The following is a 277,277-nucleotide window of genomic DNA, read 5'->3' on the forward strand; positions in this document are numbered from 1 at the left end:
CATTTCTCCCTCCCTTCCTTCCTTTCCTTCTTCCTCCCTCCCTCTCTCCCTCCTTTCCTTCCTCCTTCCTCCCTTCCTTCCTAAAACAACAATCCTATGTGCCAGGCACTTTCCTGGGTATTGGTTATATTGTAGTAAGTCAGACAGACTTGGTTCTTGCCCTCAAGGAAGCTCCTACAGTGTAGTCCAGCGCTATCTAAGTGCACTTTCCGGGATGATGGAAACTTAGTAGCCGCTGTTCACATGTGGCTACTGAGCACTTGACACGTCTGGGCGGGTCATGATGGGTAGTCACTCCCCAGACCTATAACTTCTTCTTTTTAAAAAATTTTTACTTATTGCTTTTTAGAGAGAAAGAGAAAGGGAGAAAGAGAGAGGGAGAGAGAGAGACAGAGAGAGACATCGATTTGTTGTTCCACTTATTTATGTATTCATTGGTTGATTCTTGTATGTGCCCTGACCAGGGATCCAGCCCATGCTCTAACCAACTGAGCTACCCAGCCAGGGCTGTCACTTCTTCAGTGGAAGGTTTTTAAGCCAGCCCTGTCCATTGTTCTTATGCATCTAGGTTAACACACCTTTGAAATGCCTGGAGTAATACCCCAGGAAGGCCTGCCCACCTTCGCGAGAGCACATACTCTTAACATACCCTATAATTTGATCTCTGCCTTGTTCCTTCCATCTTCACATAATCTTCCTTAAGTTCCCTCCATAATTTCAAGTGCATAGGAGAAACTGCAAAACTGTCTTTCTCCGGAGCATTTGAGACCTTACTTCCCAGGAATTGTCATCAGTTTGCTTCAGATAAAGGCTTTTAAAAATTTTTAGTTATTGATTTGAGGGGGCAGGGAGAGAAACATTGATTTGTTCCACTCATTTATGCATTCATTCATTGGTTCTCGTATGTGTCCTGCCCAGGGATCGAGCCCACAACCTTGGTGTATTGCGAGGATGCACAATTCAACTGAGCTACCCGGCCAGGGCTGGCTCGGGTAAACTCATAAAAATTCTCAACCGGTTTGGATGTTTCTTACATCAGCACATAGCTCATGTGACTGAGGATCTGGATTTTTAATTTTCTTCAATTTTAACAAATTTAAATTAAAAAAAACCCCACATGGGGCTGTGGCTACTGTATTGAATAGTGTAGGTCTAGGCATCTAGGGATTAGGAAGACATCAAAAATAAATAAATTTATGATTCCTCAAAAAGTTAAATGTAGAATTACCACATAACTGAGCAGCTCACTCTAGGTATATGCTCCAAAGAATTGAAAATAGGTATTCAAACAAATGCTAGTACGTAAATGTTTATGGCAGTAAAAGGTGGACACGGTCCAAATGTCCATGAAGGGATAAGAGAATGCAGGATGTCCATACAATAGGATATTATTTGGCAATGAAGGCCTGGTCGCTGGGGTTCCCTCCCCTGAAGATTCTTCAGCCTAGGGAGTCCTCTGAAAATCAGCACCTCTCTGCTCAGCTCACTTCTGGCTGGCCCCATGGGGGAGAAAGTAAGTCATGCTCTTGGAATTGACTCGAGTGGATGTCCAGGCTGCTGGTTCGTGTGGCTACCTCGAGGGAGAGGCTATTCCCAGGCAAAGAAGCCGAGAAGCAGCAGAGCTGGGGGGAGCACGAGCTCGGTGTGACACATGAGCTCTGAGGATCCTGTGCGCCTTCCCGATGATTGCAGTGTTGCCCCGGGCTCCGTCAGATGGGCAGCAGGAGCTAAGGCCCAGGAGGGTGGTGGAGGTGCCCGGCAGCGGTGACTGGCAACACACCAGAGGAGGCAAATGGTGACCCTGCCATTTGCATAGTGAGTCACACTTTGTAACACACTTTCACCGACTTCCCATTTGATTTTCACCACCACCTGTGGTTGGCCAAGCCAGCTGGCTTCCTCCTCATTTTACAAGATGAGCCCTAGAGATTAATTGCTTCAAGGTCATCCAGTGAGAGTTAGGGTCCAGGTCTCCAGACCCCTAGGCTCTGAGATCTTTGTCCTGAGGCCTGGTGGCCTGTCCCCTCATTCCCCCTGGAGACTCCCTGTCCCCCCTCCCCCCGCCCCGCCAAAGGGTTCTCTCTCAAAGAGGGTTTTCTGCTAATGCTAGGGTGGTGATGGAGGTGCAGGGGGAATGATCATCTTTAATCAGGGAGTTTCCTAGATGAACAAGGCTGTCCTTGGCCTTGGAATGTCAAGATGTCAAAGTCATCTGGGCACAGATGCTTCCGGAACTGCCCTTTCGGGGCCAACAGCCAGGACGTAGTCAGGCCTGCCTCTAGCCCCCAGATGACATGCATCCACCACCAAGGTGCCCACCAAGGCTCCTGACAAAGCCAGTAGTGCTTGACTCTGCCAAGAGGCCACAGGGCTGCTGCAGAGATCTGGACCGTTTCCTGTGGTTCCCACTGCAAAACTGCAGACAGAGCGAGCAGATGGGTCTCTGAGGCAGGTGGGGTCCACGAGGGCAATGTAGAGGGCAGCAAAATGACCCCAGTCAAACAGATCCAACCTTTGACCTGAGCTATCCCAGGCTTAGCCTGAGTCTTTAAGACCGGACCCAACAATAGCTGGGCCTTTGTCCCTGCCCTTACCTGGCACAGAAAATGCCAACCCAGAAAGAGCATCACCCGCTGTCCCCCATCTCCACTGTTTGCCTCTCTGAATGGTCCCTAAATTTACCTTTGCTAAAGGGATCAGAGATGAGAGGCTGTGGGTTCACTTGGTGAGAGGCTACAGATCCTCAGATTTGGGCCCATCTTTCCCCTCTGGGGCTCGTGACCCCCACGAAAGAATGTTCACCCTCTCCCCAACTGGGACTCATGCTGACCCTCAGCCAGACAGGAATTCAGTGAGGGGGAGGTTTCCCACTGTCACAGGCTCTGACACTAATTTACTGAGTGGCCTTAAGTAGGAGCCCTTCCCTCTGCAAACCTCCAGGTCCTTATCAGAGGAACGAGGCACCTAAGACCCTCTCTGCCTCTGGAATCTTCCAGCCCAGCGGCTCAGAACAGTCAGCCCCAGGGCATCCACCATGCAGGAACATTGTGCCCACACCCAGGCCTTCATACCTCTGCCTTTTTCTGGGCAGGGAATACCATGGTAGGGGAGCAGACATATTACCGATGGCTTGGGGCACCCAAACCAATCGGACTTTGTCACTGTCATCTGAGAGGGTGAAGGCATCTGGACTAAAGGCCTGGGCCACCACCACCCCACCGCACCTGCTCCCTACAAATCACAAAACACACAGATCTCCTCCTGAAGCTTAATGATTATCACAGGCAGGTGGTTGAGAGCCCCTGGGTCCACGTGGCAGGGGTAGCGGGCCAACAACCACCTCTACCTACATCATCTCCTTTAGTCGCCCATCAGAGCTCCGTGGAGGGGCTATTATTTCTATTTTGACCACATGAAGAAGGAGAGACGAAGACAAGTGTGAACTAGGCAGCACACACTCACACATCCAATACTTGGTAGGCCGGGGTCGACATCTCAGCTCTTTTTCCCATCCGGGCTCCTGTCTGCACCCAACGCTGGCAGCACCTGTCCCTGGGCCCGGGCCAGGCTGGCTACACTGGGGTCCAAGGGCCTTCCTCCTGAGAGGCTGAGTCAAGAGCACAGGAGTCTATGGCTTCCTCTACTCCTCTCATACAATGACTTGGACCCAAGATTCTAATGTCCTCCTCAGCCCCAATGTTGGCCATTATCAGTGGGAACCTTGTATCTAGGCTGAAGTCCATCCCACGTGGTAGCGGCTTGCATTGGTCCCTGCTGCCTCCTGGCCTGCACACCCCTGGTCTCTTGAATTGCCCAAGTCAGGGTCCTCCTCCCTGGACACACTATCAGTTATCACTCCTGGCCTTTGCCTGTATAGTCCATATTCTTCCCACACTGAGCTCAGCAGGACCTCAGGCAGATTGATAAACCCTATTAATCAGGTTGGGTTTTTAAAAAAATCTTACTATCCATCTCTATTTTATTTATGGCTCTACAGAAAGGAAGTTTGAGATCTCATAACAAACACCACAGACTGAAAGCTGCCCGGGGATCGGCTGCCTAGGCAGGTTAGGAAACTGCTGCAGTCTGCTGTTTTCCACCAGCCTCCCTCTCCCGGCACCTGCCTCTTCCGACCCACTTCCCCCAGTGTGTCTGTCTCCCCGCTCCAGGCCTCTCTGCTTCCCCCACTCCTGAAGCCTGGGACTCCTCCAGGGCAGGCAGCATCATGCTGTCTGTTTTCCTAGATGTCTGTTTGCACAGCATCGTCGTTCAGGCTGCAGTCCTGGGCTCCCCTGGCCCCAGAAGGGAGGAGGCTGCGCTGGGTCTTGAGTGAGGGCCTCAGTCCCCGTGTTATCCCAGGTGCGCTCCACAGAGCTCCACTGGCAGCCCGGCTTACTCTCAGCTCTTGGACATGGCTGGCTGCCCCTTCCAAGCACCATGTGCCAGCAGGAGCACCTGGATGCAGCAACCACATCCATGGGGTGTGGCTGAGAAGGGGCTGCTGGAGGGCGATGGCCTTACCAGGAGAACAAGCAGAGGGGCCATAGAGAGGTGGAGTTAATGCCACCCACTGCTACAGACATGGGGCCTGGGCTCTGCAAAGCCACATCCCGAGACTCTGCATGACCAGAAAGGAAGCAGACGTCTGAATGGCCCATGGACACGAGTCTGCCTTGTGCTCAGCCCCACCAACTCCACTTCCTCCTGCCCACAGCTGGCAAGTGCACTGGAGTGTCAGCAACAAGGAGAAGGAGTTGACCGTGCCCCTTAGGAGTCCACAGCCTAGTGAAGAAGATAACATGCTGTTGGTTCCGGTACCGCGTGATCCAGCCAGAGTGTGGGGGCGCAGGGGCGGCGATGAGGAGGAGGGTGTCAACTAGAGAGGTGGGAGGAAGCGGGTATTCTGGACAGAGGCCATGACGTGAACGAGGCACAGGAACTTCCGTGGGGCCCCACAGCTGCCCATCCAAGAATCATCTTGTGAGGACTCACTACCCGGAAAGCTCAAGAGTGGTGATCAAAGAATAAATTACAGTAACCCCCCACCCACGGCTCCCTGTGGGGGCTCCAGTTACCCGCAGTCAACCGTGGCCTGAGAGTACTACCTGGAGAATTCCAAACACAAACCACTCCTAAGTTTTGAATTGCGTGTTGTTCTGATTAGTGCAGTTAACCTTGTGCTGCCCCTGTCCATCCCGTGCAAGCCGTGAATCATCTTCTCCAGTGTATCCATGCTGTACGTGCTCCCGGACCGCTAGCCATTCGTGGCGGTTTGGGCTCTCAAATCAACTGTCCCAGTATCGCTATGCCTGTGTTCAGGTAACCCTTATTTTATTTTATTTTTTTAGATTTTATAAATTTATTTTTAGAGAGAGGGGAAGGGAAGGAGAAAGAGAAGGAGAGAAATATCAATGTGTGGTTGCCTCTCACACATCCTCTCTGGGGTCCTGGCCCACAACCCAGGTACGTGCCCTGACTGGGAATCGAACTGGCAACTCTTTGGTTCGCAGCCTGTGCTCAATCCACTGAGCTACACCAGCCAGGGCCTTTTTTTATTTATTTATTTATTTTTAAAGCATTGCTTTTCTTTTCTTTTTTTTAAAGATTTAATCTTTATTGTATATTTTTTCCATTACCAATTAGTCCCCTTATATCCACTTCCCCCCCAGCAAACACCACACTGTTGTCCATGTCAAGTCCTTATTCCTTTTTGCTCAGCCCCTCCACCCCCTGACGTCCCTCCCCCACTGGCTGTCATCTGCACTCCATCTATGTGCCTGTTTTGCTTGTTAGTTCAGTTTGTTCATTAGATCCCACATATGAGTGAAATGATATGGTATTTGTCTGTCTCTGACTGGCTTATTTCACTTAGCATAATGTTCTCCAGGTCCATCCATGCTGTTGCAGAGGGTAAAATTTTCTTCTTTTTTTACGGCCAAGTAGAATTCCACTGTGTAATGTCCCATAGTTGTTTTACCCACTCATCTACTGATGGGCACAGGCTGCTTCCATATCTCGGTGATTGTAAATAATGCTGCAATGAACACAGGGGCGCTTGTGTTCTTTTGAATTAGTGTTTTGGGTTCCTTTGGATATATTCCCAGAAGTCTGATCACTGCATAACCCTTTTTTTACTTTATGATATCCCCAAAGCCATTTACATAACTTGTTTACAGTATATTATTATAATTATTCTATTTTAGTATTATTACTGGGCCTACTTTATGAATTAAAGTTTGTCAGAGATATTTATGTATAGGAAAAAACATAGTGTATACAGGGTTTGGTACTACCCGTGGCTTCAGGCATCCACTGGGGGCCTTGGAACGTAGCAGTCTGGCAGGGAAACAAGGGGAATACAGTAACTGAGGATGATGGAGCTTCAGTTACAGACGGAAAGTTTCAGATGCCCTGGCCCAATTTCCTTTCTCTAAACATGGAGAAATAAGAGGTGGAACGCTCTCCCGAGATAAAAAGCCAGCTGGTGGGAGAGGCTGGGTCAGACTCTGACCTTCAGGTTTCTGTCCATGCTCTTCCCCACTCCAGGCCTGATAGCGCAGCAGAACTCGTGGACGGGACGTGGGAACTGGGAGGGGGGTGGGAAGCCTTCTGGCTGGGGGCAGGGTATGTGGGCGAGGTGCCTGGCTCTGGGCCCTGAAGGCAAAGAAGTGCAAAGTGTAAGTGTGCTCAGGAAATGGGGTGTTGGTGGCCCTGACTGGGGAGAGGGGTGACAATGAGGCCCTCAGTCACCACCCCTTTGCTGATCATTCTCTCCAACCATGAACAATGGCTGAAGGTTTCCGGAGGCATATTTACTCCTTCTGGTCACAGTGAGTGAGGGATTCCAGAATATCTCTGAGTGGCACAAAGGAACAAGTACTATTAGGCCCTTGTACCCGTGAGCAGACTGTGGTTCCAGAGGGAAAGTGACTTGCAGTCACCAAGAAGTCGCTGGTAAGTCTGGGGCTAGGGCTCCATGTCCTCTTCCTTCCGTATGACCACAGGAGGCTGTGCTGGAGGTCCGGAGCTGCGCTGGGGGCCATCAGGCTGACGACAGTAGGTAGAAAGGTCCCTTAAACTGCTTCCAGTGGATTCAAACGATGCTATGTCTGGTTGTCAGAAGTGCTCACCAGGGTGCAGGTTTTCTGTAGAGGTGTCCAGCATGCCAGACAGCCTAGACGCTGCAAGGTTTCCAGGGGACGACTACCCTCTGCTTTCACACTCTGATTTGCTGACCCTGGTGGTGCCACAAGGGGAGTACCTTGGGAGCCCCAGCCCTGCTGGGGACGGGGCTGCTCATTTGTTCCTGGGCTTCCTGCTCATCCAAGTCCTCTTTCAGGAAGGCGTGGATGCTGGCCTGAGTGGAGCAAGCCTGTCTGCAGCTCTGAGGACGTGAACTTACTCCCCGTATCACTCACTGATCTGCAAGGCCAAGTCACAAAGTTCAGATAAACAGCCAGGGAGGTCATGAAATGCAGGCCTTGGCTCCAGGCTGTGGGGATTGGGCAAGATAACCCCTCCACAGCCCCAGCATTAAAGTCAGGCTCTGGCTGCTGCCCCTTCCTCAGTGGGATGACCTTGTCAGGCACAGGTCCTTCCATTGCACAGATATCCTTACAGCTCCTTCTGTGGCCTTGGCATTCAAGACCAGGGCAAATCGCTGCCAATCCTTCTGGAGGTTTCCTTCAGAAACAAATCATGAGCCCATAATTCCATTCATAGGTAGATTACAAGAGAAGTGAGTATGTGTGCCCATCAAAACAAAACAAAACAGGTACAAGAAGGATCAGGGCAGCTTTATTCTTAATAGCCCCTGCCCTGGCTGGTGTGGCTCAGTAGACTGAGTTCTAGCCTGTGAACCAAAAGGTCGCTAGTTCAATTCCCAGTCAGGGCGCGAGCCTGGGTTGTGGGCCAGGTCCCCAGTTGGTGGCATGCCAAAGGAAGCTGGTTGATGTTTCTCTGGCACATGGGTGTTTCTCTCCCTATCTTCTTACCTCCCTTCCTCTGTCTCTAAAAGTAAATAAAATCTTTTTCTTAAAAAAAAGCCCCTAACTGTAAGCATGCCTAGTGTCCAGCCACAGTAGGAAAATAAACAAACTGTGATAGTTTTACAACCAAATACCTCTCAGCAATACCTAAGAGTGGGCTACTGCCGCATGCCACAACTTGGAGGAATCTCACAGACGTAATGATGAGCAAAAGACGGCAGACATGAGTCCTTGCATGCTGTGTGATTCCATTCTGATGAAGGTCAAGAACAGGCGGAACTAACAGACAGTGGTGGAGGGACTGCTTGGAAAGGGCAGAGGGAAATTCTGGGGTGTTGGAAAAGCTCCTTGTCTGGGTGTGTGTGTGTAAGATTGTTCAAGGTTTGTGTGCTTTACTATAGGTATGTTATGCCTTGATCTTAAAAAATTAAATACAAATATTAAACGACTAAGTACATTCCAAACATGTCCTTTATGGCAGCAGTCCCCAACCTTTTTGGCACCAGGGACCGGTTTCGCGGAAGATAATTCTTCCACAGACCCGGGTGGGGGTATGGTTTTAGGATGATTCAAGTGCATCACATTCTAGCTCACCTCCTGCTGTGTGGCCCTGTCCCTAATGGGCCTAGACTGGTACCGGTCCATGGCCTGGAGGCTGGGGACCCCTGCTTTAGGGTAGATGTGCTGACTCCCTTCTCCCACCAGTGGGAGCATCCCAGTCACCCCTGCTCACTTTGTCCCCTGGACACCGGCTTGGACACAAGGGGTTTCCTGCTCTGACATGTGTGATGCTCTGTGCTGCTTCCCCCATGACTTGCCACTGGAAGCAGCCCCTCCTCTTTGTCATCAGTCTCCTTCGCCCGTCTTCCCATATAAGGTACCAGGGAAAAAAGTAGAAGGGAAGGGTGAGACCTGGGGCAGGGGAAGGCTTCACAAAGGGATAAGGAGAGGAGCAGGACCATGGCAGAAAAAGCTCTGAGAAGATCTCTGTTATGCTGGTGACTGTTAACTCTGCAAAGAGAATGGCGTTCATGTTTTACCCCAGGTATTTCTGCAATGAAATTTTTAAATGAACGTGAATTACCTGTACATTCACAAATGATGACAGTAGCACATACTCACAAAACTCATATAGTCCAACCTTTTCGGTCAAGTGGGAATAATCATGGGGGCAGCGGACGAAGTGCTTTGGCCAAGATCACATGACTGCCCTGAGGCAGGGCGCTTATCAGGTCATTTGGCTACCTGAGTCTTCCTCTTTGGAATTTGTCTTGTACTGTGTAGGTCCCCAACTCCCGGGCTGGGGACCAGAACCAGGCCACAAGGGAAGCTCGCCTGAACTCTGCCTCCTGATCCCCCCTATCTGAGCTCTGCCTTCTGTACCCCCTACCACTGTCCATGGAAAAAATGGTCCCTGGTGCCAAAAAGGTTGGAGACTGCTGTCGTACTAGACCTGTCCTGGAGTTACAATTGAATACTCTTGGTTGCTGATAGTTTTGTTTATCTGAGGCAGATTTTCTTGGAGGAAGGCCAGCGCATCTCTCAGGACACATAACGTATTAGTTAGCGCAGGCTGCAAGGACAAAATGCCATGACTGGGTGACTTAACCGGCAGAAATTCGTTTTCTCCCAGTTCTGGAGACTGGGAGTCCAAGATCATAGTGCCAACCCGATGGAATTCTGGTGAGGGCTCTCTTCCTGGCTTGCAGATGGGGCTGCCTTCTCACTGTGTGTTCACAGGGTGTTTCCTTGGGGCCTGCACACAGAGAGGGAAATCAAGCTCTCCAGTGTCTCTTAGAAGGGCACTAATCCCAACAGATCAGGGCCCCATCCTCATGACTTAATTACCACCCCAAGGCCCTATCCGTAATACCATAACATAACTTTGGGGGTTAGTGTTTCAACATATGAACTGGGGGGTTGGGGGGACACAAACATGCAGTCTATAACTGAATCCCTTTCCCATCATGGGCTTTTTTCCCCCAGATCTGGCTTTAATTCAGTGAACAAATATTTATTAGCACTTCTTATGTTCTAAGCTCTTGGGATACATCAGTGAGCAAAAATGACCGAGATGCCTGCCCTTGTGGGTTTTCTTTTAATGCTGGAGGAGCTCCGGGGCTCAGCCCATGGTTCTTTCTCTCTTGTTTTAATCTGCTTTCGCCCTCTCGATGATCTCATCCAGTCTCATGGCTTTGGATAACATTTTTATAATAGACTTCCACTTTCTGCTTCCAACTCTAGGCATCTCTGCCGACTGCAGACTCACTGAACCACCTGCCTACTCAACACCTCCGCATGGCTGACTAATATGTGCAGTGGGCGTGGAGGAACGCAGCCTAGATTTTTCCCCTGCGTGTGTGCGGCACTCGTTTCCCCAGCTGTCAAGAGTTGTTGGCTGCTCACAGCTGAGACCTTGCCCAGGAACTGTCCTTGGCTGAAGGGGGCTGCCTCTCCCAAGGTCAGGACAAAATGCACCTTTCAGCACTAAGAAGGAAGCATAATGCCTGGTAGGACCCTTCAGGTCCTGGAAGCTGCATATTCTACACTTGGGAATGTGACTCTACCAAATCCTGTGTGACATAGAGGGATGGCTAGTTTTGAGTGGGGTTGAGTAGAGGGAACGTTTTCTACAGTAGGCCCAGGCTGAAGGGCAAGTGCAAGAAGTCCCTGTTGCTTGGGTCAGTCCCAGGATCTGGCAGAGCCCTCCACTACCACGATATTAGAGGCATCTGGGCTTGGGAAAGGTGTGTGGAGGTTACATCACATCCACATCATAAACCCTCAGAGCCCTGGAACAAGGCTACGCCATCTGCAGCAAAGAATCCGGAAGTCACGTCCTGGTATGCTTTAGTTCCTGGCAGGGCGGAGTGACTGACCTGCGGGACATCAAATAACCGTGTGGCTAGAACTGCCCATCATGAGCCAGCTCCTGTCAGAGCCACTGGGTCATAAAGTCACGTTGGACCAGCAGCAATGGCTTATAGGACAGGACCAGAGGGCACCAGTCAGCTGAATGAGCCAATTAGCCGGGTTCCCTTGTAATCTGGGACTGTGATGCTGGTATCTCCCCTCAGCACACTGCAGCTCCATGCTGGGTCCCTTATGACCAGTGGATGGCCTCTTGGATGCTTTTAACACTGTTGCTCACCTTCTCCTTTTACAAGCTCACTCTTGCCCTGGCTGCCATGACTCTGTGTCCCCTGGTTTTCCTCCTTCCACCTGACTGCCTCTTTTCAGTCCCCTTCACAGGCTTCCCTTCCTCTGCCCAGCACCTCACTGCGGCCCTACCTCAGCACTCTGTCCCAGGATTTGCTTCTCACTCCCCAGTGCCCCAAAGGAGGCCCAGCTGTTCCTAAGCATTGTTTACCACCTAAGGGCCAAGGACCCCCAGACCCAGGTCTCTAACCAGAGCTCTCTCTCCAGCTGCTGACTGGACAGCCTGGCCTGGGTGTCACACATTTCTCAGATTCAGAATGTCCAAACCTAAACGCATCATATCCCCTGAGGTCCTGCACCCCCTCTTCCTTCTCTCAGCTAGTGGCACCACTGGTTGCCCAAGACGAAAAGTCACTGTTGGTTTCTCTCTGCCTTGCTGGGTTCCATCAACACGAAGGCCTGTGCATCCATTTCATTCTATTCCTCTGCCATTACCGCACCCCTGCGCCACACTGCAGCCAGAGGGCTCGCTCCTTCAGGGCGAGTCTGATCGTGCCCCTCTGCTATTTAAAACTGTTCCAGATTTCTCATTTCCATTAGAAAAAAGCCCGATCTCTGACCAGGAGTTACTGACCTGGGCCCCTTGTACAGTTAGCTTCTTTGTTATCACTCCCCTTCTCGCCTGCAGCCCTCTCTACTGGCTGTCCTGTCCCAGACTGGGCAGGCTTCCCTTCTCCCACCCACACGGTGCCCTGCTTTCCAGAAGATGGGTCTCATGACACGCACCTGCAGGGGAAGCTCCCAGAACAAATGCCAAGGCCAACCCCCCCATGGATGAACAAAAAAGCCCATGTTTCTCTAGAACTTCATTGACAGTGAGAGAGAGAGAGAGAGAGAGAGAGAGAGAGAACGTCCTCCTCATTGTAGAAGGTTTAGGGCTATTTCCCCACACGGGTGGCAAACCAAGGCCCACTGGTCACCAGGACTCGTGGCTCCCCTTCCCTTCTGATCTCCAGAGATTGGCCCAGGGCTTGGGAAGGGATTCCTCAGTCGCTGATGGCCTCTCCCTGCTCCGTCCCTGCCGCCTGAATTCATTCTGTAATGCAAAGAGCCTCTTTGCCTTTCAGGAAGACAAGTGAGTCATCTGTGGGCCAAGGCTTACCCGTCAGAAAAGGATAAGGAGGTTATTGAATTTTGACAAGATTTGGGTGGAACCCTAACACAAGGATAATGCCAAAACTCATGCTGAAAACGCCCTGACCCCGGATCTAGCCAAGTCTGCCACACTCCCTCCTCTCCCCGCCCTCAGAAACCCAGGCCTATTCTCCCAGAACTTCTCAAGTACAGCAAACCACGTCTTCTGAAAAGGTCACAGCAGTGCTGACCCTTGAGGCTTCCCCTTGCCCCAGAACTACATTCTTGGGACTTCTCCAATGTCACATAAACAGGCTTCCGCTCTTCCCAACTCTTGGAACCTCTCCTCCTGTAAGAACTTGCTTCAGCAGGTTGGGCCGTGTCTGACCACTGGGGCTGGAAACAATTGTCCTGACTGGCTGCAGGAGGCCAGCCGCGACTACCCCCAGGGGTCCAGGAGACCCAGCCCCTTCGCTTGAGTTGGCTGTGCCCAGAAAGGCCTGAAAAATAGGCCAGCTCTGCGTTCACCCCAGGAGTCTATAGCTTGCGAGACTAAGTTGCTAGGCCTCCTCCAAAGTTGATTACTTGCCAAAGAACCCCAAACTCCTGTCAGTTTGCTCCTCCAGCCCCGGACCCTAGATCAGACAGTCGCCGACCTTCAGCATCCACTGACGGGATGCACAGCCGACCACCCAGGAAAGCATGGAACCCACAGTGAGGCGGGAACTTCACCAACATCACAGAAACAGGCCCCCGCTCTTCCTGACTCCTGGAACCTCTCCTCTCGTTAGGACCTGCTTAGGCAGGTTGGGCTGTGTCTGACCACCGGGGCTGGAAACAATTATAACAATTACTGTGACTGACAAATGCCCACCTGAGCGCCCTGAGAACATGGGAGGGAGCTTTCCTGTGTATCAGGAAAGGGTGGAGAACCCAGTGAGTGTCCCCTGCGCCTCTTACACTGGGGAACCCAGGACCTTTGATGGCACACCAGGCCACAGGATAAACCTGGCCCATGCCCAGAGTTCCCACTCTCTCTCCTCTGCCATCAGGACACTCCAGTGGAGGAGGATAAGAGGCAGAGAATTCCAAAGGGGTGATGTTGCTTGCTAACCCTAAGAAGGGTATTTTTACTTGCCCTTTTTAGGGGGCTGTGGATCCCACAGAACTACAGTTATGACCCGACTCAAGTAATATCCAGACTCGACTCCCAACACATCTCCAGAATGGCCCGAGTAAGGAAAGGACTGCCCCATGTATCCATTCACTGCTGAGTATCTATGAGCCAAACATGGTTTTAAGTATTGAGGCTGATGTCCTGAAATATTCTTTTTTTAAAAAAGATTTTATTTATTTATCTTTAGAGAGGGGAAGGGAGGGAGGAAGAGGAGGAGAGAAACATCAATGTGTGGTTGCCTCTCGTGTGCCCCCTACTGGGGAACCGGCCAGCAACCCAGGCCAGTGCCGTGACTGGGAATTGAACTGGCGATCCTCTGGTTCACAGGATGACACTCAATCCACTGGGCCACACCAGCCAGGGCAAAATATTCTCGAATACAAGTTCCCAAGGCTTCCCTGCTGCTAAAGGCTAATAGGAGGACATCAGGACCAGGTTTAAGCTTCCTGGAGCCCTCCATGGAGGCCCTGGAGAATGGAGAGCTGCCCTTTGACATTGACCCCGAGGACTAGAAGCCACGACACCTGAGCCTCAACACTACTTATGAACTACTTCCCTCCAGATATTTCAACACTAGATGTGATGTACATTCTATGCCAAATTTGAGGCTTAAAGAGATTATGCAACTAGTTTAGGGCCAAAGAGATAAGTAACAAAGCTGGTACAGAACTTGTCCCTGTCTGACCCTAAAACCCATGCATGTTCCTTCCTCCGTGTGTCAAAGCCCTTGAGAGAAAAAAAATGCTGAGTGCCAACCCTGGCACTCAGAAACCTTGAGCATGAAAGGGCTTCTGGCAGGGGCTTGGGATGGGCAGGGACTGCTTACTGGGCAGAGGGTTTCCTTTCGGGCTGAAGAAAATGTTTTGGAACTAGGTAGAGGTGATGGTTGCACAACATTGTGAATTAACTAAATGCTACTGAATTTATACTTTAAAGTGGTTAATTTTACGTCACGTCAATCTTACCCCAATTGAAAAAAAAGATATGAGGACAATAAAGGGGCTTCTCCTTTAAGAGACTGGGCACTGTGGCTCCCGCCCCAATCCAGCCCCAGGCTTCATTCAGTCACCGACATCCTTGCTAAAACAGCAAGGGATTTAGCTTTCCTTAATCGGCTGTCTCTAGAAGTTTCTGGCACATCAATCTGAAACTTTGGGCTCTAAGTCTTGGTGCTCCGGAGTATCGGGGGTGGCCCCGTCTGACCTCACTGGCCCCACCATTGCTACAGGAAAAAAAAGAAAAGAAAAAGAAAACACATGAATCCTCTGGAAGGGTTTGTTTTAAAATATGTTCGTGTGTGCCCCTGTGACTGGCGTCCAGGGAGTTTAGCAGGGACAGGGCAGAAGGTCAGAAGCCCTTGTGTTATTACGGCTGCAAAGACCACACACATCGGCAGTCAGCTAATGGGTTTTAGTTCAGGAAACAATTCCAGGGCAGAACTCAGACACCCTTCTGACTCTCACTTCTTCTTGGATCTTAGCTAAATATCGTTTCCTCAGAGAAGCCCTCCCTGACCCCCATCAGGCACGGTCTTCACACCCTTAAGCACCCACACTTCTTCTTGGCAGCGTTTGGCACATTTGCAATCCATCAGCTATGGCTTTAATGTCTTCTTCCTTAGAGTCTTGCTCATCACCACATTCCCAGCGCTCAGCCTAGTTAGTGCCCGAGCCCACAGCTGGACAGTGGCAGCGACGAGACTTCAGTGCTTGCAATCGTCTGGCTTTCAAACCATGTCTGTTGTGACAAACGATTCCCTGGCTTGATTTCTGCCTCCTCAGCATTGACTGGCTCTCTCAACTCTGTCCACGACTGCTTGTCCACTATCTATGGGCAAACACCCTTCTTTCCCTTGAGCGCCCTTGGAGAGGACTAGAGATACCCATCTGTATTAGGCAGGGCTCTCCAGAGAAGCAGAATAGGAAGTATGTGCGCGTGTGTGTGTACTTAGAGAGAGAGATTATTTTAAGGACTTGTCTCACATGACAATGAAGGCTGGCAACTCCACAGTTTGCAGGGTGGGCAGGCTGGAGATCCACAGCTCACGTCTGAAGGCCGTCTTCTGGAGAAATTCCCTCTCACTCCAGGAAGTCAGTCTGTTCTATTAAGGCTTTCAACTGAATGGCTGAGGCCCACTCACACTAGGGAGGGCAGTCTGCTTTACTCAAAGTCCGCTGATTTAAAGGTTAATCTCCTCCAGCAACACCCTCACAGAACCATCCAGAATACTGCTTGACCAAGTATCTGGGCACCATGGCACAGCCACGCTGACACTTGAACTTAACCATCAAGTCATCGAAGAACCCCTGAGACACACCCTCTCTGTGAAGTCCTCCCCTGAATATGAGTGAGGGGTTGATCCTACGCATTTCTGTGCCGAGAAATGTTCATGCTTAATAAATGTTTCCTCTCTTTACTTCCTCTTTCCTTGTCGAAGGTCTTCCTTCTTCAGAAGTTTGGCCCAGGTTTGAGTGAATGACCAACTTCGGCTCTCTGTGCAACAGTGGTTTGTTCTCTTCCATGCTGTTGGTCTTCATCCTTGCTTGACATTTGACATTTATAAATGAGGGCAAGGTTGATTATTCTAGCAGCCAGTGGGCATTTCCTCTTTCTCCACAATGCCTCTCTCATGACTGGTTTGCATGTGTTGCTTTAGAGTAAACGAACAAGGAGCTGGCCTTTGGGCTGTGGGAAACCTTGAACGGCAGAACGGAGAGGGTGCTCCTCTGGGGTGCCAGCACACACTTTAGCTGCAGTTCATTCAGTTTCTTTGGAAGATAATCCGTCAGGATTGTTGCCTAGGGTTCCATGGCGGGCTCCTTACTGGCACAGGCGTGGGGTGAAGGGGAGGGTACGGGAGTGTGAGCAGCTGATAGGTGCAGTTGTTCAACAGATGGACCGTCACTAATCTCTGACACAGCCTTCCCGTCCACCCCACCCTCTGTCAGAGGCACCCTGCTGTCTGGGTTTCTGCCCAGCAGGATGACTGGAGTGCTTGTTCTTGCCTGTGGCCTCCTCCATTCCATTCCTTCCGTCGTGACATGTGTATCTACTTTACATCTGGAAACTCATTGAAACCTCTCATCCATTTTTTTTTTTAATCCTCACTGGCGGATATGTTTTTATGGATTTTAGGGAGGGGGGAGAGAGAGAGAGAAAACAAAACATCAATGTCAGAGAGACATTGATTGGTTGCCTCCCACACACACACCACGACTGGGGATTGAACCCACAACCTTTTGGTGTATGGGACGACCAACTGAGCCACCCAGCCGGGGCAAAATCCCTCCTCTTCTGATGGCCCATCTTCTTGTCTTCAGTGCTACGAGTTTAGTTTTCTTTTTCTTTTTCTAATTTTCATCGAGGTCAGGAGGCAAGGAAGACAAATGTATGTGTTCCATTTGCTATACTGCACGGGAAGTCTAGAGCAACCTTAGAAAAAGCCAACTTTCTTCTTTTTACAAGGTTTTGATCCACACCAAAGTTCAAGTGTCCCAAGAGAGGTGCTCCTTGGTTTATGAGCATTTGTGCCCTGGTATATGTGACAGCTGTGAGCACATCTGATTGACAGGACAATGGAAGTCTGTCTGTCTAGATGTCTTACATTACATGAGCTGTCGGTCGCGCTTACGTAACTCACTGACTCAGCGTGGGAATCTAATGAAGGAGGTATTAAAAACTTCCATCTTAAAGATGTGGTAATCAGGGCTTGGAAAGGTAATGTGTGGAAATCGTCACTATTTTCACTTACTCAGTAAATATTTAGGAAAGGCCTTCCCTCAGAACTACACATAGGTGGGTGATGATACATATACATATACATATGTATAACAGATACATATATACTATGATCTGTTACACCGTATAACAGATACATACATACTATGCCAGGCAGCCACTGCGCCTACAGAAAAGAATAGAGCTGCAAAGGGGAGGGGAAGGCCCGGAGTTGAAGTGGGGGGCTCTTTAAAACTAGGTGGGGAGGCCTTCCAGAAAAGGTGACATTTGAGACCCAAAGGAGGACACTACAAGCCTCCTCTTGGATAAGAGATGACTAAAAACGAGTCTTCTTTCAAGAAGGGAACCAGCTCTAATTAAACGGAGACTGTGAAGGAAACCCTTGGTCCAAAAAGTACTTTGGTGATCTGGATATTGTGTGGGCGCTTCTGTGAGCTGCCATTCCGACCCGAGAGAACATACCAAGACCCGGATTAGCTGATGGTTCACCTTGGGCAAACGTACCAAGTGAAACTAAAGTCAGTTCTGTTCTCTTCTGTCACTTACAGATCCCTCCACTTGATCTCCCTACTCTTTGACATAAAGGGATAACGACTCTTGTCAAACCGTTTGACTGAAATCTGTCTTTACCATCTAAAAACATAAACTTTTATGTCCTGATGGACATCGAGGTTTGTAAAACAGGTTTCAAATATTTACAAAAAGCCATAAAAATTATACTACCATTTATGTAAAAATAGGAAAAAGCGCACACACACACACAGATCTGTACACACACATTCACAAACACACACTGTGGTGGACTGCAGAAAACTCCGCAACTCCGCTTCGTCCTTGCATGCATGCCCTTTTGCAATGTGACTTTACAGCTCTTCCCGTCAAGACGTGAAGTCTATTTCTCCAGACCCCTTGAATCTGGACTTGGCCATTTGCTCTGATTTAATTTGCTTTGGCCAAAGGTTTGTTAGCAAATGTGATGAAGGCAGAAACTTGAAAAGTGTCTGCTTACTGGAGCGTCCCCTCTCTCCCTTTTGGGCAGTCTTGTCATCCCGTGAGTGAGGCTGGGCTAGCCTGCGCACAATGGAAGGTGTGTGGCTGTCACACCAGCTGACAGAGCCAAATTCCAGATACGTGACGACTCCTGAGTCCAGAGGGCCTATCAATTTCCAGACTTGTGACTAAGGCCATTCTAGACCATCCAGCCCACTGAACAAGCTTGGACAAAAACTGCCCGTGTAGCCCCTGGAATCTGGAGCAAATACAAATGCTTGTTGTTATAAGCCACTGAGTCTTGGAGTGACCTGTCAAGCAGCAAAAGCCAGTAAAGGCATGCAGACAGTGTTGCTGGAAAGACTTCTCTGCTGGCTGCCTGGGCGGGGGGGGGGGGGGGGGGGGGGGACCGAGTCCATGGCAGCATGAGAGGAAGAACTCCTTTGGACCTTTTACGTTTTGAACCACATGACAGCCTGTAACATGCTCTTAAAAAGTCAACGCAATTGTAAAATGTTAAAATTAGAAACCATGACTGGTGGAGAAGAGAGTCTCCGTTCATAGACTGCACTTTTTGTTATTACTTCAAAAGTGACTGAACTGAAAATAAACCTATAGGTTTGTTGTTTGTTTTCCTTTCTCAAGTAGACCGAAGGGCCGTGTCCTCTGGCACAATAGCAGCCCAACTGTCCTGTCTGGTGTCTGGGACAACAGCTCAGTCTCTTGTCCCCTCTGCAGTGGCTTAATAGAAGTGCTTCGGACAGTTTCTAAAGCTCTGACCCCGTGAAGAGCTCTTTTGTCCACATCTGGCCAAGAGTCTCCCTCTGAAGTCCACATGCTCTCCACTGGGATACAGTGCCGGCTCCTTCCTGGCGAAAAGGGTGGCGGTGCTGGGATCTAAGCTATTCTGTCTGAATGTGACAAAAACTTGCGCTGGCCCAGGAGAAAGGAGGGATTTGCTGCCTCACTAAATTCCAGGAAAAGTGTAATAATCTAACCACGGGAAAGTGGGTATGAGGGGCCTTGGGGAGAAGTGGATCTAGGGACTCAAAGGCTGCCAGGTTTTTCCCTCCCTGTTTCTCCCTCCTTGCAGACCAGCCTCAGCGGACAGACCCGCACCCAGAGTCACACTGAAGCAGGCAGGAAGGCAACACCAGGACGCAGGCCCTGGCCGGTCTGGCCTCCAAAGCCCCTGCAGTTTCTGTCCTCAGAGTCTGGTTTTCCGCTCAGCACTCTCTTCCCCTGGCTCCTTCCCCCACTCCACCAGGCGGATTGCCTGAAATCCACCTTCAGGCCATAGCTGATTCATTTGGGCCTAGAAACTTGATCCAAGGAGCCTGTCAGGGTTCTTCCTCGCACACCTTTGAGTTTACAGCTCAGGAGAGGGCATCCCGTCCCGCGTCAATACAGCAAGCTGTAGGCTCTAAGCTCGGTTGTTTTCAGCAGTTTTGTCACCTCTAACACCCATCCCATAGGGCTGATTTTAGTGTTAGTGACAGTACACCTAGCATATACGGCACAGGCTTCAGCGCTGACACTTCTTCTTCACTGTTCCGCTTAGGACCAGCACTAAGATATCTGCTGTGGAGCTCTCTGCACCACAAAAACTACTTGTGCGGAAAGTCTCAGAATATTAGGGTTGGAAAATGTTATTTAGGCAGCACAAGTGCTGGTCCACAAACTGGTACCAGGTGTGATAGCGTTTTGAGCAGTTAATGGAAAAAGTAGAAAAATAAAGGAAAAAGTAGAGTTTTTCATAAAACTAAGGGTATTCAATTGAAAAAAATAAAAGCCTTCTATTGTAAAATTATGGCCTAATTTTAGCCCTGGCCTGGTAGCTCAGTTGGTTACCGCACGGTCCCAATATGCCAAGATTGCAGGTTCGATTCCCAGTCAGGGCACATACAAGAATCGGCCAATGAATGCATAAATAAGTGAAACAATACATCAATGTCTCTCTCTCAAATTTTTTAAAATAATAAAATAAATATTGATGCTATGGCCTAATTTTTTTGTACTAAAGGTTATTCTTTTTAAGATTTTATTTATTTATTTATTTATTTTTAGAGAGAGGGAAGGGAGAAAGAGGGGCAGTGAAACATCAGTGTGTGGTTGTCTCTAGGGCACCCCCCACTGGGAACCTGGCCTGCAACCCAGGTATGTGCCCTGATTGGGAATCGAACCAGCGATGCTTTAGTTTGCAGGCCTTCACTCAGTCCACTGAGCTACATAACAGCCAAGGCTAATTTTTTTTTTTAATATAATGAAACAGTAACAATAGATGGTGGAGTTTTAAAAATATTCTTATTTGGCAAAATGAAAAGTTGACAACCCTACACAGATTTTCATTTTTAATTTACTTCTTCCTGAAAAACTCAAAAGGACAAGAACCACTGATCTAACATAACTCTTCGTTTTTCTCTTAGAAAACCTGTCAAGACCTAGAGTGGTCCCAGGGCTTGCTCAAATTCCTAGAGTTGGAAAGTGGGTATTACGGAGATCGTGTAGCATCTCCAGGTGGGATTCCATCTCACAGAACAGATGACTTCTGATTTTTAAGGTCTCTTTCATCGAGCAAAATGTAGCGGCACGTCCCTGCACACACACAGCCTCCCCCAGCATCAATATCCGGCCACCAGTGGTCCATTTGTTGTAACTGACGAGCCTACACTGACGCATCAGCACTACCCGAAGTCTACAGTGTGCACGAGGGTTCGCTCTACGGGTTTCCACAAACCCGCACATGACACGCGTGGACCACTTCAGTTCCATACAGAAGAGCTTCACTGCCCTGAAAGTGCCCCGAGCTCCATTATCATCCCTCCCTCCCTCCCTGCTAAACCCCGACAACCACTGATTTTTCACTGTCTTCTTACGATCCTGCCTTTTCCAGAATGGCGTATAATTGGAATCATACAGTATACTAGGCACTGAACATCTGCATCTCCTTCCCCCCCCCAGATTCGTGTTGAGACCTAATGCCCAAGGCAATGGTATTTAGAAACGGGCTCTGGGGGTGATGAAGTCAGGAGGGTGGAGCCCTCATCAACGGGATTAGTTTAGTGTCCTTGTGAAAGAGAGCGGACAGAGGCTCTCGACCCTTCCCACACGTGAGGTTAAGGGGAAAAGAGCTACGCAGGAAGTGGACTGTGTCATCAGACACCCACCCGGCCAGGGACTTCCCAGCCCCCAGAACTGTGAGAAATACGTTCTGGTTGTTTTATAAGCTACCCAGTCTACGGCGCTCTGCTACAGCAGCCCGAATGGCTTCTTCCACTTTGCAACACGCTTTTAAGCTTCCCCGCGTTCTTGCGGTTTGAGAGCTCGTTTCTTTTCAGCACTGAAAAAAACTGTCTGTTGTCTGGATGTACCCAGTCGTCCATCTATGAAGAACACCTTGCTTGCTTCGGGCTTGTGGTGCTTGTGAAGAAAGCCAAGCCAAACACTGGTTTTGACAGTGTAAACATTAGTGGCAGATTTTTGTGCGGACCTGTAATCAATTCAGTTGGGTAAATACGGAGGTCAGTTGCTGGCTTGTTTGGTGAGACTATGTTCTGCTTTGTAAGAAACTGCCAACATGTCTTGTCAAGTGGCTGTATCATTTTGCATTCCCTCCGGCCATGAGTAGGAATTCCTGTTGCTCTGCATCCTTGCCAGCATGTAGCATAATTGGTGTTTTGGATTTCTACCATCCTAATAGGTATGTAGTGACAGCGCATTGTTGTTTTCATTGGCAATTCTCTAACACGATGGTGAGCACCTTTTCATACGCTTATTGCCATCTGTATATCTTCTTTGGGGGAGTGTCTCTTGAAGTCTTTTGCCCATTTTTTAATCGAGTTGTTCGTTTTCTTATTTTTTCCAGCTTTGTGGACATATTTGACATATAACACTGTATATGTTTAAGGTGTACAATGTGATGACTTGACATGTGTTTTGAGGGGGGTGTGTGTGTATGTATATATAATCAAAATGATTATCACAATAAGGTTAGTTAACACATCTATCACCTCACAGAGTTACTGACGAGAACATTTAAGATCTGCTCCCTCAGTTGGATCCTTCTCCCACTATGAAATGCATTAGAATAGAAATTGACTGCAGTCTGAAAATGAAATTATTTGAATAGAACTCAGGGGCATTGGGAGACTCCCGGGAGAGACCTAGGGGGTTACACTGTGTGTCCAGAGCTCACAGCGTCGGCGGGGAAGCAGCTGACCAGGAGCGGCACAGAGACAGTCCTTTCCGTGCTGGTGACAGCAGCCGCAGTGGAACTGAAGTGCTCAATAAATAAACTTGGCTGACAAGCAATCCAGCAACAAATAACAAGAGCCTAAAATGTTCTCATCGTTTGATCTGCTAGCTATATATGTAGAACTTATCCTTAGAAAACGTTCAGCTACAAACTAATATCTATGTTCTTTTAAGAGTTCGCCACTGCAGAGCAGGTGCTGCTTGCCAGGTGTGTTGCCTCAGAGATCTTGAGGGGCTGGGCTTGCAAACGGATCAACATGCCTTTGGCTAGAGATTTACTATGTCCTTCCTTGGAAGAAGAAAAGAAAAAACATAAAAAGAAATGCTAGTTCAAAGAGGCGGTTCTTCATATAGGTTGTTCAAGCATGGTGCCAGCCGACGGGAGGGAAGGCTAGTCCCCCCCCCCAAAGGGTGTGCATTTAGCAGAAAGCAGCACTACTGATCCACACAACTTCCGGAATTTGTGTCATATCACAGAAAGCCTTATCACTTCAGCAATTCTTGTTAATCTGCCAAGGTAATGTAATTACATTTGATTTTGTAAGTATATAACAGTCATCTCCTATTTTGGTATCCGTTTTTCAATAAAATTTTGATTCTGGGCAAAAAAAAAAGTTTATCACTACAATATTATACAAACTAAAACTTCTAAACAAGTGTCCAATAACAGGGAAAGATATTAGGGTACATTTATATGATGACTTGCCAGGTGAAGTAAACAATCTCCTCCTTCTTACAAGTATTTGAAGCTGAGCCTTGTTGTCTTGTTTTCAACAGAGACCCTTTGTACTGTGAAGCTGCATGAAAAGACAAGCAAAGAGCTCCTGTGGGTGCTGGGGAACCCTGAAGATCGGGGGCCCACCTCCCCTTATTGTATAGAGGCAGGCACAGCGGCCTGGGAGGAAGAAGATGCTCCAGAGAAGCTACAACAGAAAAATGACACGGCCACCTCTTCTTGGAGCTGGGGTGGCCTTAAATCAAACCCATTTATTGAACCCACCATGTAGCAACTCCTGCAGAGAGGAACTAAAGGTCCGAACTGAGTCCTGGCGTAAACGCCAGCCCCAGACCTCCTGTTTGCTGCGTGGGGTGGCTCCAGGTGTTTGCATCCCAGTCACCTGACAGGATTCCACACACCTGCCCACCCTCTGCACAACAACACGGCCGCATTAAGGAAATCACCTGGGTTCATCCTCCACGAGCTCCTCGCCCCCCACCTGCTGTGTTATTAGAATATGGTAAACTGGGAAAAAAAAAGTTTCTAGTTCTCCCTTGCCTCTAATACAAGTGTGATCTTGGGATCCTTTCTTTACATTTCATTATAAATTATTTTGTAAAAATAAATTACTTGACATTAACCTAGAGAATGATTATAGATGATTTTTCTTAAAACAAAGACTGAGTCGGTTAACTTTATTAGCGCCTACTGTGGGCCAAGCAGTGGTTCCCAAACTTTTTGGCACCAAGGACCGGTTTTTCCACTGACTGAGGTTGGGGTGGGGGCAGTCATTCATTTGCTGCTCACTTCCTAACAGGCCATGGACCATTACCCATCTGGGGCCTCGGGGTTGGGGACCCCTGCCATGAAGTACCTAGTTTCACAGAAACACAGGCACTAGGAAAAGGGCTTCGACCTCTAGTGGCCTGTCCATGGGGCGAAGGCTGCAGCAGGGGCTGAGCACAACTTCTACTCCTCCTCCCACACCTGTCGGCTTTGTAAAGGGTCCCGTCCTTTGTTCTGTCCATTGCCGAACCAGATCCAAATGTGGACTCACATCCCAGGTAATTCCAGTGGCCTTTAGCAATTATGTTACTTAGATATGGTTTGACTGGAACTGGCATTAAGGTCTCAAGCTGATTTCTCATTCGGCCCCTCCCCGCAGGCCAGGAAAGGGTTTGTTTCCAATCTGCATAACCATTGTGTAGGAGGACAGGGACATTTGCTTAGTGACCGATGTGCTTGCTAACCTGTATTCTTTTCAGGTTGAAACCATCAGTTCAACAGATTTATTGATTTTATACAGAACCTCAGACCAGGTTACTCTGACTATGTATCGAGAAGAACTGAACAGAATCCATAGTCTCTGCCTCAGGTTGCAGTGGAGTTAGGGCGGCAGCCAATATACAAGACGCTGGCGCAGCAGCACCCAAACATTCACGTCCCAACAAATCGCTTAAACGTTGCGTAAACAATGGAAAGAGACGTAATTTGCCTCGACCCTACTGACCCGTAGCCAGTGACCGGTCTTGCTCAGTGGCCGGTCTTGCTCAGTGGCCTTAAGCTAAGCATGACCCATACGGTATTGGACTTTACATCTGAAGCTCCTCTCGAAATGCCTGACAAAGAGCAGATATTTGACAAATGCTGAACGAAACACGTCATGGTCTCAGGTAGGTGAGTTTAATCAAAGAATCCTCCCAGTGCCATGTTTTTCTAAAAATAAACTTTTTTCTGATTGTAAAAGTAACACACGCTCATCATATCAAATTCAGAAAGTGCTATAGAAAGTAGGAATTACTTTGCTCCACCCATCCAGAAATAATCACTATGACTATTTCTATTTAGTCTTTTTCTATAGACTGATTGTCTCCTTAGCCATTAACATTTCATCGCGCTACTTTTAATGTCTGCATGACAGTCCATCGACGGGCAGATTCTTGCCTTTTTTTTTTTTTTGGCTGTTATAAGTATTGCTTCAGTGAATACTTTGTTTATATTTTTCCAAAAGGATCTCAGACTATATCTCTAAACATGAAAATATGAGGAAGATTGTTAAGATTCTAAATAAAGTTGCCAAACTACTTTTCCAGAGAGGTTCGTCCATGTACATTCCCACCAGAAGTAGAAGTGAGGTTCTCTCCCACAACACTACAGGAATAATGGTTCAAGCAAGGACTTTCTCTTTCTTTAATGAGATTAGCAACTTCACAGAAAAATGTTAAACTACGAAACGTGCTCCTCACGGCAGAGTCTTCGGTTAGCACCCGGTCACTGAGTCCGTGCGACTTTGGGTTCTGGATTTTTCACTGCAAAGGATTTCCTGCCTGCCCACCGAGTTCACACCCTGGTCGTCTTCAATCTCTCTGTGAGTCCTCAGTGTGCTGATATCCCCCAGGGAGCTTCATGATTTCCTATTGTCAGGACTTACAGTCATTTCGTTTTTGCTGTTAAGTTTGCTATAAACATCTTTGCAGTCTCCCACCCTCCACTTTCCCAGTAGTAATGTAACGGGGTGCAGCCAAGAGGGGGGGGCCCAAATAGGGATTTGTAATGGGGCCCAGAGCTCAGGGTGTCCAGGAAATATTAGAAAATATATATATATAGGATGTCCTTACCCCCGCCAGTCTGAGCTGGGGGAAGGGCCATTGAGAGCTGTTTTGTACAGCAACAGCTTTGCAGCTAACCTCTAGAATGGTTGTTTAACACATCTATAACCTTTAACTGGTTTCACAGATAGGTTAAATAGCTGTGGCAATGCTTTGAGCCAGGGGGATGGGAGTGACTTCAACTCAGGATTTAACTGGGAGGCAACACTCCCTGGTTACAGGGCCTGCGTGAGAGCTTGGAGATGATTGGCTCCATACCATGGGGCCACACCAGCGCAGACTTGCTATGGCAGCCCAGTAAAGCTGGAAGAATACGGGAATGCTGGCAGGTGTAACTGATTGTAGGAGGAGTCAGAAATGGGGCTGCAGAGGAAGACTGGCGCGGGGATTTAAACCCAGGTGCAGTAGCCATACCAGAGAGGACCACGCGGCTTTGGGGTGCTCGTGGCTTTGGCAGCAGGAGAGACTTTGCCTGGAAGAAAAGGGGAGAAAGGACTTGCTGGTGAGCCATGAGCAGGGGGCCACATGGCTCTGGATTAACTGGAGATCGTGGAGGTGACACAGCGGATGGTGCCGGAAATGAGGGGCTGCCTGAACCACGGACTTCTACTTCTTTTCCTGAGATAGGGTACCCGGACTGGGCAAAGGGGAGAAGGAAGGACTGTGCGTTTGTGGGTATTCTAAAGGACTTTAGTATTTTTAATGAAGACATTAAATCATTACTCTAAGTCTGTATAACTTTTAAATAAATAATTCCTTTCCATTTTGCCAATCTCTGGCATTGAGAGATATCGTTCCTCTGGTGGTGGGCAAGGTGAACCTAGTAGGTGGGGGGAAACCCCCGGAGAAAAAAGGGGGGGTCCTCTTGGTAATAGTATATTGTTCACTCTCCCACCAGATCTGTTCTGTAGCAGTAAAATTTCTTGACTAAAGAGTACAAATAATTTTACAGTTTGTTACACACTGTTGAAGTACTAGGCAGGGTCTTTATTTATTTGTTATTTAAAGGAAAGTTGGCTGTACAGAGAATCCGCTGTGCATGAACCATCTTTCCTGAGCAAGGTACAGCAGACGGCATCTTAACTGGAAGCCAGGCCACCTCTGCTTCCTCATGTGGGGAAGTCCTTCCCCATTCTGAACCTCAATTTTCTTATCTATAAAATGAGGGATTTGGATCGACTGCAGTAAGGTTATTTTCCACCAGAAGGCCGGCCAAATTTCTCCCGGTCTGTTCTGCAGCACCCAGACATAGTTCAGCGCATGGGACAAAACTCTGCCTCCTTTCCCTTGTCTGCGCATCCCACCTGAGTCCCCCCATACTAGTGTAATCAGAGGGGACACAGCAGAGCCTAGGAGTGCAGAGCTCAGGATGGTGCTACTCAGCCTGCCACCTACTAGCCGTATGACAAAATACCCTTCTAGTGGCTCGGGGCACCCTCTCTAAGTGAGGTTAACAATTGCAGGGTTGCTATGAGCATTAAATGAGTTAATATTCGCAAAACACTAAGAACAGTTGCCTGGCACTAGTTAAGTGCTGTATAAAATATCTGTTGAATAAATAACAGAAAATGTAGCACATAAACTCGGGGTCTCTTCATATGGCAACAGCTCCTTGACTGGTGCCCCCAGCCTCTTTCTTACTGTTTGCTAAAGACCAGAACTCTGAGCCCCAAATCTCTCCATTTAAAGGCCTCACGCAGCTAGGTGCCCCCAGGATGGAGTAGATGCCTCAGCTTGAAGACCCAGGCTCTTCACACAGGGCTTTCTGGAAGTCACCACTTCATTTAAGGATCTCAGTTAATTTAAAAACAGAACAAAAATAAAACCAACAAAAAAGGCAAACAGGGTTACAAAAATTGAGGGGCATTTTGAATGTTATATTGAGCAAAGTAAAGCATTCACACTCCGCAACCACCACCCAGTAAACTATAACCATGCTGTTCACAAGATAAACGCCAGGGGTTCTCAGTGTTACTTCGGGCCGCACAAGCGGAACCGTGTGCCGAGGACGTGGGAGTGTATCGGGGGCACCTCTGCACACTGCAGACGGTCAGCGCCTGGACACTGGAGAGTGCAATCATATAAAGATGATGTCCTGAAAGAGTCTCCGCCACTGGGACAGACTAGCGCTGGAACAACCCCGGCCACAGAGACAGCTCCTCTCCATTCCCCTAACCCTGCCAGACAGCCTACCTCGCCACCCCGCCCTCCGCTGAGCCAACTCCTGCTCTAGAGCCCCAGGGCCGCCCTTGCACTACGGGCTGCCGTCCCAACAAGCTGGCCCAGCACCTACGCGAGACTACCGGAACCGTTATTCCGCCCGCAGCGCCTGGGAGTGAAAAGCCGCGAGTCGGGAACTGGGATCCAGCGTCGACCCCAGTACGGAACCCACGAGGGGGCGCGCGCCTGCGCCAGTCAATGGCCTGCTACCGCCCGCCCTCACAGCAAGGCGGGGGCTCCCCGCGCAAAGTGTCTCGACCAATAAGAGCGCGCGCAGAGGGGCACGGAGATCCCGGCCGCGCGCTAGCAGGCTGCTTCTCCGAGCACGCGAGGCCGGCGCGCGCTATCCGCGGGCCCCGAGCGCGCGCCTGGTCGCTCCTACCCAGCCGGCGGATCACACCGCCAGGCCCCGATGGCCCCCGAGCCCCCGGCCCAGGGGCAGACCCTGCGCTACTTCACCTGGGACGAGGTAGCGCAACGCTCCGGGCGCGAAAAGGAGCGGTGGCTGGTGATCGAACGGAAGGTGTATAACATAAGCGAGTTCACCCGCCGGCATCCCGGAGGCTCCCGGGTTATCAGCCATTATGCTGGGCAGGATGCTACGGTGAGCCCTGCTAGACTGGGACGCGGGAGGAGGCGGGCCCGTGGCTCAGTGCGCGAGACAGGAAGTTTGGCGACCGTAGCCAAATACCAACTAATGGGGAAAAGTTGGAGGCGCCTGAGCATACCTGTTGCCCAGCGATTGGGTGTGCTGTGGCCACGGGATACACGGGCCGGAGCGTCTGTGAAAACGAGTCTGGGGAGTGGGGAATGGAGGTCGGCGATGCACACAGACGAACAAAGGGCCGCGCGGCCCTGCGTGCGTTCCTTCTGCGGCCGCGAGTCTGCAGTGGGCCGGCCCTGAGCAGGGCTAGAAGAGCAAGGATGCAGGGCGCGGCCAAGGGAGGCAGGGGTTGTCGAGGGTACTTGGGAGGGGAGCGCAGCCGCTTCTGGACTGAGCGTTCTAGGCTACACTCGCGAGCGGGAGCAGGAGAGGGAACCACTCTTGGGGTAAGTGGGAAGCCACCTGGTGTCCACTGTCTTGGGAATCCCTGCATAGGGTGAAGGCGGGAGGGTGGCAAAGGGGCTGCACCGGCCGGAGAGGACTAGCGGCTGTTCTTATACTGGGGGTAATGGGAGTGGCGTGCTGAAGGTTGTGGGGGGAGCTGCATTAACATACACTTGGCGAGGACCCCGGAAGGGTCCTCGAATCCTGCGGGGTGGTCACTCAGCCGCAGGCCAGCGGGGTCTTCAGCTATTCGCTGCAGCAGACAGCGTTTTTGCATTCCCGGGTGGTAGTCCCGGTGCGGGGTCCTAGTCCTCCTCTCTCGGGCTGCCCCAAGGAGTCAGCGCGCGCCCCAGCCCTGGTCCTTCTGCTTCCCTTTCTAGACCATCTGGCTCTCTGAGCTAAGGCACCTGGCACCTACCTGCTGGGTTGGAGAGCTGGGGATCCCCCTGGGACCCAAAGGTTGGAGCGTTCACTTGCCCCTTCCCTACATCCTTCTCCCACCCCGCGCCTAGTGGTTTGACTTCTTCTGCTGGTCCCACCCTCCGCCCTTGCCATCGCGGAGCACGCCTGGGCCCATCAAGGTTCCTGTTATGTCACAGCGGAGCACAGGTGCTTCAAAATGAGGGCCCTTCCCTCTTACGAGGCTGGCCCGGGGGGGACGAGGCCAGAGCCTGCGCTTGTCACTCGGGGTGACCACTGGGGGAGCCCAGGCCGTGGCCAAAGGCCAAGGCGTGGGCCCGCGCATGCGCCAGAGGAACAGGCATTAAAGCCAGGGCTTTCCGCAGTGTGATTTGGGGCGAGGGCCATCCTGGGGCTGGGACCGCGATTGGTCCGGCTGTGTGGCGCCACCAGCCGCCGGCTCCGCCCCGGTTCCCGCCTCTCTGGATTCCCCACAGGACCTGGGGCCTCCTGACCAAAGGATGTGGATCTTATCACCTAGGACCCCAGCTCCAGGGTGTGGTCTAAGTGCCAGGGGAAATATGGAAAGCCCACCCAGAACAGTGCACGGAGGGAAGGAGAAAGTTCCTCGGTTCTGATATGGAGAGTCTCATCACATTATTGAGAATGCTGGCACAAAGAGGTGCTTAAATCCCACAGAAAAAGACAAGTCTCATAGCCCCACCCATCACTTCTGTTACTCACAGAATTACCTGAATTCCTGTGTAAAAGCTGTCCCTAGAGCCCCCCAGGGGAAAAGCTAGGGAAGGTCTTTCTGTGGACCCCTGCCTATGCTCCCTATTGGCTGGTGTGGTTCCCTTCTTACTAGACTACAGGTAGTGGGTGATCCTCAACTGTGGACCCCTAGAAAAGGTATGAGCACCCTTAAAGGGCCGCTGGCTGGAGGGAGGTGGTGTCCCTTTGAACTTTGGTGCAGCCTCCTTGCTGGATCAGGAAGATCTTTGGTGGGAGCCCTCCAGGAATCCAGAGGGTCTGGGCTGGCTTCCTCACCATTTTGCCCTCTCCTCATGCTTGCAGGACCCCTTCGTGGCATTCCACATCAACAAGGGCCTTGTGAGGAAGCACATGAACTCCCTCCTGATTGGAGAGCTGTCTCCGGAGCAGCCCAGCTTTGAGCCCACCAAGAATGTGAGACCCTGTTTGGTGTTGGGAGACCCTATGGTTGTTGAAGGGCAGGGGGTAGAGGGAAGGCCTAGACAGGATCATAGGTAACAACAGTCAGTAGTTCGTGGGAGTCTTGAGGTCCCCAATCCTTCTGTGTAGTCACTGGGTCACGGGCCCAAGGGAGCAGGGCTTTGGAACCCATGGTTCTCACGAGGCCACCACGATCACCACCGTCGTCAAGCCTGAGACCTATCTTGAGCACTTAACTCTGTGCCAAGCATGACCTCATTAACCCTCAAACGAGAACAGGTGAGAATACCGAGGCTCAGAGAAGTTAAGCCACGTGGCCAAGGAGCATAACTGTGGGTAAGTGGCAGAGCATGGACTTGGATCGAGTGCAACTTCCAGTCCACGTGCTCTTAGGCATGGTCCCCTAGCACCTCCTCCTGTCACCCTCAGTCTTGTATTTTTACAGTGGATGTCCTTACGCCCTCGTCACCAGCAGTGTTGGGCTGCAGCTGGGAAGAAACAGCAGCCTCTCCCTCTCCTCTCTTTCTTAGAAAGAGCTGACCGATGAGTTCCGGGAGCTGCGGGCCACGGTGGAAAGGATGGGGCTTATGAAGGCCAACCACGGGTTCTTCCTGCTGTACCTGCTGCACATCCTGCTGCTGGACGTGGCCGCCTGGCTCACTCTTTGGGTCCTTGGAACATCCTGTGTGCCCTTCCTCCTTTGTGCAGTGCTGCTCAGCACAGTTCAGGTGAGAGCCCTTGGCTGGTCAAGAGCACAGCTGTGCTCAGCATCCCTAGGGAAAGCTCTCTGTACCCCTCAGGAGGCCAAGGCGCCCTCTCTGACAGGTAGAGCCGAGGACCTGCGGGAGAGTCGGTGCAAAAAGAGAACACACGTTCCGTTGTCTGTGGCTTTCGTCTGCTCATTAGCTGCTGGCGCAGCTTGGTTTCTCTCACTGTCTCTCCAGCTGCTTCTCCTAGGGTTCCCTTCATCCTGCTCAGGTTCAGCCAGAGCCCAAGTGTGCCAAGAGCCAGGATTCTGGTTTATCAGCAAAGCTTGGCTTCCTCCCCACCACAAGACTGCCCAATGTGCTAATGATGCTTGGGCTCTAATACTTGGCTGTCTGAATCCATTCGCCAAGCCTCTGAGTTTGTCACTCTGTCCTTTTCTGTAGTCTGGATGTTCAGTCACAGATCTCCAGAGCCCGGGAAACTGATGGATGGGGAAGGGAAAGTGCTTTGACCCGACTCTCATATGAGTTGGTGCCTGAGCCAGAGTTAGGGCCCAGACTCCCAACTCCTTTCCTGACATGCTCAGTTAGGGCACTGCGGCCATCAGGGGCCAAGGTGGGTGAGGTCAGTGAGCGGACGCTGAGCTGGTGGGTTGCTCTCAGCCCTAACTTTTCTCACCCAGGCCCAGGCCGGCTGGCTGCAGCACGACTTCGGGCACCTGTCTGTCTTTAGCACCTCTACATGGAACCACCTGCTACATCATTTTGTGATTGGTCACCTGAAGGTCAGTGGGATGGGGGAGGCTAAGGAAGGACGACTTGGGGAGAAGGGGGGCACTAGAGTTTCATGCTCATGTCTTGACTTTTCTGCAGGGGGCCCCTGCCAGCTGGTGGAACCACATGCACTTCCAGCACCATGCCAAGCCCAACTGCTTCCGCAAAGACCCAGACATCAACATGCACCCCTTCTTCTTTGCCTTGGGGAAGATCCTCTCTGTGGAGGTGAGCAGAGGTGTCAGTGCAAAGGTCTTGCAGGACGCAAACATGGCAGCACAGAGGGCTGTGGAGGAAATGCTCATGGTGCCCAGTGTGGGGTCGCACTGGGGGACGGCTGCCCAGCTGTTTGGAAGTTGTGGGAGGCGACAGGCCGTAAACAGGCTGCAGACAGAATCCCGCGTCCTCCCCGGTGAGTTCGAATCAGGAAAAGTTATTGTACAAAGGTATCGTGTGCTGCTGCGGATCCAAAGCATAGTTGGGAGGTCAATGTGCAAACGCCTGCTCATCCCTGAAGGGGACAGATGGCCCTCCTTGGCTGCTTTTGTGACGCTCCTACCCCAGGCAGTTATCCCCCTGCCCCACACTCTGTCTTCCACTCTCTTACACTTTGATATCCTGCTGTGTCACAGTCTTCCCATCAAGGGCTTGACTCTCTTACCCTTTTTGACACCAGTGCTTGGAACACTCATTCACCAAATAATTCTTCCCACCCAGCTTGGCCCAGTCTCCTTTCCAGGGGGGTCAGTGTCGGGTTTGAGCTGTTACCTGGGGTTGTGATGCAGCTGCTGCAGGAAGAATGCCTAAGGGTGGAGATCTGGGGAGCTTTCAGTGAGCTCGGTACAACAGAGGCTTTGAGTGGCCGGCAGAGTTCTCCGAAAAGTTAATGTAAAGCCCTTTGTCCCGAGGCTCTAGGCTGCAGTCAGAGTTCTGCCAGGTCCCCAGGTCCCCTTTCTCCACTTTAAGACATTGAGCCTGCCAAGAATTAAACTGCCATTAGACACGTTTCAGTTCCAGGCATGAGTTCAAGGTGGCCTGGCTTTCCTCTCCCCTCTGGCCATGAGAAGAACGCTGGGAAAGGCTTTGGCAGCACTGGCTGTCCTGGAACCGGGAGCCCCTAGACTGAAGCTGTGTCCCACCTGTCTGTAATGTCGTAATTTCCCTCCTACACAGGGACTTATGTCCTCTAGTCAACAATGGGGTCGACAGTGGGGATAGTGAACCAGCATCTGCCCCCCTGACTCAGGTGGCTGCTTTGAGGGTAGTGTGGGTTATTATTCTTTAAAGATTTTATTTATTTATTTTTAGAGAGAGGGGAAAGGAGGGAGAAAGAGAGGGAGAGAAACAGCACTGTGTAAGAGATATATCAGTTGCCTCTCGCACGCCCCCTACTGGGGACCTGGCCTGCAACCCAGGCATGTGCCCTGACCGGGAATCAAACCAGTGACCCTTCTGCTCACAGGCCGGCATTCAATCCACTGAGCCACACCAGCCGGGGCCATGTTTACAGATTTATTACCAGCTTCCTGGCAGGTTACAAATTCCATGAGGGTAGAGACTTTGTACTGTTCACCTCTGAATCCTCAGCACCTAGAATAGTGCCTGGCACATAGTAAGTGCTCAATAAATACTTGTTGATTAACTCAATTAATAGAGAAAGAATGCTTCATTTAGCAGAAGTGCCTTGCACAGAATAAACTCTTAATAGGGAAAAACCTCGCCATCTTCAAATTGCCAAACTTTGCTTAACTTTCAAGGGGTTTTTTATACAGCTCATGTTGAAGTCAAGAGACCAAAAATATTTTGATGGGGAATATAAGGGGCGGATGTAGAGGGAATACTGATGGGTTCAGGAGTAAAAATGGCTTTCCGTGGAGACTTTGGTGTCAGAAAAGCACCAAATGGGAGAAAGGAAGGGGAGAAGGTGGAGGGGCCAGGGAACCGTATGACGAAGGTGTCTTTTGATAAACGTGAGGAGACCTGAGGACTTGACACCGTCGTGTTTGACTGAACTGCATGCCGTGGGGTGGCTGGCAGCAGATCAAAGCCCAGGGCTTCATGTGCCAGGGGCTGGAGGTAAGACTGGGCCTGCTGGAGCCTTCCAATACCATCAAAAGCTGGCAGCCCCTGGAGTAGGCCTAAACTCCTGAGCAGAGAACAGCCAAGGTCCAAGGGGGAGGGCAGTGGGTGACTGGTGTGTGGGCGCTGATTTGCGTCTGCTTTTCTTCACAGCTGGGGAAGCAGAAGAAAAAGTACATGCCTTACAACCACCAGCACAAGTACTTCTTCTTGAGTGAGTGTCCCCGTCCAGGCCAGGGAGACTCCCTTGGGAGGGGTCCTGAGGGGATGCGAGGAGGAAATGACTCTCCAAGGGATGACGGGTATTTTAGGTAAAGGCTGGAGGAAGTCCTCCACCCCACGAGGTTACTCCGTGCTTGGGGGCCATCTACCATCTCAGCTGAGCAAAGTCAACAGTTAGGTTAATGTTTAGTCAAAGGCCGTTGTGCTGGGGGCAGACTCGTTCCTCCAGTCCCACCCTGGCTTCCACAGGAGGACTGAGTGGTCAGGTGGAGCCGTCCTGATTAGCCTTAAACCTCACCTTGAACCGTGTTAAACAAAGACCTGGATCAAGGTGACCCAGTGGGGTGCAGTCCACCGCACAAGGACGTGTAGATGTAGCGATGGAGGTTTGGACCCGAAGAGGGATTGGAGGAGGGGTTGGAGAAAGGAGAAAACATTTCCGTAGTCGTCTTAAGCTCTTTCTGAAGACTGCTATCTGTTCCCTCCTTTAAAGAGCTGCTCTATAATGTTTCAACTTTGAGTTTTAAAACTTTAAAAGTTCAAATTTTTAAAGGAAGGGAGAGGGTGATTCCACTGATCCCATTTTAGTTCAAAGGAATTTATCTAACTGCCTTTTACCAACCATCCCTGCTGAAGAAAAGGGGATGAGGCAGAGGGTGGGGCAGAAGTGTCCAGAAGAAAGAATGTTAGAATGCAGGACACCCAAGGATAGGGGAGCCGTGGGTAGACTTTACAATGTGGGAGTTATGCAGAGAAGAAATACAGAGAAGGAGATGGGATAGCACGTTGGTGGGATCCACCACTTCTTCAATTCCCAGTGTTGACAGAAGCCCTTCTGCCCCTTCCCACAGCCAAACTCTGGGGCTTCGGATTGGGCGGCACAAACTCGTTTCCCACCTGTGAAGGATCAACAGGGCATCCTGTCCCCTAATACACACACACACACACACACACACACACACACACACACACACACACGAACACACTTTCCTGCTCCTGTCCCCTCACCGGCATGGTGAAGCAGGCAGGAGCACAGGGCAGATGATTGCAAGGAAAGGTGTAGGGTCATTAGGCAGACCCCTGGCAGGGGCAGGGCTGTGGCCAGGACGACCTGGGGAGCATTAGCCATGCCCTTTTAAAGGCACGGGAGCAGAACAAGTCCCACCATGGGGCTTGGATGCCCCTAGCTGTCGTCCGCCACTCGAAAAGATCACCCCCCCCCCCCCCCCCCCCGTCTTAGCATCCTCTTGGGAGACTGCCTTCTTCAGACTTGCATTTATGCCCACCTTCAGTGCCCGCTGGTTCCAATGGGGTTCCAACGAAAGGCAGCTGGAGGGGCAACAGGAGGAGATGGCAGAAATGCAGGAGGCTGTCCGTCCAGCATCAACCAGCCCTTTAGTGACCCTCGCTGCTCACACTTCCTGTCTCCATTTCCTCCCCAGTTGGGCCCCCAGCCTTGCTGCCTCTCTACTTCCAGTGGTATATTTTCTATTTTGTTGTCCAGCGGAAGAAGTGGGTGGTGAGTATCCATGGCCCAACAGTCGCATTTCCTTTGTCTCCAGTGTCCTGAGGGAGGGGAAAGGGGGTCTCCGGGGGAAATCCACCGAGATTTACTCCAGGCCTACTTTAGAGCAATTAGAACCAGACATAGGTCTTCCTCCTAGGTGGGATGATTTGGGCTCAGCAGGCAACCTGATTCCCAATGTCCCATTTCATTCAGCAGTGTCTCCTGAGGTTCTTGTGCTGGGCATAAAGCCAGGGGCGGGCTGGGGAGTGGGGAAAATGAGTAAGAGATGGCACCTACTCTCAGGAAACTTCTGATGAAGCAAAATGTGGTTGACACCAGAGAACAGGTACAGGCAGAAGGTCCTGAGATTCCAAACGGGGCATGACTACATCAGCTGGATTAGAGGCATCAGAAAAGGCTTTGTTAAGTCACTTTTCTAACTGGCTGTGGAGGACAGACAGAGGTAGGGTGGAGGGACGATGGACTCTTAGCAGAGAAGCTGGGAAGTGAGGGGTGAGTTTTCCACTGGACATTCTGTGGAGGACTCAAGTGTCAGGGAGGGATCTGGTGCAGAAAAGTGACTGGAGGTTTGACCAGGGTGCGGCATGGACTGCGCCATGGTCCCGGAAGGTTCAATTGGCATCATGATGAAGAGATGAAGGACTTGGCTGGGTTGGGAGGAGCTGGAGGCAGGGAGCTCTGTAGGCTGTGGCACCGTGCAGGAAATGGGCATGGAGGGCTGGGATGCCTCCAGGAATGGAAGGAAGGAGCAGTAGCACTAGACACTATAGGACCAGGCAGCTGAGAGGGGTGCTGACAATGATTCAGTGCCCCAGTCTGGGACCTGGGAGAACGGCCACCCCACACAGAGACAGGTGAAGTGAGAGGTGAATTCGCGCCAGTCGTAACGCTCTCTGCCTCTCACTGCAGGACTTGGCCTGGATGATCACCTTCTACATCCGCATCTTCCTCACTTACGTGCCATTGTTAGGAGTGAAAGGCTTCCTGGGCCTTTTCTTCATGGTCAGGTGGTATCAGATGGGGAGCAGGGTTTGGCAAAGAAATGAGGTCTGCGTTGCGGCTTTGGGTGGCGGGAGTGTCTCGGGTCTTGGCTCAGGAAGGTGGCCAGGCTGGAGCAGTTATCTAAGGGAGAGCGAACTCTCTGGGCCCCGCTTGTCCTGTTTTCATTCGTGTGTTACACCCACCAGGTTCCTGGAAAGCAACTGGTTTGTGTGGGTGACACAGATGAACCATATTCCCATGCACATCGATCGTGACCAGAACAGGGACTGGGTCTCCACCCAGGTAAGGGATGGTGTCTTGGAAGACCCAGGCACGACACAGATGAAAAAGAGGGTCGGTGGGCAGAGAGGCCGGGCAAGGGGGTGGAGGGGGCAGTGGCAACGAAAGTCCCCAGCAGCAGTGCCTCAGTAACTGGAAGCTTCTCCTACCACCGCGTGGAGAAGGGAGTGACCAGGGACAGTCCCCCAGCCCCTCCTCTCAGACAGCTTTACCCACAGGGGGCTGGACTGGCCTTTGCACCTGGTGTTCAGAGCCATGCCCTCCCCCTCCCCTTTTCCTCCAGCTCCAGGCAACGTGCAACGTCCACAAGTCTGCCTTCAATGACTGGTTCAGTGGACACCTCAACTTCCAGATTGAGCACCAGTAAGAAGGGAGATCTGGGAAGCAGGGTCTTGGACGGGGTCCACGGGATGGGTAGGTGGGAGCAGAAGAGTAGGAACCACTGACTGTTCCCTGTTCTCCCTGAAGTCTTTTCCCCACGATGCCTCGACACAATTACCACAAAGTGGCTCCCCTGGTGCGGTCCCTGTGTGCCAAGTATGGCATAGAGTACCAGTCCAAGCCCCTGCTCTCAGCCTTCGCCGACATTGTTCAGTGAGTATCTGAACCTGGGAAGAGGGTCAGCAGGGCAGGAAGAGGACAGGGAGGTGGGGTTGGAGCCATGGGAAGGTCTCCCTAGTGGAACGGAGGTCGCTGATGCAAAAGCAGTGCACTCTGGGTCTCGTGGCCTGGTCAGTCTTTTGCTGTCAGTGCCACAGCCCAAGCTCCTTCTCAAAGGGGAGGAAAGTATTCACGTGGAAGGGGGCCTTCCGTCATGGAGATGGGCTCCCAAACCTCTGTAGAGCTTCCCCACTGCATTTCTGGTGGGTGGTTTGGCTTTGGGGCTCCGAGCTTCCCTTCCTCACTGCCTGTTCCCATCTTATCTCTGCAGCTCACTGAAGGAGTCCGGGCAACTCTGGCTAGACGCCTATCTCCACCAATAACCACAGCCCCCACCTGGAAGGAGCCCCTGGAGCCAAGCAGAGGGGAACTTGAGGGACAATGCCACTCAATTCTAACATTCAGAGGGGGCCGGTTTGAGATAAAGGCTCTGGTTCAAGCTCCTCCCCTTTCTCTTCAGCAAGTCAATGACGCAAAGAGGGAGGGGACGCGCACGCCCCTGGAAGGAGGGATGGAGCTGTGAGGGGAGGGGGCTGAGTTTTGTTTCTCCTGTTTTTGTGTGTCAGATGCAGGTGGTTGGTGAGCAAAGAGGGCTGTTGGAAGAATAGGGAGACCAGCTGAGCCCAGAAAGCGAGAGATTTAGCAGTAAAATTCCACCCAGTGCCTGGGAGCTCAGCTCACTTTAGGGCTGTGACCTGTTTGCCTCAGGCTACTGGAGAAGCACTTCTCCACTTTTAGAGCAGGCAGGGCAAAGGCCAGGGCTGTGGTGTTGAAGACATCTGCACCCTCCCCCCCACCACACCCAAAGATACTGCCCCTACTGGTTTGGGCTCCATGCTCAAAGTATCCAAAGTACCAAGGGAGCATTAGGTCCTGGGTCTTGCCGAAACAGCCAGCAGAGTTACCGGCCATCAAAACTCCCTCCAGCTTTTGATTCACCTCTCCTAACCGGCAAAAAACTAGGACAGGGAGTCCACTTCTTGCTCCATAAACAAATGAGCAGGTAGGCAACTTCAGTTTCTCCTCTTAGAAACAAAGGAGGGCTCCTAATGGTTCTCTTAGCTTCCCCACCTCTAACTCCAAGTCTAACACAACAGCCGTCAGCGAGCACAAGACCGAGCCGGGAGACACTGAATTACCAGTCCTGAGGGATGTAAGGGCTGTGATAAGTTTTCTTAACGTAAGTTATTTACAGCATTTCTTTAGAACAGGAGCAATGGAGTTGAATGTAATCACTGCATAGTTCTAAACCAGAAACAGGAAGACACAGAAGTTTGCAATCATCTGTTGCCATCTTAGGCACTTACTCTGTCAGCTCTGTTCAAGTATCTCTCTGCTGGAGACCAGGTAGGAATTCAGGATAATCTCTCGTCAAGTCTAACACTGAAATGCAATTTGTAAAAGATAAAAGCAGTCTGACCCATCCCCAGAGAGCTAACATAAGCAAGTACCCCAGGAGTCCCACCTTGACCCCAGGGCTTGCCATCAGCACTCTCCCTGCCCCCGCAACCACGGCCATTCAGTCCAGCTGAGAGGGTTATTTTCCTGCTCAGTGACATCTGCCACAGGCACATTGAGCGTGTGGGACACCAGGAGGAGGGACCTCAAACTGGAAGGACACACAGAACCCTGAAGAGCTGCGTTTAGTGTTGGGAGGAAAGGCAACCCGGGAGATCAAGGGTCCTAAGGCCTATTGGGATGGGACTAGCACCACCTGTGGAATGGTGATTACGCAGGTTTGTCAAATTAGGAAAACAGATGGGGGAGAACAGGTTGCAGAGGAGTTCGCATCTTTTTCATTTCAGCAGAACCTCGTTTAAATTAGAACAATTGAAGAGTTCTGCTCTCATTGGCTTCCTCACTCCAGAAAAGGTGCTGATCCTTCCCCACCCCTCGTTCCCTGCTACCCAAGGTTTGGGTGTGGTATCGCGAGCCTGTCGAGCTCTCCGGCTTCGGGCCAGGCTGAGCAAACCCAGTGAGGCTAACTCAGTAACTGAGCCGACTGCAGGTCCTCAGAGCACCTCTACCACGTGGCCTTTCCTCGGCCTAGACCAGTGTGGTCTCACGTGGCCAAAAAGCGACACGCCAGTGACGAGGCTCTGACTGCACGAGTGATATCAAATCTAATGACGGGAAAACAGGTTTAGGACAAGCTACAGATCAAGGTGGAACTAATATTTGAATTCACTTTTGAAAAACTCCAACTTCTGTGTTTATCCTTGTTACTTTTTTCCTACCACTTGGCCAGAGGCATTTTCTCAAGCCCAATATCACTGTCTTTTTGGTACGTGCCAATTTTGTTAACACATTTCAATGAAGTAAAGCTGAAAAATAAAGTTAATGTTGACCCAGTGCAGGCCATTCGCTCGTATTCCACAATATTCCTCTGCACACGTCCACAGGACTCCCTGTTCCTGTGCTTAAAGTTACCACCTACCTCTGTGGCTCCGACTTCTCTCTGAACTCGAGTCCCCACACGGCCTCTCTTTGCATGAGCCCCTTCCTTGGGCAGAGGAAGGTGCATCAGGGCCTCCAGAAAACACCAGGACACGGGTGGACTATGCCAAGGACAAGACAAGCCAACCCCTTCCCATGACACCCACATTCAAATGCTAGATCCACTCGCCAGGTTTGACGGGCATTCCTTCCTCCTATCACGAGGCAATGGCCTCACCCTTGAACTAATTTCTAGTCTCGGTATGGGTAGTCCCTGTAAGTAGTCCTTTTCGCCTAAATCTTTCTCTGCAGGCACAATGCCCACTACACTACCTCCGTCCTACCAGAATAGCAATCTTTGAGCAAGAATATTAGAACATGCTTAAAAATTTGCAACAGAATAGATTTTCCCTGTAGTGTGCAGTGGTTAACAAACACCCAGAAAAAACTAGGCAACTCAACTTCAAAAAGCGAGAGGGAAGCAAACACCACTCGACATGTCTGTCCACCGCAGGGTGCAAGCCCGCAACTACAGCGACTACTGGAGGCAGCCAGTCCTTCCTGTGGGGCGGGGCAGAAACTTGCCTCTGCCCTCAAGGTTGTCCTGGCCGGTCTAATCAGACAGATGCGAGATTAGCAAGAGAAAATGACCAAATTTAACAAGAGTGCACGAGAACTCCGCACGCACGAGACATGCACGTGCACTAGAGGTTCAGAGATAAAAGGGGAACGTGGGTACACAAGGCATTCTGAGCCAGGAACTAGGTAAGGTGCCTTGGGCTTCCAAGGGTCATTGCAGAAGAGCAGAAGGAAGTAAAAAGAAGTCTGTCCGGTCCTGCAGAGAGGTTAGGAGCGGTTATCTCTGATACCCTCTTACCACCTCTGGGACCATCACCACTACCACAGGCTTAGATCGAATTAGGTGACTCAGAAAATGGAGCTCAAATTAAGGGTGTGGGTTGGCTTAATCTGGGAAAAATTGGCTTATTCATCAACTGGAAATGGCAATGAACAAAACAAACTCCTGCCTCAGGACAGAACTTTCTGTCCACACCAGTGGTTTTCAGAGGCCCCTGGTTAAGCTATCCTGTTCGTACTTCAACCAGAGGCCTTATACCCTGGGATTCCACATAAGATTCCATTTGAAAAATAGGTTGCTCCATTAAAAACTGGAAACCACTAATCTTTGGTCTTCCACCTGCTTAATCTGTCGGAACATCAACTTTTCTGACCACTGAATGCCCTTGTTAACTTCAGATGGCAGTGGTAGGAGTGCTAAGAAAGTAGAAACTCAAACAGGACAGCTCCCCAAGTTTTATCAGGATTCTGCAAAGACAAATACATCCCATCACTGGAAGAAATAGCCACCTAAACGTGACGCCAAACAAAGAACAAGTGGCTTTTGAATGACAGCTTTCACAATTTACCAACTGGCACATGCGTGAACGCTATACAGTAGTTGGTCTAAACTTGAGGTTTCCTCAAAGGGGTCCCTTGATTTCACACAGTTGGTGGAAGACTGGGAATTCCACTCCCAGCAAGGTAAACTTTCCGCGCCTCCTCCAAAGGGCTGCTGCACCACCCAAGCTGCTTAGGCCATTCAGTGGGGCCTGGCGCCATCTCGTGGCCACACTCAAACCACCAGCTCACTGGGGACAAATCCAGCACGTTAAGACTGAAAACACATTCTGCCCACTTTTATAATTTTATTGACTCTTCTCACATGTTTAAGACAAAAACAGCACATGAAAATAGCATCAAATCCCAACTCAGCGGATTGCCTCAGAGAGGCCATGAGAACTAAGCCACCTTATACCTCTGAATAACTAAGGATTCAAGTTACATAGCAAGTTCAAGTTTCTGCCCACCCCAGGACGCATGGCTGGTTGTCAGACCCATGTTTCCCACCCCGGGGACTCCAGCAGCTCTTCCCACGGATGTAAGACTGACTCTCCCTGCTGGCTACCCTGCAGGGCGGGTCGAGGCTGAACCAGGGAGAGAAGTGCAGTCAGGTCCCAGCATCAGTGGCCAACAGTCAACCAGCCATAAGATCATTCCCATAGTCTTCTGTCTTTGCCATTCATCTTCCTCTCCCTTCCCCAAAACTTGTTGCTATCACTCTTATGTAACAGCGGACTCAGAGTCTATTAAATTGACTGAAATGTGGTTCGACCTGAAATACTTTCCTGAGCTAAAAAAGGAGACAAAGTACCTCTGCGGCCTTCCTGCAGTACATCAAGTAAAAGGGAAAAGCCCACCGAGACAGGCGCTGCCGGAGAAGCAACCCCTCCCGGCCCCCACAGGGGTTTCTCTAGTGCTAGGTCTTGAGGGTGCAAGGTAGACATACTGGGGTCAAGGAGGTATAATGAAGGGAGACATTTATTTCCCCCTTTTGAACTTCCCTGCTGCCCCAGTCTTTGCCTTCTTCTTAGCAGATCCCTTGGGTTCTGGCTCCTTGCGCTTAGCCGAAGAGAGCGAGCCGGTCACCTTGAAGAAATCTTCCAGGCGGCCCTGGGTGCTGCCTTGGCGGCTCTTGCTCAGCCGCTTGACGCCACTGCGAATCCGCTCCTCAGAGAACTGCTTTTCACCACACATGAATTTGACGAGCTCCTCTTCCTTTGGCTCGCTCCACTTCAGCTCCACAGATTCCGCGTCCAGCACCTCAGGCTCTAGGAAGAGCTGCTGGGCCTCCTTGTGGAGCCAATTTTCTGGCACGGGGTACTTGGTGGGATCAAGTCGGCGCACAATCTCCTCGATGCTCTTGTGCTTCTGGATGAGGTCCACGGCCCGCTTGGGCCCGATGCCCCGAATGCTCTCACAGTAGTCACTGCCCAGCAGGATGCACAGGTCCACAAACTGCTCCTGGTTCAGGCCCAGCTCCTGCAGAATCCGGCTCAGGTGAAATTCCTGGATGGGCAGCTTCTTGGCCTCACTGGCGGTCAGGTGCCGCATTAGCACAGGGCTGCCGAAGGTCAGGCAATCCATGTCCTCTGTGGCTGCCGCGTAGACTTTGCCAGCCTTCACCAGGGCTGCACAGCTGGCCTCTGCCTCACTGGGTGCATCAAGGTACGGGATGCCCATGAGGCTCAGTAGACGCTTGCACTCATCGTTATGTTGCTTGGTGACCTTCACCAGCCGCTTTGTATACTTCTCTACGTCCTCCTCGGCCCCAACATCCTGAGCCTGCTGCAGCTGCTTCTCGGCCTCGGCCCGCCGCTCACTGCGTTTGGCCAGCTCACCCGACTTCAGCTGTGGAGGCTTGCCGTCAAAGACGTACACGGGCTTGATGCCATTCTCTATCATGCGGATGGTGCGGTAGAACATGCCCATCAGGTGGCTGGTGGTCTCACCCTCCTCATTCTGCAGCACATCCCCGCCGTGGCGAACGGCAATCAGGAACTGATAGATGCTCATGGAGGCGTCGACAGCCACCTTACGGCCGAAGTAGCTCTTGATGTCACGCTCCCGGATGGCACTGGGGGCCACATCAGCAATCAGTTTGGCCAGGCCTTGAATACCCATAGCAATACAGAGGAGGGACAGCTAAAAAAGGCAAGTAAGACAAGGAGGAATGTTAAGGATACAAAAAAAAAAGTTATCATTGGTGCTATCTCACCAACTTCATGCCTTCTGCTAAATGAACTTGGCACAACAAAAAGCACATCAAGTCAGCAATGCAGAAGGTGAAAAGATGAACACGACAAGGCTTCCGTTGCCAAGAAACTTCCAGTCTAGCAAGGAACTCCACTCAATTAATACTAAGGCTTCCTGAGTGTAACTGAACTGGGTACTGAAGGAGTGAGACACTGTTGACGTCCCTGAGGCGGCAACAGGACTAGCAGGCAGTAAGGGCTACGTCTTCGTCAAGGATCATGCAAATCCAGAGTGTGCCTGCTTCAGCTTGAGGAGCCCAGGGATCACAAAGGCAGAACGGAGCCCCGAAGGGCAGGCAAGTACTAGTTGGACAAAGGTGAGACGTGACAGATACCAAAGCAACCACAGTACACGACTGGATGCGTAAAGTAGTACAATAAACATGGACACTCATCTTCCTGCCAACACCTGAAAACCACATCCATTCCTCCCCAACGCATTCTTCCGCCTCACTCCCCTGAGCAGCTGTGGTTCCTCTTCTGTGCCAACTTGGCTAGGCTGTGGCATCCAGTTATTTACCTAAACACTAATCCAGCTGTGGCTGTGACATATCTTGTAGATGTGAATAACATCCACAGTCAGTTGACCTTAAGTGAAGGAGACTGCTTTCCACGATGGGGGCGGGCCTCAGGCAAATGATCTGAACAACCTTGACGGCAAAAACAGGTTCCCCGAAGAACAGTCTGCCTTAAGACTGCCGCATAAAAAAACCAAAAACGAAACAAAACAAAAACCCTGCAGCACCAACTCCTGAGTTCCCAGCCTGCCAACCTGCCCTATAATTTTCAAATTTGCCGGCTCCTATGGTCACCTGAACCAATTCCTTAAAGTAGGTCTCTTGGATCAATACCTACAGATCTGCGTGTTCTGTTTTTCTGAAGAACCCTGACGGGCACAGCAGTCGTGTGGAATGGGAGTGACGCGGCTTTCTCACACCCTGTGTTTAACCTCCCTCCCGCACCCCCTCCGCATTCCCGAGTTCCTGCTTCTACCATGTTGTCGCCGGTTCAGGGTCCTCCCCCTGCCCACTCTCTCCCCCACGAAGCCTACAGTGTGAAACCCCAGGCTCCTACCCCACGCCGGGGCCCGATCTCGTCACTCGGGCCAGCGCTGCGTTTCTGCGGTTCAGGCCCCTCGACAAGCCTTTCCCAGGGCAGTCTTCCCCAAACTAAGCTTGCCTGGCCGGTGTGGCTCAGCTGGCTGGAGCGCTGTCCTGTATCCGGAGGACTGCGGGGTCGATCCCTGGCCCCGGGGGGCACTGTCCCCGGTCTGGGTGCCTACGGCCGGCAATGCCTCTCTCGCACTGATGCCTCTCTGTCCCTACCTCTCCCAACATCGTCTCTCTCTAAAAAGCAATGGGAAAATGTCCTTGGGTGAGGGTAAAAAAAGTAAAAACTAAGAGAACTTGAAGAAGAGGACTCACCTTAAGTGACGTCTGTTGTACCAGTTTTATTTTAGTATGTGTTACACATATAACTATTAAACAGGGTCTTTTGTGTCCCTCAAAGTCACCGTGTACCCACTGCGTGGTGCGTGCCCAACACCAGGAAACACTGTACTAGGCCTTCTCATTGTTCCCCTTCTTCCTTCACGGGGCTCTTTGTAAACAAAGCAAAGTGATCCAGTGAGGGTCCTCCTCCTACTTAAGTTCAATCAAGGCCTTCAGTGCGCTGGTTCCCCACCGACCTTCAGTCTGGGTGGGACTCAGTGCAAAAAGGCTGGCATGAGGCCCGCCTTTCCTCGATTTTGCTCAGCTGCGCTCTCCACCCGCCACCCTCTACTAGGCCCTTCTTCAAGGTCCACCTCCCATTCCTTCCCCAGTGAGTGGCAATGGCCTCGAATCTGGGCGCCAGCACTTACCGTCTGTGTGGCATCACCAAGTCACTTCGTGTGTGACATTATTAAGCCACGTACGTTTGCATCTCATCTATGAGATAAGATGAACACCATGCCCATCTTGCAGAAGTACTGCCTGGGCCAGCTGAGATAACAGCCGAAAGGCTCCCGGCACGCACCAGGCGTGCTGCTTTGCTGGAACGCGTGCGGAGGCCGCTGCCTCGCTACCCGGTCTTCCTGCCACAGCCTCCCACAGCGGGCTCTAACAAGTGAAGCCTGAAACGGTGTTTCATCAGGATCTTGGTCAAACTACACCACGAATCCCGTGAGGTGGAACTATTATCCTCTTTCTACAAACGAACACAGAAGCTCGGAGGTGACGCGACTAGCCCCAGTCCCGCAGCGGCGAAGTGGCGGCAGAGCGTTCGCGCCTCCGCCCCGCGCGGCAGCCGGCCTCCGAGAGCCCCCAGCGCAAAGCAGGACCCGCCGCTCTCGGAGACACTTCCCACGGGGTCTCACCTAGCCTTAGGAGCGCGGGGTCTCGGCAGCTAACGCTCGGTCCACTGTCGCCCGGGGCAGTCCTCAGCCCAGCTCTCGCCTGAGATCGCCAGAGGGTCTTCTCTCGCTCCACCGCCTTCCAAAGCCCGCGCTCCCGTCACGTGACGCGCTGCTGCGCACAGCCCCCTGGGAAGTGTAGTGCAGGCCCGCCCCCTCGGCCGGCTCTTCTCGAGGCACGCAGTCCCGGCCAGGCGAATGCACTCTCTCGGTGACCCTACAAGTCCCACAATGCCACGTGCGCGGGTGCCACATCCTCTTCCGGCCGAACGGCGCGCCGGCTCCTGCCGACGTGTTTTTCCGGTGGCGAAGCAGCGGTTCACCCTGTCCCCGGCAAAATGGTGAGATGGTGGAGGGGAGCTCGCAATAGGGTTGGGAGGACCTTCAGGGCCCGTCCCATACTCCCTCTCGCAGAGGCCTCGGGCGCTGGTGTTCCAGACCGCGGGAGGCTCCGGTCTCCTCCGACTTGGACTGAGGGGCGGAGAAGGGAGGGAAGGCCCTTGCCCTGGACCCCTTAGGCTGTTTTGATCTCGCCAGTTTTAAGGGTAGTGGGCTTGAGGTGCATTTTTAATGTCTTGGAGCTTTTATCTCTCCTACTTGTGACCAAGCTGTCCGCTCTGTCTCGAATTTTCTTCCCCCTGCGAAACTGGTATTTATTCTACAAGGCTTTGGGCACATGTCATCTTCCTGGTGAAACTTTTCTAACTCTTCCCGGCACTTGGCCTCTCCCGGGAGTCCCACAGCCTCTGTACAGACCGCTGTCTTGCCACGTGTCCTGGACTTCATTGTACCTGCCACGCCTCCCAGTGACCACCATCTGACGTGCCTCTAGCCCTGAAATGATGTCTATTCATCTTTGTATTCCCAGCGCCAAACACAGGGCCTGAAATAGGAGGCTCAGTAAATGGCAGTGATTGTCTGTCGTTTGGGGGATGGGGGATAAATGTTTACCGAATTGAATTCCAGTGTCTCTTAGAACAATGGGGTCGATTTACTTTTCTAGAGTTGTTGTGTTCAGGATTTTCGAGGCCTTGGCTGGTGGGTGACAATGGAAGTTAACATTTGTCCAGAACTGTATGTTTACAGCCCTCTTCCCCGGGCATTACCTCATAATCTTCCCCAAACTTTGGGCAGGAAACAAACACCTATTGAGTAACTACTGCCAGGCAGTAGCCAGGTGCTTCGACATTCGTCATCTTTCTGAAATCATACAACAACCCGGTGAGATGTTATAACTCAGCCGAGACTCGTGGTATTCACTAGAGCCAGAACTTGAACTGGTGCCGTTTGCCTGTAAGTTCTGAGATTCCGTAATAGCGTAGTGAGAATAATACAGAATTAGAAGTTGAGATCTAGGTACTGGCCCATAAAGCTCCTAAAATTATAGGCAGACTTCTTCTTGGGCAGAAAGCCCATACCTTTCACTACATTTTTTTCACAGTGGCCAGTAGCCTCAGAAAATATTAAGGGCCATTGATCTATAGCTAGTTAGTGGCCTTTTGTGTTCTAGCCTCTGACTCTCAGCAGCCCTTCTTGCCTCCTACTGAAAAGACAGAGTTAGTTTCAGGTGTTACTTGTGGTCATTCCCAAACTGCATCACTTGATGTGGGTTCTGCAGGATTTCCGTATTTCCTAAGCTGAAACAGGCCTTAAGCAGTCACAGCGGCATGAGGTTCCTTAGTGACCCCTTAATCCGGCAGGTTGACGTGTTGGGATTCTCATGGCTCTGATCGCATGCCTTCCCCTAGGAGCTCGAGGCCATGAGCAGATACACCAGCCCAGTGAACCCAGCTGTCTTCCCCCATCTGACCGTGGTACTGTTGGCCATTGGCATGTTCTTCACCGCCTGGTTCTTCGTGTATCCTTCCGCTGAGTGGCGAGTGGGCCAGAATTACTGATGTGGGAAACTGAGGCAGAAACCATGCTGGGCACACGCACCCTGCCCGTTTGTCCTGGTGTGGGATTGGAAGAAGGTAAAGAGGTAGAGGGAAGGCTGTTGATGTTCCAGGTCAGGTTGTGACCTCGTTTTTCAAGTTCAGGTGAGCTCAGTTTGCTCTTCAGATTTCTAGAACAGTGAGCTGAGAGCCTGACTGGACTGGAGGCTGGGGGTAGATCTGAAGTTGAGAAAGTGGTATAAGGTGGGAGGCCCTCCGGTGTCAGGACATCTGAGGACTAGTCTAGCTCCACCATTCATTAGCTGTGACCTGGGGCAAGTGGCCTGACCCCTCTGGGCCTCATTTTCTTTGTGGGTAGTAGAGGGGTAATACAGAGTGACAGAGTCTAGGTCATCTCTTGGGCCTCTCTGCCTGGCTGCACCAAGCCAGACAGACCTCCCAGGAAGCCTGTAGCCCGTATCTTTCTCCCGGAGTCACAGTGACTGTGCTTCCTGCTCTGTGCAGTCCATCCCTTTACTTTTCCTTAACCATCTTGCCAGTTATGAGGTCACCTCCACCAAGTACACTCGGGACATCTACAAAGAGCTCCTCATCTCCTTGGTGGCCTCGCTCTTCATGGGCTTTGGGGTCCTCTTCCTTCTGCTCTGGGTCGGCATCTACGTGTGAGCTCCCCAGGGTAAGAGCTGTGACAGGGTGGGACGCTGCAAAACCTCCCACACCTGTATCAGTGTGGTCCTCAGGCCCGCGTGACCCCTTGGTTAATGGAGACAGAGTCAGCAAAGTGGGTAGGACACCAGACACATGTACCTCCTTCCCTGTTCCTAATGGGGGTCTGAGCCAAGTGTGACCTGCTTTGTCAGTTCTAAATGCTGTACACCGCCCAGGGCCTTAGTCTGGCTTTGGGATGTACTACGTAGCGCTGTGGACACAGGCTTCTCATGGTTACACATTTGCGTTCTTACATGTCACACACCAGTAACTTGGAGAGGCTGCTGGGAAGTGGGCCAGAAGGGGGTCAGGGACTGGTAATTACAATTTGCTGCAAGTCGTCCTGTTTTGGTTAGTCGGAATGTTTTCGGCCATTGAAATAAATGTTGACTAAGTGATAAAAGAAAAACAAAAAACTGCAGCAGATAATCCATCAAACAGGTCACGAGAATTGGCTCAGGTGGCTAGCTTCAAAGGACTGCGCCCATCAGCCTGTGCCCCGGGACATAGGGGCTCAGTAAGCAAAGGTGGTGGAAAGAAGGACCTTTGGTCTCATTTTGATTCCCCTCTCCTCTTTCAGGTTGCAGCCAGGCAGCTTCACTGAATCCCTGCTTTTGTAAATTAATTTTTTTTACTGTTGTCGGAAATGTCCCGCCTGCTGCTCACAATAAAGGCAGATGTGTGGCCACCTTGTCTGGTGCCCAGTCTCAGCTCTTCCTGCTTTTCTTCAGCCTTTCAGGTGGTTCCTGCTGCTGGGATGCCTGCTCTGTACCTTTGAGGGCAACGGGGTTGTGGGAGGGGTGTCATGTCCTTGTAATTGAAGGCCTACCTGTGGATAGGGAGGGCAGGCCTACCCTCTTCTGTTGTTTCTAGAGCAGACTTCTCCAGGATCCCTCATCAATCAAGTCTTCCCTGGGCCAGTCCTCTGCTCTAAATGTAGCCACCCTTCTCTGCAGTGGGAACACTGGCAAGGTGCGGCTTGTCCTCTACAAAGGCTCTTCCCTGGGATGGCCACTTTTAACCCAGGTAGGGCAGCAGTCGGTCCCTGGGGTGTGGCTGGGGGAAGGGCTGCTGAGTCCTGTTCCCAAGCCTAATATGAAACTAAGAAGGATAATGGGGTATAAAGCATCCATCTGGCTTAGGCACCCCCAATTCCAGGAGGCCCTTGCCCCACAGGTGACTCCATCTCCCACCAAAACAACCTCAAGAAGAGACGGGGAGGCAAGCTCAGATACAAAGCCGTATTTATACATTTATTTATATACGTGTATTTACTTCAGAAGAAAAGAACAGTTCAGGGGGCAGGGAGCAAACAGGCCCAGGGCTGCTTCCCCCTGCCCACTCCTGAGTCCGAGTGGGTGCACGATAAATATGAGTCGGAGCTCAGGGATGGGAGCTGGGCGGGAACGGGGAGGGAGGGGCGCTGTATGCACACGCGGGCTTTTACAGGAGACACAGTGGGGGCAGGGGTCTTGTGCATTGCGAGGCCCTATGTACAGCTTGAAGCTTGGGGGAGATTAGCCCAGAGGCTTTAGGAGTAAATGCCAAAGGGAGAGAGAGAAAGGAAGAGATGGCTCCTGGACCCTGGGTACTGCATGGAGCCAAGACATCCACTTTCCAGCCCCAGCCAGGCAGCTGTAGCCTCCAGCAGGTGGCCCATTCACCTTCCCTGAGGCCCTTTTACCTTATTGGGCTTAGCGCAACTTTGGTCCAAGGTTGACCCCCCTTGAGCAGCTTGAAGCCCCTGCTTGGCCCCAGCCCCTGCACTGAGACCCCCACCCCAGGCATGGAAACAGCCAGCTGCTAACCAGATTGGGGCTCTGCTGTGTCCAGATGGGCCCCAGACGGCAGTGGAGGGTCACTTTCCAGTTAAGGACAGAGGGGCTCTAGTCCAAGGACAAATACCCTACTGAGGAAGTCCCAGAATCCTATTATAAAGAGGGGGGCTCAGCAGTTTTAAGGCATTTAGGGAGGTTCCCCCACCCTGCCACGCTGCGGGAGGAGACAGCAGAGTAGTCCTAAGTAAGGCTGGGCCCCTGCATGGTACGAGGGCCATGTGACCCCTGTGTCAGAACGAGGGAGTGGGGCCACACTGGGGAGGGGGCTGAGTGGCCAGGTGTTCCCGCAAGCCCCCATGCCCCTGGTGTCTCGCCATCCTGAGGATAAGTGCTTTGAGATCCACAGCAGAAGGGGCCCCGCAGTTCCTAGGCTTTTTCAAGATTTAGGCCCCGATGAAAAGGCCTCCCACTCAGAGCTGAGAATGAGGCATAAGAGGGGCGAGGCCTAGGTCCCAAAGAGGTGGCAGACCATCACAGAGCAAGGACACAGGGGAAGTCCTGTCCCCACATCTGAACCCACGGCAGACATGGCTCAGTGATTGCCATGCTCCTTCCATGAGCCCGACGTGGCCTCAGAATGCTGCCGGCACCCACTAAGGACAAGCCAACGTTGGCACTTGAGATAAGACTTCCGCCCTAACCTAAGCCCCCTCCACTCCGGGGAGGAGTGAGCAGAGATGGGGCCTCCAGCAGATGGGAATGGAGGGAGGCCAGAGTCTTCGTGGTCGGGAGTGGGATGGGTGTCTCAAGGCCCCCTGGGACAGATCAGAACCAGGGCCCTGGCCCACTCTGGGATTCCTACCGCCACCCTACCACTCTTGTCCTGGTTTAAGTGCATTTTAGTTACTCATTAATAACAGCAAAAGCTATCTGCATCCACCCATCAGCCAAGATGGCCTTCTGCCTTGCAAGGATTCCTGCTCCTCTGCTCAGAGAATGATGGGTCACTGGCACCTCTGTGGGCTGTAGCAGCTCCCTGGAGCCCAGGTCTTGGAGCTGCACCACCGGGAAGCTCATAGGGAGCTTCCCTTCCAGGATACTCCAGGTTCAAGGGTCCCAGGCTTACCTGGCCCACTGGCCCCACTGGTTCGGCTGGGCACTAAGTGTACATAAGGCACGTTGTCAGTCCCTCCAACCCATCCGGGCTGGCTTCAGTTGCCCTGGGAGCTTTTGGAGCCAAGCTCTCCCAGGGAGAGGAGACCTCCTGGGCCACAGTTAAAGCTTTGAAGTGCAAGTCCAGTGTAACAGTCAAATCCTAAAAGTCCACCACCGCGCCACCCCTCAGGGTGCAGCTTCGAGGCTGAGGGCTGTCTGCCCCCCACTGATGCATGGTTCCAGCCAAGTCTCAGGGCTCCCTCCAAGCCCCCGCTGATCTCAAAGGCAGGCAGGTCCTCTCTGAGGGCCAAAAGGCAGCTCTCAGTCTCAAAAGGGGAGGCAGGGAGGGTGGGCTCTGGAGAGAGTCCCAGGCTTCCCCTTGCCTCCAGGGCATCTGAAGCCAGCCCTCCGGCCACCACAGCTTGACAGATGTGAACTGGCCCTGTCCCAGCCCCAGGAGGTCTCTGGTTCCCTTCAGGGTATGGGAGGAGTGACCAGCAGGGACAGCAGCTCCAGTGTGAGGACCTCCGGTTTCACCCAGCGGGGAGGGCCAGGCCCAGCTCAGCCCCTGGGGGAGTGCCAGTGAACGGTGGAGAGCTGGTGGCCACGGGCTCCAGTGTAACACCACTGCATCCAGTGTAGAAAGGGTGCGGCCCGGGCCCTGGTGCAGTGCTGCTGCTGCCGCGGGGAGGGCAGCTCAGTCACACAGGCGGTAGAAGCGGAAGTAGTAGTCTGTGGCCAGCCGGACCAGGGCCTCCGAGCTGCAGTTGGCCTGACCCTGAGTGGAAGCGCAGTGGGACTGGGTGAGGTGGCTCAGGGGTTGCAGGACAGGGGGTACTCCCCCTGATGACATTTCCTGACACTGCCCCAACTCCTGCCCGGAGCTCTGCAGACGCCCTCCTCCCCACCCCTCCCAGAAAACCCACACAGATACAGGTGCTGTGCTCACCAGTAATGCCACCTGGAAGTGGTAGGTGAATTCGCGGAAGGACAGGATGGTTACTGGCCACTGGTGGGAAGTGCCCTGGAGAAAGAGTGGAGAGGGGTCAGGACAGCCCCCTGCCCCGGTCCTAGTCAGAACTCCTCTCACAGGCCACTGCAGCCCTGGCTCTGCCGTGAGTTCGAGGGAGAGGGATGGGAGGGAGCGGGGTCTGCTGTGGGGAGCAACGACAGCCCCCCTCAATGCAGGCTGTGCCAAGCCCACACCGGCCCTCACCTGGCGCCTGCCTCTCTTCCCCATCTTGTCTACCTTCCCTCTCATCCGCTACGCTCTGTGCACCTGGAAGTGTTTCGTTACCACCACCTTCACTACAACCCAGTGAGGTGGCACTGCTGGCAGATGAGGAAGCTGAGTTACTCGCCCGAAACCACACGGTGACACGTGGCAGACTGGACTCCAAACCCAGGTCTGTCATGCTCTCTCCCTGACAGGGCAGCGTGAGGCCCGGCGCAGGCAGCCTGCCCACCTCCTCCCTGCGGCTCCGGCTTTGCCTCTGCAGTACGTGGGCTCGGGCCTGAGCTCCACACCTAATGAGCACCTTGCCAGGCTCCCCCAGCCCCCCGTCTCTGGGGCCACGGGGCCTGAGCCTCTTGGGCCCTCCCGGGGCTCTCCCTCATACCATCCTCTACTCAGGTTGTCCCTGGCGGGGGCATGTGGGAAGGCAAGGCCTGTGCACACCGCTCTTCCGCCTGCCCACAGCTGCGTCCAGCACGGGGCCTGCGACAGAGGAGGCCCCAGTGGAGATTTCTTAAAATTATTTATTGATTTTAGAGACAGGAAGGGAGCCAGAGAAACATTGCTTTGTTTTTCCACCTATTTACGCACTCGTGGCTCATCTCTTGCACGGGCCTGACCAGAGATCAAACCCACAACCTTGGCGCATCCAGACAAGGCTCCGACCCAGCAGCCGGTGGGGTCCTGAGCACTTGTCAACTAAACACATGAGGAGTGAACAGAAATTTCCTTAACTTGTGCTGAGTCACAACTTCAGGTCACGGCCAGTGAGGAGCTAGACAGTGACAGAATCCCAGCCACTGGGTTCCCAGAGCAGGAGGTAGCCCTCTACACGCAGCTGGAGGCGTCCTCCAAAAATGCCCACGGAACCGTGCCACCTCCCCAGCCTGCGCCTGAGGTCCGGGCTCCCTGCCCGCTGGCCCCCCCGACTCAGCCCCCACCACGCTTCCAGCTCTGCCACGCTCTCCCTGGCCTCCAGATCTCTGCACGTGCTGTTCTCTACTCCTGGGACAGTCCCCAAATTGTCCTTCAGGTCGCAACTACACACGACTTTTGTCAGTGGCCGTCCTGACCCTGAGACCAGACAACGTTAGCTGTCCCTGCCATGGGCTCCCAGGACTCCCTGTCCCCACCACTGCATTCAAGCTAGCCCTTGCGGGACTGTTTTTCCCGAGGGACAGGGACAGGAGATGCTCAGCAGTGAACGGTGCACATACGGCCCCCCCACCCAGGGGCACAGAGGCCCTGGCCCCAAAGCCCCAGCTCCCTCTCCTTATCCACTGAGGACCCAGCTGTGCTCTGGGGCCTGGTTGGTTCACAGCTTCCCCATTGTCCTTTACCTGGGTGTCCTGGTGGGTGTGGAGGCTCCGTGGAAGGCCCCCTTCCTCACACGGCTCCTCTGATATCACGCTGCACAGCACCACGGACACGGGGAACGAGGAGCTGGAGAAGGCCCAGTTAGCAGGGAGATGGGTTCCAAGTTCCTCCACCCCAGCCTCCTCCCAGCCAGTGCTCCACGCCACTTCCCCTGCCCCACGCCGCTGAACCTGCACACAGCCTGAGGACGATGCCTAACAGTCCAGGCCCTTGACAGCTCTACGCCCGTTCCCATCCACCACCCCACATGGTCGAGGCCCCTGGGGGCAGCAACCCATTCTACAGACGAGGCACTGAAGCCCAGAGACTGCCGGGGTCACACCGCCAGTGAGCACAGAGCAGGCAGTTAGCAACCCTCCTCAGCCCCGGGGCCACCACGTCTCTCCCCTGCCCCACGCTGAACTCACTTCATCTGCAGGGTCAGGCTGAGGTGCAGTGGGGTGTTGCTGCTGACGGGGATGTGGTAGGTGAAGTTCCCAGGCCTGAAAGGGCAAAGCTGGCTCCTCAGCCCAAGGCCACCCCCCAGACCCCCACCTCAACCGACTCCTCAGCCTTTGGTCTATACTGGAACCCTTAAGGGGTCTAGAAAGGGGCTGCCCCATCTTGCGGGGGAAGTCCGTCTCTGAGGGGGCCAAGGTCTGGACATCTGTACTGCCTGGGCTCGGGTCACCTGAGGGAACCTGTCCCTGGCGTGAAGGGAGGGAGCCAAGCCCACCTGCAGGCACCCCCTGGAACGCAGTACTGGGAAGTGATGGGCATCGAGTTCTCCAGCACCTGGATGGAGGTCAGGGAGGGGGCTGCATCTGCAAGGAAAGAGGCTGTTGGGGTGAGGAGGAGGAGCGTGACAAGGCAGGACAAAAATGAGGAGCAGCCAAACCTTTCCTTGCCAGATGTGGCTCAGTCACTCACACCTTAGTAAGAGGAAGCTTCCTGTTACTCTTTCCAGACCCCGACAATGGCCGGAGGCACAGCACCCTCTTCCCCAACAACCCCAGGACTAGCCAGTTCCCATGAGCCCAAGGACTGTCTCCTTGACCGAACAAGAACACCCAGGAGCGGGGACGGTCTTCCATACCCCTTGCAGGGGCAGGGAGGGGGGCAGTGGTGGAAGGGGAAATAGGAACCTGCTCTTCAGGCCTCTGCTCCTGACTGTACACATCCCTAACCCACCCTGGGTTCAGTCAAGCGGGTGGCTTGAAATCAGCCACAGTGGGAGTACTCACACACACAGATCGGGGCTCCCCTCTACCCCGAAAGCCACTTGTGAGCTGTGCCCCAGCCCACCACTGCCTGCAGGCCTATCTGAACAGGCCCACCACAGACTGGCTGGCTGGCTGGGGTGGGGGAAACAAGGCTTTCTCGTTCATCTCAATTCATCCCCAGGCTTGCTGCTGCCTGACCATCCACCCAGGCAGGGGAAGCTGGGGCCACTAGCCACTGAACACTTGCTGGGCCTGCGGCATCTTCAGCTCTATGAGGCAGCCAAGGAGCCCAACAGGACCCAGAATGCCCTGTGGGGTCATGGATAGGCATCAGGTAAGGACACTATGGATAGTACCCTTGAACTTCTTTACTGGGCAAACTCCTACTGTCCCTCAGAGACCCAATTCCAATGTTCCCTGCCTGATCCTTCCCTGATCACCTCCCCACCGTGGCCTGGACTCAGTGCCCTCCTCAGCCACCAAGGCACTTCTCACAGCCTCGTCACACTGCTGTGTTTACATGTGTGTGAGCTCCGTGGGGGCAGAGCAGGTCTCTCCCCAGTGCCCTGGACAGAGCCAGCCACAGAGCAGGGCCCAGGAAACGGCTGTCTGGTGAGCATGTCCCCCATGGGGCTTCCCCATCACTGTGAACCTCAATCTCAGCAAGCCACAGCTTCTCAGCTTTGTTTTTTCTTTAAGCCGCAACACCCATCAAATGAAAGTTGACAAGGAGGAGGCCAATACCTAGAGCAGAGCTACCTGATTGAAGCCAGGAAGGTTCTTGGCCTCCCCTTCAACCTCCAGGGCAGCCCCCAGGGCACCATGGAGGAAAATGGCTTGAAAACCTCTGTGAGAAAGGATTTCTGTGTGACACTAAGGGTTTGAGGTTTGGAAAAAACAAGAAAGAGCCAGGCCCTGGAGTCAGGGACACTTGGTATCAAATTCCAGCCCTGCCACTGATGGGTTATAGGACCCTTGACCCTACGTCTCTGTTTCCTCATCGGAAAAATGGGGACTGTTCCTTTCGGCAGGAACGCTGTGAAGATTAAATGAGGCATTCTCTGTAAGGCTCCTGGCCTGATTTCCGGTTACCGCTGATGGACAGTTCTGCACCCAGGTACTTGGGTGACTGGGCTGAAGCGGGCCCTGACCAGTGAGCTTTGCTGGGCTGGGCTGAGAGGTGTAGGGAGGCAGGGCAAGTACCTGGTGGGCCCCAGGTCTGAGTGGGGCCCAGGCCAGGCTGGGGGGCCCCTCGGCGGGCCCGGCCATGGATTCGGAGGCTGGGGCTGTTCTTGGTTTTGCCCTGCACCCCAGGAAAGGGGACTGCAGGACTGGCCACAGGCTCCAAGCTCTTTGGATGCTTGAAGTGGCCAATGCCATTGGCTGACAGGCCCCAGGACTTGGCTCTGATGTTGGTGACTGGCAGCGGGGCCATCTGGCTAGGGTCTGTGGATAGAACCAGGGACAGGCTGAGTAGAGGGAACTGGCTGCCTCCTACCCAGCTGTCTCTTGGGCTCCACTGGACTCTGGGTGACCCTCATTTCTCCTGCCCCCTCCAAGGGGGTCCCCAATCCCTTCCAGAGCCTCATTCTGGGCTCTAGGAGACCCTCCCACCAGTGAGTCTTTGCGGGGGCTGGGGGCGGGGCTCTTCCTCTGGACTCAGGTGAAAACAATTTTTCATAAACCCAACCCCAGCCCCGGCCACCAAATAGCCACACCTGAGCGGTTCGTGGACGGGCTGGGATTGAAGTTGGAGCCAAGACTAGGGTCAGTAGAAGGACTTGGAGTGGGTGAGGGGCAGCAGACCACAGGGCAGGGGCGGCTGGAACACAGGTCTAAGGCGCGGAGGGCCGGTCCGGGGGCTAAGCTGGTCAGGCTGGCGGTAACTGCGGAGGCCAGAGGCTGCGTGAGCCAGAGGCGGGCAGCAGAGCCCCCACCCAGCCGCCTCTCCCTGATCCCATCACTCCAGACCCACCCCGGGCACGCACCCAGCAGCAAAGAGGACCGTGTGCCCGGCAGCCCAGTGGTCAAAGGGGACTGTCGGAGCTCAGTGGTCCCAAAGTTCTGGTTGGACCTGCTGGGGAAGGGTGGACTAAGCTCAGAGGGGCTGGAACAGCCTGAGCAGGGGGGCCTGGGAGTTCTAGAGAAGCAAGAGGGGCAGGAGGACAGGGACAGGGAAGGTGGAAAGGAGGGAGGAACAGGGCGGCAGGAGCCAGAGGCGGGAGGGAGGAGCTTAACCCAGACACGTACCAGGGGTGCATGGCCTCACCGCCCCCAGGGTGCTGGGGCCGGAGCAGGGCCAGGAGACAGGAAGTGGACACGGCAAAAGAGCTAAGGGGCAGCAGGAGGAAAAGGGGAGACAGGTGAAGGGGGGGAGAGAGAGACACACAGTCAGAGGTGGCTCCAGAGGCTGAGGGTGGCAGTGGGCAGACAGAGCCCAAGATCCTACCCTGGCCCTCTTCTTCCCTCCACCCTAGTCCAGCCTGGGCCCCTCAGGTGCCTCTGACTCTCAGAGGCCCAGATACCTGGAGGAGCACCAAGTAGCCAGAGAAAAACATCGGCTCCTGCAGGGACTAGAAAACAGCCATTCCCTCCAGGGAGACCCTCCCTCCCACCCTCATAAGCCCCCAGCAGGCTGAAAGCCTAAGGTGAAAGCCCATTAGAGGGGACAGCCTCCACGGCTCCTCTGACCCTGGGCTGCCCACCAAAGCCCCACCTGACCTGGGGGCTCAGCAGGCAGCCAGGCCTCCAGAGACATACCCATCGGTCTCCACCAGGTCCTCCTCGGTGCGCAGGCTCAGCACGTACAGCGTGGACATGGACACCACACTGGGAACCGCAGGAAAGGACCGAGGTTAGAGCTAGAGCCACGGTCTAGTGCCCTCTCTCCAGGGTAGGGCCGGGGCTCCCAGATGATGCCTGTGATGGGTCTCCTAGCCCCCAGGGGACGAGACAGAACAAGGCAGCCCACCTCCTTCCCCAGGACCTCTGGGGCTCTCCTAGGCTATGGCTTTCTCCTCCCTGAGGCCTAGCCCTGTGGGCAGCTCAGCTCCCCCAGCCAGCCACCCCAGAGCCTGCGGAACAAGTCACCTGAAGGCCATGACCACCACCAGTGCAATGATGGTTCCCTGCAGGAAGCGCTGGCTGATGCAGGCCTGGTCTGGGACCACGGACGATGGCTGAGGACCGGGAGGAAAAGGGAAGAAGCAGGAAAGGCCCAGACTTAGGGAGCCCATGGTCTTACCCCTGTGGGCTTTGCTGGAGGTTGGGGTGCCAAGGCTGGCTCATTCCCACAGAGGGCAGAGGGAGAGGAAGGACAAACAGGGCTGGGGGGGCTAGAGGGTCAGGACTGGAAGGGAAGCACTTGGGGTCAGTGAGCTTGGGGAGGGGCAAGCTGGAAAAGAGAGCCACGGGGGATGGGAGGCCCTGGTCTACCTACCTCCCACCCCTGCCCACCCTTACCTTGCTGGCCACCTTCGGGGGCCTCTTCTTGTGGGGGACGCTGCCCACCCGGCTGAACTGGCTCCCTGTGTGGCTGCAGCAAGAGGGCCAGGGTCAGAGGTGCCTCTGGGAAGCGGTCTTGTCCTCCCCTGCCCCGCGTCCCCACCTGAAGGCGCCTGAGCTGCCAGTGGACTTGAAGCTGTCCAGCCGCCGCAGCTTGGCCAGCTTGTGGCTCCAGCGCTCCAGCTCATCGATGCGGGTCTCCAGGTTGTCGGTCAGCTTGCACAGCTCCTTCACAGCACCCACGTTCTCCATGAAGATGCGCTCCTGACAGTCCACAGGCCAATGTTGAGGACACAGTCTACTCCAGGGAGCCCCAGGCTACAAGCTCGTTGGGGAGCAGGAAGGGAGCCCCTCGAAGCTTCCCTGCCCAAGCCAGCCTTTCCTCCAGTCCAGACTCAGCTCCCACGGCTCCCTGTGCCTGCCTCCAAACAGCACCCCCACGCCTGCATCCCGCCAACCTGAAGAGCCCTTCCTGCGCTGTCAGAATGCCGCCTCCCAGGGGCTCATGCTCTCTGGGCTCCCCTCTCGTGAACGCGGTGTCTCACACCGAGGCACTCAACTGTTCGGCCGCAGCCAAAACGCGTACAGCCCAGCCTCACGGCAGCTAAGTTGCAAACACCATCCTCACAATAAACCGCGTGTTTAAGCTTTGCAATAGCCACGTGAGGATGTCTTGGCAGTTACTCTCATCACCCGCCTTTGGCAGGGGAGGGAAGCGACCCTCCGCAAGGTTCCTCTCACCCTTATCACACAGCCATAGAGTGGCCACGTCCCCGTCTCCCCCTGAAGCTCACCCCCTTCCCTGTGGGGTGGGGAGGGCACTCTGGAGGCAGCACCCCCCACCCCATCTCTTTGAAGGCGTGAATGCCCTCCACCAGGCCCACCCCTCTGGCCCTCGGGCTCCCTCCAGTTCCCCCTCGGCACAAACCTTGTTCACCACCAGAAAGTTCTCTATGGTATTGCCATTGGCGAAGACCACGTCACCAGTGTCCTTCACAGCCTCGGGCAGGATCTCCTTCACCTCCTGGGCGATGACACCTGGGGACAGGCCAAGTGTGTGTGGAGGAAGGGGGTGGCCACCCTCAGCTCCTAATGTACGGAGGGGGCAGGGGCTGGAGAGGGCCAGAGATTTGGGTTCCAAGGAGCCTTGAAGTGGGGGGCTCCATGTGCAAGTGTCCACAGGGTCACAGTCCCAGGGGTCGAGGTGTGGGGTTCCCCTGGCTGGGGGAAGGGATGGATTCCTGGGAGTAAAAATCCCAGAAGCAGAGGGCGTGGATCCAGGACAAACGTGGGATCCATGTGAGAGAAGAGGGGCAAGGATCCCTGGGTTCAATTCAAGGGCATCTGGTGTCAGGGAGTGATTTCCCAGGGGCTGACAGGGGGGACTGGTAGAGGGCAGGGTTCCTGGGGGTGGAGTTCCAGGAGTCAAGGGGAGGGGTTCTGGGAAGCAGGGTTCCCAGAGGATGGGTGCAGGGTTACTGGGTTCCCAGACTTCGGCCCCAACCCTTGCCTGTCTCTGGTGCCGAGGCCTCGATGCCAGCGGTGGCAGCAAACTCCGGCTTGTATCTGTAGCGCACCAGCCGCATGCGAGAGATCCTCTTCAGCTGCTCCGTGGTGTCCACCTGCATGGGGGCCACTCCTAAGACCGTACCCCTCCCCTCCCAGCTGGTCCAGAGCAGGACCAGAGCCCAAGAAGGGGGCAGGCCAAGGGCTGCAGCAGGGAGGGGAGACCCTGCTATGGGGATCCCAGGATCCAGAGATCCAGGCCCAGCCTACCCCCTCTTCCTTCCCCTGCCATCAGCCTCTCTTACTGGCAGCTCAGTTGTCCCCACCTCTTGCACGTGCTCCTTGGCCCGAAGGTCCGACGGGTGCATGAGTGAGCCCATGACCTTGACGTTGCCGTGCACGACCAGCGCCTCATCAGGCCGGTCCGTGTTGATGCCCACGCGGCCGTGGTGGAAGACTGTGTCGGGCACCTGCGCCCGCTGCCACAGCACGTCGCTGTCGCTCTCAAACTGGCCTGGGTTGGAGGCCTAGCGCAAGTTGGGGTTGGATGGATCAGTCCTGGGGGGTGGGAGACCTGCAGCACCCTGGGAAAGGGGGAGGCCCCACCTGCAGCCGCCCCTCCAGCTCCAGCCAGGGCTCCTCACCCCACCATGAGTAGTTTAAACTATCCCTCCCATTGGGGCCATTTTCAGTCACTTGTGGGATTTCAGAAAGCTACCAGGCCCTGTCTACCTCAACGCTATACTGTGAAGAAGACACTGAGGCCCAGAGAGGGTGGAGTCTAGCCCCAGGCCACACAGCTATGCCCAGCAGGATTAGCACTCCAGCCTCTGACTCCCCAGCACCCTGGCATTTCTTCTGGGTGCTTTCCTCCCAGCTCTGGGGAGCACTCTCCAGCCCCTGGGCGGCGGTGGCTCTCACCCGCACGATGATGCGCTCTGAGATCTGGGCGGCCAGTGTGTAGTTCTGATTTTGTGCGTGGGCCTGGAGGGCCACCACCAACATGAAGTACCTGAGGCACATAGGGGTCTTAGAGGCATCCAGGGCCCCACCCCACCTGCCTCTGCCTACCCCCATCCCCCACAGATGCCCCCCCTTCCCAGGTCAGATGCATAGTGCACAGAACTGCCCGCTCAGTCTTCTCCGGCAGGTTCCCAGGACCCCAAGAAGTGGGCATGGACATCCACCCTACAGAGGAGGAACCTGAGCCTCCACTAGGGGGCGGAAATTCCCTGGGCCACAGAGGAGTTTCTTAGTCCAGAAGCCAGGCTTCTGCTCTCCCATCCCTAAGTGGACTAAGGGTCTGAGTTTCAGGCTCCTCATCTGTAAAATGGGTCAGTTCTGTGCCTGGCATGCTACGCGGGGTGGCCTCTTCCTGGCCCCCCTCCCCAGAAATGGTGGGATTCTGGGGCAGGGGTCCAGCCTGCTCACCTCTGGTCGGGGTTGGGCTTGCCCTTCTTGCGCATGTTGTTGGCGGTGGTCTCGCTGAAGTGCAGCCGCCCCACAGTCACCTTCGTGACCTGCTCAGGGGGCAGACTGACCCTGAGGGAGGGGGGGCAGGACACTCAGGGGGCAGGCACTGGGGGCTGTGGTGAGTTGGGCCACAGGGGGCACCCAGGTGTGGGAGGTAGACATTGTGGGCACCTGCCTAGCCCCCCTCAGCTCCCATGCCAGCCGCAGCGGCAGCCCTCCCAGGTGCCACCCCCAGGGGCCGGGTGCTCACGTGACGGGGTTGAAGGGCCGCTTGCTGCGGTCTGACTGAGACTGCTCGATGTTGATGCACTGGTTCAGGGCCTCCAGCTGGGGAGAAGCAGAGCCCACCGGCACTCAGGGCCTGGTGGCCCCCCTGGCCCCGGCCCCCTGCAGCCTCTCAGCCCAGGCCTGGCCCAGCTGGAGCTCATGAGGGACGAAGGCACCACCCTCCCCTCAGCAGCACTCCCCCATACACTTGGGTGCTTCTCCTAACAACCGTACACCCAGCCCCACACCTGCCCCCACTCCCCCACCTCTGCGAGCACGTGCGAGCATACACACACTCCATGGTCACCCTCGTGGCCCCCAATCCACACCCACATCCCCCAGCCTGAGTACACGCCCCAAACCGGCCTCCATAAACACCCACCCACACTCACATCTACTCACTCCCAGTCCCCCCTCCTGTGTCCCCTCCACCTCCACATGACACTGAAGGACACATACCCTGCCACACCCCCCGGCTCAAAATCAAGGTCCACTAATGTTGTGCTGGGGGGGGAGGGGTCATAGGGGCGGGGCCTCTAAGTCAGGATGGGCCTCAGGGCAGGTGCCCCCAAGGACTACAGCAGCGTGGACAGCGAAGGTCAAGGAGCAGTCAGGCAGGAGAGGAGGGATGGAATGGGCGTTTGGAGGACGTCCCAGGAAAAGGAAGCCACTGAGGAAAGGCAGGGGCTGTGAATGGGCACAGCAGTCTGGGGCACGGCCAATGGCAGGACCGGACCCCAAAGGCCTTGGTGAGCTAAGCTCGGAAGTCGAGGCTTTGCCAGGGGGGCCTGGGGGCCGTGAAAGAACAAGGAGTGTCATGCCCACCTGGGTCTCAGGTGGGGCTTGAGGTGGGAGCCAGAGTGGAAGCTTCTGTGGATGTTCAGACAAGGAGCGGGGTGGCCTTGTCTGGGGAGAGGAGTCAGCAGGGCCTGGTGCATGATGAAGTAAGGGCAAGTGGGCCCCGGATTTACAGCCTGAGTGACCAGGGTCCTGGAGCCCTACTCCCGGGGGACGGGCAGTTTGCAGGAAGTTCAGTTTGGGATATGAAGCTGAGAGAGCAGTCAGGAAAGGGGGGTCTTGGCTGGGGATACAGACTCGGGGTCAGGATGGAGATGCACACAAGGGGCCCAACGGTTAAGGGGCATCAGAGGGAGAAAAGACGGGAGGTTGGGTGGCAGGGGGCACTCAGCTGTGAGGAGTTCCCGCCTGGAGCCCTCTGAGCCCCCGGCCACCCCTCCTCGCCAAGCCCCCCAACCTACCTTCACTCCATGCAGCTTCAGGTAGAAGCAGTCGAGGGGCTTGAGGCCTTCGGGTGTCTTGACGTACTTGGGCTCGCCCAGCATGCCGATGTACACTGTCACCTGGAAGTGGTTCTTCTTCTGACACACGAAGGCGTCGTCACCCACCGAAAAGTTGAAGCCCTTGTCGGCGTCCACACGGTAGGTGAGCATGGGCCTGGGGGCAGGGAGGGCACACACTGGAGCCCCCCAGCCGGGCCTGCGTGCCAGTTTCCTACCCTGACCCCTGATCACAGGGCTGCCCCCACTTCTCAGAAGCGGAAACTGAGTCCCTGGAGGACTTGGGCTCAGGTCAGCCATCTCCTCAGTCACTATTCTTTCCTCTACATGCCTGGGACTGACCACGTGCCCTGGGGTTGGGGGAAACGGGCCAAGAGACCTGAGGCCCACCAGGTGGGATGGAAGTCCTTAGGAGGGAGTGTGATGGCCCCTCACCATACTTGGCTCCTTCCCAGAACACTGCCTGAAGCCCCCCCACCCTCATGGGAGATGGGGTTAGAGGGGATGGTCTGCAGAGCCTCACTGTGCCTGACAGCTGGTTGCCATGGAAACGGTGGAACCAGGCGCCGGCTCTGAGCTGGCCCAGCCCCAGCCCATAGGCTCCCCCAAGCCCCTGGACATCCTCATTCTGACTCCTCTGTATGCCCAGGTGGGGACGGGGTGCTCTGGGCAGCTGGACTCAGCCTCAGTTTGCCCATCTGTTGCGGGGAGACTGGTCCAAGTCTGTGCCCCTGTATGGCTTGGCCTGCCCCCACCCAGGTCCCCCCGCACAAGCAGTGATGCTGATGCCCCATGCCCGGTGCCTGCCTGGAGGAAGCTGGGCAGGGACAATGCTTCCAAACTTGTGAGGAGAGGACTCTGGTCTTGGCCAATGCCTACAGGAAGGCCCAGGGCCTTCCACTTCTCCCTCTCAGGACTCCACTCACCTGCCTGGGCCAGAGAAACACCCAGGAAGTGCCTGGGCCACACCGGGGGCCTTAGCTGCCAGCTGCCTGGCCTTGGGGCCTGGGGTGGCAGGGCTGGCCCAATAAGTAGGAGTGGTGGTAGGGGGGGCTCACTAGGCCATAGAGGCTGGACCCTCAAAGACCTCTCCTCAACCCTGGTGGGGGCCTCAAGGGACCCTTCAACCACTGAGGCAGCTGGAATCCCTCCCACTGCCCTGAGGGCTTCTTGTTAAGAATCCCACAGAGCCTGGGATGCCCAACTCCAGGAGGCTGGTTTCAGCTGTGAGAGGGCCCAAGTGCAGCCACCCTACCCGGGCCTGGCAATGTCCAAGGTGAGCTGAGAGGAGCCACACTCTCCCCCCTCACTGGCCTCCTCCAGGAGTGAGGGCAGTGGTCCCACAGCGCTCCTGGCCAGGCCAGGAAGCTGAAACCAGGTGGGTGTTGAGGAAGGGCTAGGAATGCCAGGCAGCCTCTGGCCCAGTCCTCCCCCACCCTCTGGGCCCCCTCCTCCAGGGAGGGGGCTGCTGGAAAGGCCTTGCTAACACTCAGCTTCCTGCTACCTTCCTGGAATGCAGAAGGAGGAGGGGAGGAGGCAACAGGGAAGGAGAAGCCAGAAAACACCTACCCACACACTTCTCCCTGACCTGGCCCCCACTGGCCCCTCCCTGGCAGACACCACCTTCTTAAGGAGCCTTTGGGCGGGCCCAGGAGTCAGAAGCCCTGAGCCCCAGTCCGAGCTCTGCCCTGAGCCAGTCTGCTCCTCTGTAAAACAGGCCATCTGGCACCCAATGTCTCCCAGGCCCCGCTCTAGGACCATGATGCCAGGGCTGGGGGGCCCCAGGTTGGTGGCCAGGAGGGTGGGAAGCAGCGCCGGTCACTCACAGCTCCTTGTAGTTCGCGTCGTACAGTGTTGCCCACTTGTTCTGCTGATGTGGCTGCCACTTGATGGACTGGTAGTTGGGGTCCAGGTAGGAGCCACTGAGGCTGTCATTGTCCTGCAGGAGACCTGGAGGGAGGGAACGCCTATGTGGGCCCTGGGCCCCACTCCCCAACTTGAAGAAGGGTCGGCCCCCCGCAGGGTCCAGCAGGCCAGCCATGTACCTGGTGAGGGTGCACCTGGTGGGTGCCAAGGCGGCGTCTGCACCCGGGCGATGCTGAGGGGCAAGGAGCCGGGGCCTGGTGAGAGTGGGCCCTGGGGAGGCCAGGGTGGGGATGGGGCTCGAGGCGGGTGCGGCGGCAGGGCTGTCACGGTCCCAGGCTCCTGTTTGATCATTCCATTCAGCATCTGGGCATTGAGGGTGTTGGGGGGGGATTCGGAGTGCTTCCTCTTCTTAGAGGGGTGTGTGGGGAGCCTGGATGGACAGAGGTGTGCACCATGGAGGGCTGGCTCCCCCTGAGCAGTACCCCCCTCCCTGTTTCTGCAGGATGTGCCCAGCCTGGAGGACACCCCTGCAGGAAGCCCCTGGGCTTTGTCTCCTGAGAGCTCCCCCATCACCATTCCTGTCACTCAGTTACCCCCCAAACCATGGAGTCCAGGAGGGCAAGAGCCACACCTGACCTGTCTGTGTGTCCCCATCACAGACGGCAATGGGCCTGGCACGCAGGGTGCTCATAGTCGTCGGCGCAGGGGGCAAGGCTGCCCCTTCCCTGGCCTGTCACTCTCGGCGTCCTCCCTCACAGTGGAGGCTCTCAGGAGAGCCACCTCCATGGCCAGAAACCAGCCACAGAGGGCCTGGACCACAAAGGTGGGAGGAGAGTTTCTTGGGAAAGGGGCTGAAGATTAGGGGGGCTGCAGAGCACCCCATCTCCCTCTGGTTGACAAGAAGTTTAGGCAGTGGAATCATTTTTCCTTGAACCAAATCTTTCATGAAATCTCCATGTGTAAGACATAAAAAGACAATTCTGCGGGTTGGAGTCAGACCTGGGAATTTAGGTCTATACCCAGGGCCTCCTCAGAAACCCGAGGACTCCATGAGATGGCTGGAAGGTCACTAGTGTTTGGTGACAGCACAGCCCAGGTTCAACTCTTGACTCGGTCCTTCCTAGTTCCACGACCTGGGCAAGAATTTCCTCTCTTGGAGCCCCAGGTGACCCACGTGGGCAATGGAAACGGCCATGCCACCGAGCAAGGCAGGCGCGAGCCCTTGGCCATGGCCGGAAATCCTCACCACCCTTCTGAGCATGTGCAGACACATATGCTGACCCTGTGTTCTGGGGTCAGAGCCTTCCGCCCTTCCTGGGTTCATGCCTGTCCCCCCACCTGCACTCTGTCCTGCCTGCTGCGCCCTGACCACCCACCTCGCCTTCCCACCCCGGATGGCTGCCCAGTCTTACTCGGCTCCGTGTTGCTGCAGCAGCTGGTGCAGCATCTGCGATTGCTGGGTGTGGTGCAGCTCGGCGGGCACCAACCCCTGCCCCATGGCCACGTAGGGGGGCATCGGGGGCTCCGCCTTCATGTACAGGTCCCGCTGTAGGACGGGGTAGTGAGGCGGGGGCGGTGGGGGCGGCGGGGGGCCTGTCAGGTGGGCTGGAGGTGGGGGCAGGTGCTCTAGGCGGGAGGGCCCTCCCGCATGGCACAGGGTCTCAGGGGTTATGGTGCGCAGGAGGTGGGGGTCTGTGGGAGAGAAGGGGGTGGGCATCAGAGACCTGCCCTGGGCACCAGCTCTCCCCTGGCCTGCCTCTGCAGGGTCTCCTGGCTCCCACCCCTCCAGGGCCAAGCCTGGGGGCTGCCCCCCCATCAACTCCATGTGGGAGGAGAGTGGGACAGGCTTTCACCCCATTTTTGCCAGCTCCTGCCCCTGGGCTGGGCTGGGAAGGTGCTCCCTGGGGGAGGTCTCACAGCCCCAGCTTCTCCAAAGTGCCTCTCAGGCCTGATCCTTCCCCGGGCCTCAGGAAGGAGCCTACTGAGACCCCCCAGTGCAGTCCTGTGGCAGCATCCTCCCTCCAGCAGCCCCTCACCGAGGCTCCCGGGGGCCAGCCCCCCAACCTGAGGGGGGAGGCCCAGCTCCCTTTGTTCCCCAGGAGGCATTCCAGAGATGTTTTTGGTAAGATAAACAGAACTCTTGACCCCTCTCTGTGCTGTGGGGAGGCTACTGCCCATGATCCTTCTGCTCTTGGCCACCTGGCGGCCGCAGCACCCCTGAGCACCCCCGAGGTGAGGGGGGCCTGGCAGCTGCTGAGGCCTGTGCCCAGGCTGCGGCCACGGCCTCCCCAACCATCCACTTACCGCCGAAGGGCGCATCCATGATGGCGCAGGCGGGCAGGCGGGTGGCATCGCCGGCAGGGACACTTGCTCAGAGGCAGGGCCAGGCTCCCCACCCGCCCATGGGGAAACAATAGCCAGCGCCAGGGAGTATTTGACCAGCGATAATCTGGGCCTGTTGGGCAGCCACTGGCCCCCTCCCTCCCTCGCTCCCTCCCTCCCTGATAAGGCTGCCCCAACCACTTGCCCAAACCCCAGAGGGGGAGGGCGGTGCCCACTGGACTCACCATTCACCTGCTGCGGGGAATAGGCCTCCGAGCCTGAGTCTGGGGGAGAGTCGGGCAGTGTGCTGCAGGAGAGGAGGGAGGGGCTGTTGGGAGGGCAGCTGAGACCCTGCCTTCAGCGGGGCAGCTGCTTGGCGGGGCAGGGCCCAGAGCCCCCAGAGGCTAGGGGCATCGAAGCCTACTCACTCCCACCCTTGGGGCCTGTCTCTGTACCCAGTCACCTTGGGGTGCCTGGCAGTTGTTGGGGGGAGACTTGGACTCCTGCCCCACATCCCCTCAGACCTACTGAGCACCTGGGGGCCAGTGACCAGTGCCCCTGACGATGGAGCAGACATTCATGGGCTCTCTCCCCAGTCCGAGGGCCTAGGCCTGCTCCTCCCTTCCTGCGCCCACTGAAGCCCCCACTTCCTGGAAACGCGGGGTCGAGGGGGCTGGGCGGGTCCACGGGGGCCTGCCCCACCGGAGGCAGGTGTGGACCGGGCAGGGAGCCAGCTCGGCTGGGCCTGGGTTCATTTTTTTCTTGCAGGTTTTATCAGTGGTTCAAGCAAAAGAACAATTTGAACTCTGAGAGGTCAACACGTCCTGCAGGAATCCAGCACTTGTCCAGTAAGGGGGACGACGTGGCTGCACGGGGACCCCCACATCTGGAGAGACTGACCACTGCTGTGCGGACCACCGTGGACACAGCCGGGGGCTGATCCCCGAGAGCCCGTGCTCCCTAGACAAGCCTGCACCCAGCCCCGTAGACGGTGGGGGGGGGTGACAGAGAAAGTGTCAAGTGAAGGGGACTGAAACCGTCGCCCACCAGGCCTCTCCAGCTCCATGTCCGTCCTCTCCCGTCTGCTCCCTGCGCCTGGCCTGGCCTTGGGCTTCCCTAGTGTGTCTTTCACACCCTCGGATCATCCCTGCCATCAAATGCCCCAAGTCGAGGGTCTCTGTTCCTTCCTAACCCCTTGGGGCGCTCGTCAGGCCTGAGCTGAGCTACTGACTGCAAACTCCTCCCCAGCCAGACCGCAGGTCCCACTGCGGGAGCCACGCTGCGTCTGTCTCCTCCACCACACAGAACAGGGCCTGGCCGGGGTAGGGCCGTGAGAGGCCCAGGCCGCCGAGTCCCTGTGTGGTGTGGACGAGCCCTTCCCCTCTCTGTGCAGTGACCCGTGTGCCATCAGAACACTCCTGGGAGGACCAGCAGAGCTGCCCTCTGGGCACGGCTGACGAGCTCACACAGAGGTGTGGGGAGCAGCAGCAGGCACTTGCTACAGTTAGTTCTCTTCCCTCCTGCCTTCCCTTTGGGGTCTGTAGCTTCGGGACGGCCTCTCGGCCTCACGCCCTCCAGCAGATGTCTGCCTTGCTCACCCATGACAGCCCCGCTCGCCTCCACTGCCCAAGCCCTGTAAGCCAGGAAACAGCTACGCACCCCCACCCTAAGCACCCCAGCACTCCCACCCTTTATTTCCACAACCCCTGCAGGAGAAGCATTCGGGGCTCCCTGTACAGAGAAGACGCTGAGGCCCTGACCAGGCGGTGGTCACAGTGCCGGAGGCCTGGCCGCAGGAGGGCCGTGGATGAAGCCAGGCTGTGTGCACAGTGTCATGCTCCCAGCCCTTGACTGCCCTTCCACCCAGAGACGGGGCCCCTGTCCCCGCTGGGGAACCCGGACATTCCTGTGAGCCCCTGTGCGGAGCCCAGTGTCCCTGGCTCTCCCTGTGAGCGCCTGTCTGTGGGCTGCCCTGGGTCTGCCTGGCAGGGCCAGCAGCCACCCGGAACCCCTGGTCATGGCCAGATGCAGGCTGAGCCCTTGAGGCAGGCCATGGGTGTGGGCTCCTCGAATGTAGGGGGAGGGCCTGGGAGGCTGGCTTGGGTGTGGGGCAAAGCATCAGGTGCCATGTCTGCGCCGTTAGCCAGCTCCCTGTGACCACAGCAAAGAGTGGCTAAATGTGCGACTGCGTGGATGGAGCTGGCGCGACGAAGGACGCGTGTGCCCGTGGTCCCGTGCATGGTAACAATTGTGGCTTCCAGGGTCACCCCATCCGGTCCACTCCCCACACACCTCTCAGAGATTCCCAGCACTGCTGTCAGCCCTCACCGCTGCCCCTGCCTCAGAACACAGCCACATGGCCCTCCGCAGCCTGGCCCCAGCCCTCCCCACCTCACCCGCTCCTCGGGCAGCCTGGTCACCACCGCCTGGCCTTGGCCAGCTCCTCCCAGGCCCAGGGTCACTGGCCCCACACCGTGCCTGCTGCTGGGCCCTGCACCTAACCTGCCCACCATGGGCCCTGCCCTCACTCACCCTGGGGCATAGGGAGCCTTGGGCTCTGCCTTGATGGGGGGCCCAGAGCCCCCCAGGAAGGGCTTGGGAGCGGCACCCATGCCATTGTTGTTGTTGCAGTTGAGTGGGGCGCTGTAGCTTGGGGGCGGGTGGGGGCCATGGCGCCCTGGGGAGGGTCCACCCCCAGGGGGGCTCAGGTGGTGGACCCCGCTGGAGCCGGGGATCGCTGGCTGCCCGTGGGCGTAGGCGGCGGTGCTGGCTGGAGCAGAGATGTCAGGGAAGCAGCTGTGGAGAAGGGGGAAGCTCAGCGCCAGCCAGGACCCCAGCTCCTCCCTGGGCCCTCATCCAAAGGGCAGACGGCAAGGCACAGGGGTCAGTTGCTGGGAAAGGACCAGTAGCTGCTTTCAGAGGTGGGGCCCTCACACCTCCCAGGTAACAGGTGGAGGCTGGGCCTGGGGGTGGGGCCGAGGCTGTCCCGGGGCCACTCACAGGTCGGAGGCATCCTCCTTGCTGATGTACTCCTCCAGGATGCTGGTGTCAATGTTGGAGGGCTCCAGGGCACCATTGATGTCGTGGCCTGTAGGAGAGGGACAGGTGTGAGCCCAGGCAGGGAGGGTTGCAGCTCCTGGAGACACCAAGGCCTCTGGGCCACCCCTCCAACTGTCCCCAGGCCGGGCCACCCCAAACAGTGCCCTGGGCTCCCCGCCAGCTGCATCTCCATCCATCGTCCACCACTTGACACTCCCCAAGGCAGCAGTGACCTCCCCCTGCCCATAAGGCCACCTGGAGTCTCCAAGCAGGGGAGGGGACCAGAGCACAGACCTGGGACAGACAAGCCACTTCTTGCCCTTCACACCCCATTCTAGCTTCCTCATTCCTCACATGAGCAGGTCCCTTCCTCTCATCTGTAAAATGGGTAAGCGTCCCTGTCTTGTGGGGTGCTGTGAGGAGCAAATGGGGTGCTTTACTGGGTCGGATGCCCAGTGGATGCCCGCCACCCTCGATGACTCTGTCCTGCCCTGTTTAGTAGTCAGTTCCAGATGGCCCAGCTGGTGGGCACCCAGGGGCACAAGGCCTGGGTGGGCTGGACAATACATCCTGGGCGGGGGCATGGGCTGGGGGAGCCTCCTCCACCCCAGGCCCCGGATGGAGAGGGCATGGGGACTGGGACCAGGCGCACCCAGCCCATTCACTCTCACTGCACGCGGTCGTAACAGGGCTGGACGCCCAGCCCTGCTTCTGCAGAGGTGGGAGGCTCCGAGAAGTAAGGGCTTGCCCTGGCTTCAGAGCAGAGAAATGATGGCGGACTGGGCTCTGCTCCTCCACCCGCCCTCTCCTGGGCCCTCTTCATTGGCACCAGTTCCACGGAAGGGAGGGACTCACAGAAAAGGCAGCCCGGTGCTCTTGGGCATCAGCGGGGAGGAGAGGGGGAGGTGCTGGCCTTTCCCCTCCCAGGGTCACCTTGCAGGGGGAGCTGGAGGGCGGGGTGATAAGGGGGCTGACGTGGGAGATGCGTCAACCCTGATAATGGAGGACGGCCCCACCCACACTGCTGACCTGGACCAGACAGCCCACTGAGGCAGAAGGCATCCTCCCCACACTGCTGACCTGGACCAGCCAGCCCCACTGAGGCAGAAGGCACCCTCCCCCAGGTCCCTGGGGCCTGAGTCTGGGGTCCGCCCCTCCCCTGGCAAGCCCTGGGAACAGCTCAGACAGGTCCGGGAACAAATCCTGGCTCCCCTACTCCCCGCTGTGTGACACTGGGCAGGCCGCTACCCTCTCTGAGTCTCAGTCTCCTCATGAGTAGAATGGGGATATAAACAACTGATACTTTGCAGGCTCATTTTGAGTACGAAACAAGTTAAGGTGTGTAAGGTGCCTGGCACAGAATGGGCACTCAGCAAATGGAGTGGCTGACCTCACTTCCCAGTCCTCAGAGCCCTGGGGTCCCCAGGAGCCCCTCGCCCAGGCCCCTCCCTGGCCTTGGCTGGCATCTCAAGAATGCTGAGCCCCGCTTAGGTGATTAATGAGGGCTAAGCCCTCCTAGGAGTCACGCGCTGCCTGGGACAGGCCCTCCTGCGGCCCCCACCCCTGGCTCACCCAGCCAGGAACAAGAGACACCCACCAAGCACGGCCAACAGCCGCCCAGGGCCCCATGTGGCCAGGGCAAGGGGAGCTTCTCAAGCCAGGAGCGGCCAGTCTGCATGCTGAGGCTCTAAAACTCCTGTCTACACCCTGGCCCCCACCCCTGTTGACCATAGGTCCCATTTACTGAGCGCCTACTATGTGCCAGGCACTTTTGGAGCCAAGTACATGAGTAATCACAGGACCTTATTAGATGCAAGGCATCCCTCGGGCTCCTCCCCTGCGGTGTGACGATAATGGCCACTTCGATGGTGACAGTGATGTCTGACTGCCTGCCTGCCAGGCCCACACTATTTAAGTGCTTTATGGGTTTACCTCCCAATCACCCCTGCAGACTTGGTGTTATGAGCATCATTCCCTTTGTTCAGAGAGGTCCAGTCTCTTGCCCAAGGCAACACAGCAAGGAAAAGTCAAACTCAGGAACAGGGGCCTGATTACAAAGGTGGGGATGTGGTTACAGAGACCTCCAGGCCATCCGGGCTGGCCCAGGGAATGCGGACTCCTGAGGAAGGATCGGACACAGGAGGTGGAGAGGGAGGGGCACCGGAGGAGCAGCCCAACCCCGGCTGCTGAAGCTGCAGGTTTTAGAGACTGAACTTGGAATCTACAGTGAATGATGGGGTGACGGGAGCCATGGTGTTGCTATTTATAACAGGCCAGGGCCCTCTTTCCCTCCTCCTCCTCCCCTGTCCAGGAGTGTGCCTAATCACCCCTAATCCTCCTGCCCACCTCCCCCAGGATAGGGGGGCCTCAGGCAGAGGCATCCTGGGAGACCCTAACAAGAACCAGATGTGGCTGGGGGGAGGACAGACCCTCCCGTGCCAGGGGCCGGGTGACTGAGGAGGGAGGAGGGAGCCACTGGGGCAGGATGGGGGTGGGCCAAGGGGTGGGTGAGGAGTTGGAGGTTTGGGGGGGCTGGTGGGCCTCCTGAAGGACACTGACCCCACAACTTCTCCTTCTCTGGGAGCCGTTGAGGCTGGCCTAAAGGGTCCAGCCACCAGGCAGGTGCCCCCAGCCCTCCCCGTGAACCACACTGCAGATTTCGAACCAAACACTACAGGAGGACCGGGTGGGGGGCGGGGCTCGTGGGAGCCCAGGGATTCCTGAGGCTGGGGCAGAGCCCCCAGGAACCCAGGAGGAAGGCAGGGCCCCTGGGCATACCCTTGGGGGCCCCCTTCCCCCACGGCTCCTGACAGAGCCCTGGAACATCCTTGCGCCAACAACAGATACCTGTCAGCAGGAAATGCGTCTCCTGCTGATCTCCGAGACCTCCCTGGGAGGTGGGGAGGCTGCCTGGGGTCCCATACCAGAACGTGGTACCACCAGGTCACGGACCAGCATCCCTGCCCTCCCCCTCCTCAAACCCTTCAACAACTTCCCACAGCTCGGGATGATAGGAACCCTCCGTGGTCCCAGGCCTGGCGAGGTCAGCCCCCCGCCTGCCCCCCCACCCTTCTCCTTCCTGTAACTCTCCATGGTCTAGTCCCTGCCTCACTCCGTCCTGGGACAAACGTCCCCGCTCCTCCCCACCCTGCCGGGAACATCAGGGCCTTTTCAGGGCACTGCTGGACAAAGCCCATTCCTAGGCGTTCTTTAGGTTTGGCTTAAATCTAAGTTGTTCCAAGAGGCCATCTCTGACTTTCCCGTTATCCTGAGTGGTGGCCTCCTCCCTGCTTCCTCATCAGGCTCTCTGCTCTCCTGCCCGGAGCTCACGCTCGGGTGGAGGGCCTGTCCACTGCCCGCTGCTCCCGGCACACACTTTATAGAACTCATACTGAACTCTCATAACAACCCTGTGGGGTAAGCGGTTTTCTTGTTCTCCATCTGACAGATGAGGAAGCAGGCTCAGAAGGGATCAACGCCTTGCCCTGGCCAGCAGATGTGGGAGCTGGGCGGAGCCCCACCCTGCCCTGTCTCTCTGGGATCTTAGCACCTGAGCCTACGGAAGGCACTCAGTAAATGCTCCTGGGATGAATGAGCAAAGTGGCAAGTGGGGCACCAGAGCCAGGCCGTCCTGTGGTCTGGGGACCTCCGCCAGGCCGTGCTGTGGTCCTGGGCCACCACTAGACGGGGCCCCTCCAGGTACTGTCCCTGCCCAGCTGAGCTGTGCACCCCAGCTGCTTCTCATTAATTAGGTCCTTTATTACCTGCTTTTAACAGGATCCAGACGCTGCCCCTTCCCAGGCAGGCTAGGATCGGGGCTGTGGGAAGGAAGTCCCCTCCCTTCCTCTCCTCCTTCCTTTAAGGCCACTCAGCTGGGCAGAAGGGAACCAAGGGGACAAGAGCCAGGTGCAGGAGGAGGGCGGGTGGGGGCCCAGGTGGTCATCCACCCTGGACCCTCCCTTTCCCCCTCCTCGTGCTCATGCCCACTCCCTCCCCACCAGCTGTGGCCACTGGCTGAGTCTCGGCCATTGTCCTGGGGGACGGGGGAGGGTGGGGACCCGGCACAGTGGGTGGCTTGTGCCCTGCCCACACCCTCCCCCCTGCCCGTCAATGGGGCACTTGTCAATTCATGCACCAAACATGGCGGAAATCCCGTCAACCACGTGGCTGTGGGCAGGGCAGGGCAGGCCAGGGCCTGAGAATGCTGACCAGGCCTCGCTGATCCAAGCCTGGGGCTGACAGGGCACGAGGCTCACGCCTGTCCCCCCACTGCGCTGAGTGTCCACCCCAGGTGTTGGAATCTGACGGGCGCCCTGGCTCCAAGCAATGGCAGGGGGCCAGGGTGGTAGTGGTCAGGGGACAGCCCACCTTGGCACCCCCATGATGCCCTGAGGGACCCCTGGAGTCAGAGAGGCCTGGCTGCTAGTGTAGTGGCACCCCCTCCTTCCCTCCTTCATTGCCGTGTGAACCTCAGCACGTGAGCTGCCCTCCCAGGGCCTGGCTCCCTCTCCTATCAGTGGAGCAGGGACCCCAGCCCTTCAGTGAGACGGCGGGAGAGCGCCTCACCCCCAGGAGGCTGCTCCTCAATCAGCGGGGACTGCTCTGTTCCCATCTCTCCTGGGACCCCATCTCCTGTCCTGCCCAGCTGTCCCACTGCCCCCACTCCTCTCCCCCTCACTGTGTGTCGGCTCCAGAGAGCCCCCGAAAGGGACTCGCACCTTCTCCTGAGCTCCTCTGAGGCATGACCAGTGCCATGCGGTTATTCCAGCCTCCAGGCCTTGGCCCGAGTCACCCTCCCGGTGGTCAGCCTTCTGTGACTGCCTGCCTACCCTCCTCAATCACCCGGTCACAGAGGGCCCCAGTGCTGTGGCTCCCAGCATCAACTGAGCTCATCAACATGCCCCAAACTAGTTCCCACTGGGACAGGGTGCAGTGGTCTCTCACCACCTCCGGCTTGGACTTTCTCTCTTTAGTAACAGGATCTGTGATTCAATAGTAACTGCTAGCTGTCCCTGCTTCAGGCTTCCACTTGCGACCAGTCTTCTCACTTAAAATGCCTTCACGTCAGATCCTTGATTTTGCAAGCCGCCCCTTGCATCTCTGCCACAAACCCCGTTAGCCTAGAGCTGAATGGCAAGGATGTGGCTCTTGAGTCTTGGCCATCAGGTGCTTAAATCTGAGCCACAGGCGTCTTTGTTCCATTTCAGCTTTTTGCTAAAAATGCAGAAGACTCCCGTGTTCTGCCTGCACAGACCCGTCTCCTCTCGGGGGCCTGGAACCTTTGGCTGCCTTTGGGTCATAGCTTTGTCCTCCTCCAGTCCCCATGTGGCTGCCGCCCTGTCCTCTGGTCTGCACAAGGCTGAGTGCACAGGTGCTCCCATGCCAGGACCAACAGAACTGAGCCCAGCAGCTGCGACCTGTTCTCAGGGACCCATAGTAGCCCCCAGGGGCATCTGCTCTGGCTGGGGGATCCCCAGCCCTGACTCCACAGGGACCAGGGTAGGCAGGCCGGGGGAAGGCCCCCCTCACACGGGCAGAATAGAGACTCTGCAGCACGGGGCAGGGGCAGGTCTCCTCCAGGGTCACCCATGCCCATCTGTGTCCACACACCAGCATGGCCCACGCGCATGTGTACCCGCAGGGCATACTCCAGGCATATGTCCACTGGCACGCACATGACTGTCAACACACACACACACACACACACAGGCACACCCCTCCCACACTGGCTCACACACACCAGCGTGCCCCCTATGTGCTCATTCATTCCACTATTTACTGAGCATCTACCATGTGTCAGGGGCAGTGCTAGGCTCTGGTGATACAGCAGTAAACGAAACAAGACCTCCTGCCCATGTGGAGCTGACATTCCGGAGGCAGAGTCAGATGACAAGACAGGTCCAGAGCATTTTAGAAGGTGACAAATGCTATGGAGAAAACAAAGCAGGGAGAGGGGTGGGGGTGCCAGGAGAGTGGGGAGAAATCGCAGCTAGGATGTAGGATCGCAGGACGGTCAGGGCAGGTCTTGATCAGCAAAGGTCTATAAAGGAGGTGAGCCACGTGGCTATCTGGGAAAAGCATTCCAGGGGGTGGGGAGCCAGTGCAAAGGCCCTGAGGCACAAGCGTGCTTGCACGTGTTCACACCTCAGCACACGTCACAGACGCATACACTCGCGTGCACAAATGTTCACTGACCCAAAGGCGGGCCCAGGACCATGCAACTCCCCACCAGCTCTAGCTGGAGCCAGCTCTCACTGAGCAAGCTCTGAGTTAGGTCCCCCAAGTGCCCTGACAAAGGTGGCCCCCTCCAAGCTAGGAGGGCAGGGGGCGGGGACCCCCTCCCCTCACCCTAGGCCCCAGGAGGGAGAACCTTGGAGGGAGAAGGGAGCACAGGGGACTGAGAGACGAAGAGGAGAGTAAAGGGGGCCCCTGGGGGGGACTAAGATGGAAGCTGTGGTTCTGCATGATGGCAGCTGGAGGGACCCAGGTCAGATGGAGGGAAGACTTCCCCACTGGTGGCAGCCTATAGGCAGGGGGAGGGCAGGACGCCCCGGAGCCCCTGGTCCACAGTCCAGGCCCATGGGGGCTCTAGACCTAACCGCCCCGAACCCGGGGCTTTGCCCTTCCTTCCCTTCCCACCCCAGGCCTTGGCACTCTCGGGGTCTCACTGCTTCCATCACACAACCTTGACTGCTTGAGTGAAGGTTCTGAGGCCCAGGGGTTAAGGGCTGGATGGAAGTCACCGAGCACAGCCATCAGCGGTGACAGGACCCTCAACACCCAGGGCACAGAGGCCTCCTCCCTGATTCACTGCAGGCTGGTACCCAGCTGGCAGTGGCTGAAGGTCAGGAGGTCCAGGACCCTGGCCCAGCTCTGCTGTGGCCACCTTGAGTGAGCCTGACATGTCGCCTTCCTCTCCTGCCTCAGCATCCCACCTCGGAAACCGGGGGACACCAGAGACAAAGGACAGTCGAGCCCCCTCCCCCAGCCTGCTTGCCCATCACCATGTTCCAAATCTCCCAGGCGCAGGGGCAGGCGGGCTTAGCTGGAGGCGCCAGGAGCCGGCATCTGGACTGAGCAGGGCCAGACCAGTCAGGGGCTAACGAGGCTGAGAGTTTCAGCTCATCATTAGAGTAAGTAGCTCAGAGAGGGTGAGGGGCTCTCCCAGGGCACACAGTGCCAGCCAAAGGCCCCAACCCAAGCCTGGGGGCACCAGTCTACCCTGTGGACCAGTCCTCAAGTGAGGTCCTCAAAGCGAGGACAAAACAGCCGCCATGAGCCTGCCCTGTGGGCTCGTACTCACGGTCCCGCCTGGCTGTGTGCAGGGTTACTGTGCCAGGCACTGCCCTGGGTCCCCCAGGCCCCCGTTTACCTATCCCCCCAGACACCCTGAGAGGCAGGCACTGCGACCGCACCTGTATTCCCATTTCACAGAGGAGACAATGGAGGCCCAGAGGTACGGTGATGGGCCCTGGGGAGGGACTGTGGGTGAGCAGCCCAGCTGGGAGTGGACCCCACAACATACCAGTGAGGGCATCGAGCCCCTGCCTCCCACCGAGGGGCTCCCTGCTCCCAGTGGCAGCAGAGGCTGGAGACTTTGAGGTGGGAGAGGAGGCCTCCCATACACACACCCAGGCTGGGAGGGAAACTGAGGCCCAGAGGAGGGGGTAGTGAGGAGGAAGAAGGTAGAAAGGAAGGGCAGGCGGCTCAGGTGGGGCGGGGCCGCCCCGTTAATGATTCAGTTAATGATTTCTGCTCCCCGTCCTTATCAGGAGGGCAAAGTCCAAGGGCAGCAGCCAATCAGGGGCCCCGTTGGGCTGTTACCCAGCAGCCTCTGCTGCCAGGGCCCCCCAAGTCCTGTAAGCCCTTGGGATTCAGGGAGTGGGGGCCAGTCCCCAGGACAAGGCCATTTGGCCCAGAGTGGCCTGTCTTCCTCCCAAAGACCCTGCTTGGCCCTGCCTAAGACCCAAAGGGGCCCTCTGCCCAGGCCCCCAGACTCAGGAGAGGCCCAGAAACCAGCAGGTGGGGAACAGCCTGCTCCTCTCCCCACTGGACTGACCCCAGCCCCCCTGGGGAGCCAGTTTCCTGGGGTGCCCCCGACCCCTCTCTGATCCCATAGCCACTATTGCCTCCATTGATCCAGAGAACATTTCCTGCCCCCCCTCACTCCCGTAGTGCTGCATGTTAGGACAAAAGGATGAGTCAGCCACGGCCCCCGCCCCGTGCCACCATTCCTCTTCAGGCTGGACTCAGGTCCTGGAAAGGTGGGGCTGGGACAGGAGCCCTCCCAGGGACTCTGGGTAGACCCTTGGTCAGACAGACAGGTTAGCATGGGGCGCAGGCCCAGCCATCATACACCCAAGCTCAGCTTCAGCCTCCCGTCCACATGGGGTCCCCTCTCCAGTCATCAGGGGGCCTCCCCTTGAGGCCTCCTCCTGCCCTCAGGAGGCAGAGATGCTGGTCCCATAGGAAGGCCACCCTCCCTCCCCCAAGGCTCGAGTGGCAGGGGAGAGAGCAGGAGGCTAGGTGTCATCTCTGGCTAACACCAGCTACTCCCTTCTCAGCACAGGGAGCCCCGGTCTTGGCCCTTGGGAAAAGGGGGGCAAGGTACCCCCCATCCCAGAGGTGGGTGAAGGGTGGCTTTCCGACCCGGAGCCTGGTGCTCTGGGGAACTGTGGGGTCCCAGGCCCTTGGGTCCACTGTATATATCTCAAGAGGCCAAAGACAATAGAGTTTGTCTTTGTTTGGTGGCTGAAAAGAATCCCATGGGAAGTCCCATCTCTGGTCCAACCCACCTGCCTACCTCAGGAAGGGACATGAAGCCAGACAAGAGAAGTTACCAACCCAAGCCAGCCATCAGGTCTGGAAGAAGTGAAAACCCAGCCTCCCACCTCCAGCCCTGGTGGGGCTCTGGAGGCTTTGTGGGGGAACCCCAACCTCTCAGCGCCCTTTCCAGTACCTGCTGGAAGCCCCGTTCCCCTCAGTCTCTAAGGTTCCTTCATACCTGCCTGCTTTCCGGGGGCGCTGGCTGCTCGCTCAAGGCCTATGTGCCCCAGGAGTCAGGGCCCAGCACCCTGCCCCTTCCATGGTCCTTCCCGGGGCTGAGACAGGGCTCATCAGAGCTGGGTGTATCATCGGGACCTTCCGTGCCACTCCCTGCTCAGAGAAGGGCCCGGAGAGGACAAGGGCGCTGCACAGGGTCCCACGGCTCTCTGTGGCAGAGCCTTCACCAGAATGCCTAAGGTCCTATTGGGGTCCTCTGCACTGCCTCGTCCCTATCCCCAACCAGGCTCTGAGAGTTCGAGGCCCCACCCAGTCAAAGCGATGAGTACACCTGCCACCACAGCCCTGTTACCTGCTGGGAGCCAGTGCCTCCTGCCAGAGGGTCCCCTCACTGCAGGCCCTGTGCCCACTGAGCTGGGCGACGGTAGCCTCCCTCCAGGGGATTAGCAGGGACGTCACGGGGGCCTGGCTGTACCAGCCTCGAGGGGATGGCCCTGTCCCAGCCTCCCACCTGAGACCCAAAGCGCCTTAGCCGTCAGCCCGCCACCCTGGGGTGGGCACAGCTGGGCCCACCTACAGAGGGCAGGACTAGGACATATACCTGGTGACCTACAGAGTGGGCCATGTCAGACGAGGGACCTCGATGCTCCCCAGAGCAGAAAGCACAGCCCCTGCCTCCTGTGCCCACTGTGCAGAGGGAGAGACCAAGGCTGAGCAGGGACCAGATGAGAAGCTGGGTGTCTTCGGCCTCAAGTGCGAGAACACGCACCGCCCTCACACACTCAGCAACGCATCCACCTGCATAAAAAGCACAGCCTCCCACCCCCGACACTTCCGTAGTATACTGGTGAGCACACTCAGACCCTGCCGCTCCCAGCAGCTCCCTAACGCCCACACTGGGTCATACACCACTGCCCACCCAATTCCCTGCCAGGCCATCCCCTCCCACGTGGCCCCAGACACCCCTGCCCCCCACGCCCACCCCACTTTCCCCCGATCTCAGGCTCTGGGAACACTTCTCCAGCCCCCGGCTCCCTCTGGGCCCTCCTCAGTGGGCAGCCCCACACCACCCCTGCTCCCCACAGACATTCTTGAGCCTCCTCTTATCTCCCTGGAGGAGCAGCACAGCCTCCCCGCCAGGCCAGCCGCATGGCTGAGCTGTGGCGTCAGCCCCCACCCCCCACCCTCAGCCGAGAGGGAAAGTTTGGCTCAGGAGATGGGGAGCCCAGGCCAGCCAGGCCCATCCCTCTGCCAGGCCCAGGGTTCTGGGGGAGGAGGCATGGGGATATGTGCAGGAAGCAAGGGGGCCTGGCCCACAGGTCATCCGGCACCCCCAAAAGCCATGACTAGTCTCCTCCTCCCACCTCCCCAGGGGTCCCCAACCCCCAGAAGGCCCCTTCAAGGCTCCTAAAGGGTGAACAGTGTCAGGGGGACGAGAACCCCTGGGACTGTTAGGGGCTGCCTAGGACTCTCAAATAGCCCAACATGCCCACTGAATCTGGTTCAGAACTGATTTCTCAGGGTCCAGGCCTGTTGGAATGCCCAGAATTCTAGCATGGGGGGAGGCCTGAGGCTTGGAGATGCCCTTCCCTGGGCTGCTCAGCAAGCAGGAGTGGACAGAGGCGCCCACCCCCAAATCACAGGGAGAAACCAAGGCACAGAAGAGCTGCCTTCTCTCCATCCTGGGACTGATGATATGGGAACTGGGCTGAAACTGGGCCCTGAATGCAGGCCCTACGGTCTGATAGTCCCAGCCCAGTGCCCCAAGGGCCGCCCCCAGCCTCCCAGGAGTAGGTTCACCCCAAAGAAGTTTCTGGATCACTGAATTCTGGGTTCTGAATGCACTAAGGAGCAGGATGTGGGCTTAGGGACTGGGGAGAGGGTAGGGCAGAGGCTGGGCTCCCCAAGTTGGCAGAGAGGGGTGCAAACAGAGCCAGAGGGTCTGGCTAGGTGTGCCGCCACCGTGGGTCTGAGCAGCAGCGCAGGCTGGGTCATGTCAGCTTGCACCTCTGCCTCCCCCTCCCATACTTTCCCATCCCTCTTGAATCCAGCACCCAGGAGGGGGGGCAGCCCTGGAGGAGGGGCAGTGGCTACTCTGGAAAGGAAAGGGGAGTTGGTCAGATGTAGGAGACTTCCAAAACCGTTGTGTGCGTAAGGAAGGGGGAGGGAGTAGAAGAAAATATTGTAAGGTGTGTGTAGATCCCAGACCTGGGGAGGGTCCTTACAGGGCCAAGGTGAGGGGCTGAGGTCACTCCTGGGGTGGGGGTGGGGGTGGGGGTGTGAGAGCATAGCCAGAGGAGGCAAAGCTCCAGGGACAGGTGTGAGCAACAGAGCCCTAAGGAGCCTCAGGGGGGCCGGCAGGATGCCCTTCACGGCTTTGAGAGGGTCTCCGTTTGGAGGCGGCTGTGATGCCAACTTCAAGGAGGTTACTGCCCAGGGAGGGCTTTCATGGGTAGGGAGTGTGGGTGGAGAGGAGGGATAGCTGCTTCAAGGGGAATTGCAGCCTTGGGGGAGGGGGCACCCTTGCAGAAGGTGGGTGAGTCTTGAACAGGGTTCCAGTCTCAAGGAAGCCCAGTGGGAAGTTCCTGGCTCCTGTGTCAGGGGGGCAGGTGGCGGGTGCAAACCAGAAAGGCACTCCAGGGGCCTGGGTCTCTAGGCTGTGGTCCCTGCCTCTGGGGGGACCGCTGGGGGTGGGGTGCCAGCCTAAGAGACAGGGAAGATTCCAGCAAGAGTGCTGGGGGTTGGGACCTGAGTAGGATTACGAAGAATCACAGTAGAGGGTCTCCAGACTCAGGAAGTGGGAAATGTGCTGGGTGTGGGAGGTGTCAGAATTTAGGGGAGTGAGTTTGTGTGTGGGGGTGGGGGTGGGGGTGGGGGTGGGGGTGCTGCAGGTCCTGGAAGGCGTGAAGGAGGACCGAACATGGAAGGGGATGCAGCTTCAAGGAAGTTATGTGTTGGGGAACCGGGAGCCGGGAGCCCAACTTTAAAGGAGGTGGGTAGTGACCTGCGGGAGACTCCCAGCCCTGGGAACCACCACGGCGGGCTGGCTGCTGCCAGCCTGAAGGAGAGCCCCAGCCTAGAGGAGGCGTCCCGGGGTTTCCCAGAGTGGTGAAAGCACAGTCGGGCGTCCCAGGCCCCGCGGTGGGCAGAAGTGGGTCCCCAGCGCGAGAGGTTGGCCGCCCCCGCCGGCCCGCGGTTACTCACCTTCGAAGAAGCGCTGCAGCGCCTCCGTCTCGTCCACCACCTCCATGTCCCGCTTGCCCGGCGCGCACTCTGTCCCGGCCCCGCTATAGCCCGGCCCGGGGGCGCGGCATCGCCGGCGCGGCCCGCGCGACAGTCCCGGCTCCGCTACCGCAGCCGTCCGCCCGGCTGCCCGGCTGCCCGGCTGCTGCCTCGCTCGCCCCCAGCGCGGCCCTGGCCCGGCCCCCATCCGCCCCACGCGCCCCGCCCGCCCGCCCTCCCGCCGCGCTCTGCGCCCCCTGCCGGCCGGCCAGCGCCGCAGCCCCACGGCGGGCCGCGCTGGCTAGGGGTCCTTCCCGGGTTGGGGGTCGCGGGACGACCTGGCCCCGTGCGGGGAGGGAAGGGAGTGCAGGTTAGGCCGGGGTCGCCGGGGCTGGGGTCAGCGGAGCCCTGTCGCGCAGTCCTCGCCCTCCCCTTGGGCAGGGGGAAGATCTCAGGATTCTGAATCTGGCATTATTTTCAGAGCCAAACTTCAGAGACATCCTCCATTTCCTCTCCTTACCCACTCCATCTCAGCAGTAACATTTAGTGAATATCTGTTACATGCTGGCCCACCGAGCACTTTGCAGGGGTTACCTCATTTAGTCCTCAGGGTACCCTACCACGGGCAGCCTACCAAGGAGACACTATTCCGTGCGTTTCAGAGATGAGGAAACTGAGGCTCAGTGACAGCGTGTCCTGTGTGAGGAAGTGCTGTCGGGTATAATTTCCTGTGGTGATGGAAACGTTCCCTGTGCTGTCCACATGTGGCTGCTGAGCCCTTGAAATGGGGCTATTGGAATGATCCGGAACCGATGTTCCTGTATATTTGAATTGGTTCGGATTTAAGTAGGCGTGTGTGACTATGGTATCCGACAGCCCAGGTCTAAGCGTTTCGAGAGAATCAGGGTCAAAGCCAGCATTCGCAGCCGGATCCTGGCTGACCTGGGAAGCTGCCCTCTCGGGCACTGCTTCCCTGGGTGTAGGGTCAGCCCTGAGCGTTCTACCTCCAGCTGAGTCACCCCCTCATCCCTCTGCCTCCCCCCTTGGAGCACCTCCTCTTCCCTGTCCTGCCTGACTGCACAGCCTCCCGCCTCATGGATCCCTACAATCCTTCCAAATCACTTTTTAAAAAACGTGAATCGCATCATGTCGTTGCTTTGCTAAACCCTGTGGTTTTGCATTGCACTCAATGGAAAACACAGGTGTTAGCAAAGGAATGAAATGCAAACCCTTGTCCTGGTTCCCAGGCCTTGCATGATCTGCTTTGTCTGGCCCACTGACCTCAGCTGCTGCTTTTCTCTCCATTGCTCACTAAGTCAGAGCCACCAAGCACACTAGGTGCCAACACTTCAACATGCTGGGCACAGGCTGGTCCATCTGTCTCTCGTGCTTGTCCCCACGTAGCTGGTTCCTTCTCAGCAGTCAGCTCTCAGCTCACATGTCACCTCTGACACCCTCCCTAAAGTGGTTGTCCCTACCTAGGTCTTTTCCCCCCTAAAAGAGTTTCGTTTAGTGCTTGTCATTGTCCCTCTCGCTCTAGAAAGGAAGCTCTATGAGGGTAAGAGGTTTTTCTGGCTTGGTCATTGCTGTAGCTTCAGCACCAAGCACACTACCTGGCATATAGTAGGTGCTCAATAAATATGTGTTGAATAGACAATGGCATTTTCTTTAAAAAAATGATTTTATTTATTTTTAGAGAGAGGGGAAGGAAGGATGAAAGAGAGGGAGAGAAATTATCAATCGGTTGCCTCTTGTAGGCACCCGGGAATCGAACTGGTGACCTTTCACTTTGTGGGATGACACCCAACCAACTGAGCCTCCCCATCAGGGCAAGGACAATGGCATTTTCAAACTGTGAAATCCTCAACCTCTGAAATCTTGGAAGCAGGGAATTCTGGAATCCCAGAGCCAGTGAATCATCTCACTATGGAAAGGCTCAACTCACAGCCTCTCTGGACCCAGCAAGTCAGAGCTGGAAAAACCCACCCCACCTCACCGCTGTTTGACATGTAATAAGCAGAGGGGTGGGAGGACCCGCGAGCAGATCCAGATGCCAGCCTAGAGCTCCCAGCTCTGCCAGCCAGTGGCCCCCAGGGGAGGAGAGTGGGCTGGGGTGAGAACCTGCAAAGCTGCTCCCATCCAGGCCACCCTCCCCCTCCTCAGTGGCCAGCCATGGGGGAGGGGCAGCCGGTGCCCGAGCCCCAGATGTGACCCAGTCAGCAGGCCTGTGGGGGCCCTCCGAAGAGGGTCAATGCCATGACAGTTCTGGGGCTGGGGGAGGGGGTGCCTGGGCTGGCGGGTGCCTCACAATGAGGTTTTGTGCCCCGGGGGCCTCGCGCTGCTGCTCTTAGATATATAGAGCGGGATGCTGCTGGAGGCCCCAGCTGTGTGCGCGCTCCCCCCTCAGGGCCAGGGCTGAGAGGGGGGAGAGGGCCACACTGAGGCGCCTATTCTTTTCCAGCTGATACACCCCAGAGGTTTTTCCCCCTCTGCAGCCTCCCTTAAGACAATTGTTATTCTCTGCTCTGCCTCTCCCCCACCCGGGTCAGGCTTGCCTGCGGACCAAGTAGACACCCACCTATACCATGTGATTTTTAAAAATGAATTTATTTTAGGAGTTGCCTGGGACCAACCGGAAAACCAGCTTCTGTATAACCCTCCCCAACCCACAGGTCTTTCAGTCCTATCCCACATGGTGCCAAACTGTCCATCACTCGAGGGCCATCCCCATGAGCTAAGCCTTGCCCTTTCCTTGGTCATCAAAGTGTCGGGGGGAGATACGTGTACATGTATTTTATCCCCACCACCCCAGCTCCTCAGGCTGCACTATTAAGTCTCTGGGTAGCCTTGAAGTTAGATGGGGGCAGAAGGGAGCCTCCCAGTAATCTCCCAGGACCTGGCCTGGTTAGGGGTTCAGGCCTTGCCATCTCCCCTGAGCCCACGAGGCCACTGAGCAACTGTCGCCAGGGATTTTCATCTCTGGGCTGGGGAAAGGGGTGGCTGAAATGGCCCAGACTCTCAGCGCAGCCAAGAGTTAAGGCTGCTGTTCTCCAATTCACCCGGCTGGGGCAGAGCCTGGGCGGGTGCAGGGCAGAGCCTGGGGGGGTGCAGGGCAGTGGCTAGGGCTGGTGAGGGAACCCCAGAGAGCCTTGCATCACCAGGACCTTGAGGGACCCATCCATGGAGAGGAGTCCCCATGTGCACCCCCTCCCCACCAAGCCACAGTGAGTGGGGACCAAGAACTCAGCCCAGGCCCAGCAGACATGGCTGTCCCCTATGGCCGGCTAAGCCTTTCTCCAAGGCCTGCCCTCTGGTCCTTAGCAGCCTCACCTGTGGATCAGCCCATTATTCTCGCCTCACACTGTAGGCCAAGTGCCAGGGAAGTGATCAGTAAGCGCTGCTTTCTATGACTCCAGGTTAGTTCCCAGCATCCAGTGCTGGCCTGTAGGTAGCAGTAGGGCCAGAGGAGGTGGCAGGACAGAAGGTACGTCTGGGGAAAGGGATGCAGGGATTTAAGGGTTAATGATTAACCGGCTGGAGAACAGCCCAGGGCAGGGTGGGGCTCAGTGGACTGGCCCAACCTCCCTAGTGAGGGACTCCTGGCCTCCCATGGGCCCCCACAGCCCTGGCATGCACCCATTTTACTGAGGAAGCCCAAAGGGTGGTGACTGGGAACCCAGGGAGACACTGAGGCCAAGGGCACAGCCACCCTTGACTAGGGTGAGGGCACCCCTGGGTCTGGCAGTCCTTAATCTCCCTCTCATCTTCCTCCCAACTGAGATGGAGGGCTCCCCCGCCCTCTCCCCCAGCGTCGTGAGTGGGTGCTGGGAGGCAGAGTGTGCTCTGGCCCCTCCCAGATGTGCCTTCATGAGAGTCCCTTCTCATCCCACACCCTGGCTGCAGGACCTCGGGCACATCACAGAACCCCTCGGCCATCAGCTCCTTCTACCTCTGCTCCACTAACTGCCCTGTCCTATTAGACTACAGGGTGGGAAGAACCTCTGAAACCATTGGTGAGGGGGAAGGCCAGAGCCCTAGGCTGGGGGGTCTGGATTCTGGTTCTAGATCGGCCAATACCACCTGAGTGACCTTCAGCAGGTCTTCACCCTGATCCAGCCTCAGTTTCCTCTTCTGTCCAGAGAGGCCTGGAGTGAAAGCAGGCACTGTTCTATCACCCTCCCCAACCCCTCACCAATTAGGGTCACTCAGGACCCACGGCTGGGAGGTGGGAGAGTAGGCAGTGTAGGGAAATGGAGAAGGTCAAGGTTAGGTCAAAGCTTGGCTGGGTCAGTGCCTGGGCCAGCCTGCCACTAGACTGGGTGGGACTGGCTGGAGGAACAGCACCACCTGGTGTGTGGAGAGGCCAGGCCCTGACTTGGGGCTGGCAGGAGGCCCAGGTGCCTACCCACCCCAGCCCTGCAGCTGCTCCCCAGGTCCTACTGTCCTGAGCCAGTTGGGGTCCCCTGGGCCTGGCCAGGCATTTTGCACACTCCTGGGAAAGCCCTCCAAAAAGGCTTCCTGTGGCCCCTGCACCTCCAATAGGAGGGTTTAGCGGAGTCTTCCTCTCCTCTCCTGCCCTAGCTCTCGTTGTGGGGGTGGGTGAGCACTGTTGGATTAGCCTGATCTTTTCTTAACGTTGTTTTTTTTTTTAGATTTTATTTATTTATTTTTACAGAGATGGGAAGGGAGGGAGAAAGAGAGGGAGAGACATTGACTAGTTGCCTCTCTCATGCCCCCAACTGGGGACCTGGCCTGCAACCCAGGCATGTGCCCTGACTGGGAATCGAACCAGTAACCTTTCAGTTTGCAGGCTGGCATGCAATCCACTGAGACACGCCAGCCAGGGCCAACCAGCCTGGTCTTGAGCAGCTGACTTAATGGCTCTTTGAGCCCCAGGCCCCTCAGGGAGGAGAAAGGGGCTAACAAGACCCCTCTTCCAAGGCCCTGAAGAGGTCAGCAAGACCCCTGGCACACATCTCACACCGGCAGAGCCCTCTGGTGGCTCTGCCGCTCAAGGTGTGGGCCTGGGCCAGGGCTTTGACAGCAGTGAGAGCTGGGCTCAGATGTCCCCTCCCGCCACCCTACTGCTGACCTCAGCTGCAAGCCCCCCTCCCCACCTGCAGGGAAGAGAAGTCACTCACAGCAGCCAGCGTGCTTCTACATCCAGTTTATACACAGCTCTATACAATATACAGAAACCTCTATATACAGGTGTATTTATAGAATAAGCTATATTAATTTGTCTCTCCTTTTTACAGCAATATTAGTTTGGATCTTTCATACATTAAGTACAAAATGTCATGGGGGAATGGCACGTGGAGTGCTCGGGTGTCTGTGGGGTCGGCTGCTCACTGTCGATTGCATATGGAGGCCACCCAGGCCCTGCCGGGAGAGCCTGTGCCACGGGTCTGTGGGACAGAGTGGGGGTCCAGCTGAGCCGAGCTGGGCAGAGGGAGGTGGCTCAGACCCCCCCAAGTGTGAGGTGGGAGGAGGGGAGAGGCATGCAGCAGGCCCACCCTTCAGGTGGGGGCAGGTTAGGGGTGGGCTGACCCTGGGGCACCCAGGACTGAGTCCAAGTCTGCCCCGGCCCCAAGCCTGTAACCCTGGGTGGCTACAGCCTTGGGCTGGGGAGTCTGTCCCTGATGGCTCAGTCCTGGGCATGGGTGGGCACCACACCCCCTTAGAGGTCTCAGGCCCACCTTGGCAAAGGAGGAATTAAAAAGCTAGGCCGAAAGTCTCCCTGCTACTGGCCAGGTTGCTCGTTGGAATGTTACTGATTTATGATTTGTCTTTTTTAAACTCTAAGAACCACTGATTTGTCCTGCTTCTGCGCTGGGCCCTGGCTAAGCCAGCAGCAGGGCCCTCGGCAAGGGCAGGGTCTGGAGCCTGATGAGGAGGGTGAGTCACAGAGTGAGGGAGCCCAGCTCCCAGGCCTCTGTGCCCATCTGTCACGGTGGGCAGGGATCCCAGGGCAGGGTCTGGGGCTGGTCCCAGCTGTGCGTGGGGTCGAGGTTGGGGCGTAGGCTGCAGGTACCAGTGACTGTGAAATGGGCGTCTTGGCCAGGGGAGCCCAGCTGACCCAGGGAGGCCGTGGGCAGGGCCAGAGTGGGGGGAGCTTGCCTCCGAGGAGACGAAGGCACAAGCGGACGGTCAACGCCTTGGCACACACGTTCTCCGAAGCAGGGTCAGAGTGGCAGGTGAGACATGAACACGTGATGTCTAAAACTGAGCTTACCCTGTGGCCCCGGGGCCACATTGTGGTCATCGGCTGTTTTCTTGTCGGGCTGGGGAGGGGGATGCAGGCAGGCCGCTCGGGTGGGAGCCCCAGCAGCCCCGTCCGCAGGAATGGCGTGTACCCATGCACATGCACACATGCGCCCCACGCAAGCATGCATGACCTCCCCACTTCGGCTCCCGGGCAAAGGCCTGGTCTCCACCTCCCCACTGCTTCCCCCGAAACTGACAGGAAAGGAACCCCTCACATAGGGGCTGTGGAGGCCCCAGGCTAGGCCAGGCCCGCCCCAGAGCCCCTGACTCTCCTGCACCCCCATTCCCAGCAGTGAGCACGGGATCGCTAGCCAGGTGCCACAATGTCTCACTCTTGGCCCCACTTCCCATCAAGAAAACACTGGGGACTGGAAGAAGGAAAAGCCCAGGGGAGAGCCCAGGCCAGTGAGGAGGGGACTGAGGGAGTGGAGGTGTGTTTGGTTTCAGAGCCCAGGGCCTGGGGCTGTCCAGGCGTGGGCGGAGGTGGTGTGAAGGGGTTACCCAGGGCCCTCGAAGGACGAGGGATTTGGGCGTCCTCCGTCCCAGGGCACTGACCCTGCAGCCAGGGGTGGTCACACCTGTGCCTTCTGTTCTTTGAGTGACCAGGATCCCCAGTGGGGAAGATGAGCCAGGAGGTATGGGCAGGTGCAGGTGCCCAGCACCCACCAACAGAGGGGTTGACGAGAGGGACACCAGGCAGAGAGGGGGCGGTCCTGGCACCAGCCTCCTCCAGGCTCTCCAGGCCCCTGCCCTGCCCAGAGGGGGATACTGACCACATGACTGGGGGTGGCAGGCTTGCAAGCCCAGGGTACATCCTGAGCCCAGTGCGGCAGCTTCTGTAAACATACACAACACTGCAGGCCCCCTCGGCTGGGGGTCACCCCAGGGGCTGGCCAGCAGGCACCAGATCTGGGGGGGGGGTGGCCAGGACAGATTGCCAGCCTGGACCACAGATGAGAGTATGTGGGGAGGGGTCCGCTCTTCCTCTTGGTCCCGGGAGAGCAGCCAGAGGGCAGTGAAGGGGAGTCAGTATGCCCACTGCCTATCCTGGAATAGGGGGTGCCAGGATGCCTCTGGGGGGTGATCAGGCTGGCAGCCTGCCCCAGGCTCTTCCCCACTTCCCCGTCCCCTATCTGGAGGGCCCAGATCCCAGCTGTCTTGGCTCTGGGGGTCCTAAGCTGAGGTAGGGATATGGACCCCCGCTCAGCAGCAGTGCCCCATGCCTGAGGCTAAACCGGCCCCAGGGGGCCTCTCCTCCAAGCTGCCCAGCCCTGGGGGCAGCCGCCTGGAGCCTGAGGCGCCACCTGCTCTGTCCCAGGCCTTGGCTGGCAGCCACCCCTGGGTGCTAGCGTGCCGAGATGACCAAGTCATCCTGCTTGGTGGGGCTGGCCCCATGGCCAGTGGGGGTAGAAGTTCGGATCTTGTCCACTGCCAGGCACTCCTGGCTGCTGAGGCTCGTGGGCGTCAGGTCCATGAGCTCGCCCGAGGAGCTGAGCGGGAAGGAGGGCGACAGCGAGATGCCGGAGGAGGGGTCGGCTGAGCCGGCAAAGCGCCGCGGGGGCTTGGGCACCAGGTTGGGCTCGAATTGGGCGCGGAGCAGGATCTCTTGCTGGCTGGGGGACTTGGGGCCCTCGGCATAGTCGCTGGTGGGGCTCTCAGGCACCACCATGCAGTAGAGGTCCTGGAAGGAGCTGCTCTTGCTGTCCAGGTTGAAGAGGCTGTCGATGAACTCCGCAAACTCCAGCACCTGAGGGCTGGGCGAGTCCCCCAGGCGCCCGTTGTGCAGTGCCAGCTCTCCGTGGGGGGCCGCCCCACCACCCCCCTCTTCCTCCTGCTCATGGGCCACTACGCTGGAGGGCCGCTCAGGGGTGGCACCCCCGCTGCCCAGGGCCGCCTCCAGGGGCTGGGTGTCCTGGGAGTGCTTGGACAGGCTGTCTGCGGCCAGCAGCTCAGTGCGGGAGCTCAGGGAGGGGTTCTCCTCCGGGATGGCGGGGTCGATGCAGAAGAGGTGGCCCTCGTCGTGCTCTAGCACGGCATGGAGGCTGGGCGAGCCTCGGATGCTGCGGAAGCCTGAGGATCTGCGGGAGCCAAAGCTGTACAGCGACTCTGTGTCCGAGAGGCTCTCCATCGTGGCCAGCGGCGCCCGCCGTGCCTGCAGCTCCGCCGCCAGCCGCTCCTGGGTGGACAGCAGCAGTAGCTCCACAGGGTCCTGGCGGGCTGCCGAGGCTGCGGCCACTGGGGACAGCAGCCGGCCCTCCGAGAAGCCCTCCAGGCTCATCTCAGACTGGGACTTGCTCCTGCAGAGGGCAGGGCAGGGGGTGGGCGAGACTCAGGAGGGGTGCAGAGACTGAGCCCTTAGCTCCCTGGCTGGAGGAAACTTGGGGGAGGGAGGGGAAAGTTCATTTAGTGGCTATTGAACTGTTTGGGTCAGGGACACTTGGAAAAGAAAAAAAAAAACAACTCAGAAAAACCCAAGACAGAACAAGGATCAAGGCTGGATTCAGCCAAGGTGGGCGCCCCGATGGCCTGAGGCTCTGGTGGAACACTGGGGCTCCCCAAGACCTGCTGGGGGGCCTGCACTGGTGTTCTGTGCCTGTGCCAGTGGGAGACAGGCCCAGAGAGGCCGGCTGCCCCCTGTGCCCCTCCCAGAGCCCCATCCCTTCCTCCCTCACATGGGCCCCTCCTGCCTCACCCACGGAGTACAGCCCCTGCTAGCTGGGGGCCCTGGAGGCTCTGGGCCGCATGGCTGCCTGGAGGGAGTGAATGCGGGTGGGGGCGGTGCAGCAGTTACAGTGGGAGAATGGACTCAGGCTCCCTCCTGCAGCTGCCTCAGGAAATGCACAGAAGGTTGGGAGCCATGTCCACGTGCTCCACAGAAGGCCAGAAATCAGCGAATCACCCTCCTCATCAGCCTCTTGGCCAGACCTGCACCCTCCCTGGGCTCAGGGCATGGGCAGGGAGGGTCCCAAGGAGGCAGGAGGGTTCCCCACTAAGAGCCTGAGCCCCACCCTCAAAGAGTGTGTGTGAGAATGTGAGGTGTGTGTCTGGGGGCACGTGTGCATCCCACCTGTCTGCACATCGCTGGCCCACAGGTGTCTGAGTGACTGGGTCTGGGCACAGGTGCCTTCGTTCGTCCACATGCCGGGCGGCCCGTCCAAGCATGTCCTTGTGTGTGTGTGTGTATGTCGCCCTCTGTCTTGGTGTGTCCTGGGCCTGAGGATGGCTTTGTGGGGCTGTGTGTGCTCAGAGCAACTTGTGAGGCATGTATCTGCACACGTAAGCCTCAACACAGATACACATACGTGTGTGTAGGTGAGTGCATGGTGTCCCTCTGTTTGGGTCTCAATGGCTATGAATGGCTCTATGTGTGTGTGACCTGGGGCCCTGCATCCTTAGATGCCCACTAGCCCACGTGGGCTTCAGGAACGGCAGGCTGGGCAGCAGTGGGAGCAGGGCGGGAGAGAGACAGCAGAGGCGGCAAATTCGCCCTTTCCTGCACCCGTGTGCAGGGCTGTGTGCACACACAGGCTCGGTCTGTGCACAGGACACACAGGTGCACAAGCGTACGTGCTCTGAAGTCACACTCGTGGTTCCTGCACACACCCTCTGGGCCGGGCCAGGTGGGTAGGACTCACCTGACGCTGCTGTTTCGGTGGTCGGCGGTGGGCAGCTCCAGGGCGAGGCCGGCAGGCACCGGGGGTCCCGTGGGCAGTGGCTGCTGCTGAAAGATGAGCTCAGGAGTGAGGTCCACCTCAGTGGGGCTCACCATGACCTTAGCAGCAGAGAGCAAGGCCGTCTTCCCCTTGTTGTAGTTCTCCAGCACCTGGGGACAGGACGGAGAAGCTGGTGATGGTGGAAGGCTGGCCATCGCATGTGGGGCTGAGGCAGCTGGCCAGGCATCTCAGGCCAAACAGAGCTGCATGGGGTCAGCTGGGCCCTACTCTCTTCCCCGCAGGTCCCTTCTCCTCCAGGAAGGCCCCAACTGGCCCTGTGATTGTGCCTTGCCCCACGGATGGGCGAGGTCGGAGTTTTCCTTCCCTGTGGTCAGCCTTTCTGTGGCCGGGTGGCCATGTCGCCACCTATCAAGTGCCAGGTGGCCTTCAGGGCCTCTGAGTGCAGCCTGACTGAGGGACAGGTCCCTGGGCGTCTCTGAAACTCCTGCTCACCACAGGGCCAAGGGGCAGTGTGGACAGGGCAGAGGTGCAGAGGCCAGGACATGAGTGGGCTCGCACCCCACCCCAGCCCAGCCGGGGGCTCTGGTTAACTTCCCTGAGCATCCACGCCCTGGCCTGCACCACGGGGACAGAGATCCAGTGCGGACACACCCCCAGGCCTCACCTTGTTGAGCCCCTCCATGACCACATAGGGGAGGTGCTCATGCAGCATGGCCGGGGAGATGATCACCTCGTTGAAGGCCTTGTTGTCGCCCCAGATGGCAAAGTATGTGGGCTCCTCCTGCTCGCAGCAGCTGAGGGGGCACGGGGGTGGGAGGGAAGTGGAGGGTGGGTGGCAGCCTGGCCTTGACCACCAGGCCCTGGCTCTATTCTTTGCCTCGGCAGAGGTGGGTGCTCTTGGAGGACCCATGCCCCGCCTGGCCAGCAGGCTGGTGTCCCTGGCTCCTGACTCCTGTCTCACCCTCAGCCCCCAACCCCACCCGAATCCCAGCCTGGCCAGGAACATTTACTTCAGACAGAGCCCTGGAAAGGCTGACCTTGAGCCTTGGCATGGTCCCTACACAGCCTTCTCCGTGCATGTGGCCTAGGCCGTGCCTGCTCCACCCTGGGCATGGGCAGAAGCAGGTGTTCACCCATCCTTTTCTCTCTCTTCCCCCACCCCACTCCCTCCCCACCTGCTCACAGCTGTCTGCCACCTAATCCCAGAGGTCATGCCAAGTGACAACTGAGGTATGAGCTGGCCAGGGCCTTAGGGTGACCCCTTCAGGACATCCACTTTTAAATGGACCACAGGTGGGGAGAGATGCCCTTGGGGACACCAGGAAGAGGGTGACATAGGGACAAGATAGGAGCCTGGAGTCTTGCTCTGGAATGGTCTTTTGTTCCACTTCCAGGGCCCAGGCTGGGGCAACCCCACCGTGGGTGCCCCGGGCCACCAGTCTGCCAGCCTCTGCCCCGCAGTGCCCTGGAGGATGTGGCCCCCGCCCTGGCTGCTGCTGCCACCCGGCTGATGGGGTCTTGGGCAGCACCTACCAGCACTGCTCCGCTGGGTGGTTGTGGACCACGTGGATGATGCGGCCAGGCGGGTAAAGTGGGGTGCTGGCCGACAGGGCGATGGTCAGGTCGCTGGGGTGGGTCCAGAGCCGTGTGCTGGCCAGGGTGGCCACCTCCACCTCCTCGGGCAGCTCCGACTTGGGGATGCATTTAGTGGCCCCCACGATGATTCTCCACTGTGCAGGCAGAGGGGGAGGGGTCAGCTGAGCATCCATGGCTGCGTGGGCGGGGACAGAGGTGCTCAGAGGGAGGGCCCACAGGTGACAGGTGGGAGCTGGGGGGCCATGGGGCAGAGGGCAGGGCAGTGTCCACCCGAAGAGGCGGGGTCTCAGGTGGGCGGCAGCCATGGGGGCTAAAAGACCCCAGGAACAGATGAGAAGGAGCCGAAAGGCTGGAAAGGCACTGGAAGGCCAGTTACCCCGGATCTAGCGGACAGGGACACAGGCCCAGCTAGGGGAAAGGACTTGCTCTAGGTCATTCGGCATGTCTGAGGCAGAATAGGTCGCCAAGTTCAGCCCAGCCGCACCCGCCAGGCCTGGCTGCCTCTGGGTTGGTTCCCAGCCATCTGTCTCCTGGGCCTGGCAAGTGCCGGGACGGGGTCCGACAGAACTGCCCCACATCCCGAACCAAGCTCCTCCAGGTAGACACAGTCCACTAAGACTTCACTGCCCGGCCCATCCTGACACCTGGTACCTGGCCCAGGGTCTTGTGGCCAGAGGGTCAGGGCACCGAGGCAGGGAAGTGGCCAAACCGGGCTTACATGGCCAATGGGATGTGGGCTGGGGACACAGAGGCCCCATTGGTCTGGGCAGGCCCCCTCCTGCCTGCCTCAGGGTGCCTGCCACAGCATCCCCCCCCCATAAGCCCAGCCTGCTGAAGGCCAGCATGCCTCAGGACAAGCCCCCCAGTGTCCTCCAGAGACCTGATGAGGGGTTAGGAAGGGCTGTCCCTCTCTTCTCGGCTGTAGTGGAAAATCAGAACAAACTGCACCCCGACTCCCAAGGCGAGGGCCAGCCTCCGTGAGCTAGGGTGCAGCAGCAGTGGCTGTGGGAGAGGCCTTCCTGTCACACTGCAAGCCCAGAGCTGGGGGTGGGGGGGGTGCGGTGCTTTCTCTGGACTTTAGGAGAAAGTGGGGGAACTGACTTGAGGACGGACTTTAGGCAGGTCTGTGGGGCTGGGGCCAGGACTCAGGAGCCCTCAGCTGGAGACTGACTCAGTTACAACTTGGTGTGTGAGCAAAAGCTCGACCCTTGCCCCCTCTGGGCCTCAGCTCCCCATCTGCACAAAGACAGGCAGGGGGCAGGTGGGACGAGCTCAGAGATGCTGAGGATCTGATCGCCTGAGGTTGCCAGGACACCAACCACACCCCAGCCTGGCCACACGCCACTGGGGCCACTGTGCTTTGAGCTAAGGGACAGGCACGGCATAGCACAGATAAGGTGCCCAGAGCCAGGGTGCCCAGGAGGGAGGGTGGAGAGGGGCTCACTTTGGGCTTGGTGCTTCGCTGCAGGACATCCAGGAGCTGTCTGCGGAAACCTTCCAGCTGGGAGAGGCCGATCCTGGTGGGAGAAACAAGGAGGGCGTCAGCCTGGCCTGGCTGGGGACCGAGAGGGGTACAGGGGGAGGGACAGCGGGGACAGGCCAAGGCCCAGGAGCAAGAAGACCAGGCTGGGTCCCAGGGTGGGAGGAGGGAGGTCTGCGGCTCAGCAGAGCCAAGCTAGGGAAGGGGAGACCAGACTTGGGTTCTGAGGGCACAGAAGGAACTCTGGCATCCCTTGTCCCTGTCCCTCGGGGAGACAGGAATCTGAGTGAGAGATCCTTGGATCTCAGGTGAGGAGCCCAGATGAGGTCCTGAGGAGGGAGGAGCAGCCCAGGCAGGACAGTGGAGAGAGGGCACAGTGACTTGCCTGGGAACGAGGTCTTTGCCCAGAACCACGGCTGTCACAAACTCCTTGGAGTACTCCATGGCGTCCTCACTGCAAGGGAAGCAGAGGGGGTGCTCAGGTGGGCGGGAGGCAGCCCTGCTCCCACACTGTGGGGGTGTTCTCTAGACTCAAGGTCCCCTAGGTAGCTCGCAGGTGCCGAGCTGCACTGCCCGCCCTCAGCCCGCCCTTCCTGCCAGTAGGGCTTTGCCGGAGGTGGACCTGGGGTCCTCCTGGCATTTGACAGAGACCCCCTCCACTTACCAGGTCCCTCCCAGGCCCTCACTGACCAGAAGCCTCACTGCCCAGTCCAGCCCCTGGCCCCCAAGGACACTGAGGGCCCAGGCAGCTCACCTCAGCAGGCCCCCCGGTGGGGAGTAGGCGAAGCACTTGAGGGTGGGGTACTGGGGGCGCAGCAGGAAGGAGAGGATGGCGGCGGTGCCTGCGCCCAGGGAGTGGCCCACCACTATCAGGCCATAGTGTTTGGTTCCGCGGCCCTGGGGACCGAGAGGAGCCTGAGAGCCTGGCCCCACTGCACCACAAGTTGTCTTGGCTAACTCCAGGGAGGCCGAGGGGTCTTCCCAGGGCCCCAGGCTCACGTCTGTGCCGCGTGGCTGCTGCAGCAGTGAGAGAGCCCCGCCAGGCCCCCACAAGCAGCTTCTCGGGGAGACTCTTCTAACAGACTCTTACTCCTCCTTCAGCACCTTGCTCGGAGGTTAGCTCTTGGATAAGCCCTCCCTGACTTCCAGGAGAGGCCCCCTCCCTGCTAGATGCTGCATCTGTATTTGGGAATGACCTTTATACACTGTGATTACGCTCAGCTACAATCACTCGGTCACCTTCCGCAGTCCTGGTGCCCCAACCACCTGACTGGGCTTGGTGCGTGGAAAACGCCTCACCAGGTCTCTCCCAAAGGCCTGGGACAGGACCATCTCCTGCTCCAGCTTCTTCTTGATGTACTCAGCCGAGAGGACCATTCCCTGGGTGAGGAGGAACAGAGGCGGGTGCTCAGAGAGGGGCCGGGGAGAGAGCAGGGCCCCTCGGGGACCAGCAGCTCACTATCTTGGCCTGCCCGTGTCCCCCCTTGGCCTCCTGACCACCTGACTGTGGGGCTGGTGGACACATTATCACACTGTTTCCATTTCTCAGATGAGACAACGGAGGCTCAGAGGGGTTGTGTGTTTAATAGAAACCAGTGTCATCTCTTCCCAGCTGCCTCCTCAGGCTCTTTGGGGTCAGGGTCCAGGCTGGACAGGGCTATGGGGGTCCTGGCCAGGGACGCCCAGTGGACCTTCCACCCCTCTGACCAATCTCTCCCAGCAAGTCCAGCAAGCAGGGAGACCCCCACCCCAACAGGACAGTTCTGTGTGCTGGCAGGGGAGAAGGCCAGGGGCCCCGGGGCCCACGAAGCAGTGGGTACCTTGTGTCCCAGCCAGGTGCCGTGGTGCCCCTCCACAGGGAGGCGCTCGGCGTCACCAGTCAGGTCTGTCAGGGCATCCTTGTAGAGAGAGGGGTCAGGTGAGGGACAGGGCTGAGGAGGACAGGAAGAGGGAAGCAGCATCCCTTTGGGGACAGGGAGGGGGTCCCCAGGGCTGGGCAGGGAGCCACAGGCAGCTTACCTTGGGGGACAGGGTTCCCCGAATACTGATCACCACCTTCTTCTTGTCATGGTCCACCGCCACGTAGAAGGGGGTCTCATACACCTAGGAAGAGGGTGGCTCGTGAGCCCGAGGGTCCCTGGGATGGGGCCAGACTCAGGCAAGTGACCTGAGCAGGTGTCCTCCCTGGCCAGGGAGTCTGTCTCCACCAGCCACCCGGCCCCTGCCAGTCTGCTGGCCCAGGTCACAGCCCACCCTGCCTCCCAGCTCCTGACCCAGGCAGCCCAGGTGCTGCCACCTGCCTGCTGCATCCGGAGAGGTGACTGCCCCTCCCCAGGGCCTCACTGCCCCCCCCCAACTCCTTTCCGCAAAGGTTGAGGACAGGGAGCCCCAACCCTGGGTGTGGGGTTGGGGTCCACTTCCTAGCCCCAGAGGAGGTGTGGGGAGAAGGGCCCACCTCTGCTCTGCCCAGCTGGGGGCGGACTGGAGGCAGCGCCAGCAAAGCCAAAGACTCCTGCTGCCAGTGGGGCAGCTTGGGCACCCAGGCCCTTGGCCGCCAGCTCCTGACAGCAGGCTGGAGCCCTGCCTGCCCTCCGTGTCTGGCCCTGGGCGCCTCACCGCATCGTGGCAGGAGGTGTAGACGATGTCCACCGCGGTCATGTTCTCGTCCAGGAAGTGGCGCCGGATGGCGATGGCGTTGCAGCCACAGCAGTTGTCTTCCTCAATGGTGACCCCAGGGGCGAACCGAGGCCGCGTGGGGCACAGGCAGCACCTGGGGTGGAGCGGCAGGGGCTGAGGACCAGGGACCGCTGGCAGAGCAGTTTCCTGCCATCCTCTCTGCAGCCCGCCCTTGCAGCCCTACCCCCTGCCAAGCCTCCTTGCAAACTTCTATCAGCCAGTTCCCAGCCCTTGTCCCCCTCTGCCTCTGGCAGCGTGTGACCTGTGACCCAGGGGCTCCTCCCTCCCCTGTGAGGTGCCCTCTCTCCTGGACTGCGCTCCCTCAGTGGCAGCCTCCTCGGCCAGTCCTCTCCCTGAGGCCCAGAGGACTGGGCCGGGCTCCCCTCCCCTCTGGCTCCACCCGCTCCTGCAGGGCCTCATCAGGTCTCAGGGTTTAACGCCACCTCTGCGCGGACTGACCACCCAGATGCTCCCATCCAACCACCCCCAAGACCCCGGCCTCCCCAGGTCCCAGGCCCCAAGTGCACTCCCCACTCTCCTCCACATGGTGCCGGCTCATCCCTCGGCCCCAGGCTCCTAGCCCCCTCCCCACCTCACACCCCACATCCACTGTCTGCTCACTCCGCCTTCAGGTTCACAGCCAGACTCCACCCCTGCACCCTGCTCCATGCCACCACGACCTCTGCCTTGGAGTGTTGCCGCGGCCCCCTGCCTGGTCTCTCTCGTCTACATCAGCCCCAGCTTCTCAACTCGGCAGCGAGTGACCCTTTAAGATGCGTCAGGCCACATCACTGCACTCAAAACCTTCAACGCTGCCCTCCCTGCCCATGGTAGGAGCCCGATGCTCTCAGCAGCCGAGGGCCCTGCTCTGCCTGGCCCTGGTTCTCTGGCCTGTAGCCTCCAACTCCCCTCCAGCCAGCGGCCTTCTTGCCCTCTAGATGCGTTGGCTGAATTCCTGCCTCGGCATCTCTGCACCCATGGCTCACTCTGCCTGCAGCACGCTTCTCCTGCATAGCGTGTGGCTGGATTTGCTTCCTGCAGGCGTCTGCTGAAATGTATGTTGGGGGGGCGCCCCCTGGCCACCTCGGCTAACAGCCAGCCCCCCACCAGCATTCCCACACACAGCTTATCTTTCTCCAAAGCACCCATCTGCTCCAACAGGCCCTGTTTCCTGTTCTGTGCATTGTCTGTGCCTCAGTAGGCTTTGCTCTGGTTCAGAGCCATGTTGCCAGCACCCAAAACAATGCCAAGCACATAGTAGGCTCCCACAAATGAATGGGTGTGAGCGGCTGAGCAGGAGCCCCCAGCAAGGGGTGCAGCTGCTCCTCAGGCCACCAGAGGGAGCCAGCGTCCAACAGATCAAGCCAGGAGCCAGGAGAGCACCTGACCCACCCGTCAGCTGTCTAGAGATGACAGCTGAGATTTTATGAAGAATCCTGAATTTTGATGATGATGAGAGATTTGTCTTCACTTGAGTAGCAGCCAAGGGGCTGTCACACACTTCCCAAAGTGGAGAGGGCTTGCTGAGAAAACCCAGAGTGGAGTCAAATCTCGGAAGCCCCTGGGGGATCACCTCAGTGCATGCCGAGAGAGAGCCCCCACACCCCATGCCAGGACAAGCAGGTCTGGGGCCTGAGCCTGAGGCTCCTGCTTCTCAGGCAGCTGTCTGCTCTCTGCAGCCTCAGCCCCTCCTCCACCACTGAAATGTGTTCCCCACAGCGTGTGGCCCAGGGAAACGGGCCTGGACTTGAGTCCTTGCTCTGGAACGCCCCTTTCTGGCAGCGAGGGCCTGGAGGGCACTGGGCTGTCTGAAGCCCAGTTTCCTCCTCTGTAAGAGCAGGTGCTGATGGCACCTTCCCTAGGCTAGTGTGACACCAAAGGCCCAAGATGCCGAAAGGGTCTGGCATACACCAGGCACTCAACCGATAGCGGCTCTCCCTCCGTCCAGTGAGAGACTGCCTCTGAGTCGGTAACCGGGGCCGGGGGCACTGCTGAGCGGCAGGGTCTGCAGCCTGGAGGCGGGCACTCCTGGCAAGAGGAGGCAGGGGCAGGGCCACAGGCAGGCCTGGCCTGCCATGTTCCTTGTGAGACGTGGGACATGGGATGATGGGAGAAATGCTGCCAGGTGGAGGGCCTGCACCCAAGGCAGGTGGGCCGCCCAACTTTCTCCAGTCTGTGCTCGGTCTGAGGACCCTCTCTGGCAGCAGTGAGAAGCTGCTACCAACGCCAACATGCCTCCTGTCTGCGGAGCGCCTCGTGCCCTTCCTGCCAAGGACTCCGTGGCTTCTGAGATGGCCTATGAGCAGGCAGGACAGACACTACCATACAAATGATGTCTCCACCCTGCCACTGAACAATGGAGCAGGGCCTGTCGGAGCCCCGGTCAGGGGCCTCCTGGGCTGGTGCTCATCTTGAGAAGCTCTCAGCTTCAGCGGGCACTCCCAAGGATGCCAGGAGGCGCACCAGCGGTGTGCAGACTGAGGCATGGGGTGCTCGGGGCTTTCTGCCTTGCTGGGGGGATGGTGGAAACAAGGTCCCGAGAGCAGGGGTGTTGTAGACAGAAGCTGCCTGCCCAGCATGCCAGCCTTTCTGGAACAGGGAGCCAGGGAGCTGTCCTCCTTCTGCCTGGCCGGGGCTGACCGCAGAGACAGCTGGCACAGGGAAGGGCCCTCCTGGAGCTGCGCGCTCCTCTGGCCCACTAGGGAAAGCCAAGGCCAGCTGGACCGATGATTGAGGGCGGCGCCCCACCGTAGGCAGGTGGGGGCTAAGGGCATGCCAGCCTCTGAAGGGCCTTTCCAGAGGCCCCTGTGGAACAGGCCTCTCCACCAGGAAAGTCCTTTCTTTCCAAGAGGCAGAGCACGGGAAGGGGGCAGGAGAAGGGAGGGTGTGCACAGAGGAGAGTGGTCGAGAGGGTCAGGCAGGGACGGGGAGGCAGGGGCAGGAACCGCAGTGCCAGGAGGGCAGCGTCGGTATGCACCGCCATCCCCACTTGACAGACAAACTGAGGCGGGCAGAGGGAGGAGGGCTTGCTCAAGGCGGTGAGTGACAAAGTCCAGACGCAAACCTGGAGCTGTGTGACCCCCCGCCCTCCCCCGCCCAGGGCTAATGCAGCACCAGGGAGGCCGAGGCCCAGAGACAGTGCAGAGACAAGCAGCACAGGCCTCGCGGAGAAGCAGACCAGGGCACAGGAGCAGCCTGCCTAGGGGGAGGGAGAGCCTCCCTCTGAGGGCCCAACTTCTCGACCTCAGCCCCTCCACACTCGCTGGCCAGTGGGCAGAGGGGGCGGTACTCACGAGCAGGACCTCGCCAGCTGGCAGAGGCCACAGGCAGGCTTCCGCATCAGGTACATGGGCCAGCCGTAGGCAGCCAGCGCGAACAGCATATAGTAGCAGACCTCTTTGTAGCGGAGCATCTCTTGCTGGAAGATAGGAGGCAGTGGGCAGTCACCTCCTGACCTTGGCACCTGCAGCCTCAGGGCCCACAAGCTCTCCACAGGCTGCAGACCCCCTCCTGTCTTGCAGGAGGGACCGCCCCTCCAAATGATAATTGCATTTCCCTAATTATCTCCCTGCAACCAGGGCACGCATCCTCTCGAGACCTGTCCTGTTGCTCCAATCTCAGAATTACTGATTGGGGACAGAAAAACACTTGGAGCACTGGATCGATTTCCTTGCCCAGTTTCCCAATGAGGGAAGAGAAGGGGACGGGTTAGTGGTCATCCTGCCCTCTCCCCCACCTCCACGATGAGGCCCAGGCCCTCTGGCTAGGGGTGTCCAGGCCTTGAGCCACGGGCGGGCCCTGGGCACGGACACGCTAGTCACTGACTCTCCAGCTTGATGTACTGAGTCACTGGTTTGAAAGGGGCATCTGGGCAGATCTGGATCTCTCTGGAGAAAGGCGCCAGCGGCAAACCCAGTGTCTGAGGCCAGGGGCTGTGGTTATCAGCCCGAAGGGCTGGAGGGAGGCAGAAGGCAAGGGTGGCCCAGCAAAGCCAAGCCCTGTTCAGTGTCCTGGTTCCCCAGGGACTGGAGCTCTCCCGCACTTAGAGGGCATCAGTCACCTCGTAAAAGTTAAAGAGGGCGATTAGTCACCCTGTGAAGTGGAAAAGGTATGGCCTTAATCAGGGCCCACAGGGGTGGGACCCAGCCTGGGCCACTCAGTCTGCTCTTCAGGAATGAGCTGGAGAAGGTCCTTATCCTCTCTGAGTATCACAGCTCCAGGCTGCAGGGCGGGGCGTGGCAGAGGCTGCAGGGTGGGGCGTGGCAGCCTCAGCCCAGGGCAGGCAGGGCTGGGCTGCCTGCCTGGCTGCCTGCCTCTGCTGCCTCCGTGGCTGAGCACACCAGCCACGCACAAGGGGATACAAAGGCCTGCTTTGGGGCGTGGGGGCAGACGAGACCAGAGGCTTTTCCAGGGGATGCAGATGGGAGGATGAATCCTTTCTAGCAGTGCCCTGACTGGCACCATTGTTTGCCAGCACCACACTGAGAACTGGACTCCCTACCAGAGCTCTGAGTGGAAGGTGTGCCCGGGACCAGGCACGCACAAGTGAACAGGCACAGGGGGTCAGGGACTCCCTCAAGGCCACAGCGATGGTGGGAGCTGACGCACACCCCATCAGTTTGCTCCCACGGCAGAGCCAGCGCGGGACAGGCCCTCTCCCTGAGACACACGTTGCCCGGGTTTCTGCGGAAGGCGCAGGAGAAGAGGCTCTGCTGCTGGAAGCTGGAACCCGAAGCCCTGTGTCCCACTGCCTTTCAGGACAGTAGCAATGACAGCAGTCGCAGCGGCGGCACACACTCTGGGAAGCACTTCATAATCCTGAGAGGCCAGGGCCAAACATTCAGAGCACGTGCAAGCAGATTCAGGGGGTCCCTCTGTACAGCCAGCGGGGGGGGGGGGGGGGGGGGTTCTTGGGAGGAAGGGGGCGTGGCCGAGGAGGGGCTGGCTGGAGCAGGTGGTTTGCTCGGGTCATTCCAGCCGAGAGAGAGAGAGAGAGAGAGAGAGAGAGAGAGAGAGAGAGAGAGAGAGAGAGAGAGAGAGAGATAGATAGAGATGGATGAGGGACCGGACAGGGTGGGTGGGGGTGGTTCTGACTCACCGAGTTCTTGAGGTCGAGGTACTTGGTGTTTCTTGTCACCGGCATCCCAGATAGGAAGGCCAAGATGTCATTGTTGGCCTGTGAAACACACGTGTGCAGGTGGCTGCTCCAGGCCAGCTGCACACTGAGGAAGGGGTCTGGGCGCCCAGCCCTCCACTCTGTCTGCTTCTGGGTGTCCTTGGGAGCCCAAGGGTTGCGTGGTGTCCAGCTCTTCTGTGACCCAGCCAGTTTCCCAAAAGCTGGGATCTCGTCATATTGCTAGTTGCTTCCCTTCCACTCAAAGCGCCATCCCCAACCCTTACTGGGGATATTCCTAGGCCAGGCCGGGGGGGACACATTTTGCGGGAGATGCTGGGAGACCCTGGCTGGAACCAGTGTGTTGTGGAGGTGGGGTGGGTGGGATGGAGAGGCGAGGGCATAGGCTGAAGCCCGAGTTGCATCATGCATTAGCCCCTATGCTCAGAAGTCCCTTGTGGCAGCCTGGCTGGGAAGCGGCCACATGTGGCCCAGCAGAGGGGGGTGGCTCAAGCCAGAGTCACGAGTGGTGGCTGCAGGAGTATGCTGGGGAAGGGAGGGGGTAAGCATCAGAGGGTGACTTCCAGGGCCCAAGAGATGTGTAAACCTGGGCACCAGGAGCAGCAGTGGTGGCAGGGGTGGCAGGGAGAGGCCTGGGTGGAAGGTGGTATGGGGCGCACCTAGAGAGGGCCGGGCGCTCACCTCGTCCAGCACGGCATTGCGCTTGGCCCGCTGTCGCTGCCGAAGCAGTACCAGGCCAGCTATGATGTCAGAGGGCACAATGTCCAGGTCCCGGAAAAACTCAGCGAAGAGGTAGGCAATTTCTGAGTAGGCATCCTATGAGGCCCAGGGAAGCAGGGGGCGGGGGTAGGGGTGGGGGCGGGGCAGCAGGAGAGAGAATAAGAGACCGGGAGTGAATCTCCTGGGCCTGGGCATCTGCTCGGGCCCCTGTGCAGGTTCACCCTGGCACCTCGCAACACGACCCCGTGCGGCCCTCTGCAGCGTAAGTCTGAGGCCCCGCAGACCTGACCCTTCTCCCTCGCCACCTCCCGGCCCTCCTCTGTCCTCGGAGCTCCTAGGGCACTCACCGTCTAGCACACACAGATGCCAACTGGAGCCATTTCCTGCTCTTTCCCCCACACTAGGAATCAAGGCCTGCACAGCCCGCTGGTTTCTCCTCCGGCCTTTCTCTCTAGCAGAGAAGCCAAAACTAAGCCCCTGCCTGCTTCCTCCAGCCTCTGAGTTTCTTCCCAGCTCCTGCCCAGGGCTGCAGGCTCAGGGACCCCACCATGTGCCTGGAGAAGGGTGCGATGCTGGGCCAGGGGCCCCTCTGGCTTCCCTGCAAACCCCATCCTTGGGACAGCTCTGCTGGTCCGTGGGCCCTAAGTCCTTCCTGCCTCACACCAAGCTGCAGTCTGGAGCCTCGCCCCTAACCTGTTTGAAGAGGCTGTGCTGGGGAAAAACTTATGGCAACTGGTTCTGTGTCGCTGGGTTCCACCCTTGGGTGTCTGGCCCTTGCACACACACACACAAAGGGTCGCAAACTCAAGTGCCTAAGGGTGCCAAATGGAGCCAGCTGTGACTCGGCCCCAGCTGCGCGGCCCTGTGAGAGGCCCAAGCTGCCCGATCCAGACACACAGAAGTTGCTGCTTCAATGTTGGCATCCAACTCAAATTGTTAAGGAACACAGTGAAGGCAGCAGAAAATGTACTCTGGGCTGGACCTGACCCCCTCCCCTGCCCCCACCATGGTGCTCCCTTCTCACTAGCCTCCAACACCAGCCTCGACTCTACCATGTACCCCTCTCATGCCCTGGCAGGCCTAGCCCCCGTCTGCCAGGGGATGGCTCCCTGCCCTCCACACGGCCTGCCTGTGGACCAGGCCCTGGGCCATGACCCCTCAGACCCCTAGGTAGGGGTGACCCTACCCACCAGGGAAACTTGGAGGGGGGGCTTTTTTATACTTGATTATTTGCTCTACAGCTCACCAGGGGCTGCTGGTGGGAAAGAGCCACTCGAGGCTTCTGGTGGCTTCCACGCTCAGGGAGGAGCAGTCTCCTGACCTCACTGGCTCTGCCACTAACTAGCTGTGGGACACTCCACCTCTCTGGGCCTCAGCTGCCCGATCTGCAAAACGAAGGGCTGGACTAGGTGATCTCCAAGGGCCCTGTGAGCACTGGGAGCTCTGCCTGAGGCCCCCAAGGGCCCTGCCTCCCTGTCCGCTTCTGCAGCTCCCTGCCACCGACAAGACCAGCTGCTCCTTGGAGCACCAGGAGCAGAGGCCGGCTGCGTGGCCAGGGCCTCACTGAGCACCTTGTAGCTGCAGCAGACTTCCAGAGTAGTTTGCAGCTGGTGATACGCTGCTTTTCTTCATCTTCAGGTTGCCCCCATTTTTGAGTGCCTCTTCTAAACTAGACTCTGAGTTCCAAGGTGGGGAGTGGTCAGTGAAAAACCTTCAAATATTTCTGTTCCCTTGATGAAGGTCAAGGGATGAGAGGTCAGCTGTTTCACACTCAAGAGGGGGCTCATATATGTGGGGGGCAGGGGGGGGGCTTGTAAATGCACAGGCTGTCGCCTGGCTCCTGCTCAGAACCCAGCTGCCTTCCCCTAGCCGGGCCCACCCAGCTCCCCAGCGAGCCAGGCTCCCGAGGCGTGGACGGCAGGACGCAAGCCCTCAGTACGCTACCTCCTGGCACTTACTGACTGTGAGTCCTTCGTCCGGGTGCAGCAGAGGAACACTTTGAGTCGGCGCGACCAGCTGGTGGCTTGACCCTCCTCTAACCGGTGCCTGCAAGGAGGGGAGTCAGCATGTGTGAGGTCGTGTGGCCGGACCACAGAGCCAGCGCCCCATCATTATAAAAACTGGGTGGCCTGTTCCCAGGACCCCACAAAAGGACTCCCACAGGGTGTCTGGGCCCAGCCAAAGCAGGGTGGCCAGTGACCTGGCTGCCCCTGAGGGGACTCCTGCTGGCCTAAAGTGGTGTGCTGATGGCCCAGGTACCCAGCTTTTGCAGACTGGACACCAGCCTGCCTTGGGGGCTCTGGAGCTGGCAGCCCAAACCTGTCGCACAGAGCTGCTCCCCCTCAAAAGGATTTCAGATGGTCACATTCTGCACACATGGGGGAGGCGTAAGGGCTGAATGCGGCTCTGGGTTTCCCAGCTCCTTGGACCTGCCACCTTAGAGGGGACAGGGCTCCCAGCCTTCATCTGCATGGCTGGCCCTGGCCATGCCCACCCCCGCCCTCAGCCCCCCCGAGTCTGGCTGTTCGGCTGGGGAGCTGGGTATCCAAGAGTCCGCACCCAAAGGCAGCGAGGTAGGCAGGCCAGGCCCCTGTGGAGGCCTGTCCTCGGTCGGGTGCTCAGAAGCCGGTGTGTTTTCAGATGGGCCCAATACTAAAAACGGACATTTCTGGACTGAGCAAGACGGGACTGGTGTGCTTCTGTGATGTGTGCCCTCCCGCTGGCCCTGACAGAGCCTGATGCCAGGCGGTCAGGATGGGAAGGCGTGGCGGCCCTGAGTGCGTGCCAGGCACTTAGCACCCATCAGAAGCGACAGGCCAGGCCTTCCCTCCTGAGCCCCTGAGCTCCTCTCTGTGGCAAAGGCCACTTCTTGCTCCCAACCCTGGTCCCGAGAGGCCAGGGAAAGCCATAGGGCCTTCCAGGGCTACAGGAGGGGTAGGAAAGGGTACACAGGAAGTGCTGTTTCTGGGACCTGCCAGCTGCAGTCCCACCTGCCAGAGGCTCGATAAAGGGAAAGAATGCTGGCCAAGCCAGAGTCCCAGAGCATCACTTTTTTTTAACCCTTTCTAACCTAATGGGGTTTCAAAGAGAATTTTCTGCTGTCTCTGGCTTGATGGAGGTGCTGACTGTACACTGCGCTGCAGCACTCGTTGTGTCCACCAGGGGGCAGATGGCGACGGTGACAGGTTTGACCTAATGTATTAAGTTAGGCTGCAGAGACCAATACAGGGTGAGACACACTAAATCCAGACAGAAAAAACTCCAGGGCCAGCACCCCTCTGCCCCGGGATTCACTAAAGGGAAGGGAGGACAGATACTCCTGCAAAGACCCAAGGTCAAGGCTCCCAGGGAAGAATGCTGGAAATAACCCATCTCCCAACTCCCACCAGTTGTTAATAGAAGGAGAAAGGGCCAAGGACTCAAACAGCTTCCTGACTCCCAGAAACTAAATTAACCTGTCAGTGAGGCACAGCAGGCCTTGTGCGCATCCCTGAGGCTGGAAGTGGTTGACGGGCTGGCGGGCTTGAAAAATGTCCTTGTTAGAAAAACTGATGGTTTCCGAGCAGAGGGCGGGTAAGTGGGGAACAGCCTGAGAGGTGGCCATGCTAGCTGAGCCATGGCCTGGGCAGCCCTCGTGAGCCCGACCCGAGAGCTGCAAAAACCACAGCCGATGGGACCTGTAAGCTCTGAGGCCTCTTACTCACCCGCACAGGGCCCGGAGGTCACAGGAAGACGTTCCCATTAAAATGACAGCCACTGACAACCCCCAGCTGCAAAGGCGTTGGCTGCCCTGGGTCCCAAAGGCAATTACCCGGAGTCAGGGAGGGGAGATTTTCTTCCAGGGCCCAGGGGCCCAGAAACTAGGTCAGGTGGGGGTGTGTCCTCAGAGTAAGCAAAGTGGGACGGGTGGTGGTGGGGGGGCGGCGGTGGCCGGCCCCCCGGGGAGGAAAAACCCGCTCTGGAGCCTTGGCCCCGAGAACTGGCATTCCAGGCTGGGAGGTGGCCAGCCCAGGCCTGGGTGTGGCTCTGGCTGCAGTGCTGAGCTGACGTGGAGGCAGGAGGGTGGAGTGGGGAGATTGCTGCTGGACATGGGGGCCTGGGCAACACCCCCCCACCCCGCCCCACCCCCGGCTGAGGGCTCCTGACCCCGCTGCCCCACGCTGCACATGCAGAGCCAGTTCCATGCTCCACCAGCGTGACCCGGGGCCTCCCTGGGGTTCCGACTCCTAGCTGCAGAACGGGACTCACGGCCACACCAGGGCTGGCAGGAGGGCTGGCGGTGGAAAGGGCAGGGCCTGACTCTCAGCACAAGCTCCGTGAACAGGGCTGACTGTGGCCCATCCTGGAAACCCCCTCTCTTTTTCTTTCAATAAACAAGAACTGCTGTGACCCTAGGTGCCCTCCCTCATTCTCTCTGCCATGGCTCAGCCTTCCCCATTCTTCAAAACACCAGGGAAAACCTACCCCTCCAGGAAGCCTTCCTTGGCTAACCTCCTCCAGCTCCCTTAACCCTCAAGGCAGCCTAGCCAGTGGTTAAGAGCATGGGCTCCCAAGCCAGCCTGCCTGGGCTTGGTCCCAGCCCCATCACGTAGCAGCTGAGTCACCCCAGGCCAGTCACATAGCTTCTCCTCGGCCCAGTGTCTTCATCTGCAGGGAGGATGATGGTAACAGCTACCCCATGGAGATACTGTTAGTTAACATATATGATGGGCTCAGCTTGCACATGCCTCCTGCTAGTACTGCCGTGGTTACTGGCGTTGAAGATGAGGACGACGGCCACCGTTCACTGTGTGCGCGCCACTGTGAACGCTGTGTTGGCCACTGGGCAGGTGCTATCTACTTTAAATCTCCGAACCGTAGTGTGAGGCGGGAGCTACCATTACTCCACTTTATAGACCAGGAAACTGAGGCGGGGACAGGCGTGGGCCAAGCCCGTGGCTCACACAGGTTGCGATGCAGTTTGGGAGGCGTGGGGACAGCCTTCCCCACCTGTCAGCAAATCCCACGAGGGGACTGCCCACCGCCCGGCCAACTGACCGTAGGTTGTAGGTCCGGAGGTTGCGCTGCCTCCTCTTGGTGGCTCTCAGCTTGACGAAGGTGCGGCCCGTGGGGTCGAAGACGCAGAGGACGGTGATGCAAACGCTAAGGATGACCACCCAGTTGCAGACGACCATTCCTGCGGGGGCAGCAGTGGGAAACAAGAGGTAGAGGTGCTGCTGGGGACACCTCTCTGGCTCACCAGCTCCCTGACCCCAACTGCTGCCAGCACCCAACAAGGCTCAGAAGCCCTGGCTCCAGGCTCTGGCCATGTGGCCATCCCCTTCTGGGCCGTCACCCCAAGGCCCACCCTTGGCACAGAGCAGGCGAGGTTTCCAGCGAGACGTTGAGGGGCCCTCAACTGTTGTCCCAGGCAGCTCTGTGCTTGCTGCTGTACCCCCAGACTGGGGTCCCACACGGGTGAGCCCACAGTCCCTCCTAGAAACTGCCTCCCTATGGTTGTACTCGGGCTCCTCTCCTACCCTGTCCCTGCCGCCCCCACGGCTGGCTGACATACCAAGGGTGACGTTCTTGGCAGTGAGGTCGTTGCAGGACGTGTAGTACTGAGTGAGCCAGACGATGCCCACGATGGCGTAGATGAACTCAATCACCAGGATGGCTGTGAGGACAGCAGGGCCCTGGCTGAAGGATGGCCACCCTCTGTCCACAGTGAAGGGCCCTGGAACCTCAGCCTGGCTCCTCCTACCGCAGGGCCTCGGCCAGCTCAGCAGCAGGGGCATCAGACCCCCACTGCTCCCCACCCCAAGGCCTCATGGAGGAGAGGGCCCGGGGAGTGCAGCTCCCCCCATAACTCTATCCCGTTGCAATGTGCCCTCTGGCCCCAACACTCCCAGAGGAGGCGACTGGAAAGGTGGACGATGAAGAGGCATTTCCCTGCTCTTTTGGGATTTTAGGGTTATAACCATGAACTCTAGAATCAGACGTATCTTAGGCAAGTTACCTAGTATCTCTCAGCCTCGGTTTCCTCATCTGTAAAATGGGTGACAATGTCTGTGGGAGACACTGCTATGTGAGAATTAGACTGGAGAGTGCCCACATCAGGGCAACTGCTGCTTCCCCAGGAAGGGGCCTCTGGCACTGGAGGCAGGAGGAAGGAGGGGGGCACTGCAGCGGCTGCTCCAGGCACCCTGAGCCCAAGGCTGAGGCGGGGCTGGGGGTGGGAACTGGGCAGCCCTGGAAGCCCCATCTCCATAGGCAGCACTGTGTGGCACTGCAGCCAGACTCTGGAGCCAGACGGCCTGGGTTCAAACCTCAGCTCTGATGTTTGCACATGAGCGGTGTGGCCCTGAGGGAGCGGATTAACCCCCTGGGCCTCAGAGCCCCCCCATTTGTAAAACGAGACTAATAATAGCTCCTCCCAGAGTTAACGTGAGGGAAGGGCTAACACGGTCCATAGGACCACAAGAGGAGTGTTCGCTAAGGATGGGGAGAAGGCCAGGAGGAGGGCGGAGGCTGGCCCTCCTGGGAACCAGCTGGTGCAGGCCCCTGGGGGCTTTTCCCAGGACGGTTGGGCTGGGGCAGGGGGTTGGGCAAGGGGGCAAGGGGGTCTTCAGGGAGGGTCACAGAGCAGCTGAAAAGACAGCCTAGAACAGGGTGGGTGAACTTTTCCTGTAAAGGCCAGAGAGTAAATACATCGGACTTTGCAGGTCATACTCTCTGTCACAGCTCCTCAGCTCTGCTGCTGTCACACGAACGCAGCCAGAGACAAGGAGCACAGGAAGGAGTGAGTGTGGCTGGGCCCCAGTGAAACTTTATTCACAAAACAGACAGCGGGCTGGGTTTGGCCTTCGGCCCAGGTCTGCCTGTCCCTGGTCTAGAACTTAAGCCCAGTGAGTCTGCCGGGCCCCATCGCAGGTCCCGACACTCGTGGGCTGCGTGACGGAGCACAGAGGAGGGTGCGGGTGGGGTGGTCCGGAGCAGCCCCCACCCGAGGCGGGCGGCCCTTACCCAGGCGCACGTAGAGCACGTACTGCATGGATTCCCGGGGCTCCGTGTAGAGGATGCCTCCGCGCATGCTCAGCCAGATGATGGCCATCTCGGCGATCATGCAGCTCAGCAAGATGCCCAGGTAGCCGCGGCCGTGGTCCACCAGATTCAGGGAGCAGGCCTCATGGGGGTTGTAGACCAAGCCGAAGAGCACCACAGACAGGATCACAAACCTGGGGGGCCGGCACGTGAGAGGGGCCGTAGCCTGCACCCCTCCCACCACCCCACCCAGCCTGGGCTCAGCGGGCGCAGAGCCACTGCCCACCAGCATCCAGTGCCTTTGAGGGCCCAGGTGCCACCAGGGGCAGGGAAGCAGAGCAGGGAGCCAGCTGCCAGCTGTGGGAGACAGCAGCAGCCCCGCCCAGGGCTGGGCTCCGTCTGGTGGTGGCCAGGTGGGGTCCCTGGGCTCCGTGTGGGTGTCACCCCAGGGGCTGTATGATTCAAGCATACACCTTGGGAGCTGGGAGCATGACAGGATCCGGAGAGATGGCTGGAAAGACTCCCTCTAGCCCTTTCTCTTCAAACCCAGGCCGGTGGCCCCAAGACTCACCAGGTGGTGTGCAGGAGGAAGAGGAAGATGGCTGGCAGGACGAGGTCATCGCTGCCCACAGACCAGCGCCGCCGGAACACCACTATCCCGGGCATGGCTGGCAGCTCTGCGGAGGCTCAGCGGGCCTGGCGCTCACCTCCTGAAAGACAGCGGAGGACCCTGTGGCTGCCGGGGCCACCGAGGCACCCAGGTCACTGTGCTCTGGCCAGGCTCGCTCAGCAGCACAAGCATCTCTCCCAGCCCCCAGAGCCCACAGGCCTCCAGGACCCCGGCAGTGTGAACCCATCTTTGGGCAGGACCCACCTTCGTCCTTTCCACCCCCGGTGCCAGCATGCAGGACCTCAGCAGCCAGACCCTGGCATCTCTCTACTCCTGAGGTCTCTCTGGCCCCTAAGACTGGCTCTTTCCCCTCGGGGTCAGCTGTGCCTGGGGTTATCTCAACAGTAACTGCTCCGCTCCACCCAAGGCCTGGGCTCCCCCACTGCCTCCCCTATGCTGGGTCGAGGGAGGTCCCCTAGCCCTGTCACTGCCTGTCAACAAGGAAACTGGCCCAGTGCCTGCAGTCCTTGAGATGGGGCGGGGGCGTCCCACATCAAACACAAGCCTGCGCCCGGCAGGAGAGAGGCAGAGCAGGTAGAAGGCTGAAAGCCTTGGGACAGGTGGGGTAAGGGACGGCAAGCCTGGAGGTAGGAGTGCCCAGCACATAGTAGGTGCTCAGTAAATATTTGTTGGAGGAAGTCTTCAAATTCTCGCTTTGCTAGAACCCCAGGAGCATGCTCTATGGCTTAGTTTTGTACCCACCAGGCAGAATTCCCAACCTCAGCTACACCACTTGGTAGGGAAGCACATGGTTGAGATCCAGGGTCAAGAGCATGTCTGAGGTCCCCAGCGCCCCTGCTGGACTGGCAGTGGGTGAGCCCTGAACGGTAACCCCACCCCCAAAACCACACCTCCTATGCCCACCCGGAGCCAAGCAGCCTTTACTGGCCAGCGCCCAGCTCTCTGAAGTCACAGAGTTCAAATTTGCCAAGGGAAGCTCAGGGACAGACGAGTGCCCAGGAACCCGGGCCCTGATCCCTGGAGCCAGGGGAACAGGGTCGTGGAGCAGGCTGAAAGGCTCCCGCAGGGGCTGGCCCAGGGACCCCAGAGCGGGACTCCGGGGCAGCCCTGCAGAGCAGTCCTGCCATGGGAGGTCCCGCTGGGGGACAGCTGCCCCAGGCTGGCAGGGGCTTACATGGCACAGGGTCCAGGGGCTGGTGGCAAGTCCTCCACTCCCTGTGATGGCTCCAGGGAAAACAAGTGTCCTCGGAGACAGCATCAGTCAGGAAGGAAGCAGGCAAGTCTCCCCCAGCTGCCGGGCACAGCCCTGAGGGTGGGCCAGGGGCGTGGGGCCGCCAGCACATCCGGCCCAGCGAGTCTCCATCTCCCTCTCCCGGCTGCAGCCACTTCATCTAGCTGCTGCTGCCTGGCAGGCGGGCTGGCGGGCTAGTCTGCAGGGTCGTGCCTACCCCCCCCCCTCAGGAAGTGACATCATCCCACTCTCTGCAAGGAGGAGTCCGAGCCCGGATTCTGGGAAGCAGGGAGAAGGATGGAGAGCGCCAGCCGGGTGCTGTGGTGGCCGGGGTGGGGTCTGGGGCTGCAGGGCCTCGGGCTGCCAGGGCGTCTGTGACAGGGGGCTGACAGCACAGCAGCAGCACCAGCTTCGGTTAGAAAGGACGGGGTGGGAGAGGCTGGGACACTGTGGGGGCAGCGGGGCCAGGGCAGGACAGAGCCGCCAACAGCTGAGGATTGGCCACCAGGTCTCCACAGACCCTCCCGGTCTCCAGAGGGCCCCCGGAGGGTAAGGTGGGGTGTGGGGTTGGGCCCAGGGGGCCCCCTCATCAGAAGGAATGACTGAGAGGCCCAGGCCCAGCACAGGGCCAGTGCCCACCCAGCAGGTGCTACAACTCCGCCTCCTGCTCTAGTCAGGCCCGGCATGGGTGGAGCACCAGCCCTTTGGAGGCAGGTGGCGGCGGGCGGTGGGCGAGGACCCTGCCCCTGCCAGCAGCCCAGAACATCTTGTCCTTAGGTATGTCCCTCCAGGGGTTTGGAGGGGCCTTCTCAATCGCCTCTCGCTCCCACCTTGGAGTCTAGAATGCTCCTTAAACTCACACACACCATTCCCACATCCCCTTCGAACCCACAGGCAGCCCCGAGAGTGTGCATGGCCCTGCCCTCCCTGCTCTCAGGTGGGTGCAGTAGGGCCGGCCTGGCCCCTGGCCCCACAGAGGTGGCTGAAGATCATTAGACACGGGAGTGACGTGGCCAGTGGCCGCCTCTGCCCCCAAGCTTGAGGCCAGCAGCCGTGGTCAGTGCCGGTGCCCGCCAGGTGATGTGGAGCCCGGCGGGTGCCCTGTTGCAGGCCTGGGGACCACACCCTGCCCCCTCGGGCCTGCACCCAGGGCCGGCCCACCACTGCAGAGTCCCAGGCACAGTGCTGGGAGCCCAGGCTCCACCACCCACTGACATGTGACTTACTGGTGGTGCCTCAGTTTCCTCATCGGTCGATTACCCCACCTGCTAAAAGTCCGGGTGAGGACCATATAGGAGGCCGTCCACAGGTGCCCTCGCCGCGCTGGGAAATGGCAGTGCTGATCCTGGGGTATTAGCGGGGTGGGGGGGGTGCCTGGGGGGAGGCTGAGGCAGAGGGGGAGTGTGTGAACCCTGCTGGGCCGGGCCAGCAGATCTCCAGCCGGTCACCGACAGGCTGTGGTCTGGGGAGAGGGTGGCAGGGCTGTGCTGCTGCTGGGCGGAGGCTGGGCGACCCAGTCCATGCCGGTTCATAAATCTCAGGGCTGCTATTTTTAAGGGCCTGAAAGATGTCCTTTCTCTGAGACCCCAGCTCCTCACAATGGGGGCCTGTTCCCCTGCTGGAGATGTGATTTCATCTGGAGGAAATGTCTCAGGAGGGGGGAGGGCAGAGGCTGCTTCCTGGTCTGGGGCTGCCTCAGACCATCTGGCCCTCCTCCCTGGGGCGCAGGGACGATGCCCCCCAACCAACCTCCCCGCCCAACCCCAGACCAGGGGCACTTCTGGGGGGGGCACGGCACCCCCTCCAGGGGGGGAAGAGCAGGGGCATGGCTAGGGTTCCCCATACTGCTGGCTGAGCCCCTAGCCCAGGCAAGCATGAATGAGGTGCCAGAAGACCCCCCCAAGGATGGGATGATTTGAGTGACCCTAGGGAGCCCCTTTCTTTCCCACCCACAAAGCCCAATTTCCCTGATGGTGATTCAGGTCCCTGCACTAAGTATTAACAATTCTGGGAGTTCCTCTTCCTAAAGATGCAAAAGTCTTCTTAAAAATGCACATGCTCTTCCCTATTTTAAAAACCTCCCGGGGCTCCCTGTGGCCTGCGGGGCAGAGTCAAAGCCCCTTGGGCAGCGGCTACGGGCCTCAGTCTCCGGCAGGTGGGCTGTGCCACGCTGCACAGGGCCTTGCCCTCTCTGAGTCCTGGGGCAGGAAAATACCCCCAGCCTGTAGGGAGACTCTAGCACAGATCCCGCCCTCAGCCAGCAGGCTCCTTCTGGCTGGAGAGGTGCTCCAGCCCCTTCTCACACTGCCCCACCTTCCTCTCCCCACCACCCCCAAATTCACAGCTCCCTAAATTCCCCTCTTTGGAAGGTTCTCTGCTTCATTCACCCCAGTTCCTCTGCCAGGCAAAAAACCCTACTCATCTTTTTAGACTTGTCCAAAGTCACCTCCTCTTTGAAACCCTCCCTGATTGCCCCCAGCCACCTCACCTTTCTCAGGCTGAACAGGCTGCCCATTTATGGGATCCCGGAACCCCTCACTCCAGTGTAGCTCTGGGCAGGCCGTCCTATAGTGAACTTGCCAATTCCTTGCTGCCCATCCCTTCCCCTGCTCAGCCGAGAGTCTGTGCGGACAGGGGCCTTGCATGCCCTTCACCTTCCCCCCCCTTCTCTGCCCCTCTCCTCCTGAGCAGCCTCATTCAGCTGTGCCCTAAAGCATCTCATATCCCCCTGAGGGGGCTCTGCTCCTGTCATAGGAGTCCTCTTAGCTCACACCCTTGGCATTTGTGGAACCACCCCACCCCATGCCTCCCCAGCTTTCTCAGGGAGAGTCACCTGCCTCATCTGGCTGTCCTCACTGCCTAGGGGCCCCATTGTCCCCTTCTGCAAAGTGGGGGTGACACCCCCCTCCCCAGAAGTCTGTAGGGAGAACTGACTGTAAAGTTGTCACCAGAGGGTTTGCATAGGCCCTGGCAGACCCCGAGACTATTCGTGGTGGCTGTCATATTAACAGAGCTCCTGCGAGTTGCTGGCAGGGGGATTTGGGACCGCCCATGGCTGGCTCCCCCTGATGGGAAAGGGCTGGGCTGGGAAGACCTACATCCTGACTGGGTAATGTCCCCCCACTGCGAGCCCTGGGGGCTGCTGGCTAAAGCGCCTAGGCTGGGCCTTGTCCCCCAATCCCAAGGTGCCCTTGTTGCTTGACCCTGGGAGCATGTTTGAGGGAGAGGAGGCCCTCAGCAGTGGATCCCAGATGGCACATGCCGAGAGTTCCCAGGACAGGGAGGGAGGCATGGGCTGCTGTGTCCACCCTCCAGATGGCCATGCACAGGGTCTGACTGTGTGGGACACGGGAGGTCACCTTGCTTGTCTGCAGTACCTGGTGCCCACAGGGGATGTGCTGTGAGAGACCCCAACAGTGCCACCTCCAGCTTCCAGGTCAGCTCATAAAACTTCCCACCTGCTAGGAGGTAGCCTCGGGCATCTGGGCCCAGGGATGGGCTGGAGATTGAGTCTGAAGGGATGATGGCCCGGTCCAGGCCACGGGGATGTGTGTGACGTCAGCTGCACACCTCCTGAGTCCCGACCCTGGACTAACCACCTTCCGCTCTCGCAGGAGTGATGCAGAGGACAGCAAACACGCCCACTCCACGGGCTCTGCAACAGACCGAGTCTGAGCCCTGGCTCTGCGCTTCCTGGCGGCGTGACCTTGGACAAGTTACCTAGTCTCTCTGTGTCTCGGAGCCTCACTTCCAAACTGGGGCTGGGGACAGAACCTGCTCAAACTCTCGTGAGGGCTAAGTGAGTCACTTAGTCACGACAGCACCTGTCACGCAGGACATTCCAGCAAGTGCTGGCTTTTCCCGAGTGTTACTACTGAAGAGTGAGGGCATTGAGGCTCAGAGATTCCGGCCCCATACTTTCCAAGGAGCAGGAGGCTGGGCAGGCAGGGGGCGCAGGTCCTTCCTGCAGGTGTGCAAAAGTCCCCACTGGATGCAGGAACGTCAGTTAGAAGGGGCTGCAGACACAGTCCTGCACCCCCTTTTAGGGGTGAGGATACAGAGGTTCAGAAAGGCCCCAGAGGCTCCCGGACTTCCCTGCCAACAGCATCCCGGCGTCCCCGAGCCGGCCCACTCCCTTCTCCTTTCTCACAGCATACCCACTCGAACTCCCTGAGAGACACGCCATTAACAGAGTGCCGCCCCAGGGAGCCTGGGCTGAGATCCTCTCTTTCAGGCTCTTAAACATGCATGGCCCTCTTGGAAGCCAGCACACGAGCTCCCTCACTGGAGATCCCCCTGCAAGAAGGAAGCAAGCCCTCATACGGCTTCCGAGTCGGCTGCGGCTGGCTCTCCCCCTCCAGCAGGCAGGGTCCCCGTTGCTCAGCTGGTGAAGGACGTGAGCCGCTCACACCCACGGCCACCCTCCCTGGGCCCTGGGACCACTGCCTGCTGAGGCTGATGACCAGGCCAGAGCTAGCCACACCCTAGAGCTGCCAGTTGCAGACCAAGAGCAGCATCGCCAGGCCACAGAGTGACCGCCCCTCCTGGCCTCAGTTTCCTCTTCTGAAGAATGAGGAGCTGGGATAATGGGAGACTCGTCTTTCTCTTAGTTAATAAACCTTAGCATTTATTTGTATTCACAACAAATGGCTGTGTGAGCCTTGTAGGAACCACAGACAATGAAAAGGTAGAGTATACATTTAAAAACCAATAACCCTCAGAACAAAAACTATGTGAATTAACTAGAAGGCTGGGGGACTCCACTGCACATGGGCAAGACATAAAGGTGAACACCGCTCCTTCGTGAGGGGGGGCGGGGGAGGGCCCAGGACTCCGCTCCCACGATGAACGTGGTTCCGTGGACAGGGCTTTGAAATTGGAAGGTCCTCCAGAAAAGCTCACCGGGACAGGCCCCTGCTGTCTGCTGGCCCCCCTCGGCCTATGGGGTTCCAGGCGTTTCTGTGTCGGATGCTGAAGCTTTTCTCGTCTTGGGCGGGGGGCATCTGACAAAGTGGGGGATTAACCGCCGTGAGGCTGGGCCCAGGCAGCCTGCAGGGAGAGCAGTAGCTCTGAGGGGCCAGGCTGGGGGCAAGCTTGCCCACAGGCCCCTCTCACCTAGCTGGGTGGGCAGGTGGTCCCTGCTCTCTCTTCATAGGTATCTAAGGCACAGGCCTCATTAGGGGTCAAATCCCTGCTCTTCTGCTTCTTGGCTGCAGGGTTGGTCAACCTCTCTCGGGGGGAGGGGCCGACACACCCTAACCAGAACCCTTCCCCAATGCTGCAGGGCAGCTCCAGGGCTCCAGGGCGATGGGGGAAGCTCGGGGTGGGGGCCCCTGTCGTTTTGCCTCCTGTGGCACCGGTCAGTTGCCGACCACATACTGAGCTGTGTGTAAGTCCGTCGCAAATGGCTCACATCATCCTCATAACCACTCTGCACGCTCAGCACTGCTGCCACCGTGTTTTACGGGGAGTGCCGTGACCTGCCTGGGTCCAGAACAGCCCAGTTCCAGAACCTGTGTCTTAACCAGTACACGTTGCTTCTGCAGAGCAGGATTCAGCTAAATGCCTGTTTCTGAACCCAGAGGCTGGCTTCAAACATACCCTCAGGGAGTGAGGAGGCAGGCCCTTAGGGTCCTCGTCACGCAGTGAGGGAGAATGTGGGTGTCAGCCCCATTCTGCGAACGTGGGAGGCCGAGCCCAGGGGAGCCCACCATGTGTGCGGCCAGGAGCGGGCACAGAGCTAAACTGCGCACCGTCTCCTTCCAGCCCCATCAGGCCTCTGGCGGCACTACCCCAGCTTCACGGATGAAGAAACTGAGGTGCAGAGAGGTGCAGCGCTCGCCCAGAGACCCTGTGGCGAGGACTAGGCAAGGTGGGGTCTCACGCACCTCTGTGAGTTACTTGAACAAGCCTGACGTCACCCAACTGCTCACGTACACGCACGCCGACAAGAGCCACAAGTTCCTTCCTCCCCAAGTACGCCCTCCTTCCCGGGGCCATGGCCCCACACAGGGGCTGGGCTCTGAAAGGCACAGGAAGGGAGAAGGCGGCGAGGGCGGCGACAGAGAGAAAGCAGACGTGGGCTGGGGGCCCACATGCGCCGCCAGCCTGTGCCGGGTGTGTGCAACCCAAGTTAGGGGCCAAAAGCTGTCGCTTTTCTCACATCAGCTGTGCGGGAGCAGAAGGCAGAGCCCAGCCTGCCCAAGGCCAGCGCCGGATTCAGCTCAAGACGGGTGCTCACACTCCTGGGCCCTAGGCCTGCGGCAGTGCGCCTGGGGTGGCTGGGGCAGGAGGGGGATGCCACTGCCCCACGTTCCCCTCTGCCCTCAGGGTCTTGGACTCACAGGCACCTTCCCCACAATCCCCGCCAAGAGGACCTTGACTGGCCGGGGGAGACACCTCCTGTCTTTCTTGCTACAGCCCTGTTGGGGGCCATGGCTGTTCCCATGTCGCAGATGAGGAAACTGAGGCTCCGAGAGGTTAGATAACCGAGTAAGGGCCAAGTCAGGCTCTGAAGCCAGGTGTCTCTGCTGTGTTCTCTCTGGCTCCAGCGGCACCGTGCTTGCTGGGCGGTGAAGAGCAACCTGGGGCCCCGGCACGGAGTTCAGACAAGAGGGTGAGAAGGAGCAGCCCCGACTACGACTACGGGGACCATGCCTACAGCCGCCTGGGGCTGCACACAGAAATACCCCCAACAGTCATTCTGTCACCTGCTTCTTTCTAAACAACTCTCATCTAGTATTTACTACACGGCAGGTACTGTAGCAAGCAGCTCGTGAATATTACCTTCTCTAACTTAATCTTTCTAACAACCCTCATAAGGTAAGTTATTATCTCCACTTTAGGGATGAGGAAGCGGAGGCCCAGGGAAGTTAAGTAACTGGCCCAAGGTCACTAGGCCAGTAAGCAGCAGCGCCAGGCCCTGAGGCTCCTGAGGGGCCCTCTGCGGGCTCTGTTTATCACTTATCGTGGACACTCCAGCTTCTCTTCTCACACGAAGCATTTTCCACTCGTCTGCAGCAAGTAGAATTTGCCATCTGCCACTGGCTCTGTTGCTGACACTGGCCAAATCCCTGGGAATCAGCTGGGGCCTTTCACTTCCTGCTAGCTGGTCCAGGAGGGCGGCTGGATGCTGGGAAGGAGGAGGAGAGCTGGGAGGGCAGAGGCCCTCCTCCCGCCCAGAGCCCCACCCTGGTCCTCCACGGGGTGGGGGAGTGTGGGAGGGTTCCACCAGGCTCACTTAGTGTGGCTGGAATGGGCCTCTTCCCACCAGCAGGATGGGTTCCCTGGCTCTGGCCAGGCCATGTTTGGTTCCAGAATTCTTCCTTGGAAACTTCATTTTCTGAAACTAGGAACGGGCCCTTGTCCCACACTCATTCTGTTGCAGGGGCGAGAGAGGTACCCTGGTGCAGCCCAAAGTGGGGGGCTCAGCTGGCCTGATGGCACTGCCCGACTGCCTGGATCCCCAAGCCCCGGGCCATTTCGTCCCCCCTGTCTGTGGGGAGGACATCGCCAGGTCGGCAGGCGGGCAGGCACCCATCCCGGGCCTGTTTCTATTTGGACCGAGTCCCTTCTGCGTCACCCCGTGGTCTTCTCATGTCCCCTCATGCTCCAGCACATCCCTACTCCTGTCTGTCTCCCTGAGAACCACCCTCCCCTGGGCTGTCGGACCTGGAGGCGGCACCTGGAGGCGGGGGCTGCCCAAGGAGCTCACTGCTGCCTCCCTCAGGTCTGGGGCGGGGCAGCCCTGGGTTGGAACGTTGGTCTGTCACTTATAGTTGTGACCTTCAGTTTTCTGAGCCTCAGCTTCCTCACCTGTAAAACGGGATAATGAAGGTACCCACCTCAGAGGGAGTCGTGAGAAGTCAGTGAGATAACGCACATCAAACACTCGGCTCAGAGAAAAGCTCAGTGGCCGCCGTTACTATTTATCAATCACCTCCCCTGAGAGTGCTCAGAACTCCTCACAGCACAGAGTCCCTGCCCCTGAGGCGTGGCCTGGCGCTAATCTTCTGTCATCTAAGTCAACTCCCAAACAGAAGGGCCCTGCTCTCTCTCCCTGGTGGCCAGGCTGACCCACCCCGCCCTCACCCTGGGCAACCTGCACAGCACCCTGACCTACCTTCTCAGGCAGGGACGGTGTCATCTCCTAGGCGCCCACCTGCCCGGGCTGAGCCCGCCCTGTGCCAGTGAGGCAGGAATCACCTTGCCACAGGTCAGCTCAGACCAGGGAGCTCGGGCCCCAGGCCATGCCTGAACGCCTGCTGGAAGCCCCACACCTGTCTGCGTCTCTGAGTTTCAGCATGTCACAGCAGCCCCTTCCCAGCTCAACCTCTGGGTGCCCTGAGGACCAGAGGTCCACTGCTCATGCTTGTCTGTCCAGTCCAGCATCCTAACCCCAGCCCAGTCCCCACCCGACACCTCCCCCAGGGCCTCTGGTCTCCCTCCGGCCACTTGCTGGGAGCCCCCAACAGGGCAGTCCATCTGCAGGACTCTGGCCACGTCTCAGAGCTTCCCCAGAACAGATTCCCTGTCCCAGGTGCTGACAACACCTCCTAGAGGAATTAGCACCTTCCACTTTATTAGGGGCCCCCTAATGAGGCTGTTAATGAGGATGCTAAGCGGGCACACCTAGCCTGACACCTCCCTTCTGGGAGGCCCCACCCCCACGCCCAGCATACCCTGAGCCACCAGGGTCTGGTCCGTTGCGCCTCTGCGGGCCGGGCCTCAGAGTCTGGCCTGCACTGGGGAAAATGCTCCCGGACTCCGGAAGGCTGCATGGGCCATGGGCCCACGGTGAGGCCACCTCCCTGGGCAGCACGGCCATCTAGGGCACAGGCCCGCCACTCGGGCTATTGGGTTTCACTTCGACCATTCCCTGGGCATCGCCGAAGCAGGTGGGGATCGAGTGACTTTGTAACAGGAGCTCCTTCCCAGGGGAGGAGGTCTGCAGAGTTCCCGCATGTAGCAGGAAGGACTAGCATCCTCCGTCCCACGGAGCATGGGTGGGGGTGGGCATGTGGGCCCAGGCGCCGCCTGCGGTGGCCCCCTCCTCTCCTGTGCCCAGTGAATCAGTGCTTTGAGGACATCAGTGCACCTCAAAGTGGGTTTCTGGGAACCCTGGGGCAGCCCCAGGTGAGGGGAGGTGGTCACAGCTGGGGCTGGCAGGGGACATCAGTCAGAGCAGCTCTTGGCTGCCTTCCAACTGGCGTTTCACACAATGTACACACTTGCAATGTCGTGTTCGAACTGAACTGTCTCAGAACTTAAACAATGTTTGAGAGGCACTGGACAGGATGACCTCTCAGGTCCATTCTGGCCTTGACTTTTAGAATTCCACTTGCTGTTTTGGCTCAGGTTGGCTGAGGAAAGGCCCTGGGGCTCTAGGCAGGAGCCCCAGCTAGTTCAACTGTCATGCGCGTCTCCTGGCCTGAGTCATGGGGACAAAGAGGGTCACAGAAAACACTGTCAGGAACTCGAGGCCCGGGTCCGTGGTGCACTCTCCTGCTGCTCACACTGCCCCGTGCTGTCCCACCTCCCTGGACAGGGAAAAGCTGGACCCAAGCACAGGTGGCCACGGGCCTCCCAGAAGGGGCAGGGGCTCAGAGGCCCACTGCCACTGGTTAAGGACAGTGCAGGCCCCGCATTTGTCCTCCTGCCCCTATTCACTCGGATGCCACAACCTTCCAAGGGCCGTGCATAGGCCACTTCTGAGGGCGAGTCAACTGCCACTTCCTCGTCTGTCAAATGGGACAGTGATGATGCGCCTCCCCCATGGGGCCCTTGTGAGGACGAAGTGAGTTCCTAGTTGTCACGTGCTGAGAGCGGGATCCGGCACAGAGGGGCGCTGGGCAGCATCCACGTACAGACTTTAAATCTTTATTTAAATACATCCTCTCCTCAAAAGCATATTATGCTCCTATATGCTCCTTAAATACAATTAAAACTCCCGCCCATTAGCTATAGAACTCTCCACCAACCGCTGCCCCGACCCAGGTCCCCGCCGGCGGGCCAGCCCACCACCTGCTCCCATCCACACCTCCCACCTGCTCATCGATGCCCCAGCTGGGCTTCCTCCTCTCCAGATGCCCCACTCCCTTCAGCGGCTCCTCCTGGTGAAGCTGGGGCCCATCCCCACGTGGCCTTCAACCCCAGCCCTGGTTGGTCAACCCACTCTCCTGCATGCTCCTGGTGCACCTGCCTCATCTTTGTTACGTGGAGGCTCCCGAGGAGACTTGGCCTCCCCGCTCTCCCTTCCCAACCAAAAGTGGGGAGGAGTGGGTCTGGAGGGTCTGAGAACAGAGACTGGAAATGCGGGAAAGCCAGGAGGGGAGCCCAGGCCTCTGTGAGGGGGCAACCCCATCGGGCATCTGATAAACATCATTCTTCTGCCTGTTCTTGCCTAGACGAGGGACCCATTTTACTGGGTAAAGGCTTGACCTCAGGCTGAGTTTGACGTCATTTTCCTTTCCAGAGGACTCCCCCTCATGGCTGGGGGCCCCAGCCATGTCATACTGTCACTTCTTCCTAGCCTGTTCCCTGGATGTGGCAGAAGGTGGAGCTGAGGCTACATCCTGGCACAGCCCTAGGGACCACGGGCTGGGACTCTGCCCTCCAGCCCAAGTGGCACTCCAGGGAGGTAACAGGCATTTGGCAGGACCTCCTACCAGTCAGCCCTGGTCAGGTGCCTGTGGCCCCAATAAGCACCTGCTAGTAGCAGGCGTAAGGCAGGCTTTTCACTCACCCCCGCGGGTGCCGGGGGGTCGGTGAAGCTGCTGGTGACTCCAGGGAGTGAACCTTTCAACAAGAGCAGACAGCACCATTGAGAGAGCAGGAGGCCCGGGCACGGAGTGCTAACGGGATGCCCACCAGGGGCGGAGGAGACAGATGAGGTCCTGGCCAGGCCGGCTGGGGCAGAGGCACCTGCCAGGCAGAGAGTGGCACCTGGTCCCCTCCGGAGCTTGGGGAAGCAGTGTGATGTGCCTGCTATCTCCGCAGGCCAGCCCTTCACTGCTGGCCCCAGACAGGCTCTGGGCGGGGAGTGGCGGTGAGGGAGCCAGCAGGGCCTGAGGGGGCGGCCTATGCCACAGCTCCTGCTGTCTTCTCCACTCTTGGTGGCCGCTGGCTGCTATAAATACCTCTCTGATTCTGGATGTTGCAGGAGGTGACCTAGAATTGTGGATTCTGGGGCACCCTGGGTGCCCCCTCCCTGCCAGTGTTAGACCAAGCCTGCCTGACCAGAACATCCTGGCAGCCTGTGAGCCCACCCCTGCTGGGCAGGGCGGTGGCTGGGAAAACCCCAGGACTGAGGGACACCTGTGGCTTCCAAACCCTGAGTCTCCTATGACCAGCACTCTACCAGCTGCATAGCAAGTGCTGGGGGCACAGGGCTCCTGGAGAGCAGAGGCCTGACCGACCCACGGAGGAGACTCAGCCCAAGGCTGCTGGCCTGGCCGAGGCCACCTACGGCAGCCCCCTCGGGCCTCAATAGGTGTATTCCGCAGGGAGGAATACACCAAGGCCACTTCATCCCCTTCCCTTCCCCCACCTGCTCAGTCCCTTGGTCCTTGTTAGATACGACCTGCTTTCCAAACTTGTCCTCACTGTAGAAGCCTCGCTGGGATGCACTCTACTTTGACAGGGGCCCAATGAGAATGTCGGCCAGCTGTTCATTCTAGCAGCATGCTTCTGAGTGAGCCATTCCTGCCTCCAGGGACCCAGACAGGCCCAGGCCCCAGGGCTCAGGCTGCTCTGACCTGGGGGGTGACCCTGGGCTGAGCGATGTGAGGACACCAACCCTTACCTGTGGCCAGGGTTTGGATCCAGGCTTCCTGGCTTAGGGGCAGGGTGAGGGTCTGAGAGGAGCAAAGGCTGGAAGCAGCTCCAGGGATGCGCACTGGGTGGTGGGGACACAGGTGAAGACCGGGTAAAAATAATTTGTGCACGCAGCCCTTCTCCCCTCTTCCAGCAGGTAATCAGAGCGCCAGCTACGCACCAGGGGCCCCAGCAATAGATACAAGACACGAGGCAACCCTCACAGAACCTACAGGCCGGAGAAAAGAGGCTTCCAGTGAAACTTCACAGACAACAAGGAAAGATTCTGTGATGTGTGCTCGGGAGGGGCAGGTCCCTTCAGAGCCTGACTAGGGAGGGGAGGGCAGCTGCCTGAAGAATGGAGCGGGAGCTGGGACCTGAGGGCAAGCTGAGGAAAGAGGCCACAAGGGGAGGGCAGTGGGGGAACCGAGTGAGAACACCCCTCAGCGGGAGGGCCTGAGTGAGGACAGTGGAGGACGGAGCAACGACCAGACCAGCCGGCAGGAGCAGAGCAGGGAGAGCCTAGTGGGGCCTTGAAAGCCAGGCCTGGGAGTCTGCCCTTTATCCCGAGAGTGGCTGGAAACTCACGGGCCAAGGCAGGCACCAGGGTGAAGCGGAGACCCAGACGGAGACTCAGCAGACAATGGAGGCAGATGGGACGGGGCAGTAAGGGAGAGAGCGCCGTCAAGGGCGCTACAGCCTAGTGGCCCAGGCAGCTGGACAGGCAGAGGGCAGCACTGGCATGGGCCCTGGCACCCTGGGATGGCAGGGCCATCAAGCCCTGCTTCAGGGCAGGGTGGGCAGGGTCCCGGTTCACCCCATCCTGGGGGCATGCCGTGAAAACCGAGCACCTGCTCATGCCAACAGGGTCACCTTCCCTGAGAGTTCCAGCCCAGCCCAGGCCCGCCCTCAGGTGCGCAGCAAGCAGGGCGTTGGGGCAGTGTGCCCATTCAGGGGTGGTCCCTGGGCTCTGCTGCCATAATTGAAGGGCCCCATAATGAGCTTGAGGTTAGAGGCATTTCCCCTGAACGTTCAGCTCCTTGCGCTTACTGCCACCGGCCCTGATCACGAATAGGACCACATGGAGGGGACCTTAACCCTGGTGGAGGAGATCGCAGAGCTGATGCAAACCCACACAGGAGGGGGTGGAGGCTGGGACAGAGGAGGTCTCTGGATGTCGGTCACCTCTCACCTCATTTCCAGTCCTCCCACAGAGCTCATCACACTTGCAGCACCTGCCCCTTCCGCTGGCCGGCCTGCCTCGTCTGCTCCGGTGCTGCTGGGCTCACCGCCCTTGCACGCTCTCAAACAGTCCAGAGTGTCCTGTCCCAATGCCCAAGTCCTCAGGCCTCCCTGTGCCTGGACATGCCCCTACCCCCAGTCTCTGCCTGGCTCGCTCTCTCCTGTTGCTGGTTTCTTGGCTCAACCCTGGCTGCTCTGACCCACCTGCTGCATCTCAGGGGCCCCAGCTCCTCTCCATCACACCCCCTGCTGTGTTTCCCCCTCAGCACCCTCCACCTTCTAACACTCTCAGGCTTGTGTGGCACTGTGTTTACCATCCTCCCACCCCCCCACAGGGTGCGGCGGCCAGGGCAGGGGACCTCACCTTCTTCCTCCCAGCAAAAGGCCAGGCGCCCACCGAGTCCCTGCTGTCTGAGGAGGAGCCATGTCCCAGCAGAGCCTGGGGGAGCCCGTGGCTTGACTCCTGGCCCTGGGCCCTTTGCACACACCCACTGGCCCCAGGTCCCATCCCAGCCCAGCCCAGCCTGCACTGCTCTCTTGCAGCAACCACCACACACAGAACCTGGCTGGTGCCCAGCCACCCTGCTGTGGGTGAGGCAGGGGAGAAGTGGGGTGTCTTTATCTCATGGAGGCGGAAGCAGTGGGGGGAGGGGGTGTTGGGTAATGTGCGGGAGGTGACACAGTGAGCAGCAGAGGCCGGACTGTGACCAGTGATCTAGGGAGGTCCAGCTGCCTGAGGGGCTCCCTTTCCACTTCACCCACAAGCCTGCTCCTCTCGCCTCCCAGCCCCACGCCCTGGCTTCCCTGTGCATCTGTGGGAGAGCGACTTGTGGTGCCCACCTCTGAAAAACCAACAGCGCACCGCTGGAGGGAGGGAGCTCTCCACAGGGAGAGCACACAAGCCATGCACGCTGGGGCCCCCTCCCTGCGCCAGGGTGCCCCACGTGCGAGGGGGGCTCAGCGAGGGTGTGGACCTGGGGAAATGACTTTCCATCAGAGCCTCAGTGTCTTCACCTGAAAATATGGGGCTCGGCCAAATGATGGCCAGTTTCCCTAGGATTCACTTTCTCATTCGCCCTGAAGGCATAACGTCCAGGGGTCTTCCATGTCTGCCTCAGCAATACAATCCCACGAAGTCCCCGAGATACTGAAAACACCACCTCACAGCTGGCCCGGGAAGGAGATGGGCAGGGAATTGCCTGGTGTTTTAAGGGCACCAACTTGAACCAAATTCAAAACCTAACCCATCACTGACTTGCCTGTGACCTCGGGGAGTCTCTGAGCCTCAGTTCCTCTCCAGACAATGGAGACAGAAATAGTCATGGCCTCCTGGGCTGCTGAGGAAGGGAGGGGACGTGGGAAAGGGCCTGTCTTCCAGGTCCTCCCTCCCGTGACCCTGATGTGCTCTCTGTCGACTTTCTAGGAATGCGAGGAGAACACCAAGGTATAGCAGAGGCTTCCTGGGAGAAAAGCACTGTGATTAGCAATCATTAGCAATATGATTACTTCCCTTACAGACAGAGCCCTGGGCTCCCATGTTCTCCCCCATGGGGCCTCACTCAGAGTCTCCATATTCCCCCCTCCTCCTGGCTCCCACCTGCACAATCAGGGGCCAGAGAAGAGCAGGCAGCACCAAGAGGCAGGCCCCCCACTCCAGCACCTCCCCTACTGGGGCAGAGGGCCGAGGAAGGGCCCAGACAGTGAGGGGATGGTGTCTAGACCTGGGGCTTGCTCCCTGCTGGCCCTTCCACCACCCTCCGCACAGAGCCTCCTCCTGGGTCCTCAGGAGGACACATGAGATCATGTCTGGGAAGAGCTCAGAGCTCCTCGGAGAGAAAAGGCCCCAGGGACCCCAGGTGGGATCAATTATGAATCGATGCTCTCATTTAGGAGCACCTCAGCTTCCTGCAGGGCAGAGTGGGAACCCAGGTTTGGTGCTGGGCTGGGCTTGGCCACGAAGAGGTATGGACACGTCACAGCCTCCTGGAGGCCCAGTTCCTGGGAGGGGAAATAAAGAACCTCTCTGGGACTTTGGTTACAGCGCCACACGAACAGGAGTGTCCTTCCCTGCAAATGGGAAGTGCGAGGGCGCCAGCCTCACAGCGTTTCCGGGAGGAGCGCCCACTGAGTGCCCGGCAGGGGACCCTCTGTGCTGCCAGGAGCAGAGAGCTGTGGGCCCACAGGCCTGAGGATGGGGCTGGCTGCAATGCTGCCCGGGCCTGCACCCACCCCTGACCAGAAGCAGGAAGAGGGCTTTGGGACCTGGCAGCCACAGCGAGTGGAACAAGTTATAACCCCCAGGAGACTAGCACTCCACTTCTTCCACGTCTGCCCTGCTCCTGGCTGAGAGGCGGTGGCAGGGCCCAGGCTCCCCACAGCCAGGAACAGAGGCTGCCTCCCCAGCACATAGCTGGCGCCTCAAGGGCCAGCACGGGAGTGACCGGGCGACCTCCTGTAGCTGCCCTCACTTGGAAAGGCTGCCCCTAAGCCTGAGTGATGACACGGGTGACGTGCTCCAGGCTGCCCTCTGTTTACAGAACTCTGTGCCCCTGGGGGGCAAAGCTCCACCTCTTGGCGACAGCCCGCTTGTCCTCGCAGCTTGTCCAACAGCTGCCAAGTGGTGGAGAGACCATGTCAGAGCAGTGAGTGTTCTGAAGACCACAGTGCAAAGCAGAGTGGGCCCCAGTGGCAGTGCCGAAGTTCTGCACTGTCTCAGGACCAGGGACGCTCAGAGAGGCTAGCCACAGTGGGGGCTGCAGGGAGAGAGGCGCTAACTGCTTGTCCCAATGATGCAGGCTTCCCCTTGAGATCCCAGCTGTGGGGGAGGAAGTGCCCCCACTCCTCTGGGTCTACAGGTCTGCTGGCCTCGGTTTACCCAATCGGTTCCCATCAGCTCTGAGGCCCAGGCCCCGGGCTGCCAGCACATTCCCTGGCCCGCGACTCCCCAGCAACAGTGAGCGAGCTCAGCCAGGCCATGGAGAAGATGCTGAAGGGCCACGCTCAGGAGGGCAGGCAGGGGGGCCAGAGAAGAAACCATCAGGTCCCTGGGGCTGGTTCATCAGAAAGGGGGTGACCAGGAGGGCAGGGCAGGATTGGTTTACCGGCAAGCTCTCCTCGCTGGGAGGGAGGGTGGGGGCCATGGACAAGGCCAGGGAAGAAAGTGGCAGATGAGCCTGGGCTGGGGCTATGTGCTTCTTGCCCCAACCATACAAAAGTCCCATTGATCCACCCCTCGCCCCCGCGCCCGGGAGCCAGTTCCCAACACCAGGGCTCTGGCGACTCTCCTGCTCCTTGCTGACCATCCAGCTGCCGCCGCCACCGCTGCTCTGGCATGCCAGGCACTCCAGGCCTGGCACGCAAAGTCACATGCTCTGCGCAGGCGAAGCCGGGCACGGCCAGGGCAGCACTGGGGACCACGGGGGGTGGCTTTTATGGGGCAGTGGGGCCCTCTGTAGTAGTACAGAAACGCAGAAAGCCCCAAAGCCGTGGATCACCTGCCCGCCACCCTTGCCCAGCCCCTCCCATCTCCCTGGAGGGCAAGTCCTTGGGCAAACAATGAGCCAGGTGCCGCACAGCAAACGCAGGGCTGGGAAAAGCAAACACCGCGGGCTACCACTCTGCTGGACCGCTGCCTTACAGGACACCACTCAACTGCTGGGGTGGCCTTGCCCACAGCTGCCGCAGGGGCCCCCAGGGTGAGTGACCTGGCTTTCCCCTCCCGCCCCCCACCCATCCCCAAGAGAAGCCTGAGTGTGAGGTGAGGGGGAGGCAGCAGTGGAAGAATGGGCAGGGCACAGGGCCTTAGGGAGCAGGGCTTCCGAGCTGGGGGGCCACCTCCCCCCTGCACACTGAGCTTCTCCAGGGGACAGGGCATGGAACCCTGCAGGAGGTATTCGGGGGAGGGTCAGGCTGACCTGGGCCTAGAGCCTCTCCTTGGCCACGTCCTGGCTGGGTGACCGTGAACCAGTCTCGGGGCCTGGGGGCTGTGAGGCCCACATGTACAGCCCTTGCAAAGGTGAAATGGGACGGGGTCTTTATGGGAACACTTAGCACAGGGTTTGGCGCAGAGGACAGCCTCCATGCATGGCTGCTCTGCCCAATGCCACACAGATGTGGGGTGGAGCTGGGGCAGGCCACAGGACACGGGCAGCACTGTGGGAGTCGGGGTGCCACACCCTCCGAGGGCATGCTCACTCAGCTGCTCTGTGGTCCCCTGGCCTCAGACCCCAGGGGAGACTTCTGGCCTGTGGCTGCACCAGCAGGGGCTGCTCCAACTGGCCCCAAACTAAGGCAGCCATGAGCCGGGTCCCAGAATTTCCTCTAGCTGAGAAATCCCTCTGCCACCATGGGCCCCCATACAGGGCTTCTGGCTGACCCACCCCAACAAGCAGCCAGAGGAGCACTGCCCCTTTCTCGCAGACCTTACCCTGGGGCCAGCACATGCTGATGAGGCAGCTTGGCCTTTATCTGCTCTGCTACGTGCCACAGCCGAGTGCTCTTCGGAGTCAGAGCTCTCCATGCCTCAGTGCCTTTGCAGAGGCCGGTCTCTCTGCACAGAAAGCCTTTTCCAGTCTTGCTCCCTGGGAGCTCCGCAGCCTTCCAGGGCTTAGCCGAAACACTAGCTCCTCTGTGGAGCCTCCAGAAGCCTGCCAGCCCCCAAGGCAGACCTGACCAGTGACCCTCCATTCCTGGTTCCCCACTAGGAGAGGAGCTCCCAGAGGGTGGGGCTGCATTTTCTGCCGGTGTCCTTGGCAGCCAGCATAGTGCCTGGTGCCTAGCAGCTGCTCAAGATATGTCAAAGCAGGCCCCGGGACCGGCTCACTAGTTCTGAGATCACAAGGCTGGCCCGTCTGGCCGGAGGGACTCAAATGGGCGTGGGACGTGGGCAGGACTGAGCTTCCCTGACAAGGCAGCTGGGGCCTGAGGTCTCTTCTTCTTTGCAAACTGTCCACAGACTGAGCACCAAGCTTCCCCAGTCACAGGAGGCTTTGAGGCTTGCAAACTGCCTCCCCATCTCCAAATGCAGAAACCAAAGTTAAACAGGAGGGGTGAGCGAAGGGAAGGGAAGTGCAACCGGAACTGCAGGGAGAAGGGGAGCTGTGGCCGCCATCTGCTGTGAACAAGATGTTTGGAGAACGTGCTCCTCAGTTCTGAGGTCTCCCAGCCAACTCGTGGAGGGTGGGCCGCCCCTCTACAGATGGGAGCCGGGGGCCCAGCCACGCCTGAGAGGTGCTGGGGCCCCCCGCCCGCCCAGACCCTCTGTGCTCTGCTCTGACCTCCTGCTTCTCAAGCAGACCTGGGGCCAGGATGCCAGCCCAGGACACAAGCCACATTGCCTCTTTCCGGAGCCCCCCCCCAGGCTCTGGGGAGCCAAGTCCACAACAATGATGATAGTAACTCAAACATAACAATAATAAAGGTAAGCCACCACCTCCCAGAAGGCCCTGCACCAGGAACTTCTAGAGTCCAAGAGGGAACCACTGCCTTGCCCCTCCATGCAGAGGCACCTGGCCACCTGGACCCATCAGGAGGCGGTCCTGACCCTCCTCTGTCCTCTAAAGCTGGGGCTGAATAAACAACAGGAGAACCTCCATGTGGGCAGGAACCTTCTGAGTTGTGCATGCTCATTTTAGGGCGAAAGGTGAAAGCCAAGGATGCCGACACCTGGCCCAGGCCACACCAGGGTCAGGGGCAGGCTGGGAGCAGGCTCCTGCGCAGGGCTGTCCTCTGTCCTGTAAAGACAGCCCTCCCTTGCAGTGCTGAGGTGTGCTGGTCCTGCCTTCAGGGCCCTTCCCTCCCCCACAGCCTGTCCGTCTGTGCTGCCCACTCGGATGCAGCCAGTCAGCCTCGGCGCTGCTTACTGCAGAGGTGGGCCAGCTGGGGGCCTGTAGGCACCGAGCCCTGCCCTCTTGGCTGGGCCCCCAGTCCCGCCATTCAGGAGGCTGGGCCCACAGCTGCAGTCCTTCCCCAGCTGCCCTGCCCTGCGCCTGCTCGTGGCAAGTGGGGCCGGACATGCTTGCAGGGGTGCTAGGCGGCCTACCAATCAGAGACTGGGGCTGCCTGGTGGCACCCAGACAACAGAAACCGCTGCACTTCGCACCAGGACGGAGGGTGGGGAGGGGGCTCAGAAGTCTGCCTGCGGAGATCTAGCCACATCAGGGTCCCAACTGTCACTCTGTTAACTTCAGGCCTGGCAGCCTGGCCCCTGGGAGCTGCCGGACTCTGCTATTACAACAGCCTGGAGAGGTCAGGGGTGACTCTCCCTCCCACTGGCAACAGGAAGGTAGGGGCTGCGGGGGGATCACCCAGAACTGTACACCCCACCACCCCCAACACAGCAGGCACCACGCAGCTTTGCTGCCTCCTCCACAGGCCTGCTTGCAAGCATGCACTCCACATTTTTCTCTGCTCGTCCCCCCCCTGAAACCCCCACACACCGTAACAGTGGCACCTCCACCCTGCTGCCGGCTCAGCTGAGGGCGGCACGGGCGCCAGGGCTGGGACGCAGACGGGTATGAATTCTTCTAGGAGCAGAGCTTACAGCTGTCCCTTTCTCCAGGGGTCCTTGGCCCCCGGCTGGGTCACTGTGCTGGCCCCACTTCCTGCCTCTCCCAGTCCCCCACAGGGTCGCCCTGTCTGTGGATCAGGGAATCAATGGCTTCTCTGTTCTCGGGAGGGAATGCCCTGCCCTGGGTCGGGGGAGGGGCTCTTCCAAGGAGACAGGGAGCAGCCCCCCTGTGCTCAGGACCCTCGAGGCCTCCCTGCTCCTCCTGTGCTGACAAGTGGGGGCACTGTGCTGGGTGCAGAGTCAAGGTCTCTGGAGTGTTGGGGAGGGCGGCCAGGTGGGCATGAAGGCTAAAAGCTCCGTGGGTTCCTGCCCATGGCCAGCCAGGGCCTCCTCAGCCCCCTTCCCAGTTCTCAGACCCCTCTGTGTGAGTCGCCGTCTCCACCCAGACACCCTCACAGACGACTCCTGCCCCAGCTGAGGCACAGCCGGCCGGGTGAGTCAGCCAGGGGAATCCCAGCACCAGCACCCACCGCTGGGTGACAGTTCCGCTGACACCTACGGAGTGGGGCGCCCAACCCCTCCCAGCAGAGGGTTTGAGGAACACCCAGGCTCCCCCACCCCCATTTCCTGCTCCCTGAGAGGGGAGCCTGGCAGTGGGAGGAGGAGGAGCCCTGAGGGAGTCTGCTGTCCTGGGCCTGCTTCTGTGGCCCCTTTGGGCCTCTGGTCCCTCACCCTTGTCAGTGGGGGAGGAGGTGGGAGAATGCTCACCATGGTCCCTGCCAGCTCTTGCCCAGTGACTGCCACCCTAGCCACTTGGTCTCCTGCTTCCCAGGGCCTCAGTAGCCCCAGGGTCTCCTGGGGTAGGCTGTGGACAGCCCACCTCATTCCTATGGGGCCCCTGGCCTCTGTCTCCTGCCTGGGCACCCCCTACCCCCGACTCCACCTCCGCTATATGCTGCCCTGGACCCCAGGAAGAGCTGGGTCGAGGTCCTCCCTGTGACAGGGGAGGAGGGGCAGAGAGGAGTGCAAGGCCAGGAGAGGGTCCTCCTGAAAGCCTGAAAGAGGGACAGAAAGGACAGGCACAAAGGCAGCTCCCAGCAGGACATCCTGTCCCTGGAGAAACCCGGCCAGGTCCACACAAACCCGCCAGACCGGTTAGTGGCCACTTCATTGCTGCCTGCTTCCTGAAGGTGCCGGGGAGGGGGCCTGCGGGATCCTGCCTGTGGCAGCTGCCAGCTGGTCTGTCTCCTGGGATGTTCTGTTGAATACCACCCATTCCTTACTCCATTCCCTTCCGCTGGATGCCGGCCCAAGTAGAACCACCTTCTTGGCGTAGGTCAGGAGACTGAGGGGAGGGTGACTTTCTGAGCTCACCTCGCCCACTGCCTCAGGTGGGGTCCCAGACCAGGGGGCCAGAGCAGACCGGGGTTTGGATGTCCCAGCCGAGGCTTCAGATGCCCCTCGACAGGACCTCACGGACACTCTCCTGGGTGTATCACCATGAAGACGACAAGCCCCATCCTGGAGCTCACAGGACAGGATGACCAGGAAACCCGTGCTCGGGACAGGGGGTTCAGAGCTATGATGCCGGGCACCCCACAGCCAGGACCTCAGCTCTGCTGAGGGCCACAGCGAAGGCTTCCTGGAGGGCACTGCGGCCAAGGGGGAGTTTGCCACCAGCACAAAGAGGAGGGAAAGCAAGGCTCACTTCCTCTTTTCTCCCTCCTCCTCCGCCCCAATACAAAAGCCCCTCAGAACCCTGGAGGCAAATGCAGCCTGTGCCAGGGCCTGAGCCCAGTGGCGCAGAGGCTGGGCCCTCACAGGGCTGTGTGCTGAGCACCCTCGTCACCACCTAACTCCTGCATCTCGGAAGCTGGCAAAGCTGGTTTCTTGGGCTCCCTGGGCCGGGAAAAACACACTCAGGAGTGAGCAGTGCCATCAGGCTGTTTCCCTGGCATCGCAGGTAGACACGCGCTTGCTCCGTGTGGCCCGGGCAGGTATCCAGAGCCCCTCCAAGTTCGGAGCGCCCAGCCCACCAGCTTTGACCTTCCCTCTCTGCGGCTCAGGCCACCACGAAGCTGGCGGGGGAAGGGACACGGAAGCCTGTTTCTTTGAAAGAAGACCAAAAAGATGTGACCGCACAAATCCCATGGGCTTACTGAAATGGCTTTAAAGCAAATGCCTTGAATGGATTTCTCCCACCTTCCTTCCCCACTGAACCAACCCCTCCCTGGCAACCAGCAGCTCAAAGGGCAGGAGCTCAGGGCTGCTGGGGCCTGACGGAAACGGGTCTCAGCCACAAAGCCAGGCAGGGGGCACAGGGACAAAGGCAGATCTGGGCAGGAGAAGATGAAAAGCAGACACCTAACCCCGGGCAGCGCAAAGAGTCCACGGGAGGCCAATATCAGATCCAGGAACACGGGTGCCCTCGAGCCCTCTACTCTCCGTGGCTTACGTTCAATTCCCCGCAGCCCCGGCTCCTTTGCTCCTGCTCCTCCCTTTGCCCTTGCCTGGAAGGCCCTGCCCTGAGCAGCCGTTTCTTCTTACACTCTCACTGGGCAGCTGGGACAGACAGGTGGGGGCTTCTTGGACAGTGTGAATGGGTCAGAAAACAGGAAAGGGGGCCGAGTGGAAAGGTCTGTGACTTCCCAGAGATTAGCGCTAGAAGAGCCAGGGGAATCAGATCCAAGTCTCCCTGACTCCCTGAATCTTGACATGAAGACCTTAAGCCCAGAGAGGTACACTGACCTGCCCAACGTCACACAGCTATGGGCCCTGTCCCATCCTTGGTGGCTTTCCAAGTCTTATTCATTCAACCTTTACTTCCGGAGCACATCCTCTGAGGCTAGACTCTGGAACTTGGGTTTAAGCGCCTAGGTGGTGCCACAGAGGCTTGCAACCTGGGGGGCTTCCCGTCCCTGGGACCCTGCTCCCCACTCCTGTCCTCTGTTAAGTGGAGAAGGTGCCCTGGCCTTCGCCAGGGAAGACTCCTAGCAGAGAGGAAGTACACAAGTGGGAGAAAAGGTGTGAAGGGCTGTGGACCACGAGGCGCAGCCAGAGGTCAGGGAGCCCGTGGCGAAGGTCACCCAGCAAGTAGATGGAGTGAGGAGCACTGCCCGCAGAGTCTGGGCCTGCACTGGCACCTGTGACCTCAGGACCCTGGAGTAGACATGCTCACCTATGCCTCCTTTTTCCTTCTTATTACAAAAGATTTTCCTTAGAAACAATTTTTAAAAAATTAGAACAGAAAGGCCCATGATCCCTCCAGGAAAATGATTAACTATTAACATCTGTCCATTCTGTCTCTTTCCTCCATCCAAATAGGCACCTACCGCTCTTTTCCACTGAGTTCGAGAAGGTAAACATTTCTCTTTGCTAAACATGTTTTCCAGCCCAGTCTTCCCTCGTCACTGCAGGGTAGCCCGTGCGCATGGGGTACATGAGTTTAATTGACCAGCTCCCTGCTGGTGGCCATTTGGCTGTGTCCCTCTTCTCGCTGAGAACATTCTGGCAGCTGGGGGCACCCCGGGCAGGATCGTGCTGGAGCCTAGGACTCCTGACGCCTATGCCCTCAAGCCCTCATTCTACCCCCGACCGCTGCTCCACCCCAGGTGAAGCTTTATGCACAAGGTTGGGTGGGTGGGGAGGAGTAGGGAGTGGCTCCCCATGACTCTCCACTTGAATGGACACATGCAGATTCCCAGGCCCGCCCAGCAATTTTGGATGGTTTGGTCCAATATAGGCCTAGGAACCTACATTCTGAGCGAGCCCCAACACAGCCAACCCCAGGAGGTCCTGATGCTGGGGGTGCCCACTCACACTCAGAGAAAAAGCGCTCCAGGCCCAGCCCCATCAGGGCTTCTCCTACCTGGGCAAGCAGAAGCTGGTCCAGCTGCACATGCCTGGGCTCCACTCCCAGAGATTCTGATTTGGGGTCGGGGGCGGGCACCTGGAGATTCTGCATTTCTGACCTGTTTTCAGGTGACCCTGCTGCCGCTGGCTCACGGGCCACACTCGGGAGCGCTGAGCTAAACCCATGTGGGTGCCGTGGACAGGTGTGGCCAGGTGCAGGCGATGGGCACTTTGCCTGCACGGATCATCACAGCCAGAACTTAGCAAGCTCTCCTGTGGTTTGATCCCTGTGCCCTGGCCTCTCCAGGTGTGACCTACGAGCCATGTCACTAGGAGCTGCCCTGGGGCCCCTCCGGCCTGAGTGGGAAGCCGCACTGGCAAGCCCCCGGGTGATCTGTGTTGCCATACACAAGTGTCATACTACGCTGAGTCCCTGACACGTGCCATCCATGCCATCCACCTGGCCCTCCTCAGAGGCAGCTCAGTGATTCCTCTGATTACGCAGGTGGAAACCACAGCTGAGAGGTCAGGTCACTTGGTTAAGGTCTCACGAGTGCCAGCAGCAGGAGCCGCCCTGGGAAGCCAGGGGGTCCTGCTCAGCCTGAGCACTCAGCACCACGTCATGACACCCCTGTGGTTTCTGATTCGCCCCCCTGAAACCACTCCCCCAGGGGGGCTCTGAGGCTGCACTTTGCAGGTGAGACCTCGAAACGCATGCCAGGCCAACTGCTCTGATGCTCCTCCTGGAAAACGGGAGAACCCGGGACCTAGCCTGCTGGCTGTGTCCACGCCCATGACACTTCCCTCCAGGCCCACCCATCCGTGGCAGAGCCGGAGCACAGGGCCTGCGTGGGGGCCCCGCCTCCAAAGCCCCAAGGCTCTGCAGACACAGCCGGGGGGCAGGAAGTGGGAACTGGGGCAGAGGAACCAGGAGTTCAGTTTGGTTGAGGACATTCTTTTTTCACAGCCAGACTCAGTTAATGCGTGCCTTCTGAAAGGAAGCAGAGAATAGCTGCGCTCAGCCCAGTGAGGCCGGCCCCTTTCAACTCCCAGCCGCTGCCATTTGCAATTACAACTTCAGAGGGCTCCTATAATTTATACATCCCAGGATGCACTGCTCCAGCTGCTTTATTATGGGAGTTCATTACCCCATGATGCTTAAACTTTTATAAAGTACTGAGCAGATGGTGGGCTGGATGCCCGGCTTAGTTACCACTGCCGGAAGTCTGCTGAATGGGTTCACCTGGGGAAGGGAGGGGGTCAGGCTCTCTAAAGGGGCCAAGAAACGGAGAAGGCGGCTCCAGAGAACAGGGGCCCTACATTAGCCATTGATTAAGCTGTACGGTAGAGCAAGCTGGCAGCAAGAACTACAATCCACAGCAGCCCAACATTACTGGCAGGGGGCATGCAGGGCGAGAGGAATAAGCTGGTGTGTGCCTGAAAGCTGCCTGCCAAAGCCAGTGGGCAGCCAGGTCTGAGGAGGTGGCCACAAGCCACAGACAGGTTTTACGTGGGGAATGACAGACTTCCTGAGAGGGGGGAAGCTGGTCCCCTCAGTAATAGGGTGGCCAAAGGGGTCTTCCTTTGTAGGAACCTGTTCTTGCTGTGGCTCTCAGGGTATCCAAACCTGATGCAAGGTGAGGGAACGAGAAGGAATACCCCAAGAGCAGGGGCCAGACAGATGGGGGCTGAGTCCCAGCTTGCCGGCAGCAAATGTATGACCTGTAGCAGAATTGCAGGTTCTTGCAATTCTCCAAGGAAGCTGAGGTGCTGGCCTGTCATCTGCTGTAAAACCTGAGTGCCTCCCTCCAGGGGTGGGGGGGGCGGGCACCACCCACCTAAGCTCAGAGCCTAGAGCCAGGTGAGTGCCCAGTGAACGGGGACTGTCACTATTCTTTGCATTACTGAGTTACCACCTGTAAAGCACTTAGAAGGAGCCCGCAGAGAGGAATGCTAGGAAGGGTCTGCTATTGTTTCTGTTGCTACATTGTAAATTGTCTGTTACCTGTCAGTCACTAACTCGGAACTCCCGGAGGACCAGGTGGAAACTTTTCTCTTCTTACTCAGGCCCAGGCACCAAGCTTAGAGCAGGCCCCGTGGTGCTTGACAAACTCTGCTGAGAGTGAGTGCCCTGGAGATTACAAGTAGCAAGACTACTCTCTGCTCTGCAGTCTGGCCCCAGGCCCAAGGAAGGTGTCGGAGGAAGACCAAGTTCTTTTCAAAGGTATGAAACCAAAACAGCCTCTTGAGAAAAATTCCTTGACTTCCCCGGAGGAAAGAGACTCCAGATGTGGCTGTTTTTTCTGGCTCTGGGACACTGGAGTTGATTCTGGCCTTCTCCTTCTGTGTGTCCTGGAACTGAGGAGGAAGGGGAATGACTAAGGCCTCAGGCCTCAGCTGGGGCTCTGTGTCCCCCACAGGCTGGGTTCCCCGTGGCCACCAGCTGGGCTCCCCTAGGAAGCTCTGGCTGGCCTCCTTCTGCCGTCACCGGAGAGACTGCCCCTGACAGACAGGGCCAGAAAGGACGCCACAGGACTCTGGATTTGTCACGGTTGCTAGTGTTCCTGCCTGTGAGGGCAAGTCCTGACCCCCTTCTGTCGATGCACGATCTGACCCACCGGCCATCGTCCTGCAGCCCAGAGGAGCTGGAGGGGCCACAGGGCTGCCGCTGGCACATGAGGGTCAGAGAGTCTCTGAGGAGAGACCCTGGCTTCCCCCAAAGGCCTCAGGGGAGGAAAAGGTGGACAAAGAAAAGACAGCCGAAAGGAAGAGGTGCCTGTGGGAAGGAAGCTGATACAGGGAAGGAACCGGAAGGAGCTGGGGGCTCAGGGCAGCCTCAGAGGGAGCTGGGTGGGTCAGAATCGGGTGAGATGCCAGTGGGACACTACCAGCTCTGAGAAGAGGCCCAGAAGCCGGAGGGGAGTGAAGGAAGCCCGGGGCCAGCCTGCCCCCTCCCAGGAGCGGTGCTGGGGCTGCCTGGCTGCAGAGGACACGCAGCCTCAGGAAAGGGAGGGTTCTCTTAGTTTAGCACTGGACTGGGCTGCCAGGCAAGAGTCAAGATTAGTAATCCCGACAGTTCATAACAGCAGGTAACACTTCCTGAGAACACGAGAGGTTCTTGCCCCTGGAGGAACTTCCGAGGTGGCATCTCCCTTGATGCCAAAGGCATCCCAGTGGGCCACGTCCCATCAGGCCCCCCACTTTAGAGCCAAGGAGACTGAGGCTCAGAAAGGCTGAGTGGCTTGCCCAAGTAGCAGTGGACTTCACCGAAGCTCCGCCTTCACGCTACCGTCCACGTCTACAGGCCCGTGCTACGCCGAATTTAGAGAGAGGGAGAGAGTCTGAATCAGAAGCGGGCGACCAAAGGAGCTGAGAGAGGCGTGGCCTTGGAGACAGGCAGTCCCGAGTGGGCGAGGCGGGCTGGCGCACACTGCAGGCGGCACGGTGGGGATGGCTAGGGCCCGCAGCTGAGACTGGAAAGGCCACAAGAGTCCCCTCGGCTGACGGCTGCCTGGACACTGCAGCGGGACGGCTGCCCCAAGGCAGTGTAGGAGCTTGCTGAAGGGGAGTCAGAGAAAGGGTGTGCCGGGGAGCCTGATGTCATCCCCGCCTGCAGAAGGCGGAAACTTGGGAAGTGAAACAAAACGTCACCTAAGAGCAGCCTGGCCACAGATTTCCGACAGCAATGCCAGGCATGCCTCTGCCCCATCCACAGTCTGAGGCCTCTGCCCTCTTCTTCAGGGCCTGGGGCGGGAGGGGGCGTAGAGCGGGGGTGCCCCGGCAGCAGGCGTCACGCTCCCCAGGCCCAGCTTGGCGCAGAAACGTGCTGGGAGTAAAGCTGATGAGAAAGCAGAGGCTTCCTAGCCAACGCCCTGGGAACCCTGCCATCGAAGGCTGACAGTCTCCCCGCTTTCCGGAACAACAGACGCAGCGCTCACCTCTTCACCAGGCTTTCCGTGTATTTTGAGGGGTGAGGGGAGGTCCTGGCAGCTGCTTGGTGACTAACCTTCCTCACCAAAACCAGCCTGAACCGACCTAGTCAGGCAGGGCCCTTGCACCTCCACGTACCCGCAAGGCCCCAGAGTGGGAGGGACTGCCTTCAAGGACCCAGGCATACTGGTCAGCCAACCAGGACACCAGACTGGGGCCTGGCACTCACTCTAGGGACCAGCTCTTGGTGCAGCAGGGTCCTCAAGCAAGTCCTTGCCACTAGCCTGTCCGGGCTGACTGGGGGCACGCGGTGCAGGTGCTCCGGCCTGGGTGCGGGCGCTGCTGGCCTTTACGGCAGCTCTTGCCTCTCACACACAGGCGACTCTGACTGTTGATGAGCACAGTCGTCTTTCGCACCCAGTACCACCTTTGTGCAGGGGTCAGTGAAGGAGAGAGAGCAAGTATCACTGTTGCTCTCACATGAACAGGGCGGCCGAGGCTCAGAAAGGCCAAGTGACTCATCTGAAGTTGCTCAGCACAGCCAGGGGCAGAATGCAAGTCCAGCACCCTCACATGCCTTGTCTCCCCAAAACTACAATCCTGTGTGAGTGGGTGCTCCTGGTCCCCCCAGCACAGGAGGGGGTCCGATGCAGACCAACACTTCAGGCCAGACAGCTGGGGGATAAGTACACAGATGTCTGATGGATGCACAGGCCCAAGGGCATGGAGAGAGAAGGGAGACTCCGTGAGCACCCTGTGATCTCAGGGCTGCGGGGCTCCAAGTCCTGGCCTTGGCACCGACCAGCCAAGTGCCTAGCGCATGCTCCCAGACCTCGTCTATAAAAGGGGCAGATGCCTCCCGCCTCTTCGCGCGGTTGTGAGGCTCGGTGAGCTGGTCTGGTGGTGGGGATCCCGTGAGCCGACATGTGAAAAGTGCCCAGCAGGGCGCCCGGCATCCGTGTTCGGTAAGTGCTGCTTTGCCTCCGCCGTTAGTCCTCAGTGAGGACATGGGTTAGGGAGGGGAGGGAGCCACCAACATTTAACAACATGCACACTCTCCGGGCACCGGTGCCACGGCCCCTCGTCACGTGAGACAAGACAGCCCTGGAGTTCAGTGCTATGTGAAGAACAGCGTCATGGGCACGGTGGGTCGTGTGGGCCTGAAGGAGAGGCAGGGCTTGGAGTGGAGAGGAGAGGGAAGGCTGCTGGTTCAAACCCCAGCTCTCCACCTACTCGCTGTGTCCTTGGGCAGGTAAACTCAACCTCTCTAATCCTCCTGGAAGACAGGGTGGGAGGGATAGGGGAATGCAGGGAGGGCCTTTTGCAAAGGAGTGAATGAGATCCTCTATATACTGTGCTGGGTTTAGTTCCTCCACATTCACAACATGTAAACCATTGTTATCGCTACTGCTATTTTGTGGCTAAGCAAAGCCCCCTGGAGACAGACACACTGGGGCCTTCCCAGGTGTCCAGGCCTGAAAGGGTTTGACAAAAGCCAAGCGCAGGGCTCTGTCCTGGGGGGTTGGGGGTTGGCGGTAGAGGTGCAGCCCCAAAGAGCTTATACCACCACGCGGCCTGCCCAGCGGGGAGCAGCCAGCGGTGTGCTGGGAGGTGCAGGATGGATTATATGTAATGAAGGGACATCAATAATAAATTAACCTCCAGTAAGTCCAGGAACATCAATCAAATTAATTAAATGGCTCCAGGAAAGGCAACAACAAGGGGCCTCTTTGGGACGAATGCCTCACCTTACACAGCCGAGACCCACTCTCCCCAGCCCTCCCCCACCCCGAATCTCCAGGTGTCAGGATTTGCTCCCGGAACACAGGTGGAGACAAGCCCTGCACCCCCACCCATCCCCCAGCTCAGAGAACTCACAAACGCTGAAAGGGTTTTGATGAAACTTCCCAGAATAGTAACCTCCTGGGCTGAACTCAGGCAGGAGAAATTTCAAGGGGTGGTTCGGTGCGGAACTGATCATATGTCTGGAAGTGCTGAACCCCTCAGTGAGTCCTTGGGGATGAGAACAGCCTCGAGGGCAGCACGAGCGGCCTCACGGGGACCCCAGAAAGCCTCCACTCTCTCTCCTGGCCTGGAACACACTGGAGTCAAAGTGGCTGGAAGTCTAGTGGGGGAAACACATCCCAGGCAGGGCTCCAAGGCCCTGCTCCCTCTTCAGGCTTCACCTCCAGGCCCTGCCCCACGCCCACCCCTTGCCGTCCAAACCAACAGATCTCATGGCTCCCACCTCATTCCTGTAATCGTAATTGGGCAAGTCGGTCTCTCTCCTGCCCTCCCCAGGGTGGCTTCTGCCCAGCTTTGAGTCCTCCTCACCCGGCACCTGCCCTAGCCACCAGCTGGCCTACCAATCCTGTCCACCAGGACTTCTTGGCACCTGCTGCTGAACCTCTCTCCCTGGGGGGCACCAGCCCCGAAACCCTCGCTCAGACACGTCAGTGACTGTCTGTGTTTTCCACAGACCAGATCCGGCCGGCAGCCGCGGCTCCTGGGGACCCAGCTCCAACTCAAGGTTTCAAGCTTAGCTTCCATTACTTCCATTTCTTGCACCTGGCATTCAATCCCGACCACCGACGGTCAGACCCTCGCTTCCCTAGACACATCCCCGCACGGCTGCGGCTTCCTCTGCGATGCCCTGGACGGCCCGGGATGAAGGCCATTTCCGTCCCAGGCTCTCCTGGCCTCCTTCATTGGAGTCACTTGACCTCCAGTGGCTCTTCCTCTTGAGGCGGCAGCACAGACCTGCAGGTCCCCACGGATCCTCTCAACAGCCGGTGAGCGCCCCGAAGGCAGGCTCTACACCTTCTGTTCTGGAAAGGCCGCTCATCCTCGTGGCCCTCGCTGACACCAACGCTCAGTCGGTGTTCACGGAACAACTCTGCCTCCGATAGCATTCCCCAGGGGCGAAGACCTTACTCTGCGTGCAACTCTGTTGACAGACAGGCAACGTTGCGTCCACGCCAGGGAGAGGGTGGGGCTAACGTCTCCACGTCAGGAGCAGGGACAGGCCCTATTACGTCTCCCTTGCTAATGTATGCAGACCCTGCCATGCACTGCTTTTCTGAGGAAAAGATTTTGACCACAGGAGCAAAAACACTGGCACAGTGTGCTTGCTCCCATCAGGCCCTCTCCACTCACCAGGCAGTGTGAGGCCGCGGTATTCGTACAGCCCCCTGACGGGATGTTCTCTCACCCCCACCTTACACTCGAGGAAACCAAGGTGTAGGAAGGTACCAGGATTCGGATCGGGGTCTGACTCCAGAGTCCCAGCTGGTAACGCCCATGGGCTATAATGCTATCTTCTTAGCCAGGGAAGCCTGTCCCCAACCCAGTTCCAGGTGGGCTTGGGCAGGAGCATGGAAGCAGGCAAGTGTGAGCAGGTGTGGGTGTTTGAGAGCCACGCCCCCAGCTGGGCTTCCTTGGAATACTGAGAAAGCAGAAAGGCTCCCCTGGGAAGAATCACAAGGGGAGACGCTGGATCCGCCCGCCCCCGCCCCCACCCCCAGCTGGAAGGCAGCCTCCCACCCTGCTCCCACTGTTCTCGCCTGGCTCTCAGAGCCCGGCAACGCCCCGCTCTGCACACCCACTGACACCAGGCCAGCTAGACACAGAAGCCCACAAGTTCCCACACCGCCAGGCGCTCCACACCCCCTCAGCCCTCGCTTCCCACAGAAGCTCTTTCGGGCACACGTGGCTTCACACACGTGCAGTCCCTGGGCAGCCCTTTGGTGGTGCTGGCCCGTGACCACTCATCTCAGCCACGGTCTTGTGGGGGCGTGGGCATTCCTGCCGGAGACCCTCACCTGCGGCCACACGGCTCCCCTCCACGTCAGCTTCCCGGACCCCCTTCCTCAGTGGCCAACAGGTCCCCCTGGGTCAGGCCATTTCCCAGGTCTTCCTGGCCTGCATGCACACTCCCCTGCCCAGCCCAGCCCAAGTTGGCATCCCAAAGGAAAAAAAAGAAAATCAAGATAAACAGCTTTCAGCCCTGACCGCTGGGGAGGGAACCACTTCCTGCCATGTGCTGGGGCTGGCGGTTCTAAAAGATTTATCTTCCTCTGACCACACGCTCATTGACATTTCCCCTGGTGCTACTTGCTCAGCCCACTAGAGTGTAATGCAAAGCTATTCCAGTAAGAAATTGAACTCAGGTGGGGCGCTGGGCCAACAGGTGATTAAGCCCTGAAGTCCCCCCTGGTCCCAGGAAGAGCGGCAGGGTGGAGGAGTGGCTTCCACTGACAGGCTGTGCCTTCAGCTGTGGCCAGCGGGTCTGGCGCTCTCAGCTCTGGTCCAGAAGCCTCTGTCCAGAGACGCCTGATTCCCAGCACCCCCAAGGCAGAGCAGCCAGGCACCATGATTTATGAGCCGAGGAAAGAAAGGTTGCCAGGAGCTGAGTTAAACAACTTTTGGAGGAACATGGACAAAGGAATGGGATTAGGACTGGGGACCAGCATTAAAAAAAATCTCAGCTTGAGAGCTGCTTGCCCCCGGTGCCCACTCCCCTGGTACTGGCCCCACCCAGCTGAAATCTGCTCCAAAGCAGTGGCTGTGCACAATGACAAGGGGCAGTGACTCAACCGGACTCCCTACTTTCTCTGACCCCAAGAACTCAGAAGAAAGCTCAGCTCTTCTTTTGGGAAACAGAGGCCAAATCCTTCTCTCTGAGCTGCCCCAGCCACCACCCAACTCTGCTGTGCAGAGTCCCAGCATCCCAAGCAGATGGCAAGGGGCGGCTGCAAAGGGCTCCTGGAGCCCAAAACTGAAAGGCTGAGCCACAGATCAGAGCAAACAGGCGGAGGTGTGGAGGGTGAGCCTGGGGGCCATGAATGATGAATATTCACAACAGGGAGGCCTGAAGCTTCCTCTTAATGGCCTTGCACTTAGGAGAGCTTTCAAAGCCAGGCTGAAGTGTTGGAGACTCCTAGGGAGGCAGAGAAAGACACTGCAGGGAGTGTTCAGGCCAGGCCTCCAAAGCCCCTCCGCAAACTGGGAACCAGTGGCCAAGGGAGCACTTGCCACGCCAGACAGTGTCCAGGCAGCAGCCGCTGGGCACGGTGAGTCCCACAGCGTGGAAACGTCCTCCTGGCGGGGCCATGTCTCCCTTCTACCCATGTGGCTTGACACTGCAGCCTGGACACAGGGCAAGAACCTTCTGCCTTGGGAGCGAGCTCTTGAAATGGGTTGCTGGCTAAGGCAGGCACTCACATGAAATGCTCAAGAAGACATTGATAGAAACAGGCCTTCCAGGGCCAAGCCTCCTGGCTGTGAGGGTCTGTAATTCAGACTCTGCAGACTGTTGCCCCTGGTGGTCAAACGCACAGCAATTCCCAGCCACCCTCATCTTCCCGACCTGGGAAAGCCCTTCAGATGGAAGCGGGCCCACGTCAGGAGAGATGTCCTGGGGAATGCATGCCACCCTGTGCACCCTCGTGGACCCCTCTGAGGGTGTCCTTCGCTCCTTCTCCTTGCCCACGTGTCTGAGGGCATCCCTCCCAGTCCCTAGCCCCCTGCCACCCAGCCTCAGCCTCCCTCACAGGACCACAGGGCCTGGAATCTACCTGGTGGCTCTGACCCACTTTGCTTCCCTCAGGCCAGAGCCTCAAAGACGCTGATTGCGACTGCTCCCCACCCCCACCCTCCGAATCCAGAGTCAAAGGAAATTCTCAAGAGAAAACACATGTTTCCAAGTCTCCCTCCCACACAGGTACCCCAGATCTGTCAGCCACAGACACCTCCCAGTCCCAAACGGACCTTGAGAGGCACGTCTGCAGCTGAGCGACCGGCCTCCTCCGGCTCAGGCCACTCCTGCAGGACTCCACGGGCGCTGCAGCTAGGCTCGGGGCTCAGCAGCTGACTCACATGGTCAGCAGATCCCGCGCTGGCCCCCCAGAGCCCGCACACTCGGGGCTCTCGTTCTCTGTGACACATCCTCGACCTTCCGGCTGTCTTCCTTTCCAGTCCCAGTCCACGCTCCCATTTCCCTTCGCCTCTCACCCCGGCTCTTCACCTGATGGGAGTCCCTGAACTTTCTACAGCCTTTCACTGTATGCAAAGGGTTTTCCCATGCCCCGCCCCCTGTCACCCTGTACGACCACCTTGTGAAATGACCCTGAGAAGTAAAGTCACCTGCTCAAGGTCACACAGACGAAACTGGAATTCAAGTTTTCTGGCTCCAAATGTACTGGGCAATGCTCCAGCTTTAAGGAACCTCGGCAGCACCTCCAAGTACCCACCTTGGCAAATGAGTTGCTACCTGGCACCCTAGTCCCTGTACCCTCAATATCGTCTTTCCAGATTCCAATAGAATTCCCCCAGACGCAGCCCGAGCCCACCACATCTATTCTTCTACTCCAATTCCACTTCCCCCAGAGATCCACAGAGATGGAAAGGTTCCCTCCACATCCTAAGACTTTCCGGAGGGGGTGGGGGTTCTGTGGATTGCCCTTCTGTGAAGTACAACAGGATGGGACACTGAGTGAAACCTTCCCCTTAAGCCTCCCAAAGGCCTGGTGGGAACAGGCACAGCCCTCGCCCACCCCCAGGGACTACCGACTCGTCCTTCAAGCACTGTCCAAATGATCTGGACCCAGAGGCTTCCGAGCATCGAAGAAGGGAGGCAGCTCCCAGCCACCCTGGGAGAACCATCAACGGAGAAGAAGGCTGGGCCTGCGACCACAGAGAGATGCGGGGCCACACCTCTCCCAGCCCGCCGACACAGGTCCCCAGTCAGCCCGGTACATTTCTTACGACACATGTTCATGGAAGGTGCTCCCTGCCGAGAACCATCCACTGCCCGTCTTCTCCTAAGCTGGATTCAAATTCATGCGCCCAGGCCACTGCCAGTGCCTGGTCAGACCTCTGTCTGGGCCACTGTGAGGGTCTTCGCAGGGGAAGCACCTCCTGGTATCTCTCTTTCATGTCCACTATAAAGGACACCAAGCTTCCCCAGTCCTAGGTACCCAGCAGGCATTAAAGGGCCTGGTGACAGAAGCAGTGCCCCTCATTGTCACCAGAGGGGAGGGTGGGCACAGACCCTTCCCAGCCACCTGAGCCTGAGGGCCACGGATTCTCCTCTGGCAGGGTCAGGCAGCCCCCCACACCACGCTGCACATTGGCCACTTCTCCCAGTTGCCAGGAACATCTGCCATGCTGAGGACACCAATTCTTCAGGCCCTGGGTGTCATCCCTTTAGACCATGTCAAGGCCAGAACAATCCAACACCCTAGCAATGGCAGCACTTCCTCACACCTATGCCAGGGGCACCCCCATACACCCACGAGCTGGCCACCGCCACCCTGAAATCGGTCCAAACGCTGTGCTCCCCACCTACCTGCACAGACAGCACAGAGGTCTGTCTGAACCCGCCTCACACCTGGGCGGCCACCACCACACCAGGGTGGCGGGGAGTCTTCTGACAGCCGCGCCAGAAAAACCACGCTGCTGTGCCAGACCCACACTGCCCACGCCTGTGCCACGGGTGTCACCATCCCCACGCCAGTGCAAGGGGCTCATGGAGCTCACACCTGCCACGGGCGCGCGTGGCAACCGCACCTCCGCCTGCGGACCCGTCGGGCTGGTCAGTGCGCGCCCCGGACACTGCCCTGCCGGCCGCGCCCCTCGCACCGCGCCCGCGCCCAGGGTCCCCCTTACCTCCCGCCCTCTGCAGGGCTCGGCCCGCCGCCGCCGCCGCCACGACCGCCACCTCCATCCTGGGCTCCCCAAGGCCCCGATTCACTAACGCCGCTTCCGCAGGGCGCCGGCGCCGGCGCGAAGGCCGCCTCCGCCCCCCGGGGGACGCCGCGTCCTTTACGTAAACCCCACTCCGCAGCCAGCGGTGACCATGGCGACGACCGTGGGGCGGCAGCGCCCCCTTGTGCCAAGGAGGGGAGCGGCGCCGAGGCCAGAGCAAGCGGTGCCTTTTGCCTGCGCGGGTCCCGCGCGTGGGGGCGGTGGGCGCCTGGCTCAGGCCGCGGCTGGGGCTCCGTGGGCGGCCAGGAGGGGCAGGACTGGCTGCGCTGCCTCCGGGGAAGGGAGCCGCCTCGGTTCCCCTCCTTCAGGCCCCGCGTGACCGGGCTTCGCGTGGGAGAGGCAAAAAAGCAAGTAGGATCACTGGAGGACTGGTTCATTTGGAGGGGGAGGAAATCGAGGGATGGGTTCCACCTCCCGGGGTTCCTGAGAGCTCCTCGAGGGGCTGGAGCACTTCATCTGTGTCCTTCCCCCACCCCCACCCCCATCGAGCCTCGCATCACGTCTGGCATTCAAAAGGGCACTGGGTCAATTTTGAATTCCTGGTCAATGAAAGAAGTCGCCCCTCCTAGTCCTCTTCACACACGCCCATTCATTGAAGCTGTAAGTCACTTAACACACCTTCCCTGAGCACTGCTCCTGAGCAGGGAGTGCGGTCCCCATGTGGGTCTTGCTTCGCTGGGGGCGTGGATGAGTACAAAGACAAGCAAGGCCAAGGCCCTGCCCTCCAGAAGCTCAGTCTACGCGGCACCAGGCCATCCTAATACATAGGGTGCTTGGGGTGTGGGAGCTGACAGAGCTTTTAGAAGGGGTACTTAATCATCTTAGGGATGACCCAGCTGGGTTTCCGAGGTGGAGTAGAAATTGGTCAGAGACGAAACCTTGGGGGGGGGGGGGGATAGTGTGTTTCTAAAGGGGAACAGTCTCTAAAATGTCCTCTGGGCCCTGTTAGCATCTCAAGAAAATAGGGCGGTAGGCAGCAGTTGGATGCAAATACGAGCCACAGTGGAGCCTGAGCAGCTGCGTGTATGAGGGATTGGGGCGGGGTCTCAGCCTGAAAGTTACCTGGACCCCTGTGTTTAAAGTGAGACTCTGAGTCCAGGGCAGCCTTGCCCTCTGTCGAAGCAGGTGGGAGCTACGTCTGGAAGGAGTTCTGTACTACCTGTGGTTGTTCTGAGGTCAAACTGCAGCTTACATAAAAAAAGAAAACAGGGATGAGAGGCCAGACAAATACTGGGCGGGACACCTCAGGGGATTCAAGGCAGAGTGGAGCCCTCCAGCCTGAGGCAGGGCAGGGGTCAGGGGAGGCTTTAAGGACTGACTGTAGCATTAGCAGTTTGGGGACCTTCTTTCTAGAGCATTGCAAATAATCAGAATCAAAACTGCCAACCGAATGTTCCTTGGTTCAAAGTTCTAAGATTCCCAGAAGAAAGAATCTGAATGGTCCAGCTCGGGCCGTGGTCAGTCAGCTGCGGCCAGGGGATGAGGTACCCCAGAACACAGCCATGTCAGCCCACTCCTCCATGAGTGAGGGGAGTCCTCAGACAAGGAGGAATCAGGAGTGGGACCACCAGTGCACAGACCACTACATTCCACTCCCCCCACCTTAGCGGCCTGTGCACGCAAATTCACACAGGTGTGTACACACGTCCATTCCATCAAAGTTGTCCTCACCAAACAAGTTGTCCTCACCGAACAAGTGCCAATAGCTCCTGTTCGGCCACCTCCAGACTTGATGTCACGTTCGAGCTCCAAGTCCGAGATCGTTGAGGTGATGTTCCTGTCTCTTCAAGTTCTGTGGTGATCCCATCTGGGCCTTTAACAACTGAATTAAAGGGTAAATTTAACCATCAAAAGTATGTCCTTTGAAGTCTTACTACTCAAAGAGTGGCCTTGGCACCATCTGGGAGCTTGGTGGAAATGCAGAGTCTCGGGCCCAGGAATCTCGGCAGATTACCAAGATTTGCAGGTGATTTGTATGCACATTAACATTTGAGAAGCAGCACTATTATAAATATGGGGGGGAGGAAAGGGAAAGATATGAGACATGTTTTTAAACTGTGATCATCCCTATTTAAAAAGTGGGGAGGGGTCCCTTAGTTCACCTGGAGCAGCTTCAGTAACCAGAGAGGAAATGCAGGTAGAGGCTGTACTCTTTATTTTCACAACAGGTCATAGACTCTTAAAGGGTGTTTATGACTTCCTTTCCCTACCCGGTGTTCCCTGTCCCACTCGCCTCCGCCTGCATCTCATTCGGTCAGGATTCTTTGCCTTGGGGACTGACCTGAGTCTCCATCCTTGAGGAGGACCGCGGCTGTAAAGCATCGTAGCAGGTGTCCACCTACATTCACCTCTGGGCACGATGACATAGGCAGTGCTACTCCGTGGGGACCCTGGGTTCCACGCATACCCCTTCTGTGTGGCGTACATGTGATCTGAGGGTCCCCAAACGGCCAGGTGGCAGTCTGTTCCCAACTCGTGGAGCCGTTATCGTGCCTCCTGGTGGGAGTGTTCCTCCCTTCAGTTCTAAAACCATCAGACAGTGGAAACCCAGAGTTGCCCGAACAGCAGGCAGACAGTAAACATTATGATGACGGTGACAGTCACCATCGTCACCTCCACCCCTAGTTCTGAGACCTTTGGAAGAAACATACCATCAGAGGGGTCTGGTTCACAGCACATGCTCCCTGGGGGCCTGACCTGGTCCGGCTACCAGGCTGCACTCTCTCAGCTCCGATGCCAGGCTGCCCTTCCCTCTGAGGACCCCTGATGGGGTTCGGCCAGGTGTCTTTGGAGACAGTCACCGGGACTGTGAGCAGACGGGAGGAGGAGGCCGAGAGCGAAGGCAACAGAATGGGCAACAAGCATAGACTGGTTCTGGTCCAGCTGCCAGGCTATGTTTCCTCAGCACAGTGCCAAATTCCCACTCTGGCCTCAGTTTCCCTCTGGGTCCCAGTGGGGATAATAACATGGCTCCTCCTCCCAGAGGGCCTCTGTGGATTAACTAATTAATGAGTGTGACATCGTCTGCTTCCACAGAGGGGCTGATTAAATGCTGAGTGTTGTTATTAGAGCGATGGAGGGTGTGTGACAGGCAGAGTTGACTGGAGACAGATCTGCTTCCCTCGTCTCCTCCCCACCCCCTTCCTCCGTCTGCCCCATGCTCTGCAAGCTCAACAGCTTGCAAGACAAAACCAAGTCGATTTTTTGGCACCCCCAAAACAGCGTATGACTTTTGTGCATTTCCACTGTACTGGAATGTGAGTCACAGCCGAGCTGCATAGCGTAATCTGTCTCCGACAGCTGGCACAGCTGTGCCCTGCTTCCAGCAGCTGCAGAATGGGATGGTTTGGCCAGTGATTGCATCAGGGTAAAACCTCCTGCAAAAGGACAACTGCAGAATTCCTGAGCAGGGCACCAATCCCCTGACTGCACTGTCCCGCGGTCCCAGCGACTGAGTGCCCGACCGCCTTTTCTGACAGCTCAAGGGGGGACAGCCAACACAGCACACACCGATTTAGGACTGGGCAGGGGGTGGGGGTTAAAGCTGCAGGGTTTTAAAGTATCAGGTGTCTGCTCATGGCCGCAGGAGATCCAATGACTATATTTTAGCTGGGTTGCAGGGTGTAGGATAACTGGATGAAATCACAGCTCTGGAGCATGGGGACTTCAGCCTAGCTATAACCCGGAGAGGCCCCTGAGTGCAAGAGTGAATGTGACTTTCCCTGCAGCCAGTGTGAGGTCACTGCCCATACCCAGAGGCTAGGTCCCCCCACCCCTGAATGTTGTAGGGTGCTCGCTGCCACCCTGAGTCCGCGGGATGGTTTGGCCAGTGACTGCATCAGGGTGAAACCTCCTGCAAAAGGACAACTGCAGAGTTCCCGAGCGGGGGACTAGTCCCCTGACTGCATTGCCCTATGACAGGGTGAGTGAGAAGGAATCACTCATCCGCCACCAGGTAAACAAGCATGCAGCTGACAACAGAGAGTGTTGTTTACCCCAAGAGCACAAACTCAGCCTGCCTGGGGACTTGCGAGAAAAGCTCTGGAGGCTGAGCCGTCAGACACCCACAGGGAGAGAAAAGAGCCAGTTTCTGAGGTCTAGGAAATGCATGTGAATCGGGGTTTGGGGTACCTGGAGCCAGCTGTGGATCATAGAGGCATCTCCTGGCAGGATTTCAGCCCTTCTTCCCTCTGAAAACTGCTGCTCTCCCTGCCTCCTTGTTCCTCCTGCTAGGAGATACAGGAATGGGTCACAGGGACCAATAGCCTGGAAGTGGTGGTGGGGGTGGGGGTGCTGGACCTCATGGTTGTGCCAGGAACCCAGGGATTAAAAGATATCCACCACCAGGATGCGCTGAGGTCCTGTGCAGGAGGCAAGTTGTTCCCTCCCATCAGAAAGGAGCCTAGAAGCTCGTGCCTTTCGCCTGAGTCAGCACAATTCGCAGAGTCTCAACAAATCTGAATCGTGATGCGGTGATGTGGTGGGGACACTGGAAGAGAGGATACTGGTGGCAGTTTGGGGAGAGGGGTGGTGACAGGGAAGAGAAGGAGGACTGGTGGCTTCCAAGGGGAAGTTCTGGGAGGTTTTCCCATTCCTGGCTCATCCTCCATTCACTTGGGTATCACCAGCACTTTCACTGTGATGCCCAGAGGACTGGGGGATTCTTGCATCTCATTAAACCAGCCTATTTGTAAGTGTCTGCTCCCTGATGGGCATTATAGTAACTAGTCTTTCTCCTCGGGGCACTGGGGAGCTACAGAAGAGTAAACACAGATGTCTCAGGGGAAAGCTTGCGTGGTTGCTAACCAGTGCGATTCATCTGTACTTTCTGGACACCAATCACAGGAGTAAAGAGTCTGTCCTCTTGAGGGTGTTTATCTATCCACTCATTCACCCGCTCACTTATTCTCCCCCCACCTCTTCACCCATCCATTCCTCCATCCACTCATTCCTCCACTCACACATCCTCCCACCCAGTCTGTCTATTACCCGCCTACCTGCCAACCACTCATTCATCCATCCACCCATTCCTCCATCCACTTACCCAGGTACCCACTGACCCACACACCCATCCATCCATCCACCCACCCACCTCTCTATTTATCAACTCTTCTACCCATCCACACATCCATCTATCCAACATATCCTAAATCATGTCCTGCTGATCCTTCCTGCTACATATCTTTGAAACTACCCACTTCCACCAGAACCAGTACCATTTCCACCAGTACCACCCAAGGCCAGGGCACCATGTTCTCTCTTCGGGCAACCCCAACGGCTCTCACTTCTCAGCCGTTTACCACCCAACAGATAGAGCAACCTTTTACAAATGAACACCAGATTATGTCGTGTCCCTGCTTAAAACCTGGCTGCGGTTTCTTATAGCTCTTCAAATACAGACGCAGTTTTTTTTACGTACACAGCGAAACGTACAGCTTGATGAATTTCCACACATGTATGTCCCTGCGAGCACACCCAGATGAAAGCACAGCACATTTCCAGCTCTTTGTGCCCTTGGCGGTCAATACCCACCCCCCAATCGCACTTGGACTTCTCTGCCATTGGTTAGTTCTGTCTGTTCCTGAACTTTCCGCAAATGCAATCATCTAGCGTGTACTCTTGTGCCTGGCTTCTTCTGCTCAACATTATGTCTATGAGATTCACCCATGGGAGTATGTGGATTGGTAGTTCATTCTTTTTATTGCTATGTAATATTTCATGAGATGAATACAATACCATGATTTGTTTTCTAGCCTGCTATCGATGGATATGTGGCTTTTTCAAGTTCGGGGCCCTAATCACAAAAGCTGCTGTGAACATCCTTGTAGAATCTTGGCTCGTGTGGTTGGCAGAATAACGGTCCCTCGGCGATGTCCACGTCACTCTTCAGCACCTGCGAATATGTTCGATTAAGTGGCAAAGGGGAATTACGGCTGCAGATGAAATTAGGTTGTTCATCACCTGACCCTGAGATGGGGAGATTATTCTGGACAATCTGGGGGATCCAATGTAATCACAAGGGTCTTTGTAAGTCGGCGAGAGAAGCCGAGTGAGAGACCCAGAGAGAGGGCAGTGTGAGAGACTCCACCAGCCATTGGTGGCTTTGAAGGTGAGCCAAGGAACATGCACAGCCTCTACGGGCTGGAAGAGGCAAGGAAGCAGATCATGCCCCAGAGCGTCCGGGAGGAGCCCAGCCCTGCCGACACCTTGATTTCAATGCAGTGAGCCCCGCTTTGGCCTCCTGACCTTCAGAACTATAGCACAATAGATTTGTCTTGTTTTAAGCCATCTAGTTAGTGGCAATTTGTTACAGCAGCAATCAGAAACTAATGCAGGTAGATGCTTAGGAGCGAAATTGCTGGGTCATAGAACAGGCTAAGACTCCACTACTTCTCACGGTCTCTACCACCCAGCATGTCTGGAACTACCAACGTGTCCACTCCCATCTCAGGACACCCTCTGCTCTGCCCTCTGTCCTCCAGGCACATCAGCCACGCTGGCCACACTGTTCCTCAGAGGTCGCCTTTGCATGTGCTGTTCCCTCTGCCGGCATGGCCCTCCCCCTCCCCAACATTCTCTTCTTTTCCTCCGGGGAGCTTGTCAAGGTTTGCCGTAACATACTCACTGAAGTGGTTGAGCTTGTCCCCCACCCCCACCCCATCCCCAAACCAGAAGCTTCACGTAGACAGGGACTGGGTCACCACTGTGTCCTCAGCACTTAGCCCTCACGCCCAGCACATAGTAGGCCCACAGCAGCTACCTGCTCAATGTCAAAGAAACTCTTTCTGCTTGATAGGGAAGAACAGTGGCTGTCTGGATGCCATGAGGATGCTGGAGAGTGGGGAGAGGAGGAAGGAGGAAGAAGACAGGAGTGAGAGGAACACACACCCTGGAGATCCCCACGGCCCGCGGTCTGCCCTCAGCTTCAGTCTCATTTGCCAGCGTCTCGGGGGCAAGAGGCTCTTCAGAGCTCTTCCTCTGGGTCGGACTGCAGGAGGGAAATGCTGATCTCTAGGAGAGAAAGGCCCTGTTTTCCTTCACTGGCAGCTCGCTGCCTTCCCAGGGACCCGTGAGTCACGCGCACTGCCCTGGAAACAGTCGGCCTGGCCCCTGAAGTGTGTGATAAGTCTTGAGGAGAGCAGGGCCCAGGATTGGCAGTGAGTTGCCCAAGGCCCCCTGACAAGTGAGAATCAGAGCGGGGACCTGAGACCGGGGCTGTTGACTCCCAGCCCAGTGGCGGGGCGGGGCAGGGTGGCCAGATTTAGCAAATAAAAAATAATAATTAAAAAAAAAACAGGATGACAAATTAAATTTGAAGGCAATACATTTAAAATTCATCCTTTATTTTACCGGGTGGTCCTGGGTAGGGGGTGGGAGTAGGACCTGGGGGAGGGGTGTTAATCCCTGCTGCAAGACCAAGAGGGCCTTTCTTGGGGCCCCAAGTCCTGGTGCTGTTGGGAGCACACAGCCTGTTTGTCCCCTGGGCAGAGCTGGCCGCCCTCTGACCTATTTGGCCTCCGTGAATCCCCCTCCTTGGCCTCTGAGCAGCCACAGCCTCCTGCCAGGCCACTGGTTCTCCGCTTAGCAAATTACAGCCATGGCTGCAGCCCAGGCCAAGGGCAGCTGAGTCTCTGGGGGTTGGACTCAGGCCTCAGGAGTTTTTAAAGCCCCCCAGGCGAGTTCCAGCCTGTAGCTGAGGTTGAGATCCACCAGGAGAGCTGCACCGCTTCTTTGCTGCTAAAGTCACATTAGTTCTGGCCTCCCCTCCTGGAGGAGCGGCCGGAACCTCCGGGGCCCCCTTGGCAAACCGCCCTGCCGCAGGCTTTTCTGCCCTCAGCGACTCTCAGCTCTTTCTGGTTGCCTCTGAGGAGTTTTGGATTCAAAGAATGACAGTTTCTATCTATCCCAGGCCCATCGGGGAAGCAGGAGGTGGGAGCCCCCACCTGGTATCCCTGTGCCCCTGATGTACTGACTGACCATGGGCATCTAAGGCACTTGGGGAAGCGCCCCCAAAACCCACCAGCTCCAGGGTCAAGGCCAGGCGGAAAGCAGGTTATTCTCCGAGCTGATTCTTTTTTCTTTGAGCCCAGCCCCCCAGGGCAAGGCTGGCTCTCTTAGCCTCTCATCCCTGTCCTCCCCAGCACACAGCACGCTATGACTGCTTGTCAGCGCCTGTCTTCCCCACCAGACTCATCTCCAGGAGGGTGAGTGACGAACCTGTCCTCTGTGTCCCCACAGCTTGGCTGCTGTCTGCACAATTAACATTTGTGTCATGGCTGGGTGAACCTTTAGCAGTCAGGAACTCCAGCCCCACCCTGGCACAGGTAAGGCAACAGGAGCACAGAGAGGGGAAGGGACCTGCCTCAGGTTGCACAGCATGGTGGAGGCTAAGTTAGGACTAAAACCCAAGGCTCTGCTTCCCATTCCAGGGCTATTTCCACCAGCATCACTAGGCCCTCACCCCTGCTCCCGCCTGCCCCACTCCCTCAGTGGTTCTGAGCCATCAGCTTCTCTCGCATTCAAGATTACCCACCTCCCCCTGCAGACACACACAGGCACATGCTCCCTATCTTCCCAAGGCTCCCCTTTCTGGGAATGGTCAAGGTGACCTTGGCAATGTGTGGGGACACAGGCAAAGGTGGAGAGTTGTATTCTGAGGGAGATACCAGAAGTCCCTCCAGCCAAAGGCCTCCTCAGCCCAATAGACTTCAGGGTCTGGAGGGAGCCAGGGCTTCCGTTGCGATGGGCCTTGAAGAGTGGACTTTGCCCCTCTCAGGGGGTTCTTCTTATCTCTGAGAAAGGACTGCACTACCACCAAGCTCCCAGAACCTGCCTCTCCCCAGGCCTGTCATGAGGCTGGTCCACAGTGGGACTTGGAGCCGTGGAGAGCAGTTAAAGTCTGACCACCCCACTTTTCTGACTGCGAGACCCTCTTTGAGCCTCCAGTTTCCTTGTCAGGAAAATGGGTTTAATAATACTGCCCTGGTGAGGCAGTGACAAGGACTCTAGGCATGGCATTTGGCACATAGTAGGTGCTCAGCCAAGGTGGCCTTTTATGGTGGATTCACGCATGATGACAGCTTCCTCATGGGCTCCAAAGGGACCACGTGCCTTACAGAGACTTCGCAGGAGCTTGAAGTCATGTCTGGAAGGGTCAGCGAGCATTGGCACCACAGGGCACTAGAGGCAGACTTGCAAGGGGGGCGCCTGGAACAGCAGGTACTAGAGGGGACAGAGCCAGACAGGCTGTAGTGGGCAGGGCCAGCCTTGGAGCTCAGACGCCCTTTTCTGAACAGCTGACAAGGATCAACCAATGAATGCATACATATGTTGGACAACAAATCCATGTTCCTCTCTCTCTAAAAAAAAAAGTCAATCCATAAGTATTTTGTTAAAATACATATAACATAAAATTAACCTTTTCAGCTGCACAGGCCAGTGGCATTAAGTACATTCACGTTGTTGTGCAACCGTTCCCAACACTTTGCCTCTTTCCCACCCTGAGACTCTGTCCAGACTCTGTCCCACCCTGAGACTCTGTCCAGCAAACAAGAACTGCCCCTGCTCTCCTGCCCCAGGTCCTCATAACCACCGTTCGACTTCCTGTCTCTGTGAATTTGACTATTCTGGGAGCCTCGTGTAAGTGGGGAAGGGGTTCGGAGCAGTGACCCCAAGATGTATCTTTTGGGCCCATGGATTACTCTGAGCTGATGGCAGTCAAGACCCTATGGGTCACAAAAATCTTTTACCTCCCCTTTAAAGGATTCAAATTGGGACCCTGGCTGGTGTGGCTCAGTGGATTGAGCACTGGACTGTGAAGCAAAGGGTTGGCGGTTCAATTCCCAGTCAGGGCACATGCCTGGTTTGCAGGCCAGGTCTCCAGTAGGGGGCGCGTGAGGGGCAACCAAATACTGATGTTTCTCTCCCTCTCTTTCTCCCTCCCTTCCCCTCTCTCTAAAAATAAATAAATAAAATCTTTTTTAAAAAAGTGAATTCAAATTGGGGTCTTGCCTATAAGAGTTATCACCAGAAATAACTTCTTATGAGCTATCTGTAGGGCAGGGCAAACTTCTAATTACTGAACATCTGCTCTTCTTGTTCTGCAGAAGACCTTCCTCCACTCTGAAGCCCCAAGGCACCTTACCTCATCCTTGGCTCAGAAGGCCATAAATACTTCATTTCCCCTTCTGTCTGGAACCTCTCCTGTATCTGGTATCTCTGACTCTCTCGTGTATGTAGGGTTCCCTATACGTATGTAATTAAACTGGGTTATTTTACGTATGTAATTAAACTGGGTTATTTTCTCTTGTTAAACTACCTCATGCAGACTTAATTAATAGACCAGCCAGAGGAACCTACAAGGGTAGAGGAAGTTTTCTTCCTCGCCCACAGTGTACTCACACAATATTTGTCCTTTGTGTCTGCCTTGTTTCACTTAGCGTAATGTCTTCAAGGTTCATCCATGCTGTAACAGGTGTCAAAACCCCATTCCTTTTTAAGGCTGCATAATATTCCATCCCATGTATGTACAACATTTCATCCATCAGTGGGCATGTGGGTTCTTTGGATCTTTGGTGATCATTATAATAATAATAATATTAAATAGTAATAACAGTAATGCTACAAACATGAATGTACAGATATCTGATCAAGCCCCTGCTTTCAATTATTTTGAGTATATACCCATGTTAAAAGATAGACTGAGGTATATTAAAAACTTTAAGACTTTGAAGCAAAAAAAATGTATTCGTATCAGGCAACATCCAATCTAGCAGATAGAAAGGAGCTCTGAGGAGCTTTACAGAATGAGAGATGTGTATAGGCAGAAAGAAGCAAGCACAAGGAAGTTATACAATACTAAGCAAAGAAGCAAGCTGGTTGTTACAAAGTTACTTTCCCTTAGAGGATGGTGGTGGTCGTATGAGGCAGATGACCTAAGCAGTGCGGATCAGCAGATTCCCGATTGACTGGTTTACGATTCCATTTCTGGAAGAGCCAAAACTGTGATGAACTGAAGTCTTAGTTTGGTGATGCAGGGCTTAGCTGGGCCTGTTGTCTTGCTTATAACACCCAGATGTAGAATTGCTGGACCACATGGTAATTTTATGTTTTAATTCTTTGAGGAATCTCCATACTGTTTCCCACGGTGGCTGTGCATTGTACATTCCCAGAGGAAATGCACAGCGGTTCCAATTTTTCCACGTACATGCCAACATTGTTTTCAAATCCTCATCCAAATGGTCGTGAAGTTGTAGCTCACTGTGGTCTTGGTTTGGATTTCCCTGATGCTTAGTGATGTGGAGTATCTTTTCATGTGTTTATTGACCATTTTTAAGTAAGTTTAAGATTGTTTTATTGAGGTAAAAGTTACATACTAATTCTAAGTGTGCACGACTTGATTAATTTACTAATCAGCCAGGTTACCATTACCCAGACCAACATTTGGAACATTCCAGCATCCCTGAAGGACTTTGGTGCCCCCCCCAGTCGGTGCCACCCGAAGGAACCACCATTCTGACTTGGACCATCATCGATAATGCTACCTGTTCTGGAACAGCGAATAAATGGAGTCAGAGAGTGAGTTTATTTTGGTGACTGGCTTCTTTGACTCACTGTGTTCTCTGTGAGATTCCTCCATTGTATGGCGTGTGGCATTCTTTTTCATGGCTTTATAGTATTCCATCTCATGAGTATACCACAGCCTACCAGGATTCATCACATGAAATTGCTAACTGCAACCTTTTTATCTCCAAAAACACCATTTCCTAAGGTTTGACCTAATATTTATCCATTCTATACATGGCGGTATCTGTTGCTACGTACATTTGGGTGCATTTCTTGGGAGCATGCGTGTGCACCCGTGCCCCTGTTTCTGTGAAGTATATTCCTAGGAGCAGATTTGGTGGGTCTCAGGGTATATATACGTTAGGTTTGGTCAGTTCTTCCGGTTTTACAAAGTAGTTTTACCAATTTACACTACCATCAACCATGCATGAGTGTCCCAGTTGCTCCACATCCTTGCCAACCCCTGGTAAGGGCATTCCTTCCATTTTAGCCACTTTTCCAGCCACCTTTTGAGAAATGTGTCCCCAGCTTGTTCCCATCCCCATCAGCTGCAGTGGCCTTGTTGGTCAGAGCTGATTGCTCTGGTCTGGCCCCCAGTCCACAGGCACCTCTGTGTGGGCTGGACAGAAGGTCAGTAAACTGCCTGGGGGTGCTGGTCCAAGTTCCCCGACATGGAGTCACTCCATCATGGGTGTGCAATGCGGTGATTCATAAGAAATATATTTTTGGTCATTCAGATGGAATCGTCTTTGCCCTAAGAGCAATGGGAGCCTCTTTTGTTATAATATTTGGTCTTTTGTCCTGAGTTCCTGAAATCGCTTCAGATCCATGAAGGTGAAATACGTGTCTAGTTATTCATAACAAGCCCTTTCCACCACTACTGGGTTTATGTTAATGAGGTGACCTTTGGAAAGCACCGAAAGATAGGGGCTGGTTGCCAGGGGAACCAACCCTGAATAGAGGGTTGGAACTTGCAATCTCACTGCCTGATTTCCAGGGAGTGAGGGGCTGGAGATGGAACCAATCACCACTGGCCAACAATTTGATCAATCACGTCTATGTATTGTAGCCTCCATAAAAATCTGAAAGGGCAGGGTTCAGAGAGCTTCCACATTTTGGGGGACCAGGGTGCTGCCACATGCCACCGTGCCCGTCCCAAGCTCCACAAGGACAAAGTCCCCTTTGATCGGCACTTCAATCTCAGTATCTCTTCATCTGGTGTTTACTCATGCCCTCTAGTATCCTTTGTAATAAGCCAGTGATCTGGAGGGTAAACTTGTTTCCTGAGTTTTGTGAGCCACTCCCACAAATTAATTAAACCCAAGGAAGGGTCGTGGGAAGCTCTGATTTATAGATGGGCGGTCAGAAGCACAGGCAACAACCTGGACTTGTGACTGGCTTCTGAAGTGGGGGCCGTCTGGCAGGACTAGACCATCAACCTATGGAATGGGGGTTCAACACACACACACAAGAACTAGGTGCAGGGACCCAAAACAGTGTGGCATTAGAACCGCCAAGTCAAAGCCTTTCTTCAGGAGACGTAGCAGCAGGGAGCAGGTGACACAGACCAGGCCTGTTGTGGTGTCCCTGCGCCTCCCCAGTGGGTCGACCTGAGGCCGGGTCGGGGCTGGGGGGTGGCTTGTGGCTAATGCATCAGCTGGCCCTCTGTGCCTCTTCCCAGAAGCCACCCGTGCCCTTAGCCCAACGCTGTTGGTAGGTTCCCCAAGCATTGTGGCCTTCGGTTTCCACATAGGTGATGTTGTTCACACGTATGTGGATGTCATTGTGATTAATAACGTTCAAATTCACTGAATGAATTCACAGCAGCCTTTCGTGTTTTATCTTGTAAGCCAATGAATACATAAAAACAACAGCTATTAAACGGGGTGGGAATAGGTCAAACTGTTGAAATGTAAAAGTTCAGAAAACAAGAGTTCAGACATATCCTGGATATAAGCCAATATGGCCAATTGGGGGCTCCCCAAAGAGGGGGAATGGAACGCTTCAAATCTCCCACGTGGCTGCCATCACCATTGCCTGAAGGATCCGGCTGGAATGGCTTGAGTCCCTCTTCTTTGTACTGAAAAAGTCCAGCATCCTCTTGATGTCTCTGGGAATCTCCAGTGAATGTTTATCCTCTCCTGTAACTTCGTGTCCAGTCCTCTGCCCCCACGCCCAGGTCCCTACCTGCTGCTGCGGCTCCCCTCCACAGTGCTACACCGTGCCTGGCCCCGGCTGAGAGGGTGCGCCAGACTGCCAGGGTTCAAAAGCCAGCTCTGTCATTGGCAGACCAGCTGACTGACCTTGGGCAAGGTACCCTCTCTCTGGGCTTTGGTTTTCTCATTACAAAATGAGGCAAGTGCAGCCCTGCCTCTTCCAGCTGGTTGCAGGTCATGTGAGTTCAGGTGTTTAAAGAGCCCAGTGCTGGCAATTAGGGGGCAGGAGCCGTCATTCTGATTGGTCCCCCTACCGAGTGCTGTTGTGTGTAACTGGTTTTACGGAAGGTTTGGGGACAGAGGAGGAGACTATAGCCCTGCCTCACAACAATTTACAACTGAACTGTGGACCTTCCCACATCTAGCATCTCTTGTCCATCCCCACCACAGGAAATGTCTCACCAGCCAGCTGTCGCCTCTGGCCTGGGCCTGACACCATTTCCTGGGGCTTGGACTCTCCCCGGGATTGCACAGCCTCCCACTCCTGCCTCAGACACCAGGAGGAGAAGAAAAGCTGGCTTTTCAGGGCATCTACCTTTTGGCCTCAGTCGCTGTCATTGTAGAGGAGGCTCTAAGACAGTGATGCTCCGTGAGGCCAAGACAGCCCCCCAGAAGGAGTCTGGGGCACCTGCAAGGGCACTTTCTTTGTCGTAGTTGGGTGTGTGTGTGTAACCTGTTTACATGTAAACACAATGTAATTTTTGCATGCCTTTAACACACACGGAATTTTCCAGGAAAGTGACTATTACGTTCACCAAAAGAGAATATTATCTTTTATTTTGCTTGGAATTTTGCCAAGACGTGTTGCCCATTTCATGTCACCAGCAGCAACTCCACTCTGCCAGTGTCCGAGTCCCCATCAGGACCACCTGCATCCGTCTGCCTCTGCGGCTGTGGCGCCCCCCCGGTGGCCCCACCTCTAGGAGCTCGTATGTCATCCCGCCTCCTGCTGCAGTCGGCTTGCCTGTACACGTCCACCCTTTATTATTTTATCATAGATTCCTTTCCTTTTAGTTCTCTTTCATATTATGGGTAGGATATTAGAGCGATTTTTTAAAAACGTGTATGTGATTATTTATGAATTTCATTTCAGCTCGGCAAAGGGGGCAGGGTTCACAACCACTGCTCAAGGGCCCATCTTTGCATTATTGGCGAAACCCATTTCTGAGCTCCTGCCGGCCAGGAGTGATTTGCTTCTGAAGTGACGTTCTCAGCTCGCTCAAATGTAGGGGCTGCCGCCGTCATTTGTTCTCTCCAACAGCTCTTTTCCTCTCCCCTGTCAATGTTCTGCGCTAACAGTCCCACTGCTGGTCTCTTTGCTTCCTGGCCGCTTCCTCCTTGACCTGTCCTCAGAGAGTGACCCCAAGAGATGTCCACAGTATGTGAAGGTGACTGTGCCCCATCTTGACTTGGAACACTTCTGTGCTCCCACATCCCCCATGGTTCAAGTCAGGGTCCCTCAGCCTGGCTGCAGGGCCCCCTGGAGGCGTGCTCAGGGCACAGCCTCACTTGGCCCCCTGCTCCCTTCCCATATGCTGTTTCCACTGTCTGGACACCCAGCCCCCACCACCACCCTCACCTCCACTCCTGGCTGGATCCAAGGACTTCCTGTTTTTCTCCTCTTCAGGAGAAACTCAGTCCTGAAGTTCCACCTCTAAAAGATGCCTCTAGAAGATTGGCTTCCACTGGGAAACGGTGGCCACTGGGGGAGAGAGAGCAAGATGTTGGGTTTTAGAGGATCCAGTAAAGAACACGCCTCTTCCCCATCCGAGTTTGGAACCAACTGAGAGGAGAAACACACAACAGCCAGACAGAGAGAGATCGAAATAGTTCTCTGTGGCTGTCACTTCAGATCAGTTGCCAAATGGGTTTCCTACTCTCCCATCCTTGAACCTGACATTCACCCACTGAAATCAGCCAGTCCCTGGCCCAAGTGGGGATGTGGGAGGCTCCTGACTGCCAGGCAGGAGCAGACCAGCAGGGGCTTCCAAAACAGAAGGGACTAGGCCAGTCTTGCCCAAAAGCTCCTTCTCAAGTCTGTCATCAGGTAAGTCCCTCCTCTGCAGGGGAGGAGGGAGTGAGCTCCAAGGGAGAGCTGGAGTGTTACTGTAATTCTACGGACACTCCCATCACGTTCCACAGGGACGTGATGGGGGGGGGCAGTGGGTGGGGGAAGCTGTGACCAGAGACACCACATCCCTGGTCGTGCTGATGGCGGATGCCAGATGGCGCAGAGGCTGGGAGAGGAGGCTGAGTCCAGAGGACACTGTCAGAGGTAGGGACTGTGCAGGGAACTTCTCTAATTCAAAATACCCTTTGATTATCGCAGGGCAAAAAGTTGGAGCGCACAGACGAGCAAAACTAACATCAAACCACTGTGTTTCTACCCTCTGGGGAGGGTCTCTCCTCCCAGAACTCTTTTCTGTGCATATGGATTTTTTTTTTATCCAAACAAGATCATAGTGTCCTTGTTGCATGCAATTTGCTTTTTTTTTAGTTAACAATCTTGACCTCTCGATGTCAACGCATTTTTTAAAGTCTAGTGTATAGCATACATTTACATTTCCTCACTGTCCCCCAAATGTCCTTTCCGCTGATTCGTGCAAACTAGGGTGCTGTCAGGACCCTCTGCTCAGGTGCCTTTAGGTCTCTTTTGATCTGGCAGGTCCCTTTCTTACGACAGTGACTTGTGAAGGCTGAATGCGTTGCCTTGCAAAATGTGCCACCTTCAGAACTTGTCTCCTTGTTTCCCTCCCATTAGACTCATTCCTTTGTCTCCCGTGTTCCCAGGAAACTGGAGTTATTAGCTGTTTTGGGTGAGCACACACCGTGGGCGACAGTGACACTCACAGTGCCTCACACCAGACGCCACATAACATCTCATGAGTGACGCTGAGGGAGGGTGGCGATTTCTGCCAGCGCTGGGCCAGGGGGTCTTGCAAGCTAGAAGGATCCCTTGAGCTCCTTGCTCTCACTTCCAGACATGGGCCCAAAGTCCAGACAGCAGCCTTCTGGAGCACAGGCTCCTCTAGAACCCCCTTTGGAGCTGCTGCACAGCCTCAAAATGCAGGAACTGGGGTTCCCATCTCAAGGAAAATGAGGCTTCGTGTAGCAAAATGACTAGAGCTGGGGTGTGACCCTTGGTCTCTGTCTTCAGGTCCTTTCTCTTTTCCCTCCGCCTGGCTCCGGGGCCCTGTCGGACCTTCTCCTTCAAGAGAGACCTGGGCCCAGACTGTGGGTCAAGCCTAGGGCACGCCTTGGCTCTGGGCTGGGGGGCGGGAGGGCACAGTTGTCAGGTCCCCGGCATGTGCCAGCTCAGCAGGGCTCAGGTTTCCCTCTGGGAAGGAGGGAGTCTGTTTGCAGGTAGCAAAGGACAGAGCGGAGGCTCTGGGAAGGTGGCCCTGGCTTTGGCTGCCCGGAGGCTCCCTGGCTCTCCTTGGCAGAAACCTGCTTAGAGTTGGAAGTAAACTGAGTCCTGGAGAGTTTGGAAAGCAGCTGGCTTTGGGACACACAGTGGGACGTGGCAGAACCAGGACTTGAATGCAGGACCTGTCCCCAACCCAGGGCCGCTCCCAATGCACCCCATCTCCCCAAACCATCCTGGAGGGGGTCCCCACTCACCTACCCATCCCCAGCCCAGTTACAAGCCAGGTGAAGTGAAGAGAGCACTTGATAAGGAGTTCCAGTCGCTGGCCAGCCTGCTTTCCAGCTAGCCAAGCCTGTACTCCTTCATCGACATTCATTGCTGACTGATGTGCACCAAGCCTGCACTGATGTGGGAGGGATGGAGATAAAAACATGGTTTGGAATCAGGCAGAAGTGTTTCCATATCTTGGCTCAGTGACTCATACGTTGTGCAACCTTGGACAAGTCATTTGACCTCTCTTAACCTCGGTTCCCTTATCCACAATACAGTGATAATGTTCTGTGCCTGCTTCGTTGAGAAAAGTGAAATGCATGGAGAATACTTAATAATAGCAGCCCACACTTCTATAACATTTACTCCATGCCAGGCACTGCCATAGGTATTTTACAGAAATTACTACGTTTCCCCTGCATGACAGAGGCAGGTACTGTTATTATTGTTCTCATTTTACAGATGAGGTACCTGAGGCCCAGAGAAGTTAGGTGACCTGTTCAAGGTCACACAGCATGTAAGTGGTAGAGCTGACTTTCCAAAACACCCTGTTCTTGTGATCACTATACTAGACGAAGGCCTGGCCACACGCTCACAAACATTGATTGCTGTCATCGGGTCCCAGAAGGAAAATGCTCCCTGTTCAGAACTCCTCGCCATTGTGCCGGGGCCCCAGTGTTCTCTGGGACTGAAAGAGCTTGGGGCTGGTATGTCTTCGCACAGCACAGTCTGAGAAGGGGAGTGAGGCAATGTAGGCAATGGACGCTACACTAATGCTGCGTAACAAACATCCCAGAACTTGGTGGCTTAAGTTGCCAATTGCATATTCACACACTGGTGGGTCTGCAGCTTGGCTGGGCTTGGCAATGAGGCTCTGCTCCAGGCAGAGGTCCAGCTCAGCTCAGATGCATGTCTCACCCTGGGACCCCCGACCGAAAGGACAGCAGCCGCCTGTGTTCTTCCAGTGGCTATGGCAGATGTGCAAGGGGGCAGGCTCAGCCACAGCAGGGAAGCCCTTTCAAGCCTCTGTTCATCTGATACCCACTGGTCAAAGCAAGTCACATGACCAAGTTTAAAGTCAAGAGCCAAGAGTGAGTGCACTTCACCCACCATGAAGCCGTGGTACAGGGGTAACATCACTATAAGGCAATGAAGAATTGGGATGAAAAACTCCAACTTCCGCAGAAGGGAAGAGTCCCTGGCTGGGGACTCAGCCTGTGGCCAGAATTCAGGCTGGGAAGCTCTCAGGAGCCAGGAGGCCTGGGCCACTTCCAGTTTGGGAAACTCCCAGCTTGTGGAAAAAAAAACGAGACTTGCTAACACGGCTTACAAAAATTGTGGCATATTTTAGATGTTTACATTTGACAAATTAATGCTTTTAGCACATACACAAATTGCTGAGCAATGTAATTAGGGCATTCACAAGAAAATTACAGGATTTATTAAAATTACTAATTGCTGGTGTGCTACAGGCCACGGGGTCCAGCAACAAGCCAACAGTGTGAGGTTTGCTGACAGTGTCTTCATTCAGTCCAGCCAGGCTCTCTGTCACTGGGCAGATGACTTCTTTGGGACATAACGCCCAAAGCCTCACCCTGAGGCCCTCGTCGTTCATTAGAAATAACTGGGAAGTTTTTGTGAAATGCTGAAGCTGGGGCCCCGCCCCCCGAGTTTCTGGTTTACTAGGACTTGGGAAGTGCCTGAGCGCCACGCACTTTTTTCCAGCCACTCCCGGTGTGATTCTGATGAGCAGTCTCAGGGCTGAGAACCACTGGATGATGGGGTGGGCAGGCCTAAGCCTATGTATGCTAGTGAGATATGAGGTGAGGCTTACTGGCAGCTTTGGGGGAAGAATCTTCCATGTTATTGAGAGAGAGCCCTGGAAAGTTAGTCTCTGCTGGACACGAACAAGGAAACATACTGCCCAGGCTGCTCCTGTTGGCCATCTCGAAGCCATGAGGGTGGACACCCTGAGGACCAAGAGGATACAGAGGGAGGCAGAGAAACAGCCAGAGCCTTGATCTCACCATACCTGAAGCCCATACCCTTCAGCTGTACAAGTCCATACAATCTCCTCCTGCTTCAGTGACTCTAAGTCTGTTTTGTGTCACTTGCACCTGCAGGCGTCAAATAATGACAGCACTTCCTGTACCGGGCTCTGGGGAGGACCAAGGGAGAAGCTTCATGTGAGTGCCCCACAAACCTTAGCTATGACAAGTCACCCCTGAGACGAGGTGGGGGCACAAGAACAGGCTGCCCTAGGAGAGGAAGTCCAAGGGCATGCTGCCTTGCTGAGCCTAAGCCAGGTACTTGATAAATGTCTGCCCAAGGGGGCAATGTTTTATGCTTTCCTTTCCCTCTGTAATGCGCGTCTAACTCCAGATGCAAAGGAAGGAATAATCTGATTATCTGACAAAGGGAATAGGATCCTTGTGGCAGCAAATCCACAGCTTAAGCCACTAGGCGGGTCTGTAGATCTGTGTGGGTAAGAGGCTTACCATCCCAAGGGTGAAATAATCAGGCCGGCAAGGGCCTACTCTGTGCAGGCACGGTGCCAAGCCAAGGAATCCCTGGGGTCTTTGCCCCTAACAGGAAGCTTGAAGGGTCTTTGAGAAGGGGAGCAACAGCCCTGCCCCTTACTTACGTCCTCTTTGACATACTATGTGGGGGGCCAACGCCCCAGAGGCAGTCCAAGGCTTCACCCCTGAGCCAGAGCACTGGACAGACAGGGGCTGATGGGTGCAGCCTCCAGGGGTTGCCCCAACACCCAGAGCTCACCACAGCCCACCAAGCCCTCCCCCCTCCAAGCCGTCCCCAGGCCCTGGGGATGGAGGAACAGGAAGGGAAGCAACAATTTTGTGTGTGGTGCTTTGAATGTTTTTTTTTTTCCTTTTTGACCAGAAAATGCAGCCCCATGGTTCAAAAACTAAAACAATATAAAAAGGCAGGGGCGGAGAAGTCAGTCTCTTCCCCATCCCTGTCCTGGTCACCCCATTTTTCCGTCTCCACAGGAGGCCCCTTCTTTAGTTTGCTGGGTGTCCCTTGTGCAGGGGTTAGAGGGCCAGTTGTCATCTGCTCTGGGCTGGCTGCTCAATATTTTGTCACCCTGCCTTCCATCACTGTTACACAATAGTACAAACAGGCACAAAATATATTTTCTCCCTTCCTCTCTTTCATATACAGAGGTATCTACATTAATACACTCTTCTGAATCTTGGTCTTTTCATTAAAAATATCTCAGTGCTCTTTCCCTAGCAGTATAGAGTGTTTTCTTATTGTGTTTTACAGCTGTAGAGCATTCCTTCCCAAAGTTTATTTAACCAGAACCCTATAAAATGCATGTGTAAGTTGTTCCCAATCCTTTGCTGTGTATGATAAGCAATGCTACGACCCCTGACCTCATACAGAGTCCACGCTCAACTCTGACCATAGGACAACACGTGGGCTCAGGACCAAGTACAGAGTCAAACAGCAAGTGCTTTTGTAAGCTTGGGGGGTGTCACAAAACTGCCCCCCACAGGGAATACGCTGTGCTGAACTCCCTCCCGAAAACAAAACTGTGCTCCCCGCAGAAAATGGGGGAATCACAACCACAAGGCAGAATGTAGAAATTACTCTTTTTTTAATTAAAAGAATTTATTTATGTATTTTCAGAGAGAGGGGAAAGGAGGGAGAAAGAGAGGGAAACATCCATGTGCAAGAGACACATCCACCAGTTGCCTCTCATACGCCCCCTACTGGGGACCTGGCTCACAACCCAGGCATGTGCCCTGACTGGGAATCGAACCAGCGACCTTTCAGATCCCAGGCTGGCACTCAATCCGCTGAGCCACACCAGCCGCGGCACAATGTAGGAATTAGTGTTCATGCAACTGTGCAGAGATCTCCCCTTTCACCTGTGTGGCCTATTTTTGTGATTCTTGCTCTGCCTCCTGTTCCATAATCTGATGTATTCCCTGAACCAATATTTGGTGAACAATTTCTCATGTCGGTGTTTTTTCTACCCTCACAGGGTGATAGAGCGGAGATATTACGCAACGGGACCCTGGTTCAAACTTCAGCCCCACTGTCTCTATCTGCACCGTGTTGGGCAAGTTACTTAACTGCTCTTGGCTTCTGTCTCCTCATTTAAAACCGAGACCGCAGAGCACCCACCTCCCAGAGCGGCCATAAGAGCTGGGAGGGTCAGCACGTGTGAAGCGCAGGAACAGGGCCCGGCACTGCAATAGAGGTCAGTTGTTACTGCGTCTTTGTCGACTGCGTGCTATTCCCTTGGGTGGACGTGGCGTGATTTATTGCACAAATTCTTTATTGATGGACGCTCAGGTTATTCTGTTGGGCACTGTTCAGCTATGCCCCGAGGCTGCAGCTCTGTGCATGCAGCTGCGTCCGCTCCCTGGTTTTCTTCACCGAAGGAGGTGGAGAGGCAGGGGAGGCCCACCTCGCACTGCTGCTCAGGGTCTACCCCACCCTGTCCCCCCGGAGCTCTTCAGGGTGGTCTCTCACCTCCCTTCTCCTCTAGGTTTTCCTTCACGCAGGCTTGAGAGGCAGTGGCTGGCCCTGTCACCTGGGGAAATCACGTCACTTCTCTTGGCCAAGTAATGTAAGAGCCTTAAAACCATCTGTCACCTATTGAATAGATTTTAAAAATGTGGTACATCTGTACCATGGAATAGTATTCAGCAATGTAAAGGAATGAACTACTGGTACATGTTACAACATGGACAAACCTTAAGAAATGTTATGGTAAATTTAAAAAGCTGGACACAAGCCACATTTGGTAGGATCCCATTTACGTGAAATGTCCAGAACAGGTAAATCATGGAGATGGAGGGTTGATTAGTGATGACCAGAGGCTAGAGGGAGACGCAAGGGGGAGCGACTGCCAGCAGGTGCAAGGTTTCTTCGTCTTCTTCTTTTTAAAGATTTTATTTATTTATTTTTAGAGGGAGGGGAAGGGAAGGAGAAAGCAGGAGAGACACATCAACGTCTGGTTGCCCCTCAAGCGCCCCCTGCTGGGGACCTGGTCCGCAACCCAGGCGTGTGCCCTGACTGGGGGCACTCGAGCGCAGGCGAGCGCTCGACCCACACTGCACCGCGCCAGCCAGGGCGGTGCAAGGTTTCTTTTGCGGGTGATTAAAATGTTGTGCGATATGGTAGTGGGATGGTTGCACAAATGTGCGAATACACTAGAACTCACTGAACTGTACATTTTAAAGGGAAGAATTTTAATCTCACTAATAAATAATAAAATAGTCAAGAAGACCTGAACACAGGGAGGGAGGAAGGCTTACTACCTAGCAGGATAGAGTTTAACCTGTATACCTTGGCCCAAAAGGCCCTCCCCAGCCCTCGGTGCACACTGGACTCTCCCGGGAAGCTTTCTAGACCCCCCTGCCCAGGCTGTGCCCGAGCGAACCCAGCGGGCCCGGTGCAGCCGGGCTGCGAACATGGTCTTTGAAACCAGCAGCGAATAAACAAAACAAAGCAAAACGGGAGGACTGACAGAGAAGGGCTCTGAGGCCCAGAGGGGTGAGTCAGTCCACGTGGTAAGTCACTGGCTTCCCCACGAGGCAGACACATTACCTCATGCACAGGAGTGTGGGCTCTGAGGCAGGTGGACCTGGGCCATGTCCTGACCCCACCTGCCTGCTCACCTGAACCCCCTTAAGCATCGGCTCCCTCAGCCATGCAGCAGCACCTGTTCCTCAGAGAGCAGGTGAGGCGCCCTGTGCAGAGGGCTCCTCCCAGTATCTGGCACATCGCAAGCACTTGTTTTAAGCAAGTGTCTAGCAGTTTCCAGCGCACTCGGAGAGGAGCAAGGGAGTGTGACCCCTGCCCAAGGCATCCGTCCTTTTATACCTTTAATAACCGTAATTATTTTAAAACTCTTGCTCATTCCAGGGGCTCTTTGGGACATTGTTTCCACGAGGAAGATGCAGAGAGACCCAGGAGAGGGGGCGTCTTTCCCTAGGTCCTCTGACCCCCAAAGGCTTTTCTGCGGGGGTGTACGTGGGTAGAAGTGGGATAACCCAGCCTCTGTAACTCCCCCGACGGTGGGCTTCTCTGGGGTGGGCGTCAGCCCCTCCCGCTTCCCCAGCACCTCCCACAAGCCTGGCACTGAGCATCGGCTCAAGAAATGTTCGCTGAGCTAGAGAGGGGCCGTCCCAGGGCCCTAGAGCAGCCCCTCTCCAGGTTTGAGGTTTCACTAGGAAAGGTGCAGCCCCCCATAGGGCCACTAGGGGTCTCCATGCTCCGCCAAATGGTTACTCCAGGGATCCTAAGAAGGCTCCGTGGGCGATGGTCAGCCAGCTTGGAGGAGGGTCCCCGGCCCAAAGCCCCTATTAGATGGCAATGGAGTGGGGTGCCATGCCTTGGCCTCCAGGATGCCACCGGTCCCCCCTGCTCGCTCCTGGGGTCAGGTTACAGGTCCCGGTAAGGCCCAGCGCCACGTCAGTGTAAGGGGGAGGGGTTATTGTTGGGGGGAAGGGGGTTTCACAGTCTCCGAACACCTACGGTTCAGATTTTTTCTTTAATCCCCACAGCTACGACCCCGTGAAGCAGATGTTGTTTTCTCCATTTTATACACGAGAAAATGCAGCTCAGAGAAGTGAACTGATGAGTCTTGGTGGGGCTGGGATGGCAGCCAGACTCTGCCTGGTTCCAAGGTCTGTGCTCTCTTCACCGCGCCCCCTACCGCCGCCCCCCCCCCCCCCCCCCCCCGCACCTGGGCCTGGCCTCCAGAGGGGCCGACGGTCCCCCCATGTACTTCACCCCCCCCACACACACACAGAGTCACTCACAAAATCACACTACACGAGGCGGGACCCAAAAAACCATGGAATATATTTGTTAAAAAAACTGTGTATTTATTCTTACATGTTTAAACTTCAGTCACCTTCAAAGTGTATCTCCATTTGATACAATACACCTATCGAGATGTTTTTTCCGCTGCTCAAAACAGTTTTGAACTCATCGATTTTGATGCCTTTTAGTGCTTCTGCGGGTTTTTTTTTTCACCTCCTCCACATCGGCAAAACGTTTTACTTTTGAGGACTTTTTTCATCCGGGAAAACAAAAATAAAGTCAGGGTGAGACTGGGTGAATAGGGAGCGTGGGGCACGGGAGTCATGCCGTTTTGGGTCAAAAACTGCTGAGCACTCAGCGTGGTGTAAGAAGGTTTGCTCATAAATCCTTGAAAAAGTCTTCCAGATAAATTCTCTGAAGCTGAGGGCAGCCTCTCACAACAACACCAGCTGGCACACTGATACAGATGGGTTCCTAGGACACTCACCTAAGCTGGGAAAGCCTGTTACTACAAGGGGTCCGCGCTCCAGAAGATAATTCCGGTTTGTTTGTTTGTTTGTTTTGGTTCCCCTCAGATATTTACTTTTGCACACGTGAGCACACACACATGCAGCCCCTCCCCCAGAATCTGAGAGCCCACCTGGGATTTGACCCTCTTACTCCCCCAAACCAGGGCTCTCAGTGAGGGAGTGAACATCGAGGAGTTATTACAACAATAACAATGATAGATTAGATCAGTTGCTCCAATCTAACCATCTCTGCATTTTTGCCTTCCCTCTGAATATAGTTTACCTCAAGGGCTCATCTTCTTGGTTCCTTTGAGGATGCTGTGTTTTTCCTTAAGGGAAGGGTTTTTTTTTTCCTGTTATTACAAAAGCAATCTGTCCCACGGCAATAAACAAGACAAGAAGACAGAAATTCTTCCATCGTCCCCTCCAGGGAGGTCCCAGGCTGAGCCGTGGGCGAATGTCCCTCCTCGGCACACCCGTCTCCCACTGCAGAGCCCCGGATCCCCTGGGGAGGTGGGGCAGCTGCCACAAGACAGAGCTCCCAGCCTGGGAGTCAGGGCTTCGTCCTGCCCTGCGTGGGTTCTGTGTGTCCCTGGGCAGGACCTGCCTGTCTGGGCGTGGCTGTGGGGATGATCTCGAAGGGCCCTTTGCCCTGACGTTCAGGAATCCTGCCTTGTCGGGAAGGGTACAAAAGGCAGGACAGACCCAAGGGCTTCTCTCGTACAGGACAAATGAGTCTGGAACTAGGCTAACAAGAGGGGGCTCTCCGCAGCACCCGGTAACCAGGGGTAATCTGGAGACCAGGGGAGGCGGGGTGGGAAAGCTCCCACCCAGCTCCAGCTTCGAGCAGACAGGCAGCCTTCAGGATGACAGCAGAGTATCCTGTGTCCCAGTCAGGACCAGCTTCACAGGTGTGTGACCTGGGCCATCGCACGGGGCCCCCGGCTTGGTTCAGTGTCCTGCTATCACCATCCCGAGTAATTTTTGAACAAGGGCCCCACTTTTTCATTTTGCACTGGGCCCTGCAAATGATGGAGCCAGCCCTGCCCCGAATAATAATTCCTATTATTGATATAGAGCTCAGCGCATGCCGGGCACTTCATGCTTTGGCTGCGCATCATTTATCTGGTCCTCTCAGCAGCCAGGTGCAAGTTGTCTCTCCTGGACTTCGTCAACCCAGATGGTGACGTTTCCTGGGTGCTAGGCTTGTTATAAATGCTAACACTCCTACCCACTCACAGCAATGCCAGAGGTCCTGTGACTGTCCACATTTCATAGATGAGGAACAGAGGCCCAGGGAGGCTCAAGGAGGGTAAGTGACTTGCAGCCAGGCAGTTGGGAAGCTAGTGATGGGTCAGGCTGTTTAGAGTCCATGCCTGTTGCCTCCTTTCATCCTGCCATTGTACAGGGAGTCTGCTGAAAGCCCGCCCCTTCCTGCCTGGCTCACCAGGGGTGGTCCCAGGAGCTCCGCAGCCCTGTCCTGCCCCAGCCTCTGTCCCAGCTCAGTGCCCAGCTGCCCAGGTGGGCGAGCTGTCAGTTTCCACTCCCTCTGCCTCATGATCTGCTGACGGTAGCTGCGCTCCACCACCTCCCGTGCCCAGGGGCCCAATTCACTCCCCTGCTTGGACACAGAGCCATAGGACCGAGAAGTGTCACTTTCCATCCCCCAGCCCCCACGGTGCAGAGCTCCCTGCACATTCTAGGCTGCAGCGGTGGCTCCATGTACCCTGGTCCCTCTGTGCAAGTTATCACGGAGATGACAGCCCAGGTGGAGGGGGCCGTGAGACCAGCAGGGAGCACAGGTGGCTGGAAGTGGGATGGACCAACCAGCACTCAGAGATTCTCACCTGCTCAGGTTGACTGGCTCAGCTTCTGAACCTCAACTCTCACATCTGTAAAATGGGGTGAAGAAAGCAGGCCCTGCAGCTAAGAATTCAGTCTGTGGGTACACAGTCCCGAGTTCAAGTCCGAGGTCCAGCACTTGGCAGCCACAGGACCTTGGGCAGGTCACAATACTAAACTTCAGTGTCCCCATCTGTGAAAAGACAGCAAGAGTGGAGGTATCCAGGCAAGAAGTCAGCCCCAACAGACAGACTCAAGTTCAAATCCCAGGCCAGCACCCGGTACTCACAGGACCTCACTCCAGTCACTTCACCTTTCTGAGCCCCAGTCTCCCTGCCCTCCGAATGGGGATAGCCCCTGTGGCGATATCGTGGGGTTCTGGGAGGACTGGGCCCCTTTCCCAGTGCTTGGTGCTTAGTAAGTACTCGGTAAGACATCATTACCACCATGACCTGTCAGAGTCGTTGTGAGGACCAGATGGGGTGGCTGGGATGTCACAAGAGCCGGAAGCGGCTATGTCAGGCCAGGCCACGGAGCTGTCCTCCCAGAGCCAGGCTGTGCAGGAGCTGGCTGGTTCCCCACGCAGGGACCCACGCCTGGGCATGTGTGGCTGAGGCCGGGAGAGTTAACCACCAGGCGAGTGACCGAGGTCCAGGGGCTAATCCCCCAAGGGCTGACCTGGGGCAGACAGCCTTTGACAGGTATGTGTTGGCACAGCTTTATTCAAAGGTGACCACATGGCAGTAGAATGGGAGAAATGAAGCCAACCCACTTCAGCCTCGGCCACCTCCCCCAGCTCCCAGCAGACCTCCTCTGTAAGCCCTAACACGGAGCTTCCCAAACTTTGCTGTGTGCACAGACCCCTGAGGAGCTTGTTAAAATTCTGCTTCTGACTCCACAGCCCAGAGAGCCTGAGAGTCTGCATTTCCCACCAGCTCCCGGGGGTCCGAAGCTGCTAGTTCAGGACCAGACTCTGAACAGCCAGGATCCCAAACGCTGTAAAACATAGGTCATGAAAATTAATAATTATTTGGGGTGTTACTTGATCTGACTTCAGTAGACTACGAGGGCCTGTGGGAGCCCATCCACCCCAGAGGTCAAAAGAAACACCCCTCAAGGTCAGAGGATCTGGTTTTGCTCCCGAAAGCACAGAGACAGAGACAGAGGAGGGTCCTTTCGGCTTCGGTGAAGTGGACAGTGGCTTCCAAACTCCGGGGCACACACCAGCTGCATCAGAACTACCTGGGGAATCTGACCAACACAGATTCCGAGTCACAGAAAGAGACCACTGCGTGATTCCCCTGGCCTGAGGCATCTGCAGTGGTCAAATTCACGGAGACGGCGAGTCGAATGGCGGTCCCAGGGGCGTGGGGACAGGTGGTGTTCCGTGGCTGCTGAGCTCCTGGTCTGCAAGATGAAAAGCGTTCTGGAGCTCTGCTTCACAACCGTGTGAATGGTTCAGATTATATATTTCATGGTGTATGGTTTTTTACCACTATAAAAAAAATACACAGATTCTGCTCTGACCCCTGAGATCCTATGTAGGTTTTGTCTGGAGCAGAGCCTAGGAATCTATTTTTAAAAATCTCCCCTGGGAATCTGGTGCACGGCTGCTTGGGGACCCCTGGTTGAGGAGAGGCTAGACCCCGAACATCTCCTGAACCTGCCCACTGCCCCCACCTCGGCCTCCACCTTTGGAGCCCCAGACCCGCGCCCCACCCCCGGCCTCCCCCCACCACGCAGCTGCCCCAGTGACCTTTCCCAATCCCAAACCCGATCCTCACACGGCTCCATTAAAGCCGCTGCAGGGCCTCCCGCTGCCCTTGGAACAAAATAGAGAAAAGGCACCGAGTCAGGGAGTCAGGTGCATCTGTGGAGCGAGGCAACAGGAAGGCTGTGGAGCTGCGGCACAGGTCTGGGCAGGGGCCCCTGGGCACCGCGAGGCAAAGAGCAATTCTGCCTGGGGTGGGATGGGGGGCAGGAAAGCATCGCAGCAAAGAAGTGGTGTCCTGGGCCCTGGATGCTGAGCTGGTATTTGTCAAGGACTGGGGTGAAGGCAAGGGCAGGGGCACAGTGGGAAGGGCTCCAGGCTGATGGCACTGTCCCCTCACCCCAGGCAGAAGAGGGGAGGGGAGGGGAGGGTTGAGCTGAGAGAACAGTGAAAGGTGAGAATAGGAAGAGGTTGGGGAGGAGCATCCAGGGAGAAGGTAAAAGCCCCTTTCTGCTGGGGTGGGCTGGGGAGTGGGGGGGTGGGAGACAGTGGGGGCCTCCAGGGCTGGCTCCACCCTCACCCGGGCGCTCAGGCCAGGGCCTGGGCAAGGTGAGGGGGCACAGCTCCACTTGCACAGAACCTAGGGTTTCCCTCCTGTCCGAACACATCCCTGGCTCTCTGCCCACTCCCCAGGGCTGCCTGCGTCCTGTGGACCCTGCTCCCTTCCTGTTGCCTCTGTGTGTGTGTGAGTCTCTGCAGGGTTCTGGGGCCACACAGTCCCTGTCTCTGCCTGGCTGTGTGTCTGTGTTTGTGGGTGTCTCTTAAAAGCTGGGGTGCCACAGCACATACAGGTTGATGAGTGTGGCCCCTCAGATTCTCAGGAAGCCCTGGAACCCTCCTAGGATGTAAGAGGAATTCTGGGGGTCCTATGGTAGGGAGGTAGGGACCTAGCACGAGGGAGCTAGAGAGCTCCAGTCCCACCCCCATCCTCCCCACCCCTGCCCCCAGATGAGCGCACAGCCCCAGTAGAAAGAGATGCAACCACAGCATGGGGCTGGGCCCAGTTCCCCTCCAGTCTGCTCCACGCCCTGGGGTCGCTCCCATCACCAGGAAGAGGAATTCAGGAGCGGCCCTTCCCCAGCATACATTTCAGGAAAGTCCCCTTTTACCACGTTAGAGATCAGGTAAGCGGGTCTTCTGGGGCTGGGGCTCCCCCTTCCCTATTGAGGAGGCTGCTTTCTCTACCCCCAACACACACACACACACACACACACACACACACACACACACACCCATGCAGTTCTCTGACTGGAGCAGAAAAGAGGACCCAAGGGCTGCATGCTCAGGGCCAGCGTCACATGGCCCCAGCTGGAGGGACATCACAGCCACCTCGGGGCTCACATAGGCTTCTGTCTTTTGGGAAGGAGATAGGGATAAAATACCCCTGTGAGCGCTGCAAAAGAAATCACACCCCCTAACTGTTGGCAAGAAGGTTGGTCAGATGCAGTCGCAAGCTTGTTCCTTGGACAGGTGTGTTCGTAGCACCGAAGCATCTGAAAATGCCCAGAGCCACGGGCAGGGATTAGTAGGCCCGGAGAGGTCAAGGTTACATTGAAAGCCCCTGGGAATGGGAAGAGCGCTGGACCAGGAGTCCGCCCTGGCTGCTCACACCAGCTCGCTGCAGCCCTGCCTCTCTGGACCTTGGCAAACACAACCGAGTGAAGACAGGGTGGGGCCCCGCTGTGGTCCTGTGCAGTGATATAGTAATCATTATCTCTACTTGGGGGATGAGGAAATTGAGGTTACCTGAGGGGAGGTGACTTTTGCTACAGCTAGCAGTGATGGGTCAGTACTGGACCCCTACTCCAAGCCAAGGGCCATCCATGAGGGGGCTGTATTTGTCCACTGCGGGGGCAGACATTCCCTTGGCTTCCACTAAGAGGTGCTCTAGGCTGTATCTTCTTGTTGGCACCAGCACCTTCATACTCAGCCCTGAGGTCTCCCCTGAGTGGTCTCTGAGTTGGGTGGGGCTGGGGGCCAGCTCCTGGGGCAAGGTTGGAAGTCACATTGGTCCTCTCTCCACCTCCTAACCTACCCCCTGGAGCAGCCCCCTGCCTTCACTTTCCAAGGGTGAGGGAGGTAAGAGAGGGGTCTCAAACCCACAGACATCTTCCTCGGGTTCCTTGTGAGTCCCCTGTGCCTGATTGGAGTCAGCTACAAATATCAGAGGCTCAGAGAGGGTTAGAAATTTGCTCAGCATCGCACAGCCAGGTCTGATTATAAATGTCAGAGCCAAGTCCTGGTTCAGGAGAGGCTCGGGGTAGGGCACTAGGCTCAGCCTATCATTTAGCCCTACAACAGGCAGGAAGGTCCTGGCCAGCTGGGCCCATGGGCCTTGGTGGTAACAAAACGGCTGAGCCTTCCCCAGAGTGTCCCTCCCGTTGCCCAAGGGTCAAGGGTTTGGTCCAGGAAGTCAGGGGCAGGCCGGGGAGGCGCTCAGCTAACAGCCGGTGAATGTTGCTGGCATTGGTGTTGCCATCTCTACCAGCAAGTGGGTGTTTGAGTGAGGGTGAGGGCAGAGGGGCTGTGGATGGGGCTCAGGACCTCCAGGTCACTCTGGCTCTGAATTCTGATTGGCAGAGCAGAGGAGGAATAGGAGAGCTGGGGGTGGGGAGAGGCCTGGGTGGGGGGAGGAATGGGAAGGCTGTGATTTGAGGAGGGGGGTTGAACAAAGGCTCAGAGAGATGGAAGGATCCAGTGTGAGCTGGTGTGGAGATGACACAGAGGTGCTTCAATCCTCACGAGGAGCTGGGTGGGGGGAGGGATGGAAGTGACAGTGACCCTGAGTGTGGGTCCTTCTCTCTCTTCCCAGCTCTCTGGAGGGTGGTCTGGACTTGCCAGGGAAGCAGGAGGGAAGCTGGGTGTCAGAGAAGAGAGCCTCCTTGGTTCCCCAGAGGGACAACCAGCACCTGCTCTCCACCCATCCAGTCTCTTCCTGGCAGGAGCCTCCCCCAGAGCAGGCCTGAGTGTCCTCGGCCCTCTCCCCGGCATAGAGACCGTTACTCGGGAGGCAGGGGCAGACCCAGGGCTGGGCTCTGGGTTCCGGTGGAAGTGAGCACAGCCCGGGCTCCAGGACACGTGGCCAAGCCAAGGAGAAATGCAAGGAGGGCTGCCGCAGGTTGGGGGGCTCCGTCGCCCCGGGACACAGAGGAATGAGGGGGTTATGAGCCAGAGGAGTTGTCCTGGAAAATCCCAGCTGTTCCCCAGGCAGGTTACGGAACCTGTTCTCCCAGCCTGGGGCCCTTCCCTCCCTCCCAGCAACGTGTCCAGGGGCACCTGACTTGAACAGGCTATAAATAGAGGGATGACGGAAGGCTCCGGAAGCCCAAGGGAGGGCAGGAGAGACAGATTCTGATTCTCCCCAGAGGGGCCCAGTGGGGCTGCTCTGACAAGGCAACAGTTCCATGGTGAGTCTTCGAGATTGAACAGGGGTCTCCCTGGCACAGGAGGTCTGGGAGGGGCGATCAGGCAGAGGGGACACTCTGGTGACTCAGTGGCTGGGCAAAGGCTGCATGGAGTGATGAGAGGTGAGAAACCTGATGATCGGAGGCCTTGAATGCCAGGGTAAGGGCTTTGTTCTGGGGTCCACATCTTGCTCTCACCAGGGGGCACCCTAGAGTTTCTCCCCCTTGCTCCCAGGGTGCTTCTGGTTTTGCAAAGGGGAGTTAAGAGCGACACATAAGAACAAGTCAAGGGCAACCGCAGGCAGCCTGGGGCACCATGTCAAAAAGCACATGGCCACCCTTCCCCAGTAGAATGGAAGAACATTATGGAGTGCCAGAACTGCTAACTGTTCCCCAGTATCCATTGTCCCCATCTTCTTTGCCATAGTAACCCTGATTTTTAGCTGGGCACAAAACTTCTTGAAATGAAGACTACATTTCCTGGCCTCTGTTACAGCTAACTATGGCCATGTGAGTAAGTCTGCCACTAGGATATAAGGAGAAGAGTCATTCAAAGGCTGGCTGGAACATGCATGTGATTGCTGGAGCTGGAGCAGCTATCTTGGATCATGAGGCAGATGCCACATATTAAGGGTGATGGAGCAACAGGAAGGAAGGAAGTGATCTGGGTTCTGATATTTATGGAGATGTCACATCAGTCCTGGACTACGTACCTCCAAGTGTTGCTTTCCTGGAAGAAAAATGAGCTTCTATATTGTTTAACACACTATTTCTTTGGGTTTTTCTCTCTTCTTTTGCTGAACATAATCCTAAACAACATATACGTCAGAGGGGAACCTCAAGAGCCCTTAGCATTCAATTGTTCTGCCACTGAAATAAATCCACAAATAAAATTTAAAAAGGAAAACCTCAGGGGTATTGACACCTCTTACTGGGTAACAACAGACACATTACAATTACCTTCCAGGTATCATCCCTCACTCACTGGACACGTTCCAGAATCTTCCTTCCCTGCAGCTTCAGTAGAATGCTTAGGAATGAGCTTTGTTGGAGATAATGTGCCGCCTTCTGAGAGAGCTTGGTTCCCTGAGCCAGGCCCCCCATCCAGACGAGTATGAATGCCACGATTCGGGGCCTCATCTCCCCGCCGGAGGCCCACGTGCCCACTGAGCCCCTTGCTGTTTGAGGAGTGAGTACAGAGAGAAACTTGAGCTCGCCACCTCGGCATCCCGGGTGGGTCCTGTTAAGCCCTTGCCCAGTGCACACGGTTGTGTAGTCTTCTCTCTACCACGGCGAAACAATAATTATAATAGTTGCCATTTCATGGAGACCCTCCTGTGTTCAACTGTCTGTGAGAGAACCGGACAAATGCCCCCTTCCCTTGGCTGAAGTGGAAAGGGAGGAGAAGGCAGCCCTTGGCCAAGGATTTAATGGAGCCCTTTCCGGGACAAGCTCCCTGTGTAACTGAGAAAACGGTCATTAAAGGCCTGGGCGCTGCTCTGCACGGTCATGCCACTTACTGGATCCAGGGTGGGGGTGGTGTCCAGAGAGGGGGGCAGCTAGGAAAACAGTTCCCTCCTCACGTCGTTCTGTCTCTGAGTCTTGCATTTGCCTTCAATAGTGGCTCGTGCGGCCCCCAGAGCTTGTTGGTCAGGCCACACCTGCAGAGCAAACACTGGGGGTGGGCCGGGGGTGTCTGCCAGGACTACACAGGGCTGCCACGAGGGTCAAGCCCACCCGTCTTCCTTGTGCTGGTGCTGGGCGGGGTGCCTCAGCCACCCCCATTCCCCTGGCTGCTGGAGGGAAGCTTCTCCTGGCAGGTGGGGGTGGGATTTGCACCAGGTATGGTAGGAGGCAGGAGGCAGGAGGCTGAGGCAGAGGGTGCGGGGTGACCGGAGCCGACTGCCTGGGTTTAATGACACGTTGTAAAGTTTTCTAATTACTCCGGCCCAGCAGGAAGGGCCCATCTTGTTCAGGGAGGCAGAAGACTGGAGTGGTTTCCAGCACAGACTCTGGGGCCAGACTGCCTGGGTCCAAATCCAAGTTCTATCCCTCTGGGACATTCCTTAACCCCTCTGTGTCCTGGTTTCCTCACTGTGACATGGGCTGATGACGATGACTCCCTGGGAGTTTTCAATAAGACAGTAAGTGCCGGTGTCCTGGTGACAGCCTGGCGTTGGTGGTGTGGGGGGACTGGGATCAGGGAGGTAGATGGGGTGCTGCCCCAGGCTACTTCCCACAGGTGCCCTGTGGGGTCATTCCTAGAGGCTCCAGCGTGGCCAAGAAGCAGGGTCTGTGTGTGTGTGTGTGTGTGTGTGTGTGTGTGTGTGTGTGTGTGTGTGTGTGGTGGAGCTGAACCTGGGAAGCACCCCATACAGAGGAGCCACACCTGAGTGGCTGCCTCAGGTGAAACGGGAGATTCAGTCTCTGCTCAGCTTTCCCACCGAGCTGCAGCCCCCAACCACCACGAGGGGCCCAGGGCAGGGCACACTGCACAGGGCGGGGCATGCAGCTGGTTGTCTCACTTCATCCTCTCCCCACCATTCCTGACCTTCTGGCCTCCCAGCTCCCAGGTGAAGCCACCACCACCCACCTCTGGGGCGCAGAGTGGGCCAGGACCACTTTCCCTCAGCTGACTCTCTGCCTCCAGGTCCCACCTGCTGGTTCCCCCTTTGTCTGTTTATCCCCTGTGAAAGAGCAGAGCCTTCACACTGACTCTGTCTTGTAATGTCAAAGGCAACATATAAGCCCTTTCCTTCTGGAACTTGTCCTGGAGCCTGGGAGGAGGTCATGGTGGAACAGGAAGGGACCCGCCCTGGAGCCAGCCAGGAAGGCTCCCTGGAGGGGGTGGGCCTTGAGGCAGACTTGGAAGAGGTGAGGCCCCTCTGCAAAGCAATGTGAGGAAGAGCATAGCTGCCAAGAGCTCTGGTGCCTGCAGGCCCAGGCTCCAGTCCCAGTCTGATAGTAAGCTAGCCTGGTGACCTTGGGCTTGGTCATTAACCTCCCTCCGCCTCAGCATCCTCACCTGAAGCAGAGGCATAGAGTCCCTGATGAAGGAAGAGTGTGAGCCCAGAGGCCTGGGTCTTCCCCGCACAGGTCAAGCAACTTCAATACAAATCACGGTGGAGCCCACTGGACACCTGTGTGGTGCGGCACACCTTACAGGTATTGTCTCACTTAAATTTCACGAATGACCTTACTTGGGAGATCCTATCATTGTCCCCATTTTTCAGATGAGGAAACACACCCGGAGGGGTTTGCTGACTTGCCCAATGTCACACAGTTGGCAGGTGGCAGAGCGGAAGCTGGAACCCAGGGCTGTCTGATTTTCAGAGCCTGAGTCCCTAGTGCTGTGGCCACTTTGTCCCGCCCTCCCTCTCAGGCTTCCGCATCGCTGAAGGGCAGGGGGTGGGCAGGCGGCATTCAGCTCCACCTCGACTTGGATGCCAGCTACCGCAGGAAGGCTCCCTGCTGATCCTAGTGCCGCTGCCTGACATCTCAGAAAGTCCCGGATCCACCCCCAGGGCAGCGAGAAGCAGGGGATGGGGTGAGAACCCCTCTCTGGGGCTTCATTTTTTTTGCCTCTGCCATGGTGGAGGGAGTCTTCCAGGTGGGAGGAGCTGGGTCTCCCCTGCCCCACCACTGGTGCTCAGGCTCTGCTGGCTAAATTTAGGTGCCAGGATCTGGAGAAACAAGGGTAATTAAGGGGTGTTGTGTCACTTTCCAGCTGCCTCTCACATCCCCTGAGCAGTCACACGCCACTCGGGCAGGAGGGAGGAGGCGGGTGGGACACAGAGGGGAAGAGAGGGAGGAGTGGACGGACAGTTGGGGACAGAGGAGGTGGGGGAGGCTGGGCAGCCTTCACCCCAGACTGGAAGGCTTGAGGCGCAGGGCTGCCTGGGCCTGGGTACTGCCCCAGCTGCCCTGGGACCCTGAGCATGGGGATCACAGGAAGGCGATTTTCAGCCGAAGGTACCAAGGGCACCCTCCATGAACACCACCCACAAATGGAAGGTCTGCCCTTGTCATTGGAAGTGCTCTGCCCCAGGGAGAAAGCCATCAAGTACTGATCACACAATGGGGCTGATACACATGCTCTCAGCAAGTCCTCCGGCAGCTCTGCAAGAAAGGCATCACCCATCCCATCTCACAGAGCCGAGAGCGGAGAAGTTGGCCACTCTGGTTCGCATAGCTGGGGCTTGGGGGGCCCGGGGACGAAGCCACAGCAGCCACAGCTGGCCGGCCCACAGCGGAGCGCACAGCTATCCCTCTGTGCCCAGGGAGAAGCCACCAGGAAGGCTTTGTGGAGAGGAGAAGCAGCATTTGAGGTGGGAAGAACCTCCGCAAAGACTATGAGTGGGTGAGGCCACCTGGAAACGCACAGACCAGTGTCAGGGCGAGTGGGAGGCTCCTGTCTTGGGGTCGTAATGATTGTTGTTGCTGCATCTCTTTAAGCACTGAAGCCAGGCCTGAATTTCCCAGTTAAAAAGGGGGCAAAGGATTTGCATAGATACTTCTCCAAAGAAGATATGCAAATGGCCAATAAGTCCAGGAAAGATGCTCAACATCACTCGTCATCAGGCCAAAGCCAATCAAAACCACCGTGAGATACCCTTTCACACCCAGTAGGGTGGCTGGAATCCCAGAGACAGACAAGCACAAGTCCTGACCAGGAGGTGAAGAAATCGGAGCCCGTGTGCGTTGCTGGTGGGAACACACAAGGGCGCAGCCACTTCGGAAAACACTCTGGCAGTTCCTCAGAAAGTCAAACGATAGAGTTACCGTACGGCCCAGCAATTCCACTCCTAGGTATGGACCCAAGAGAATTGAAAACATGTGAACAAAAAAAAATTGTACACGAATATTCATAGCAGCTCTACTCGTAAGAGCCCCAAAGTGAAAACGGTCCAAACACCCATCAATTGACGAATGGATAAATAAGATGCGGTCTATCCATACAATGGAATATTACTCAGCCCTAAAAAGGGATGGCAGGATGAGGTATCATCCCACATGCTTCCACAGCATGAGCCTTGAAGACGCTGTGCTCAGTGAAAGAGCCAGGCACTTCAGGCTACCTATTGTGGGATTCCCTTGTTGTGAAGTATCCAGAAGAGGCCAAGTCACAGAAACAGGAAGGAGCTTGGTGATTCCCAGGTGCTGGGAGCCGGGGGAGGATGGGAAGTGACAGCAGGGGTCCTCTAGGGGGTGATGTCGGTGTTCCTGAGACAGGGACTGGTGGCGGATAGACAAATGTATGAATACACCAAATGCCACCGAACTTCTTACTTTAAAAGGGTGAACTTCATGGTATGTGAACTCTGTTATAAAGTATCAATAAAGCTGTTATTTAAAAAAGCAGATCTGCCTCTAATATTTGCAGGAGCCCAAATGGAGACCCACATGCCATATGCTTAAATATTTAAAAACCAAGCAAACAAGCTGTTAAATAAAATATGTTCCCTTCTCTTACCTTGACAAACACCCCTCCATAGTGGCAAAATTGAAAAGTATGTACAAAGCCATGGTTTTTATAGGCTTGAAAGCTGGCGTGTTTGGGTTCCCGCGGATGAACCGGCTGTGTTTGGACAAGTGAGGAAACAAAGACATACGTAACTCAAATTATTACAGTTGTATTCCATAGAAATGTTCACACTGTTCATTTCAGCAAAGTTACTACTGTGTGTTCTAGTAACAGGAGTAATCTAAAATAACTAAAGAAATATTGGTTTCATCAAAAAGATAGATGGCAGTAAATTTAGAATTTTAAAAATATTTTCCAAAAAGGTGTCCTTCTAAAATGTTAACAATTATTTATTGAAATTAAGAGGCAGAAGACAAGTTACATTATAATGAACAAAACATTTAAATCAAATCTGGGAATTTTTATTAATCTTTTGAAATGTAATTAAATGTTATTAAACATTTTTGACAAAGTAACACTATTAGCAATGCTAGCGTTTGGAGCCCATCTAGCTGGTAGTGCAAAGCATGAGCCTCACGCCCAGGCGCGTTATGTCTAAATGTATGTGGACAAACTCAAGAGTGATGTGAATTGTTTGAATATGGCAGGATGAGTATCTGTCCGCCAGCGCGGGCATTTTTGCCGGCATAGCGTTAATTCCCGAGAGCCACCGGAAGCAAGAGTCAGTACGTGAAGAAGAATAGCAAACGGGCTCTGGACCCCGAGTCTCAGAGTGGGACTGAGGGCCGCTGCAGACCTTCCCTGGGCTGCCTCACGCGAATGTGCCCCTGTGCTTGGTGCTCACTCTGCATGGCTGTTTTAAAGCGACGGCTCAGCCTCAGATGTTTGAGCCAAGAGAGACGTGAGCGACGTTCCACATCTAGCCCGGTGCCTGTTCCCTTCTGGCTGAACATTCAGCACCCAGGTGGCCAGTGCCCACCCCTCCATACCCCCACTCCTCCATGGAATACCACATGACCCCTCAGGCCCCAGGGATGGGTCTTCAGTGACTCCAACCTCCCCTTTCTCCTTTGTCCCTCACTCCTCCTGCCGAGCCAGCCTGGCCTCTACACGGGGAAGTCCCACTTTCTGGAACACTCTTTTCCCTGGTTCTCCTCCTCCTGTAGTCTCCTTTGTCTCTCTGGGCTTCCCTCTAGGATGAGATCAAGGAACACAGGGACCTGGGGCCTCGGTCATGGCTCATCCCAGGACCTTGGCTAAGCTGACTGAGCAGGGGGCTGGGCCACCATGTAAGGGGCCAAAAGGGGCCTTTTCTTCTTTGGCGATGTCTCCGAGTGACAAGTGGGGCCCTCCCAGAGGACTCTGGGAAGCAGTTGGGGCCAGGTGGATGGCACTTCATGGTCTCCCTCCCCCGTGACCTGGAGAGCTGAGGCCAGAGGCCCTGAGGATAGACTCCTTATTGCCTGGTCCACGGTAAGCCTCTGACCCCCTCCCGCCCAGGCCCCCTCTTTCAGGCTCCCCTGGCTTCCAGCCCTCCACTCCCCGCACGCAGTGCAGCTGCACATGACAGCCGAGATTCAGAGAGCCCTGCGGCCACCTTGTCCAGCAAGGCCACTCTCCCTCCCCATACTGTCCTCTGGCCAAAGGCCAAGCTTGTTCCTTTGACCTGAGGGTGTGAGGTGAAGGGAACAGAAGGTGCACAAAGAGCCCACAAATCTGGGTTCAACCCCAACCGCTCTGCCTGCCAGCTGTGTGGCCTGAGCCTCGTCTGTAAAATGGGGACAGTGAGAGTTCTACTTCATAGTGTCGCTGGGACGATTAAGTGAGCCATGTGTCATACAGAGGGTGTAGCAAGTCCTTGATACGTGGGGTAATAACAATAATATAGCAATTACTATTATTATCATGAGCCTATATGAACTTGACCCTTACCATTCACCCAGCCAGTGATTCAGCCAACAGGTGTGCAATAGTGCCACCGAGTACAGGCTCCAGATACCCTCAAGTGGCCTAGTGCAATGGAGGCAGCCACAGACTCTAATCTGCATCGGTGAGGAGCACATTTGTTCACTAGTCAAAGAAAACCTGAACACTGTGGCTTAAACATTTCAGGGCCTCCTCTTCTCACATAATAAGGAATCTAGAGGTCAGTGGCCTGGGGCTGGTGGACTGGCCTCATGATGTCTTCCACTACCTTTAGATGCTGGCTTTCAACCTCAGGATGCCACAATGGCTGCCACACCTCCAGGCATCATGTCTAGGTTCCTGGCAAGAAAAAGGGAAGTTGGAGTCCAGAGGAACCCTACCCCTTATTTAAAAAAAAATTATTTAAAAATCTTCTGAAACCTTACACGGTCGACTTCTGTTCATGCCTCATTAGTCAGCCATAGACTCAGGGGGGAAGCTGGGAAATTGGGGAGCATGATTAGCTCAGACTAGCCCTGATCCATCCATGGGAATGAGGGACAAGACAACCCCATACAAAACATATAGGATGGCAGGGGGTTGGCAGAGGGGGATGGGCATTAGGTGGGCAATCATCAGTGTCTGCCAGTCACACCATGGAGGGGGTGCAGAGTTCATCCTCTCTATTTGTATGTTGGGGCATTGGAGTTCAGAGAGGGGAAGTGACTTGATCAAGGTCACACAGCAAAGCAGGGGTGGACTGGAACCCAAGCTTTCTAAAGCCATAGGCAGAATATTTTCTACTGCTCCCCAACATATGAGTTCTTGATTGACAAGACCCCTTTAGAGGACTCAGGGGTTGGAGACCCCCAAGGCTCCAGCACCCAGAATCCTTCAGGAAGAGGAGAGACATTGGCCATAGTGGGTAGTGAAGAAGGCCTTCCCTACTGTTACCAACCCTCAGGGGCAGAGCCATCTCCTCGAAGTGGCTAGCTGTCAGACAGCTAATTAACCCTGTCACCCACTGTCTTCTGGCAGAGATGGGCATATAATCTGCTTGTCAGCTGGAGAGAGGGGCAGACCCTCTCCTCTACCCCCTGCTGAGGCTGCATGTGACTGATGGGGTGGCAAGGCAGCCAGTGAGGGAGGTGGTGATTGGGGGCCAGCTGACAGGCAGATGTACAAGCTAGGGAAGACAGTGGGACCAGGGCAGAGCACAGATGCCAGGTGCCACAGCCCTGTCAGGATGGGTAAACTGAGGCAAGACTGAAGCTTGACCCCTGCCCATGGAGAGAGCTAAAGAACAGGAATTCTCTTGTTGAGAGGTCTCCAGACTCTCTGGGAGGTCCTGGTGGGGACACCTAACCCCAGGTAGGGGGTGGAAGGCAGGGCAGGGGATGTTTCGAACTGGATCTCGAAGGAGGGTTAGGGATCTTGAAAGCAAAGAAGGGAGGGAAAGGCATCCTAAGCAAGGGGACAGCATAAGCAAAGGCTGAGGACCCGCCAGCATGCCACGGTCGGTCGGTTCTGCTGTGACTTCCGGTGAGGGGCGGCGAGAGGCACAGGGTGAGAGCCACTTAGGTTGTGAACGTGGGTGCTCTCCACTCTCTATTTCATGAAACCCTCTAGCAACCACGGGGTCCTCTTCCCAGGCCATTTCACAGGCGAAAGGACTGAGGCTCAGCAGTCACACCACGAGCAGCTGGCAGAACCAGGAGCCAAGCTCTGAGTGTGTGCTCGCAGCCCCCTCATGGCCAGCTCGCTGCAGCTGGAAGGGTGGTAAGCAGCCCGGCCATTGAAAGTGGTGAGCCCTCGAAGGTCTGGGCAAGAGGAGAGCACGTGGTCCCGACTGTGTTTCAAAGGATCCTCAGTTCCCCTTCTGAACGGTCCCTCACCTCCTACACATCTCCCTTGGTTTCCTATTTACTTCTTCTATAGGGTCATGGAGGAGTGGTTAAGTGTTTGAGTGGTTACGTGTCTGACACCCAGAGCCACACTGCTGGGGTTCAAATCTTCCCCCTGCCACATACCAGCTATGTGACCTTGGGTAAGTCACTCACCCTTTCTGTCCCTCCGTTTCCTGATGGCTGTTCTAAGAATACCCACTTCACAGTGTGGGTGGGGCATCCTAGAGCTCCTGCCCTGCAGAGAGCGGACAGTGAGTAAAGGTCAGCCACTGTCACCCGAGTACCGTGTCTTGTGATTATACACATTCTTGTTAACTTGCTCCCACAGCCTCTCACTCACTGTATTCACCTCCGAGGGTGCTGGCCCCGAGTACCACAAACTGGGCACCACACAACCACAGACGTGCATTGTCTAACTCCACTGTTCCGGAGGCCAGGAATCTGCAAGCGGGGTGTCAGCTGGGCCCTGCTCCCTCTGAAACCTGTGGGGGAGGACCCCCTGCTTGCCCTTCCGAGTTTCCGGGGGTGGCCAGCAATCCTGGGGGTGCTGGACTCAGAGCTGCGTCTCCGTCCCTGCCTCTGCTGTCACATGGTGCTCTCTGCTCGAGTCTGTGTCTTCACATGGCTGCCTTCTTTCTTCTTAGGACGCCTGTCATAATGGATTAAGGGCCACCCTTCTTCAGTGTGACCTCCCCTTAACTTAATGCATCTGCAGTGACCCTTTTCCAAATAAGGTCATAAGCTGAGGTCCTGGGGGTAAGTCTTCGGCATACCCCTGAATGGATAAGTTCAATCCATGATGTTCCTCAAAGCATCGTCAGCAGCTGTCCTAAGAGAAATCTGTGGGATGGACAATAACAATGAATAAATGGGTTTTCCTGATTGTGAGCCCCAAAGGCAGGACTCAGCTTCCCTATCTCTGTGTTTTGGGGATCCAGGGCAGAGCCTGCGCTCCAGGAGGGCCTGTAGGTGGATTTTAATCTAGATGCATCTCAGGGAATTTACATAGCTGGTCAGCTGGCCATGCCACCTATGACAAGAGTCCTCTGGGGCTGGAGGGGGCACAGATGGGGCGGGGCTCCGTGGGACGGGTGAGCCCAGAGATGCTGACAGCGTGCTCAGCCTCGCTGCCACTCAGCACAGACAGGCAATCCCCAGGGAGACGTCACAGGCAGCAGGGGGTGACTGATTTTCAGTGTCACTGCTAATCTGGGGGCCTGTGTGTCAGGCAGCGACTCGAAGTGGGAGGGGGAGGAGATCCTGGCTGGGGGGCCTGATGCTAAGCCAGGGGATAGCAGGCTCCCCCTGCCTGAGTGAAGAGCGGCAGGCAAGCTGGTCTCGGTGGCGGGAACCCCTTCCCAAGCCCCCTGCCCGTTGGCCCTGGTGCCCACCCCTCCCATTGTTCTGTGAGGCTCCAGTATCCAATGGCCAGCCCCAGCCCGGCTGAGCTCAGAGACCTGGAAGGGGAAGAAGGACCGAGACAGCAACTGTAAAGGTCAGCAGCCCTTGGGACCAGGAGCAGCCATGATGCAAATGTGGAATTTACACTCCCAGTGCCCGCTGGCCAGCCCGCCCGCCCGCTGTCTGTATACCAAGCACCAGCCTGGGCAGCGTGGGCACGGCAGATGTCCTGGGCCCTGTCTGGAACCAGGTCGCTCTGGGGTTTCCCGCTCTGCAGGCACTTCCCCAAGGAGGGCCCTGGGTGTGCGTGGGGGGAGGGGCCTCAGCTTTGGCTGGGGCCTGTCCTGCTGGAACCCAGCTGCCAGCCTGGGATTTCCAACGTCAGCTTTCCTGGCTCCGTGGCTGAGACACCCCAGGGGCCGGGCATGGGAAGAACAACTGGACGCCAACCAATCCTCTTTTCTATTTCTCTGGCTTCATCCAGATGCTTTCCAGGGGCAATTCCATCAATGAGACCTCATTGATCATCCCATGCAGAAACCCGGAGTCCTGCTATGAGCCGAGAGCTTTGCTCTAAACCCCCTGACAACCCTGCTGAAACCAGCCTGCTGTCCCAGGAGAGGAAAGTCCCCTGACGAGATGGCATGGCCATAGAACGACGGAGTTGGGACTCAAACTGCGTCTCCATCATCACCTACGTCGCAGGAAACAGCGCTCTGGTCTTCATCCGGCCCCCTCCTTTGCTGGCCACCTTCCTTCAAATCGCTTAGCTCGGCAGACCTGGAAGGATGTCCTCTTCCCCTCGCACCAGGACGGAGAGTCTGTGTGTGCGTGTGAGTGCGTGTGTGTGTGTCCCACTCTGCGGGGCAGTACCAGGTACTGTGCAGTGAGGACTGGGCCAGTAATCCCAGGCTCAGGACCAGACCTTTGCCGGGCTTGCTGAGTGACCTTGAGACCTTCACCTAGCCTCTCTGGGCCTCAGACTTGCCAGTGACCACCAGGACACTGGTCAGTGATCTCTCTAAGTTGACCTTCTGCCCCCTCCTCTGTGCATCTGGAAACCCCGTGGCTGAGTCAACTTCCTTCTCTCTTTGCTCTCCCAGCTCCCACCTGCCCCTGGCAACCAGTATAGAACTTGACATCCCATGGGTGCTTGATACAGCTCATCCTTGTCTGAGAGACACACCTGCCGTTCCGAGTCCCAGGGGACGCCGTCCACTGCCTCCTCGGAGGCTTCTAGGGCAGAACACTTCTGGGAGCTCGATCTTTATTCGCAAACTTACTGTTCTTTCTTACTGGGCTACTGGACCATCATCACCTTTAATTCTGTTGACATTCAGTTAACTAGTTTCTGCTGCTGTTGACAGAGCCTCCGGCCCCGCCCATGATGGACAGGCTGGGATCAGAGTTCAGAGCTGTTGGGGCCATTTGGGGCCCTGGGGGAAGGGGAGCAGGAGGGGAAGGAGGTCTTAATAGAAAAGGCCTCTCAGTCTCCAGGTGGATGGAATAAGGGGGAACAGCCCCTCCTGACACCTGGAGGGTCCTCATCCTTCCTTGGGATACAGACCAGCCCTGGAAGAGCTGGCAGATCTGGGAGGCACTTCACAGTTTGCAGGAGGCAGGGGGCACAGCAAGGCCCCAGGGCAGGCAGATGGACAGGCCCAGGGCCCCCCAGTGTGGTGGATGCTGAGGGGGAATCAGGACTCACTCACCAGTTGGTTGTTGGTTGTGACAGAGAGCCCTGGGGGCATGGGCTTAGGGGGCACAGGGACAGGCCTGAGGGACCCAGCACTAAGTGTGGACAGGCCACCGGGGCTATGAGTTGCCTGTGGAGGTCAGGGGAAGGGCTCTGGAAAGGCAGAGGCCACTGGGAGTGGCCTGCAGAATTTGCTGCCAAGAAACAAACCCCAGCACGTGCCAAGGGAGCTAGTGTTGGCTCTGTCCTCCAGGGATGCCCGTCCGAGGAGCTTAGGACCAGCGGAGCCCACCTCCCACTGACTTTCTGGCCTGGGATGGCAGAGCCGGGGCTCTGGGGATCCTTCTCAGGGAGGCCCCCCCCCAGGAAGGGCTGTCCACTCCTGGGAAGCAATATTTCGGGGTGGGCTCAGAGCTCCAGCGGGGTTGGGAAAGGCAGGGAGGGGATAGTCCCAGGCCTGCGGGATCTTCTGTAGCCCTTCACTGCAAGGCAGCCTAGAATGAAGGAGCATGGGCACCAGGCAGATGATCTGGGTTCAAATCTCTGCTCTGCCCCTTCAAGGCTGTGAGACCTTAAGAAAGCACCTCACCCCTCTGGGCCTCAGTTTTCTCCCGTATAAAGTGGGACAACTGCTCTCTGCCTCCAACGGCTCTTCGTGAGAAACGAGCATAATGTCGCACGTAACATGTGCTTGGCAGGGTGCCCTCCTGCTCAATAGACAGTCACCAACATAATTGCTGTTTTAAGATTTCTAACCACACTTAACACACCATCATTCAAACAGCAAATTGGCAAAGTGCAGAGTTTGAAGAAGCACCGTGCTAGCGAAACCATGGCAGAGCATGCCAGCGCAGACATGGCTGGTGGGAGCACAGCGCGGCGCCACTCGGGGACGGCAGTGCGGCCCTCTCCGTCCCTTTGCAGGTGTCTGTAGACGCGCCCACCCAGCCGTTCCACCTGCGGGAATCTCTCTGCAGGTTGGCCAGCATGCATTTGAGTCACTTGCGTGCAAGGCTATTGCAACATTTAATGTGATTATCAAGGACTAGAAATAAGCTAAATGTTCTTCGATACGGGATCAGTTAAAGAATTTGTGCCCTGGCTGGTGTGGCTCAGTGGACTGAGCGCTGGACTGCGAAGCCAAGGGTCGCCGGTTCGATTCCCAGTCAGGACACATGCCTGGGTGGCAGGCCAGGTCCCCAGTAAGGGGTACATGAGGGGCCACCACACATTGATGTTTCTCTCCCTCGCTTTCTCTCTCCCTTTGCCTACCCTAAAAATAAATAAATAAAAATCGTTAAAAAAGAGAATTTGTAACAACTGTACTTGAACAGCAATTAAAAAGAAGTTTAAAAAAATAATTTGTGGTCCCTTCGTGCAATGAAATAACATGCAGCCATAAAGTAAGGATGAGGAACTGCTTTCCAACTGACAAAGAACAATAACCAAGAATATTTTTAAGGGAAGGAAGCCAGGTGTAGAGCAGGATGTGATGCATTGTAAAAGGACAATCAATGGGAACGCATGTGAAGGTGGCAGTTTGTACACGGAGTGTCTCTGCGAGAACACGGGAGGAGAGGGGACCGGGCAGCCAGGGCAGTGCGGACGGGTGACTGTCACTGACCGTCCTTACTGAATGTTGGATTTTGAATCATGTGAATGCACTGCCAATTCAAAATACAGATGGGAATTATTTTTAAATTTACTTTTGTAAATTATTTTTAAAATATCCATTTTTTAAAGTATTTTATTATTTATTTTTAGGGAGGGAAACAGCAATTGGTTGCCTCTTGTACGTGCCCCATATATGCCCTGAACCTACAGCTCAGGCCTGTGCCCTGACCAGGACTCGAACCAGCGACCTTTTGCTTTGAAGAACGATGCCCAACCAACTGAGCCACACTAGTCAGGGCCATTTTTTGTTTGTTTGTTAGACCCTCCTGGCTGAGATTGAACTTCAGAAGTGCTTTGGCTTCGTGTTCCCAGGAGCAAGAATGGCAACTAGGGAACCTCAGAAGCTGGGCAGTGAGATGGGACCCCCAGGAGCTGGATGGGTCAGGCCTGGGACCCTGAGCCCACCTCAAAGGAGGGAAACGGTTGGGACTGAGGCTGTACAGATACCTGTCCAACCATGGTCCCCAAGCCGGTGTGAAGTCCTTGAGGCAGGTCTGTCTTTGTCACATTCTGCCCATGTCCAGCTGATTCTGGCTCAGAGCTGGCAAACTGACAGGGAGTGGGGGGTGGGGATGAGGGGGATGTGGATGGGTACAGAGGGACCCAGGCTTGAGGTCACCACTGCCCCTTGTGTGAGGAAGGATTAAACATTCTACACCCTCCCAATGACCATTGTTAAGTGCCACTCCCTCCCCTGGGAATTCTGGCCCTCTGGCACCCAAAGCATTCACAATGCCATGGGGGAAGGTTCTCCCCACTCACTGAGTACCTGCTGTGTCCCTATGCCAGGTGCTGCTTTCCCTCGCGATGGAACGGGCCAGAGTAGCCAGGACCTCTGTCTCACCTGCCCACACTCCCTAGGGGTGAGCCATGCTGGCACCTGCCCCCTGTCTCCAGCCTCCCTGGCCAGGCCCCATGCCCACTCCCAGGGTCTAGTCGGCCCTGATGCTGGAGCAGCGGGGCCCCTGGGCCTGGCAGCGTCACAGACACCCATGTGGGGCGGGCAGCAAGAGCTCCGCTGCCAGGAGACCGTCTCCCTGGATTCTCTTTGAGGCAGCAGAGATGTGGATTAGGGAGGGTGCCACCCACCCCCTCCCAGAGAGGGGGTTGCTTGGTGCAGGGCTCCCAGAGACGGGGGCGGGGGGGGGGTCGGGCAGGGGGAGGGCAGGGCCCTCGTCCAGGACTGGTCACTGGGGCTGCCTGGTGTACAGAAACCCCTTCCTGGCCCTGTTGTTAGTGGTGGGGCCAGAGCAGAGAGGCAGTAAGGATAGGTGGCTCCGGGGGGAGAGAGGTGACAGCTTCCTGTGTTGCCAACACCAGAGGGTCTTTGCCGGACTTCACGAGCGGAGAAGGGGTCTCCCCACACCTGTAGGAGTGTTTGCCAGGACCTTCACATATACCATCTCTGAACCTCATAAGAAGCTCAATTGAATATTCCCATTTTGCAGAAACAGGTTCAGACAGCTGGTGACTTGCCCTGAAGTCACATACTTGCCCCCAAAGTCCCTGGCCTCTTTTCTGTCTCCCACCCTCCACCTCTTTGGGCCATAGGTGCTTGTGCATCCTGGCCGAGCCCACAGGCCAGGCGGCATTGGCGCCGGGCAGCACCTGCAGGAGCAAGCACTCCAGAGGGTAGCACAGCCTGTGTAAGAGCAGAGAACTGGGGCCACTCTGCAAGGGGACAGGGACGTGTGAGGTTCGAATCCTGGTAACATGGGGAACAGGCATGGGGAGAGGGAGGCAGGAAGACTGGTCAGGAGGGATAGGGTCCAAATACCAGGACAGAAGCCTGTCTAGGGAGCACTGGGGCACCACGGGAGGTTTCCGACTTGGGGACCAGTATGATAAGAATGTCTTCCTAGAAGGTGACTCCCAGAGGAGATGAGCACTGGGCCACAGACTAAGGCAGAGGGACCCTGGGGCAGGGGCCGGGAACAAGCAGAACAGGAATGAGGATGCTCAGCCTGAAGCTCAGCTGTCTGCTTACCAGCTGTCTGATCTTGGGCCAGTTACTGGGCCCCTCTGGGCTTACATCATGAATAAATGGGGAGGATGCACCTCACGGGGCCCCTGTGAAATGGAGGGAACTAAGACGTGTCTGGTGCTTACAGCAGTGCCTGTGAGAATGTACTGAGCACTAAGTCTCAGCTACCTGTTGCTGCCAGTACCATCACCCTGGGACCCAGCCCTAAGCTACGTGACATGCTGGTTCTGTGTTCCTGTTCTTGGAGGGGAAGCAGATAGGAAGGCGGGAAGCCCAGGGGGAAAGGAGGAGCCGCCCTCACACAGACATGGCATCCCTGACCCAGATGGGCCGCCCCCACTGTTTCCAGACCCCTGGAAGGTGACCAGACAGGTGAGGACTGGCCCTGGTGGCTGGGTCCCTTCCATACCCTGTCCACAGGGGGGCTTCACACCAGTTTCCCTGTGCCTGCTCATCAGGGCTCCAAGTCAGGTTCCTGGGCCCTGCCCGTCAAGCCGGGGCCCAGGGTGATATCTGGGCAGTGGGCTGGTGGGGCACGCCCAGGAGGCTCTATTGAGGCGTGTGAAGGCCACAGAGGCTGCCTTGGAGTCTCAGTCTGTGGGAGGGCAGCTGTGGCAGCTGCGTGCAATCAGCCCTTTGCTGGCGGTTGCTTGGGTGAGCAAGTAGGCTCCGAGTTGTTCGGCTGTAATAACTCTAATCTGCTCATTACCACTCTCAGGCTGACGGGTGACTCAGGCCAGAGGTGCCAAGGGTTCCACCCTCCCCCCACCTCGCTCACATCTGTGCAACAGCTGGGCTCCGGGACAGCCAGTTCTTGGCAGGCTCAGCACCATCTGCTTCCCCTGGGGAGGGTGCACCCAGAGGGGTTGGGCCCCCTGGAAGGGCAGGGTGGAGCTAAGGTACACCTAGCCTTGTGTTAGGGCCCTTTGAGCCTCGCTCTGCTCCCTACAAGTGTGGCAGGGGTCCAGGTGGGGGCTCAGGATGCCTGGGGCCTCTGCCTGGCCCCTGATATACATTAAATGATTTGTTTTCCTAACATTTGAGCCTCGGTGTCTCCATCTGCATGATGGAATGGCTGCCTGGCCCCCTCCCTGCTTCCCTGGCCAGTCAGCCCTGGTGCAGAAAGGTGTTTTTCCAGCATGAGCCAAGATCTCCTGTATGTGGCAACGCCCATTTGAGGACAACTGAACTGCCGACTTCTTTGGGGTGTGGATGGGGTGCAATGCAGAGGCATGAGGGGCAGAGGCACTGCCTCCAAGAATCTTTTAGCCCCACCCAACCCCAGGCTGCCCACAAATTTGGGGGGCTTCATCCCCTCTCTCCTACCCCTGCCTGGATCAGGGGAGTTTTTCTCCATGGCCACTCCTTCCTAAAACTGGGAGGAGCCCTCGGTATCCTTGGTAATAACAGCAGCAACTTAGACATAGAGGGCACCCACCATGCACCCTTTGAAAGCTTTCTACCAGATGGTCTCCCAGGTGTGTGGTTTTCCTTCTACTCAGACTAAAGTCGAGGGACCAGAGGTACAAGGGGTTACACAATGTCGCCTGGATAGCATGTGGTAGCACTGGGGCCAAACCACCCTGGAGCTGTCTTGCAGAACCACAGAGCCCCACGTGGCCCCAGAGCAGACTCTGGGGTTGGAGGCTCCCCTTCTAAACAGGGAACTCTGTGGGGCTGGGAGACCTGGCTGACTTATCGGACTTTATACCTACCTGGCGTGGAGTGGGCGCTCAGCAACTGCTTGGCGCATGAAGGAAGCACTAGGCAAACTGCTTAGAGCGGACTGCTCTGGCCACAGACAAGAGGGGGCGCCCTTTGGGAAACTGCCAATGTGCTTCTCTCCCTGCCTCCCTGCCTCTCATTTTCAGAGAATAAAACTGAAGTCGAGAGAGGGAAGGGACTGATTGGGGTCACCCAGCAAGCTCGTGGCAGAGTCAAAACTAGAATCATGTGGCTGGCCTTCCCCAGGGGAGATATAAGGAGACGTGAGGAGCAAGATTAGCGGCCGTCCCCGCTCCGAGAGGGGGACAGCCACACCCTGCTGGCCCCTTCCTCAGGCCGAGCCAGAAGCTGAGGAAGAGGACTAGAGACCCAGGCTGGGCCTCGCTCTCTGCGCACCTCCATTAATGGGTGCGTCGTGTATTAGGCTCCACGGCTCCCGCCAGCCTCGCCCTGCGCGGTGCTCTTGATGACTCCCTGAAGGGACAGCCCATGTGTGTGTAGTTCAGGGCCACCTCACTCCCCACTGTTGACACACCTGACTCCCTTATTCCATCAGCAAACACTGGGCCTGGAGAGGCAGTCTAATTGGCTGGCAGTATCCTACTCCCGGCTCCCCTCCTTGCCTAAACAGACAGTCCTGTTTGTCCTGTCTGCCGGCCACCATGACCTCACAGTCACCCAGATCCCTGCCCTGTTGACGACTCACCCCCCTCTCGCTCCCACAGGATCTCTGTCAGCTAGAGAGGCCCATGGGAAACTTTTAGGACCACCCCTGACCACCTCCCCAAGCAATGCTGCCTTTGCTTTCTCAGATGAAACATCCCTGAGAGGACAGGAAGTGGCCACGGGCCCAGCGCAGGAGGGCAGGACCAGTGTCCAATCACATGCTGGTGTTTGAGCACGTCCTCTGTGTCTTTGCAGGTGCTGCTCCTTTTGCCAAGAAAGCCCCTCCTCAGTGAAGCCTCAGCCCACTGAGGGAGTAACAATGATGTCATCTGCATCCCCCCATTCCCCGGGGCTACCTCCATTAGAGCCTGTAATACCCACCACCTTCTTCACCACCCTGCGAGCTTCTGAAGGTCAAGACCTCCAGCTCCCAGACCGGATAAAGGGTTTGCTAGAGCAGATCTCAATCCTGGCCCAGCCTGGCCCAGTCTTGGCCCCTCAAGTCCCTGTGCCAGCTCCCCTAGTCCAGGGCTATTCTGAGGGGCCTCCCCCCACAGAGTATTTGTTCCAGGATCCCAGGGGGCTTTTCAGACGATAGCCTCCCTTGCTTCCCTGTGCTTGGGCCCAGCCGGGGCCCAGCCTTCTCCCGCTGCGGTGGGTGAGTCAGGGGCAGACTGTAAACAACTCATGGAGCACTGGCTGTACCACCGAGGCCTGGCTCTCATCCTAGCCATGCTGGGGGATCTAAAAGAAGACACGGATGGCTCCCACGCACCCACTATGGAAAGGAGAAGGTGGACTCGAAACAGGGCTCCAGATTTGCATATCAACACGTGCACAGAGGTCTGCAGAGCAGCCCCTCACAGGAAGGGCCCACACAGGACCTGGGGGAAGGGAGCAGTGTTCATCACTAAGGGACCTGTAGAGGGCTGGGGGGGTACCTGCTGGGAGTTCAGAAGCCACCAAAATTTACTGAGCACCTACTATGTGACAGGCACTGCTGCGGGGCTGAGAGGTCATGGCAAGCAGAACGAAGGCCCCACACTGCTGCGGAGAACAGGAAAGGCAGAGCAGGCGGAGGGAAGGTGTGGGGCGTTGCCTCATTCATCACGTGTAAGCTAGTGTAGAAGGATGGGATCTTGACAGATGGGGAAACTGAGCCCAGGAGGGCTGAGGACTGGCCTGAGATCACATAGCGAGACAGGTCAGAGGCAAGTCCCAAGGTTTTGCATGTGGGCTCAGAGGTGAGGTTGACCCCAGTGTGGCCCACGTGGGACCTCATTGCCCCAGTGGGGTCTGGATGAGGGCAGGATCCCTCTCCTTTGCCCCTTGGGGGAGGGGGTGCAGGGCACACAGCAGCAGAGGAGGCCAATGAGTAAAACCAGGCTCTGAAATCCCTCAGCAGTGGGTTTCCATGACCAGCCTCCTCTGTCTCCCCCTCTGTAAGTGGGCAGCTCTATCTCCATGCTGAATGCCCTCTTCAGGACCAAAAAAGATGCTTCTTTACTCCCCAGGAGCAGCCAGCCGGAGCCGCCAGGGTGGTCTGGCGTCTGAAAACGCTCCCATCTGCACCGCAGCCCCAGGCGTGGAGCTCTAGGAACGCTGAGTGACCGCTGCAGGGTCAGACCGCGGGCGCTGACATTTCCGAGGCTCATGCTCTGCTAAGTGAACATTAGACGCAGATTACTTAGCCGCTGAAATCTGTGGCTACCTCCTACATGCTGCTTGATAAGCTTTTATTGTCATCTCCCTCTTGTGCTGCATCCCCGAGCCCTGGGGCAGCTGGTTTGCCTGGAACCAGGAGGCTGCCAGGTTGGGGGGCATGGAGCAGGGCAGTGGATGGCCCTGGCTGGGAGCCCCCGCCCAGCTGTGTTACCTGGAACATGATGCCTGCCCTTTCTGGTCTCACCTGGAAATGGCAATAATATGACCCGACTTCCCTGTCCAACGGCCCCTTCTCAAGTCTGCTCACAGGTTTGGTCTCAGACCAGGGACAAAGCAACCTATTCTTGGGTTGCTAAGCCAGTGCCATTCCCCCCACCGCCCAAGCACCTGGCCTAAACTGTTAGTCATTCCAGGCCTTCACACTTCTTGCCAGAGCTTCTTTGGATCCTTTCTCCAATGCTACTCCTTCCTTCTCTGAGCTCCCATTGCACCTTGTACAGGCTCACTCTGGACCGTGTTGTGGGCCCCTGTGCATGTGGGTGCTCCATGGTACAGGGCTGAGTCTTTTTAACTGTTGGACCCCCTGCCCAGGCTGGGACATAGCTGATCTCTATAGATGTCCATTCAGTCATTCAGTCATTCGACAAATAACTCTTGAGGCAAACTGTGTACCCCACTCCACGCTGGGCAGTAGGATACAGATATTAGAGGCTAATAAGGCACCGTCTTACCCTCGAAGAGCTCCTAGTCTGATGGGGAGAAACACCACTATAGAGCAGGTGATAGTATCCTGATGGGGTGGAGGGGGGGGGCCTAGGGGGCAGTGGGAGCACACATCAGGGCTACCTGACTCTGGGAAAACCAGGGAAGGCTTCCTAGAGGAGGTAACGTCTAAACTACGACTTGATCAGTAGGAGTTAGCCAGGTGGAAGAAAGCATTCCAGAAAGAGGGAAGAGCTCACATAGAGGTCTGGAGTGTAGCAGAAGCACAGTATATTCCGGGAACTCTCAGTAGGTAGGTTGGTCTCTTTGCTCCTCCCTATTGTCTGGATCTTCCCACCCCTTGAATAAAAAAAGAGATTATTCCCTCCTATTGAGTCAGCTTCCCAAACCCCTCTTGCTGCCTGAAAAGGCCAGAGAACTCACAGGAGACTGGCCACTTACTTGTCCCAGGCCCCCTGATCTGCCAGTCACTTCTCCACTCTGAGCCTCAGTTGCCTCAACTGTTAAATGGGATAGGGCACTCCAGCCCACGTGGTTAGTACAAAGAGAGACTTGGAGGAGAGGAAAGCAGGCCCAGGCCTTCCCCTGCCCAGCCAGGGGGTGCAGCCTCGATTGGGGCTTGGATCTGCAGGGTGGGATGGGGGGGACCCCAGATGCCAGTGCCCGCCAGTCTAAGCCCAGGCCCCTGTCTCCCAACTCAGGAATCTCTCTTCCTGAACCCCCTTCCCTGCCAGCCATTTTGGATGGAGATAAAAAAAGAAAGAAAGAAACAACCCTCCCACAACCTGGCAGGCGTGCCCACGACGAGAGACGCTTTCTGCTGAGCGTCGTCTCCGTGGAGTTCCCGCTCCCTACCCGTCATGATCTTCTGGCTGCCCACCCCGTCTTCCTACCCTCTGTCTTCCATACCCCTGGACTAGTGGGGGAGGGGGTGAAGAAAACACCCCTCATGCTGCGGCTGGGGACTCAGAGCCCTGGTGTGGGGGTGAGTGCGAATGGAGGGATGAAGGGGAGCCCTAGGACTAGCTTGAGACAGGTCATTTTTCCCTTCCTGGTTTTTAGGGAAAGGGTGGGGGTGGGCAGGAGCCAGAGAGGGTGGGGTGGGGGACATGAGTCCAAGCCCAGCAGACATGCTGAGCCTGGCTTAGTTCTCAGAATGTGCAGGCCCCAGGAAGGACACAACAAGCTTATGGAAGCAGATGGGCAGAGTCAGGCGGGACATCAGAAATGGTCTCATCCAATAAGCATGAAAACTGAGGCCCAGAGAGGGGCCTGGGCTTCCCTAAGGTAACACAGCAAGTTAAAGGAGGCAGAGTGAGGACTACATCTGGGGCCAGCGGTGGGGCTGGAAGGCAGGACCACCGTGAGGACTGTGGCAAAGCCAGGCCAGGCCCCGACAGGGTCAGGGTCCAAGCCTGACCACGGCTTCTGCTCCTCCCACACGCTGCAAAGTTTTGTCCTAGGGCGGGCTGGGTTCCTGTCCCACCCAAGGGGGCGCAGTGGTAGGAGAAGAGGGATTCTTGCCTGGATCTTCCAGGAAGCCAGACTTGCAGGCCTTTTGACATCCCAGGATTGCAGAGATGTGGGCAGGAACCTTTTGGAACATCTCTGGGTGACAGAACAGAGGCCCAGGGAGAGGAAGCCTGTCCCAGAGTCCAGAGCCCAGTGTGTGGACAATGCATGTCTTCCAACAGCCAGGCCAGGCTCTTCCTGGGATACTGGTGGTTAAGGGGCCAGGCTGTGGATGGAGTCCACAGGCTGCAGATGACAGACCTGGGCTCGAATTCTGGCTCTGCTGTTCACTGGCTACGGGATCTCACTTCACTCCACGGTCTCTCTGAGCCTCAGTTTCTCCATCTGTAAAGCGGGAGTAGCCATACTGACCACAAAGGGTCTTATAAGGATTTAATGCAATAACGTGAGCCCCACAGGGAGAGACGGTAGACTTGGCCTCATTCACCACCGGAGTCCTCACACCCGGAACGCTGCCTGACGCACAGCGGGCCCTCCGTAAGGGAAGCCGTTACCAGCACCACTCTGCCATGATGTTTCTGGCTTGACATCACTAGTGGACAAAGAAAGGGGCAACTTCTTTAATTCCACGATCCCCGGAAGGGAAGTGGAGGAGTCTGGCTGTTGCAGAGGGAGGCGGCCACTATCCTAGAAAGAATGGCTGTTCTGTTTGGGCTCTTCCCACAGTATGGGGAGGGCATTGCTAAGTAATGACTGAAGTCCCCCCAGCTCCAGGAACTGCTCCTGGACCCTGTGCCAAGGCTGAGCCTGAGGGCACTGACCCTTTCCCCCTGGGGTACCCAGATAGGGAGTGGGGGGGCAGGGCTGGACTTGAGGGGGGGAATGGGCAGCGGCTGGCCTCTGCCAAGCTCCTGGGAGGCTGGGCTCTGTTAGGCTGCCTGCTTGCAGGACACATGAGTAATCAGGGCAGCCTGGCGTCATTGCCAGCCTCCGCCGGGCCTGAGAACAAAGCTGATGGCTGGGTCATTAAGGGGGTGAGCTTGCTGAGCACTTCATTGGCCCCCGCCTGCACTCTGGTCTTACCACTACCTGGCATTTAGCAGCTGCCTCCCCACCCCTCCCAGCAGGCATTTGGGAATGGTAAGGAACATTGTGGATCTCATAACAGACCATGAAGCCCATCCTGGCCATTAGCTCTCACTCCTTGCAGGCCCCTCGCGAGGGACGCTTTATTGCTACCTCCAGGCTGCAGGGGGTGGGGGGGCAAGTGAAGTTCCCGGAGCAAGATCCCCTCCAGCCAGCCATGGACAAGCAGGTCCCCCTGCCAGGCTGTGAGCCCCTCCTGGGGTGCCAGCTCCCATCCCACCGTCTTTCCATGGTGTGTTGTCAGCCCGCTGGAGCGGGGCAAGGACACATTTGCCCCCATGAACCCTCCTATCCCCCCCGGCACACACGGACACACACAGGATACCCCCTCGGCATAGCCCCTTGCACCTCCTAACAGGGGCTAGCCAGGGGGCTATTTTCTAGGAGGTACCAAAGGCCCAGATCTAGAAGTCTGCCAAGTCCAGAAAGCTCTGGGCTCTGGAGAGAGAAAGCAACATCCTGCCCTGACCGTTGGAGGAAACGGCCTCCAGGGGCCAGGGGGGGAAAACAGGAAGCCCAGGCTGGAGAGGAAGTTTCAAGGGTGGAGCCTGGGGAGGAGGTGCCAACTCCAGCCCTTCTGTCCTTGCGTGCCCTGGTGGGCTCTGCTGAGGGGGTGCCTAGGGGCCCTGGCTGTGGGCTGAGTTAGGGAGCATCCTGGGCTGCACTGGAGGGTCTGCCCCGAGCTCACCGTGGCCCAGCTATGGGAGAGCTATGGCAGGGCCCCAGCCCACCTGGTGGGGACAGAGCTCTGTGGGTGGGAGCACAGAGCCCTTCCTCAGCAGTGGTGGGGCACACAGACCTGATGCCAGACCTCTTCTCCCCACTCCTCCCCCTGCCTGCGGGGGCGAGACCAAGTCCCTCCCCTCACTCACGCCACCTCTCTTCATTTACTAATCCCTCTGCCTCCAGGCCAGGCGACAGGTACAACACAGCACAGCACAGAGTGCTTTTCTCCTGCCATTGCTCTTATTTCGAACCTGAGAAAGCTGAGGCACCGGGACAATAAAAAGGAGACTTGCCCAAGGTTACACAGCACGGCAGTCTCGGAGGATAATTCAGACGCTGGCTGCAGGGCTGCACAGCCCTTGTTGGTGACTAGAATGCCAAGGAAAGGAGGAGACCTTCTCCACAAGGAGCGTGGGGGGACCCCGGGGACCCAGAGGTGGGCAGCCGACCTGGGCCAGTGCAGGGCAGAGGCTTCCAGGGCTGTCTCTCCCCAGGCTGCCTCACACCCTGTCTGGGCCTCCCCACACTCCCTCTCTGCTGTTGACCTTGTTGCCCACTCCCCAAAGACAGTCCAGTCTCTCAGACCCGCACGGGCCCATCAGCCCCCTCCGGTGTCTGCGCCCGCAAGCTCTTCCTCCCTAGTCCTACGAGACTACGAGATTGTCACCCACACTCCCACCCCCACTCTGCATCAGAGCCCTCTGCTCTGTTCAAGGGTGCGGATCCAGCAAGTCCCCACGCTGTCTCCCTCCTGTATTATCTGCCTCACCCTCTCCCCCAGATCGTCCCATCAGTGAACAGACTCCCAGTTCTTCCTCCCATCTAACCCCTGCCAGCTGGATCCCACACTCCCGGCCAGCTAGCCCCTATCTCCCTGCTCCCCTAGGCAGGGGCGCTCCTGGGATTTGTCCACTGCTCCATCCACTCCTTTCTTCCTGTCTCTCTCAAGCCCACTCCAATCTGGCTTTCACCCCCCAACCCCTCCATCAAAAGTGCTCCGGGCAACCTCTCAACGGGCTCTGCGTAGCTAACCCCAGTGGTCACTTCTCAGTCTTGCTGCCACGCATCCTCCCCGCAGCCTTTGATACAGCCTGGCACTCCCTTCCCTTGAAACACTCTCCACTTGGTTTCCCCGCCTCTCCGCTGTGCTCAGTTGGTGTTCTCCAGCCTCTCTGGCCATTCCTTCTGGGTCTCCTCTGCTGGTCCCTGCTCTCCTCCCTGACCTCTCACTGTGGGGTGCCCCCCAAACCCAGTCGCCCACCCTGGCCTCTGTCTGTGCTCACTGCCCTGGCCTTCTCACCTGGTCTCACCCCTCTAAGCAACAGACCCATTCCTCTAGCCTGGAGCTCAGATGCCCAACTGTCTCCCCCATTTCTCCCCCCAGAGCAGACTGCAAGCCTCTGGCTTGCGTGAACTTGAGCTCCTGCTCTCCCGTGTACCACTCGCTCTAACATTCTCCACGGGAGCGCCATCTCTCCCAAGGGGGTGAAAATTGGTTCTCGGGGGGTGGCAAAAGTTCTTAGATATTGCAATGGTTTGTAATTCTCCAAAAAGCCAAAGTACGTAAACATATACACATTGTTACTGCAGTACTAAAATCTCTTGGGGGGCAGGTGATTGAAGACAAAAATGATAGAAAGTGTCGTTGGGGATGAGAGAGAATGAAAAAAGACTGAGAAATGTTGCCCCAGCACAAACTTCCCGTCCAGTCCGTGGCGACCCTATCCTTCCATCGCTCAAGCGAAAGGTTAGAGGTGATGTGGCCTGCTCCCTTTTTCTCACAGCCTACTTCCAATCCATCAGGAAACCCTCTTGGTTCTGCCTTCAGAACAGATGCAAACTCCAGCCACTCCCCACCACCGCCACGGTGCCCACCCCAGTCTGAGCTGCCTCCTTTCTTGCCTGGATTACGGCAACAGCCTCCTAACTGTCCCTGCTCCCTCACACAGCCAGAGTGGTCCTCATACAGCCTGTCAGCTCCTGCCCCTCCCCTTCACAAAGCACTCCAGAAGCCTCCCCTCTCCCAGACTTCTTACAGTGGCCTCCCCTCCCCCTCCCCCTTGCTCTCCCGACTTCCTCTGCTATTCCTCTCTCCCTCCCTCACTTTGCTCCAGCCCCACGAGCCTCCTTGCGGTTCTCCCTGCCTTCCAGGCTCAGCCCCAGCTCAGGGCAGAGGCTCTGGTTGTTCCGTGTCCCTGGAGCAGTTACCCAGATAGCCACAGGGCTAGATCCCTCCCTCAAGTCTGCTTGGATGTCACCTGTCAGGAAGGCCAACCTGGACCACCCTGTCCTAATGTGGCCGTCCACCCCCAGCATCCCAGAAAGCCCTTGCTTCTCCCTACCTTTTAGTTTCCCACAACACTCATCACCTTCTGACACTCTATGACATTTACTTATTTGGCTTTTTGCTGATTGTCTATCCCCCTTCTAGATGCCAGCTCCCAGAGGGCAGGGTCTTCGTTTTGGTCACTGCTGTCCATCTGGTATGAGAAGAGTGTCTGGCACATGGTAGGTGTGTCTGACACCCCCTGGGCACCCATCTCAGGCTCCTGCCAATCCCCCCAGCGTCTCACTTACCTTTCCCTCACTGAAACGTGCCCCCACCCCCCGCAACAGTCCTTTAGCCACTTTTTTTCACCCTAAGAACTCTTTCAAAGATGGCTTTGCCTCCCTGGTTAGGTCAGGAAGGGCCCTGCCTGTCAGACAGGAAGTGAGCTTCTCCCCCAGCAAGGGGGGCCCATGGAAGGGCTTTGAGCAGAAAAGCAACATGGTCACACTTGTGCTTTGATGCCCATAGGACAGTGGAGGGAAGGGGAGCCCCCTGGAGCCAGAGGAGGGGACACAGGGAGAAAGCTGGTGAGACATGAGAGGACCCAGCCCAGGGCAGTGGATGCGGGCAGAGGGCTGAGAAGGATGGGAGAGAGAACCAGGATGGGGGGAAAGGCCAGGCCTTGTCACCAATTCTATGTACAGGTAAGGAAAAGAGGTAGGTGGGGACATGGCCAAAATGTGCCTGATTCACAGGGTCCATGGTGGCACACTAGCCTGGCCCAGGGCATGGCGGGGAACACATGTCCGGGGGGGGGAAAGGAGGTTTATAATGGAAGCTTCTCTCTCCCCTACTACAGCCTCCATCCCCTCTCATGGGGAAGATCTTGTGCCCCAGCACTTCTCTGGCCATAAGAGAAGCCCATGGTGATTTGGAGAAGGATGGGGCTTCCCTGGGGGAACCCAGACCTTGGATCTGGGGTGGAAGGGAGGGGCCCACACAGGGGGCTTTTTCAGAATACAGGCCTCAAGTCTGTGACCCAAAATTTACAGGGAAACTTCCGGCCGGAAAGTCCACGCACACCTCACTTTCTACACGCCCTTGTTTGACCAGAAGGAGGACAAACAGGACTGGGAGTAGCCTTTGTGACATCGTGGGGACTTCTGAGCTCAGCCCAGGGTGTGGTGGGCAGCAGAGGATAGAGCGTCATCCCACACAGCATCTCCCTGGAAGAGTCAGAGCCTCATCCCACAGCCTCATGTTGCAGATGGGGAAACTGAGGCCCAGAGAGAGAATCGAGTTGTCACAGGGCATGCCTGTCTTTCCCAGGGGCTTCTGAGAAGGATTTACTGGTAATGAGACAGACTAATAATGTCGTACATAGATATTCATGTACAACATGAATACACAAAGGAGGACGTCAAAAGACAGAATTTATTTATAAAAACTTGTGTATTTATTCTTACATGCTTAAACTTCAGTCACCTTCACAGTACTCTCCATTTGATGCAATACACCTATCGAGGCATTTTTTCCACTGCTCAAAACAATTTTTGAACTCCTCGATTTTGATGTCTTTTGGTGCTTCTGCTGTTTTTTGTTTCACCTCCTCCACATGGTTAAGACATTTCCCTTTGAGGACTTTTTTCATCCAGGGAAACAACAAAAAAAGTCTTGCTTGGGGCGAGATCCGGTGAATAGAGAGGGTGGGGCATGAGTGTCATGCCGGTTTTGGTCAAAAACCACTGAACACTCAGTGCAGTGTGGGAAGGTGTGCTCGTAAATCACCTATCATGAAATGGGCAAACGTGTTCACTGAAGGCTAACCCAGCCTCTCACAACACCACCAGCTGGTACACTGATGCAGATGGGTTCCTAGAACACTTACCTAACAGGGGAAGCCTGTGCTACAAGGGACCCGCCCTCCAGAAGATAATTCATATATATATATATATATATATATATATATATATATATATATATATACCCATATGTGCCCTTTCTTCTGGGTAGTTCAGAGGCCTGCACATCCATGAGCTCATTCCTCCACAAGCCCCCCACACTAGGATGGGTAGCAGGGCCACTGTGTGCAAATGTGATGATGCTCTGCCATTGCCCTTCCCTGCATAACATTCCTTTTCTCCTTCAGTCTCTATTACGTGCCCGTTCTTCTCCCACCCAATTCATTTCAGCAAGTGTTAAGGAGGGTCCCACTTGGTGCGAGGACTACTAGGCATGAGAAGTTTCTGGATTTTTCCAGGGCCAAAGTCATTGTTCTGCCTTCTATGGTTTCAGAGCACTGTGTTCATACCTGCATTTGTACATGTACTATTTCTATGTATCCACCGTCCCAGAGGGCAGGCTTGGCCTTACTCAAGCTTCATGCCCCCACAGTGCCTAGGCCAGGGTCTGGCATTCAGGAGAAAGGCTTGTCCAGGGCAGACGTGCCCCCTAAATGTGCCATGGGCATCCCTCCGTTAGTGCACTTGTCCCACTGTACGACAGTTACCGAGAGGAGGAGCCCAGAGTCGGGATTCTGTATAGGCGGTAGCTAGCACACAGTAGCATGTCTGCTGACTGGATCAATTAAAAAGTGAAGGAAGGAAGACGAGAATGGATAGTCATGGGCGATCCTTGACTTTGAAGAGCTCCTGACCCACGGCATGGGTGGGGGCAGTGGGCAGGGAGCAGGAGTGGAGAGGCATACAGATGCTACTGAAGTAGACAATTCCATCCAAGCAGAGCTGACGCAGTACTGAGGGGCTACAGAGGAGGACAGCTCAAACTCCCCTGGGAGAATCAGAGACAGCTGCCTGGAGGAGGTGGCATTTGAGATGGGGTTTGGAGGGTGGAAAGACATGGAAGAAAGTCAGGAACAGTTTTTAGCTGAAGGTGGCATATTGGGCAAGACAAGGACGGCACAGGCCCTACACGGGGGAGGACTCCGTGGCAGGCAGTTTCCTCCATCGGATTCCACAAGCAGTGGGGAGCAACTGAAGGCCGAGGGGCGTGTTGCCGGGAGCAGCCCGGTCAGAATACCAGAAAATCACAGTGAAAGAGGGCACTGGGCTGGAATGGAGGACGCAGGCAACTGGTCAGGACCAGCTGCTGAGGCGGAGGGTGAGAAGGCTGTGGGTGTCTGACTTGGGGAGGCAGCTGCCAAGTCTGTGATGAGGGTGTGTGAGGCTCCATCAAGGGCGGGTCTGAGGAATCTGGAAACTGATTTGATGCTGGGGGAGGGGAGTGGGAGGCTTTGGGGAGCTGATCTGGAACTTGGGAGAGTAATGGGGCCTCTCCCAGGGAGGGGCCACTTCCCAAGGAAGGTAATGAGTTCCTTCCACCTGGGTGGGGACGCTTGATTAAGGAGGATGCCAGCTTGGGAGGGAGGTCAGGGCCCCAGAGATAAGAGTTAGGAGTTGGGCTGAAGCAAGAGCTAAGGCAGTGGGAGTGGATGAGCTCATGCAGGAGAGAGTGTGGGGTGAGAGAGAAGATAACGGCTAAGGACAGAGCCTTGGGGAATGACCACAGTTGGGGAGGGGTAGGAGCAGCAGCAGCAAGAGGGGGCATCCAGGAGGAAAGGGGGTGGTCCCCTATCTTCTCCCTCTTTTCCAGTGCTGCCCCACTTCTGCTGCCCCCTCACCTTTCATGAGCTGAAGAGCCGGGCCCTGGTGCCTGCCCAGCTTCAGGAAAGTTCCAAGTTGAAAGGCAGCAAAGCCCAGGGGTTGAGTGCTAGGGCTGTAGACCTGGTCAGAGCTGGGTGGGACTCCCAGCTGCCCCCCTCCCTCACAGCTTCTGACTGTGTGACCTCAGGTAATCCACACCCCTTCTGATCCTCAGCCTCCTCACCTTCCCCAGGGGATCACAACTGGACTTCTTCATCAGGTTGCTGTGACTATTAAGTGGGATAATGTGTGTTATGCACTTGGCACTTGGGCCTGGCAAGCCCTCAGAGCTCACTAGATGGTGGGGGCTGCTATTATGATTATTGCAGAGCTGGGACTGGATTCTGGTTCTCAGTCTGGCTAGGTCAAGGAGCCCAGCAGCCCCCAGAGCCCTTAACAAGGGAGGGGGCCTAGTGACCTAAACTCACCCATCTCCTCCAGTGCCAGGGCCCCTCCCGTTACCCTTCCAAGCGCAGAGCAGGGCATCATGGGACTGGGGCAGCTACACTGTCTCAAGGCTGATAATCCTACACCTGCTGGGAAATGGAACCCTCACCCCTACTGTGGTCTTAAACTCCAGCTGGGGCGCAGGGATGGAGCCTCTGGCGCCGGAATGGGGTTGGGGCTCCTTCGGGGCGTGCCATACTCCCAGCTGGAGGCAGGGGTAGGTCCTTCTCAGAGAGGAGGATGGGCATGGGCGAATCCTCTTTCTGCACACTGTGCTGGCTCAGCTCCCAGGCGCCCCCAACCACGCATGCGCATCCCTGCCAGCCCACCCGACAGCGCGGAGACTTCTGCAAGCTCTGGGTGGGTCGGTCCAAGTTGGCAAGAAGAAGACGGAGCTGGGGGCGCCAGTCAGGGGCAGAGGTGGCCCTGAACCCAAATCCCCCTGCCACACACACACATGAGGGGCCCACCCCGGGGCCTTCTTGGAGGCTCTGGAGAAGGAGTGGCACGCACTGTGATGGGGCCTTGCAGAGCTGGTGAAGGTCTTGAGTTGATGGGTACTGGCTCCTGTCTCTCAGTCACAAGGGCTTGGACCTGAGACTACTCAAAGCCTCAGTTTCCCCTTTTCAGCCTCAGGCTAAGGGATGTCATTTACGGGACACTGGAAACAGGTTAATGGATCCCACGGGCCACATGCTCATCTATTCAGCCTCAGTTAGGCGGGAGGAAGAGGGGTGTTCCACCAGACTATGGGGGACACACACTCAGACCCCAGGCTACCCGAACCAGGTGGGGCTCCCTGGCAGGAGTGGGGCTTGATGGAAGCAACCCTCTACAGGCTGGGCTCAGGTCTAGGGTCTTGCAGTCGCCCTCAGAGCCCCCTAGCACTAGGAGGCCCCATTAACTAGGCCACTGCTGGAGTGGGCAGTGGCAGCTGGAGCTGACCGGTGCGAGTCTCCGGGAAATGTGGCCACAAGGGCCAGGGCTTTGAACAATCCACAGAACGTTTCTGCAATATCAAAAGAGCTCTTAGTCACTAATATACATGGGGGAGAGGGGCTGTTGGTGAAAGAGCCTCTGCTTGGTTCTCATCAGCAGAGGATCAAAAGGCATTTGGTCAAAGAACCTTTAAATACCTTGAAAGGCAGGTGAAGCCTGTTCAATGGGCTCCAAGAGGGATTGAAACGCTGGTCTGAGCTGCCGGCAAGCTGGCTCCAACCACAGGGAGTGCTGGGGGAAGGGACTCCGCAGGCGGGAGGGAGAAATGTTGGGGATAGACCACAAGCCCACCTTCCCCACGACCCAACAATCACTGTGTGGAGGGTGAGTAGGGCAGAGAACGGGGCTCAGACCGTCAGAGCTGGAGGCGACCATGCAGTCCTCTCGCACAGGGATTTTTGTGTGGAGCCTGTAAGACTCCCCCACCCAATTAGGGGGACAACGCGTGTCTATATTGGGATGTGCATTTTTCTAGGGAGGACGGGTCCATGGGGTTCATTAGATTCCCAAAGGAATCCAAGGCCAAATCAAGATTAAACACCAACATTCTTATGGTACAGACTGGTAAACTGAGGCTCAGAAGGGTGGAGCAATTTATCCCAGGTCACTCAGCTTGTGATTGACAGGCTGGGGTGCTTCTACTGCGCCTCCTCCTAAGGGCATCTCACCAGTCTCATGGCTCTTGGTAAACCTCAGGGTCCCAGAGTTGCCCAGGACCAAGAAAGGCAGGGGCGCTCAAAACAAAGGCCTAAACCCACGATTCCGATTGATGCTTTGACTGTCCCAAGCAGGGGCTAGCCAGGAAAAGGGGGACCAGCTTTTATCTTTTGGGGTGGCAAAGGTTTGAGAGGCTGAGCCAAAGCACATAGGGGGTGTGAGGATGACTGTGGAGAAAGACTGGGATCCAGATTCTGGATGGAGAGGAGGTTACGCAGAGAAAGTTGGGGGTGTGGCCAGGGTTGAGGTATGGGTTTCCGGCAAGAGAGTGTTTCTGGCCCTGCAACATGAATTGGGGACGAGGAATGGGGACCCAGGGCTATGGAATGTCAGCTTGGGGCAGGGTCCTTGGTACCAAGAGTCACTCCAAAGGGAGTCAGGAAAGACTCAGTCTTGCCTAGCCATCTCCCCAGGGTATTCTCACATACCCATGTGGTGCGATTATTTAGCCCTATTTCATGGAGGAGAAAACAGTGAAGGCATCAGAAACATCAAAAAACCCAGAGACATCAAGTAACCAGTGAAGGCCAAACAGCTAGTTAGTGGCAGAGGCAGGACCAGAATTCAAGTCCAGGATTCTTCCCTGGATGCTGTGGGCCAAACCTGCATCTCTAGTATCGGGTCTCCAAAGCAGGGCCAGGCAGAAGTGTGACATCTGTCGCCCCTGGGTGGCCCCTGAGATTCAGTGGTTACTAGGCCTGGAGAGAAGAGTAATCCGCAAGCATTGATTCGGTGTCCTTTGTGACGAAGAGGGCCTAGAGATGGTGGCAGCTGCTTCTAGGAGCTTGCTGTCGCGTCTTTTTGGGGGAGGTGACTTCTGTGAATTTTATGCTTTTACCTTCTCCAGACCTCGTCCTCTGCCGAGGAGGACTGGGAAGACTGGGGACAGGGGTAGCTGCAGGGACAAGGTGGCAGAGCAGGTCCTGGCCCCTGGCCTGGCATATCAGTGGGCTCTGCTCCCCTTCACAGCTGTTTGCTGGCTGGTGTCTGAGCTTGTTCGTCCTGGATCAGGCAAACTCTCAGCCTGCGTCTCTTGCCACAGGAACGGTGGCGAGGAGAGAGGTGTGTTTGTTCTGTCACGTGAGCTGCACAAACAGCTTCCTCAGCACTTATATTAATAATTCAGCCATGGCCAAAGGCATGGGCTAGGGGGGCAGGAGCCACATGGGACGGCAGCTTTGGAGACCGTACCAGGTAGAGGCCAGAGGGGAACCCAGGAGCCCTGCCTCCCAGCTGTGGCCTAGCAACAGCGCCAGGTGTCCTCAGGGGCCCTGTTTACAAGAGCGCAGGCCTGGCATCTCTCCTGAGGGACAGAACGTCCCTTCTGGCTTTGAATTTCTCCTGAAGCTGACCCAGGTCACCTGGGCCCTGATGACAACACCAGATTGGAAACAGGCCTGAGGGTCCACAGGACGCAGTGTGAGTCCGTGGTGAACCAGGCGCTGCGGGCATTTCCTGGCACGTCATGGAACCTGGGACACAGGGGCCAGCAGTATCACAGGATGAGAGGGCCTCTCTGGGAGGCTGGAGGAGAGAGGCAGAGCACCGTAGGCCCAGGCCCTGACCTGCCAGGGACAGGACTGGAGGCAGAACAGGGGCGATTCACACCCTCTGATCTCCTTTCTCAGAGGACCCGCTCACTTCCAGACTTCATTTCCTGCGGGTGCCCAGTCCTCCACGAGTGCTCCGACAGGAACTCACAGTTGGCTTGGCTCTCACTGATGCTCCAGAAGAAGAGAGTAGCTTTTAAATGCAGCAGAGTGGTTTGAGGTTAGACATCTGGAAGAACTTCCTTGAGAGCAAAACATGGAAATGGGGCGTATATGGTGTCTCTCTTAAGGATAGACAAATAACAATAATGGCATTCAATATCTGTCAATAATTTCTATGTTTTACGTAACATTTTAAGTGCTTTAATTGTATCATCTCATTTAATTTTTATAATAGTAGAAGGAAATAGATGCTACTATTATCTCCATTGTATGGATGAGGAAACAGAGGCCCAGAGATGTCACATAGTCTGCCCGGGGTCACGCAGCTATGAAGACAAAACTACACAAATCTGTATTCTTTCCTCTTCCCATGAGTCTGCGTCCTCTAGACAAAGTGACCGAGGCCCAGAGAAAGGGTGTCTTCAAAGCTTCACTGTGTCAGTTGACAGGCAGGATATAAAAAGATTCCCAGTGCTCCAGAGCCTCAGTTTCCATGACAGAATCTCCTGGGGTTTATCTGGTGTGTCTGGTGGTGCTCCAATTCTGATGTTCTAGTACAGTGATTGTCTAGTGACCGCTGAGAGTGAACGAGATTGGGATTTTAATTTTTGTAAGGGACAGACTGTGAGCTCTTGGATGGGAGCAACCATGGGCCTTCGTGTGAATTTCAAAGTCTAGGCGTCAGGACCAAGGGTTCTACTCCTGGCTCTCTCATCTGCTCCCTGGGCTGTTAGCTCTGGGGCCTTTCACTCCCGGATCAATTCCTTCCCCCTCTAGAGGCCTTATCTTTGCCATCAGTCACCTAAGCGGGGTCCTGGGTCATCTCTCAGATGTCCACTCCCCTACCACCTCTGAAAAACTCCATGATTCTAGATGCGTATAAAGATCTGTTGAGTTTCAGTGGTGAATTCCGCTCTCCCCCTCTGGACTCTCAGGTTGATGGGCGGGGAGATTCCTGAACTGGGAACATTTTTGTGTAGTGCCCCTTGACGGGGTGGCGGGTGGGGTGGGATGAGGTGCACTATTTGCTCTTTGCTAAGGCAGTGAGAGGCAGCTGAGGGAGGAAGTGAGAACAAGCCAAGCTGGAGACCCTGAGGTCCCAATCTGTTGGCTTGGCTTTCTGGGGTTTGCCAAAAGGGGTGTGTGGGTGCTTGGCTGCATGTGAGTATATGAAACATAATGGCCCTTGACCAGGGGATGAAGGCCGAGATGGACGGCCTCTGAGGAACTGTGGGCTAAAACCTACAAAGGCCTTTTATCCTTCCATTTCTAATTAGAACGTTCGATCCAAGGAAATCTGTTCTCCACCAGAACAGTCTTCATGAAGGTTTGCTTGGGGGGATTTCTTTATCTGTTTCTCAGCCGGAAACCTGTGGGTGGAAGTGTGTGTGCGATAAGCTCCACTTGAGTTCAAGGGGATGGTGTGTGTGATGTGTGTGTTGGGAGAGACCTGAGACAGAGGTCTGTCCCTGTGCGTACTGGCTTCCCCTGCCCAATGCACTGTGGGAAGGTGGAGGTGTGGCTGGGTATGAGCTGTGCAGTATAAAATTAGTTAGGTGAATTTCTCAGGGTAGACGTAGGAAACCTTGACTTTGGAAAGCCTGGGTCACCTGTGAACTGCATTCTCAGTGGAGGTGCGGCAGGATGCTGTAGCAGGCCTGGGATTATGCCTTTCTGCCAACCCTCTTCAATTCAGGGTGGGAGCAGGCTCTGTGCTGTGTGACACTTCAGTGTCGGCGTCTGCTTGTGTGGGAGTGTGCTTGTGCGCCTGTGTGTGTGTGGGGGGGGGGCGATGGCAGCGCTGTTGTTGATTAGGTGAGTAGGTGTGTACAGGGAGGTCTCTGTACCTGAAACCACCCATGGTTTGGTTCCAGGCCCTTCAAATGCTTGGGGAGAAGGGCCCTTCTCTGCCACATAATCATACCATTCCGATTCTGCAGAAAGAAGAACTAGGGTTCACCAGATTTGGACTGAGCTGAGCTGACAGAGGGGCAGAGAAGGCCAAGAGAGCCCCAGGGTTGCAAGGAGAGGAGGGATTTCTTTCCTACCCGCTGAAGCAAGGTCAAGGAAAAGGAGGTGCAGGTAGCGGAAGTTGTGCGGGAGAGGGATGAGCACAGGCTGTAAGGTCTGTTTTCTTTTGTGGGACTGGGTTAAATGGGGAGGGTCACTTGGCCTAGTCCCCCACCAAGGGTGACGATCCTAGACTTTTCGGTTCCATCTGTGTGCAAGCTTGAGGAATGGCTCTGGCTCCGTAGCGGATCCAGGCTCAGCCTGGCAAAAAAAACTCCACTCCTGGTTTTTTTACACACCAGCCTGTCTCTCCTGACCGTCGCGGTGCGGAGTCCCGAGCTGACGCCCTCGAGCTGCCACCAAGTGGAAAACCTGGATGGGATTTTCACGCCTCTTGGAGCGGAGTCAAAGGGCACTTCGGAGGAGGTGGCCGGCTCCGCTGTCCTGGCAGGTTCGAAGCCGCTGCCAGCAGGAGCGCACTGGCCGAGTGGGTCGCGCAGTGCGGCGGGACTCGCAGGCTCAAAGAACCCAGTGGGAGGGCCCCGGGTCCCTACTCCGGGGCTGCGGGAGGGCGGGGCGCGGGGCGGCGGCAGTGCCCTCGGGGCGGCTCCGGGCAGCGGAGGGCGCGGGCTGCAGTGCGGCGGGCGGCCGGCAGCGGGCAGCAGCGGGAGCAGGCGGCGGCAGTCGCGGCTTTCGGCAGCAGGCGGGCGGCGCCGGCGGTGCCCCGGGCGCGCTCACACACGCGCTCACACACACATACACACGGCCTCGTACACACACACACTCACACACGCTCCGGCGCGCACACGCGGCGCGCAGGCCGGAGGGAGGAGGAGGCTCGGCGCGGCTCGGCGGCGGCGGCAGCGTGCTCGGCGGGCGGGCGGGAGGGCTGGCGGGCGGCCCCCGCTCCCCAGCTCCTCGGCTCCGTGCAGCCCGCGCGGCCCCCGCCCTCGGACCCGCCCCCGGGGGTCGCCCGGCCCCATGCCCTGCAGCGGCGGCGGAGCAGCGCGCGGCCACGGGCGGCTCTGAGGAGCCCGGAGGGAGCCGGCAACGAGGGGACCATGTACCGGGACCCGGAGGCAGCCAGCCCAGGTAAGCGCGGCCCCGCGCGGGCTGGGGCGCCCCGCACCGGCTGGCAGGACGGCGGCAGCACAGGGCGCCGTCTCGGAGCCCCAGCCTAGGGCCGCCGGAGCCGCGCAGACTTCCCCGCAGGGTCATCCCAGCCCCGGGGTGCGGGCTTGAGCGACAGCGGCTCGGACCCCGGATCCCGTAGTCTGAGCACTGCCAGGCTGGATGCCCGGCGCCAGCTTCGCAGTGTCCCCACAAGGACCTCCCCCCCCAACCCCAGCAGCCCAAGGACAACGTGTGTGGCGGAGCGAGGAGCCGCTGCCCCCGCGGGAGCCGGGCAGTGCCCTCAGGCATCCCCGGGTCCCCAGCACCAGTGCCCTGAAAGGGGAGGTGCCAGCGCTGGGAGACCCCAGGACAAGGATCCCGGGAAGCTCTTGACTAAGGTTGCGGGCACTAGGGAGTGGAGTGACATCGGCGGTGCCAACTGTGAATTGAGAGGGTGCCAGGGGGCAAGCGGGAATCTGGTGCAGCAGCAGGGGAGGGGGCTGGGGGGAGGGACCGCTGGAGCGTTGAGGAGGGAGGCAGGAGTACCTGAAGGGAAAGAGAGCCGAGATTGATGAGATTGATGAGTATGGGGGTGCCAGGGGAATGATCTCCTTGGCGTGGGGAGGGGGGAAGCCAAGAACCCCAAACTCACTGGAGTCCTGCCGGGGGAGGGAGGGGGAGGGGCCGCGCTCCTTTGCGTTTCTCCCGAGCTGGAGCCTGGGGAGTGGCCTGGAGCCCACGTCTGCCAGGCATCCTGGCATCCTGGAAGCCAAGCCAGGAACCTTTCTTCCTGCCTTGGGCAATTGCTCTGCCATCTCCTCTTTGGCTCCTGACGCCTCCTTACGCAGTGCCCACCTGTAGGCAGGTCCCCTGCAGCTCCTGCCCAGGCTAGTCTCAGGTCCCTCCTGGGGTGCCCCACCCCAGGCCCAGCACTCCCAGTCTGCCGGTTCCGGCAGCAGGGTCTCAGGCTCTGGGTTTCTCTCTGACGCTGAAAGCACAACACCCAGCCTGAGGACTTGCTCCCAGATGAGAGTCTCTGGGGTTACCGATGCCAGTGTCCTGGGGGGGGGGCGGGGGAGTCTTTGAGGGGTGGGAAGGGAACAGCTCTAAGACCCTCAACAGAAGGGACCTAGAGCCCCAAAGCTTTTGAGGACAGTTCAGTGAGCGCCTGCTGTGGCTCCAGCCCCGCTTTGCTCTTTCCCTGGGGGGCAGTCTCAGCCTGTCTTTGCCTCCTGAAGAGTCAGCTCTCGCCCCCATCAAGTCATTGCAGCTGACTCCAATGAGGGACACCTACTGGTGCCAGGCACTGCACTCACTCAGTACGCTGGTCTAACAGTGAGAGAGACTCAGTCTCGCTCTCTGGAACCTCCTTCCCGTCCTGTAGGTGATGGCTGAAGGGCCACTGCCTTTGGAAATTCCTCCCTTCACCTGTCTGGACCCAGGTTGCCTACCGTGGTATCTTCCCCCAAGCGGCTGCCAGCTGCCAGCACTTGGACCAAGGGCAGGGGCATTCTCCTGTGTGGGTCACCCTCTCAGAAGCCAATATCTTAGTTCAGAGACCAGCTCTGGGATATGAGGATGGAAGGGGAGATGCAGGAAGGACACTCCCCGCCCCCTGCCTGGCCAGTCCGGTGGCCTCCCCTCTCCTGTTAGGTCAGTGGCCTGGGGCTGTGCCCTCGTCCCCTCTCCAGCCCTCCTTCTCTTCCATCCCAGGCCTGGGCACCGTGACATCAGCCTTCCTTCGAGCACCTCTGCCCTCTCCACAGAGGCCAAGTTTACCTTTTTGGCATCTGCTAGGCAAAGGGCCTGGACCTTTGCCTCTCCCCCCTCTGCAAATGGGCCTCTGGGTCTGGGGTGGACACCTGCCTTGCCCACTCCCGCTGCAGCGGCAGGGCCCACCAGTTCTGGGAAACAGGCTGGCCTGAGGTCTGCTTCTCTCTGGTATGGGCACTGGGCTAGGTGGGGTCAGTCATAGGCTGCAGATGGCAGAGTCTGCCTTTTCTCTTAGCCCCTGGGGATCCCTGGGGACCAGAGACCTCACTCTGGCCTCTGTGCCCCCAGCATCCCTGCCTGCCTCCTATAACCCCTGCGGCTCCAGGCTAGACTTCCCCTCACCCCCCAGCTCCCCCCAGCTCCCCCAGACTCTGTTCCCCCAGCCAGGGCTATGTGACCCCCATATCTATTCCCCCATCTTTCCTTTGGCTGGCACCAGATGGGAGTGACATACACAGATTAATTCCTGTGTGATTCAGTCTCTCTGGTCCCCCAGGGGCCAGTACCTTTTACATCCTCATTCTTCCACCCCACTCCCGGGAACACCTGCGGCTCAAGCCTTTTAACATTTTTTATTAATCTCCTCACCTCTCCTGCTCCCCTATGTCCCAAGCTGGTTCCAGAGGATCCTTGTAGGACCCCCCCGCCACCACCCCCCCCCCGCAACCCTTCACAGCCCACTCACTCAGCATGTCTCCATAGGGCTTAGCCTACTGCAAAGATCCTAACTCAACAGGAGAGGCTCAGTTCCCTTCCCACTTGGGGCCCTGGCGCCCAGGCAGTTCTCTCCCAGATCTATCAAGGCCGAAGCAAGGGACTGTGGGAAAAAGCCAGAGCCCAGTGAAGAACAAAGACTCCCATCAGCTTCTGCTCCGTACTCTGCCCAGCCTTCCCCAGCTGTGCCTGAAAACTCACCTCTGCCGCCTTCCCTAGACATGCGGCCTCCTCCCTGTTCTCAGCTTTCTTGCGTTCATTCACAGGCTGGCCTGGCCAGGCCTCCCTGTGTCCCTCAGATGCCTGTCCCCAAGGCTAGGCAGGACCTCAGCAGGCCTGCAGGGGTCAGCGTTGCAGTGGGCAGGCAGGATGGCAGCAGGGAGGCAGGGAGGGAGAGGTGACCTTGCAGTGAGCACGCAATCGGGGCCAGAGAGGGGAAGTCTGAGCCCGTGGGGCAGTGTGGGGAGAGAGGTCAGGTCCTGAGGGTGGCCAGCCCTGCTCCAGCCCTCTGGGGCTTGTCCCTGGGGTAGTAGTGCTTGAGGTCTCATCTGTTCCACCTGTTAGTGGGCTCTGCTCCCTAGGGCAGCTCTGCCAGGCAGGTCATTCCTAGGGAGTATGGGGGCACGTCTCCTGGGCCGGGGGCCTGGGCGTGGTGGGTCTCCTCTCTCGAGGCAGAAGGATCCACGAGATTGCCCAGGCCACTGGGCATCCTCTGGGTACAAGTTGGGGGCACTGGCTCTTGGGTGATGTGGGGCAGAAACTAGGGGTGCAACTGAAAGAGCAGATCAGGGGTGTGCTGGGGTGTGGGGTGGTCCAAGCAGGCCTGCCTGCCTCTGTCCAACCATTTCACTGACAGACTCTCCCCTACCTTCATCTACCCACCCGGCCCCCACCCCTCCCCTGCCCACCCACACCGGCGCAGGCCTCCCTTCTGTCCTAGACTCGAGTCAGTCTAGGACAGAAGATCACATGATCTCTCAACAGGCCATGGCCTAGAGGGGCGCCTGACATGAAACAGGTTCGAAATGCGGGGTCTGTGGGACTTGGGTCAGGGTAGCCAATGCTCCCAAGCTATAGTGTTTCCCATGGAGGCAGGACCCCCTTGGCCTTGGTTCATGCTGTTCTGTGGCCTTGTGGGGACAGCTTGACCCATGGGCTGGGTGCTATAGGACTGTGGGATGGTTGGGATGAGGGACAGCCTCAAAGCCCCTCCTAGTTGGGGGAGAGGGGCTAGACTAGGCTGGATTGGGGTGGGAACACACAGGCCAGGTGACAGGTGAGGGACAGCTGGAAGGCGCAGGAACATGTGGGTGTCAGGTAAGCAAAGACAGGCCCTGGACAGCTGGGACCTGCCCCTTGCTGACCCCAAGCTCAGGTCCAAGGGGTATGGAAGGTAACATAGAGTGTCAGTGGTGGGCTTCCCCCCTCTCCCCCTCTAGCCCTGCTGTTGCAGGAGGTCTTTAGGGAAAGGCAGAGAGGAGTGGGTGGCTCCCCCTCCCTTTCCCCCACTCCCACTCCCTGCCCACCCCTATTCTCTCAGGGACTTTGAATCCTTATTGAGTCTGATGGACCGTTTTCAATAACTGCTTCCCGCAGGGGAGTAAGGCCGGAACAGCAGGGAGAGGAGCGGTGAGGGGTCTCTTGGAGGGTGGGAGGTCCCCAAGAGCACTGAGCAGGAAGAGGAGTCAACTGCACAGTCTCCTCAGGGGCACTGGGACCTCCCACGTGGGCACAGGCAGTCCTGCATGGATGAGCCCCCTGCTCCTTGGGCTGTGCCCCACAGGTGGCACATGCTGCTGGTAAGGTCAGCGCTCTCTGTTGGGGCGGTCACTGGTCTGGCCAGGCGCCAGGGCCAGCCTGTGCCAGGCCCAGCCCAGTACCCGCCTTCCTTGCCAGGGAACCCCAGCCAAGGGTGCCAGGTGGACTGTGCCAGTTCCATGGACATGGAAGTCGCTGACCTCCCAGGCCACAGGGGCAGCAACCTTGCTGGGCCCTGTCCAACGCATGTCTGGAGGGCAGGGCATTGGTCTCACCCAGCAGAATTCCCCCAGGCTTGGAGCAGCTTTGGCAGACAGCACGGGACCTGTGGAAGGGGCTGGATGGCGCCCAGAGCTGGCGCCTGGAATTCTGGACCCAGAGGGCTGGAACGCGGGCTAGCATGTCAGACCTTCTCCAGGGGCTCTGCAGCCTCCACCTGGCAGGGCCAGTTGGGAAGGTGTGCCACCTGTGGGGCTGGCCTGGGAGCCCACGTGTGTAGCGGGGCCGGTGGGGAGAAGCACTGTGTTGTGTGTGTACCTGCGTGCGGTGAGGTGCAGGAGGCAGCTGGACAGGCCACTGTAACAACCATGCTCATCCGAGCGCTGTGTCCGCTGCAAACAGCAGCCAATGAGTGCGTTTGTGGTGGGCTCCGTGGAGGTGCGCAGGGAGCTGTGATGGGAAGCAGTGGCAGGGGACGCTTCCCCAGCCCTGGGCCCCTATCCCCAACCCTCCAGGGGCCCCGCCTGCCCCCTGCCCCACCCTCCCACCCGCCAGCTCTGCTGCCTCAGAGGCCTCCGTCTTCGGGGAGCAGGGCCTCTCCGGCTGTGCAGCATGCAGGAGTATGGATGCGGTGTTGGCGCTTTGGTGTGTGCGGATACGGGCGTTTCCACAACAGCCTGTGGGTCAATCCGCATGTGTGTGCGTGCTTGTGTCTGGGTCTCATTCTGTGCGTGTGTGCGCACGCCCCTCCATCGGAGCTCTGAGAGGAAGACTGCCCCCCCACATCTTGGTGGCCCTGCTCCTTCAGTGCCCTTTGTGGAGTGTAGGGAGCTGGGGGCTCTTCGGCTGGCTTGGGGAGAAGAGGGAGTGTCCTATTCCGTTCCGCCCATCAGGAGAGACTGGAGGGACAGGTCAGAGCTGCCGCCCCAGGGGCTCCCATGGTGGCTGCCTGCATCAGAGAAAGGAAGGGACTTGGGGCCTACAGAGCCCAGCCCACCCTCTGGTTCTGGGTTCCCAGAAGCCCCCGGAATGAAAGAGGAGGGGTGCCAAGGGGTCAGTCCTAGCAGGGGAGGGTGCAGCGTGCACCCTGCCCCCGGACAGGGGAGGCTGGCATGGGGCGTGGGAGGCCACAAGAGTGCCTGCGTGAGGCCCTGCACGAGGGGAGCGGAGGAGAGAGCTGTGTGGCTAATATGTCCAATTAAATTACTTCAAACCCTGCCGCGGCAGCTGCTCCCGGCGGGGCCGTGGGTACAAATTGGATCCGTCTCATTACCACAGGGTGGTGTCAGTGGGGCCGGAGAGTGGTGGCCAGCTCAGTCAGCACACAGAGGGCCCGCTCCCACTCTGCCCATCAGGGCCCCTCCTGTGGCCCCTTCGAGCCTTTGCTCATGCCAGCACCCCTTGGTTCCCCAGGTCCACCGGGTCCAGATATTGGGGATCCCTGCCCACCTGTTTACCATCCTGACCCCCATGGCCACTCAGGGCTCCTCTGAGCCCTCACTTCCTTTCTCCAGGAGTGGGGGTTTCATGCTTTATAAGGGGTGCCACGTAAGGAAACCCTCTCGGGCCTCTCCACATGCCCCGTTCCCTCCCCGATAATCACAGTAGTGCAATAATAGTGCCTTCTTCCTCGTGGAGTGCTCAGTATGTGCTAAGCATGTATGCCTGCACAGCAGACGTTGGCTTGCTTCCGCCAGGTCTCTGGGGTCAAACAGTGGTCTGCTCGAACCCTGGCAGGGGCTTTTGCTGCTGTGTCTCTGAAGCGAGTGACCCTACCACTCTTGCCTCAGTGTCCTCCTCTGTGAAGTGGGTACCATCATGGTTGTTACCTCGCACGGGGCTGGAGGATGGGGCAAGACAAGGCAGGAAACATCTTTAGCAGAGAGCCCAGCGCATAGTAAACACTCAGCCAACGGCAGCTGTTATCGGCATTATCCTGAACCAAGTGATTGATGTGTGGGATGTGGGTTCCGGAAGCTCCGAGGAGGACGAGCCTGGCTTCTGCCCCGGCGGAGGAGGAGGAGGAGCGGGGATGGCTTCACCTAGGCCCTGTCCACCCGTTACTGTCAGAACAGCTGGAGGGGGCCTTGCAGTTAGAAGCTGTCTGAGATTCCAGCCACACCGCCAGACCCGGGAGTGAGCCTGGGGTCCAGGGCCTTGGGTCTTGAAGGAAGAACACGAGCTTGCCCTGTGAGCAAGCAGGGGCGAGGCGTTCCGTGTGGTGGGGACAGCACAGGCAATGGCCCGCAGGTGTGACAGGTCTTGGCCGGGTGAGGCAGCAGTGAATGTCTGAGTGTGGCTGCAAGGGAGGCCTTTGGGGGTGGCTGTGGGACTGAGGGCTTGGGAAAGGGAGGATAGGCCCGATGACGAAGGCCCTGGCATTCTGAAATAGCGAAGCTGGATTCCAAAAATGGAGCAGTGGAGAGCTATGGACGGCTGTCCAGCTGATCTCTCGGGAGACCGTGAGTGCTGTGGCAGGGTGGAGGGCCTCTCACCTGCGCGGGGCCGAGCCCACAGCTCCCACACCAGGAGGTCTGCAGCGTCCCGCCGGATCGGGGCTCGGCCCTGCGAAAGCTTGTGCTGGGTAATGGGCAGTCAGGGGGCAGCCTGGGACAGATGGGTGTGGATGGACACCCCTGGGGGCTCCCCTGGAGAGCTGGGGTATCAGAGAAAGCCTTCTAGGGAGGGATATGGAGCTAAGGAAGGCAAGCCCAGGGTGCAGTGCACACAGTTAATGCTCCTGAGGTTGGGATCTGTCACCCTACCCCTCGCCGTGGGCATCAGAGCCAGGCCCTGCAAGAGCCACATGGCTCACTCCAGCTGTCAGGCCTGAGCTCCAGAGCCAACCTGTTCCCAGGGCAACTAGGTGGCCCCACCCCTACCCCTCTGTGCCCGGTGGCCCTTGACACAGTGGCCCATTCACATCAGGGCGTGGGTGTGTCATCTCACTTCCCGAGGGGGTTGCCCTGGGTAAACACCTTGCATCTTGCAGGCACACTCATGCGTTGGCGTTTGGGTCTGTTTGCACGAATAATGCTCATGTGTCCCCTACCGCAGGAAGCAGGGAGGCTGGGAGGCCTACATGGCCTACCCACCTTAGCTGGGGATTTGTCCCCCTCGGGGCGGGGGTCAGGGGAGCACCAGAGAGCCTGCTGCCAGGATGAACTGTAGGCCGCTTCACAGTCAAGGAAGTAGCCCAGGGAAGGAGAGGTTCGGAGGACACACAGGTCGCGGGGAGTGGCCAAGGAGAATCTCCTGGTGGTGCCTGGTGGGTCCTCACACACATACATCACTCCACTGGACCTTCACGGCCATCCTGTCGGGGAGATATCATCAACACTGAGGTACCGATGAGGAAACTGAGGCCCAGAGAGGTGGGGTGCCTCACCACGTCACTCAGTACAACAGGGATGAGATTCAGGTCTGCCTCTCTCCAAAGCCTAGGTTTTAACCACTGGCCCACACTGCCTGGTGCCCCCCTTGTCCCACTAGGATCCAGGCCAGCCTGTCTCTCAGCCCATCTCTTGGAAGGGAGCGCCGGAAATTGGTACTGGCGGCAGAGCTGGACTCAGAGGGTGTCCCCAGTGCCTCCCTCAGTGCTCAAGATGTCCCCTGAACCCTTTGTTCTCAGGTCCCTGGAATGGGGTGGAGCCTCCTTCCCACCCTGTCTCCCCTCTACAGGCACCGTGGAAGGATCCTCTCACTCAGGGGAGGCATCCCTCACTCCCTGCTTGGCACCTGCCAGCCCTGGAGGAGCCTCATGAATTGGCTGTGTGCCCCCCCAACCCCATCCCTCCCTCTCCAGCCCCCGCCTGGTTGGGGAGGTGCGAAGGGAGCGATTTCACAGCCTGTCAGCTGAGGCCTAAAAATACCCAGAACTCCGAGATGCTTGGGCAGGGGGAGGAGAGAGCAGGGACCAGGGATGGGGTGGTGGGGGTGCAGTGATAACTTGGCCAGAGAAGCCCTCCCGGCCCCCCCAGTCCTGCTTGAGAAGGACGGGCAGAGGTCCCCAGTTCCCCCATCTGGCTCCACATCTGGAAATGATAAAGGGGGTTTCTCTCTACTGAGAACTCAACTCTGGCACTCAGACCTAAGGGAGGGCTCAGTCTCTGACAGGCATGGGGGACCCAGGGCCCCCAGAGCCTCTGGCCAACGCCTCTGTCTCCCTCTACACCACCCAGTTGGCTGGCATCTTCTGGCCGTGGGCGCTGGGCGTGTGCCTGCTTCCTTCCTGGAGAAGGTGCCCCCTTCTGTTAGGGGAGAGGTGTGAGGAAGGCAGCGCGGCGGGGCGGGGGGTGCTGGCAGGTGCGAGATGTGGCGTGTGAGTCACCCAGGCACTAGTGGGGGGCAGACAAGAAGGGGTGTGGTAACCCACGTCACTGCCACGTGGCTGTGTGCTGAGGCATGGCGCGGCCCCCACAAGTCACCCGGTGCCCAGAAAGGGGGACGTGTGTGCATTTGTGTGGACCCGCTGGAGTTGACCCGTTCTTGGTGCTGGAAGGCTTGTGGGAATGTATGACTGAGCATGGCTGTTCCGGACAGTAACCGCATGAACGCATGGGAGCAGGTGTGGAAGCATGCACATGTCATGCCATGCACACACGTGACAGTGTGTGCACAAACATGATGGCATGTGTGCCTGTGCAGAGGCACATAGGCAGACCTCTCTAGGGCCCCAAGTAGGGGCTGAGAGAGGTATTAGGGAAATAATGTAGAGTGGCAGCAGGGCAGGGGCTCTGGGTCAAAAGTAATGGGGTTCAAACCCCAGATCTGCCATGTATCGATCGGCTTTGTGATGCTAGTCGAGTTAATTCACCTTTTGCTCACGCGTTTCCCCATCCGTAAAATGGAGACAATAATAGCACCTACTTCAGAGGGTGGCTGGGAGGGTTTGATGAGTTAATGTATGTAAATGTATGTATGACCGCCTAGAACTGAGCCTGTCACAGAGTTAGCACCATATGCGTACTAGGTCTTACTAGCTGGCATCCTCCCCTTTGATGATGCAGGTGGGAGCCCCAAGTTCAAAGGGCAAATGAGCTGCCCAAAGTCTCGCAGTACGATAGTGGCAGAGCCAGGACTTGAACCCAGACCCCAGCGCCTTAAGACAGGGCTTGTTCAAGTCTAGGACCTCACGGTGCTGCCCCTTTTAAGCCATAAGAAGCCCCTGCAACACAGGATTGTAACTGCATTGGCATCTGAGGCCTCGATTCTACCAGGGCTGGGCTGGGATCTTCGGAACTCCGGGATCTGAGCATCATTCGATGATGCCAGGATAGAGGGGTCCTCAGGGCCATGGCCAGCCACCTGAGTTAGAACCAGGGCACTGGCTAGCCTGCAGACTTGGCCAATCACCCCTGAGTCTCAGTTTCTTCCCTCTAATGTAATAACAATAACGCATACTTTGCAGGGTTATTGTCGGGATTACATGAGATCCTGCAGGTAACATTGTAAGTGGCTGGAACACGGCACCTAGTAAGTGCTCAGTAATGCCAGCTACAATTGTAACCCATGTGGAACTCTCCCACCCAGTGCTCCGTAAATGGTGACTTTCTGTGCTTCCCTTCCAGCCCCTGGATACCCTTGTTCCCTTCCGCCTGCCACCCCGTACTTCACGGAGCTTACACTGATCAGGGACGGAGTTGCTGGCAATCAAGACCTGTCTTTGTCTTCTGTTACTGGCTCTGCCCAGGAGGGAGTAGGACCCAGCACTGAGACTTAGTCCCTGAGCCCTCTGTACCTAGCCTCATCACCCACTTGCTACATGACCTTGGACAAGCACCATTAACTCTCTGGGCCTTGATCCTTCCTTTCTAAATTGGGGAGGCAGGACCACACAGTCCCAGAGCATCCCACCCATGCTGCTCTGTGGCCCAGGAGGGTCCTTGGCTCAGCCCACTGGAGGGGGTGGCAGGTAGGAAAGAAGAGAGGTGGGCCAGCTGCCCTGGGTAGATGGAGCATCTGGGGCCTGAGCTAGCTGGTGGCCTGCCATTATGCCTGCCCGTACCTGTGGGTGCGTAGGAGGGCATGCAGGCCCGACTGGCTGGGCACTGACATTGGGGGAGGCTCAAGGACAATGACGTAGAGAGAGCCCTTCTTGGGGCCCTGGGAGCTACCACTCCAGCCGTCCTCCCCTGCTCTCCTCCCCTTCTCCCCAGGGCTTTTCTCCAGCAGTTCCTCCTTCCCCTCGTCCTTCCTCTCTCCTTCCCCTTCGTGGAGTCTCCCAGCATCTCCCCCTCTCTGCCTCTTCCCCTTCTGTCATCTTGACCATCTTCCAGGGTGCTTTCTTCCTTCCCCTCCCTCAGCAGAGGGGAGATTTCCCCCCCTCATCTGTCTCTCTGCTTCCTGAGGTTCCTCCTTTTTCCTTCCTGTGACGTGACACGTGTCCCCATTTCCCTGGGTCTTCCTGGCTTCCCCTGCCGCTCCCGAGCCCAGGTCTCCCACTTACTCTGCAAGGCATGTCTAGTCTCCTTCCAGCTTCTCATCCCCTGGCTCTCCCACTTCAGAGTCCCTCCCTCCCCAGCATCCTGCCTCCCTTCTTCCAGTTCTTTGGTGCTTCTTACTCCTCCACCAGCCCCCACCCCTGCTGCCCTCAAAAGTTTCCTGGCCTCCTTCAGCTGATGGGGACAATCCAGGCAGTTTCTGTGGCTGGTGCTGCCACCTTGTACCTCAACAACCCACCACCCCTGTGAGTTGAGAAAAGGGGTCAGCCCAGGGCCCAGGGACTGGCAGTCTTGCCTCCTAATTAGCAGGAAGTAATTGCCTGGAAAAAAAATTTCATTTAGAATGAGAAATCGAGACTCCAAGTGAGAGCTGAGCCCACTGATGGCCCCTAGGGAGCAGGAGGAGGGAAGTAACCCAGGTCAGGGCCTCAGGAAACCCCTCAGGAGATGAAGGCCCACCGCACCCCCTCCCTGGCTTGCTTCCAGGACCCTGGCCTTGGCGAGGAGGGTAGATAGCACTGGACTGGGAGTCCCACCGTCTTCATCCGAGTTCTGGCTTCACTCCTGTGTCACGGGGCGAGCCACTTATTCCTTTGAGCCTCAGTTTTCCCTCCTGTAAAATCAAACAAGGCCCTCCGTGTCACGAGGGTCGATTTGGACAGTGGCTGTGAAAGCCCTCCGCAGACTGTAAAGTGCGCAGGAGTGTGCGCATTCCCATCTTCCTCCATGTGGCTCTCCGCCAAGATGTGAGGATGGTGGAGAGGTGGTCCTGGAACCAACTAAGGGGCAGCGAGGCTTCCGGTACAGGTGGATCCAGCTGGGCTGCAGCGTGAAAGGCAGACAGATGTGGTTTCCCACGCCAGCCTCAACAGTCGCCAGCTGCACGGCCCTGCGTGGTCACCTCACCTCTCTGAGCCCTACTTTTGACATCTGTAGGATGCTGATCATGCTGTCTCCCCAAGGGGGTTGTAAGGCGAAATGAGATAATGTTGGCAGAGTTCTTACCAGTCTTGCCTGTAGTAAGTGCTCAATAAATGGCATTGGCTCTAGCGTCTACTGTAATTAAAGGCTATTATCTTCACTTGCTGCCTGGATCCAGAGAAGCTGTGATTTTGAGTGTTGTCTTCAGGTGGTTTTATTTGTTTTGCTTTCTTTGTTTTAGAGGGGAATTTTTATACCCAGTGAGACTAATATCAAGAAGCCTCTAGAAACACCAGCAGATGTGCTTCTCAAAGAGCACCCACCTGTGGGGCAGGGGGACAGGAGTGGGTTGCAGATGTGGCCTTCCCCTCTGACTCCCGCTTTCTTCTAGGGAGGGGCTGTGGGCAAGTTTCTTATTTGGGTGGATGTGAGGTAGGGAGCCTCTGCCCTGGGGAATGTACATTACAGGCCTTTGTGTTCATCCTGATAGGACGAGCCCTGCAGTGGGAGGAAACTGCAGGAAGGGAGGAGGGAGCAAGGAGTTTCACCTGGCCCCAGTTGGCCACCTGGGTTCGCTGTGAACTGGACAGCATGGTGCCCCAAGGCCGCTGGAACACAGCTGGACAGTGTGGAGCATGGGTGTTGGGCGGCACTGCCAGCTCAAAGCTCCGGATTGCCCGGGGAGGGGTGAGGGGGTGGTCGGGGCCAGGTCAGTCTGCCATTTCTTCCCCATTCACCCAGTGCCACCACTGGGGACTTTCTGTGCTCCCGTCCTGAGCACAAACCCACGCCAACCTCCAGGAGGCTGTATGGCAAGCTCCCCTTGAGGGAATAGTATGTGGCATTTACAATGGCAGGGAGGCTCTTTTTGTCTCAAGTTGTACTGCTGACTGGGGACCTCACCCCCGGGGCAGGTGGGGAGGAAGGGAGCTCTTAAGGTTGGTTGGTCGCTGAAACCCCACCAGTGGGTTTCAGCTTAAGGCTGATCGTGGAGGAATTGGCAGCGGAAGGTGGGACCACTATGTTGCAGTCCCAGAAAGGGTTCCAGTTGGTCGGATCCCACTCGCCAGGGTCAATGCAGAGGGTAGCCTGGAGGAGGGCCCTGTCCCAGAACTGTCTTGTTTCAGCACCGCGGACAGGGGCAGATGGCTGGTTCAGAACCATGGACAGAGCTCAGGGAGCAAGCTCTGTAGCGCTGTCCCGATTGTGACGCAAATGAAATCTGCATATGGGCACCTCTGATAGGGAATCTCAGACAGCCTATATTCCAACAAGGCGACTTAGGACCAGAGAATTGCACTCGTTACCTAAGGTCACACAGTCGTAGTGACACAGTGGGTGGCAGAACTGGTCTCAGATCCCCAATGATCTCTTTCCACCCATGAGTCCCACAGGCCAAATTCCTACTCATTAGCCCCCTCCTTCCTAAACACCTCTGGGAGCAGCTTCCCATAATGTTGCATCCCTAAGAGTTCTCGAGCTGACAAAGATTAAGTGTATCTCTGCGCCACCAAAACCCCAGGACAATAATCTGAATATTAAGATGCAAGGCTCCTAGCCCCTATGACTTTCCTCGGGTGGGAGGGTATCAGAGCAGGACAGGTGACCAGGCCTGTAAAGAAGCCTGTGACTTGGGGAGGTAAAGTCGAGTCACCAACATGAGGAACCCTTAAGTGCTCTGAGATCCTCAAATACAACATTGCTCACTATTCCCACCCCAGCTTCTTTGCAGCCGTGTATTATTAATAACAATAAGATGCTGATTTAGGCCAAGGCACAACAATGTATTATTCATAGGAGTGACTAGTGGTCAAGGCCTGCACTTAATCATCACACGTCCCTGATCCTGCCCCCGCTCCGCGCTCCTGGTGGAGAGGCCCTCCATCTGAGCTCCTCCTTCCCTGCGTCCCTGCTGCTCTGATGGATGTGATTATTTTCATGACTGCCCAGGCAGCGCATCAGCCTTGGGATGGGGTAGGTGGGAGGATGGCAGGTTCCGGGCTAACTTCTGGCTGGACACTCTTCAGCTTGGGCTTCCTGCTCAGAGCTGGCACCTGGCCCTGTTCATCCTGAATGGTTTTGACCCCAGTGTCTTCTGGACTCAGTAGGTTTCCAGAGTCTGCAGAGGGTCTGTCTTCCTCTCCCCCTCTTTTGAGGTGAAAGCCTGAAGCCGGATGCACAGGCTTTCCTAAGCCAGGGATTGTGGGAGGTGGGGGTGGCTGTGGTGAGGGGAAGGGGTCTCCAGGGAAAAAATACCTCCATCACCTCCATTAACCATGACAATGGATGCGAAACCCTCAGTAAACTCTGGAACACTTTGTAAACTGTGCCGCACTGAGCAAATGTGAGCCATTATTACCAAGGCCGGGCTCCCTGCTGGAGGAGAGAGCAGAGGTAGAGAAGGGGTGGGTGGGACCCTTGTAGCTTGCCAGGCCTGGCTCTCTGATGAGGAGTCAGAGTGCTTGTGGATCCTGACATGTCCCCATCCAATTTCTTGCTGGAACAGCTCCTGGCCCATCCAGATAATCCTTCATTCGCTGTTTACTCACTTGGCATCTTCTCTGAATCCTAAACTGTCTGCATCCAGCCGGCCGCTGCGGCCCCTGCCAGCACGCTCTCCCTAGCTCACTCACGCATTATCTGTTTTTATTACAGTCAAGGTTGAGGAGGCTTGCTCATGCTAGGCCCGTATTTTCAGCTCCTTGTAACTTTCCGAAACAATTCCCCTCAAGCCTCCCTTTTTCCCCAGCCTTGTTCCCACCCAGGTGGGGCCGGAGGGGTTGTAGACGCCTCCGCTGCTTTCTGAAGGACACTCAGAGAGACGGGAGCACACGGGGGTAGGGCCAAGGCCCAGCTTTCCCAGGAAATGAGTATCTGGCTCTCTTTCCCTTCTTTTTCTTTTTTCCTTCTACCCGCCCATCTCATTTTCTTTTCTCCTGTAGCAAGAAATGAGCTGCCCCCATTCCCAAGGTGGGTGGCCAGGAGCAGGGAGTTTTGGTGTGGAGAGAGGGCAGAGAATTCATCGTGACAGGAGGCCTGGCATTGTGCCTGGCTGTCTGGGGTTCGGAGTTTAGCTCATTGGCTTTCTGTTGCTCTCTCCCGGCTATGCCTTTTTCTGGCTTTGTGTGTGTGTGTGTGTGTGTATGCTGGGTCGGTAGGAGGAAGGGAGGTGGGATGGGCACCACATCTGTACCCCACTTCCATGCCCAAATAGCCCTGGGGCTGGTAGGCTTTGCACCTGCAAATACTCTCCCGCCTCTCTCCATTTCCAACTGCTCAGCAGAAAAGAAGTAAGACCAGGGTTGGACCCCAAACCCTGCAGCCCTCACTCCGTTCCGTGCCCCTGGGGTTGAGCCCTTTTGAAACAAGTCACTCCAAGGAGAGGAGGGAGAGAAGAAGGACTCCAAGTGAACACAAAATAAAGAGCAGCAGGGGAAAGGGCTTCCACTTCCTGGAGAAACCTGTGACTCCGGCTTTTACTGCTTTCCACCTGGTGGAGGAAATGTTCCTGGTGGAATGTCATCCTGCAGCCACCAAGGGATGGGTTGGGGGGAGGTGCTGGGGCAGGAGCCATCCTGGTGCAGAATCAGGTGGGAGGAGGTGGCGTCAGGATGGGACTGTGCTGGCAGATGTGGTTCCAGCCACCTCCGACATCACTCTGCATTATCTCTGAAATAGTACTTGCACCCGTCAACACAGCAGAGACAGGGCCCTGGGCAAGCCCTCAGGCACCCTACCCTCCTCTTCTGCTCCCTGTCCAGCCTCGGGCGCTCCACCTCCAACCTGTTCCTGGGCTGGTGGAGGGAGGAAGGAGCGCCTTGGGGAAGCTGTGCAGTGGGGAGAGGGACCTCTGAAATGCTTGGGGTAACTTGGGCTTGGCTCTCTGGTAAAATTCTGGGAAGTGGAAGCCCTTTTCCCTACCGCTCTTTATTTTGTGTTTACTCTGTGTCTTCTCTCCCTGCTCTCCTTGGAGTGATGCGTTTCAAGGCTCAGCTCCAGGGGGTGGACCAGAGTGAGAGCTGCAGGGTTTGGGGTCTGACATACTCAATCTCTTCTGCTGTGTGCTCTTGGGCAGATAGTTAACCCTTCTGAGCCTCAGTTTGCATCTCTGTAAAATGAGCATAGGAGTATTTACCTTCAGAGGGGTGCTAAGGACTGTGAACATGATTTTGTGTTGAGTGTATGTTGGTTACTGTGATTAGAGGCACTTGGGAAGGAGACTAAGGCCTGGGATCTGGGGATGCCCAAAAGAGGGGAGCAGTCTCGGTTGGGAGGAAGCGTGGGGTGATGGGACGACTTTGGAAGGGCTGGATATGGGGAGTGTGCACGTCACCGTCTGAGAGGAGAAGAGCAAACCAATTCTGGGGGAAGAGCCTAGGTGCACAGACTTCCAGCACGTCCTGCAGCTTCCCTGTATCATGTCCTGGGCTGTGGACAATGACAGACCCCAAACAACGGGGAGACAGGATCTTATCCCATTGGCCCTGCCTTGGGAACAGGACTACCCCCAAGAAAAGGGGGCAGTGGGCAGTTAATTCATGTTTGGAGAGGGAAGAGACTGCTGTGAGTGCGTGTCATCCGGGAGAGCTTCCTGGAAGAGCTGGGCTTTCTTGGGGCCTTGAATATCTTCATGCATTTGTTCAGCACTTATTTATCCGACCTCTTCTGTGTCTCAGAACTTGGGCTACAGAGATGAGTGATCTGGGGTCTCACCCCTCCAGGTGCTCCCAGTGGGGGAACTAATTATTAGCCCAAAGGAGAATTGCCATAGTGACAGGGGAAGCGTAAGAAAATACGGGAGGGAATGAAGGCTGCCTCTGTCTGGGCATCTTGAGGGTAGAGAGTAGAGGGAAGGGCATTCCAGGCCGAGGGAGGAGGGTATGCAAAGCCTCAGGTGTGAAGGAAGGGGGAAAGTTGGGTGTGGCCAGGTGGTGCAGCGTAGCATATTACAGAACGTTGTCGTCACATCTTCAGCCCCGAGGAAGCTGCTAAAGCGGAGGTGAAGGCCAGGCTCAGGTGACCTTCGTTCTCCATGCCTGTTTCTTCTCTGTGAAACGGGAGCAATAACGGCACAAGGTGGTGTAGCCGACACCAGACGGTGCACAGGAATCCCTGGCACAAAAGGCATGTGCTCAATTACTGGGAACTGCCCTTAGACCCTGACAGGACCCCAGCAGCGGAGGCCAGGCTTATTGTCATCATTTAAAAGTAAAGCACTTGGACCCAGAATGGGCCATTCCAGGGTCACTGGCCAGGGCCAGAGGTGGGACTGGAACCCTGGTCATCTGCCTCCAAGTCTGCTTTTTGTCCCACTGCTCTGCTTCAGAAGGACAGACAGAATTTGAGTAGACTGATAATGGGCCTAGGGAGAAAATTTCAGGTTAGAGGAAGTGCATGAGTACCCAGACCCCCATGGACGGCAGAGTGGGCTGGGCATCTATCTGCTCATGGCCATGACCACGTGTGACCATGCATGTGTATATGTGTGTGTGTGAGCATGGGTGTTTGTGCAAGGAGTGAGTCTCCGTGGCTCAGGTAGGTATGTGTGTATGCATGGGTGTCCGTGCATGTGTGTGTGTGAGCATGGGTATCTGTACCAAGGGTGTCTCCATGATGTGTGCACGCGTGTATGAGGGTATAAGAGAGAGCGAGCCATGGGTGTCTGTGTCTGTGGCCTGTGCGTGTGCGACTGCTCCCCCTCTGGATCCCCTCGCTTTCCCCTGGGTGGCTGCTGAGCTTGCCCACAGAAGTCCTTTCCCTCTCCAGCAGCTCCCCGGGGCATCCCAGCAGCCAGCAGGCCTGTTTGATTCTGTTCATCCATAAATCATGGCTTGCTGAGGAGATGAGAAAAAATTGGAAGTGGGGGCAGATCCCTGGCAAGGGACGGGTCAGGTCTTCAGTTCACACCTGAAACCCAGCCTGGCTTGCAGATGTCACCCCGACCCCCACCCCCCTGTGCCTCAGCCCTCCCCACTCCTGGCCATCGCCATTCACAGATTCTTGCTCTTGGTCAAGCCCTGGCCCAGGCCCTGAGTCAGGGACTGGGCTGGGGCGGGGCATGGAATCGAGGAAGACGTGACCCCTGGCCTCTGCTGTCCTGCAGGGGGGAATAGGTATGTACCCAGTTCAGTATTTCATTCACCAGTCATTGACTGCCAGCTCCATGTCCCCAGTGTTTCGTACCCAGTGGTGATGCTGTGATAATAGCTGGCATTTATTGCCTGCTTACTCTGGGTCGGGCACTGTGCTAAGCACGTTGTATGTGCTAATTCCTTTAAACCTCACCACAGTTCCATGAGGCCTGTACTATTATTAGTCCCCGTTTACAGGTGGGGAAACCAAGGCACGTGGAGATTTGGTCACATGGCTTGACGGAAGAAGAGTCAGAATTTGAGCCCACACAGTCTGGCTCCAGAGCCCTGGCACTTAGTTACCGTACCCTCAAAGAAGGGCAGGCACAGTGTGAGGGGACCTCAGGGGCAGGAGAAGTTAATTCCTACTGGGGAGATTATGGAAGGCTTCCTGGAGGAGGTGCTTTTCACCTGGGTCTAGAGAAATCAGAAATTGTCAGGCAAAGATGGGCGTGAGGGAAAAACGGAAGGAGTCCCGGTGTGTGTGTAAAAGAGAGGCTCTCAAACTCTGTCACTGTAGCCTCTCCCGTCTCTTCTCTCCCAACTTGTTTGGGTGACAAGTGAAATAACACATACAAGCATTGAACATTCAGCAAATATTTACTGAGCGTCTCCTGCATGTCAGCCTGTCATGGAGGATGCTGGAATAAGCAAAGCAGATATAGCCACTGCCTTCCTGGACCCTGTAGTCTGGTACATAGTAGATGCTTAATAAATGGTAGCCGCTATTATTAGCATTATTCCTAGAGGCCTCCTCATTCATTCTTTCAACAAGCATTTATTGAGCACCTTCTGTATGCTCAGCTCTGTCCTCAGTGCTGGGAAGACAGTGGTGGCCAGGAGAGCAGGCACCCTAGAGGGAGACTATGTGTGAGCATCTTGTCCACCCTCAGAGGCGGGCCAACTCCTGGAGCTTTACCCCAAGAGCCCCTTGGGGAGTGGCATGGTCAGGCTTTGCCCACAGGGCCTGGCAAAGCCTACAGGATTCTGTTAGATGATCGTTCATCAGCTGGCATGCCCCCCACAGGCCTGGGTGCAGGGGTGGCCACGGGCCTGAGTTCACATGTCACTCCCAGGATAGCCCTGGGCTGGGACCCAGGAGGCCTGCTTCTCCTTGCTCCCGGCTCACCTTGCCTCCAGGGTCTCCCAATGTCATCTGTCTGCCCTTGTCTGCGTCTCACCCCCTGGGACCCAGCATGTCTCCTCTGCCCAAGGATAGGTTGTGGAGTCCAGCTCTGTCCAAAGGCTGGCGAGGGCTGCAATATTTTCTTTCCCCAAATGTTAATATGCTGACGCTAAGAGCACTTGAAACCATGCATGTCATCGGAGAAAGGGCTTAGAAGGGCTGGGCGGCTGTGCCTGGAGAAGACTGGAAGGGGACATGAGAGCTGTTGGCAAGGATTTGGAGGCCTGCTCAGTGGCAGAGGAAGTCTACTTGTTCCCAGCAGCTCTAGAGGGCAAGCTTAGGGCCGTGAGGGAAAGTTCTAGAGAGATGGACTCAGCACAGCGCAAGGCAGAGCAGCCCATCCCTAACAGTGCCCATCCATGGAGGGCCTGACTCCTGCCGAAGCAGCTTCCTGTCACCAATAGGGCCGCCTGGGGGTTCGTGCACTGGTGGGGCCTGACCCATGACTTCCGAGGTTCCTTCCAGCCCGAGACAGTGGCTTCATGCTCTGGGAATGGTTTCCCTCTGGCCAGCCGGTGAGAACACGCTCGTTCCCCTGGACGGCAACATTGCGTGTCGGCTGAGCGTGTCCTGCCACTCGTATTCACAGCATCGGTGCAGTTCGCAGTGGCGAGCGTGTGTTTCACCTGAGCTTCATGCGCTGTCTGCGGGCTGCTGGGGCATCTGTGGGAGGGGTGGGCTGTCTGAGAGACAATGGCATCCACCCCTGCTGCAGGCACCTCAGAGCCACCGACCCCGGCAGGGGGGCTCAGCGTTCCAAACAACACAGCCCTTTTTCCAATTGTCTGCAAAAGCCCCGGATGGGAAACAGGGAAATGATGCTGCTTCTGTTTAAGAGGACTTGTGGGACCACAGACTCATCTGCTCAGCATCCACCTCCGTATCGCTTGAGAAATTGCTGGGAACCCTATGTGTTCTCAAAAGCACACGAAGCAAAGCACATGGCTCTGAGCCAGACTGCCTGGGTTGGGACTCTGGCTCTGCCACCTGCTCTCTGAATGATCTTGGACAAGGTGACTTGGCCCTCTGAGCCTCAGCTTCCCCATCTGTAAAATGGGGGTAATCATAGTGCTTACTTCAGCTGTTGTGAGGACTAAGCTGTTACCCCACGTGGAGCACTTAGAATACCTGCTTGGTGGCCATCAGAACAAGGAAGGGTCAGCTCAGGCACAGACGAAGGCACTGGCCTCTGAGCAGATGATGGCCTTGCCCATTGCCACATGGCTAATAGAGGCCAGAATGGGGCCTCAGCCCAGTTCTCCGAGACATCAGGCGGGGTGTTTGTTCTGCATACTATGGAATGCTAATTGCTTAAATGGAAGTCCCCTGGGTCTCTGAGGACCAGTCGGAGGGTGCCCCCAGCTTCTGGGAGTGACAGGCTCTGTCCTCAGAGTCTCTCCAGCTTAAAGCAGAGGTTGAGGAGCAGCTTTTGAAAAGGACCTTGTTTGGCAAAGAAAGTAGGGAACTCCCAGGAGGTGACCCTTTGGAGAATTGCCCCATGACTAAGGAGTGTGTGTGTGTGTGTGTGTGTGTGTGTGTGCGCGCACGCGCAGAAACCCACCCGGAGTGCAGCCTCCTATCACCCCAACATGGCTACCAGGTCATGAGCTCGCTAACACCCCCTCTGAGCCTGCCCCTGCCCCGCTCACACACCTTCCATGGCGCCTGTGCCAGGCCGGACACAACAAGCCCCTTCCCATCAGGCCCTACTCTCATCACCAGCCCAGTCTCCACACTTCATTCCCCATAACCTGGTCCAACTCCTAAGACAACATGCCTGACCCTCCTCGCCGCCTCCTTGCCTTTGCTGTTGCTGCTGCTCCCTCTGCCCAGAACATCCTACCTCACCTCACCCCCCCCAGACCACACCCAATACCGTGTCCTCTGGGAAGCATCCCCAGACCTCTCTCTAGTCCAGCAATCACGTCTTCATTTGTGCTCCCAGAACCCTGTTTGCACCTGAGACAAAACCAACACCAGTGGCCCTCGTGATCCTGCCTGCCTAGTGAGTGCCGACCGTAGTCCCACAGGTTGGATGCCGCTTTCACCTTCACTTTGGGGAGGAGAAATGGAGACACAGTAGTTAAGACACTTGTCCAAGGCCACATAGCTATTAAGAGGCTTGTCAACTGTAATTGAAAAACAAATTTAAAAGAATATAAATGTTAAAAAGTAATGTTTTACAAAGAGGCAGAGGTTGTACTCACACTTGGGCCTTTTCTCTTGGATAGGGTCTGGCAGAAGTGAGGCCTGCTGGAGTGTGGTTGGTGGGGTGATAATATGGGTGTGATAATTTATCATTTTAATTTGAACATTTCACCTAAAATGTCATATGGTGTGCTTAAGTGTGATATTGTTAAGTTACAGAATTACATGCTTATGATTTTATAATAAAAGATTTTGTAAAAACAAAAACAAAAACAAAAAAATGGGGGGTGTTTTTTGTGCCTGGCCCTGTATCTTGGAGTCTGGAGCCCCAGGTTGGGGTCCTGCCACTCACTGGTTCTGGGGCACCAGACATGCTGAAGAGTAATTAGCTGGATTCTTGCCTGTCTCCAGGGCTTCATGGTGGATTCTCAATAGCTAGTGGCTGAAGAAAGCTCAGCTCAAGATTGGAATTTACTTTATGGAAAAGGGAGTTCAATCAAGAAAGGTGTGGGGTCAGCTGCTGTCCCAAACCTCCCCTCCCGCAGACCCTTCCGGAGGGGCAGGGACAGTTCCTGTGGACAGAGCTGGAAGAAGTGCTGACCCCTTCCCAAAAGACACCCTTGCCCATGTTCTTACCACAGCCTTGAGTCTTGGGGCCCTGGTTACATAGGCTGAGGAATTCTGGCCATCACTCTCCCCACTCGTCCCACCCCCCCCCACCCCTGCCCCAAGCCTGGAGTTTGAAGATGGAGGCCTCCCCTCTGGCCTGAGAACTTTGGCAAATGCATTCTCTGCTCAAGTAATGGAAGGGCAAGACCAGTTCTTTGGTGTCTGCAGGTTTTCTGGGTCAGAGCTCCCAGGTGCAGGAGCTTCCTGGGGGCTGAGGCTGTAGACTCAGGACAAGAGGGGATTTCTTTGACCTGACAGGTAGATAGATGGGGGACAGGTAAGGATGGCCTTTTCCCACCACTGGGAGGCTCAGGAAATTGGGAAGGGAGGGGGTGCCCAGGCAGGATTCTGGGGACAGTGCATAATGAACCAGGAGCCCAGGGTGCTGGAGTGGTGATGGGAGGGAGCCCTGAGGGCCCTGAGAGCTGGGGGGTGACCCTGGGCCCTCCTCCTGGGGCCCCTTAGCTTCCTGGATCCAGGAAGCTAAAACCACAGGAGTCAGGACTAGACAGCTATTGTCAACTCTTAATTACCATCATCACTGGCACCGAAAAGCCCACGCAGGCTCCTCTGTAAATAAACAGCATCTCCTTGACTCCAGAACGCATCCCGCTGCACACATATTTACAAAGAGCACGCGTGATCTGTGCTGTGCTCGCTAGACTCCCCCACACGATCATTTCTGGTCAGGTTGTGCCTTCCTTATGTTTGGTTTGGGCTCATGTTTACAACCACCTGTGAGGAGGCGGGGAGGAGGTTTGATTAGCATTGCGGGGAGAAAATGGTTATGAGACACGTCCAAAGCCACACAGCGAGCAAGAGGCAGGGTCTGCACAGAAACACAGACTTTTCCTCCCAGGGCAGATCCATGAAGATCTCCATTCCTGGAGTACAGGACCTCTGAGCTCTTGGAATGGAAGCTGCTCACAGGGCAGCCCCTGTGAGCATTTAGGAGATCACAGAACGTACCCAGGGACTGGGGGTGGGGCGGGCGGAGTATGCAGACGCCAGCTGGGTGCGCTTCCAATCCAAGGAAAGCTGGGCTAAAAGGGGGAAAGGGCTGATCAGAGGGTGCCCGAGATTTCCTCTTTGACTCTGTGTGGCTGTTGAGTCTTGGCCAGACACTTCAGAGGGTCTGTTAGTGCCCATAGGACAGATGTCCTCAGAGGAATTGCAAGAGCTACTAATAACCCTTCGGGCAAATTCAGCTAGAGTTGTGGCTCAGAGTATGGAGTGGGTGGGGGGTGTGGAAAGAGTGCTGAGCAGGAAGGCCTGGTAGAAGCAGTGGCTCTTTTAGAGGGATTTGAAGGGCCTGCGAAGCCTGGCTGACCTAGGGGCACACTGGTTTCTCCCTTTGAGATGCCAAGTTCAGGGGATGGAAGGGATCCCTTGGGCTCACACAGGGCCCCTGCAGGGAGAGAGCAGGAGAGATGTCTACCGGCTCAATTCTCCCATTTTACAGGTGAGGAAACTGCAGCACAGAGAGGGGAGGAGCCTTCCCAGGGTCGGCCAGTCAGGCAGAGCTGCGAGTAGAACTTGGGGCTCAGAGCTCCCAGTGTGGGGACCAGATGGAAGGGTAGGGTGGTTGTTCTAGGGACCCTGGGCTGAGAGAAGGTGGCTGACCCTGGCCAGTGAGGGTCTGACCTGTGAATGTCCTCTCCAGGGGCGCCCACCCGCGATGTCCTGCTGGTTTCCGCCATCATCACCGTCAGCCTTAGCGTCACTGTCATCCTCTGCGGCCTCTGCCACTGGTGTCAGCGCAAACTGGTGAGGCTCCTGAGGGCTCTGCATCCCTCCCCCTTCCCCTCCCAATTACAGGCTCGTGAATGCTCTCAAGGGCTCCTGCAGATGACCCACCTGCCCACATCGTCAGGCACCCTAGCGTAGAAAGTCACACCGCACGTGCTCACTACGTTTGCCTGGCTGTTGGCCCTGCATGTCCGTGTGTACACCTAGAGCTACATGCCTAGGGACATTCGTGGAGAGACATGGGTCTCCGGAGCATTCTCAGGCGCGCAACTCCACGCACACGTGCCCCACCTCCACCCGCAAAAGCCGCAGGCACACGCCCGCAGACTGAGAATCCAAACGCCCCTCCACTCGCTGCCCTCCCCCAGGGCAGGGCGTGGCCAAGCCGGGTAACCTGGCCAATGGAGCGGAGGCGCCCACCCCGCCCTGCCCCGCCCCTAGCGCCTGAACATTCATCCTGCTTCTCCCGGTTTGTACAAGCACAAACGGCTTCTTTTCATTTTTAACGAGGGCTGAGGAATTAACCAGCAGGATTAGGCCTTCAATAAGTAATGAGACCGTCAGGAGGGACATTCATCACCTGGGGCACGGGGAGGGGGAGCTGGGCTGAGCCACCCTCCCGCAGTCTTCAGCTCCCAGTGGGCGGCAGCCCCAAGAGACCCTGACGCATTCCCTGCCCTGCCGCCCCAGCCCAGAAGTGCGGTGGGGACTTTGAGGAGATGCATGGGGACACCTCCGAAGGTGGGCTGGGAGGCGGTTCACGTGTGGGACCTTCCCGAGGTTAGGTGTAGAAAGGTCTCTGGGAACCCCATTCTCTCCCAGCCCAGCCACAGCGGGGCCTTAAAGTCAAGAGGGGAGGGCTGTGGCTGTGGACACTGTGTGTGTGTGTGGGGGGGGGGTCTTCATACTCCACTCCTATGAAAGAGAAGAGGCAGATGCCCCCCAGGGAGGACCCAGCATGCTTCCTTCAGGAAGGGCAAACTCAGGAATTGGCATGTGACTCTCCGTCCGGAGACACAGCTTCAGGCAGCTCCTTCCTGTGGGGAGCAGCCTCAGAGACGCCAGCCCTGCCCTGCGGAGGAGTGTGTGTGACCCGGCTGCTCCCCATGTGCAGGTGGAGCCAGGCTGGCCTCCCTGCATTGTTCCTGGATCTCCTGTGGCTGCGTCTGTCTCAGAATTTCAGGGGAGGGGGAGGGTGGGACTTGGCCACGTGCCTGTGGATGCAAGTGTCCTCAGAGGCTGTGGGAGTGGCTGAGCACACACGGCAGCCCTGTGTGTCTAGTTGGGCCCGTTAGGCTGCCTGTGTGTATGGGGGGGGGGGCAGGGGAAGGTGTGTGAGCAGGTGCTGCTGGTGACCTTGCGTGGGGCGTCTTTGTGCTGAGTGCATTTCCTTGGAGGGTACTGGGGCAGGGGTGTGTGTCTGTTCCTCCTGCACGGTGAGATGGGGACATTCTCATCAGATCTGTCTGTCCCATTGTCTCAGCTTCCCCTGGTAAGCACTGCAGCGAGCGTGTGCGTGTGCGTAGCGAGAGCCTCACCCCGCCCCCACTCACCTGGGGACAGGAGTGCAAAGATAACAGCTTTGGTAGCAGGTGGGCAGCTGAGAGCTGTGCAGCCCTCCCTGGCCACAGCCCCTCCCCCCGCCTGAGGAACTTCCCCAGGGGCCCAGACCACAGTCTGTCCTTTTGGACTTGCTCCTCAGAGCTGCCCAAGCCCTCCACCCTGCTAGCCCCCTCCCCTCCCCTGCCACACCCCCACCACTGCAGAAGCCAGGGGGCTGCCCACACTGTCTCCATGCTCCGTGGAAGGGGCTTTAAAATGCCCCTGCACAGTCGCTGGGCTCTCCTTGCCCGCCTGTCCCCTCAGCAGCAGTGACGTGATACCCTGACAGCCCAGATCCCATTTCCAAACATTAATAACTTCCTTAATCTCCAGCTGGCTTTTTCCAGATCAGCCTCCACCCCCCTCCCTGCCCAGCAGGCTGGTGGGCATAGGCTCCTGTGGAGCCACCTGACAGGTGCTAGACCCCGCCTGGGGTTCCTGTCCTTGCCCCATTAACTTCCTCCAGCCCCCCAAATCAAGTCCTGTTCTGATTCCTGCCCCCCATAGCACCCCAGTTCCTGCTGCAGTGATAATTGCAGCCTGAAGGGAAGGTTCTTTGACCCATGGGAGAAGGAGGAGCGGCCGTGGGTGAACCGGGTGCCAGCCCACCCCAGCCATGCTTGGCCTCAGGGAAGGACAGCTGACCAGCCTTAGAAGGGGGTGCTTGGGGTGCTTGGCAAGTTCCCTGCCAAGACTAGGAAGAAAGAGGAAAGAAGGTGAGGGGTGGTGTTGGGGGCCCTCAAAAGGGGCCCCACACTGCCTGGAATGGTAGAGAATAGTGGAGGTGGGGCTTCTGCCTGAGGGTCACCCCAAGAAGGGCCTTTGGCCACCATGGAGGGGCTCTAGGCTCTGATCATCCCAATTGGGACTAAGACTTGTTTGGGATTTAAACTTCTGGGTAATAATGGGAGGGATCGGAGATGGAGCCGAGAAAGGGCAGCTTTTGTGGACCCAGAGGGTCCAGCAGCTCTGCTTTTTAACTCTTCAAGCTCCGGCTGAGTGGCAATAGCCTCAGGGCTCGGACCTCAGGGTGGGTGGCACACTAGCGGGGCCCTTCCCTTTGATGGGTGATGAGAGGCTTGAAGCACGAGGACCCTGGGGCTCATCCCATGACACCACACCATTTTAGAGCGTAGGTGAGGTGGCCAGAGAGGGCCAGGGACGTGACCAGGGTGACACGGGGAATGTGGGGCTCTGCTCAGACCAGGATCCCGGTGCCCCTGAGACTTAGGGGGCTGAAGGTGGAATGAGGACTCACCCCCAACTCCACACGCACCCTCCAGGAGAGCTCCACTGCCACTGCCCCGAACAGGTGGCCCCGTGCCTGGGAAGGGGCTGCGGCTGGCAGCAGCTCCAGGGAGCATGGCTGTGTGGCCTTTATTTTGCTTTGGGGAGAAGTGAATAGTTGACTGTTTGGCTGGGGTGTGGGGAAATGTGTGTGTGCCCCTGCTGGGCCGGGACCAACCAGTGTCCGGCGTGAGAACGGTCAGCGGGGCCAGCCCCAGCCCCTGCACAAACCCCACTCCTCCTCCATCCATACCAGCCCTGGGCCGGGCCTGGGCCCACGGCCCATGGGTGCACTGAGGATGCTTGGTGGCAGCCAGGAATGTTAATGGTGCCAGGCTCTGCATGAGCTAAATTTAGAAACCCAAACCAAGAAGGTGAATGGCGCTCACCTTCCGGGCAGCAGGCCCAGTCGCCGCCGCAGCCGGGGCCCCTCTTCTAGCCAGGGCCCTGGCATGCCCACCCCATTCTGCCCCACCCCTCCCTTTCCCCCCACTCATGCTGGTGTGAGGAACCCTAGGGGGCTGGCCCCAGCCTCAGAGCCAGTGGGCAGCCTGTCTTCCTAAGGCTGCCTTCTCACAAGGGAGATTGCTCAGGCCCTGCCCTGCCTCCCAGCCCCAGGGCATGAGGACCCCAGGGAGCCCCAGACAGTGAGGGGCACAACCTGGGTAGGACTGAGTGCAGGCCCTCTACCTGCCCCCGTGGCTCACGTCACTGGTGGCCACTGGCCGCTGCCAACCTTGCTCTGCAGGATGCCACCCCCACCATCTGGGAGCGGTGACATGGCCAGTGTGACGTGGCCAGTGTGACGTGGCCAGGCGCCTGAGAGCCATCTGTCTGTGGCAGAGGGAGATATGTTTCTGGGAGTCTGACCAGGGCCCCAGGAGACAGGAGGACAGGAGAGGCCCCATTCCTGGGGTCAGGGATGGAGTGCAGGTCAGGGGGGTGGGCAGGTCTTAGGGCCCAATGAAGCCCAGAAGCTGCCAACCAAAGAGCCTGTATCTGTGGAGCTGACGCCCCTCAGTGGTGACAGCTTCACACCGTGGTCCCTGACCTTATTGCCAAGGCAGGGCTCCAGGCTGCTCCCCCTCCCCAGAGGGAGCCCTTTCTAGGGAGGCAGGGAGGGCACAGCCCCTGTGCCAGGAGTGACGTGGTGCTCTCTCCATAGGGCAAACGCTACAAGAACTCCTTGGAGACGGTGGGCACGCCAGACTCAGGGCGTGGGCGCGGCGAGAAGAAGGCCATCAAGTAGGTGCCAGCCTTGGAGTCTGGGGTGGGAGTGCGAAGGCAGCCCAGGTGGGAGGAGCCCCTGCCCCTCCCCAGATCTGACCACATACACACCTCGTGCCCTGCTCTCTCCCAACCCCACACACTCCCTGCACCTCAGGGTGGCTCCAGGGCTCCACCTTCTCTGCCTGTGCTCCCCAGGCCCTCACAATGTTCCAGGGCCCGCAACCCCATTTTCTGGCTGCTCTCCCGGCACCGTTTGCCCCCTCTCTCGAACCTGGTCTCTGGTTCCTCCATCCCACCCCCACATCACACACACCATGCCCACCCCCCACCCAGCTCCCCTGCTCTTCTCTCAGACCGCATCAGTGTTCTCAGGGTGACCTGGAGGGGTGCAGCCCAGTGCTGGGCTGCTCCAGGGAAGCTGGTAAGGGGGAAACTCTCCCCTCCCCCATCCCCTCCTCTCCACTGAATGTCTCACTGCCTCTGAGTCTCCTGGGTTTCCCCTTGTTGCTCAAAGAGGCCTTTCAAGTAAGCAGGTCTGCCTTCCACTGTGGACCACCTGGGCCAGCCCACTACTGGGAGGTGCTGGGAGATACCAGTAGAAGCTCCCCTACCCCACTCTGGGAATGGGGGACTCTCTCCAGAGGGCTCTGTGCCCTCTGGCCAATGGCCCTGACCCCTTCCCCTGCTGTGCCCAGGCCTTCGCTGGGTGGCTGTCAGACCGAGATAGGGCCAAGGGCCCCTCTCTCTTAGCCTGCCAGCTAAGGGGCAAGCCTGTCCCGGCCCCCCTTCTGCCCCCCTCCCACTGCCTAGTCCTCCCTGCCCTTCCCTTGTCCATCTTTCTCCGCTTCCCTCTTCCTCCTCCCCTTCTTCCTCTCCGCTGCTCCTGAGGGAGTCCCTCTCTGCCCCTCCTCACCCCCTCCCCTCTTTTCATCTCTTGCTCTGACCCTGTTTGGGGCCTTCACAGAGGCTGCCAGTGTGTCTGTGGGGGGTGGGTTAGTGGAGGGGCGGGCCAGGCCCAGGCTGGGGGCGGGGAGGAGGCTCTGGAGGAGGCCACGGCAAGCCTTTGAAGCTGGGTTTGGTTGCACACCCTCCAGTCTTCAAAGCCAGAGCTGGCAGGTCTCTGGGGGCTGCTGCAGAGCCCCGGCTCCAGGCTTTCTGAAGGCAGAGGCGCCCTGTGAGAGGAGCCCGGGACCAGCCCAGCACCTGTGCCGCCTTCAGGGCAGGCCCCTGAGTTTGCAGCTGTGGTCTGGGGCTGGGGGGGGTGGGGGGGCTGACCCTGCCAGGGGAACATACCCTTCCTGGACAGGGGAGTGTGTGGCAGGACCAGAAGTCCTAGAAAGGGCCCACAAGGGGAGATGGGACCCCCCACAAGGGGTTGGGTGGGCGACGGGGCCAGCACCCGTGAGGGCTCTCTGAAACAAAGTGAGGGCCACAGTGGGCTGTCCCCCGCCTCGCTGCAGCCCACGTCCACTCCACCCCACTGAGCTGCCAGACCCTCTGCCCCAGGAGGAGGAAGCCACCGTTTCTATGTGTCCCCGGGTTCCTAGGCCTTTGCCTCTTGCCAGGGCCCAAAGCCAGGGCAGTGGCTGGAAGCAGGCCTTACCCAGTGCACAAGCTCCCCAGGGCTTACGACCTCCGTTAAAGCGATTGGCTTGTCAAAAGTCCTGGGAAGATGCTTTCCTCAGCTGCGCTTCCCAAACTGTGTTCCTCAGAGCCCTTGTGCCCTGGAAATGATTCATAGATTTTCTGCAAGTTAAGGGGTTCATGGCCAAATGAGTTTGGGAAACACTGCCCACTATATTCATTGGTGCCTTAAAGGCCCTGAGAAGTCCTGCATTGAAGGAACCGGTGTTTCACAAACCTACTTGCAGATCCTCCTCTCCAGCACTGCAGTCAACAACCTGAGGGACCTTGGAGCTCCTTGGAACACAGGATGGGAGGACAGCCTGGCGGTGGTGACCCTGGGGTGAATCTTTCTCTCCAGGACCTAGGATTGGATGGCCCTTGATTTTGGACATCAGAAGGGGGCAAGGGGAGGGAGGCCTTCCAACTGCTCCATCTCTCTGCCCTCGAGAAGGGGGACTCAAGGATGTCTCTGGTGACAATAGGGTCTTCTGTCTAGGGAACCTCCCCAGGGAGGGGCCTCCTGCTGCTAAGGGCCTGTCCCGCCTCTCCCACTCTTAGTCCCCACTGCCTATGAGTTGGCTCAGGGCTTTGGCTTTGAACCTGGTCACAGGGTCCCCGTGAGACATTTCCAAGGTGTCCTGTGGGCAGAGAGTCTGTCCACACCAGGGGACCCGTGGTGGCAGCTAAGCTTCTCTCTGTCTTTCTGTACTTTGTTGTCTGCTGAGATTGAGAACTGGAGTCAAGGTCAAATTTGTTTTTGGCTCCTGGGGTTTCCAGGCCATGGCTTCTGGCAGCTGAGGCTTCTGTTGCCTGCCTCCCATGGAAATCGCCACATTCCCTGTGCTTCCAGCATGTCTACTTCCATAGGACATACTGAGGAGCAGAGGGGGTGGGGAGACTGGGGCAAAGGCGCCCTTCCAAGCCAGGTTGCCCAGCCAGGGATGTGCGGAGGGTCCAAGGCTGGGTCTGCCCATTGTCCCTCAAAGAGGGGCAGGCTCCCTTCACACAGGCCCCAGTGCAGAGGACCTGAAGGGCCCCTGTCACACCCTCAGCAAGGTCAGAGGCCTGGAGATGCTCCCCTTTTCTGGGGAGGGGGTGACCTAGCCATCGCATTGGCAATGAGCATAGGGTCTCCAGCTCGGCTGAGATCCCACCCACCTGTGATGGAGGCTGCATCACAGCCTTTGCCACAGAGGGAGAGAGCAGAGGAGGCTGGGGGACCTCCGACCAGTGGGAGGAAGAGAAAGAAGGGGCTGCTCAGTGGAGGTGGATGGAAAAGGGGAGAGCCTCGGGGTCCAGAACTGTGGCCTCTGGCCCACCATGGGACAGATGATGACTTAGCAGTTACAGCCAGTCCCCTGGTGTGACAGGCAGGGACACTGAGGCCACAGGAGGTGGGACCCAGGAAGTTGGCAGCAGGGTCTGATGTACCTTACAGCTCTTTCTAGCCAGAAACCAGCGCCCTCTCCTCCTCCCATTCTCCACTGCATCCCACAGGGCCTGCTCCCCAGGCCCTCCCCTCCCCTCCTCTCTCACCATCTTTCTCTCTCCTACCAGCTTCCCAGGGTGGAGACTCCAGTCACCCTCCTGCAGCTTGCCTCCTCTCTGCATGGGCTTCTCCCGCCCTCAAGTGTGTGTGTGCGTGCGTGCACGTGTGTGAGTGCCTGTGCAAGGGGCGCCGGCTGGGAGCCCGCCTGCCTCTTTTCCTCCCGCAGGAGCCGACCCTGGCCCGTCCTGCCCTCCGTGTGCCCAGCCCGGCCCCTCTGCCCCCAGGACTGGCGGTTCTTGTTTCTCCTTGTATCTCCCTGTTTTCTCCCCTCTCTCTCTGCCCCTCCAGCGATCTAGACAGAGACTTTTGGAATAACAATGAGAGCACAGTGCAGCAGAAATGGAGCTCCTACCCTCCCAAGGAGTTTATTCTAAACATTTCACCCTACGCCCCTTATGGCGACCCACGACTGTCCCTCAAGTGAGTGACTTTACCTGGTTTGATCATACGTACCGAGTATTGAGTTTCCGCGCACGCCCTCCTCCCCTTCCCAGCCCCCCACTTCTCCTCCTCCTGCTCCCCTCCCCCACTTCCCTCCCCCTGCACCCCATGGGCAGGCTGACCATGGAGACGAGCAACCCCTCCTGCACCCTCGCCTGCCTGCCCCTCTCCTGTCCCCACCCCAGGGCCAGCCACACAGGAGAGCCCCCTCGCAGCCACACCACCAGCCCCCAGCTGGTCCCCGCAGCCCTGCCCCTCTGTGCAGTCAGGATGGGGTTGCCCGTTTTGGTCCCTCCCTCTCGGTGTGGCTCAGCTTTCCTCCCTGCTGTGTGCTGCTGCCCTGCTGCTCGGTGGTGGTGGTCTTCGGTCGGTTGTGGAGGTGGTGGCGGTGATGGTGGTGGTGGTGATGAACTCTGACTAACTCGGCTTTCTCTCTTTCCCTGCCTGGGGGCCTCCTGGCCTGGACAGCCCGCTCTTCCTCCGTCGTTAACCCTTCGTTGTCCTGTGGGATAGAGTTGGAGGTGGCTGCCCACCCCCCACCCCCGCCGCCCCTTCCCCAGGCGGTGGGGAGGGGCCCCCCTCCGTTGTCGTGGTGCGTTGTTCTCCAACCCCAGCCCGCTGGTCCCCTCTCTCCTCTCTGCAGGCTCTGCTGTTAACCCATTTGCAGTGCTGATGTCTCTCTCTCTCTCTCTGTCTGTCTCTTGTCTGTCTGTCTCTCTCCTCCTCCTCTCTCACTGTCTCTTTCTTCCTTTTATCTGTTATTGTTTTTTCTCCTCTTCCACCCCCCCACCCCCACGTGTGTCCTGCCCTCTCTCCCCCACCGCCACCCCCGGTGCTCCTCTGGCCTGGCTGCCTCGTGCATGCCTCCAGTGGCACCCTCCTGTCCGGCGCCAAAGTGGCTGCCGCAGCGGGGCTGGCGGTGGAGCGGGAAGGCCGGCTGGGGGAGAAGCCGGCACCGGTGCCACCACCTGGAGAGGACGCCTTGAGAAGCGGCGGCACTGCCCCCAGCGAGCCAGGCAGCGGTGGCAAGGCGGGGAGAGGCCGCTGGCGGACGGTGCAGAGCCACCTGGCCGCAGGGAAGCTCAACTTGTCCAAGTGAGTGATGGCCCCATGGCCGCCAGAGCCAAGAGCTCAGGCCTGCTCCCGCCAGGGTGGACAGCGGGACCCCCGGCATGCCCGCTGCTGCCCCCAGAGGTGCCGTCCTCGGCCCCTGGCTCATTCCATCCCTTCATGAGACCCCGTCGTCCCTGCCATCCAGCACAACTAACAGCCACACAGTGTCACATCTCAGCCTCTGGCTGCTACCCCATCAGCCTCTTCCTTTGCCGAGTGACCAGGTCATGCCATTTCTGCCCCCAGGCAGCTTCATTTCAGTCCCTGGGTCATCCCATCCTCTTTGATTGGCCGCCGCATCTCGCCGTCCATCACCCCTCCATGGGCAGCAGGTCGTTCAGCCCCTGGATCATCCCATCCTTGGGGAGCTGGCCCACTCTTCAGCCTGTTTTATGCCACTCATCTGCCACCGGGCCTTCCCTCTTACAGCCAGCAGGTGGCTCTAGACCCAGAGGTTGAGCCATGCCATTTTTGACCATCAGGTCACTCCATTGGCTTGTCTCAGTCTTGCTTACACCATAACACCATCTGTGCCACAGGCCCACCATGAGCAGCCGGGCTGTCCCCATTATTGGTTCATCCTCATCTCAGCCACCCCCACTGGCTGTCCCAGTCTTGGTCAGCAGGCTGTCAGTTATTGGGATTACATGTTCTCGGAGGTTGGGTTGTTGAGGCCCAGCTAGCTTCTTTTTTCTGACAAGGGCATTCTGGGTGGCAGGCAGAATCACCATTTCCTTTTTAATAGCTGTCCGAGCTTGTCAGACACAGGCAGCGGCTCTCTCGGGCGATGGATGTAGGGCTGGCCCCTGCTCTCGGCAGATGGTCCGCTCCCCTCTCCCCCGCCATGGGGAAGCCTTAGTCTCATCTTGGCTTTCAGAAGCTTCTATTTTGCCCCAGGCTCTAAACCTGTTGAACCATGACCACTCTCACCTGTTGGGACATCGGTTCCAATTCCAGCTACTAGAACTGCCTTGTTCCCAGCTAACGGGCCAGCCTCTCGCTGAGAGGGCCAGCAGCCCTGACCCCTTCTTAGCTGCTGGGCTGTCCTGTTTTCTCAATTCTGGGCCCTCCCCGTTCTCTTCCCAAGGCCTATGATTTCTACCATCGGGACCACTGAGGCCTACAGTGCTGAGGTCTCATTTGCTCTTTTGGCCTGAGGGAACACAGGCTGAGTTTTTGCCCCTGACATCAGTCCTCAGGAGAGTCCGGAGGGAAGGGCCACGCTCCCCCTGAAAGGCAGGCCCAGCGCTCGCCCGCCCCAGGCTGCTCCGACCACAGACTCCAGGCTGGCTGAGGCCTCCATGCCATCCCCTGGCTCGAGGCCTAGGGGAACCAATTTTAGTTTCCTGTGACGGAGAGGTTGTAAACCGGACTAATTTTGGATATGATAGGAAACCAAAATGAGGTCAGCAGGGAGGAGGAGGCGGCCACCCAGGTGCCGTCCTCCTGCTGCCTCTGCCCGCCCCAGAGAGCCATGGGCCTATCTGGCCAGCCAGGCTCCCACCCTGGGGGTAACCCTGACTCCAGGCCTGAGCCAGCAAAGGCTGCTCCCCACCCAAGACCCCGGCTAAAGCCATGTCTTACTTCTCTCTCTCGCTCTCTCTCTCTTTCTCTCTCTCTCTCTCTCCCTCTCTCTCTCTCTCTCTGCTATTCTCTTTCTCTCCTTCTTATTCTCTCTCTCTCTCTCTCTCTCTCTCTCTCTCTCTCTCTCTGCCCACAGGGGCAGCCTAACCGTTGTCCTTTGGTTCCCAGGGTAGACTCAGGGCGTGAGCAGAGCTGAGGTCTGACTGCAGTGGTGAAAGCGGCTCCAAGGGCCCTGTGGTCCCCTCCCTTGGGCAGCTCAGAGGTGCATGACCACTGTATGGCCCTAGACCACAAACCAGCAAGCTTTCGCTGTAAAGGGCCAGATAGGAAATAGGCCTTGCAAGTCACATAGTCTCTCCTCCAATAACTGAGCCCTGCCACTGTAGCCCAAAGCAGCCATAGACGGATGTGCAGGCAAACCTCGGAGATCTTTCCAGTTCCGTTCTAGACCACGCAATAAAGCGGACATCACAGTGAAGCGAGTCACACACATTTGTTTTGGTTTCCCAGTGCCTATAACAGTGACATTTACACTATACCATAGTCTATTATGTCTCAAAAGAATGTACATACCTTGATTAAAAATACTTGGCTGCTAAAAAAAAATGGCACTTATAGACTTGCTCAACCCAAGGTTGTCGCAAACCTGCAATTTGTGTAAAAAAAATCTGCAAATATCTGCAAAGCACAGTAAAGCAAACTCAATAAAATGAGGTATGCCTGTAAATTAATGACAGTGGCTGTGTTCCAATAAAACTTTATTTAAAAAAAAAAAACCAAGTAGCCCAGGACCCAGATCTTGCCAACCCCTGCCCTAGACCACTGGATCGGGAGACAGAGGGAAGGGACAGAGGAAGAGGTTGGGACCCCTGCAGCCTTGGCCCTGCCCATTGGATGTGCTAAAATCTCTAGCCAGGGCGTGAAGCAGGTGGTCACCCAGGGGAGGCCCAGGGCCTCAGACTCAGTCTGCCTCCGTCTCCTGAGACGCTCACACCTGTCACCAGGGCGATGGCTGCACCACACATCCCCGGGTCTGGCCTCATTAGGCCCTCACAGCTACCCGGTGACAGAGGCAGCTGAGATTATTTTTCACTCCCATCATACAGATGAAGAAACTGAGAGGTGGACTCACTTTTCCAAAGTTCCCAAATTAGGAAGTGGCAGAGCTGGGGTTTGAACCCAGGCCTCTGACCTCATACTGCCTCTGATCAGCCATGTCCTGTCTCCTGTCCGGGCCCGCCACCCCATCCCAGTATTTTTCTGAGAGGCCAGTGGGCCCATGAAATGTCGTCTTTCAAATGCACAGAGGACAGGGCAGTCATCCTGTGTTCCATCAGAAGTGTGCAAAATGGCCAGACAACTGGTTCCTGGGGCTCCCACCCCGTCTGGCCCTTCCCTGGGCTCCCTTCTCTGACTAGCAGTCATTCCCAAAGACACTGAGAAGGGACACTTCCCCTCAGAAACAGTAACCCTGGGAGGAGGGTGAAGATCTGCTCCAGAGCTTGAACCCTGAGGTAGCCCTGGCCACAGGGCAGGGGTCTGGGAGCCCAAGGACCCGCCCAGCCTCTGTGGACAAAGCATGCGAATTGCTACCTTCCCTCGATTCACCAAGCATTACTGGGCCAGCTCTGCCCTGGCCTGGATTTCCTCGTGTCCCCAAAGGCCAGGAGCACTTAGAACACAGAGGCAGACTTTCCTGTGGTCCCCTAGTGAGACAGCAGGAGGGGACAGCAGCAGCTCCCTCCACCCCCTCTCATTCCAACATGACAGGCAGCCACAGGGCCTTGGGGACCTGCCTTCACCATGCAGCAGCCTCTGAAGCTTCCGGGGCCCATCAGACCAGCTGAGAGGTCTGCTCAGACAGGAGGTACCTGGGCGTTAAGCTGAGCCAAAGCCAGAGGGAGGGCTGGGCGGGGCCAACCTGGGGGCCTCGGGGTGGGCTTGGGGCTTTATGGCCTCCTGGGTGCGGTGGCAGCGGCGACAGCAGCAGCGACAACTGTGATGGAGGCCTGGCGAGGTCCAGCAGAACGCGCCCTGCACTCGGGCCTCCTAGTCCTGGCTCTAGGCTTCTTTCTTCTCCACTGTGATCCCTTCACCTGCTTCTCCTTTCTCTCCTCTCCTCCACCCACCCCAAGTTTCGAGGACTCCACCCTGTCCACGGCCACTACCCTTGAGTCTATCCCCAGCTCCACGGGAGAGCCGAAATGCCAGCGACCCCGCACTCTGATGCGGCAGCAGAGCCTGCAGCAGCCGCTGAGCCAGCACCAGCGGGGCCGGCAACCCAGCCAGCCCACCACCAGCCAGAGTCTGGGCCAGCTGCAGGCCCACACGGCCTCAGCGCCCGGCCCCAACCCCCGGGCCTATGGCAGGGGCCAGGCTCGGCAGGGCGCCTCGGCAGGCTCCAAGTACCGGGCGGCTGCTGGCCGCAGCCGCTCCAACCCGGGCAGCTGGGACCACGTGGTGGGGCAGATTCGAAACCGAGGCTTGGACATGAAATCCTTCCTGTAAGTCCCCCCTTGAGCCGGCCGGCCCCCCACCTCCCCGACCCAGCCTCTTTCCCCCATATCTCCTTGGGAACCGCTGGCCCTCCATTTCCGGGGCAGGGTGCCAGGCAGGCTCGGCCACCCCCCTCTCTAGTCTCTTGTGGCTTGTAGTTCAAGCCAGAACCCCCCCCCCCCCGCCATGGAATGATTCATATTTAGCCACCCCTCTGAGAACCCTGGTGTCTCAGGGCTCAGAAAAGCTCCCTCCTAATAGTCAGTGGAGGCACTAGAGAAGCTGCTGAGGTCCCTCCCAGATCTGTCTCCTCTTCCGGACTAGACCCAGGCTGCTCATGGCCTCCCTGCCAGCCTCACTGTCTCCTCCTGCGACCTCTTTCCTCCCCTCCTCCCAAACCTGGTCTCCTTCCACTCACCTCCCAGGCCCTGCCTCCTCCCCTCCAGTTTACTTCTTTCCAGTACCTGGGCTCTGCTCACCTCCCTGCTCCACACTTCCTCCCTCCCTCTCACTTCCCCATCCCTACCATAGGCCCTGTCCTCTGCCTCTCAGACCTTCTGTAGCCAGCCAGCCGTCCTCAGCTCAGGCCCTGGCTCCCATACTGACCCATGCCCTGAGGACAAATCTCGGATGTTCCTCCCAACGCTTTAGAGAGTGTTGTTTCTAAATCGGAGTCTTTTTTTCAAGTGTACAGGTCTGAGAAGTAACAACGTGCCATCAGTACCTGACTGTAGCCATTCCCCCAGCCACGTGCCCCCCACCCCACCTAAGGCCCTCCCACTCCGAGCACCCCCTCCGCTCCCCAGCGCCCCTCTGGGCACCTGTGCTCACTCTCAGAGCCCAGGACAGGTCTGGTCTTCCACCCCACCAATCACCGCCTTCTTGGGCCTAACATGACCTTCCTTCCAGGCTCTGGGGGTCATTCCCCTCACCCAGGTCTTTACTGGGAGCGCTTTTCCCCAGCAGGAGACCAGCACACCAAGCCTGGGAGAAGAGAAAGGGAGGAGGAAGGAGAAGGCCAAGCTCAAGGCCTCAGCTCATTGGCAAGATGTGGGGATTCTGAAGGCAAGCAGGTCCCTCAGGGCTTCCCGCCTCTCTGGCTGGACCCCAGCCCAAATTTCCAGGGCAGCCAACAGAAGAGGCTGCACCACGCCAGCTTCCCACACTCATGCAAGTGACCTGTGGCCGCAGCCTGGCATCCCACGACTCCACCTGGCAACTCCAGGCAGCACATCCACTGGGGCTCCTTCCCACCCAGGGACCCTTGGGCATGAGACCAGGTGCTCAGCAGAGCCTCCTGGTTTCCAGGTTGCAGTTTGTTTTGAGGCAGGTGCAGTGGCACTGGCGTGGATTAGGAGAGTGAAGGGAATTGGTTCTGCTGTGGCCCGAACAGAGCTGAAAGCCAGCCAGGCCCCTGCATCCTCTGCTTCCCCTGCAACCCCACCTGTCGCCTCTCGCAGTAGGGGCCGGCCAGTTGTGTGAAGGGCGGATCATAAATATTTTAGGCGTCGCAGCCTTGATCACATTTAAAAATGCGCCAACCATTCTTGGCACGTGGGCTGTACAAACATAGGCCGCCAGCTGTAGTCTGCTGACCCTTGACCCCTGACCCTTGACCCTGCCTTACAGTTTAGTTTCTGAGGCCTAGGTAGAGAGGGTCAGGGTAAGAAGGCTAGCCTCAAAATCCCACCCCCTCTCTCAGGGAGGGAGGCATTTCTCCTGTTTAGTGGATGTGACCACCCAACACCACCAGCTTCCCCCCAACTCTCCCCGTCTTGCCCCCCACTCTCTCCCTTGCCTGGCCTGCAGTCGGAGAGAATGACAAATCGGGAATTTATGCAGAGGAGCCGTTTTGTTTTTAAGAAGAGCAAAAGGAGTGTCTGAAAAAGGCATTAACCAGGGAAAAAACATGTTGTTTTCACTGGGTTTGCCTTCCCCCAGCTCAACCAGCTCCCAAACAGCCAAATGGAATTTTACCAACTCCAGAACAGTACCGGTGGGCAGAGAACAAAGGAAGTGAGGATTCGTCCCCAAAGCTAGATGCCAGTGCAAGTGTCAGCCTGGAGGGACCATGCCTAGGACAGAGACACGAAGACAGAGAAGACAGTGTGACCACTCAGCTTCCCCCACTCCCGCCCCCCCACTGCCAGCTCCCATTTTCCAAGACATCTTTGCCCCGCCCTCTCCCCAGAGCTCATTTCCCTCCTGCTAGAGTTCCCTAGTTGACAGCCTTGTGGGGACAAAGCCTTAGCCAGCTGCTTATCATTGCCTTGCCCTTCTGGATGGAGGTGGAAGTGGTGGACTTCCTGACCCAGGATCTCGCCTCTCTTCAGAACATTCCACCACCTTAGCTTCTTTCCCTTGGACCCTCTTGAGATGCTTTCATGCCTACGCCATCTGAGAATCCCTCTCCCTTTGTCGGATGAGAGACCCGACGCTGGATGAGCTCCCAGAAAACGCCTGTGAACTCAGGTGGTGTTGAGGGGCAGCAGGCAACCCGGCAGTTGCCCAGCAGTTTTCCAAGGATGCTCCATACTAGGGATGTCACGCCTTGACCTCTGGCCCCAGGCTGCTGCCCACGGGTCAACTCCAAGACGGCCTCGCCTTTTCCTTGTCTGCTCGCACCACTCTGCCTGGACTGTCAGCCTTCTCCGGGCTGTGCTGGCTCAGATGCGGGCTCCCTTGAGTCCTGCTTGGACGTCCCTGGACTTGCCAAGTTCTTGCACTTTTTCAAACTCCGTCTTCGCGTTTTGGTGCCTTCTGGACTGCTTCCCCAGGAGATAGCTTTGGCGGTTATTCCCTGGATCTCCAGGAAGGGGACACAGAAGGCCCGGGATGACCAGTACACCAGATGCCGGAAGGGACCTCCATTTACCTCTGATGGCTGTGTGTCCAGAGACTCAGGGGAGGAATCTCCTAAGACCCCTCCTGGCATCAAGCACACCTAGCTGGCGTGACCAAGAGATGTCTTTATGAGGGGCTTCCAAATGCACAGGGCGCGGTACCCACTGGACTTCCAAACTAAGAACCTCCCACCTGGGAGCCACACCTGCCTGCACAGTCCCGCAGCAGGACAACCACAGAGCCCTTCCTTCTCCTCCCAGGGGCCCAGATGGTCAGAGCCAGTAGCCCCTGGCCTTGGTTCAGCTGGAGATGAATTAGCCTTTGGAAGTCTGCCATGTCTCAGGGCCTGGGCTCCACTCCCCTCAGCCTTCTCCCAAGGTCCCCTCAGGAAGTCCCAGTCACAGGCCATTCTCATCAGGCCTCTGCCTGACCCCTTCCCCTTTTCTCTTCAGAGAATCTTGCTCTGCCCCACCCACCCCTGCCCTGGGTCTCAGACCTCGGACACCTCCCCTCCATTGCCCGCCTCCCTCCCCGCCCCCTGCCTCCACCCTGCTCTGCTCTACAGCTGTTGACAGTGCTGAAGTTTGGTTTCTCTCCTGCAGGGCCAGTTTCTTACGCTTTTTTCTTCTCTCTTTTTGTCTCTGTCTCTGTCTCTCTCTCCTTCCCCTCCCCGCCCCGCCCATGGGGCCTCCTCCTTTCCCCCCCGGCTGGCGGGCTGCCCACCCTGGGCAGGGAAGGCCGGATGGTGGTGCTATCCTTGGTCTTAGGGCTTTCGGAACAGGATGACTTTGCCAATATCCCTGACCTGCAAAACCCAGGAACCCAGCAGAACCAGAACGCTCAGGGGGACAAGAGGTACGAGCTCAGGCGAGGGCCTGCCGCGGCGGCAGAGAAGGATGCTCGGAGAGGCTGCCTGCCTTGACTGGCCTGGCTGCTGGAAGAGGTGGCGGTGCCTTCAATGGATGCTGGAGCGGCAGGACTGCCCCCTCCCCAGCCGGTGCTCTCACACACGGCCACCCTGGTGGTGTCCCTTGGGTCTGAGGCCAGTGCGGCCGTCCTGGGACCATTCTGGATCAAGCCTGCTCCCTGGGCATGCTTGCCCTCGCCCGGAGCAAGCCAGCCTTTCTGCCCCATTCTCCCGCTTGGCTCCCTCCCGCTGCCCCCTCATCTTTCATCTCTGCCCTGACCCAGAAATCCCAGTTTCTCCGGCGGTTGGTGGGCGGGGGGGATGTTAGGGAAGGGGCGCCAGCCTGTTCTCCCTCATCCCCGCCACCCCAACCTCCCTCTTGCCTGGAGGCCCTGCTGGGGCAATGGTCACACCCCCCGCTGCAGAGGTGTGACTAGCTACTCCACTGATGGAAGAAGAGTCCCTGGTGGGGAGGGTTTGGGGCAGGGGAGAGGCCTGGTGACCAGAAAGAACCAGAAAGGCAGACCCTGAACCTGAGGTACCAAGGGGAGTGGACAGGGTGAAGGGCCAAGAGTAACCTGTCACTGGGAGCCCGGCTGCTGGCCCTCAGGGCCCTGTGGAGACCAGTAATAGCCCCTGTGGCCACAGAATAGGCTGCACAGAGGGCTGGGCATTTAACTGGCCACAGCCTCGGCCACGGGGGTCTCCGGGAAGCACCTCCAGATGCCCCTGTCTCAGTGAGGGCATGGAGCATCCTCGTGGCGAAGGGGACGGGGGAGGGCTACAGGTCCCGGGGCTCCAGCAGCACCACAAAGGCGGGGTGATCCTGGGCCTGGTCTGGCGGCCTCCTCTTACCGGCCTTGGCCTGGGCCGGCCACACGCCTGAGTTCGTGGGAGGAGGGCTCGTCACCCTGATCAGGTCTGCCTCTCACCAGACCGAAGCCCTGCGCTACAGGACAGCGTGTGGCCCGGTGGCCAGGACTCCTGCCTTCTAGTTCCGGTTCAGCTGTGTCCCAGCCCCTCCTGGGCCACTGTTTCCTTGTCTGTCAAATGGAGGATTGGACGGGGTGACCCCTTGCAGCTCAGACACTCTGAGTTTCTCATGAGGGAACAGGCCCTCAGGCCGGGTACTTTTCAGGTCCCGTCAGCCAGGCAGGGACCCTGGCGTCTGTTCCTTGAGAGGCCCTTAGGTACAGGAAGGGACGGTCCCAAGCTGCTGCCAGGGGCCTGTGGGTTAGGAAAGGGTAGGCCAGGTTAGACATCTGACTGGCCTGCCCCTCCGGTGGCTTCTGGGGACCAGCCCTCTCATGTCTTCCCGTCTAAGGCCACAGTTGCATGTCTGTGGTGGGCAAAGCTGAAGTTCCCCACAGAGTGGGAGGGGAGGCAGGGCCAGTTCTGTCACTTGGTGACACAGGTGGTGTCACCCTCTAAGCCCAAGCCCTTGGGTACAGAAGGAACAGAGCCTGCCACCCCAACTCACCTGGCCCTGCAGGAGTCCCGGCTCCCTGGGCTGGGGCCGCAGGGCTGGGCCACTGGCAGGCTGGAGGGCCGTGGGCCAGGGGGCCAGCAGCTGCAGGAGTGGGGTGAGGCTCAGAAAGCCTGGCAAGCGCCCGAGCCCTTGCCTGGAAAGGTGTGGAGCGTGAGGGAGCAGATGCAGCCTGGAAACGAGATTTCGCATCACCCATGTGTTAATTAACTGGCTCCATTTTCACCCCCAGCCTATTTTTACCTCTTTGCCACTTAGGCCTCACTCCACATTTTAACACTGCCATCCCTTCTGATCATTGCATCAGCTCTCCCCTGCCTTCCTGGGAAAGGGGGTGTGGAGGTGCAGGCCACAGGCCCTCACCGGACCCAGCCTGACTTTCTGAGTGGACCCATGCCATTCCCAGCTGGTCACACCCATCCATCCTGGCACTCATTTCTCATGGCCTCTGGGGTGCTTGCAAGGGTGTCCAGAATCCAGCACTTCCTTTCTAGCACTCTCCCCATCCCAGGCTTGGCACTGACTCCACCCCCTGGGCACCAGGCGCCTTAGGGCTTCAGCCCTCTGGGCTCTTGTCTCCTTGAACCTTGGCTTAGGCTTAGGTCAGCTGTCCCTTCCTGTTCAGCTTCTGCCTCCAGGCCCACTGCCCGCTTTTCCACCGTCTCCAGGATAAGGGGTGGGAGGCCCTTGGCTGTTGTTCGGGAGAACTTTCTGCCCCCAGGGTCTGTTAGCACAAGGCTACAGGGAGACGGAAGGACCCTGGGGGGAAGAGCGGCCCCTCCAGGTCCCAAGAGAAATGGGGGTGCATCTAGCAAGGAACTCAAAGATGGAAGAGTGGGTCACTGCCCCTACTCCCAGGATTCTTGGTGGCTGGGAAGCCCCCATACAGGATCTCCCAGCCCCTGGGCCTCAGTGCACTGGGTCCCAAGGACGTCAGAATGTTCTTGGGACCAGGAGTGGGGGAGGGAGGGAGGCCAAGGCGGCCCCTGGCACCCACACCCTGCATTGCACCCTCACCCATCCGCCCTGCACCATCCCCACCTCATGCTCTCAGCCATCCCTTTCACCACTGCTTCCTGGGATCCAAATGGTTTCCACCATGGCCCCGCCCCCACTGGAGTGGGCCAGGGGCCCAGGCCAGGACCTGACCACCCCCATCGCTCTCCTTGCCCCAAAGTCACCATGTTTCTCCTGTTGCGGTGTGTGTCCCCCGCCTCCTCTCTGCCTGTCCTCTCGGCCGCCTCGCTCCTCTTTGTCCCCTTGTGCACCCTGCAGCCTTCTTCGCTCGTCTCCAACTAACCTCTCTTGGCCTCTCTCCCCCCACATCCTTCCTCCCATCTGCTCCTCACAGGGATGTCCCTGGGCCAGTGACGGGCCCCTCCGCCTCTCCCTCTGCCTCTCTGTGCACTTGTCTCTCTGTCTCTCTCTGTCCTGTAACCTCCAATAGCTTCCGTGGCGCTGACCATCGTTTCCCAGGCTGCTTTGCAGCTGTGCTGATACAGTGGTGTGGCCAAAATAACTCTGACTTTCTCATACCTTCAGCAGTCAATCTCCGCTCTCTCCTTCTCTACCCCTCTATTTTTAACCTGACTTTACCTCTCCAGCTATTTCAGTCTCCTCTTCCTCCCCGTGCCTGCCTGCGTGAGCACGTGCCCGCGCGTGTGTCCGCCCTTGTGTGTTCGTGTGCGTGCGTACTCTGCTGTGGCCGCGCCTCTGGGAGGGGCACCCTCGTGCCCCCGTGTTGGGCGGGGGTGTTTCTGTGTCATCCAGGCCAGGCCCAGTTCTCACAGCACCTGGTTGTCAGGGCGCGTATCCCTGAGACTGCCCCCCGCTCCTCCGTTTCAGTTCGTCCCCACTCACCAGCACACCTTGGCATGCTCGGGCCTCCCCCCTGATGGGTTTCCTCTTGGGCTCAAAGCGTGTGCACCCCTGGGCGTGTGTCACCTCGCTGCTCTGGTCAACCTGTCTCCTGTGCCATTCTCTCCCCATCCCCTGGGTGTCAGTTGGGTGTGAGTGCACGCGTGTGAGTGTGTTTGTATGCATGCACACCCTGCTATTGGGTCCCGGAGTCTCCCCTCCAGGACCTGGCATATTCCGTGCATGTCTGTCTGTGTCTGTCTTGGCCTGTTGTGTGCTGGTGGCTGGTCCATACCAAGGGCCATGGCTTGTGTCCAACCTCTGTGGTCTCCGCGTCCAGCTCTGGTACTCTCAAAGCTGTTCTGTTGTAGCCTGTCCCGAGCCCCACGCTGCCAGTGTCCCAGTCTCCTCCATGCTGCCTGCCCTACCTCTCCTCTTCATGGGATGTTCCAAGCTGGTCCCTGGACAGGCTTTTAGTCCCCCTTCCTGAGCCCAGTGAGGCGGAGCCTGGGCTCACCACCCAGCTGCTGGGCCAGAGTCTGGCTCCCTGGAAACAGTGTGGAGTTGGGGTGCGGACAGGGCCTCTCGTGGAATGGTCAGATCCGGGGCTCTGGGTGGTACCCCATCTTTCTCCAACCCTGGGGGAGAGCCTTCTCAAATGTGCAGGCCTCAGAGTGGGGTAAGGGTGGGGACTGGAGAGCTAAGGGTAGTGGTTGATCCTACCCAACAGGTGGCTACTTAAATCTAAATGAGTTTAGGTCAAACAAAATTAAAAATGCAGTGCTCAGTTGCACCGGCCACATTGCAAATGCTCAGCGGCCACTCGTGGACAGCACAGGTAATAGACCACTGTGTCACCATAGATCGTTCTGCCGGACAGAGCTGTGTCGACACTGGTCCTGACCTCGCCTGGTCGGTCTGGTGCCCAAAGGCACCTGTGTGCTGGCTGAGCCTGAACAAACACAGGTGGGGCGTCCGGGAGAGAGGCAGTCTGGGTGTGTTTGCAGAGGGTAATGATGCAGAGAGGCCACCTGGACATGCCACCCTGCAGCCTCCCCTCCCAGCCTGGGTGAGCAGGGAGGCAGGGGGACTCCGGGGAGGGAGGTATGCTCGAAGACCACCAGGCAAGCTGTGAGTCTTCCAGGTAGGGGTTTTCTGGGGAATAGGTGGAGTGGGAGGACCCCCCAAACAGCATCCACAGGGGCAATCAAGGCAGATCACACTGGAACAGGTGGGTGGATGGGAGCCAGGACTCCCTGTGCACAAGAGCACAGTTCCTGCTGACCTGCAGGAGGCGGCAGCTGCTCAGGTCTCAGAGAAGGTCCTGCCGCCACCCAGGCTGTGGTGCCCAGCCAGCCCCGCCCACCTCCAGTCCCACTCACCCCGACCCCCTGCCCCCAGGTTGCCTGCAGGAGGGAAGGCGGTGAACACAGCCCCCGTGCCCAGCCAGACGCCTCACGATGAGTCTGACCGTCGGACCGAGCCCCGCTCCTCCGTCTCGGACCTCGTCAACTCCCTCACCAGCGAGATGCTCATGGTGAGGAGGCCCCGAGGCCTGGGGGGACGCGTGTGCGGAAACTGGGGACAGTGTGGGGACAGTGTGGGGCCACCCACTCAGGCAGGGGCGCTAGCGTGATGACCAGCTCTTTCACCAGAGCAGGCTCTCCTGCTTTGGGTTCCTCGCCTGTCAGGTGAGAATAGGAACACCTGCCCTCCTCCAGTGTCTTTCTGGGTTGAACAGGGGCCTAAGAAAACCTTCTCATGGGAGATAGTCTTATGGTCCTAGAAGGAAGGGCTAGTGGGCAAAGGACCTGGGACAGAAGGTGCCTCCTTTGTCGGAGGGGCCTCCCGTTGGGCAGAGGTCTGAGGCAGAGCTCCCTGTGGAGCAGGCCTCATACCCGCATCGCAGAGTCCTTCCCATCCTCCGCTGCTGAGGGCCAGATGCACGAACAGGAAAGCAGGAACTGCTGGGTCCTGACCCCTATGAGGGGACCGCTGTGCTGCGGTTTTCCCCTCCACACCACACCCCACCAGGATCCCAGCCTTGTAGTTCTGGGGCATTCTTCACCGATGCAGACGATGGGGGCTTTCACATTGCGCCCCCTGGTGGCAGTATCAACTAGTCACAGCCATTTGCCCCGCCTATGTTTTCCAAAGGCCTGAGATTTGCTGGCAGGAGTCAGTCCAGCCTTTCTAGCTCAGAAGCCCCAGGGAGGCTTGGGGAGGGTGTGAGGGTGGGAACCCAGTGCCAGCTGTGTTCCTACTGGATGTAACCTGGGACGAGTCACCTTCACTCCCTGGACTGGGCCCTTCTCCTGCCTCTCTCCCACAGAGAGAAGGCAGGGACTGGGTGGGATCTCAGGCCCTCACCAGTGCAGACACCCTTCAATTCAGAGTTCCCCTGCCCACTGCCTTGGCACCGCAGCCCCCACCCTCCCTGAGGCCCCCAGATCCCCTAGGCCCCACCCTTTGCCATTTAGGGTTCCTTGCTGGCCTAACTATCCACCGCCCACCCCCACTCCACCCATGCTTTCTAGCCCAGCCCAGGGATCTTGTTAAAATGCAGACCCTCTGGCCTCAGGCCTGAGGTGGGTCTCAGGGTCTGCGTTTCCCTTGGGTGCAGATTGTAGCATCAGGTTTTCCCTGTTCCAGGTCGGGTCTCCCTTGGGCCTCCTCACCTTTTCCCTCTGCCCCACCCGCCTTGCAGGCCCTTGCGTGCCTGGCTCCCCCTCCGCCCCCCCCCCCCCCGACTGTCTTATCTGTCCTTTACCCACGTAGATGGCTCGGCCATTGCCCCCTCTGCACAGGCCATCGCCACAGTCAGTCCTGTCTTCCTGCACATTCTCTGAATTGGCTACACAGCTCCCCAGTAGCCAGGTTCCCAGAAGGGACGGCCCTTTCCCAGCCAGCTTGCCTGCCCCTTGCAGCTCCCAGGGAGGGGCAACCAGCCCGGGCAGAGGGAGGAAGTGCAGGCCTCGTGCCCCCTCAGAGGCCCAGCAGACCCTCAGAGGAGGCCAGGCAGGCCCTACTGCCCAGCCACAGGCAGGTCATGAGCAGCAGCAGTAAAGATGAGCAGGACAGAATTAAACCTCCATCTGACCTCCCAGCCCCAGGCTGTCATAAGCTAGGGGTCAGGAAAAGCAGTGGGGCACCCACAGCTGGCCAGAGGAAGGGTCAGAGGGGAGGCTGGGCCATACCCCCTTCTGAACTTCAGTCGCACCCCCCTAGCACTGCCCACATGCTTTTGGATGCTTCTTCTACTTGAGCAGGGGCTCAGACAGCACCTCCCCTGGGGCGTGGTGGGGGTGGCCAGCCCAGTTGCCTTGGAAACAGCTCCTGGAGCTACCCCAGCTGGTTAATTAGGGCTCCAGGGCTGGAAGCCAGCACAAACTCACTGCCTTGCTTCCATGGTGAAGCCCACTTGGCCCACCCCACCCCCACTCCCAGACCATCTTGTTTGGGAGCCAAGAGCCAAGTGACCAGAGAACCCTTGGGTGGGGCTTGGGCCACCTGGACTCCAGTCACCAGGGGCTCCACCTCAACTTGTGAAGGAATGAAAAGGGACAACAGGTCTTTGCAGGCCCCAGGGCAGCAGTGGCAGGGCCCAGACTGCAGAGCAGCACAATGGGAGGGGCCTGAACCCGTTTAACCCTCCCAGGAACCCCGAAAGCTAGGTCTCACAGTCCCATTCTGTGGATACAGAAACCGAGTTCACAGGGGCCTGGAGAGGGAAGGAGCAGGTGCGGGGACTGGGTCTGGGCAGGGAGGCCACTCTCTCAGGGCACCTGGGGTAGAGCTCGCAGGGATGCCTGCATAGGCCGGTGGGGGGGCGGTGGACAGGGACTGGAGGGATCCTCTTCCACTGTGAGGAAGAAGGGGGTGGGGGGCAGCTCAGCCCTTTCCCAGCTCCAGGGACAGTGACAGTGAGGAGACAATGAGAGTGACAGTGAGGAGAGCTCGGAGGGCGCTCATGGTGGCTGGCACTGACCTGGGTCTGAGCTTCCACTCGCCACTTAGTCCCAGGCGACTCTCTGTGCCCCAAACCAAATGGAATACGGCCGTGCCTGCCTCCTCGGACATTGCAGGGAGTGTGAGGGCCAGGCACCCAGCACTGGGCAGCTCCAGGGTCGTGGCAGTTCCTATGATTTGTATGACTTGGATGCTTCTCACCTGGGGCAGGTGTGTCCTCACTGGCTTGGGAGGAAGTCCCAACATTACCCTGGGATGTGGACCTGCTTTGGTGGAGAGAGCAGGCTTTCAAGCCAGAGAGGGTTCACGTTGCTGTGCAGTCTTGGGCATGTGACTCAACCTCTCTGAGCCAGTCTCCTCAGCTAGAGCAGTGATAACCGCTTTGCCGCTGTTGTCAGGAATCAGTAAGGAGGTGATATAAGAGTCTTCTGCTGTGACAGGTGCACACTATACGTATTCTTATCACCCATATTATTTAGTATTTCAGAGCTCAGGGCCACCTCTCTGGGAGGAAAGAAGGGCCATATAGACCTTCTGGTTTGGGGGTGGGGTATGGGGTGGGACCCAGGAATGGGCAGTGTTCTAAAACCTACCCAGATATTCCCAATGAGCAGCCATGGCTGAGACACCTGTTGGACGGGAGACCTGCCCCCAGGTGCTTCCTGTCTCAGTGTCATCCTGGGAATGAGATGCCCATGCAGCACCTCCCATACCCTGCACCCCCCGCCTGCCACGTGCATCTGTCAGTGGCTGGGCAGCCCAAGTGGTGCCCCTGAGGAGTGGGGGCTGGATCGCTGTGGTCCTCAGCATGCTGTGCAGTACTCAGAGTCTTCTTTTAAACGACTCTGCTGCCCATCCCCCAGGTCCCCACACTCCGGGTCACATCAGGCTCCCAGAGCCTCGGGCCTGGGAATCTGTGTTTTTAATGCCCCTGCCTCACGCAAGTAGGCATCGCTTCTGAGAACTCGCCTCTGTCATTTTGTTAATCACATCTTCCTCAGAACTCCAGAGCCACTTTCCAAAGAAATCTCACGGTCCATTCTTTTGAGATGTGAACAGTCTCCCTCATCTGTTCGGTAGCCCGGTTTTTTGTGTTGGTGTGTTTCACAAAACACACAAAACCGCCCCACAGGGCTGTGGGAGGGTGGGAAGCGGAGGAGGGAGCCCAGGGAGAACCAGCTCAGTGGTGACCAGGGGAGGCGAGGGCAGCCTGTGTCCAGCAAAGAGCATTCAGGGAGGCTGGGGAGTGAGGTGTGTACTGCCTTGGGGTCCAGGAGATAGGGGCCGGCTCTGCCCTCCCTCCCTATGCGACCCTGTCCAAGGCACTTGCCTTCTGTCTGAGCATCCTCACCTGAGTGTGAAGTGGTGACTGGGGAGAGTGCAGCTCTCAGCAGCTGGGCTGGCCTGGGGCACAGAGAGGCCTCCTAACTGTGCTGGGCTGCAGTGGAGGCTTTGGGGAAGCAGAACCCCCCCCCCAACACTGCCCCACCCCCAGCTCTCCCCAGGCTCCGAGGAGGACGAGGCCCACGAGGGCTGCAGCCGAGAGAACCTGGGCCGGATCCAGTTCAGCGTCGGCTACAACTTCCAGGAGTCCACGCTCACGGTGAAGATCATGAAGGCGCAGGAGCTGCCGGCCAAGGACTTCAGCGGCACCAGCGACCCTTTTGTCAAGATCTACCTGCTGCCAGACAAGAAGCACAAGCTGGAGACCAAGGTGAAGAGGAAGAACCTGAACCCCCACTGGAACGAGACCTTCCTCTTTGAAGGTGAGGCTGGTGCTGCCCCTGCCCACCCAGGGCCTGCCTTCCCCCCCACGATCACCCCACCCAACCACGTACCTGTACACACGTGACCACAGGCACAAGCGCACAGGTGCAGACACACACACAAGGCCCACACAGCTGCATGTTATGTCCACCTGGGACTAGGCCAGAGCACTGGGTGGAGCCGGCCTCACAGCCAGAGGCCCAGGAGGAAAGCTGGGCCGCCCCCGGGCCTTCAGCTCAAACACAGGACTCATCTGAGGAGGGCAGGAAGGAGGGAGGATCTGCAGGGGGAGCATCTAGAGCAACCACAGTGTAGTGGTTAAGCGCACAGGGTGTGGCCCAGGCTTCCTGAGTTTGAATCCCAGCTCTGCCACTTACTACCTGCGTGATGTGGAGCAAGTTCCAGAGCCTCTCTGTGCTGTGGTTGCAAATCAGAGGATTAGCAGCTTGTACAAGCACTCACAGCAGTGGCCTCCAGAAGCCCGGGAACAATGGCTCTGAATGATGCCCTTCTGGGGGGCAGGCCCCCTTCCTCTCTCCTGCAGGCCCTTCTTTGTCCCCTATCTCTGAGGACTCCAGGCAACCAGGAAGCTGGTGCGATCCGTGAGTGAGTTCTGTCCCAGGCCCTCCAGGTGCCCGGACCTCACTTAGAGAAGCCACAACCCTTCCCCAACAGTCCTGTTCCACCAGTGAGAACAAATCCCGGTGCCCTGGCTCTCTGGAACCTTCAGTATGCGCCCCAGGGACTTTCTTCCACCTGGTGTCCCAGCCATCTGGCACCCCACCCCTTCTATAAGGCAGCGGTCAGCTCACCCACTAAATAAACCATTGAGGGTGAGCTAGTGGGTGCTCCTGTGTTTCTGGACCCTCCTCCTCCCCAGGGGAGCATGGGGGTCGGTTTAGAGATGGTACAACCAGCAAGAGGCTCAGCCATCTGGAGGTATGGAGCCAGTTAGTGGGACCAGGCTTATGAACAGAGCCCCAACCCACTGTTCCCTTCCATAAACCTTCATCTGTCTCTGGGCCGGGCACTTTCCTGGGTACTGGGGGAGCAGAACAGAACTGTAGCCCTCAGGGCATTGCTGGTCGAATGGAGGACAGAGATGTGTAAATTACTAGGCCATACGCTGCATGACAGGTGCTGTGGGAACCCAGTATGAGCTCCCCTTGTTGGTGATGAAGACATTTCCCAGAAAAAGAGCCATTCAGGATGGGTTGTGATGGATGAATAGGAGTTTGCCAAATAGGAGCCTGCCTCCTCTGGAGTTGAAGAGAGCTACCTCAGGTGCAAAGGCCTCTTGGAACCTCCAACATTGCCAGAACACTTGTCAGGCATGTCACCTGAACAGATGCCAAGTCACCTGGGCAAGGTCCCCGGAGTACTCCAAGATGATATAGCCCCCCTCGATATGAGGCCGGAAGTCCAAGGAACATAGGATTTCATCTCTAGTGTACCTGCTCCTGTCGGAGGCTTCTCTGTGCTTCTAGCGTCTCTGGCTGAAGGCACTAGAATCCTCCAGAGCTCATCCTCTCCATCAGTCAGGCTGAGGTGTTGTGTCCTCTCTCCTTCCTGCTCATACCCGGGTTCAGGATCTGATCCCCTCAGGCCTCCAGGCTGGTCTGTGTGCCCTGCACCTCCCAGGCTGGCACCTCCCCCCAGGGTCCAACGGCTCCAGCTTCAGACCATCCCCTGGCTTCCATCCCCTGGCTTCCTAGGACCTGGTCCAGCCCACCCAAGCTCCTTCCCTGGCTCTCCCTCCAGCCGCAGCTCCCACTCCAGCCGGCACACTCCCACTACTCCATCGGGCCATTTCACCAGCACTTACTTGTTCAGTTATTGATTCACTTAACAAATATTTATCGAGTGCTTACTACATGCCAGAGACCGTGTTAGATTCTGGGATCCGGTGATTGAGGACCGAGATACCTTCCTGGAAATCCTAGCCTAGTGAGAGAGTCAGGCTCAAGGAAACAGATAAATCTCCATTACAGCCTGTGATACCAGCTGCAAAAGGAAAGCGCCAGAGTGCAGGACAGGGGCTCTGACCCCATCTGGGATGCCAGGAAAGAAAGCAGAGACAGGGCGTGGTGGGGGCCAGCGGGCTGCCTAGCAGGAGAGGCAGAGGGGGGGGTGGGGGGGCCGGAGCCCGGGCACTGAGTGGAGAGTGGTCGCACGAGAAGGCCAGCACAGTGGGCCAAGCTGTGGAAGCGGTCTCAGCGCGCAGCTTTTATTCTAAGTGCACTGGGAGCCACTGAAAGGCTTTAAGCAGGAGTGTTATGATGTGATTTCTATTTTTAAAAACTCACCCTGGCTGTGTTGAGAATGGACAGGAGGAGAAAGTGAGCAAGTGGGGAGGGCGGTTTGGAGACTCCCGTGACTGCCTAGGCCAGTGGTGCCGGTGGCTTGGAGGGGCGAGGGGACAGTGGAGAAGGGGACGGCAGTGGGATCCGTTGAGGAAGGTCAGAAGGACAGGCTGATGCGTTGGGAGGATGGGAAGGGAAGTGCGGAGTCCCAGGTCGTGCGTCCACTTGGACTTTCATGCCTTTGCCATTTCCCTCTGCCGAGTCCTCCGGGGCTTCCTGTCTGGCAGCCCTGCTCACCTCAGGCAGGGCCTCTTGCCCGGACTTGCCTCGGGACAATTGGCAGTGGCAGGGCTGCCCAGAGAGCAAGGGGACCGCAGTCCGGTCCCTGAGGCGGATGTGCGATGAATGAGCAAATGAATGGATGGTCCCAGTTCTGCTCTGTGGTGTCTGTGGGGCCTTGGGCAGGTGATGCAAGCCATCTGAGCCTCGGCCTCCTCACCTGTGAAAAGGACAGGAGACCATCCACCACAGAGAATTGTCATAAAAAACAGATGAGGCCGTGACAGTTCTTGCTAAGGCTTCAGGAAGGCCTGAATGCAGGTGTGGCCCGCTGTGCTGGGTGGGTGGCAGCCCAAAGGGACATAGCCATCCCTGCTCCTCACCGGCCTTCCTGCCCAGGAGCCCCACCCTGCCCAGGCCCCAGGGGGCCCCCTGTCCCACTGGTCACCTGTGCTGTTTGTCCCTCAGGTTTCCCCTACGAGAAGGTGGTGCAGAGGGTCCTCTACCTCCAGGTCCTGGACTATGACCGCTTCAGCCGCAACGACCCCATTGGGGAGGTGTCCATCCCCCTCAACAAGGTGGACCTGACCCAGATGCAGACCTTCTGGAAGGATCTGAAGCCATGCAGCGATGGGAGTGTAAGGCCCCAGCTGCAGGCCCCTGGTGGGGGGCTAGCGGCCAGGGCTGACAGATACAGGCCTAGTCACCCCCCGGTCTTGGGAAGGTCAAGAGTGCCGTGTGGAGTGGTGCAGATGGGCGGCTTCAATGGGGCTGAGTTCCCGCCAGCACTCTCAGCACTGGGGCCTGGCACTCAGGGGACAGGGCTCTGTTCAGGGAGCGGGTAGGGGGCCGTGCACAGACCTGCCAGAGGAGGGACGACCACACAGGACTGAGGTGATAGACAGAGGGGGCGCAAGCACCCAGGTCAGGGTGGAGGGGGCCAGGGACCGTGGGACAGGCCAGAGGGCTCGATAACCTTCCCTGCCCCCTAGTCCCCACAGCGCTCCGGTTCTCCCTTTGCGGGAAGCTGGGGGGTGTGGCCCAGCCTCACCCCTCCCCTTCGCCTCCCAGGGGAGCCGAGGGGAGCTGCTCTTGTCTCTCTGCTACAACCCCTCTGCCAACTCCATCATCGTGAACATCATCAAAGCCCGGAACCTCAAAGCCATGGACATCGGGGGCACATCAGGTTTGGGGCTTCTTGAGGCAGAGGCGGGTGGGCTGGGGGGGTTCTGGGGACACAGGTGTCACACTGGTGGGGACGGCAAGGTCCACACTGTTCCCATTACCCCCGGACTCCCACGCCTCCCCCCCTCCAGTCTCAGCTCCTCTCCCCTAGAGCCCTGGGGGGCCCCCCTTGGAGCAGCCTCTGGGTCAGCATCCTCTTAGGCTCTGTCCATCCCACGATCACAAAGAAGGGGACCCTGTGGTGGGGAGACCTGGCTTCTAGCCCCAGCTCCGACACTACTTGTCTGCGACCTTGGGTGAGACCTGGCCTCTCTGGGGCTCCGCTTCCTCCTTCCTGTTCACACGAGGACAGTAGTGATGGCTAAGGTCCCTTCCACTCCTCCATCAGCTGACCCCCTGAGCCCCTTCTCACTTGGGGCTTTCCTGGCCCTCTGCAGAAAGCACCCAGCCCCTCCAGCCCCAGCTTCCACCCCTGGAGGGAGAAGGGCTTCCTGAGAAGCTGCCCCTTGCTCTGCTGACCCTTCCCGTCCTGGTTCCCAGACCCCTACGTGAAGGTGTGGCTGATGTACAAGGACAAGCGGGTGGAGAAGAAGAAGACGGTGACGATGAAGAGGAACCTGAACCCCATCTTTAACGAGTCCTTTGCCTTCGATATCCCCACGGAGAAGCTGAGGGAGACGACCATCATCATCACTGTCATGGACAAGGACAAGCTCAGCCGCAACGACGTCATCGGCAAGGTAGGGGACGAGGCAGGTGGGGTGGCGCACCAGCTGGTGCCTGGCAAGGGTCTGTGCTTACAAGAAGCAGGAGGGGTAGCAGGTGAGCCCAGGGCCAGACAGTGGGAGAGACAGGGTGAGCCCCTTCCCCTCTCTGGACCCCTGAAAATGAGGGGGTTGGATGGGGTTCTCCCTGTGTTGTACTCTGGATCCACCAGCCGAGACAGACTGCTGGAAAGGCAGGGGGAAGAGGAAATGGGAGGAGGAATTGCCCAGGGTCCCAAAAAGACCTTCAGGGTGAGGACCTCAGAGCACTGTCACCCGGGGTCCCATCTGCAGAGGGCGAGCTGTGTGGGGCAGTGTGGGGAGCTGCAATCGGACTCCAAAAAACCTGGCTTCGCTTCCCGCCTCATCTGCTGCGAAGCGGCTGTGTGGCCTTGGGCAAGTCACTTGCCTCTCTGAGCTTCGGCACTCTCATTTGTAAAATGCAGCTGCTAATACCTGCCCTGCAGCACTTCTCAGGGTGGTGTATGAGTGGCCTGAGACATGAAAGATGCTCTCTGTGTAAAAAGCCACCTCTCCTGTTCATATATGAGCCAAAACATCCACGCCTGCCCTTGAGTTTTTCCAGGGTGCGCTTCTGTGACCTACAGCCTTCCGTGTTTCTACTCTGAAACATCCGTTCCTGTGTTTCTTCCTGGTTCAGTGTTAGGAGTGTGGGTTTGGGAGTGACACTGCCGGCGTCCAGGTCCCAGCTCTGATTATTGACAGTCTTAACCTTCCTGAGCCTCTTTTCCCCCCTTAAAATAAGCAAGACAGCCCCAACCTCACAGAGTGCTGGGGTGGGGGGATGCTCGGTAACAGGTGGGACTCGGAACGTGCATATTAGCATAAAAGTTATAATAAAAGTTACTTCCGAAACATCCCTACTAAGGGCATGTGTGTTTATTCAGACGTGGAGGTCTGACCAGGAACGGTGCAGGAAGCCAGTGACCAGGGCAGGCAGAGAGGAAGGGTAGATGCCAGGAGCGGGCGAGGGTAGACAACGGGTGAGCCCGGGCATGGCCCCATGTGGGGGAAACAGGAAGACCCCCCACTGGGGAGGGGGCCAAGGCAGAGGCATCCCTCCACCAGATGGGAATGGAGAACGCAGCCACTGGAGGTGAGGGAAGCAGCTGCCTCACAGAGGGGTGCCGGGCCTGCCTGCTGTCTAGCGAGGCCCAGGGCGCATGGCTGGGTGACCTGTGGTCACAGGTGAGACAGTTCCAGGTGAGACAGTTCCCCAGGACCAGCTCACCCAAATCCTGGCGGGACTGTGTGTTCTGAGCGGGGCTGGGGCCTGCTCAGCCCCTCCTTGACCAACTCAGGCTGAGGGCCATGGGCCAAGTAACGATTATCTACTTCTAAGCTTTTCTGCAGCTTAGCCTTTTGGAGTAGGGAGTTCCGTAGATACCAATTATAGCTCCCATTGAAGCAGCCCTGCTGTCAGTGGGCTGAAGTAAGGCGGAGGTGAGTTTGTTCTGGCTCTGGCCTGGGTAGCTTAGGGAGCCCCATAGCCAGCCACCCACACAAGCTGCGGATCCTATGCGCAGCCCCCAAGGCTGCGAACCACCTAACACAGAGGCCGGCAGGATCGGGCTGGTAGTGTCGGGCCCCAGACCCGGGTTTAAATCCCTCAGCACCACTTACAAATTCTGTGACTATAGGAAGTCTCTTAACTCTCTGCACCTTAGTTTCTCCATCTGTAAAATGGAAATAATATATCTCCCTTGCAGGTCAGGACTTAATGACCTATGTGTGGAAAGCCCCTGGCTCAGTTCCTGGCGTGTAGTAAGGGCCCAGGGGGTGGGAGTGATCGTATTAAGGAAAAATATTGCCCAACATGCAGCAGAGGAAAGAGTATGGAAGCCAACTGCCCCCACCCCCACATTCAACACCCCCCCCCTCCCCGCCCACTGCAAAGCAGGTTGGAAGTCTAACTGGGAAGGGCCTAGGCTCCCAAAGGAAAGTAGGTCAGGCTGGCAGGGAAAGGCGAGGGCCGGGGTGGGGGGGGGGTGCTCTGTGACATAGGTGTCACTGCCTGAGGAAGCTCCTTGGTCCCCATGACACAGGTGAGGGGGTCACTGTGGAGCTGTGAAGATGGAGTGTCAGCCCCTCTAGGGGCAGGGGACAATGCCTCAGAGTGAGCCACTAATGCTGCCCTCGTCCCTTTCTCCCTAGATCTACCTGTCCTGGAAGAGCGGGCCCGGGGAGGTGAAACACTGGAAGGACATGATTGCCCGTCCCCGGCAGCCTGTGGCCCAGTGGCACCAGCTGAAGGCTTGAATGGGCCAGAGGAGGCCCAGGGGGCTGAGGGACCAGGTCCCCATCGCGCCCTCGCCACTTTATGCACAACGCCCGGCCTGGTCCCCCTGCCGTGGGTGAGGGGAGGACCCTGCGGCTTGGCCAGGGAGGGGTCCCAGAAAGCACTAGGGCCCCATTTCTAGGAAGTACCAGCCCCATCCTCCGCCAGTCCAGCTCTGGGGGAGGGGCTCTGGGAGCCATTTTCCTGCTTTGCCCCTTTCCTTCCTGACTTGCTGATACTAAAGAAGTGGGGGAGGTCCTGAGAGCCAGACAGGCAGACAGGCAGATCCCTCCAGAGGCCCGCCAGGTGGGCACGGTCCCCCGTTTTCTTTAAGGCAGTGCCTGGAGTGGAGAGAGGCTGCCCCCTCCCCAGCCCTTGACCTGGGCCCAGAAGAGGGGAGGCCGAGGCGTTTGGCCCCGGCCTGGCCAGGAGAGGCCTGACCCAGGGCAGTTTCAGGTGCCGGCTGGGCCCTGAATGCCAAGGATACTACACAGCCCCCTCTGGGGCCCTGGAGCCGGAGCCCTGTATACTTGTGTCGTGGCGTGTCCACTGTGTGGCGTGTGTGTGTGCGTGTGCATGTTTGTGTGGGGCGGGGGGCTCGCTCCCTGTCCCCCTGGGGCCAGCAGTGCTGAAGACTGAGGAGAGGGCAGGGTTTCATGAAGTGAGGCAGGTCTGGAGGCCGGGAGAGGACAGTGCACTGAGCCAGGGGACAGGAGAGGAGAGGCAGGTGAGGGGCGAGTGGTGGGGATGGGGGAGGGTGGGGTGGGAGAGAGGGGCAGACTTGAGCTGGGCTGAGACTGGGGCTGCCTCCTGCTGTTTCCCCTCCTGTCTCCCACACCCCACAGGGCCTCCCTCTGCTCTGAGTTCCTTCCCCAGTGATTTCATCTAGTGGACATTGGTTCATACCTTTTAGTCACCTACTGTGTGTATCACGTTCCACCAGGACCCACCTGCTCCCTTCCTGCTTGGGGTCCCAAGCCCCCACTAGTTCTTCCTAACACCCTTACCCAGAGACACCCTTCTTCATCCCAGATCTCACATCCCAGCCCCACTGGCAATATCCTACATGATCCCAGCTTCCTTCCCCTTTTCACTCTCCCTGTCTGCAGAGCCCGCCCCCCCCGCCACACACACACACATTCCACCCCCTCCCCATGGTCCACGCTCACAAACCCTCCCTTCCATCCCCTGTCACCATCTCTGGTCCTGCACCACCCATCCTTCTGCAGGAGAGTCTCCTCACCTTGCCCACTGGACCCCGTCCTTCAGAGCAGCTCCTTCTGCCCTTCTCAGTTCAGGTCAAGGAAGCAGGGAAAATTCCAGGATTTTGTGAGTTCTGAGGTTGCCCCGCACGCAGAAGCTATGGCTTCTCTGCCTCAGCTGCTGCAGAGACTAGAGCTGGCTTCCTCTTGGAGACGGCAGATTTCATGATGATCCCTGCTTCAACGCGCTCATCCCCATGCTGGTCCTGGTATTGATACAAGACAGCTGGGGACAGCTTCGAATCCAGAGGTCCGCGAGCCCGGACCTGACATTCCCGGCACACACCGCCAGGTGGCGCCCGGACACCGTAGTCGGTGACCACAGCCTCTGACCACAGTTCTACCCCACATGGGGCTGACCCCCCAGGAAAGGAGAGCATGGCAAAAGCATGGGCATTTGAGAACCATTCTCCTTCAGTAGGCTTCCCCTTGAGCTGAGCATTCTGCAGTAGACGGGTCACGTTTTTGCCCATATCGAAATTTTCTGACGTTGAATCTCACACTCCTGCCCGCATCCCTTTTCCTTGGATCTGGAGGAATATCATACAAAGTAGGTGAATCCTTTTGTAGAGTGAAAAGTGCTAATGTACAGCAGATAGTCACCCACATTCCTTGTAAATCCACATTTTTCTCTATTGTAGCTTTGCTTAAAATGAGGGTCTGCCCCAAATGCACCGTCCCTTATCCAGTGGGATGGGGAGCGGCCAGCCCCGTGAGGCTGAAACGCGAGGGCAGCCACTCCCGAGTATGGGGAAGCGAAGAGAGGGTGCTGTCTCGAGAGCTGGAGGGGATCCTGTGCCCCTCTGCCCCGCGGGAGGCGAGCCAGTGAGCGAGCCCGGTCCCAGGCCCCCTCTACTGCTTTAGAGCGCGGGGATTGAACCACTTTGCAGAGTGGGCGGGACCATTGCAGCCCTTTTTCTGAGCCCCACCACGGGACTCCTAGCCAATCATATGCAGAGAGCATCTCCGCGCCGAGTCTGTTCCCTGTCCAACCCCACCCAGGCACCTTGGTGAAAGCGGCCTGGGATCCCCCAGGCCCCAGATGCACAGCCGGGACTCAGGCGAGGGGCGGTAGGTGGTGGGCCAAGGGCCGGGGGGCTGGCACGGGAGGAAGAGGGTGGTATGGGGTGAGGGCGGGAGGTGGTCTAGGCCTATAGGAGAACAAGGAATGGGGGAACTGGAGGATGAGGGAGGGCACGGGAGTCCTGCCGAGATCCCAGGACCTTGGGCAAATCACCCACACTCCGGGGCCTCAGTTTCCCCATCTGTAAAATGATGGTAATAATACTTCACCTACCTCATAGGGGAGGTTGTGAGGCCGCTGTCACCTGACCTGGGGGTCAAGGCAGGAGAACTCTGAAGGTGCTACCCGTGAGCAAAGTATTATTACTGTAGCCTGAAAGCAAGGCCCACCTGCCCCACCCCCACCGAGCCTCCAGGGATAGCCAAGGCCAGCCTGGGCCCATCTGTCTCTTCTCCACTGTGTCCTGGGCCCCTTCATGAGCTCCACCTCTCGTCTTCGTGGGCTCCCTGGACTTAGTCGTTATCTTGTTCAGGTACCCTTTCTTGTGACCATTTCCCCAGGGAACTGCTGTACAAATTCCACCGCCCCAGGACCCCGCACCTGCCCACCGGTGCCAGACACCAGGAAAACAGCCACAAAAAAAAAGCCAAGGGGTCCCCCAGAGCCCCTAGCCCAGCTGGGGCCCCAGGGGTGGGGGTTGGTGGCCGTCGTTTGTGTTGTGTTTGAGTCCTTGAGCGCAAGTGTTTTATAAAAAAATAAAACAAAACAAAAACCCACTGTCACAAAAAAAAAAAAAAGGCAGCAAAGAGAAATGAAAAACTGAAGGAAAAAAAAAAGGAAAAAAGAACCATACAAAAATTTTCCACCACAATCACCCTCTAAGCCAGCAAGATTTCCTCTTTGCAAAATCATATTTTTGTGGGAATGGGCCCTGTGTGTGTGCAAGGCCCGTTCTGATTAATAAAGGATCGTGGAAAAGTAGGGCCTTGGCTGTTTCCTCCGTGGGTCCCAGCCCTCCCTCACCTCCCAGGGGAAGAGGCAGTGGGGTGAGGGGGATGGGGAGCCTGGGGCCGAGTCTCCCCTCAACTTGTCACCTTGGAGATTTGTCTTCACTGGTGGCGAGGCCCTTCCAGTCCTGTCCT

The 277,277-nt window shown here is 57.3% G+C and overlaps 6 protein-coding genes and 2 long non-coding RNA genes across 37 annotated transcripts in view; 5 read left to right on the top strand and 3 right to left on the bottom strand.

Moving 5' to 3' along the window:
* Window positions 1-28,246: 28,246 nt before the first annotated feature.
* Window positions 28,247-40,231, top strand: FADS1 (fatty acid desaturase 1). Of its 5 annotated transcripts, none has more exons than XM_045183310.3 (13): window positions 28,434-28,591; window positions 29,548-29,644; window positions 30,512-30,622; window positions 31,159-31,356; window positions 32,019-32,120; window positions 32,209-32,337; window positions 34,342-34,402; window positions 35,853-35,929; window positions 36,848-36,945; window positions 37,126-37,222; window positions 37,503-37,582; window positions 37,688-37,813; window positions 38,151-40,231. In XM_045183310.3, exons 1-13 carry the CDS (start codon window positions 28,572-28,574, stop codon window positions 38,200-38,202), a joined length of 1,248 nt encoding a protein of 415 aa, XP_045039245.2. In that variant the 5' UTR covers window positions 28,434-28,571; the 3' UTR covers window positions 38,203-40,231. The 5 variants fall into 5 exon arrangements, with proteins under 5 accessions (XP_024430076.2, XP_045039245.2, XP_053780383.1 ...); XM_024574309.3 differs by lacking the exon at window positions 28,434-28,591 and adding an exon at window positions 29,976-30,116 and having other exon boundaries at window positions 29,565-29,644; XM_024574308.3 differs by lacking the exon at window positions 29,548-29,644 and having other exon boundaries at window positions 28,247-28,591.
* A 1,776-nt stretch (window positions 40,232-42,007) lies between these two features.
* On the bottom strand, window positions 42,008-46,476 carry FEN1 (flap structure-specific endonuclease 1). Its single transcript, XM_024574168.4, has 2 exons — window positions 46,325-46,476; window positions 42,008-43,858 (listed from the first exon to the last, which is right to left on the bottom strand). Exon 2 carries the CDS (start codon window positions 43,835-43,837, stop codon window positions 42,695-42,697), a length of 1,143 nt encoding a protein of 380 aa, XP_024429936.1. The 5' UTR covers window positions 43,838-43,858; window positions 46,325-46,476; the 3' UTR covers window positions 42,008-42,694.
* Window positions 46,477-46,560: 84 nt separating this feature from the next.
* TMEM258 (transmembrane protein 258) lies at window positions 46,561-49,673 on the top strand. The gene is made up of 4 exons (XM_024574199.4): window positions 46,561-46,701; window positions 48,109-48,218; window positions 48,795-48,931; window positions 49,544-49,673. Exons 1-3 carry the CDS (start codon window positions 46,699-46,701, stop codon window positions 48,919-48,921), a joined length of 240 nt encoding a protein of 79 aa, XP_024429967.1. The 5' UTR covers window positions 46,561-46,698; the 3' UTR covers window positions 48,922-48,931; window positions 49,544-49,673.
* A 245-nt stretch (window positions 49,674-49,918) lies between these two features.
* Window positions 49,919-56,963, top strand: LOC128780973 (uncharacterized). The gene is made up of 3 exons (XR_008426911.1): window positions 49,919-49,989; window positions 53,183-53,302; window positions 55,891-56,963. It is a non-coding gene; the product is annotated as an uncharacterized lncRNA (long non-coding RNA).
* On the bottom strand, window positions 49,988-83,399 carry MYRF (myelin regulatory factor). Of its 11 annotated transcripts, none has more exons than XM_045183113.2 (27): window positions 83,192-83,399; window positions 70,946-71,033; window positions 70,478-70,741; window positions 68,191-68,252; window positions 67,036-67,315; window positions 65,803-66,053; window positions 65,584-65,707; window positions 63,719-63,914; window positions 62,443-62,519; window positions 62,151-62,261; window positions 61,641-61,731; window positions 61,046-61,246; window positions 60,724-60,835; window positions 60,142-60,251; window positions 59,317-59,477; window positions 59,172-59,244; window positions 58,800-58,888; window positions 58,470-58,538; window positions 57,960-58,040; window positions 57,698-57,783; window positions 57,428-57,595; window positions 56,913-57,155; window positions 55,223-55,310; window positions 54,915-54,989; window positions 54,471-54,573; window positions 52,846-52,920; window positions 49,988-52,674 (listed from the first exon to the last, which is right to left on the bottom strand). In XM_045183113.2, exons 1-27 carry the CDS (start codon window positions 83,235-83,237, stop codon window positions 52,594-52,596), a joined length of 3,405 nt encoding a protein of 1,134 aa, XP_045039048.2. In that variant the 5' UTR covers window positions 83,238-83,399; the 3' UTR covers window positions 49,988-52,593. The 11 variants fall into 11 exon arrangements, with proteins under 11 accessions (XP_045039048.2, XP_053780767.1, XP_053780768.1 ...); XM_053924792.1 differs by having other exon boundaries at window positions 55,223-55,325; XM_053924793.1 differs by having other exon boundaries at window positions 57,698-57,786.
* Window positions 83,400-88,322: 4,923 nt separating this feature from the next.
* Window positions 88,323-148,771, bottom strand: DAGLA (diacylglycerol lipase alpha). Of its 6 annotated transcripts, none has more exons than XM_053925015.2 (20): window positions 148,336-148,380; window positions 112,351-112,489; window positions 111,762-111,973; window positions 110,311-110,412; window positions 109,794-109,932; window positions 106,715-106,802; window positions 104,718-104,852; window positions 104,001-104,078; window positions 102,196-102,320; window positions 98,843-98,996; window positions 98,246-98,329; window positions 98,047-98,124; window positions 97,526-97,606; window positions 96,981-97,123; window positions 96,612-96,680; window positions 96,191-96,263; window positions 94,684-94,880; window positions 93,815-93,944; window positions 93,112-93,299; window positions 88,323-91,773 (listed from the first exon to the last, which is right to left on the bottom strand). In XM_053925015.2, the coding sequence occupies exons 2-20, from the start codon at window positions 112,443-112,445 to the stop codon at window positions 90,822-90,824; spliced, it is 3,123 nt and encodes a 1,040-aa protein (XP_053780990.1). In that variant the 5' UTR covers window positions 112,446-112,489; window positions 148,336-148,380; the 3' UTR covers window positions 88,323-90,821. The 6 variants fall into 6 exon arrangements, with proteins under 6 accessions (XP_053780990.1, XP_045039372.2, XP_024430094.2 ...); XM_045183437.2 differs by lacking the exon at window positions 148,336-148,380 and adding an exon at window positions 131,124-131,570; XM_024574326.3 differs by lacking the exon at window positions 148,336-148,380 and adding an exon at window positions 113,585-113,693.
* Window positions 148,772-170,299: 21,528 nt separating this feature from the next.
* LOC123478083 (uncharacterized) lies at window positions 170,300-172,875 on the top strand. Its single transcript, XR_006653204.2, has 5 exons — window positions 170,300-170,403; window positions 170,695-170,775; window positions 171,511-171,704; window positions 172,077-172,607; window positions 172,718-172,875. It is a non-coding gene; the product is annotated as an uncharacterized lncRNA (long non-coding RNA).
* Window positions 172,876-217,114: 44,239 nt separating this feature from the next.
* The window catches only part of SYT7 (synaptotagmin 7), a 61,588-nt gene continuing 1,425 nt past the window's right edge, over window positions 217,115-277,277 (top strand). For 2 of the 11 annotated variants that reach the window (XR_008426855.2, XM_053924315.2), the window contains exons 1-13: window positions 217,115-217,529; window positions 241,176-241,279; window positions 245,316-245,395; window positions 248,844-248,975; window positions 249,867-250,091; window positions 253,829-254,197; window positions 257,766-257,888; window positions 262,685-262,820; window positions 266,748-267,018; window positions 270,070-270,239; window positions 270,673-270,787; window positions 271,327-271,526; window positions 273,726-277,277. The exon at window positions 273,726-277,277 is cut by the window's right edge. Coding sequence is in view for 9 of the 11 variants with exons in the window: in XM_053924315.2 (XP_053780290.1) it covers window positions 217,499-217,529; window positions 241,176-241,279; window positions 245,316-245,395; window positions 248,844-248,975; window positions 249,867-250,091; window positions 253,829-254,197; window positions 257,766-257,888; window positions 262,685-262,820; window positions 266,748-267,018; window positions 270,070-270,239; window positions 270,673-270,787; window positions 271,327-271,526; window positions 273,726-273,830 (2,061 nt within the window). In the remaining 2 variants the exon portion in view is untranslated. Of the gene's footprint in view, window positions 217,530-241,175; window positions 241,280-245,315; window positions 245,396-248,843; window positions 248,976-249,866; window positions 250,092-253,669; window positions 254,198-257,765; window positions 257,889-262,684; window positions 262,821-266,747; window positions 267,019-270,069; window positions 270,240-270,672; window positions 270,788-271,326; window positions 271,527-273,725 lie in introns of those variants that run through there. The other 9 variants (XR_008426856.2, XM_053924316.2, XM_053924318.2 and 6 more) reach the window with 9 other exon arrangements.

This window comes from Desmodus rotundus, chromosome 5 (assembly GCF_022682495.2).
Source record: "Desmodus rotundus isolate HL8 chromosome 5, HLdesRot8A.1, whole genome shotgun sequence".
NCBI lineage: Eukaryota > Metazoa > Chordata > Mammalia > Chiroptera > Phyllostomidae > Desmodus > Desmodus rotundus.

What these genes read in the sequence shown, in the direction of transcription:
- DAGLA (XM_053925015.2), bottom strand. Translation starts at nt 112,445, where the DNA reads ATGCCCGGGATAGTGGTGTTCCGGCGGCGCTGGTCTGTGGGCAGCGAT. An exon ending in CAGCTGGCGAGGTCCTGCTC is followed by an intron (nt 98,997 to 102,195) that starts GTGAGTACCGCC and finishes GCTCCACCCCAG; the next exon opens with GTGCTGCCTGTGCCCCACGC. An exon ending in GGGGAACCCTGTCCCCCAAG is followed by an intron (nt 98,125 to 98,245) that starts GTAAGCTGCCTG and finishes TCTCTCTACAAG; the next exon opens with GATGCCCTGACAGACCTGAC.
- FADS1 (XM_024574308.3), top strand. Translation starts at nt 28,400, where the DNA reads ATGGCCCCCGAGCCCCCGGCCCAGGGGCAGACCCTGCGCTACTTCACC. An exon ending in GGCCTTTTCTTCATGGTCAG is followed by an intron (nt 36,946 to 37,125) that starts GTGGTATCAGAT and finishes TACACCCACCAG; the next exon opens with GTTCCTGGAAAGCAACTGGT. An exon ending in GGGACTGGGTCTCCACCCAG is followed by an intron (nt 37,223 to 37,502) that starts GTAAGGGATGGT and finishes CTTTTCCTCCAG; the next exon opens with CTCCAGGCAACGTGCAACGT.
- FEN1 (XM_024574168.4), bottom strand. Translation starts at nt 43,837, where the DNA reads ATGGGTATTCAAGGCCTGGCCAAACTGATTGCTGATGTGGCCCCCAGT.
- MYRF (XM_053924791.1), bottom strand. Translation starts at nt 83,237, where the DNA reads ATGGAGGTGGTGGACGAGACGGAGGCGCTGCAGCGCTTCTTCGAAG. An exon ending in CCAAGGAGCACGTGCAAGAG is followed by an intron (nt 60,836 to 61,045) that starts GTGGGGACAACT and finishes GCCCCCATGCAG; the next exon opens with GTGGACACCACGGAGCAGCT. An exon ending in TCAGACCTGGGGCCCACCAG is followed by an intron (nt 55,326 to 56,912) that starts GTACTTGCCCTG and finishes TCACCCCAACAG; the next exon opens with CCTCTTTCCTTGCAGATGCA.
- TMEM258 (XM_024574199.4), top strand. An exon ending in TTCACCGCCTGGTTCTTCGT is followed by an intron (nt 48,219 to 48,794) that starts GTATCCTTCCGC and finishes CCATCTTGCCAG; the next exon opens with TTATGAGGTCACCTCCACCA.